Source organism: Sciurus vulgaris (genome assembly GCF_902686455.1).
Source record: "Sciurus vulgaris genome assembly, chromosome: 16".
Lineage (NCBI taxonomy): Eukaryota > Metazoa > Chordata > Mammalia > Rodentia > Sciuridae > Sciurus > Sciurus vulgaris.
Genome location: NC_136477.1, coordinates 21,483,251 through 21,718,753, shown reverse-complemented (window position 1 = coordinate 21,718,753; position 235,503 = coordinate 21,483,251). Strand labels below are relative to the sequence as shown.

General features: G+C 44.1%; 8 protein-coding genes, 3 long non-coding RNA genes and 2 pseudogenes across 25 annotated transcripts; 8 read left to right on the top strand and 5 right to left on the bottom strand.

The window, feature by feature from the left end:
• The first annotated feature begins 12,232 nt into the window (after positions 1 to 12,232).
• ZNF502 (zinc finger protein 502) lies at positions 12,233 to 21,155 on the top strand. Of its 3 annotated transcripts, none has more exons than XM_079116364.1 (4): positions 12,240 to 12,332; positions 18,011 to 18,179; positions 18,293 to 18,406; positions 18,948 to 21,155. In XM_079116364.1, exons 3-4 carry the CDS (start codon positions 18,361 to 18,363, stop codon positions 20,519 to 20,521), a joined length of 1,620 nt encoding a protein of 539 aa, XP_078972490.1. In that variant the 5' UTR covers positions 12,240 to 12,332; positions 18,011 to 18,179; positions 18,293 to 18,360; the 3' UTR covers positions 20,522 to 21,155. The 3 variants fall into 3 exon arrangements, with proteins under 3 accessions (XP_078972488.1, XP_078972490.1, XP_078972489.1); XM_079116363.1 differs by having other exon boundaries at positions 18,011 to 18,184; XM_079116362.1 differs by lacking the exon at positions 18,011 to 18,179 and having other exon boundaries at positions 12,233 to 12,332.
• A 3,307-nt stretch (positions 21,156 to 24,462) lies between these two features.
• Positions 24,463 to 32,526, top strand: ZNF501 (zinc finger protein 501). Its single transcript, XM_079116365.1, has 2 exons — positions 24,463 to 25,483; positions 30,494 to 32,526. Exon 2 carries the CDS (start codon positions 30,739 to 30,741, stop codon positions 31,504 to 31,506), a length of 768 nt encoding a protein of 255 aa, XP_078972491.1. The 5' UTR covers positions 24,463 to 25,483; positions 30,494 to 30,738; the 3' UTR covers positions 31,507 to 32,526.
• A 2,404-nt stretch (positions 32,527 to 34,930) lies between these two features.
• On the bottom strand, positions 34,931 to 44,495 carry KIAA1143. Its single transcript, XM_079115858.1, has 3 exons — positions 44,329 to 44,495; positions 40,495 to 40,639; positions 34,931 to 38,277 (listed from the first exon to the last, which is right to left on the bottom strand). Exons 1-3 carry the CDS (start codon positions 44,434 to 44,436, stop codon positions 38,063 to 38,065), a joined length of 468 nt encoding a protein of 155 aa, XP_078971984.1. The 5' UTR covers positions 44,437 to 44,495; the 3' UTR covers positions 34,931 to 38,062.
• Positions 38,826 to 40,352, top strand: LOC306646963 (ribonucleoside-diphosphate reductase subunit M2-like; annotated as a pseudogene). Its single transcript has one exon. The product of its transcript is annotated as a ribonucleoside-diphosphate reductase subunit M2-like (transcript).
• Positions 44,496 to 44,576: 81 nt separating the features above from the next.
• KIF15 (kinesin family member 15) lies at positions 44,577 to 104,227 on the top strand. The gene is given in 36 exon segments (XM_079115492.1): positions 44,577 to 44,696; positions 46,769 to 46,811; positions 47,459 to 47,642; positions 49,580 to 49,656; positions 57,943 to 57,980; positions 62,737 to 62,834; positions 64,245 to 64,424; positions 66,630 to 66,839; positions 68,562 to 68,687; positions 68,869 to 68,991; positions 71,638 to 71,761; positions 72,459 to 72,535; positions 72,777 to 72,986; positions 74,003 to 74,167; positions 74,169 to 74,181; positions 76,427 to 76,568; positions 77,239 to 77,380; positions 79,962 to 80,147; positions 80,953 to 81,060; positions 81,996 to 82,101; positions 82,968 to 83,133; positions 83,819 to 83,969; positions 84,174 to 84,259; positions 85,311 to 85,380; positions 85,727 to 85,813; positions 86,654 to 86,758; positions 87,554 to 87,676; positions 90,979 to 91,125; positions 93,033 to 93,134; positions 94,076 to 94,243; positions 95,621 to 95,730; positions 98,614 to 98,686; positions 99,125 to 99,162; positions 102,752 to 102,917; positions 103,168 to 103,299; positions 103,633 to 104,227. Coding segments are annotated over 36 exon segments (4,158 nt in total). The 5' UTR covers positions 44,577 to 44,677; the 3' UTR covers positions 103,696 to 104,227.
• On the bottom strand, positions 51,818 to 55,533 carry LOC306646417 (oxysterol-binding protein-related protein 11-like; annotated as a pseudogene). The gene is made up of 2 exons: positions 55,473 to 55,533; positions 51,818 to 53,974 (listed from the first exon to the last, which is right to left on the bottom strand). The product of its transcript is annotated as an oxysterol-binding protein-related protein 11-like (transcript).
• LOC306646784 lies at positions 86,841 to 107,428 on the bottom strand. The gene is made up of 3 exons (XR_013759969.1): positions 107,180 to 107,428; positions 97,901 to 98,103; positions 86,841 to 87,332 (listed from the first exon to the last, which is right to left on the bottom strand). It is a non-coding gene; the product is annotated as an uncharacterized lncRNA (long non-coding RNA).
• A 113-nt stretch (positions 107,429 to 107,541) lies between these two features.
• Positions 107,542 to 111,034, top strand: TMEM42 (transmembrane protein 42). Of its 2 annotated transcripts, XM_079115490.1 has the most exons (4): positions 107,542 to 107,838; positions 108,106 to 108,129; positions 109,574 to 109,720; positions 110,385 to 111,034. In XM_079115490.1, exons 1-4 carry the CDS (start codon positions 107,641 to 107,643, stop codon positions 110,523 to 110,525), a joined length of 510 nt encoding a protein of 169 aa, XP_078971616.1. In that variant the 5' UTR covers positions 107,542 to 107,640; the 3' UTR covers positions 110,526 to 111,034. The 2 variants fall into 2 exon arrangements, with proteins under 2 accessions (XP_078971616.1, XP_078971617.1); XM_079115491.1 differs by lacking the exon at positions 108,106 to 108,129 and having other exon boundaries at positions 107,547 to 107,838.
• A 2,758-nt stretch (positions 111,035 to 113,792) lies between these two features.
• Positions 113,793 to 122,666, top strand: LOC306646785. Its single transcript, XR_013759970.1, has 3 exons — positions 113,793 to 114,016; positions 115,723 to 115,894; positions 119,752 to 122,666. It is a non-coding gene; the product is annotated as an uncharacterized lncRNA (long non-coding RNA).
• A 9,089-nt stretch (positions 122,667 to 131,755) lies between these two features.
• Positions 131,756 to 185,481, bottom strand: ZDHHC3 (zDHHC palmitoyltransferase 3). 9 transcript variants are annotated; one of them, XR_013759959.1, is made up of 8 exons: positions 185,228 to 185,481; positions 157,323 to 157,447; positions 151,747 to 151,843; positions 151,036 to 151,117; positions 150,788 to 150,928; positions 147,236 to 147,366; positions 134,398 to 135,639; positions 131,756 to 134,291 (listed from the first exon to the last, which is right to left on the bottom strand). XR_013759959.1 is itself a non-coding variant. In XM_079115467.1 (8 exons), exons 2-8 carry the CDS (start codon positions 169,794 to 169,796, stop codon positions 135,388 to 135,390), a joined length of 1,134 nt encoding a protein of 377 aa, XP_078971593.1. In that variant the 5' UTR covers positions 169,797 to 169,820; positions 185,228 to 185,368; the 3' UTR covers positions 131,785 to 135,387. The 9 variants fall into 9 exon arrangements, 8 of the variants coding, with proteins under 8 accessions (XP_078971591.1, XP_078971592.1, XP_078971595.1 ...); XM_079115467.1 differs by adding an exon at positions 169,491 to 169,820 and having other exon boundaries at positions 131,785 to 135,639; positions 185,228 to 185,368; XM_079115465.1 differs by having other exon boundaries at positions 131,758 to 135,639.
• Positions 160,099 to 166,286, bottom strand: LOC306646782. Its single transcript, XR_013759967.1, has 2 exons — positions 160,404 to 166,286; positions 160,099 to 160,329 (listed from the first exon to the last, which is right to left on the bottom strand). It is a non-coding gene; the product is annotated as an uncharacterized lncRNA (long non-coding RNA).
• A 12-nt stretch (positions 185,482 to 185,493) lies between the features above and the next one.
• EXOSC7 (exosome component 7) lies at positions 185,494 to 213,445 on the top strand. 2 transcript variants are annotated; one of them, XM_079115486.1, is made up of 8 exons: positions 185,494 to 185,590; positions 193,054 to 193,155; positions 193,453 to 193,547; positions 200,372 to 200,537; positions 206,136 to 206,206; positions 208,586 to 208,709; positions 209,754 to 209,909; positions 213,198 to 213,445. In XM_079115486.1, exons 1-8 carry the CDS (start codon positions 185,504 to 185,506, stop codon positions 213,300 to 213,302), a joined length of 906 nt encoding a protein of 301 aa, XP_078971612.1. In that variant the 5' UTR covers positions 185,494 to 185,503; the 3' UTR covers positions 213,303 to 213,445. The 2 variants fall into 2 exon arrangements, with proteins under 2 accessions (XP_078971612.1, XP_078971613.1); XM_079115487.1 differs by having other exon boundaries at positions 185,589 to 185,727.
• An 11,490-nt stretch (positions 213,446 to 224,935) lies between these two features.
• On the top strand, positions 224,936 to 233,690 carry CLEC3B (C-type lectin domain family 3 member B). Its single transcript, XM_079115489.1, has 3 exons — positions 224,936 to 225,170; positions 229,030 to 229,128; positions 233,242 to 233,690. Exons 1-3 carry the CDS (start codon positions 225,062 to 225,064, stop codon positions 233,640 to 233,642), a joined length of 609 nt encoding a protein of 202 aa, XP_078971615.1. The 5' UTR covers positions 224,936 to 225,061; the 3' UTR covers positions 233,643 to 233,690.
• Positions 233,691 to 235,503: the final 1,813 nt, after the last annotated feature.

Sequence of the window (235,503 nt, the reverse complement as noted above, 5' to 3'; positions counted from 1 at the left end):
AGGGGTACGAACAAGGCAGTCCTGAGGGCAAGATTGTTCTTCCAGACCTCATGGCAAGGAACAGGGGCGTCTGGGATAGCCCTACTGCTCACCTCCAATCAGGACAAATCCCTAACCTGTTGTCTGACTGGGATGCAATGAGGCCTGCAAGCTTTCACGACCATTATAGGGCTACCTGATTGCACAGGCCTGTCATTTTTCTGCTGGAGTCAGGGTAAGCATGGATAAAAGAAACCCAAGCCTTACGTGGTTGATGGGGAAAACATTTTTACTTCCACAGTTCAATGTGAGTGCAGTTCCTGCTGACTGCCTTACACTTGGGCCACCATGTCCTTGAGAGGGGCTGCAGAACTGCTGCTCCTTCTAGAGCCTTGTCCTTTGGTGGAAACTTAAGAGAATAAAAAGCAGAGGCCTTGACTGATGAGGGGATAAGAAAGAGGTCGTGGAGGAGAATGTGAAGGCATAACTCAGGTCCCGAGGGGTAGCATCTGTTTAGAATATGGTCTAAGGGGTCATGGTGCTGAGGATGGAGAAATGAATCTGTGACCCCTTGGGCTAGAGAGAATGTCTCAGGAAACAGATAACTGGCAAAATCTAGACCCCTCCTGACAACACTGCCATGATCTTTCTAAGGAGCAGGATGAATGTCCTGTGGGTTTTCTACTTGGCCCAGCCCTGTCCTGCACCAGCCCTCCAGAGCTGGGAGACTGAGGGGTCCCAGTGCTTACTGAGCCTCCCTTGAGAGGACCCCTCCCTCCCCTCCTGAAACTGGAGGTTGCTATGACTTGAAATGGCACCATACCCACTGCCTTCTATAAAGGAAGGCAGTAGTTTTCTGTGGCTTTATAGGTTCCCCTGCAGTTCCTGGCGGAAGCGCTATTGAACCATATCTCAGGAGGAAAGCAAATTAATAACTGCTATTTTATTTATTTATTTATTTTTGAGACAGGGTCTCATGTTGCCCAGGCTGGCTTCAAATTCCTGGGTTCAAGCATTCTTGCTTCAGCTTCCTGACAAACTGGGACTATAAGTGCATGCTACCACACCCAGCTATAGCCGTTTTATTTCACATGGCAGTTACCGGGCACTTAACTCTGTACGACTGATGTGTTTTACTCATTTAACCCACACAACATCCCAAGGTAGATTGTCAATTTACAGACAGGGCCAATAAAGCAGAGGTGAGGAAGATGGCCCACAGGTAGGCATTAAGTGGTGGAAAAGGGGCTGGAACAGGCAGAGTGAGTACTGCAGAGTCTGGCCTCTGGGCACCCAGTCCACCACAGGGATGGACTTGGCAGTACTTTCAAGAGGGTGAGGAGAGGGTCAGCCCTCAGTGGGAAAGCGGGTAGTGTCATTGGGACAACAGTCAAAACATTTAGGTATCCCTGGTTTGGAGAGGGTCCTAGAACAATGTAGCTTAAATAGCCAAGATTTGTCAGAGGGTCTTTTGTCCAGGCCAAAGTATCTTGTCCCCTAGCCAAGTGATATAAATAACTGACTGGTCCCCCAGCAGTGTATTGGGAAACAGTGCATCCACTCTCATGGCTTGGAGACCCTCATCACGAACATCAATCACCTATGCTCTCTAGTCGCAGGCTCACCAGTTTGTTTTCTCATGTAGTAGTATTGGTTTAAAATTAAGCTATGAAAGATGGTGGAATGAGACAGATATTACCCTATATATATGTATGATTACATGAATTGTATGAATCAACATCGTGTGCAACCATAGAAATGAAAAGTTGTACCCCGTTTGTGTACAATGAATCAAAATGAAGTCTGTAAATTTTTTTTTTTAAATTCAGTCTGAGAATAAGAACAGTGGCACATGAAGGTAGAAATTTGTCTGTAATTCTAAAAAGTTCAAAGGTAACCTGGAGTTGGCCTGGTGGCTCTGCTACCTAGATTCCTCAGAGAACCAAGCTTCTTCAAGCTCACCACCCTGCCAAACCTTAGAGATGACACTTAACATTGTTTGAGATGGTGGGTGCTGGGGACTGAATTGTGTCTCTTCCCTCAATTCATGTGTTGAAGCCCTAATCCCCAATGTGATGTTATGTGGAGACAAGGCCTTTGGAATGAATTTTGGGTTAGTTGAGATAATGAGAGAAAGAACCTCATGATGGAAAGAGTGTTCTCATAAGAAAAAACACAGATAGCTTGCTTTCCTCCTTCCTTTGTGTCTCTGTTTCCCTGCCAAGTAAGAACATAGGCAGAAGGTGGCCATCTCCAAGCCCGGAAACCAAATCAGCCAGCTTCTTAATCTTGGACTTACCACTCCAGAACTATGAGAAAATACACTTCCAATATTTAAGTGTTGGGTTAAACACTAATCAGTGCCTGGAAAGCTTGCAGTGAGATAAGGCCTCCAAAAGAATGTAACCAGGGAAATGGGGATGGGGAGCCGGCCACTTCCCTTACTTCCAATCCTTGGGAAAGAAAGAGAGTGACCTAGGAATGTAGGAATGTACTCATAAAACGTCTGAAGAAAGTTCACCTGAACAACGGGCATGCCACCTATCCTGTATGTATTCCCTCAGCTTATAGGCAGAGTGGCCTTCCGTGGCATCCCAGCCTGCCACCACCAAGGAGTGAGTAAGTAATAAAATGTCTAAAACCTGAGCTGGGGTTGTGGCTCAGTAGTAGAGCACTCACCTAGCAAGTGTGAGGCCATTGGTTTGATCTTCAACACCACATAAAAATAAAGGTATTGTGTCTACCTACAACTAAAAATTGAAAAAAAAAGTCTAAATCCTCTCTGTTGAGTCCTCCATGTCCTTTCTTTGGGATTGGAAAACACTTTGGGGCCGTTGCAGCCTTGGGATTGAACGGTAAGCATCCTAGCCTATTTTATTGTGACATCCCAGGTTAACTAAGAGAGTGGGCTAGATTTCTGAATTCCTGAAGAGACCACCAAAATTACCAGTTTGTCACCAGACAGGGTTCTGAGATACCTCCAAAAGACAAGGGGATCGCAACTGGACCCAGGCAGGTTTGTTTCGTTTTAAGCCTAGGGCCTTGTCCTTGGTAGGCAAGCACTCTACTACTGAGTTTTTTGTTTTTGTTTTTGTTTTTGTTTTTGGCACCAGGGATTGAACTGAGATGCACTTAAGCACTTAGCCACATCCCCAACCCTTGTTATTTTTTATTATTAAAAAATTTTGTTATTGTTTATTTTGTGATGGACTCGCTGTTATTTTTTATTATTAAAAAAATTTGTTATTGTTTATTTTGTGATGGACTCGCTGAGTTGGTTGAGGCTGACTTTGAACTCACGATCCTTCTGCCTCAGTCTCTAGTGCTTCTGGAATTAAAGGCAAATGCTACTGCATCTGGCCCCAGGCAGGTTCTTGATGTTTGCCACAGAAAAGAATTTCAGGACATGTCAGTAATCAAGGTGCAAAAGAAGATGATAAGGACAACAAAGGGGTACATAAAAATAGAGTGTGGGTATCCTTGAAAGGGAGAGATGCATGATGAGCTCCAAATCCATGTTGGTATGTACTTTTTCACTATACATACTTTTCTACATGGGACCCAAGAGGCATAGTGCCTTTGTGCAGACAAATAGTTCTGACACTTGTTCAGATCATTTCCCTTTTACTTGCACCCAGCAGTTAAATTCCTTCCCTCTCTACATGTACCCAGTAGTTAGCAACACATGCACTTACTCTGTAATTTCTTGCCACAGGATGTGTTTGCAGTCTATAGGTTACTTATTTATGCCAGAACTTTGTGAGCTTTTCCTTTCCTGCAGGATTCTAAAGTTTATTATGTATATTTCCCTTTCCTCCCACTTCCCTATTTCAAATTGATCTGGCGAAGTCAGGTATTTTGCTTTCTACTGTGACAGTCTTAGATCTAGAAGGGGAGATCAAAGGCAGGATACTTTTAAGCTTTGGTGGAGAAATCTGGTTTAAACCAGATTTTTCAGTGAAGAAATCTTGTTACTAAAATCAAATGTCTGTGCTACCCCACCATTTAACGAAAAGATGTAAGAGACAGGTGCTGGCAGAAGAATCAGTTATATTCAAAACTGGCCCTGAAAAAGGGAGGCACCTTTTCACAAACTCAAATCTCTATCGTAGGGCCTTTATAGAAGAGGAAAGGGGTACAGTGAGCAATGGGCAGGAAATCTCAATGCTGGGGAAGGTCTTCCTCTTTAGAGACTCAAGTGTCCTTTTTTGTGCTCCCCAGAACATCAAAATGGGCCTCCTATAACTTTTTTCAGAGAGACATCATGTTTCTTCAATTCATATGCTTTGCATTTTTATTGTTGTTGTTTGTTTGGTTTTGGTTTTGGTTTTGATACCAGGAATTTGAACTGAGGGGCACTCAACCACTGAGCTACATCCCCAGCCCTTGCATTTGTTGAGTGGCACAATAAATGCAGTTTACCACAGAACCAAAGAAAAGAAGTGGCATTACAGAAGCCTCCCAGAATTTAGAATACTAGGAGAAAGGAACGCCTCATTGAAGGATTAGGCAGTGGGTTGTTAAAGGTCTAGGAGGAAGAGGCGAAAATAATTCTGTTAAGGACAACTTGTAAGGAGCTGGTCTGTTACATTCTGGTTAGGGCTGAAGGATTGATCATGACTGGGATTGGGTAAAAGTTTGTGATACAGTAATTTAGGATTGGTGGATACAACAAGGTAAAGATTTTAAATCATCCCTTAAAAAAACTGATGAGCCCAGCTGAATGAATTACTCTTCTGAGAAGGGACATCTTTATCTTGACTGGATATAGTGGAGTAGTCTCAACTATGAATTTAGATAAATGAATTTCCAGGAATTTCTTGAATTGAATAATAAAGTGATCTGAAATTTTTCTTCCCATACCAGAATTTGCTGAAACAGTAAAGCTGTATTTTTGAATGTTAAGTATTCAAGTATTAAATAGTAAAATCATATTAATATAGACAAAAGGCTGTGTGGACTATAGCCCAGAGGTTGACACTTTTTCTGTAAAGAGCCAAATATTTAAATATATTCAATATAATAATACATATAAATTATAAATAATACATGTAAAGGGACTGGGGATGTAACTCACTTGGTAGAGTGCTTGTCTTGCATACACAAGGCCCTGGGTTCAATACCTAGCACCAAAATATATTTGTGTGCACGAGTGTGTGTGTGAATTCAACAGAAAAAAATTTCCATAACATGTTGTTGATGAAATTTAAACTGTAATAGCAATTAGTATGCCTTTGTTATACAAGTCTTCCAATAAAAATAATGGAGTTCTTTTTTGGAATAACATTTCACTTAATTGGGATTGAAAGCTAATGTTCTAATTTGGCTCTGGAATGCCCCCAAAGACTCATGTGTTGAAGCCTTGGTCTCCAGCTAGTAGTAGAAACTTCAGGAGGAAGTAGGTCACTTAGGGTGAGACCTCAAAGAGTATAGTGGAATCCCAGCCCCTTCTTCTGTGTCTGTCTTTGTCTCTCTTTTCCAGCTACCATGATGTAAGCACTCTGTTCTGGCATGTGCACCTCTCCATGATGTTCTGCCATGGACTGAAACCTCTGAAACTGAGTCAAAATAAATTCTTCCTCCTTTAAGTTGTTTTTCTTAGGTGTTTTTGTCACAACGATAGTAAACTTCCTAACACTGCTGGTTATTTACTGTCATCAAAAGCCAATGCAAATATTTTCTGTAAGTTCTGATTTGTAATGAGATTTTTTTTTTACCTAATTCATCTTTGAAAAGATCTTTTTAAAAAGAACATGTAAGGCCAGATACAAATTAAAAATTAATTAATAATTAATTAATTAATTAATTAATACAAATTAAAAATTAATTTTCCCTGTTGAAAATAAGAGATTTTTCTCCCTTCCTTATTCTCAAGGTATTTCACTTAGTAAACCTGTAACTGGAAGTACTTTCTAATTTTTTTGATATATATATATATATATATATATAAATTTGAAGACCAGGTAGAGATTTTGACAGTTGGCCTTTTGTCAGCTCTAAAATCCAGCAATGCTTTTCTCATGAACCTTGGAGCCATCTCTTTGAAATGCAGTTATCAAGAGAGATTGTACCTCACTCACCCACTTTCTTCTAGCAGGTGATAGCTTAACTTTGATGGGTGCTTCACTCTGCGTGGCAAAACTATTTCAGTCATAAGAAGATGAGCCTGGGCACTGTGGCACATTCCTGTAATTCCAGGTACTTGGGAGGCTGAGTCAGGAGGATCACAGGTTCAAGCCAGCCCAGGCAACTTAGCAAGACTCTTTCTTCTTCTTTTGGGGGTGTTGTGGGTACCAGGGATTGAACTCAGGTGCAGTTGACCACTGAGCCATATCCCTAGCACTATTTTGTATTTTATTTAGAGACAGGGTTTCACTGAGTTGCTCAGTGCCTCACCATTGCTGAGGCTGGCTTTGAACTTTCAATCCTCCTGCCTCATTTTCCTGAGACACAGATTACAGATGTGTGACACCACACCCGACCAAGACTCTTAAAACTAAATTTAAAATGGTCTGGGATGTAGATCATTGAGAGAGTGCTTGCCTAGCATATGCAAGGCCCTGGGTTCTATCCCTAGTACTGCCAAAATGGAGAAGATTTTCTTCTGGATAAAGCCAATTAGCTAACATAGCTCATAGATCACCTTAATTAGCATGATAAAGTTAGGATGAACTATGTGTGACAAAAGATGCTGTAAGTTCTTTGATTTGAAGAATATCTTAAAAACATTTGTTAGACATAGTCTCTACTTGGTTATATAAGGGGATGTCATTTCTTTGTCTTTGCAATCTCTTAGTGGATTGCCCATGGTGTGCATTACATTTTTGTTTAATGCTTATTCAATAATAAATGTATTTTCTTCCCCTTCTGCTTCTGAGGAGGGAATTTCTGGATTGGGAGAAGGTTTTGTTTTTGATTATATTTCCCCAACAAAGTTTAGGTAGAAGGTCCTCAACTGTCACTTATATGGATTTGGAAATATAATAATTTCCTTTGTTCTTGCATGGAAGTATGGTCTGAAGACCTCTTCTGGAACTGTGGAATTTGGCTTATAAGCTTTGATTTGCCAATCCCCTGATGTAAACAAATGCTGAATTTATTTATTTTCCAGGCAAGGAAATACATAATAGAGAAATTCTTTGAGCATCCTGAGGAGTTTTTTTGTTAGAAAAGTGGAAGTTCATGATGGTTATGCTAATTAAGCACTGATGCTTATACTCTGGATGAGGCTGAATGAGTTCATAAATCTGTATATAATCCCATTGTTCATTGGTCAGAAATTTTTTTCATTGAGATGGGTGGATTTTTGTGCTGGTATACTGCAATTGCTTTAATATCCTAGTAATTTATCAACTTTGACCAGAAGATGATTACAGGTGATGTTTATCAGTTTCATTCCCAGTGAAGCACAATAGTCAATATTGTGTTAATATGACCTAGGGGAGTACTATTAAAAGTGGAAAGTTTAGAGAAGGTTTTCATCTTCCAAAAATTGAAAGCCCCACTCAAAATAGTGTAATCAAGAAGGAAATATTTGGGCTGGGATTACTGGATAACCAAAGGTGGGTTGGCTTCTGAATTGGCTCAGGCTCTGCTTTGCTTTGAATTCTTGGCCTCACCCTCTTCTATGTATTCCCTTCACCTCCACAAAAAGAGCAAGATGGTGTCAGTATTCTGGTTCTTACAGTCAATAATAACTTGGTCTGCTACAAGAGAGAACTGCTTTTTGGGTGTTCATTCAGAATGCTGAATATCCTTGCCATGAACCTCCTTTCTCTCTCCCAAGCACAAAATGTGATATATGTTCTGGAAAGATTGAAAAAATGGCTGCACATTCTTCACACCTCTGTGTGTACTACTATTCACAGTGAGACTTGTAGCTCTTTACAGTAAGTAGTTGTTATGGTTTGGTTATGAGGTGTCCTCCAAAAGCTTCTGTGTTGATGGAGAATTGTTCAAAGGTTCATCCTAGTTTGAATGGACTAACTAGGTGATAACTGTGGGCAGGTGGGATGAAGCTGGAGTAGGTGGGTCACTGGGGACATGACCGGGAATGGTGCATCTTCCCTGCAACCCCTTCCTGTCTTTGCTTCCTGGCCACCATGAGGTGAACAGCATTTCTCCCCTGTGTCCTTCCACCTGCTCTTCTGTCTCACCTTGGGTTCAGAGTAATGGACTCAGCTGACTATGGACTAAATCTCTGAAACAATGAGCCAAAATAAACTTTACTCCTCTAAGTTGGCTTTAGTCAGAATTGGTCTTTTGGTCACAGTGACAAAAAGTAACATAGTACTAGACTCTATTTCTCTACCCCTGGAACATAGGCTCAGCATGTGAGTTGTTTTGGTCAGGGAACTCTTAGCAAACTAGTTGCAAGCAGAGGCTGACAAAATGCCCATTGGGGCTTCCTCTCTTCTGCCACTCTTGGAACGCTGAGGCTACCTACCAAATTACAGAAGCCCAGGATGGATTGCTGGAAGATGAAAGACCACATGGAGCGAGACAAGCCTTCCCAACTGAGGAATCCCCCCAACCAACCAGACAACCAGAGATAAGACATGTGATCCAGGCCATCTCATCCTAAACAACCCATCCTAAGACACCCCAGATTAGAAAACACACACCTTACATGACTCACTGAATTATTAGAAGCAAAAGTGTTCATTGTTTTAATCCACTAAGTCTCGGAGTAGCTTATCAAAAAAGCAAAGCTAACTGTCATATGCCCATTCCTCAGACAGTCATATGCAAGAGGAGTTGTGCTATTCTTATGTGAATCAAGAGGTTTTTTTTTTTTTTTTTTTTTTTTTTTTTTGTGTTCTATGGTGTTCATGGCTGAATGGAAGAGATGCAAATACCAAACCAAATGAGGTTCCAATAGAAAGTAAAAGGGGAGGAAATGTATGCTGAGTTCGGTAACTGAAAACATCTACTAAATAGACTGTACATTGAGCTTTATGTTGCTTCTTAATAATTATAACGAGGGGGTGGCGGGGGAAGAGAAGAATGAAGGAACTTTGAATGGTGTCGAAGAAAATGGGGTGGAAGGGGGTGGGGGACAGAAAGATAGTAGAATGAAACAGACAGTATTACCCTATGTATATGTATGATTACATGAATGGTGTGAATCTACATTGTGTACAACCATAGAAACGAAAAGTTGTACCCCATTTGTGTACAATGAATCAAAATGCAGTCTGTAAAAATAAAAGATTTTAATCAAAAAAAGGAAAACTAAATTACCATAGAAAACCCTTTCATAGGAAGTATAATACTTTTTTTTTTTTTTTTTTTTTTTTTTTTGCGGTGCTGGGGATTGAACCCAAGGGCCTCGTGCTTGCTATAATACTTTTTTTTAACAATTAGTGTATCATGCAGGCTACTTTGGGAGGGCAACTGAGTTACCAAAATTTGTATTCCACTACAACAAGGTTGGTAAACCTTTTCTGTAAAGGGTCAGATAATAAATATTTTAGTTTTGGGAAGCCATATGATTTCTGTAGCAACTACTCACCACTGTCATTGCAGCGTAGGAGTACCATAGACAGAAAGTGAATGCACAGTCATGGTTTATTCCAATAAAATTATATTTTGTAAGACAAGCAGTGGAAAAATAAAATAGAATAAAAGAATTTTTAAAAAGAAGCAGTGGAGCTGGGTGCAGTGGTGCACGTCTGTAATCCCAGGGGCTTGGGAGGCTGAGGCAGGAGGATTGCAAGTTCAAAGCCAGCCTCAGCAAAAGCGAGGTGCTAAGCAATTCAGTGAGATCCTGTCTCTAAATAAAATATAAAATAGGGCTGGGGATGTGGCTCAGTGGTTGAGCCCATATCCAGAACCAAAAAACCAAAAGCCAAAAGCAAAACAAAACAAAACAAAAACAAGCAGTGGGCTGGATTTGGCTTCCAGGTCATAATTTTCTAACCCTTCAACTAGAGAGAAGCAACATGTAGTGTTGAATAGTGTGTATTTCATGGAGTCAGGTGTCATTTGATGATGTAGACCTTTGCACTGTACATTGCACATTAACGTTGAGTTTCTAGCAGTTGCGTTCCTGGGAGAGAAGAAATGATGTTCTACATTGAACACTACATGTAATCTGATGTGGGAAGACATGGGTATGAATAGCTGCTTAGTTTTTAGAGACAAACTTGTAATGCTTGTTTTATTCAGTTTTTTTCCTAGCTGTGACCAAAACACCTGAAAAGAACAACTTAGATAAAGAGCTTTTTGTGGGCTCACAGTTTCAGAGGTCTCAGACCACAGATTGCCCCCTTCACTGCTTTGAGTCAAAGGTGAGGCAGCACATCATGGTGAAAGTATGCCGCAGAGGGACTCTCCCCTTGTGGCAGCAAGGAAGAAGAGAGAGGGGAAAGGGGCCACAGAGAGGATTCACACTTCCAGGGCGCACCCCTTGTGACCCACTTCCTCCAGGTGCACCTCACCGGCCTACAGTTATCACCCAGTAAATCCACATAAACTAGGGCGAACTGATTAGGTTACAGATCTCCAAAGACAATCATTTCACCTCAGAATATCCCTGCATTAACAGGAGCTTTTGGAGGACACCTCATATCCAAACCATAACAACTCAGTGCCCTGTTTTCTTTACATAACCTTCTTAAGGGAGTAAATTTAGGTGCATTTTTGCTTCATATAGAGAAGCAATATGTATCTTTGTGAAGTGTATAGTTTTTACAAGTTTTGTGGGAAGAAGGCCAAGTTATCAAGAATTTTATTTCACAGAAGCAGTTCTACTTAGTGCATCATGTTCAGTTTTGCCCAGAAAAGTAGTAGATTAAGCAAATTTTAGGGTAGAAGAAAAAAAAAAAAGAATATTTCAAAAAAATGCATTGAAGTAGTTATAATTTAAAACTTGATTTAATTCCTTAAATTTGTTTATTTTTTAAATTGTGTATTAAGGTTGGGGGTGGCTCACCATGTCTTTTATAATGCTTAGGGCCTCAAAACATTTTAATCTAACTCTGTATATGGTGTCATTTTTTTGGAGAACAGAGCTGAGTTACTAGCAAGGGTTTATAACTTTAGATGAGTAATATATATTCTCAAATGTATTCTTTATGTAATCTGCTTTGGTGAAAAACTAAGTTTCCAAAAATTGTATCTAACAGAAGAGGGAAACTGACATCAATAATAACTGGTTAGAGTTTCACAGAGATCAATGGATCCATCACAGTTGTGGTTGGGTGGAATGTTACAGGTGTATATCTTCATAATAATGTACTTATGTATATGTGTGTATTTACCTGGTCATTAGTTAGGAGGATACAGCTGAAATAACTTATAAGGAGTGATAACGGAACGTGAGTACCTGTGAAGGCAACAACCAAGGTGGCCACATCAGGATTAGCATTGGGTTTTAAAGAAGCAGTATGTGTTGGATGGCTACGGTGGGGGAGAGTAGGTAGAAGATAGGGAGAATATGCCAGAAGGCAAATCCTGGAAAAAACAATCAAGGGTCAGGAACAGGATAGGGATTTCAGGGGGCCAAGGGAAATTCAATGTTAGAGCAGAATATGTATAATATATGTATAAGAAATGTTGCTTTGAGGTCATTTTTTCTAGGTCCAGATTCAGGGTTTGTCTTTTATTCTAACATACCAGGATCATTCACAATTCTTGATTGGGGGGGTGGTGGTGGTGGTGGTGGTGGTGGTGGTGGTGGTGTGTGTGTGTGTGTGTGTGTGTGTGTGTGTGTGTGTGTGTGTGTGTGTGTGTGCGCGCGCGCGCGCGCGCTGTGGTGCTGGTAATTTGAACCTAGCGCCACGCATGCTAGGCCAGCCCTTTGGGGGCGCTATTTTAAGCAGATAAAGTATGCTGCTTAAAATAGTTCGATGCTGAGATAGCCCATTCCAGTTCCTACCCAGCATCATCCTTTCCATCCCTGACACCGTCCTTTGATCTTTTTTTTTTTTTTTTTTTGGGGGGGGGGGTAAGTGCTGAAGATCAAATCCAGGGTCTCTGAATGCGAGGCAAGCACTTTACCACTGAGCTATATCCCCAGCCCCTTAAAACCGCCCTTTACAATTTTCCTGAAGGATGTGTTCCATCCAGCCCGCCTTAATCTTTAGAGAGACATCACGAACATCGCTGGGCTTGGAGGGAAACCAGCTGACCTTACAGGCTGGGCTTTGAGAGCGCACTGGCTACAGGACACCATAGAGATGATCCTCCCAGTTCCTAGAAAGGCAGTCGATGAGGTGCGAGACCGCTGCTAACGCACTACCGACCGCGCCACGGCTCTTCCGGTCCCAGAGGGGAAAGCCTGTGTCCTGGACCTCCATGCACCCCTGGGACCGTAGACACCGCCCAGCGGGGAGTCCCGAGATCTCACGGTGAGCTGGATGGGTCCAGAGAGGGGAACGGAGCGGTCCCGGCGCGCCTCGGCTGGGGGCGGCGGGCCGGAGCTGGTGTGGAGAGTCTCTTGCGGCCTCGGCCCCCCTCCCCGGATTGCTGCCTGAGCGTGCCGCCTGGAACCAGGGGCTCCCAGGGCACCTCGGCCGGGCCCAGCCTACAGTCTGACCACTAGCACTACAAACCCCGGAGCCCAGCTCAGAGTCCGACACAGAGGATAAACTTAAGAAGGTGACAGTAAATGGACGAATGGAATAAATGAACCCCCAGCCTATCCTACAGCTAAGAAACTTGGGTAGGGACCGTCTTAATAGTGTGAAACGCACTAAGTGGGGGAATGTCAGGACCTAAGTTCTAATTCTGCAGGGTTCAGAGGCAGTCTCTTGATCTCAGAAGTTGAACTGTCTAGTAGTCGGGGCCCTGTTTTCTTTACCAGGTTCAGTTGACAGCACCTTGTGTGACAGTTGTTTGCAAACGTTTGTTTTCCAACAAAATGTTACTATTCATTATCGCCAAACATTCACGGAATTCAGGGGCAAGGAATAATCAGATTACTCACAAGTGGCATTGTAGCCTCCTCAAAGGAAATATGCTTCCAATCTAGTGCTGGAAGTTATGTATATGAGTGGGATTGAGTAATATTTTATTTTTTGGTTCTTTTTTAAATGGGTGCATTGTAATTACACTTGGATGCTATTTTAAACCACATTTATTTAGCACTGTATACTAGCCACTGTTTGAACCAGTTGTTCTAATTTATTTGATCTTCACAGTTGCATATTAATCTGTAATTTTTTAAGTGAAGAAAAGAGGTACAGAGAGAAGAGGTTATTTGCTCAAGGAGCAATGTTGCTACTAAGGGACACAAGGTTGCAGAAAAGGCAGATGCAATGTGATGCTACAGCTGTGTGTTATTTAGGGCCAACAGGCAGACCAAGAAGGGTTTCCAAGACTTGTACTTTTCACTGTGGTCTTATTGAAGGAATCACAGTTTAAAATCCTGCACTTGCCTTTCTTAGACCACTTCAGCTAATTTTTGAAGGCTAAGGAGGTGGCAGTGAGGAAGCAGTTTAAAAGGTATGAGGAGGAAGCCACCTCCTTATTAGGTTAGCAAGATGAGGTTATTAAGATCTTTTTCTTTTTGCCCTTTATTATAACACCCATCTCCCTCTAGATCTGCAGACAGATCGTTTTAAAAATCTTAAAATCACTAACAATCAGATTACTCCACAATAGGCACTTAGGGAAGCATCTGTACTTTCCTTTATTAGTAGTCTTTAGACTGGGCGTAAGCCAACTGTGGGCCATGGGCCAAATTTGACCTGCCATATTTTTTGGTAAAACTTTTATTGAAACACAGCCAAGTTCATTTATTTACACGTGGTCTACTTCTGTTTTAAAATTACAAAGCAATGTTGAAATTGTAACAGAGAGATGGTTTAGTTGATGAAGCCTAATATACTTTATGGCCCTTTACAGAAAAAATTTCCTGCCCCCTTACATGGACACACTAGTAACAGCCCAGATGATCCATGGTTAGAGAAGAAGGGTCATCACCAAGACATCTTTCCTTTTCTGTAGATTTTTTAATCAAAATAACATCCAACCCCTTTTGGGTGCATACTGTGTCACAGATATTTTTATGAATGCTTTACATGAATTAATTCATTTAGTCCATGATTCACAGAATTTTGGAGTTGGAATGACTTAATGGAAATGATACAATTTTTCATTTCTTTTTGGTTAAGAAGCTTATCAGGTAGGCCCACTCACATGGCAGGGTAGTTTCCTGACTCCCAGTCCAGTCCACTTTCATCTTATTCTGAATGGAAGACCACTACCACATCCATTGAATCTGATATATTTTGATTTTTTTTTAAATTTTTTTTTTGTCCTTTGGTGCTGAAACCCATGTTTTAAAAATAACTTTTCTGACTATAAAAGTAAGACATGTTTATGTTTACTGAAGGAAAAATCAAGTATATACAAGAGTATAAAGTTACAAAGTAAAGTGATTTACTTTACTTTTATTTACTGGAGATAAGTGTGTTAATTTTGGTGAATTTTCTTTCCTATTTTTAAATGTGTGTATTTTGTTAAGTTGATCTGTTAATATTAGTTTGTTTAGTCAGAGCTTACTTAGAATATGTGTATATATTTTTTGTTGGAGTTTTACATTCATTTGTTTCAACAAAATGTGTTTTCTCATGACTATTCTTTGAAAATATGATTTTTTAGTTTAATAATTTATCATATTTATATTCTGTCAATGTTTATTTGTTTTTTAAAATTATAGTAGCAATATAATCTTTGCACAAAAATCTTGGGGATCTTCTGATTTTATTTTTTTGCTTTTTTTCATTTTATTATAGATATTATTTATTCCTATAGGACAATGTTCAAATATTACGAAAAGATCAGCTTTAAAGCAAAAGTTTACTGCAATTTTACACCTCAGGAATGATCACAGATAACAATTTGATATAAATTCTCATTTAAGTTAGGATTTTTTTTTCAAAAGTAAAGTAAAATATAGACAACAGAGGCATTTGGCAAAATTATTATTTTTTATTAAAATGTTTTTTATTTTTACAGACACATTTTGATTCATTGTACAAATGGGGTACAAGTTTTCATTTCTATGGTTGTACACAGTGTTGATTCACACCATTCATGTAGTCATACATATATAGGGTAATACTGTGTTTCATTCTGTTTTTCCATCCCCACCCCCTCCCACCCTTTTCCTCTACACCATCCAAAGTTCCTTCATTTTTCTCTTCCCCACATCACGCCCCCTCATTATATATCATCATTCACTTATCAGAAAATATTCGGCCTTTGGTTTTTTGGGCTTGGCCTATTTCACTTAGCATGATATTTTCCAACTTCGTCCATTTACCAGCAAATGCCATAATTTTATTCTTCTTTATGGCTGAGTAATATTTCATTGTGTATATATACCACAATTTCTTTATCCATTTGTCAATTGAAGGGCATCTAGGTTGGTTCCACAATCTATTGTGAATTGAGTTGCTGTGAACATTGATGTGGCTGCATCACTGTAGTATGCTGATTTTAAGTCCTTTGGGTATAAACTGAGGAGTGGGATACCTGGATCAAATGGTGGGTCCATTCCAAGTTTTCTGAGGAATCTCCACACTGCTTTCCAAAGTGGCTGCACCAATTTGCAACTTCACCAACAATGTACGAGTGTGCCTTTTTCCCCACATCCACACTAATACTTATTATTGCTTGTGTTCTTGATAATAGCCATTCTAATTGGAGTTAGATGAAATCTTAGGGTGGTTTTAACTTGCATTTCTCTAATTACTAGGGATGATGAGCACTTTTTCATATATTTGTTGATTACCTGTGTTATCTTCTTCTGTGAAGTGTGTGCCCTTTTCCTTAACCCATTTATTGATTGGGTTCTTTGTATTTTGGGTGTAAAGTTTAAGTTCTTTATAAACTTGGGAGATGAGTGCTCTGTCTGAAGTGTGTGTGGGAAAGATTTTCTTCCACGCCGTAGGCTCTCTTTTCACATTATTGATTGTTTCCTGTGCTGAGAAAAAACTTTTTAGTTTGAATCTATCCCATTTATTGATTCTTGTTTTTATTTCTTGGGCTATGGGAGTCTTGTTAAGGAAGTCTGGTCCTATGCCAAAGTGATGGAGATTCAGGCCTACTTTTTCTTCTATTTGGTGAAGGGTCTCAGGTCGAATTTGTAGATCCTTGATCCATTTTGAGTCGACTTTTGTACAGGGTGAGAGATAGGGGTTTAATTTCATTTTACTGCATATGGATTTCCAGTTTGGGGAAAATTATTTGTAATTCACTATCACCACAGTGCTTATTTTTCCTTCTTGATCTTATTCATCATTTAACAAACACATTTCATGTTTACTTCATATATGTTTGTTACTTCATACATGTTAAAATATGAATGTGAATCATTCATTGTGTACAATCAAAATCAAGAAGAAATTTTAATATCCTGCATTTTAATTTACATATTAACATAAATAGTTTTCCAAATAGTCCATATTTTCATTTTAATTATTGCTGTTTCTATAATTTCGACCAAATGGAAATACCATAATTGCTAAGCTTCAGTGTCTACCAATAGAAAAATTATTTCCAACAACACTGCAGGGGACATTTCTTTACATGCAACAAAAGTCCTTTTTTTTTGTTTCCTCTGAGAACTTCTCTATGAGAAAGTTATAATAGTAGAATTACTAGGTCAGTGAATGTAGGCATTTTTGTGATGTACTTTCATGATTTCAGTTACTCTGTATCAAGAACTCTAGGAGGTTGGGGGCATACGGTATTGGAGTGTATGCCTAGTGTGTGCGAGGCCCTGGGTTTGATCCTCAGTACCACCAAACCAAACAAAAAACACTCTAAATGTTTGTGTTTAGCTTACACATCTCTCCTCTATTCCAAATATGTTTTACTTTTTCTTTGGACAGTTCAAAGCTAAAAGTATCTTTTTCTCCCCAGATCAGTGTTCCCACTTCACGATAGGTCACTGTCATCATTCAAGCCACAGAATTGCGAATTATCCTTCTCTATCTCACCTCCTCCCCCCAGTATTCATCCAGTCCTGGTGATTCTGTCTCATAGTCGGTCTAGTACCCTTCTTGCACTACCCAGAGAGCCTCACTAGCCATGCACTCCCACCTCTACCCCTTATATGCACTGTCTCTCTGTGCTGTGGGCAGAGAGATGTTTTTATACAACAGTAGATTGAATCATATGTGTTTTCAAATGTTTTATGATTTTTCTGTTCACTTTAGTGTAAAATCCTTAAATGGTTTGCAGGATTCTGTTTGATCTGGCCTTTGCTTGCCCTCAGACTTTATGTCTGATTTCTGGTGCTTAACAGTTTAGCTGTACTGTCTCTTTCATTCTTTCCAAGTTTTGAGTTTTGTTCCTTTTGTGTCTTCTGTTTAGTCTTAGATATAGTTTATCTTTATTCCTTTCTAGTTCCTATTTGTCTCCTTCACAGAGTCATGGTTTCCTATATTCCCTAGTACCCCATACTTCCACTTTTGTAACTCCTGTATTTGAAATTATTGATTTAACTGTCTTTGTTCAGTTACCATATAAGGCCGGCAAGGGCATTGGTTGACTCTCCCCCCACCCCCCAGTGTCTAGCACTGGTTACACCCAAATTCCATTCTGCTGTCTGAGCCTCTGTAGGATTGTGTGACAGCTGATAGGTGCCCTTTTTATGTTCCTCCTGTGAAAGAAAACCAGGAAAGCCTACACAAGATCTTCTTAAACTTTCAAAACTCAGAACTGGGATTTTTACAATTAAAGTTTTTTTCGTTTTAAACTGCAGCCTATGTACTCATATTGAGCTGTGCTTGAAGAAAAATTGTTTAATTGATATGACATCTAGAAGACAGGACAATCAGCGTATTTTTAGTTTGTATCTATTAGAGTTCCCTAGGCGTGATTCAGGCTCATTGACATATGGTGGAAATTGATCAGTCAGATTTAATGCATTAGGCCTTGCCATGAGGCTATTTTCCCATGCAGCTTTTGACTATATTAGTTAACTTTTAATAAAGATTATTGTATAATGGACAAAGTGCACTAAGTGACATGAATATTTATATCTGTTTAATCTTTGTCTTTATAATTTAAGGTAAAAAATAACATTTGGATTTATTCATCAAGTTCTTGAACATTGGACAGTTCCTTGTTCTGTCTGAGCCTGCCACTTCCTGAACAGCTGAGAAATAGTGTTTGTGAACCTAGATGGCTGCACACGAACCCTGATCTTTGCTGATGTAGTCACACTGCTATCCTGAGAGGTATTGTGTGTATTATTAGATAGTTTCCCCAAACAATTCTTTCTCATTTTTCTGTTTGCTGGGGAAATGATATCTTCCACCCCAACCATTTTTTTTTTTTTCCCTGTGAGTAGGGCTGGTGGTTTTCCAAACCTGAAGTCTTTTCTGATCAAAGCAAGGAGAAGATTTGCGGATATTGAATATGCAAGGAGCTGAAGAGAGAGCTACTGAAAGAGATACTTATCCAGGTGAGTAGGTATAGGACAGTGTATGAGACACAGCCACTCTGTAGCAAGGCTTTGAAAATTTTAAAAGAGAAAGTGATTAAGGTTCAGGAGATAAAATTATTGTCTCTCACGGGAATGTTGGGGGTGGGTGTTGATGAGCATCTCTAGGGCCATCTTGTTCTGTGGGTCTTATTAAAGCATTTGCCTTTTAAAATTCTACCATTACCCATTTTTTGAATACAGACCATCCGTTTTGCCCGTTTTGGTTAATATTAGTCTCTGTGGTGTCTGTTATTTTCCATTTTCTCCCTTGCCTGTGATTGGCTCACTACATGATTGTCTTGCCCCTTCCATGAGGTTCCTCATCAGTGGTAATCAAATTGTCCTAATGTAGATCTCTTGCAACTCTGACTTATTTGCCAGACTTGCATTGCTCTATGCTCGTAGGCCATTATTCTATGCTCATAGATCACTCCTGAGATCTATGAAAACTAGGGTTCCACAGCTTCTGTGACCAGCTCTGCTCTACACAAGAGATATTTATCGTGGTGGTTTCTTTTAGGTTTGAAGAACAAGCCTGTTGCAAAGAAGGGTATTTTTCAAATTGATCCACCAGGGAGAATAGCAAAGAGACTCCAAGAGGATGAACAGCAGGGTTCTATGTTGGAAGGAAAATATGCCTGTGAGGGGATAAAGGAAAACTCTTGGGAAAAGGCTCCTGGGCCACACCTTTTCCAGGAAGGAGGTTTTGGAGGAATAACTTTTGTCCATGGAGAAGCATCCCCTGAAATGTTTAGTCAAGAATATAATTTTGAGAAAAGCTTGCTTTTGACCTCAAGCCTTGTTACACATCTCAGGGTTTCTACAGAAGAGAGTCTGCATCAGTGGGAAACAAGTAATATACACACCAGTGGGATTTCAGACCAAAGTAAGTATTCAGCTCTCTCCACACAGAAAAAGACGTGGCAATGTCAGGAATGTGGAAAAAACTTCACTCAGAGCTCATCCCTTACCCAACATCAGAGAACTCATACTGGAGAGAGACATTATGCATGCGAAGAGTGTGGGAAAGCTTTTAGTCGCAGCTCAATCCTTGTTCAACATCAAAGAATTCACACTGGAGTGAAACCATATGGGTGTGAGCAATGTGGGAAGGCCTTTCGATGTCGATCATTTCTTACTCAGCATCAGCGAATCCACACCGGAGAGAAACCTTACAAATGTAATGAATGTGGGAATTCTTTTTGCAATCATTCACATCTCACTAAACACCAGAGAATTCATACTGGAGAAAAACCCTATATGTGTAATAGCTGTGGAAAGGCATTCAGTCAGAACATACACCTTATTCATCATCAGAGAATTCACACGGGTGAGAAACCCTACTTATGTAATGAATGTGGCTCTTCTTTTCGTGAACACTCAAATCTTATGCAACATCAGAGAATTCACACGGGGGAAAAACCGCATAAGTGTGACAACTGTGGGAAAACCTTTCAAACAAAGGCGAACCTCTCTCAGCATCAGAGAATTCATACTGGAGAGAAACCCTATAAATGTAAGGAATGTGGCAAAGCCTTTTGCCAAAGCCCATCTCTTATTAAACACCAGCGAATCCATACCGGAGAAAAACCGTATAAATGTAAGGAATGTGGCAAAGCTTTTACTCAGAGCACCCCACTCACTAAGCATCAGAGAATTCATACAGGGGAAATACCCTACAAATGCAGTGAATGTGGTAAAGCCTTCATCCAGAGCATTTGCCTTATTTGGCATCAGCGAAGTCACACTGGAGAGAAACCCTATAAATGTAATGAATGTGGAAAGGGCTTTAATCAGAATACCTGCCTTACTCAATATATGAGAATTCATACTGGGGAGAAGCCCTATAAATGTAAAGAATGTGGGAAGGCCTTTGCTCATAGCTCATCTCTTACGGAACATCATAGAACTCACACTGGCGAGAAACTCTATAAATGTAGTGAATGTGAAAAAACCTTTCGCAAGTATGCACACCTTAGTGAACACTACAGGATTCACACTGGTGAGAAGCCTTATGAATGCATTGAATGTGGAAAATTCTTCAGACACAGTTCAGTCCTTTTCAGACATCAGAAACTTCACAGTGGTGATTAATCCTGGCATTTAGCTTACGATAGTTTCTCTAGAAATAGTGCCTAAGAATCTGGCTGGGAGGACAGGGGCGGGTAGGGAGATGAGACTGGGCTACTCTCCTCATGTGGAGGTGGGAGCCTGGAGAATGCAGAACTTACTTCAGGTGGACATCTTGGAATGCTGGGTAGAAAGGAGGACCCCATTTTTCAGATGAAGCGGGCAGATTACCACTCCTCTCCATATGACCACACCGCAAGGGCAGACATTTGTTAAACTAGCACTCGTGTTTCCTTTACCATACCCTTCTGACTTTGTCACCTAAGTACACTGGCTGGTGTGGAAGTGGCAGCAGTTCTGAGGTAGTGCTGAACTTTGAGTGGCTTCCAGATGCTTGTGGCAGCTGTGCATTCCATGGTAGGGAGGCTCCCTTACCTGTGGAAGCCCTATTTTGTCCTGTTATGTGAAGGGGATACAGAAACAAGTAGGGGGAAAAAAAAAGAACCTATATTCATTCATTCAGTAAATAAGGGGACATGTGGCCAGAACTGGACTGATCTGATGTGAGTTCCAGATGTCCTGGTGAAGATGACATCAGGGTGAGGAAGATCTTCCTGATGCTTTTAAACTTGTGGGTGACATGGAGCTAAGAAGGAAATGGGAGATTAAGAGAGTGTGTCATCTTGTGAGAAGGCAGATCTGTTCAAGGGGAAGGGCAAGGAAAGCCCAACTTCTGTCACAGATGAATACTAGCTTACTCAGGTGAGAAGTGATCTGTGGTGGACTGCTGATGATAAGAGGCATCAGAATAGAGACCCTGCATGTGACTGAAGGAGTCATACACATAACCCTGTAGTGACCTAAAGTATACATCTCCCTTAAAAGTTTGACCAGATCACTGGTTCACAGGGACTAGAGGACAGGGACCCACTAGGACTAACAGAAGGGACTTGGGTGTTGGCCTTAGGAAGACAGCCTTTTAGGCTGGCTGGAGTTTCAGACTGCTGGGCTATTCCTTAATAGAGTGATGACATTGACATTTGTTGTGGAAATACTTTGGAAAGATATCTGAATCCCTGAAAATTGAAATAGCAGTTTGCTACTGACTCTTATTTTGAGAGATAAGATAGTTTTCCTTTTATTTCCTCGTCCCTTTGATGCTTTTAACTGCCACCCAGAAATTGAGCTCAAGAAAATTGGAGACTTTAAGCAGTATTTTTGAAATAGTTTCTAAGTTCTGAGGCTTATATAATTTAAAAGATATGAATATGAAAATCACCTAAAGTAAGTGAATGCTTGGTTATTTGTAACTTGTAACTTGGCATTTATTTTTCCAGAACATCTGTCTTGCAAGCATCAGAGCAAACCATAACTGTTAAGAGAAATGTGGTATAAGGAACACATTTGCTTTTCCCTCTGTAGTGTGAAGTTTATGTTCTCAAGACCTACCACAGGGTAATTCATAAGTGAGGAAATTAATACCTTATTTGCAAAAAAAAAAAAAACTATGAAAACTTTCTAAGTGTTTTATGCTAATAAATATATATATATTTTACTGAAAGTAAATGTCAATGTAAGTGTCATTTCTAAATGAGAAATAACACTATAGAAGTAATTGCTGGTACATAGTAAGCGTTTAATAAATATTTGGTAAATTAATATATTTTAATCAACCTTTGCCTACTAAAATCTTTTTAGGACCTTTCCTGACACGTGGATATATATAGTAATATAATAGTTATATGTTACTATTTTCCAAATTATGAGTGGATAAGACAGACGTGGACAGTTTTCTTCAGAAATAGTAAAACCTTAAGTATGACTAGGTGACACAGTTTCATTTCCCTGCATCTTGTGGCCACGCCAGGGCCAGAGTGGAATATCTCAAGTTCTGGTGAGAAAGAGTTTCTCAAATGGAATGGATGTAACCTTGAATATTTAGTCTTTGGACTGGTATAGTCTGGCACATTTTTACTTCATTGAGAAACAGAAAGGAAAGGATCTAAATGTTTTTTGACTGTCCTCAGCCCATATTCTCACATTTACATAACTGCTCCTAATTTCATTTCAGTTGCTGGCCCTTGAATGTGCCTAGACTTTTCAGTGTGTCCCCAAACCTAAAAATTGCCCTCCCTTTCCCTTTTATTCAGTTTTCATATTAATCCAAACCCTGTTGAAATTATCTCTTAAATCTGGAAGCCAACTGCATCACTACTGCTTTGGTCTAGTTCCCTAGTTTATCTTCTAGACTATTTGTTTTTCTAAACATTCTTTCAGTTTCTAGCACCACAAATCCATCTTTCATATTTCTTCTGGATGATTTCTGTAATCCTAATTACAAGCATTATTGCTTTCTCTTAGAATAAAGTCCTAGCCCTCTAAAGAAACATCTCAGGCCTCTTATTTGGCCCATGTCTACATCTCCATCTTCAGCTGCCATTTGTTGTCCAGTATGTCTGCTTGGTGGTGCAGATTCCTTTGATTCTGCAGGATCACCACTGAACTGGTATTTTTGCATCTACTATTTCTGTTGCCTCAGTTCCCTTCTTTGCTTTTGCTTGCCTGAAAAGTGCATTTGTCATTCATGAGTGTGCCCGGGCAACATCTTAAAACTGCCTCTAATCTCACAATTTTTATTCTGTATTTTATACTTTTCATCATTTTGTCCTATTACATGGTAATGATTTGTTTACAAACATTTCTCTTCCAACTAAACTGTATACTCTACCAGGGCCAAAGCAATGTGATATTCATTTTTGTATCCACAGTACCTGGCACTTGAAAGTTACTGAGTATCAGCAGAAAGGAGGTAATGTGAATGTATGTGTCTTTGAAGTGTTTGCCATGAGCAAAAATTCTGAACCTTTCTCCAAGAATGTATAGTTGAATTAAGTAGAGGACCCCATAATAAAAATAGTTTACAGCCAAAGAAGTTTATTACAAATGAAGCAAAATTCCATCACAAGAAAAAAAAATGTATGCAGTTGCAGGGACACCTAGATCAACTAAATCCATGAAATGGAAAGGTAAACAGAAACAAGAGTAAGGCGGGTCTGGCAAGAGAGCACTTGGTACTGAGAAGTCCCAAAGTGGAAGTGGTTCTGGAGCTTATGGCTTCTCTAGGTTTCTGAGATGATAAAAAGTCTTGCTTATTCTTAGTGTTTTGAAGTTTAATCACTCCAGAGGATACAATGAGATGGGGCTACATCGGATCCTCTGAACAACAAAAGAGAAAATATGCAATTGGACTTTGCCAAAGCCAGGTAAGTAGTGTCAGGTAAATTTAAAATTGCAGTGTCCTCATTTTTTCTTTCACATTTCTCTTTATTGGTTATACCTCTGTTTCATATGCCTCTTTACTTTATCCATTAGGGAACTGGCCACTGAGGGCTCTATCCTTTTCCTTGTCCAGAGGATGGGAGGAACTCACTTTATAAGATCAGAAGTTTTTTACCCTCCAAATTTGATTTTGCATTTGATCCGTCCCTACTTGCCACATAAGGCAGAACCCTAGCCTTGACTAGGTGACACAGTTTCATTTCCTTGCATCCTGTGGCCACATAAGGGGCCTAGGTCATGTTTGTTAGGTGGAATATTTTTGGTGTCCTTCTCTACCATCATTTTTCCACCTCATTAAAAGAAGTTCAGCCCAAAATGTTTTTAAGCCCCAGAGTACTGTTCCTAATGAACTGCTGTACTGAGTGTACCCCACTACAGGGTTAATTTCCATACAGAGGAGCCTGCTGATTTAGATTCTTTGAAGCCTGAAATACACATGAAAAGTAATCAGTCCTGGACTCTCTGGCTTTTGGGATGTTAGGACTGTGGGGAGGAACCTGCTGTCTGACACCAAGGAAGTGCTGAGACTGTGACACTTGATAAAATACCAGGGGTGCCTGACAGTTCTATAGAGGGCCTTTTACCTGAAAGGATTAGTGATGGCCTCAGTCTGTGGCATCTCCACTCTTACTTTCTAAACGGGCTCTGTTTGGGGAGAACAGCCTGTCTGGAAAATTGAACATAACTTCTTTGCTGCATCTCATTCATATATTCAGGTGTTAAGTACAATACCATATTCTGCACACAAGGGATATAATACAACTCCACTGTCCCGAGCTTGTGGGAGTGCCTAGATCAGGTGCTCTGCCACCCATAAATTCCATCACTGAGGTACATGTGAGGATGAACCCATGAGTGCAAATATTTGAATGAACACCATCAGGATCTAAAGTTTTGCCAAAGTTAGTGGGAATGCTACCTTTGCGGGGCGGAAAGGTCACTGAAGCCAACGCAGAACAACAGGATCTGGAAAAGGGATTGGAGAAAAATGGTAGTTAAATGCCAGGCGATCTTAGTAATTTACATGTATTAATATTATTTAATTCTCGGAACAACCTTATGAATTTTCTGCCATTATTGTTTTATAAGTGAGGAAGCAGGCACAGAAAGGTGACGTAACTTGCCCCTGTTCACACACTGAAAACCTGGGATTTAAACTCAAAGCAAAGCAGAAACCTTGTTCTTTGGCCACTTATTAACGAACCTAGGCAGTAAGATGTTTGGGGTTCCTGTGAGATGGCTAACTTTCCGGCGGTTGAGAAGACGTCTGAGGAAAACTAGGTGAAAGCCATGAGAATCAACAAACGACAGTGACATAGGCAGATAAGTGCGGCAGGACTGCAGGATAAAATGATGCAGTAAGAGCTCCCTTACTCCTTGTGTGTCGGTCCTCATCTTCTCCTCCGTTCAGCTTTCTTAAACAGGGACGCGACAAGTTGAAGTGGGTTTTCGAGCTGTTCTCCCAGCCGTGATTTCAAAGGCGGGAGAAACCACCGATATGAAGCCGCCCTGAACTTCCTAGAGAGGAAATGGCGCGGTATGGTGACGTCACGCCGACGGGGCGTGTCGGAGGACACTTCCGGCAGCTCGGGAGTGCCGGGGACTCGAGGGCTGAAAAGTGCGGCGCCCAGCTGCCAGTGTTGCCCGGTGAGCAGTTTGGGCTGTTCGCGCTGCGCGGGCGTCCGACCCGGCGCCTCCCTCTGACCCCGGCCGCTAACCGTAGGCGTCTCCCATCGTGACGGTGGCTCGGACATGCTCGCCGTGAGGAGGGCGGGAGGAGGCCATTCAGAGCCCGGGCGGGAAGCCGGATTCTGGCTTCCATCTGTACGTACTTACGCGTGCCCACTGGAGGCAACTTCCGAGCTCTTACACTTAAAAAAAGAAAAAAAAAAAACCCTTAAGTAAATACGATGACTTGCTTTGCCAGTTCACCGCATTGTATGTGCGGAGTATTTGGAGTAACGAAATAGGTACTCCATGAAGACAGATTGAGTAGTGGCTTCACAGCAGTTAGCGCGTTCTGAATGCTTACGAACCGTCATTCTTCTAAATACTTCCCATATATTAACTATTTATTCATCCCCAGAACTCTGATGTATTGTTATCGTCATCTTCATTTAACAGTTGAAACAAGTGGAGCACATGCTGCACTTGTCTTCAAGTTTAGTGGAAAAGGTGTAATCAGTACTAGATTAGAAAGTATAGTAGAGACATACATAAAATTATTTGAGAATGTAGAGGAGGGAGCATCTCCGAAGAGGCAAATTTTCCACGAGAAGGAATTTTTGTGGTTATTTATTTGAAAATAAAAATTTTTTCAGTGTCAGATAAGAAGTGCTAGTGGATTTGAATTGAGTTTTACACTGGTAACCAGGTACTTGTCTTTTAATAGGTTGTTCTATTAGGGCTTTAAAACCCTTTCCTTTAGGAGAGGTTCCAACAGACTTCCCTGACTATTGGGAAGAGAGGCGTTTCTGTTTCCACAGATTTCTGCACCTGCAATTGTGGGAGGATTATGGGAAAGGAAGTTTTCCTGCTGTTGAGTCAGGCCACTTGTGTGTTTGTGTGTGTGTATGTGGTGGTGGGTGGCACTTTGGATTGAACCCCAGGGCACTCTACCACTGAGCTACATCCTCATCCTCAGCCCTTTTTATCTTGCTAAGTTGCTGAGGTTGACCTCCAACTATGGTCCTCCTCCTGCCTTAGCTACCCAAGTTGCTAGGGTTACAGGCATGTGCTACAGCACTGGGCTTATTCCAGCCACTCTTAAGAACTTGCCTCTTCATTGTTTGCTCAATGCGTGTTTTTCAAATAAATGAACAAGCAGCCTCAAAGATGGATTGGACGGCTTGGTTTTAGGTATTTTTCTCTTTTCCATTTTCTTTTTAGAATCCACAGAAATTTGGTACTATAAGCAACTTTGGATATTATCAATTTTTTAATTTCACAGATAAGAAAAAAATCACAAGAGAGACTGAGTGACTTGCATCAGGTCATTGAACAAGTCAGAGGCAGAAGTAAGACTAAAATCCAGACCTCTTAACCGTCAGTTCCATTCCCACTGCTCTCTACCGTATCCCCACCGTCTTTGACTTTTGAAGTTAGGTGCTTTTCCTTTGTGCTTGGGTAGCCTTTGTTCTCAAGTCTTATCTCCTGTGGAGGGATTTTTATCCAAGGATGCTTAAGTTCTTAGCACCTGCTGCCTTCCTGCATTCTTTGTGCTTCTTTCAAAAGTCTACTTGCTAGCCCAACTTTTATGATTGTGGTGCTCTCCTCAGATAACAATGAAGCAAACTGCACAGAAAACCCTAGAGAACAACTTAATTTATTATGTAGAAAGCATCAATTGCTATTTGCGTGTAGATAAATATATAGGAAAAGAACTGAAAGAATATACTCCAAATTTGATAATATCAGAGGAAGGGAATGGGTTTGTTTGGGGTAAAAGCTATAAAATGACTTTTATCTTGTACACATGTATTTTTTAAAATATTATTTTAGTTGTTAATGAGCCATTATTTTATTTATTTATATGCAGAGCTGAAAATCGAACTCAATGTCTCACATATGCTAGCCAAGTGCTCTACCACTGAGCCACAACCTCAGCCCAACATACGTATTTTTTAATTGATGCATAACATTGGGATTCATTGTGACATTCATATATGCACTTAATTTGGTTAGTTTCATTCCTAGTATTACTCTTTTTTTCTCCCCTCCCCTGATACTGTTTCTTTGCCCTTCCTTATATTTTCATGGATCCCCTTTCCCCCACTTTTTATTCCATAGCTTTTACATTTGAGAGAATACATATAACCCTTGAATTTCTGAATCTGGCTTATTTCATTCAATAAGATGCTCTTTGGTTCGATTTTCCTTCTTTATAGCTGAATAAAACTCCAGTGTGTATATATACCACATTTAAAAAATCTGTTCAGTCGGAGTTGGTTGCCTGCCCGCCCAGAATTGCCCAGGACGGGCCTTCCCTCGAGAGGACTTCGCTGGTCAGGGACTTCGGAAGGGCGCCTCCTGCACAGCGATCGGAAGACAGAACCAGTCTGGAGACATGACGCAGCCTGGTGCCCCCCACGCTGTCTTGTTGACGTCGTGATGTCCCGTCCCTGTCCACACCCGCTTCCCTTGTCTTCTTCCCTGGACACACAGCTGTCTCCTGCACTCTGTGGTGAGGACCCAGAGGGCAGGACCTGAGCCTGCTGTGTTGCTCTACTCATCCACTCCTACAAATGCTAAGTGAAATCCCAGTAAAACTCAGGATGCTGACACCAAGGCACAAATTTTGGTCAGTTAACAACAGCCCTGTTACACAGCAGCATGGTATGACAGCATACAACAATCTAGAATGACATGATCACATGCATCAAGACAGGGTTGTGCTGTTGCACAGCCTGGCTTCCACTCCTAAGCTCCAGAGATCCTCCCACCAGAACCTCCTGAGAAGCTGGGAGTAAAAATGTGTGCCATGCTGCCCAGGTGCAATCAGGACAAAGAAGTTAAAAGTCAGGGCTCCACTCCCACCCTCTCAAGTAGCGAATCCTTGTTGAGGGAGTAAAAGTGTCAATCGTGACAGACCAACCCTCCAGGTGACATTTATCTGGTAGGGGATAGAAACCATATTCGGATGTCCAGGAAGCCATGGGGTATAGAGGGGCAGAGCTGGAAGCTGCCTCGACCCCACCCAGTTCTTACCTCCCACCTCCCACAGCCCAAACCTGGGAGCCTGTGCACCTTTGCTTCAGTCTGGTTATCTGCACTGTGACCTCTAGCTGCCATGTCTCTTTAGGTACCAACTCTGTCTTTTCTGATCAGTGACACTACTGCCTTGCCTAAGCTGCCCTCTGGCTCTGTGGCTTAGAGACTCCCTATCTGGCCAGTGAGCTGTACTCTCTCTGGTCTGGCCTCTATAAGGGATCTAAATTTCTAAAGATATTTCTTATTTTTGCTTTAGAGGTGGACAGTAATTCTGGACCCTGTGAATCCATGTTGGGCAGAAGTGGCAAAAATCCACTTTGGCACTCATTCTTTTCTTCAAGGGTTTCACTGTTGTGTGGATCACAATGGAGAACTTATCAAGGTACAGGGACCTTGACTCACCAGAGCACAATTGAAGGTGAAAGGCGAAGACTCAGGTGTGGTGAGCCTGCCAGGGAGAAGGTGGGCAGAGCTTCCTTGGAATTCTCCTTCTCTTGGACCCCAGTGCTGAGTGAGGGGCTGCCACACAGCAGGACTGCAGCTTGATTCAGAGGGTCCCCTGTGGCAGGCGAGACCCAGGGCCCAGGGTTATGCCACACGCATCCAAGTTGGCGACTGGCAGAGAGCCAAAGGGCATGCTGAATGCACCTTGAGAAAAACAGGAAGCGTTTACCATTGGCTGTATGATAATTAGTTCAGCCACTTAGCACATGGACAGATATATCTTACATGTATGCTTGAGCTTGTGATCGCTTGACCTTTAATAGGATTAGATAGACATGTCTGATTACAATTGCTTATGCATGAGACTGCTTATATATTGAGGGTGTTATCCGAATAAAGCGGAAGCTGCTTCATGAAAAAAATAAAATAAAATAAAATAAAAAAATTAAAAAAAATAAAAAAAATAAAAAATCTGTTCATCTATTGTTAGATATCTAGGCTGATTCTGTAACTGCTGTAAACATGGGTGTATGTGTATCAGTATAGTATGCTAACTTTAACTCTTCCATAAATACTGGGTAGTAGTGTAGCTGGGTTATATGGTGGTTCCAAAAAATTCTAGTCTTTTGAGGAACTTCCATACTGATCTCCATAATGGTGTACTAATTTAAAGTCCCACCAACAGGGTGTAAGAGTTCCTTTTCCCCCTGCATCCTTCCTGGCATTTATTATTATTTGTATTCTTGATGATTGCCATTCTAATTGAGTGGATTGAGGGGCACCTTACCACTGAGCTGTATCCCCAGCCCATTTTGCTAAGTTGCTGAATCTGACCTTGAACTTGTGATCCTCCTGCCTCAGCTTCCTGAGACACTGGGATTACAGGTATTTGCCACCACACCTGGTCTTTTCATGCTATTCATTGTTTCCTTTGCTGTGCAGAAGCTTTTTAACTTAATGCCGTCCCATTTACTAATTCTTGGTATTATTTCCTTAGCAGAAGTACTAATGAGGAAGTTATTGTTCTCTGCACCTATATATTAGAGTGTTTCCCGATGTTTTCTTCTAGCCTTTACAAAGTTTCTGATCTAATTCCTAGGTCTTTTATCCATTTTGAGTTTTGTGCAGGGTGTGAGACAGGGTTCTAGTTTCATTCTTGTACATATGGATATCCAGTTTTCCCAGCACCATTTAATAAAAAGCTGTCTTTTCTCCATGTTTTTGGTGGCTTTGTCAAGGATCAGATGAGTGTAGCTGTGTGGGTTTGTCTCTGTCTTACATATATATATATATATATATATATATATATATATATATATATGTATACATTTTTTTTGTCTCTGGGTCTGTTTTTATACTAGTGTCATGCTATTTCAGTTATAAGAGCTTTGTAGTATAATTTGAAATTGGGTATTGTGATGCCTCCAACATTTTTGCTCAGAATTACTTTGACTATACTGGCTTTTTTTTTTTTTTTTTTTTTTTTCCCCCTTCCATATGAAGGAAACTGCAGGACCTATGGAGAGGACACCATGTGCACATGTTTGTGTGCACACACAATCACACCTCTTTCCCTGGAGAACAGTGCTGCTCTGATGACAACCATCTTAGAGAAGATACCTCCTAAGTATGAATTTGAGAGGTTTCACCTACATCTAAACCTATTTGGATAGAAACCCTTTCAATGTGTTACAGACAGCACGAGTTCCAGCCAGATTTCACACCGAATGAAAAACTGAAGGGTTAACATGCAGAAGAAATCTTCAAAATGTAGTGAGTGTGGAAAATTGTTTACTCAGAGATCTTCTCTTCTCCAGCATCAAAGGATTCACACAGGGGAGAAGCCCTATGTGTGTAGGGAATGTGGAATGTGTTTCCGCAAACAGTCAAATCTCACTCAACATCTGAGAATCCATACGGGAGAGAAGCCTTATAAATGTAATGTATGTGAAAAAGCTTTCCAAACAAAAGCAGTCCTAGTCCAGCATCTGAGAATTCATACTGGAGAGAAACCCTATAAATGCAATGAATGTGGAAAAGCTTTTTGTCAGAGCCCATCCCTTGTTAAACACCAGCGAACTCACACTGGAGAGAAACCATATAAATGCCTGGAATGTGGCAAAGCCTTCAGTCAGAGCGTATGCCTCGCTCGTCATCAGAGAAGCCATTCTGGAGACAAGCCTTACAAGTGTAATGAATGTGGGAAAGCTTTCAACCAGAGCACGTGCCTCATGCAGCATCAGAGAGTTCATTCGGGGGAGAAGCCCTACATGTGCACCAAGTGTGGAAAAGCCTTCACTCAGAACTCTTTTCTTGTCGAACATGAAAGAACTCACACTGGAGAGAAACTTTATAAGTGTAGTGAGTGTGAAAAAACTTTTCGCAAACAAGCACATCTCAGTGAGCATTACAGAATTCACACTGGAGAAAGACCTTACGAATGCACCGAATGTGGGAAATCCTTTCGGCACAGGTCAGCGCTTGTTCGACATCAGAGGCTTCATGCTGGAGAGTAAAACTTGGAATACAATGAACACGAAAAGATTTATATGGAAATGCCTTTTTTCTTTCTGAATTCCTGGGAGTTTAAGACTCAGTCAGCAGTTGCTGAGACTCTTTTGTATTTTGAACTAGAGGTGTTGTGTCCTAAAAGTTAAGAAAATATACCTCAGAGCAATTAGTGTGTGTGATGCCATCTCTGCCACTTAATGGATTGTGATCTTATCCTCTCCAAGCCTTAGTTTCCCCATCCTTACCCCCAAAAGAAAAATGGGGATGCTTCCTAGGGTTGTCTTAAGAATAAAATGAGTTGTAGATGAGAGTTAATGGCCATTAGTTATTATACAAATGTTCTAAAAATCTATAAAAATATCTAAGTATGCCTATTAAGAACTAGCAAATTGGCATTAGCTTTTTTTTTCCTTTTATGTATTTAAAAATTTTTTTTTTCAGTCCTGGGAATTGAACCCAGGGGTACTGTACCCACTGAGCTACATCCACAACCCTTTTAATTTTATTTATAAGAGCTTGCTAAATTGACAAGGCTGACCTTGAACTAGTGATCCTTCTGCCTCAGCTTCTGAGTCACTGGGATTATAAGCATATACCATAACACCTAGTTTGTTTATTTTTTTAAGACCATTTTTGTAATGGTCTGTGATTTCCTACTTAATCTACAGAAGTCTATTTAAACTATACTAGATTTAAGTATGCCATTTATAATTTAAGACCAGTTTGTCCATGAGTATTTAACTTGTTCAGAATCAAGCAGGTAATGGCAGAATTGAATCTCAAATCTAGATCTTTGTATTCCATGTGTAGTCCTGATTCTTATAGTACCAAACTGACATACAGGTAATTTTCCATCATTGAACTTTTTCAATAATATGTGAGAAGTCAAGTTTGTGAAAACCATTTTTTAAAAATATTAATTTTTTTCAATTTAATGCATACTCATTGAAATACATTTATAAAATTAGAAGTGTGGAAAAATTATGTGCTTTTACTCTTGAAATATAGTCATTTTAGAATATTGATTCCAGTCTTCTCTGTTTAGCTTTTTTTCTTCCCTTTTAAAAATAACAATGATAATTGTACTATATATCTTGTTACTTGGTTTAACATACATATTTAGCAATATTACCACAGACTTTATCAACTTCATTTTGATACTGCCCGCTAATTCACTGACCTGTTCACAATATATTGACCTGTTCCCCTGCTCTGATACTTACATTAACCATTTTTTCTTATAATTCAGTTAATCCATTTAGTGCAATGTCTGTCACTGAGTGTGTGCTCTTTTTAGCCATTAATAGTAATCTAAAAGTGAAACATTTTTGTATTTAACAATTTTCTTCATTTAAAAAATTTTTAGTTAGTTAATTGTTGGTACTGGGAATTGAATCTAGGATTTTGTTTGTTTTTTAACCCCTGAGTTATATCCCAGCCATTTTTATTTAATTTTAATTTTTTTACTTTCAGCTGAGACTAGTGTCAAAGTTGCAATCCTCCTGCCTCAGCCTCCCAAGCCACCCGGTTTAAAAAAAAAAAAAAACAAAACGGCTAGCTTGTCTTCCAAAGTGGCTGTACCATTTTGCATTCCCATTGATAATGAATCAGAGTTCCTCTTGCTCCACATCTTGTCAGCATGTAGTGGTGTGTTTTAGTATTCATTTTTTTTTTTTTTTTTTTTTTTTTTTTGTACAAGGAATTGAACCCAGGGGTACTTAACCTCTGAGCTACATCCCCAGCCCTTTTTTATTTAGAGATAGGGTCTTCCTAAATTGCTTAGGTCCTCGCTAATTCTGAGGCTGAATTTGAACTAGCAATCCTACCTCAGCCTCCAGAGCCACTGGGATTATAGGCATGTGCCACGGAGCCTGGCTAATCCTTTTGCTATTTCATTTACATCTTAAAGATTGTTCTTTATCAATAAAGATCTTCCCCCACCTCTGCCCAATGTCATGACCTGAATAGACCATTATTTGTTTAATTAGTTCCCTATTGATGGACACTTAACAGCTTCCTTTTATTTTATTTTTTTCTGTTCTACATAGTGCTGCATATATAACATGCTTGTCTCTAGGCACATGTGCATATTTGTAGGATAATTCCCAGAAGTGAAATTGTTGGTTAAAAGAAGTGCATGCCTTGGTATTTTATAGAAAATTATGACATGCCATAGAGAATAAATCCTTTAATCATCCCCCAACAATGTGCTGGGATTTCCCAGGCAGTAAATCTGAAACTAATTTTTGGAGGGCTGGGGAAGAGGCTAATTGGTAGAGCATTTGCCTGGCCTGTGTGAGGCCCTAGGTTTGATCCCTAGCATTGCATTATTTTTGGAGACCAGTGGAGATTCTTCAGTCTTTTCTTTTGGCAAGTAAACACATTGAATTAAACTATTATCTGTTTTATTAATAAATCCATAAAAGTATATTTTAGCTCCAGAGAAATGAGAATCTCAGAATAAGGGACTCCTTGAGGAGAGAGGAAAAGCTGGCATCTTTCACTTTTGCCCACAGACAAGCCCTGCAGTCTGTTGGCATCATGTGCTGCTGCCACCTCCTAGGATTCTGGCTTCTTCGGTACTGGCCCACCATCAATGTTAACTTCAGGAGGCTCTTCTCTATCCAATTCCAACTTGAAACTAGGATCTTGATCCTTTCTTTAATTACCGTGGACCAGCTAAATCTTAACTGTCACATTTGACAAGGTTTTATCAGTTTCAGGAACAAAATAATAAAAGGAAATACTGTACAATAACATGCCCAGTTCTCATGGAGTGTCCTGTGTAGTTGCTTCCCTGCCAAGCCTTTGGCTTGCCTACTTGCTTGCAGCATCTTTGCTCTTTAAAACTGAGAGTGCCCTAGGTGCCCTAGATAAGCAAGATGTGCCTTTAGTGAGCAGTTGAGCCAATGTTCCTACCTTAGGCCCTGTTTTGGGTGGCCTAATTGCCTTATTCTCCCCTGGGGTCCTCCTAAGACCCTCTTAAATAGATAGGATGTACAGAAACTTTTGTTCCTCCTCCCAGCAAATGGTTCTGTCAATATTTCCTGCCCTGGCAGAACTGAAAGGCCTCTATGAAGCCCAGAGATAGAAGGAATGTGGTGGGTATTACATGCCAGGACATGGCAGAAATGAAAGGGTGCTGCTTTCTGCCATGTGGCACTTTTACCTTCAGAGTCCTTTGAAGAGGAACTCTTAACAGACCTCAAACCCACCATCCTGGGCATAGACAGGAGTGCATTCCATGTCCGTTCTGAGTTTAGCTTTCTTCTCACACCAACATGTTGTGGCTTAGTGGCCCACAGAGGAAAGCCCTTGGGATTTGAAGGCACACTCTCACAGGAGAAAAGGACAGGCTGCTTATGAACTAGTTTGGGAGCCAATATGTGCTGTCACAGGGCCCTATGGACTTGAAGAAGCCAGGGTGGCAAGAGCAACCCCAGGTCATCCTTATCAGCTTCTGAGCCCCTTTATGTATGTAGCTCCAGGAATCGGAAGCTTCTGGATACATGGGGCAATCTGACTCCTACAGAGTGGAGCATAGCTGGTGCACAGGGATGCAACCCCAGGAAACTGGGCTGGGTAAAGTACACTGAGTGCGGAGAGACACTGGATTTGGAGATGAGTCAGGGAAGGGGCCAGGAATCGGGCAAGATGTGTTATGGGTCTGTCTGACCACAGAAGTACGACAGGTAGGATCCAAGGAATGACACCTGTGCAAGAGGGGAGGGTCAGTTCTGCCATTCTTGCCCAGGAATCTGAGAGTCTGAGGGACTGGTAAACTCATAGCTGTTAAATTTACATTGCTACATGTATCATTTGCAATAAAGGTTTCCTTAATATGATGTATTTTAAGATTTAGGCCTTTTCAACAGTTTTTCACATTTTTAAAATTTTTCATTTTATTTTTTATAGTAGTTCTAATAGTCTTACAGTGGTTCTCAAACTAGAGTGAATATCAAAATCACCTGTCAGACTTGTTGTAGAGCTTCTGATTTAGTAGGTAAAGCCCAAGAATCTGCATTTTTCAGGTTCCTAAGGGGGCTCTGATGCTGCTGGTCCAGGGTCCACTGGTCTATAAAAAGATTAAAGACAACATTCGCATTCATTCTAACTATATTTATTGTGCACCTAATATGCCAGGTATTGTTCTGGGTACTGAGGATACAGTGATGATTAGGACAAGTTCTTGCCTTCAAGATTCCCACCTCCAGGCACTAAGACATTAAAATGTACAGTAATTACACCAGTGTAGTTATGGTACAAGAATAGAGCAATAATACAAATTAGAGGAAAAACAAAAAAAACACCATGGCTTACATAACAAGTAAGTATGCATCAAAGAGAATACCGCACACTGCCTTCAGGACTAGTTGAATGATTTAGAGCGAGCCTATTTCAGGGCTCCCATTCCCACCCACATGCATCAACTGTGATGGTCTCTCCTCCCTGCTTGTGAGTAGTCCTTAGAAACTTAAACTGGAGGAGACAAATATGGCACCAGATTCATGACAAGATGCTCTGAAATTCCTAATTTCAGATGGATGTGGCTGGTGAAGATGGGGTTTTAAGCCCCCAGTTTTGGGTGACTTTTACTAATGAGAAAAATTATTAGGATTAAGCAGGTTCTTGAGGAATTACCTGGAAAGCTGTAGGCTCTACAGTGCTTCTCTTCCTTCCCTGTCCCAACACTTAGATGGCCTTTCAAATATGAGAAGCAGGCATGGGTCTACAATAATTGATTATTGGAGAGGAAAAAAAAAGTACAGCTGTTTTGATTCCAGGTGGGATAAAGTTCAAAACGTAAAAATTGAAAACAAAGAACAAGAGAATATAGGTGATTGTTTTTTGATACTGGGGACTGAACCCAGGGTGTTCTACCGTGGAGCTTTACCACCAGCCCTTTTACTTTTCATTTTGAGAAAGGGTCTTGTTAAGTTTCTGAGGCTGGTCTTGAACTTGTGGTCCTCCTGCCTTAGCTTCCTGAGTCACTGGGATTGTGCCTGGTGAGGTGATTCTGAGACAGAACAAAAGGTTCATGAATTACACAATCTACAAATTAATAAGAAAAACATGACTAAACTTATGGAAATGGACAAAAAGCTAATTCCAGAAATAACAAAGGGAAGTTAACATCTTAAAGTTTAGCATCACTGGTAGATCAAAGAAAATGCCAATTAAACTGAACCTATTAATACCATTTGAAAACATCAAGTTGACAAAAAAATAAATAAATAAAAAATAAAGCCTGGTGTCAACCCAAAGCTTGTGCACTATTATTGTGGATGAGGTCAAGTGACCTCTTATGGTTGGTAAATGAACAAAATGGTAAAAAAATTTTATTTAAAAAGCAGTTTGAAAGTAAACATCAATAGTTTTAAAAATATTCAAATACTTTTATCCCTTAATAAATATAAAGAAAATTTTTTAAAAAAAGCTTTCAGCAATTCATTGCAAAAAAATCATCAGAAATGTACTCATGTTTAACCAGTTATTTACTGTATTACTTAGGGACAGTATTTGACTGCAGAAACCTGACAAAGGCTTAAATCAGCACAGTGTTTACTCTTCTCATGTATCATGAAGTTCAGAGGCCAGCAGTCCAAGTCTGGTGCATATCATCAAGATCCAAGCTCCTTCAATTTTCCACTTTAATATTCAAAGAAAGTGGCTACCTTCCTTGTGCCAAAAAATTCCAGCTCTGGTACTCATAGCTTTTATGGCTGTCCTCCAAGCAGGATGAAGAGATAAGGGCAAAGGCTCGTATTTGTCAAGTCTATTCTTTTGTATCAAAACACCCAGCATCTTTATTAAGCAGGTTTCCACTTGCATCTCTTAACTTGCCAGAGCAGAGTCACATGGCCACCCTTAGCAGGAGCTGACGTTTTGTTTTGTTTGGTACCAGGGATTGAACCCAGCTACATATCCAATATCCAGATCTTTTTATTTTGAGAAGGTCCGCGCTAAGTTACTTAGGACCTCCCTAAGTTGCTGAGGCTGGTCTTGAACTTGCAATCTTCCTGTCTCAGACCTGAGTTGCTAGGTGTGAGCTCCTGGCACCCAGCTGAGGAAGTATTTTTAACTCGGTGCATTATCACCTCCCTCACTCAAAGTGTTCTGCTAATGAGGAAGATACAATAAGGGAAATCCATTTAATTATGAAATTCATTGTAGATATTAATTATCAGATTTATGAAATTTGATGACCTGGAAAAATGCTCACAATGTAATGTCAACAGACAGGAGGAGAGAAAACACATATAACACAATCTAAATTTTGTTTATAGAATATAATTTACATATATATATATATATATATATATATACATATAGCAAGTAACAATGTTAATGCCTATAAAGTTGGCATTTCCAGTCAAAGGAGTATTGATGGATAGACACAGATTTTGTTTTATTAAATTTTTTTCTGTATTTTATAAATTTCCTATAATGAACTTATAGTATAACAGGAAAAAATGTTATTTTAAAAGACATAGGAAAAAATATTTTTTAAAAAATACCTCATATACTTTCAAATAAGACTTAAGTCCAAAAGGCTTACACTTACTCATTTTCCTCTTCATTGTCAAAAGAAAGGAGGCTGGTGTTTTTGATTTGTTTCTGTGAGTTCTTTTTTACTGAGTCCTGCTTATTTACTTTGTCTTCATTTGTCATCTTCTTTTTTGAGCTTGCTGTTAAACCTGAATATTTTTCACTTGAGGGACGCTTGACTGGTTTTCGATACATGATTCTTCCATCAGCTGAAGCTGGTTCTTCATCTGAAGCAAAAACAAAGTTAAAGAATTTTTTTCTCATTATTTTGCCATTAGCAAAAGTCAAATGGCAAAAAACAATTTCATAATGTATTTGAGGATGATGTTGAGTAAATTCAGTATGGTCTTCTCTATTGCTTCTAGTTATATGCCCCACAAGACCAGCGTTCACTTGCAAATGCTGCACCTCTAGTCCATCAGGTTGTATTTTTAAGTATTTTGAAATGTGTTTAGAATACAGTATTTTCCCACAAAGCAATGTAATAGATGTTAGGAAATAATAAAAATATATAGCATATCACATTTCAGGCACTAATTATATAGACTTCATTGATTTGTAAATCTAACCACTTTTTTCTTTTTTTAATAGGGCTTTTACTTAAACTCACCCCTAATCCTCAAAACAACCCAATAAGTACACTTCTCTCCATTTGACTAAGGAGAATCTTGAGGCTCAGACATGAAATAACTGGCTCAAGATGTCATATCTGGTTAGGTGTCAAAGCCAAGACTTGAACCAAGGACCAGCTCCAGGGAGCTCCGGGTCCCGCTTGGCCACTTGGTTCCCTGCCGTCTCTACCTCTGCCGCCGCCGCCACCATGCTCTCGGTCCGCGTCCCGCTCGCCACCATCGCAGACCAGCAGCAGCTGCAGCTCTCGCCGCTGAAGGGGCTCAGACTGGCCGACAAGGAGAACACCCCCCCGGGCCCTCAGCGGGACCCGCGTCCTGGCCAGCAAGACCGCGCAGAGAATCTTCCAGGAGCCCATGGAGCCGAAAACTAAAGTACCTGCCCCCAGCGTGGAGGATGAACCACTACTAAGAGAGAACCCCCGCCGCTTTGTCATCTTTCCTATCGAATACCATGATATTTGGCAGATGTACAAGAAAGCTGAGGCTTCCTTTTGGACAGCCGAGGAAGTAGATCTTTCCAAGGACATTCAGCATTGGGAAGCCCTGAAGCCTGAGGAACGATATTTTATATCGCATGTTCTGGCTTTCTTTGCAGCAAGTGATGGCATAGTAAATGAAAATTTGGTGGAGCGATTTAGCCAAGAAGTTCAAATTACAGAAGCCCGCTGTTTCTATGGCTTCCAAATTGCCATGGAAAACATACATTCTGAAATGTATAGTCTCCTTATTGACACTTACATTAAAGATCCTAAAGAAAGGGAATTTCTCTTCAATGCTATTGAAACTCTGCCTTGTGTGAAGAAGAAAGCGGACTGGGCCTTGCGTTGGATTGGGGACAAAGAGGCTACCTACGGAGAACGGGTTGTAGCCTTTGCCGCTGTAGAAGGAATCTTTTTTTCTGGTTCTTTTGCGTCAATATTCTGGCTCAAGAAACGAGGACTGATGCCTGGCCTCACATTTTCCAATGAACTTATTAGCAGAGATGAGGGTTTACACTGTGACTTCGCCTGCCTGATGTTCAAACACCTGGTACACAAACCATCAGAGCAGAGGGTGAAAGAAATAATCATCAATGCTGTCAGGATAGAACAGGAGTTCCTTACAGAGGCCTTGCCTGTGAAGCTCATCGGGATGAATTGCACTTTGATGAAGCAATACATTGAATTCGTGGCAGACAGGCTCATGCTGGAGCTGGGTTTCAACAAGGTTTTCAGAGTAGAAAATCCATTTGACTTTATGGAGAATATTTCACTGGAAGGGAAGACTAACTTCTTTGAAAAAAGAGTAGGCGAGTATCAGAGGATGGGAGTGATGTCGAATCCAACAGAGAATTCTTTCACCTTGGATGCTGACTTCTAAATGAACGGAAGATGTGCTTTTATTTGGCTGGTTTTTTTTTTTTTTTTTTCTTTTCTTATTACCCCTAACCCTGCAAAAAAATCAGCTAAAATGCACCGGCCAGCTACACCATTGTCCACGTGTTTGTTAATGGCATCTAAAAACTGTGTAGCTACCTCAGATGATCCCAGCTTCAAAGTGAGGGAACCCTCAAGCAAGCCTGACCCAGTAGAATTAAGCATCAGTTACAACCATCAGGCATTTAAAAGAACAATATCACTGCTACAAAGCAGAATTAAGTATATTTAACTTGTTTGTAAATAAAACTGGCACTTTACATACAAAAAAAAAAAAAAAAAAAAAAAAAAAAAGGACCAGCTCCTTCAAACAAGCCACTCTATTACATAAAATAAAGCAATTTCATACTCCAGGCTCCTTAAATGGTTAGAGAAACCATATTACTTTCAGATATACCTGTTTTTGCAGCCTTTATTTCTGCTTTAATTTTCATGACTTCCTCTGCTGTCAGGTCTCCCTTTTTTAAAACCACCACTTGGGGCTTTTCATCTTCTTTGTCACTGTGATCAGCATCTTCATCGGGGAGCTGAGGCTGGATTCTCTAAGAGAAAACAAAATACAATATGTAGGTTGCTGACCTTCAGCCAAATACAAGTACTACCTCTGTGATCAAGTGTAATTATTAAAGTGAGAAGGGTAACTAACAACTAAATGAGGTAGGAAATAAATTTTCAAGTAACTATAAAGAGCCTAACTGTACCATACCACGGAACAGGTTTACCTGCCAGTCACCCTGGGATGCCTATCCAGTGGGATTCATTTCCAAATTGTAGGACCCCAGTTTGCAGTTACTTGTAACAGGGGCCTTCTGCTTTGGGTCATTCCATCATTCCTAGTCTAATCAGGGCAATGCTGAGCTACATCAGTTCTCTCTTTTTTTTGTACTGGGGATTGAACCCAGGGGCATTCAATCACTGAATTACAGTCCCATTCCTTTTTTGTATTTTATGTAAAGACAGAGTCTCACTCTAAGTCTTATAGTTGCTTAGGGCCTTGCTAAGTTGCTGAGGCTGGCTTTGAACTCATGCTCCTCCTGCCTCAGCCTCCCCAGCCACTGGGATTACAGGTGTGCACCCCTGTGCCCAGCTCATCAACACTTTTTACCTCTGTCTTCTCAGATTTAGAAAAAAAATAATCAAACACTATCAGAGTATAGAAAGCAGCAAGTAAGAAGTATTCTTTCTCCTACCTCTGCTCATTCCTTATCCCATGTAACAGCTTCAGTTTCCAAGTATATACAAATATGTAGGTATATAAAACATTTGCACATACTGCATATGACTTATTTTCTTTTTTATTTAAATTATGAAATTTCTCAAACATAACATGCAGAGAATAACATAACAGGAACCATGGTCTCATTATACACAAATACTAAATGGTAACATTTTGCCAGTTGATTGAGATTTCCAAAAAATGCCAGACACCATAAAAGCCCTCTCTCATTTTTTTAACTCAAAAATATCCTTACTTAATACTATGAGATATATAATTACCTGAGTTTATCAAATCACTGCCTTTGTATTTGATCATATATGGCCATTCCATGATTTATTTGCCCAGTATCCTATAAACATTTTTTTGGTTGTGTAGTTTTTTCCCACTATTAGAAAAACTTGTATACATTTTTGCTCACTTTTAGAAACTTACATGTAGACAAATTCCTGGAAGTGGAAGTGTTGGGTTAAAAGATAAGCACACCAAAAGTGTCTTCAACATATTATTCAAAGAGCTGATCATTCCGCTTCTCATTGAGATTTGTGTCCCTAATAGGGCAACAAAGCCATGCATGCCTTGGTCTCAGCTTATAACCACAGCTTTCTCCCATACCACTTGCTCCTGGCATCTAGACTGCAGAAGCAGTCTGCTCTGTTACCTCCTCTGTCTCTGAACAATCCCATGGCCCCTGACCAACTCCTATTCAAGCAGCCTTTAAGACTTACATCTTTGAGAAGGGCTTACTAATCCCACCTCTTCTTTCATACACTCTGCGTGGTTCATAGGAAGCAAGTACACACAGTGTTTTCAATGCTTTGTCTCCAGTAGGCAAGTTCTTTTGAGAGGGACTGTGTTTCATCTCTGTTATCTAGAGGCACAGGGCCTGGAAAAGGACTCAAGACATACTTGCTGATCTACTAATGAATGGCCAATAGATGAGTAATGCTAAACAATCTGAAATCCTGAGAAGTTATTCACGAGTACATTCAACCATTTAATATAGGTCTTAAGTGCCCAAGTCCCATTACTCAATAAGCTCATTCTCTTTAATGTTATTTATGGTAGTTCACTGATTATACATCAGGTGCTGCCTATTTTTCTCTAAAAGTTTCCAATAAGTGATCACAATCAAGTAATTAATAAGCATATTTAGCAAGGAAAGGCAAAAGTAAAATAAAATCATTTCTGATATTCATTAGGCTTGAGAATCATTAATTTTGATTCTCTTTTTTAGTTGAGTGACTAGAAAACTATAGAAACAGTGTAAGGAACAGTGGCAGCAACCACTAAAGACTGTTGAAAGTCACTTCTGAATTAACTCTCAAGAAGGTGAATAAGATGATTTATCTTAATTATTACAATGTCCCACAAAAGTAGTTTCTTTTTGTTAACAGTTATTAAACTGCTGATTGCCAAACTCATTTAAGAACTGTTTGGTAAAATTGTTACAATATTACTGGGTGCTGTGGCACATGCCTGTAATCCCAAGAGGCTGAGACAGGAGGATCCCAAGTTCAAAGCCAGCCTCAGCAATGGTGAGGTGGTAAGGAACTCAGTGAGACTCTGTCTCTAAAATAAAAATACAAAACAGGGCTGGGGAATAAAAACACAAAATAGGCTCAGTGGTCGAATTCAATCCCTGGTACCACCGCACAAAAAGATTGTTGCCATAGAGGTAACAATCAGAGTGATTGATCCCCATGACCAAAAACAAGAGATACATTTCTAGTGCTCATTGTCCAATCCATGTCCCTTTTCTCAACACTTACTCTCTGCATTACCATCATTTTTGGTCAGGGGGATCAATGACTCTCTGATTGTTACCTGTATGGTTCCTTGCTGCCCATCTCCACCAGTCCTTCCATCACTTCTACATATAAACCATAACTCACCAACTCCACACCTTCACTCAAGTAGTTCCTTCCATCTCTAACTGCTGACCTACCAGTGCTCAAGACTTAATCCAAATACCACTCCTCCATGAAGCCTTGCCTGAAACAGGCAGTCATTCAACCAATATAACTGCCATTCATTAATGCCAACACAGTGCTGGGAAAATAGAGGGATTAAGATACTGATTTACAGAGTTTGATTTAGTGAAGAAGATACAGAGGGGAGGAGCAAGTTGTTGCGATACAAAATGAGTGTTATAGACGAGATGGATAAAGTGACAAGTGGAAAAAAGGAAGAGTAACTGGGGAGTTTTGAAAGGCTTCAGAGAGGCGATGGGCTGTGCCCACAGAGATAAGGCAGGGCAGGAAGGTGTCAAAAAGAAAATGACACTTTAGCAATCCATCTCTTTGTCCTTTCAGAGCCTGGCACAGTGCTGAGTTTAGCGCATACTTAATGTACTGAATAATTTCATGTAAATCAATTTTATCTGCTCTATTAAGCTGCAAGTGACCTGTCTTAGTGCAAGTACTAGAGACACAGTGCTATATAAATTTGTTTTCCCACGCATCGTCTAAGCATAATGATGTTACTCTTGAAAGAGGGCAGGTTTGGTGTGAACTAGCTATACAGCAAAAGCCTAAGAGGGGTCAGCGGTTGATTCCTACTGACATCCCGTCCCATTGTATTTAAGGTTTTGCTTACTTTGTTTTTAAGAATATGCTTAGTTTACTGCAACAACAAAACAAATAGATTCAGGGCGTTCCTCAAAACACGTTCCAGACCCGAGTCTTAGGATATCAAGTCATTTGACCGAGGGTCTGTCCGCTTATCTGGAAAACAGGGACGGTGCTATCACTCAAGCTGCTCACAGGTTCTGCAATAAGCAGGCGAGAAGAGACAGGAAAGCGATCTTTCTTAAGCGAAGACCAGGAGCTTCACCTACGTCACGTCATTTTCAAGAAAGCAGCCGCGCTCTAAAAAAGACAGGTCCCTAGACGCCAGAGGTGGGAGAACCTATGGTGGGAGGACCACCAAATTGGGGTGAGGAGTCACCCTCCTGCAGGCGCCGGAAGTGGTGTACCCGGAGCGTTTCCGAGGTAACATAACTGCAGTGCTCACCTTGGTCTCTACGGTGGGCCCTTCCCTGTACCCGACTCGCTCCTTAAAGCGGGACAGGAACGCGGGCTCGGCGGGCCTAACGTACGACACTTGGTTCCGCTTGCTCATGGCCGATCCGGGTAAAACCCGTTCCCGGCCCCCTTGGCGGTGACCAGAAGTGACGGAACTCGCCGGTGACGTCAGAAGCCACGCCCCGACGGAGAACAAGCAGGGCGGTGTGCGTGCCGACGTCAGCGTCCGGCCGGAGCGCCAAATTCAAATTCACGCCATCTTAGGCCGGCGGGACGGCTGCGCGGCCGGAGGTGGGGTAGTCTGCTGCGCAGGTCCCAGTTCCAGGGCTGAGGGCGCTATGGCGCCGGGCTGCAAAAGTAAGTCGGGAGCCGCGGCTTCGAGACCCAGTTACCGCCCGCGATACAGACGTCGCGAGGCTGCCCGTAGGGTTCCCCGGGGTGAAGGGCAGGATAGGTCAGTGGTCATCTGGAATCTGTCGTGCACAGACAGCGAGCTGGCAGACCACTCTCACGCGCTCCTTCTGCGTATTGGCGCGTGCTGGGAGCTGGCACAGTTCTGGGTGCTCGGGAACAGCAGTGGGGAACCGGAACCCCAAGGCTAGAGCTGGCGCCCAGTTACCCGTCGGTTCTTCCGTTTCCTTCTTTCGATCCTGCTGTTCCCTTGCCGGCCTCCTCCGTGTTCGCAGAGGGCTGCATCTCTAGGTGGGCTTGCCTGAGGGTCGGCCCTTACTCTCACTACCTTCTGTACATTTCTGACTTTCTCAAAAGAAAGGATTTATTTATGTCCCAAACACGTCTTTCTCTTGCATGGCTTTTCCCCAGATAAGGGCATTTTAAAGCCTAGATTGCAGCAATGTCTTTGCAGTAGTCCCCCTTTGCCCTGTGAATGCCTGAAAACAGGACTGTACCATAGTTCACAGTCTTATACTGTTTTTTCCTATACATGCCTATGATAAAAGTTTAATTTGTGAATTAGGCACAGAAAGAGATTAACAATGAGAATAGTTATAACAGTATACTGTAATAATAGTTGTCTGAAATGTAGTCTTTCTAAAAATCTTACTGTCCTCACCCCTTCCTCTTGTGATGTGAGATGATACAGTGCCTACCTCGTGAGATGAATGATCTATGCAATGTGACAGAGTTAGGCTAAAAAGCTTATTTGAACACAAGCACTGTGATACCACTAGAAGATCTAATTATAACTAAGACGTCTACTCAGGAACAATTGGGAGGGTAGCATATGCAGTGTGGATATGTGCTGGCCGGACATAGTGGGATGGCATGGGATTTCATCCTGCTACGCGGAACAGCAGGCATTTCTTGCAACTTTCAAGACTTTTTCTTGTCTTTGACTCTCAGAATATTTACTATTAATGTGTCTATCTGTACACCCCTTTGGTTTTATCTTACTTGAAATCATTGAAACTCTTGGATGTGTAGGTTCTTTTCCTATGAGAGCACTTTAACTCTGAGGAAGATCAGCTGGTCATCCTGGAGCCAAATGTTAGTTTTCCCTATTGATGCCGCATTCCATATAAACGTCTGTCTCTTCTGTCTCCTGGTAAGGAAGAGTTGCTGTAGCCATTACGAGAACACAAATCATGGCAGACATCAAGTTAAGGGCCCTGGGAATTTGCTGTTTTGATGACTTCTCAACAGTTTTTATCCTTTATGTTGTTTGTCTCTGAAGCTGATAAGGTTTTTGAGGGGAATGGTTAAGGCCCACAACAAGCTTTTCATACTTTACAAGCTATGATTTAAATAAGAGAGCAGAGAAAAATCTTAATATATCTTTTAATGGCTGTTAGGCCATGATGTAAAGCCCAGGATTGCATTTACCCTTTATCCTTGTGCTTATCTCTGTCTCAGGGGAGTGAGAGAAGCAAGGAGACTGCTGTAATTACTCAAGTAAAGGATGTTGCTGGCTTGATTATGCAGTGGTAGCAGTGGATTTGGCAAGAAGTTGTAGGATTGTAGATATGTTTTAAAGTTAGAATCAGAGATATGCTGATAGATAGGATAGAGTGAGAAAGAATGGGTTTAGGAATGACTCTATGGTTTTGGCCTGAACAATGGGAAGGACGGAATTGTGATTGAGACATTGCCTCCTGTACATGCAGTTGGAGATATCAAGTAAGCAATTAGATGTTAAGTCCAGAGCTGAGGAGAGCAATCCAGAGAGAACATTTAAATTTGGGAATCATAGCATATTCCCAAATTTAAAACTGTGGGACTGAACAGCATCACCAACTTAATGGGTTGAGATAGAATGGGCAAGAGGATCAAGACCTCAGCCCAGGAGCTCCACACCATGGATGTGAGGAATCTGAGGAGACTGGGGAGTGTTAGCAACAGAGGAACACGTTAGAGAATGAATTTCCATAAAGTAATTGTAATCATCTTTAACGACTTATCTTTTTTCCTAGCTGAGTTACGAAATGTGACAAACTCTCTGTCTAACCAGCCAAGGTAAGAAAAAGTCTTGTTGAGGAACCTCCAAAGAATTAGCAATTTTATAATTCTAAAAGAGGTATTTAGCATAGTAAGGGATACTTGTTTTAAAATTTAACTTAGTCCTCACCCTGCTGGAAATATGGGAGATCAAATACCTCCCCTGCCCTCTTAATTTCCAAGCTAAAATATGTGGTTGATTACATAATTCTCCCTTGAAATGACTATTTTATTTTGCTAGTAAGAGGGAATAAGGGGATGGGATTGTGGCTCAAAGGTAGAGCGTTTGCCTAGCATGTGTGAGGCAGTGGGTTTGATTCTCAGCACCACATATAAATGAATGAATAAAATAAAGGTCTATCAACATCTAAAAATATATTAAAAATAAAAAGAAGGAATGAGAGACAGCAGTGTTTATATCCCTTTGAAATGAACTTCCTTTGAATTTATTTCCAGTAAAGGTTTGTAAGGTGCTTTTCATGAAATAAATCAATAAAGGGTGTGGGTCATTGAGACTCTTATAAGAGGTAAATTTAAATGGAGTATGTCTTGGACTTTGTTGGGGAAACTCATTATAATAAACATTAGAGGCAACATGAGACTCTGATCCTTCACAGTTTTCTTTTCTCTAGTAAACTTAGTTGTTACTTTTTTTTTTCTTTTAGTAACGAAGGTGATGCCATCAAAATTTTTGTGCGCATCCGTCCACCCGCCGAGGGCTCTCGGTCAGTTGATGGAGAGCACAGCTTGTGCTTATCTGTGCTTTCCACCACAACTCTCCGGTTGCACTCCAGCCCCGAGCCCAAGACCTTCACATTTGATTATGTTGCAGACATGGACACCACTCAGGTAATGAAAATTGGGAACTTAACTTTTCATTTGAAATATACAAATCTTTGTTACTTGTAAGGATTTCATTTTTGATCTCTTTAGTTTGATTGATTTAAGATAAGTTCAAACATTCTTTGAATTTTTCAACTCTGATTTTACTAAATAGTTTTCTTCTTTATTCATCAATTTTTGTAATAGGGTGACACAAGCCTGTTTTACTTTCCTTCTCCACTCAGTGATGGAGGTTAATGGAGGTGCACTTTTCAGGGCCACTTCAGTGATTGATAAGGACGATTAGGCACCTAGTTTAAAGATTTAGAATTACTATGATGACAATTACTGTCTTTACAGTTAAGTCCAACTTAATTAAGATCTAGTCAGCACTAGCCAATAGAACTTTCTGCATTAATGGAAATCTTTTATATCTGAGCTGTCCATTATAGTAATCTCTAGCCACATGACTATTTAAGTTTAATTAAAATTAGATAGAATTCTAAATTGGTGCCTCATGTACATTAGCTACATGAGGCTGTGTTGAGCACTTGAAATGTACCTAGTGTGTCTGATGAACTAAATTTTATTTAATTTTAATTAATTTAAACTTTAGCCATATGTAGCTAATGACTACTACTATATTGGACATCACAGGTCTTGATTATTCTCTTATACTTATGAATGTTTTTAGTGAGCTATTTAGAGTTTAGATCTTTTATTTTTTTTATCTAGGGCATTGCTAGCCAATAGAAATATAAAAGCCACATATATAATTTTAAAGTTTCTAGTAGACACATTGAAAAGTATAAAGACTCAGATAAAACTGATTTTAGAAATATATTTCATTTAACTCAATATGTCCAAAGTATAATTTCAACATGTAATCAATGTAAATTATTGAAATATTTTCCTTTTTGCCCCCCATACTCAGTCTTCAAAATCTAGTGCGTGGCCAGGTGTGGTAGTGCACACATGTAATCCCTCTGACTCAGGAGGCTGAGGCAGGAGTGTTGCAAATTTGAGGCCACCCTCAGCAACTTAACAAGACCCTGTCTCATAATGGAAAATTTTAAAAAGGGCTGGGGATATAGCTCAGCTCAGTAGTTAAGTGCCCCTGGGTTCAATCCCTAGTACCCCCCACCCCCGAAAAAAAAATCTAGTGTGTGTCTTACACTTTCAGCCCATCTCAATTTGGACTAGCAATGTTTCAGGTACTCACTAGCCACATGTGACTCATGAGCAATATAGGTTTAGGAGTTCTTGCATTGTTGATAAGACTGCATCTACTTACATGCAAAATTCATAATAAAACCCAGATATTATTTAATACAAACTTATAAGAAAATAACTGAAGAAAACTAGGGCTATGTGTCTTATTTTACATTAATACCAGAATAATATTCGCATGAAAAATGCCATGAAAAATTTTACATGAAATTTAGTTGTGTTTTTGAAAAAAAATTACAAACTTAACATCACCACTTTTTTAAAATAGTACAAACTCTATTTCATAGAAATAGATGAAGTCAGAGATAGTCAAGTAGGCACTGAGTTAGCTTTCTCAGGTACTGGTATTTGGCCAGGCTCTGCCCTGCCCTTGATAGATGCGCACTTTATTTATTTATTTATTTATTTATTTATTTATTTATTTATGGTACCGGGGATTGAACTCAGGGCCTTGTGCTTGTGAGGCAAGCACTCTATCAGCTGAGCTATCTCCCCAGCCCCTAGATGTGCACTTTAAATCTGTAATTATATGGAAGGTTAATAGATTTTATTATGGTTGAAATGTTATCATCTTGAGATGTTTTAGACATTTTTCTACAGTGCATGTAATCTTCATGTTACATAAGTGTTAAAAAATCTAAGCACTTAGTTTTTATTGTGATATCATAGAATATAGTTTAGGAAAAGGTTTTAATTTTTCTGAAATGTTAACATGTTTGGTACTTATGTTGTAGGAGTCTGTATTCTCAACTGTAACTAAAAGCATTGTGGAGTCTTGTATGAGCGGCTATAATGGTACCATCTTGGCATAGTAAGTTATCAACTGTGTCCACATATTAGGGTACAATAGTACATGTTTTTACTAGCTTTTTATTAACTTTCTATTGTTGTTTTAATAAATTGCCACAAACTTGGAGGCTTAAAACCACACAAATTTATTAACCTATGTTTCTGTAAGTCAAAAGTTCAACACGGGCCAGGTACAGTGGTGCATACATATAATCCCAGAAACTCTGAGAGGCTCAAGCAGGGGAATTGCAAGTTTGAGGTCAGCCTCAGCAACTTAGAAACCCTGTCTCAAAGTAAAAAGGACTGGGATATGTCAGTGGCACTTGCCCCTACGTTCAATTCCCAGTACCAAAGAAAAAAGAAAGAAAGAAAAGTTCAGCATAGGTCTAATTGGGCTAAAGTCAAGGTGTTGACAAGGCCATATTCCTTCCTAGGAAGCAGTACTAGAAAATTAGTTCCTTTCTTTTCCTAGTTTCTAACACCCATATTACTTGTCTTACAGCCCCTTTCTTTATTTTCAAAGCCAACAATGTACAATTCCTTAATTCTTTCTTATGCACCTCTCCCCCCCTTTTTTTTATTGTTCTCTAGTTTTATTATTTTTCAATTTTCCCAACACATGAACTATAGCTCATTTTGAGATTTTTCAGTGCATTTCACAGCAAAAATGAAAAGGGAATCATTAAAATGGTTGGACACAAATCAATTCTTTTTCTTATCATTTACAATTGGTTGAAAAAATTTTGTTATTTTCATCCTACTAATCACCCTTTATCAGAGTACAAGCTTAAACTTCTTTTGACGATGCAACAGACACAGCCATCTACAACGGCTGATGAATGACAGGTACATGTTAGCATACTGATTGGAAGACCATATCAGAAGAATCAGAGTATGGCACCACTCTTACAAGATTAGCTTGTAGTAACAGGTGCTGATCACCGTAAGCAGGTACTCAATAAATACTTGAATGAATGATGAAAACCATAATTAGACCTATTCTTTTAATTGCCAGCAATTCTTCAACCTCAATAAAATACTGATTTAAAAAAAATTTGTACCTGAATACAACTTCCTGATATCTTTTTTTCCTGATATCATTTTATTTCATACTTTCCTCAGCGTTTCAGTTTCCTTGAAAAGATAATAAAACCATACCTTACATGTGCTCAGTCTCATATGCATGTATAACTGAATTACTGACAAATATGAATAGGTATTTGAATGAACAGAGGTAAGATAAGCAAACTTATCCAGAGGGATAGTACATAATACTGAATATTAGCCTATAATTGAAAAAAAGATAAGGAAAAAAGTAACAGTTTTATTTTTCAATATTGCTATTTTCCTTAATGCCTAGTTCTTGAAAGACCAAAACCTGCAGAATCTGGACAAAATTAACACATTTTAAAAATCGTCTCTCAAGTGTAATATTTAATAAAACTAGGTATTGAAAAATGTCCTGAAATTTTTGTTCTGAAAGTTGTTTTCAAGTATATTAAAATGCTCAGAAGAAAAAATTCTCCATGGTTATAATTCTAATCAATTTATAAAAATACTTTTTAAAAGAGTGCCAACAGAGGTGGATAATGGATAAGTTCCTCGGACACAGGCACACAGTCTTTTGAAGAAAAAGAATCACGACTATAACCTGGTGATTTTTTTCTTTTTTTTTTTAATTTAACACTGATTTCGGGCGCAATGGCTGAATCCACTTTTGGGTCATGCTCTTCTTCCTCTTGGTTGGTTTATAAGAGTAGTATATACTTCAGTTGTGGATAGAATGCAAAACATAAACTCTGAAAGAGACTTCACTTTTCACTGCAAAGGAACCAAAGTCACTGAGTTCTCACGGTCGTGTGTATCCACTGCCCCTGTGCAGAAACAGGTATCCAGACAGCTTTAAGAACCAGGAACTGGATAAAAGATTAATCATCCTAATAATTCAGGTAAAAGGTTTTCAGATGGTATTGCTCACATCACATGAACAGGTTGGTGGGAGATCCATCATGTTTCTTTAACACTTTGGTTTTGCTGCAGTATCGTAGTGCTCAAGTACGTATGTTCGTGTTTAGTTAGTTTCTGTCTGCAGTCAGGAAGCAGGTCACTCAGTGCAGTGCATCCGGTCTGGGAGGGCTGGGGGTAAACAGAAGAACCTCATTTGGTCAACTTTTAAGAGTATGTCATTCTGCTGCTTGTGCTGTTGGAATCACTTTCCAGAGGGGTTTGTGATAAACAGCCATCTCCCTCTTTAATAAAACATGTGGTTTCCCAGGGTGTGCCTGTTTGAGTATGGTGCCTTTCTTCTGTCCTCTGCCATTCTTCCAGTGTTGGTTTATGCTCTGCGGCCTTATCAATTTCAGACTCCCTCAGAGAGTCCATCACATTTTTTCATAGTCGCCTAGATTCAAATGGATCCTGCTTCTCCAGCAGTCTTAACTCTTTTCTTTGTCACAGCCAATTTAGTCAGGTTCACGTACTTTGTCTCTCCATTGCTATAAGTGAACTTGAGAACACGATTCCATTCCCCTTGCACTCTGCATACCACAGTGTTGGTGATGTTGCGCTTTACTTCAGCTATTACCCAGTGTGGTTTACCACCGTAGAATGGCTTAGTATGAGACGTAATGTGACTGAATACCCAGTTTTTGCACAGTTGACACTGACTTTGCCACCAAGTTCTACCCAAGGAACTGTCAAAATTGACGGCATTTGCACAAGGGAGAGAAAAAGTATACTCTTGTCCATGCTCCAGTAGACTGGGGATACCTTCTCCAGCCATTGTCACACCTATTGACATGCCCAAGAATTTGCTTTTAGTCCAGATGTGCATTTACACACATCTTCCTCTCTGACATTCTACATAAAATCCTGAGACTGGAGGATGATGAGAAACCTGCTCAGCAACAACTCTGACTATATAACAGTCTGATCCCACTTGGCTGAAGGACTCCTGATAGAGAAGCAGATTTGTGACTGCCTGGGTGGAAGAGCTGCTAACGCCACTGGATGCAACCTCGCTCTTCGGCATCCTTCAGGAACAGTGAAATGTTTCTCCAATGATAGGACTGTTCGGTTTCTTAGCAATGGCTCCCTTATGACCCTCGTGAAATGAGGTAAAGTAGTACTCAACAAAGCGAGTCATTCTGTCCTCAGCTGTGTCTGTGTTAGTGATGGCTATAAATAGGTCTGGATGAGACATAAAGTCTGCATACATTTCCAGCAAAGAATGCTTCTCTAGGATAAATGTAGGTAACACCACTCTCGTTGAGTCCATGCCCAGCTTGAGCTGTGACGAGATGAAGGATAACGCTGCGTTGCTCTTCTACAGCTCCCAGGTCATCCTCTTTGTTGCCATAGGTGGCCTCTACCTCATCTGCATTTACTTCTTCAGGGTCCCTTGCTAATAGTCCAGATTCTGCAACAGACTGCTCTTCTGGGACTGCCACAGGCTTACTGTGCTCACTTGCAAATGGATGATTAGCTCCATTTTTATAGTAGTCTGATAAAGGAACCTTTGGTTCTAACCACTCAGGTGTGGTTCCTGAAGGCAGTGAACCCTTCTGATGTGATGCATACTGCAACTGGAGAATATGAAAGCAACCATTTAAGCAGTTCATGGTTGCCATGGAAGTAACTTTGAGCATTAAGAAATCCTGGTCCAAGGAACTAAGAAGACCAGAGTAGGAAGGCATTTAATTTGTCTAAGTCTCTGTTGTCCATCAGCATGAGACATCATTTCTCTGACTTCCACAAGATGATCTGGAAGTAGATGAGCTCTTTTGCTCACTGATTGCAGTTTGGAGTGTCCAACATTAAAAAAGGAAATGTCATTTTGACTTGATCTCTGGGATATAGGAGAACTACCACTAGGTGCAAGTGAGAAGCTCTGTGACTTCAGAGGAGGATTATTCTTTCCAGTGGCTTCAGTGTGGTGTGTACATATCTGAAGTCTGCTAACCCAATGTTGTCGCTCTTTTGCATCTGTGGCTCTCAGTCTATACTGCTCCCTAGTGGCAGCAATAACCACAAAAGTGTGAGAGTCTTCATCACTGGGTGATATAGCACCTGCAAGCTGCAAGATACCTCTGGGTTTTTGATTTATAGACTGCTCATTCACAAGGTATTCCAATAGCCCAGCTTCATTGTTTAAAACCAAAAAAACCTGTATTGCCACACAGTGACAAGGTTGGTATACTTCATTAAATAGCCATGTATATATTTTCCCTTGTACTGCCAGCCTTTTGCACCGCCACCACGGTGGCTGCTGTTGCTGCTACTGATTTCACCCGCACAGCTGCTGTTGCTCTTCTTGTTCAGGGTCACCGTAATAGCGGATCCTAACTCCAAAGTTCATTTGCCCTTCTTGGGAAAGAGAGAACAACTCTGTAGAGGAGTTTTGTAGGTGCTTAAAAAATAAACTAAAAAGCTACCTATAATCTCAGTTGCTAAATCAGTTGGCATCTGGAATGGGAACCATCAGCGATCCAGGAAAGCAAGATACGCATCCTCAGCGGGAGGATCCTGTCCAGCCCGCTCAGAGGTTCTCGCCACAGACTCGGACAGAACAGGGGCTGGCGCAGGCAGCACCGGAGGAGGGTCACCTCTCCTCGGTCCAGAGTCGAGCAGTTCAGGACCAACTTTGTCTAATGCCCCAGGCCTGGGTCCTCAAATGGGTTTCTAGGGGCAGGGGAGTCGCCCCCTCTCCGGCCCAAACATGAATTCCAAGGCCCCAGCCACCGCCCGACCCACAGCCCCACAGCAGGTCACCCACCCGCTTCCCTTTAACTGTAGTGGACAAGGTTCTTGGATTTTAAGGACTTGTCTGATTAAGTTAACCCCACCTGATAATCAGGGTAGTGGGATTAAGCTCTGCCTTCTGGAGAAGAGAGTATCTATATGTTGTATTTGAAATTCTGTGATAAAGATTTGTCTCTTTCATATGGACGTGTGTGTTTATAGTATACTTTAGGTTATAATCCTGCATTATTTATCTTTTTTGCTCACATCGTTCAACTTTAGCCACTGGGAGCTCTTGGAGGTTCGTTTCTGTGTTCCTTTGCCACCTTCCACCTTTGTGTACTTTGAGTACTTCTTTGTTATGTGATATTACAAGATGTTCTGGGCTCATTTTTTATTTTTCCAGCCCTTGGCCATTATGTGTGGGTTTTTTTTTTTTTGGGGGGGGGGTGCAGGGGACACTCATATTTAGAAAACCAAGATCTGGGTGGTAGGTGTGTTTGTTGCTATTGTAGAGTGTCTGGTTCTAGGCCTTCTCAGCAGACAGATCTAAGTAAAAGATGTATATATTCTAAATTATGTACATCTATAATTGTTTCTGTGCCTATCTATTTGTGTGTGTGTGTGTGTAGAGGAAACATTATTTCATGCTGATGGCTGATCCTAATTCATAACCACTATTTGACTTTCCTTATGGTGAGAAACCTGGCTTCTCCTGTTTACCATTCATTTACTAACTTGTGCAACCTAGTATACAAGTTAAGTGATTTCAGATTTGTTTGCCTATATCCCTATGAGATGAATATTTACCAAGTATAGTATTTATGTACAGTTCATTTTTTATCTTTTTAAGACTTATAATTTCTAGTCAAAATCCATTTTCTAAACTTTTTTAGGTCAACTCCCTCCTACCCACTCACTTCTGTGCAGTTGCCTTATAATCATTAGATGCATTCCATTCTGGAGTCCTCAATATTCTGGTTGATAAGTTTTGTTTGTTTACATACTTTAAAGTTCCACCTTTGTGCTTTATGTTTGCATTGGGTTTGACAAATGCATAGTGTTAGGTATTTACTGCCAGCACCAGAGTTCCTTCACCTTCAGAGTTCCTCGTGTCCTCCTTGTAGTCAGCCACTCTCCCTCCTCCCAACTGTGTCATCCAGGGTATACTCATATATTTCCATTCCTATAGTTTGCTTTTTCCAGAGTGTCCTGAGCTTCCAAAATCCTACAATATCTAACCCTTTCAATCTGGCTTATTAATCCTAGCAAAATGCACTGAGCGTGTGTCTGTGTTGTCTGCGTTAATGGTTTATCCTTTTTTTGCTGCATAGTATTTTTGTGTATGAGTGGATGCACCAGTCTGTTTATGCATCCACCCTTTAAAGGACATCTTGCTCCTTTCTGTTTTTTAGTGATTGTGAATAAAACTGCCACAAACATTTGAATTTGGTTTTTGTATGAACATAAGTTTTCAGATCACTTGGGTAAATACTTAGCAATGCCATTTCTGGATCGTATGGTAAGACTATGATTATCTTTATAACAAACTGCCAAACTATATTTCAAAGTGGCTGTAGCATTTTACATCTGCTCAATCATGTATATATTTGCAGTGAATGATGATTCTGTTTTTCTAAATGTTGGCAGCCTACAAACATTGCAGGGGGTTTGATGTTGGAATACTAGCTTAAGTCCAGAAGGCATCATGATAGTGTAATTATTTTTTTTCCTTTAGCAATAGACTTTCTAAATCTATATAGAACTAGAAGATTTTAATAGAACATAGTGATTTTTATATTCATTTTGAGCAGCTGTTAGGCTCAGGGGGGTTTTGTTTTGTTTTTGTTCTGCCTTTGTATCCTGGTTCTTCTATAACTGACTGGAAATACAAGAAAATAAAGAATATATTAAGAATTTAAAAGCCTACCACTCATTTTGCACATTATATTCCACTGTGAAAATTTGCCTTTGTTTTTCATGTTCTTTTTTTCATGTAGTCAGCAGAATTAAAGTTCTTTTTTGAGCCCTGAGGCTGAAAACTATGTTCTGATATATCCTCCTCAGAAATTAAAGATTTTTTTTCCATAGAATATTTGGAGTGTTGAAGTTCAAATTGAATTTGAAATAGCCATGATTACCAGAGATTATGTATCTTCACAACTCTTTCCTTTTAAGATCCTGTAAGGCACACTACTAATAATATTTAATTCATGATGTACTCATTAATAACTTAATGAAAATTGCTTTGGGTAGTTATGGGTAGAAATAAAAAGCACTTAGAAATGAGTGATTTATTTGTTGTGTGATCATACTTTCTGGTTTGCCTGGGACAGTGCCAGTTCTAGAGTAATTGTTAATAATGGGCCTTTCACCCTCAAGTGCCTTTTTGGACCGTAGATTGTAGGATTACCCTAGTTGTAGAGGACTCAATAATATCCATTTCTCATTCTGAATTACCGAAGAACTTTTCCCACTACTTCTAAAATTAGGAGGTAACAATTAGACCATACTTTTTTCTGGTGGGGGAGGCATCTAACCAAAAAGAAAATTCAATATTTTATTATTTATTCTTTATTTGCAGTACTGAGAATTAAACCCAGAGGCACTATCACTAAGCTATGTCCCCAGCCCCTTTCTTTTTCTTCTTCATCATCTGTTTTCTTCTTCTTCTTCTTTTTCTATTTCTTTTTCTTTTGCAGTTCTTGGGATTGGATCAGGGTTGTTCTACCACTGAGGTATATTCCCAGCCCTTTGTATATTTTTATTTTTGAGACAGCATCTTGCTAATTTGCTGAGGTGGGTCTCGAACTTGCAATCCTCCTGTCTCAGCTTCCCAAGTAGCCGAGATTACAGGTTTATACTGTTGTGCCTGGCAAAATTTTGTATTTTTGCTGTGAATCTGAGCTGAAATCATTTGACACCATGATTGATATTTACTTTTAACATATAAGGTTTTTATTTTTAGTTTTTTGTCACTCTGGTTTCTGTTTAGTGGAATAACAAAGGAGATAGGATACTGTGCACAAAATAAAACCTATATTACATAACAGTTTTAAAAATTGCCATAGTTTTAAATAAAGATGTTAATATCTTCTTAAGACAAAGTGTTTAAGAAAGGAATTGCTACATTGTTTAGAATAGCAAAAATTGAAAATGGTTCAGTTGATTTTGGTTAAATAAATTATGAGTTCATATCCATTAAATACTATGTAGCTATTAAAAACAATGGGTCAGATATCTATTTATTGACTTAGATATGTAAGATAAAATTAAGGGCAAAGCAGATTGCAGAGTGGTATGAATAACATCTCACTTTTTGCAAATGAAAATTTTGAAGGTTATGTTTATATAATCTAGAAGCATTGACCAGAAATTGATACTGGTTAGCTCTTAGCACTGGAATAGGAGGGAACAGAAGTCGATCATTTGTGCATTACCTAATATAATTGAGGAATAGAATAACTTTTTATGATGAAAATTTATATGCTAGTAGGCCATATTAAAATTAGGAGGGTAGTCTTCTAAATTTTGTGTGTTAAAATAATACATAAAACCTTTTTTACAGTGGGCAGACTGGCTCAGGGAAGACATTTACCATGATGGGTAAGTAAATGAAAGATTAATATTTGCTGTCTTAATGTATGCTTTTGGTGATGACAACATGTAATACATTTTGAGGGAAGACATAATTTCTATATGTGATGTTGATCTCATAAAATTAAGGACATTCTGGAGGCCAGATGGTGAGTTCCTGAGTAGCAGAGTCCATGGCTTAATCATGGTCATGGTTATGTTCCCTAGCTCAGTGCCTAGCACAGACTAGGTGCTGGGTAAACAGTGTTTCAGGAGGACTTAATGCTATCTTATGGATTTCTATATCACCAAGATCAAGATTCCCAGTTAGGAACTACTCTGGCCCATGCCTCGGAAGGACTGCTACCCTCATCATTAGATTTGCTTGTTTTTGAAGTTCCAAAATTGAAATTTTACTGTTTACATTCTTTTGTTTTTGTTTTTTCCTCATTGTTCTATTGTTGGGTGTAGTAGTAGTTTATTTCCATTTCTATATATTACAGTATGAATATACTACAATTTTTTATTTGGATTTGGTCCCAGTGTGGGACCATATAATGCTTCTCTCAACATTTTTTCTTGTATTAACCTTGTTTTTTAAAAAATAGTTATAGTTGTAAATGGACACAATACCTTTCTTTCGTTTTTTTAGTTTCCTTGTGGTGCCGGGAATTGAACCCAGTGCCTCACATGCCTGAGGCAAGCGCTCTACCACTGAGCCACAAACCCAGCTGTATTAGCCTTTTGAGGGCATTTTGTTGGCTATCAGGGAGTAGAATTGCTGGATCATAGGGTATATGTATATTTAGGGTTAGTAGATACTCCAAACAGTTTTTAAAGTGATCTTTCTAGTAGTGTACGGAAGTTGCTGTTGCTCCTCATTCTTTTTTTAAACACTTGATACTGTTTATAAAATTTTAGATTTTTCACATATTATTTTGCTTACTTAAGTTTTTTTTATTGTTGTTGTTTTCCTGTACTAATGCTTTTTTATTTTTATGTGGTCAGATTTCAAGGTTTTTTTTTTTTCCCCCCTGCTTTTTTTATTTCAATGGCTTCTGAATTGTGAGTTGCTGTAAGGAAGGTCTTCCCCTCTCTGAGGTTATAACAACAAATACTAGAATGCTTACAATGTGCTGGGCACTCTTCAAGGCACTGCTGTCCTATGAATGAATACAAGGCCACGCCCAGGTTCTTGAGGAGATTATATTCATTCCAGGTTGGGGGTGGGACATGTGTACAATTAAAAGCAAATAAATGTATAGTAATTATTCCAGAGATTATTAGTGCCATGAAGAGAAATAAAGCAGCATGGGCGGGTAGAGAAGAGCATGGGGTGTTGTTTTAGATGGATGGGTCAGGAACAACCTCTCAGGTCACAACTGAAATAAGAATGGGCATTGAGACTATCCAGAGAAGAAACTTCCAGGCATAGCCACTGCAAAGGCGCTAAGTTGGGTACACAGGTAAGAGTGGAGTTTGCCAGGACAAGGGGCTTGAAGTTGGAGCAGCAGCCTGCAACCGATTCCCACAGGTGTTTGAGGGGACTTCAGATTTTGTTATGAGATGAGAAGTCATTGGAAGGTTATTTTAAAACAGGAATTACATAATCTGATGTATAATTGGAAGAATTACTCAGGCATCAATGGAATAAAGAGGAGGAGGTGTTCAAGTGGAAGCAGGATTAGTAACTATTGCCTTGTAGGCAAGCAACGATAAAGGTGCCCAAGGATATGTTGACTATCTTTAACTATTGTTCAAAAGATGGCATAAGATTGTCTGCTCTAGTATTAGTTTCTTTGCTCACTTAATTCCATTTTCTATCTTTGTTATGCTTTATTTTTCTTTCCCCCATTTTTTATTGGTGCATTAGAGCACATAACAATAGGATGTTATGCATTTCTTAAGGTACAATTTACAAGGACCATTTAAGTATTTCAGGTGTGAAATACTTGCACAAGACAAGATTTTTGAATTGTTCTCTATATTATTATTCCTGTGCATAGCTGGATTCCATTAATTCCTTTGGTCTGTAGGGCACACTTAACAATTTTATAGTACCTTCTAGATCTTTTTTTTTGCTTTATTTCTTTTTCTGGTAAATATCACTATAGCTGTTTTTCCTCTGCTTTCACACCATAACAATCAACACATAAGACTTTGGTGGCTTCCAAAGGTTTAAGAATTTCTCCCTCCCAGCAAGTAAGCAATCAGGTCTGCAGCAGACACCAGCTGAGTGTCCTCTAATCCAATTCATTTCTAACACTATCTACTTGAGGATAATATCAGATCCCATAGGTTTAGGGCTCAGTTCCCAAGACTGCCTGCCTGCCTGCCCCAGTTTGTGGATTTTATTTCTAACCAATAAACTATAAACTGGAGTTCCCACAACCCCCTCCTCTGGTTTGATTAATTTCCTAGAATAACTCACAAGACTCAGGGAAACACCTTTGATCAGCTTACTCTAAAGAATACTTTTTTTGTTTAATTAAAAAAATTATTTTTTAGGTGTCAGTGGACCTTTATTTTACTTATTTATATGCAGTGCTGAGGAAGGTACCCAGTGCCAGGCACATGCTAGGCAAGTACTCTACTGAGCCACAACCTCAGCCTAAAGGATACTTTAAAGGATACAAATGATCTGATGTATAGTTAGAAGAATTCATAAAGAAATACATAGGGTAAAGCCCGGCAGTTCCCCAGAACGGGGGCTTATGTCTCTGTAGAGTTGGGGTGCACCACCCTCCCTGCACTTGAATGTATTCTTATTCACCCTTCTAGAAGATGTGTTGTATTCAGCTATCTGCAAACTCCCTTGAATCCAGTTCCCTTGAATCCAGTCCTCATTACATAGACTTGATTGATTATAGCATTGGCCATTGGTGAGCAACTTAATCTTCAGCCCTCTCCCCTCCCCTGAGCTCGAGAAGTAGGGCTGAAAGTCCCAGCTCTCTGAGCACATGGCTAGTTGTCCTGGCAACCAACTCCTCATCCTGTAGTTTTCAAAAATCACCTCATTAATGTTACGTTTTAAATTTTTTTAAATATGTATACTTTTTTAGTTGTAGATGGACGCAATACCTTCATCTTATTTATTTACTTTTATGTGGTGCTAAGGATTGAACCCAGTGCCTCACACATGCTAGGCAAGCACTCTACATTGAACTACAACCTAGCCTTCATGTGTTTTTGAAAGAACTTGGAAATAAATTCTCTTTTACCTTTATTGTTCTAAAGCTGTTCTGGATCTGCTTCAGGGACCAAAGACAAAGGGCCAATTCTTTGACAAAAAAGATTTTTATTGCTCTAATCACTTAGAAAATAACAAGGACGATAGGACCTGTGAACCCAGACTGTTGAACAAAACCAAGAAATATGTATCACATCTTAGCTGGAATAGTATTCCTTAAAACTCTGCTTAGGCTGGGCGCAGTGGCGCATGCCTGTAATCCCAGCAACTCAGGAGGCTGAGGCAGGAGGACTGTGAGTTCAAAGCCAGATTCAGCAACTTAGCAAGGTGCCAAGCAACTCAGTGAGACCCTGTCTCTAAATAAAATACAAAAAGGGCTGGGGATGTGGCTCAGTAGTTGAGTGCCCTTGAGTTCAATCCCCAGTACTAAAACAAAACAAAACAACTCTTTGTAGGCATCCACTCATTTCTCCTCCTTCCCCTGTGTAAGGAAGTAGAGGTAAGACTCTTCACATGTATCTCTCTAATAGAAATCTTGTAAGATAATGTTAGTTCGGTATTAACCCTATGTATATGTATTATTACATGAATGGTGTGAATCTATATTGTGTATAGCCATAGAAATGAAAATTGTACTCCATTCGTGTACAATGAATCAAAATGCAGTCTGTAAAAATAAAAAAATAATAATTAAAAAATTACAAAAAAAATTGTTACTTTGTCTTCCTTACCAGCTTGACTCTTACTGCCCAATTTAAACAATAGTAGCTACTCCTAATATTTAGTACTTGGTGGGTTTAAAGCACTGCTCCAGGTGCTTTACTTTTATACTTTTAATTCTAACAGCTCCATGTGGTAGATATTACCATTATTAGTTCCATTTTATAGTTGAGAACTCAAGTTTAGGAGAGTCTAATTAGCCTATGCTTACCATGTGGGACTGTGTCCTAGAATATAGGTCAATCTGTGAAACCAAATGTCACATGCAATAAATAAATTAGAATTAATTGGTATTTTTTTCATATTTTAAAAATTCTTTTTAGAGATACATGGCAGTAGAGTGTGTTTTTTTTTTTAATTTAGTTGTAGATAGACATAATACCTTTATTTTATCTAATTATGTGGTCCTGAGGATCAAACCCAGTGCCTCCCACGTGATAGACAAGCGCCATACTACTGAGTCACAGCCCCAGCCCCGTATAGTGTATTTTGACATTATACATACAATGGAGTATAACTTCTCACTCTTGTGGTTGTATAAGATTTAGTTGGTATTTCTGATTTTGGCACATGGCAGTTGGAAAAATTTCAAGCTTAGTGCCTAGATGGATATTTGTGTTTGTTTAGCAAACAACAGTTACTTTTAAAAATCAGATGGCGACTGCTGTGGGTCTTCAGTTCCACTGATTGATAGGTTCTAGCACCCTGTCTTTCACAGGCTTTATGTAATGTTCGGAGAAGTAGGAGATTGTACAGTGCATCATCATATTCTTATATAAATTGCCTTTCAGTGTTCCCATCTTGAAGGGCTCTTGTAATAGAATGAAATTCAGACCTTTCATTTGTTTCACTTTTTTTTTTTTTAATTTTTTTTAGGACCATCTGAATCTGATAATTTTTCTCACAACCTGAGAGGAGTAATTCCACGAAGTTTTGAATATTTATTTTCCTTAATTGATCGTGAAAAAGAGAAGGTAAAACTTACTTAAAAATAAAATGGTTCAATGATATGTCTAGTTTCAAGTAGTCAGCTGCTAATAATTAGTTCATGATACATGGAGGCGAATGGATGGTGCTCAGTTCTACAATGTGGATTAGCAAGTGTGGTATTTAAAAAAGCTTTCTGAACATAAAACCAATGATTCTGGGGTTTCTGTTTTCAATTTGAGTTTTTAGTTTGTAAAAGAGAAAGTATTTAAAAAAAACATAAACCCGACTGAGGAAAATATAGATTCACTAATATACTAAGCCCAGTCATCTACCTGTACCTGGGCTTTCAGATGTCCCTAGATCCTCCTGATGTCCCCTAGTGATGGGTTCATCCTTGCCTCCTTTGCAGCATCTGCCACCTCACCATGATCTCCTTGCTTCATGTGTGATATGGCTCTTATCTGGGGATGAGGTCTTTCCTCTCTTGCTGGCTCCCAGGTTGGACCATTATTATGATTGTGCTTCCTCTTTGGCTTGGCGAATTTCAGCCTTAAGAACCCTTAGTATTATATGTTCCATTACTTGTATACCAAGGAAACTAATCTTAGTATCAGTTTATCATTTACTCCTTTTCAGAAACTATCCCTAAGCTTGGCACAGTGATGCAGAGCTGATGATGTAATCCCACTGACTCTGGTGGTTGAAGCAGGAGGATCACAAGTATGAGGCCAGCCTCAGCAGCTTAGCAAGACCCTGTCTCAAAATTAAAAAAAGAAAGAAAATGGCAGGAGATGTGGCTCAGTGGTGGAATACCCCTGGGTTCAATCCACAGTACCACCAAAAACAGGAGAAAAAGAAAGAAAAAAAAGAGAAGAGTGGCTAGGTTGTAGCTCTGTGGTAGAGTGCTTGCCTAACGTGTGAAGCACTGGGTTCCATCCTCAGCACCACATATAAACAAAATAAAGGTATATATATAAAAAAAAAATAAACAATCCCTAACATTTCAGTTAGATGTATAAATTGCATGCCAATAAAATAATTGAGTTTAGCAACATGCATTTCTGTGGTTAAAAATTCTAAAGTCTTTTAAAATGTATTGTTGTCAGTCTTTTAAGGAACATAATGCTTGTTTCAAATAAAACTTTATGAGAAGGTTCAATATAGAAGACAGACAAAAATGAAGTTGCTCAACTAACCTATTCCCTAAATTGGCTCTGAGATGTCTCTGGAAATCTCTAGGGTTCCTGGGATCACGCTTTGATACTGCTTTAAAATATTATGAGGTATTAAAACTAGTTATCAAGATTTTTTTTCCCACTGACTTTTTAGTGTCTTTATTAAAGGTTAATAATGTAGGAAATTTACACCTTGTCAAACAACTGCAAGATCGATGCTGGTGAAAGCTGAGAGAACACATGAAAATCATGGATCTAAGTGAGGCTTTTCTTTCATAGGCTGGGGCTGGAAAAAGTTTCCTTTGTAAATGTTCCTTTATTGAGATCTACAACGAGCAGATTTATGACCTGCTGGACTCGGCATCAGCTGGACTGCACTTACGGGAACACATCAAGAAGGGAGTGTTTGTTGTTGGTGCGGTGGAGCAGGTGGTAACTTCCGCCGCCGAAGCCTATCAGGTACCCTCCCATAGTATTTACTTGATGCTTAGTCAACAAACATGCTGTGAAAGCACCCCACTCTCAAAACAGTAAGGATGAGGTGCCAAAAATATTTCATGCAGGCGTGATGCAAAATCTCATGAGAAGAAAAAAGAATATGGCAGTAATTAGCTAAAACAGAACTTTGAGCCTCTTGATTTAGCATTATTTTGATACTCTTTATTCTACTCAAGTACTCTTTAAAAACACCCTGCAGGTGACAACTCCTTGGTGTCCCTGTTTCTTAAGTTACTCTTCCTGGGAGCTGCCTGTTTAAGCTCATGGGAATGCTGGCCTTTAAGCCGCTGGCTCTTCACTTCTTCCTTTCTACTTTTGCTTGCAAGTTGGGTGTCCAAAGCCAACTTCTAAGCATTTGGGTCAGGTCTAACCAGCAATGGAAATTTATAAAAATCTTCTTATATTTTACAGATTTTAAGTAATTTTTATTCTGTAATATTTAAGGCATACAAAATATTGCCACATGCATGTAGTTATTAAGTTTAATTTTAAAGTGAACTTGCAGGACAATTTAATACTCATATAGTACCAATATTATTCAGTTTATTTGTATATTTCTCCCTATTCCATGACTGCTCCCCCAAATATTGTTGAATATTATTATCATTTGCTTCTGCTTTTAAACCACAAATGTACATATGTATTAATATGTTGGTTTTGCTTTGAGTTTTAAAAAAATGGTATATGGTCAACCTCCTATGAATTTTTAACTCCACATGGTTTAAGAAATGCATGTATGTTGCATTGCATTTATTTTCACTGATATATAATATTACTAGTTTGTTCTTCCATCTTCAACAAGTCTCCTGATTCAAACTTTTTAAACTCAATCGCCAGTAAGAGATAGGTTTTACACGTGACTCGGTATGTATATGGATACATACTCAAGAAATCGTGTTGGGTTTTTGATTGAATTACATTGGAGTAGTAGACCAGCTTGGAGTAATTGATACCTTTACAATATTCAGTCCATAATCAACTTTATTTCTTCTTTTACTTAGATCTTTAATGTCTTGTGATTTTAATTTTAATAATTTTCACCATAAAAGCCATATGTTCTTTATTAACTTTGTTACAGTATACCTTGGCATGATCATGTGCTTTCTTTTTCTTTTAACATGTTAACATAATATAAGTACTAGATTCAATTTTTCAACTTTTTCTTAAGTATTTTTTTCATCAATTTGAAAGACTGAGATCAATCTCTAATTTCCCTTTCCATAGGTGATTATATGCATGTTGAACTTAGATTTTCTGCTCTGAGGGGTAGGCACCCATATTCTTATTTTAAAAATATAAAGGCTGAGACTTGAAAAGGTTTAACTGACTCCAGACCACACTGCAGTAGAGCCAGAGTTGAACTCATCATGTTCATCTGACTCCAAAGTCTGCAGTTTGAACCTTCATATATTCCTGCTTGCCAGAGGGAATAGAAAGGGAAAATAGATACTTTATTTATTTATTTTTAAATAAATTTTTTAGTTGTAGGTGGACACAATATCTTTATTTTATTTTTATGTGGTGCTGAGGTTCGAACCCAGGGCCTCATGCGTGCCAGGCGAGCACTCTACCACTGAGCCACAACCCCAGCCCGAAAATAGATACTTTATAGGCAAAAAGAAAGAAAGAAAAGGCTGGACAACTCTTTGGGTTTAAAGGTAATTCAGAATTTTTTTACCCGCTTTGGTTCAACATTCTTATTATCTAGGGGAAAAAGGGGGTTCAGAGAGATTTTTGTGATTTATATTAAGATAATACAAATAAGCTAGGCAAAACTCATTCTAGAAGCTATGCCTTTTGACTTCCTGTTTCTTCTTTTTCTGTGACATGGAGAGGGAAAGAAAATAACTTGACTATGTTCTTTGGTAGGCCAGTAACACTTCTCATCACACTTTACAGATTTCCTCTCAATTTTGGAGACTAATGTGTATCACTTGGAATTTGTGAAAATATGCTTTCTCATACAAAATTTGATAATGGAAAGACCATAGGTGTTCCCCACCTCTATTCTAGAGGGAAAAATACCTTTTGTGTAAATGTAGTGAAAGTAAATAATTAATAAATTAATATTCTTCTTGTTAAATCGGTGGCTCTCAAGTGCTCATTTTAAGTTCGTCTTAAGTGTACCTGCTGTGGCTTCTTGTAATACATTTTCCTTTTACCTAGGTGTTGTCTGGAGGATGGCGGAACAGACGTGTGGCATCGACATCAATGAACAGAGAATCCTCTAGGTCTCATGCAGTCTTTACAATCACAATAGAGTCCATGGAGAAGAGCAATGAGACCGTGAACATACGAACCTCCCTACTCAACCTGGTAGACTTAGCAGGATCCGAAAGGCAAAAGGATACCCATGCAGAAGGAATGAGATTGAAGGTAAGAATGAAATGATGGTCTTCAATCTGCATGTGAATTCTTTTTTTAAAAAATATTTATTTAGTTCCTTTATTTTATTTATTTATTCATTCATTCATTCATTCATTCATTCATTTATTTATTTATTTATTTATTTATTTATTTATTTATGTGGTGCTGAGGATTGAACCCAATGCCTCACATGTGCTAGGCAAGCAGTCCACCACCGAGCAGCAACCCCAGACCATGTGAATTCTTACTGGAAGTCAGTACCACACCAAGTATTGTGAGGACTGCAAAGATATAAGAAATTGCTCTTATCTAAAAGGAACAGAGTTTTGTTAGATAGGGAAAGTGAATGGGATAGGGCAAGTGACAAGAATGTTTTGATTCTTGCTGGAGGAGATAATGGTATAAGAGGTATTGTGTGCATGTACAAATACATAACAACAAATCCCACCATTATGTGTATAATGCACCAGTAAAAAATAGGGAAAATATATCTGGAGAGAGAGAAGAAAAAAAAGGAGGTATTGCTTTGCTGCCATTCTAAAGTTGAAGTGTACGTCAGCAGGGGACAGAAAGAAGGGTGTCGAATGAACTGCTTGGGGAAATGTTAAAAAGAAATAGTTCTTAAGTTGTCATCTCAAACAGGGATAGGATTTGGGTAAGGAGGGAGGACCAGGGAATAATGCCATGTGGTGTACATGCAAAATGAGTATGGCATTTGGCATTTTGGCATGGGTCAGTGGAGGGGTGGGTTAGAGAGGCAAGCAGGCCGATCACTGAGGACAGGAGTGCCAGGCCAAGTTCGTACTCGACTTTCCAAACACTGGAAATACTTAAAAGTTGTGAACGAATGAGTGATTTTATGAAGAAAGCCTGTTTTATAAAAAACTTGGACCCTCTGACTTACCACTGCCAGGATAAAGGGGGGAGAGCCTAAAGAGAAAGGAGACCAGTTATATTGTTTAATATTTCAGGTGTACAGGGTTGAGGACCTAGGCCTAGGCTGAGGTCTATCAATCATGCCAGAGGTTCTATGTAATATGTATTGTCAACATGTATGTAAGAACTGTAATGTGATTATCATTAAAATATGTATTAATTCTGTAGTTTAGGATATATATGAGCTGGGGGAGAGGTGTCAGAAATGGCGAAGGAGAGATCTACTTTTTGCATTAAAAGTGAGGCTTGAGCCTCCTGTGCTCTCAGGAAGTTTCTGGCAACCTAACATGATGCATAATAAAATAACATGTTTATACAGGCGCTGCTTTATAGTAAGGTTACATCCCAGTACATCTGCTGTAAGTTGAAAGTATCTTAAGTTTAAAATGCACTGAATATATCTACCTACTGAACATCCTGTTTCAGCAATAGAGTATTTGGTAGTGTGTCGGTTGTTCCTCCTCATGATCTTGAGTCTGACTGGGAGCTGTGACTTGCTGCTGGCTCCCACCATCCTGAGAATGTTGGCTAACCTGCCAAAAGATGAAAAATTGAAAGCTTTAGTGCAGTTTCTACTGAACGTGTAATGCTTTTACACCATTCTAATGCTGCAGCATGCATCAAATAGAAAACTGTGAGGGGATAATTGAGCATATTATTTTTTAGCTGAAAAGTTAGTTGTTATTAATAGTCCCTGACTTGCCTTTCCATCCAAAATTGTCACCCTACTAGATCTATTTTAATTCAGAAAGTCACTTGCATCTAAATTTTTCTTATTTTTCCCCAACACCTTAGGAAGCAGGTAATATAAACCGATCCTTGAGCTGCCTAGGCCAAGTGATTACTGCACTTGTTGATGTGGGTAATGGAAAACAGAGACATGTGTGCTACAGAGACTCCAAACTTACCTTCTTACTGCGGGTAAAGTAGATCGTTGGGTACCTGGACTCTTTTGGTTGTGCTCACTAAAGTTTATAGTGGGACATCTCTCAATCTTGATGGAAAGAGTGTACCTTTTTGTTTTTATTTATTTATTTATTTTGCTTAAAAATATCTTGTGATTTCTCACATAAAAACATGTACCATTTATATCATTGAACAGGATTCTCTTGGTGGTAATGCCAAAACAGCCATAATTGTAAATGTTCATCCTGGATCCAGGTGTTTTGGGGAAACCCTGTCAACACTTAATTTTGCTCAAAGAGCAAAGCTGATTAAAAACAAGGTAAAATACCTGTGTATTAAGTAAATTAGAAAAAGACTTACGTTTGAAATATTTTTGTGATTGCCCTAATATTACTATTAACTTTGATCTAGTTCTCTGTGAACTATATGCAAGATTTCTGTTTCCTCATTTTCTTTTCCCTGTCTTTCTTTCTTTCTTTTTTTTTTTTTTTTTTTTTTTGTGGGGGGTAGTGGTAGTGCTGGGGATTGAACCTAGGACCTCGCACCTGCTGGGCAAGTGCTCTACCACTGAACTATGCCCCCAGCTCTTCCACTTTATTTTCTATAGCCTTATATACATGTCATTCAAGACATAGATCTTATGTTTGTTAATTGTTTTGATAGTTTTTTCTTTATGCAAAGTTTTTCCTTCGTAATTGAGTAAGAGACTAAATTTATTTGCCTAAGCAATGATGGCAGAGCTGGTTACATACGTATGATGTATGTCATAGGCGGAAGTACGCTTTGAAAGAAATTTGTAACCTTGGTAAACTTTGTCTTTCAAGTTGTCTCTATTTTCAGGCATCTCCATTTTATTTTATATACAAGAAGCTTCTTTGATGTTAGTGTTACACCTGGGGTCAGAAATCTTTTCTTGCAAAGGGTCCAATAGTCACTATTTGATGCTTTTGGACCACATGAAGTCTGTTCCAACTATTCATCTTTGCCTTAGATAGTGTGTAAGCAAATGGGAGCAGCTAAGCTCCAGTCCAGCTTCATCTACTGAAGATCCTAAACCTTGCCAGCCCCTTTTGCAGACTGTTAAAAGACCAAGGAGTGCCCCACTTATTTTGAAGAAGTTGAAGACCTCTTTGGTTTCAGACAAAAGAATTGTGCTATAAATTGGTAGACTAATTTTCTTTCTCCTTCAGGGAAGGAACTGTTCATGCTAACCCCACAAGAAGATTCCCTGATCATCTGATCATGCTTAGTCTAAACCCGTTCCCCCAGGTAGATCAGAAGAGTATAGATCTACTCCTTTGTTATATTTCTTTGGATTATGACTCCCTACTAATATGAATATTAGCAGTATGAGGAGGAAAAACTATTACAACTTCCCGGCCCTTTCTCTTGGGACTTCTAGAAGTCTGGAGAAAGTAGAATCACAGTGATAATTGAAATTATGGTGTCATTGATGTGATGGTGATGTCAGAAGTGCCTCATAAAGAGGCTGGTCCTAAGAGTCAGGTGCAACTGAAAATGGCTTCCTAACACACAAAACGACAAAACCAGGAGCTTAAGATTAGTCACTATCGATGGTAAGTCCCTGACCTAGCCTACTGGTGGAAAGTGCTAGGGTGTCTGCAACTTGTTTACAAAGGAGCTATTTAAATCTTTCCAAATGGGTGGACTGGTCCTACATCAAGAGCAGGGGGAACCTTGGGGCTGGCAGAGAGTTTTTCATCCCTGGGATATTGGGCATTTCACAACTGAGTCCTTTGACCTGGTTGGTACTCAGTTGTTGGCACTTATCACCCTGTTGGTTTTATGGGCCTTTTCTAAAATTTATTTTTTTTAATTAAGAAAAATTATTTTTATGGCAATTCTAGGTTCTCAGCAAAATTGAACAGAAAGTACAGAAACATCCCTGTCCCCACACATGTACTACCTTCCTCACTATTGACATCCTACATCACAGTGGGGCATTTGTTTGTGAACACTTTTAACTTTTTAGTGTTTGTATTAAACAAGAATTTCATTAAGAAAATGAAGATACTGGGCTAGGGATGTAGCACAGTCGTAGAGTGCTTCCTCAGCATGCACAAGGCCCTCGGTTCCATCCCTGGTGACACACACACACAGGTAGAAAAGGAAGATACTATTTTTGTGGTGAGAACACAGACCTGTGAGACCAACTCTTCCTTCCAGTAGGGCTGTTAGAAAATGCAGTGTGGGGTTCCTCTGCAGAGGGTGGCTTCTGCCAAGCCAGGGGAGCTCAGGCCAGCCCTGGGGTTCATCACGTGCTTACAGAGGCTAGGTTTCATTACCATAGGGAGCTAGGACAGGGAGGGAATGGCACCAATTGAGGCGTTTGCTCTTCTCTACTGGGAAGGGGTGGGTAGTCTGTCCTCCTCTAGGGGCAGGAAGTATTAGGGGAACACCGGGATCTGAAGGATGATCCAAACAGAGCCCCGGGCTGGTCAAAGAGCAGTAGTAAGTGGGAGCCTGGAGCAGAGTGGTGGCGGGGGAGGGGGGAGATAGCCTGGCTGGTGCTGGTCCGTCTCTAGCACAGGGAAGGATGTTTCCCACTCTGGTACACTTTGATTCTGATGGCCTTCTGATCATTCAGATCAGATGGAAGCACAGTGGTTTTTTTTTTTTTTTTTTTTCATTTGTCAATGATTTTTTTTTTTTTTTTTTTTTTTTTTTTTTTTTTGGCGGTGCTGGGGATTGAACCCAGGGCCTTGTGCTGACGAGGCAAGCACTCTACCAACTGAGCTATCTCCCCAGCCTGAACCTTTTATTTATTTTATGTGGTGCTAATAATCTCACCCAGTGCCTCCCACATGCTAGGCAAGTGCCCCTCCACTGAGCCACAACCCCAGCCCCGAAGCACAGTTTTGTTTGATGTTTATTACTCCTTACCAAACAAATGTAAACACAGGACTATAGGACTCAAAACAGTGATCTCTTAACTCTTTAACAGGCAGTGGTAAATGAAGACACTCAAGGAAATGTGAGTCAGCTCCAAGCTGAAGTGAAGAGGCTCAAAGAACAACTGGCCCAGCTTACTTCTGGGCAGACACTTCCAGAAAGCCTTCTGACCAGAGGTAGGATGAATACTGCAGGACCATCCTGGGAAAGACGTGTGTGGATATTAGTTCAAGAGCCCCCCCCAGATGGGCTTCCCAGAAGTTCCCACGACTAACTTCTCTGTTCATTTAACCCTTTCAATGTATATCACCTCTATGGGAGCATAGTACCTTGTAATCAGATACAGGAGCCAAAGACACTGAGTTCTGTTAGATGTGGGAAGAAGGAATTAAAATAATTTTGAATAATTCATCCTTAATATGTTGATAAAAGGAGAGACTTTCATTTAGATCATTTCCAATATTCTGTCATAGCAAATGTAATCTACACATGTTTATTAAATACAATAGGAGACACTTCTGCAAAGATTACTTAGTAGAAAGTGAATTCATTTGAAATCCATAAAACAAGAGGGCAAATTAAATCTCAGTAGACACACAGCACCCTGGTACTTCCCCCCAATTTTTTAGGTCCATTTCTAATTCTACATATCATATGTAATCTATATATTTCGACTATATAAAGAAAAACTCATTCTTCTTCAAAGAACAGCTAATATAGTAAGTAGTTTGATTTGAAATTCAGGATCCATTGACAACAGGCTGGTTCTCTTAGATTAGTTGAGAGCATTCAATCAAAGACTGTTAAGCTCATGTTTTGGTTCCAAAAATTTGAGAAATTTTTTTTTTTTTGTTTTCCTTTTGTCAATTACAGATAAAGAGAAGACTGATTACATGAAGTATTTCCAGGAGGCAATGCTATTCTTTAAGAAATCTGAACAGGAAAAGAAGGTAAGAAACTGAATTAGGATAAAAGGGTTTTAAGATATTTCAGGTTTTCACAACATGGTTTTTATTACCTTATTGAGTGAAACAAATAGTACCAGATTAATAAAAGAAGTAAGTGAAGGTTATGAAAATCTAGTTTTGCCTTTAGGATTAAATTTAAATTTAGTATTCATTTCTGGGTTTATGAAAATTTAGGGAGGCTGAATTCTTTTTTGTGTTTAACCAAACAATGAATTTCTTTAAGTCTCTGGTAGAAAAAATTACCCAATTAGAAGACCTCACCCTCAAAAAGGAAAAATTTATTCAATCGAATAAAATGATTGTGAAATTCCGAGAGGATCAGATCATGCGCCTGGAGAAGCTCCATAAGGAATCCCGAGGAAGTTTTCTGCCTGAGGAGCAGTGTCGCTTGCTCTCAGAATTAAGGGATGAGATCCAGACTCTGCGAGAACAAGTGAGTACAAGGCCTATTAGTATTTGCAAGAATAAAGGAAGTTCAAAGCAAATATGAGTTTGTCACCAAATACTTGCTCTTTAATACAATGGAAATTGTTTTAAATGAATTCAACGGTTTGTTTGATTTGCATAACTCCTTTTCTTCCCTTTCCCAAAATAGTTATGTCCAAAGGGAAGGGAGAAGACTTAGTGATGTTGCTCCCCTAGCACTCAACACTAGCAGGCCAAGCAGATTTTCACCTCGTGGGCCATTGTGCTTATCCAAATCTGAAGTCTCTTTAGAGTTGAGCCTTTTGAAGTTTAGTTGTTTTTCCCCTCTCCCTTAAGAAGCAACAAAGGCATCTAGTGAAAAAACCACAGTAGTCTGTTATCAGCTCTTTGTGGCGCTTTCCAGAGGTTTTGTTTTTCTGGGATTTTGAGTGTGGGACCCAGGGCCTTAGGTGAGCACTCTGCCACTGAACTGAATCCCCAGCCCTTTTCATTTTTTATTTTAAGTCAGGGACTCACTAAGTTGCCCAAAACTGCCTTCAAATTTGTGATCCTCCTGCCTTAGCCTCCTGAGTTGCTGAAATTACAGAGGTGTGCCTCTGCACCTGGCCACTTTCCAGAGTTTTCAGTGTTTAAATTCATGGGTAGTTTTACTTTCATTTCTTTCACATACTTTTCTGCCCTTTGCCTTTTTCAGTTAATGTGTCTTGGTCAACAAAAGGTCTCTATTTTTTCTGGTGTGTTGATTTAACCATTTTCTTTTGTGGAAGAGTCTGCACATTTTATACTCCTGTGTGGATCTCCTAGGGGCGCGGGTGAGAGTTTTAAGGAACTTAGCAGGAACAGAGGGGTAGGTCCATGCATATTTCAGTGTTGTCACAAATGCCCAGTAGCTTTCCATGGTGGTTGCATTAGAGTACAACCAATTTTGCATCAGTGTTCCTAAATTTTCTAATGGCTTTTTAGAGAAACTAGTTTAGTAAGAAAATGTTAAAATAAATATTGCGTGTGATTCTTCTGTGACAGATAGAGCACCATCCTGGAGTGGCAAAATATGCTATGGAAAATCATTCCCTCAGGGAAGAGAATAGAAGACTGAGATTATTAGAGCCTGTGAAAAGAGCCCAAGACATGGATGCGCAGACCATTGCAAAACTAGAGAAAGCTTTCTCTGAAATATCTGGCATAGAGAAAAAATAACAAAGGTAAGAAATTATAATTGTAAGAAGGGGCTGTTTTTCTTTGTGTTTGATACTAAAGATGGAACCCTGGGTGCTGTACCACTGAGCTGCATCCCCAGTCCTTTCCTACTTTTTATTTTGAAACAGGGTCTCACTAAGTTGCTTGGGGCCTCTCTAAGTTGCTGAGGCTGGGATTCTCCTGCCTTACCCTCTTGAGTTGCTGGGATTACGGGTGTACACCACCATGCCCCGCCTTAAGAGATTGTTTTAAAGAGCATTTTGCAGTTAGGATCTTCATTTTTAACCTCAAGACCTGATAGGCTAATTTCTCATTCACATGCTTTTTCTTTAATGTTATAAAAAGGAATTTACTAACCTTTTTTTTCCACCTCAAAGATCATAGTAATTTACATAGACTAATAGACATAGCAAGGAAACACTTGTATTTATCTTGTTTTATTGATAAAAAATAAAAACTATTTGTATTAAATAGAATTTTCCTGTTTAAAGTATTTGAAATTGTAACTATTTGAAATTGTAACTAATCAAACTTGAATGAATAGAGTTGAAATGTTTGTCAGTCTGGCTAAGGTTTATACAGTGTAGGTGGGTGTCAGACTCATGATCTACTAAGCAGTATTTTGGTCCTGATATGGTGGTAACAATGAATGTATTATGAGTGACACTTTATTCCCAGGAGTTTTCTTGTACTCTATGAAAAGTGGTTTATTTGGTGCTAAATCTAGCTGGTTTGGCAGCTCTCAATGTGTTTGTCCTGGAATTTGATAATAAAAGTTTACCTGTCCCTTTAGAATTGGTATTTTCATGGCCTTTTTATCACACTCAGTCTCTACCTTCCTTTTTGAGGTTGAGGAAGTGCTAATCTTTTTTATTCTGCATTCATGTGGAAGATTGTCTCCTTGCTTTTTTTTTAAAATACTTTAGTTGTAGATGTACGCAAAACCTTTATTTTATTTATTTATATGTGATGCCAGGGATGGAACCCAGTGCCTCACACGTGCTAGGCAAGCGCTGTACCACTGAGCCACAACCCCAGCCCTGTTGCCTTGCTTTCTTTTTTTTTTTAACATTTTTTTAAGATGTTGATAGACCTTTATTTTTTATTCATTTATTTATATGTGGTACTGAGAATCGAACCCAGTGCCTCACACATGCTAGGCAAGCGCTGTACCGCTGAGCCACAACCCCAGGCCTCTCATTGCTTTTCCCTTTCTTTTGGTGCTGGGGATTGAACCCAGGACCTCATGAATGCTAAGCGTGCACTTCCACTGAGCTACAACCACAGCCCCTTCTCTCTCTCTCTTTTTTTAATTTTCCTTTCCTAAGCTGTCTTCTATTCCATTATGACTTCACAGAAGATTCACAGTATTTGTGTGGGTGGAGAAACTTAAAATCTTAGATGTAAAGTTAAGTTTTTGGTTGTCTTTTCACTAATTTTCCCAACAATGCCCTGTATTTTGTTGGCAACTTTGGCCTGACTTTCTACATTTGACAGATACTAATGGTGATTTCTGGGACAACTAGTGTTTTGTTGTTGTTGTTGTTTTTTGTTTTTCACATAAGGGAGTTTATTAAGCAAACAGGCAGAGTGTTTTCCTGCAGGGTAAGAGAGAAAATGAGAGGAAAAGAGAAAAAGAGAGAGAGAGCATGCACAAGAGAGTGAAAACCAGGAGAGCGGGGACCACTAGTTTATAAGCAGCTACGATTCTGCAAGCAAATTCTATACAGTATTTTCCCATGCTTGAACTCAGTGAACTCTCTAATCAGTTTTCTAAGCAGTTTTTGAAAACTTATATTTTCTACCTGGTAGATGATTTCAAGTTTTCAGCTTGCCACCCTTACTATTCATTTTCTTTTCTAAATAATGCATTAACCGTTTTCAGACTGACTGCTAGCACTGATTGCTCTAAGTTCAACTGTGTGATTCTCAGTTGAACTGACAGTATTAACATGCTGCATGTCAGTCATCATTAGCTCTTCTCATGGAAAAGATGTTGCCTTAGCTGTGCTTCTCCATCCTGGGGGCCTCTCTGCTGCTTGAACATGCCCCCTTCTAATTCTTTTTGACACACTGTTGCATTCTGTATCTCCTGTAGAGGTGTAGACTCATATATTTGAGGGCCCACCTCCCAACCCGCTTATTTATCTATCCTCCTTGTGCCTCAGAATTGGTATGTGGCCAAGTACTTAGCAAATGTATTCTGTTATTTTTGTCTTTCAAAGACTAAGGTTGTTTCTTTATTATCAGGTCAGCAAGGATTTTCTCCCAAAGCTCCAAAAGAATCATGTTCATTCACAAACACCGAGAAACTAAAAGCACAACTCCTGCAAATTCAGACAGAGCTGAATAATTCAAAGCAAGAATATGAAGAATTCAAAGAACTAACTCGGTAAAGTGTGACTACACATGTGTACTCACCTATTATAGTGTTTATTTGTGGTAGTGTTAATATCGACAATTTAATTGGGCATTTTACTTTAAATATTAAACTCATATTAGCAACTGACTTGTTTTGACACAAAGAAAAAGGGCTTTTTGTCTTTTTGTTCTTTATATCATATCTAATGAGGTAATGATACGTTTTAAGCGAAATGTTGTCAATTGAACTTGCTGAGTAAATTCTTTATTTTGTAACCAAATTTATAGTTATTAACTGAATCAAGATTTTTAGAAGTTATGGGTTTGTTCGTATTCTTGATGCTCATTGTATAAAAGAAAGAGACAATCCACATTGATACAATAGCTAAGATTAATCCTATCCTAAACTATAAAGAACAGTTGTTTTCAAAATGACATATCACATATGGTATCATCATCATCATGGACTTTTTAGGCCCTTGAATTTGAGCTCTACTATTTAGTAGTCAAGTTCCTTAAATACTTGTGAGTCACTGAGCTGTATATTACCCAGCTGGAAAATGAAAGTAATCATCTGAGAGAGTATTTCTGATTTAAAGAGGTAACTTACATAAAGGTATGTGAATATATAAACTGTAAAGTACTTTACAAATGTTTGACATTGCTTGTTACCTAAAATACTGTTTTACAATGTCTATTAGGAAAAGGCAGCTAGAATTGGAATCAGAGCTTCAGGCTTTGCAAAAAGCAAACCTTAATCTTGAAAGCCTTTTGGATGCAACAAAAGCTTGCAAGCGTCAAGAAGTTTCTCAACTGAATAAAATTCATGCTGAAACACTTAAGGTAGGTTATCTGAAGCAGTGGTCCCATGTTAGGTTAGTGCTTATCTCTTCTGTATTAATAATGGAGTGTGTCTGCATGGTCTATCTGCAGACACAGGTGGCATCCCTCACAAGTGATTAACCTCAGGGTCACCTTGACTGGTGTCTGATGTATACCTCCAGTGGTAGGGCCAGGGAGCAAAAAATACATTTGGAATCAGATTCTCACCTGCCATGAACCTTAGGTAGGGTTTCCTGACTTCTCAGCCTCATCTTTCTTTTCACTGAACTGAGGAGGAAGGGTTTTCTGAGTAGGAACAGATTATTGATAAAGAGTCTGGTACTCGGTAGATCTCAATAAATGGCAGCCATTGCTGGAACATAACGTGTGCTCACAGTGTGCTGTAGAATAGATATCTGAAAGGCAAAGAACCCTGAACCGGGAGGCTGTGTTCACAAAATACTCATATAATTAGCACAGATGGTACCTGGAAATAATGGGGGGGAGGTTCTCTAATAACCCGTTCTCATAAAAGAAAAAAAGGTGTGAGCATCTATGAGTAAAGAGTGTGAGGCAGGGATTACATAAGGAAAGTGACGGTTTGATGGTGATGCTGTTGATGGTAATGTTAGTTTAACATATTTTAAACTTCATCCCATTTCAGAAGGGAAAAAAGAACTTTCATTTTGGGTTTTGTTTGCCTTTTTAGCTTTTGGTTTGTTTGGGTAGCTGCAAAAGAACCTATTGTATGGATATATCATGATTTTTTTAAATATAGAAAGTTCTATTTTATAGAGTTCGAATTTTTTTTCTTTTTTTTTTTTTAAAAAAGGTGACCTTTGAAATATTTGCAGGAAATTAAAATACTTAAAGAATCTCGTCAAGTGTTTTATAATCCTTGGTGGCCCCTTAGCTCAGTAGAACTGTGGAGGCAAGAGGGGCACAGCAATTCAGATCTTTGGTGGTCTGTTTTCACTTACGTGAGTACTCTATGAATACAGTCTCATGGTTTGAAAGCACAAGTCAAGGGTCAAGTTCTTTGGTAGCACCATTGCCAGTCTAGTTCCAATCTGGTCCTTCACCCCACACTCCTGGAGGTAATTCAATCCTTTTTCTTGACTTTCGTGTATAGCAGATATTCATGGACTGAGAAAATATGTAGAGTTGTTTTATAGTTTGTTTGTTTTGCTTTTTTCAAAAAAAATCAAAGTCAGCTTGCATATGTTATTCTACAATAGGCTTGAGTTAAGTCAAAGGTATGCCCTGGATCTTTCTGTGTTAACTAGTGTCCAGAGTGCTCACTTTAACCCTAGGCTTCCATGCTTGGGTCGCCTCAGGACGCTAGGTGGTTTCCAGGGGCACACATTCTCTGGGACTGGAGAAGCGTTTGTGTGGGCAGTGAGCCAGGCCTGCTGCGGCTGCCTCTGTGGGTAGCACCCGTGCTCCTGGTAGAGGAGCACCATCCCCCTAATCATCAGGCTCTTTAACTTTTACAATCTCACTCGTGAAAATCAGGATCTTGTTAAGGTTTTATTTCTCACTTCATTTCTAGTAAGGATGAATGTCTTTTCATATGTTCATGTCCATTCGTATATCCTTTTCTGTAGGAAAAAAACTCATTTTCTATTGGTTTATCTTTTTCTTGGAATTCCTTGGAGTTTTTATATATTAATCTTTGATTTCTTACATATGCTGTCAACATATTTGGCCCTCATGTTGTCCTTCATCTTTGCATGTGACATTTTTGTTACACAGTAGCTTTACATTTTTGATGTAACCAGGCTTATTGACCTTCTGTCTTTTGTACCTTTAATTTTGTTTTTACATTGAGATGTTTGTGTACCTGCTATATTATTTTTGAATGGGAGTAGAAAGGTTTAACTTTTTGAATAATCCATGTTTTTCTCACTAATTTGAAATTTCAACACAAATCATTCTGTTTCTGGACTTTGTATTTTTTTCCAATTTTTTGACTATAATGTAGTCAAATGCAGCTAAAGTACTATTTTAATAATCATACCCTATTAATAATGTAATTATGGGAAGTGTATCTTATACATTGATTCTTTATACAAAGTTAGATATCAATTTACCAAATTTTGTTTTTTTTGGGTTTTTTTTTTTTTTTTTTTTTTGTGGTGTTGGGATTGAACTCAGGCCTTGTGCTTACACGGCTAGCACTCTACCAACTGAGCTATCTCCCCAGCCCCCCAAGTTTCCTTTTTTAAAACTTTATTAGAATTTTACTTGGGACAGTATTGAATTGATTAGAATTATTTCTATTTGGTCATGTCTCTGCCGTTTCTTCATGGATATTTTTTCCTTTCTTGTAAACAGATTGCATTTTTTCTTGATACTGGAGGTTGGACCTAGTATACTTTTTCACTCGGCTGTATTTCTAGCCCTTCTTATTTTTTCATCTTGTGACAGGGTCTCACTAAGTTGCCTAGCCTAGCTTTGAACTTGTGGTCTTCCTGCATTAACCTCTGAGTAGCTGAAATTACAGGCTTTGATTTTTATCTTCTCTCTTCATAAAATTACTAAATATGCTATTTTTTTTCATGCATGCTAATATTGTTTTCCATAATCAATTTTTTTGCAGGTTATAACTACACCAACCAAGGCTTATCAACTTCGTTCTCGAACAGTACCAAAATTAAGCCCTGAAATGGGGAGCTTTGGCTGTAATTCTAGCATATTAGATAATGATATATTAAATGAGCCAATTCCACCTGAGATGAATGAACAAGCGTTTGAGGCCATTTCTGAAGAGCTTAGAACAGTGCAGGTAATGTTCTAGTTTTAGAAAAAGTAAGTAATTAGACATTCAGCTAAATAATTTTGTCTATCACTTTAACTCCCTATAGTTTGTAGTGTTAGTGTGGGTGTGTAAAGGACACTAGCTTAGAAATCAGTCTACTCTCGTCCTTTTAATTCATTTTGCAAACTTCAGAAAATCACTCTCCATTCTCTGTGGACTTTGATTCCCTTGTGTAAAATGACCATAATTGCTAGCTTCAAGTTTCAATACTGGTTTATGTGGCACAGAGGTTTATCTGCTAAAGAAAGTTCAGACATTTGACACAGAATATTAGTATAGATCAAATTTTAGATAGCTTTTAATATTATTTGAAAGAACTTGTGAAATTTGATCATTTCAGAATTCTGGTTTGATAAATGAAAAAAAATAGTTTTTTTTCCCTGTTCAGTAAAACCTGGAGTGGGGCAGATCACCTTGAATCCCAGTAATTTGCTCCTTTCAAGTCATTGAGGCCTTTCTAATGAGGTGCCCCCATGCAGCTCTGAGGAAGGTTTTAGAAGTCTCAAGATGGCTCTAGGTTTTAATTCTCATCACTTGATTTCTTTGGGTTTACCTTATCTATTTTGATGGACCACAAGAGTAATTCTGAAACATCAGAAATCTTCAGGATAGGTTTTGAAGTTTTCTGACTTTAAACAGATGTTTGCTATCTTTATTCCTATGAGGTTTTGAGTTTGTTTGGTTCTGGTTTCTTGTCTTTTTAATTAAAAAGAAATGGGGATGGTTTATGAATTCCATTAAAGGAGTTTTGACTGCAATTTGTGTATTGCAGGAACAAATGAATGCACTTCAAGTCAAGCTAGACGAGGAAGAGCATAAAAACCTAAAGCTTCAGCAGCATGTTGACAAACTGGAGCACCATTCTACACAAATGCAGGAGGTAAGCGTGGGAGCCTGGCCTCAGTCAGCGTGTGAAACAAGTGCTCAGAGTAGAGCATTATGGGACAAAAATGCCCTCACAGAGCCTTGGTCGACTTTAACTTCAAGGACTTCTCAGGAACTAAGGCAGACATTCATGGTCTGAATTTGTCTGTTCCATTCTGTTTATTGAGAAGAAAACAAGATGGCCCATCCATATTTTTATAGTGATTCTGTACTTTTGTTGTCATCTTCGCTGTGGTTCCTAGAATAGCCAAAATTTTTCTGGTCAGAGACTTTAAAAAATTAGACATTAAAAAAAAAAACAGCCTTTTGGGCTGGGGAGATAGCTCAGTTGGTAGAGTGCCTGCCTTTGAAGCACAAGGCCCTGGGTTCAGTCCCCAGCACCGCAAAAAAAAAAAACAGCCTTTGCCAGGCATAGTGGCACACTCCTGTACTCCCAGCAACTTGGGAGTCTGGGGCAGGAGGTTTGCAAGTTTGAGGCCATCCTCCGCAATTTAGTGAGACCCTATCTCAAAATAAAAATTAATTGCTCAGTAGTAATACACCCCTACTACTGTGTTCAGTCTCCAGTATCACACACAGAAACAAACAAAGCAACCAACTTGGTACATCCCTATAATCCAACTACTCGGGAGGATGAGGCAAGAGGATTACAAGTTCAAGGCCAGCCTGGGCAACTTAGAAGACCATGTCTCAAAATAAAAATCAGAAGGCATATGTTGAAGTGTCCCTGGGTTCAGTCCCTAGTACCAAAATAATATAAATAAAAATGAAAAGGCCTGGGGATGCTTGCCTAGCATGTGTGAGACTCTGGGTTCATTTCCAAATACTAGGACTGGGGATCAGGGGCAAAACCAAAAACAAATTGATGATTTAGATTATGTCTTAGCTCACCAGTATTCCTTTTCCAGTACCTATATCTCTTTCCCAAAGCTTTTCTCATCAGAAAGAACTGATTGGACCAAACAGCAGGAAGAGCATCTCTCACAGTTGAATGTCCTTGAAAAGCTGCTTCAAGAGACTCAGACTGAGAATGATTGTAAGTTTGAACAATTAGGAACTTTGTGATCTGAAGGAATACTATAACTTGGCATCTTTTTACTCATTTAAATAAATGTTGTCCTGTGTTTTGGGGTTTGGTTGTTTTATTGTTAGACAACCAGATTTGAGTTTGCATGATAGTGGTAACAGTAATATGTCATAAAAGATAATTTTTATTACCTTTGACAAACAAATGATGCAGATATTTGCTTAGCATCTTAATTAAATTGCTTAGAAAATGAAGTGTCTTGAATTTATAAGATGAGTGTTTTAATATTGACAAAGCTTTATTTTTTAATTTTGGGAGTATCATTTGATTCCCAGTTATTTCACTTTACCTCTCCCTTTATTAAAGTTTACGCAGGTAGTTTCCAGTAAAGTTAACACAACAACAACAAAAATAGCTATTCTGGTTTTTTTGTTTGTTTGTTTGTTTTAATTTAAAAAGTTACCTAATTCATTTTTCAGTTGGAGTTTCCCTGGAAGACCAGAAGTATTTAGCCCATATTGAAAAGTTCTGGTATATCACCAAAGGATTTTTAATACTAAGATTAAGTGACTTGAAATTCGTTAGACCTCATGATGTTTCTTTCTTACCTTAAGAGATTTGATGCACATTTTACAGGATAAATCTAGAAAAGTCAAGTGACCTGCAAGTGAGGGACAGATGTTAACTCTGCTTTTTTAAAGTAGAAATGTAGGAAGACAATGCAGTAGGGAGACAATGAAACAGAAATCTCAGGTCTCTTGGGTAGCACCACTTGGTTCAATATCTGTCCTTAAAATAGTGGCATCAAATTTATTTGTGTACTTTATAAAAAGTATTTATGATGAAACCTGTTGAGGACTTGTTTTGTTTTTTAGTTTTAAAAAGTGAGGTGCATGACCTGCGAGTAGTTCTTCATTCTGCTGACAAGGAGCTTTCTTCAGTAAAACTGGAGTATAGTTCATTCAAAGAGAGTCAGGAAAAAGAATTCAACCAGCTTTCTGAAAGACATGTGCACGTACAACTTCAGCTGGACAACGTCAGGTAGAGTTGTCATGTGATGGTTTCAAGGTGCCTGATTGGCTGTCACTCAAGATGACGGGATGTGCAGGTGTTATAGACCCAATTGAAACTGCTTCAACAAAGTAGTAATTTTTAGGAATTTATTGTAGGTGCACTGTCTTTCCTTATACCTGGCATTTGTTCTAACCTCTGATTCACTGAATCTAATCTTGGCTTTGTTACAAACTAGTTTTGTGTAATTTTTTCTTAAGTCACTCTACTAGTCTCATTGTCCTTTATATTTACTTATTAGAGTGGACCTACATCAAAAATGTAAAGAATACACAATATTTACCTAGGTTCTTAAATTTACTTTAGAAGTATTAAATATTTCCTTACTTTTTAAACATACTGGATACAATTTATTCTTTCTCATTGTCTCTAGTTTAACACTGAATAATTTCACTAATTGGACTGCTTTTTCTCTATTGTGGCACTCTGAATGAAACAACACAACAGTGCTATTGTTTCTTGAATTATTTTGCTTACTTCATATATACTATTTACACCACAGACACCTATATCTGTGTATGTTTGTGTTCATTAGTCTAGGCTTGTGTAAGTTGGCAGTGGTTTGATGATGGAATAAATTTAAGTGCAGGTAATCTGCTTCATGGAAATACTGAATGTTGATATTTACCATTGCAAAAATGTTTTCCTGGTAAAGATTAGAAAATGAAAAACTTCTTGAGAGCCAAGCCTGCCTACAGGATTCCTACGACAACCTACAAGAAGTAATGAGATTTGAAATTGACCAATTTTCAAAAAATCTCCAAAACTGCAAAAAAGAAAATGAAACTCTGAAATCTGACCTCAACGTAAGTGAAGAAGGGTGTTGGGAATTTGTGAGTGTGACCTGGGTCTGTGGCTGCTCCCTTGTGTGAAAGGCAGGGACTGTGCTGACCTCTCACTTTTTCCCTAGACCAACCTCAGGGCCTGCTGCATGGAAGGTATGCCACATGTTTGTTGGGTACACATTGCTTGTAGCAGTGTCTACAAGTCTAATGTTGTTTGTCTTCTAGAACTTGATGGAGCTTTTTGAGGCAGAAAAAGAACGCAACAACAAATTATCATTACAGTTTGAAGAAGATAAAGAAAACAGTTCTAAGTGAGTGCTGTCACTACCACATTCTTTGTCTTGTTTTTTTGTGCGTGTTTGGTTGATCGCACAGAGATGTTATGCTGGGAATGTGGCTCGGTGGTGGAACACTTGCCTAGCGTGTGTGCGGCCCTGGATTTCATACCCAGCACCACAAAAAAAGAAAAAGATGAAAAGCTTTTTCTATTAAAGCTTTCCAAAATGAATATCAGATTCTCTTGTTAAATGGCTGTATAATGAAACTTAGCAATAACTAACTATGGTGCTTTTAAATGAATTGAGACAGGTGGTAATCAGAACTCAGGACCTTTTGTAAGTAAGTCACAGTATATATAATATAACTTCCAGCCATTCCCTTAATTATTGGGAGGTGGGGGCTGGTTTTTATTTCTGTTTCTACTGTTCTTTTTCTGTTCTTTTTCTCCCTGGTCCCTTACCAGAAATGCCAATGTCTTTCTTTTTTCTCTCCAAGTTCTTTTCCTTGATAGCCTTTAGTCAGTCTCTTGGCCCTCAGCCAGCAGTCTCATGATCATTCTAAGGCAGATTTGTTTCTTCAGTCAATATTTACAGAGTTCTTTTTATGAGACAGAATCTCACACGTTGGTGTACGGTGGTAAATGTAGAACTTACATCTAGATAGGAGATAGACAGTTAACTTTTTCTCATTCATGCAAACATTCAGTGATATCCATTAAGCCAGGCACTATTCTGGTAGATGCCACAATGTATAGAGAGTAAAACAGTGAACAGAACATCCCTGTCCTCCTGAACTTTAGCATAGAAGAGACAGGTAATTAACAAATACCGTATGTTATGTTGAGGAGTACTGAAGTAAAATAGTCATAAAACAAAAGTAAAATGGTCATAAAACAAAAATGGGCTCTTATTCAATAGTCATTGAAATGGTTCAACTTTCTGATTTCCACTGAACTATAATGACAAAGCCAAGGATGTGTTTAATAAACTACATTTGCATTGCATTTAATCTCTTCCAAACTAACAGACTCAGTTCCTGTTTCCATTGAATGAAATTGGTTAAAAAATACTTCTTCTCTTCCAGAGAAATCTTAAAAGTTCTTGAGGCTGTACGTCAGGAGAAACAGAAAGAGATGAACAAGTGTGAGCAGCAGGTAAATTTTGTGTTATTCTGACTCTACTATTTGAAATTTGTAAGTTCCTGATATCTAAAGAAGTTTACTATAAAAATTATTTCAGCTTTAGGTGTTGGAAATCAGTTAATTTTTTAGCTCTTTTCTAACTCCTAAATGGCTATAATCATACATCATTTTTGTCCTCCTGATAGAGACCACAGAATCACTGCCTTTCAACACAATTTATCACTTTCATGTATTACTCTTAGTATAGACTCTATAGTATGAAAAGCAGGTATCAGCTTGGTTAATTGGTTTGTATTTTAATGTATGTGTGGTCGTGATTTAATTCTTTTTTTTTTTAAGTATTTTTTTTCCCCCATAGATGGCAAAAGTACAGAAATTAGAAGAAAGCTTGCTTGCTACTGAAAAAGTGATCGAATCTCTGGAAAAGTCTAGAGATTCTGACAAGGTAGGTAGAGTTTATAAATGCTGACTTGACATTCCACCTTCAGAGAAGGTGGAAGCTTCGATGTCCATGTTCATTTAGGCCTTGTGTATCTTCCAAGGGTGCTTACAGAATGAGGTCTCCCTTTAAGTTAATTTTTCAAGTAATTTCAAGAGCAAACTGCTCTGTTGCTTTGAATAGAGCATGTATTTGTAAAACACATTCTGCTGATATAGTTGTGACTCTTTCTCATTAATTCTAAGTTCCATGATACAAATTCTCAAATCCCTTGGTGCTGACCTTAATTTAGAATGATGAAAATAAGGGCTGGGGTTGTGGCTCAGTGGTAAGAGCGCTCACCTAGCACATGTGCGGCATCGGGTTCGATCCTCAGCACCACGTAAAAATAAGTAAAATAAAGGTATTGCATCCACATACAACTAAAAAAAAAATATTTAAAAAATAATAACATATTTCTCCAAGTATAAAAATAGGTATAAGCTCAGTGTGGTGGCATATACCTGTAGTTCCAGTTGCTTGGGTAGTTGAGGCAGTAGGATCCTGAGCTTGAGGCTAGCCTAGGCAACAAAGACCCCCATCTCAAAAACAAAAGCACAAGACTTATTAACAGGCCTAGAAAAATCCTTATTTTCTAGCTCTTATTCATTCATAAAACCAAAGCAATTAATTAAAGTAGAATAAAGCCAATAAAATATAAATCAATATTAATAATGGAATGTGATATATTTTGCTAAAATAAAATTGACCTCTTATGTTGCCATTAGGAACGATAAATGGTTTATCACTTTAAAATGATGTCCTTAACATCATTGGGTATGAAGATACTATTTCTGTCCTCATCAGGAAGTTGTAGCTGAACTCATGAACCAGATCCAGGAACTAAGAACATTAATCTGTGAGAAAACAGAAACTATAGACACCCTGAAACAAGAACTGAAGGACATAAACGTAAGTTCAGTCCCCAAGAAGATATTAAATTTGTGCATGAGACACACTTCATAGACTCCCCAAAGGGTTAACAAATGTCCCATCAGAAAAAAAGAATCTGTGATCAAATAATATGGGAATACTAATTAAAGATCAGTGAATTCCTGTGTCTCCTGCACTTGCAAAGGCTTTATTGTGCAGCGTACACATCTTTGGGAGGCAATGTAGGCAGCATTTCTCACATTCACTGTCCTAGAACAGTGTTCTCTGCACAGCACTTGGGAATTGCTGATCCAAATCAGATAAGAATAAATTGGGTGTTACCTGTGACAGTGAAGGCCGAAGTGGTGTTCATTAGTTGCTTTGGGAAAAAAATAACATTTTAATGAAGTTCAGAAACATTAATCACGGTTTGTTTCCCCATTTTTAGACTTAATAATGTTTCCTAAAGTGACTACTTTTTCTTCTGCATGTATCCAAATTGAATGTTGATGCTTCCTCCTCTGCTTTCGGGTCAAGGTGAAGGTTTTGTTCACCTTAGTGTTGTTGCAAGAGGAGCTTGCCATACACCATGCTTTTTTCCAAAGGCAGTGTCCTGGTGAAGAAGACAAAATCAGAAGTATTTTTCACCAACTTATGGGACTTTTCTACTTCTTTTGCCACATACATCAATTCTTCTCTTCCTTTACTAAAAAGTATTTGTAGAATTAGCTGTGTTAATCTGGTCATCACCCTGGAACTCTTAAATTATTTTAATCTGCAAATAAACAACTAATAAAGTAGGCAGCTCTTATATCATGATCTTCTTTTCTGCAGTGCAAATACAACTCTGCTTTGGTTGACAAAGAAGAGAGCAGAGCATTGATCAAGAGACAGGAAGTGGATATTCAGGATCTGAAAGAAACCCTTAGGCTGAGAATACTCTCTGAGGACATTGAGGTAGATGTTAACACAGCATGATTTTTTTTTTTTTTTGTCTTATTACTTAGCGATGTATATATTTGTACATGAAAACATAGGAGTTTTTTTAAAGTCACAATTAAAATCAGAGCCACTTTTCTCATGGGAGATTGGGCAATTCAGAGATAACACTAAAATTGTTGTCTTAGGTAGTTGATCTGTTTTCATTCATTTGTAATGATACCCTGGTAACTTCCTAAAACTGGCTTCCTTATGTAAGGAGAGTTAGAGTGGAAACCGCCTCTACCTGGATGCAGTGGTAGCAGCAAGAGCAAAGAAAGGCTGGTTAACAGTTTGATTTCAGGGTTTCCTCTTATGTTTTAGCTGAGGTAGGTTTTTCCTTTTGTTGTTCTTATTGTTGTTATAAATTTATCTTTTCAAAAATTAAGTGGTATTGGGCTAGGGTTACAGCTTGGTGGTATAGCACTTGCCTAGCCAGTGTGAGGCACTGGGTTTGATCCTCAGCACCACATATAAATAAATAAAGGTATTGTGTCCATTTACAACTAAAAATGTATATTTTAAAAAAATTAAGTGGTACTAGCCAGGCATGGTGGCATATACCTATAATCCTAGTGATTCAGGAGGCTGAGGCAGAAAGATTGTGAATCTAAGGCAAGACTCAGCAATTTAGCAAGACTCTCTCAGAATTTAAAAATAAATAAATAAATAGGACTGAGAAGGAAGCTCAGTGGTAAAGCACCCTATCCAGTGTTACCAGTTTCTTATATATCTTTCTAGAAATATTTTAGGCTAGTCCTAAAACTTTCACATAGATGATAATCTGCTGTGAATATTGGTCTTCATTTGCTTTAGAAATAAGGTTTTCTTGGGAAACTGTGCTATCAATGAAATAACTTCAGCAAACATTTATTGAATCTACCTGCTGTACAACCTATGTCTGGCCTAGCATTTGGGATTGGGAGGAAGGATTGAAACATTGTTAGGCCAAAGCGTGCATTTCCAGTTTAAGCATATTACTATATAATAAATGACTTGGAGCATGGGAAAGGGAGGGAGGGGAATAATTCTGTCTGGAGAAATTCCAAAGAGCTTTCCAAAAGAAGTAGTGTTTGTACAAGACTCTGCCTAGGCTGTCCTTGAACTTGCAGTCCTCTGCCTCAGCCTCCTGAGTTGCTGGGACTATAAGCCTGCACCACTTGCCTGGCGAAGTGTTTATAAAAATAGCTTTACAACATCAGCAATAACCAGTTTTAAAACAAAAGAATGTTTTTAAAGTTCCATTCAAAAACACATCAAAATGATATATTGATTTATATATGTATCAAAATCTTAGGGAGAAGGTTTAATGAGTGTCAAGGACATAAAACTTGCTGAGACTTGGATAAAGGGACCTATAGGGAGACTTGGATAGGAAGGCACATTGTTGCTTTAGAAATAGAAATTTACATATTCTAGTTCAAATCTCAATTTTTAAAAATTTGAAAAGAGGATTTTAAAATTCCTTTAAATAAATACACAAAATTTCTCAACAAAACTTAGAAAAAAAATAATGCAGAGAAATTTGTAAACTAGACATTATAATGCAGTCTCAGTGTTGGATTGATGGTAGATCTTTACAACAATTTGGAACATCTGCGGATAGACCACCATGAAGAGGAAGGAATTTAGTATATTGGTAAAAGGGATATTTCACAACAACAAAGAAAATGGGTTGTCAATAAATATTAGGGGGCTGGGGAGATAGCTCAGTTGGTATAGTGCTTGCCTTGCAAGTATAAGGCCCAGAGTTCAATCCCAAGCACTGGTAAATAAATAAACAAACAAATAAATAAATAAATCCCACTTGAAAAGATAAGGTTAGATTCGTACTAATGCAAGTTCTTTTTTTTTTTTTTTTTTGTAGTTGTAGATGATCAGAATGCCTTTATTTATTTTTATGTGGTGCTAAGGTTCGAACCCAGTACTTCACACATGCTAAGCAAGTACTCTACCACTGAGCTACAACCCCAGCCAAGCCAATGCAAATTCTTAGATTAAACAGATAGTATTACAAAAGTATTAGAAAATACAAAGACATGACAAATCCTGAAGATGGTTTTTAAAAGTGGCTCTTTGAAAAAATGTTGATACTATGATTAGAAACCAAAAGGGAATATCATATAGATTAAAGAGAAAAATAAGACTGAACGATAGACTCGGGGAAGCTACAACTGATGACATCAGGTTAATCAGCTGAGTACACAGATGAGCTCTTACAACTCATGAGGAGAAGAGAACATCCCTGGTGGAAAGTGGACATGAGTGAGCGCTCCCCCAGAGAAGGAATGTAGCAGCACACAAACCTCTTTGGAATCAAAGAGATGCAAATTAAAATATGTTATAAAATGTAAGTTTCAGGGAAGATGTGCAGAGGGGGCGATTCCTTAGACATGTAGAGGTTTTGAAGTTCAGCCCTTGGAGAGGTAATCTGGTAATAGGGACCTTAAGTTTTTTGCATATAATTTGAGTTTGTACTTGTAGAAAATTACCCTAAAGAAGTAAATGTAGATATGAGAATGAAGTATATGCAATTGTGAAAAAGTCAAGTTAACCAAAATATTCAGTGATGGGTTAAACTGTGGTGTATCTATAAGATGAAATGGAGCCCACCCAAAGAAAATTATACAGGAAAAGAATGAGTAGATGGGAAAATGTTTGCAATATATCCAGTATTTTCTGTTAAATAGCAGATGAATACGTACATGCATGGATTTGGAAAGGAAGGATAAGCAGGTTCTTCATAGTTTGGTAGTGATTACATACACTGCATACATAGGAGTTATGTATACAGCCTTTAGGATTTCCGATTCTGTTACTTTCCATCATCTTACACTCTGAAATTGATGGCCTGTGCAGTGGTGAACTTATGGAGCCCCTTCCCAACTGACTTGGGGTAAGGTGTCTTCATAGCTATTTACCTTTTAATATATAAAAAACTAAAATCAATTGGCAAGACATCGGGTAAGCTCTGTACCTCAGGTCCTCCCCAAGAAAGAGAATTCAGCTTTAAGATCCTAAAGGTTGGGGGAGAGTGCAGTTCAACTTCAACTGGGATATCTCTATGAATTTACTGTGTCATACCTTCCTGTAGGTCTGTTCACCTAAATATTAACTGATTATCTTGGAATGATTAGTGCACAGAAAGTTTTTTTGTTTTTTGTGTTTTTTTTTTTTTTTACATAAAAATTCAACCTTTAAAAAATCAGTAGTGTCTTGTGGACCTTTATTGGAGAATCAAAATTAAATCTTTTCTGTGTGGGGATTTTGTCCCCTAACAGAGGGATATGCTCTGTGAGGATCTGGCTCATGCCACTGAGCAGCTGAACATGCTCACAGAAGCCTCGAAGAAGCACTCAGAGCTGCTGCAGTCAGCCCAGGAAGAACTGACCAGGAAGGAGGCCCTGATCCAGGAACTTCAGTATAAGGTGAGCTGCCCCGTGGCGTCAGTCGGGATGGTGTCGGGAGGAATCCACAGAGGAAGTTGTCAGGACATTCCTTCCTGACATCAGCCAAGGAAATTGATTTCTCCACTCCCAACAGGTGAAGACTGAAGGAGAGCTTAGGTGATCTGGCAGGTGCACTGTGAAGTGTGGATTCGGGTTAGCTCACGTGAATTGACACTTGCATGGCCATATCCCTCCCTGCCCTGGGTCCTTGGCCATCACTCCTAACCACTCTGGTGAGGGCATGGCTGACCATCATTTCTTTGGCTGCTGCTGTTATTTTACAGTTTGTATTTTTCTAAAATGAACCTTTTATTATAAAATTGAGAAAATAAAACCCAGGGCAAATTGTGGGAGAAAAAGAGATTACTGGTCCCAGATTTCACAATTTTACTGTGAAAAAATGCTGTCATTCTGTTTTAGTATCTTAATTACTTTTCAAATGATTAATCTCAACCTCTAGAATATATTGTAAAAAGCATATTTCTACATACCTTGGAGTTTGGCTTTTATACACACAAATATAGATAGGATGGGTATGTATACATGTATGTCATATATACATAGCATTCTAAGAAGCATTTTTATTGTATTTTATTTTCATGGTATTAGGGATTGAACACAAGGATAATCTACCACTGAGCCACATCCCCAGCCCGCTGTACTTTATTTTTTGAGACATGATCTCATTAAGTTTCCCAGGCTGAATTGGACTTGCAGCCCCCTGCCTCAGCTTCCCGAGTTGGTGGGATTACCAGCAGGTACTACTGCACCTGACTGGAACATCTTTTTTTTTTTTTTTTTTTTTTTTTTTGTATTGGGGATTGAACCCAGGAATACTTTACCACTGCATTACATCCCCAGTTTTTTTTATATTTTATTTTGAGAAAAGGTCTCACTCAGTTGCTTAGGGCCTTGCTAAAGTGCCAAGGCTGAACTTGAACTTGGGATCCTCCTCCCTCAGCCTTCTTATTACAGGCATGCCATCACACCTAGCAAGAAGTGTCTTTTTTAAATTGATAGATGTAAGATGTATTTATGGGGTACATTGTGATTTTATACAAACACACATCATGGGATGATTACACTAATTGGCTATTTTTATTGTACTCACCATACATTGCAGTAGATCTCAAAACTCATTTTTCTTGTGCACCTGAAACTTTGTACCCCTTAACCAACATGTCCCATCCATGTTGCCTCCTCTGCTCCCACTGTTTTCTACTTCAATGAATTTGGCTTTTTTAGATTCCACACATAAGTGAGATCACGTATGCCTGGCTTTCTGTATCTGGCTTATTTTAATTAGCACAACATCTTCCCTGTTTACCCTTGCTGTTGTTGCAAAGAACAGAATCTGCTTCTTTTCGAGGCTGAACAGTATCTGACTGCATGTAGTATGCTGATTTTACGTAGTGTGCACATTTCCTCACTTGTTCATCTGTTGATGGACATTTAGGTCTACTCCATAATCGGGCTACTGTGAAGGAGGCTTCTGTGGACCTGGGAGTGCAGCACTGCCCTCAGCCTATCGTTTCCATTCCTTTGGGTACAAACCCAGAAGCGAGACTGCCGGCCATACGGAACTTCTAGTTTCAGTTTTTTGGCAAAAATCTCCATACTGTTTTCCAAAATGACTGTACTAATTTACATTCTCACCAACAGTATGCAGAGAGTCCCTTTTGTCCACATTCTTACCTGTGTGTGTGTGTGTGTGTGTGTGTGTGTGTGTGTCTCCAGCCATTCTAACAGGTATGAGGTGATACCTTGTTGTGATTTTGATTTGTATCTCCCTGATGATTGGTGATGGGAAAGCTTGTCTTTTCTAATTCAACGCTGTGCTTCATATTATTTTAACTTGTAACCTTTCATCTGTTCAATTTTTCCAGCTAACCCAAAAGAAAGAGGAAGTAGAACAGAAGAAGAATGAATATAACTTCAAAATGAGGCAACTAGAACACGTGATGGATTCTGCTGCTGAGTATCCCCAGGTACTTCTCAAGAAAAGTGTGCAATGCAGGAGGAATAAACAGCTTGTTTTGTGAATGAGAAAAGTGTAGAACCAGGACCATAGCTTTGTCTTTTTTTTTTTTTTTTTTTTTTTTTTTTGTCCTTTTCAGATATACATGACAGTAGAGTATATTTTGACATATTGACATACATGGAGTATAACTTATTCTAATTAGTATCTCATTCCTGCAGTTGAACATGATGTGGAGTTTCACTGGTTATGTATTCATATGTGAACATAGGAGAGTTATGTCTGATTCATTCTACTACTGTCTTCTATTTCCACCCCCCTCCCTTCTCTTCATTCCCCTTTGTCTAATCCAATGAACTTCTATTCTTCCCTTCCTGCCTTGTTATGTGTTAGCATCCACATATCAGAAAGAACATTCAGCCTTTGGTTTTTGGGGGATTGGCTTATTTCACTTAGCATGATATTCTCCAGTTCCATCCATTTACTGGCAAATGCCATAATTCCATTCTTTTTTATGGCTGAATAATATTCCATTGTGTATATATACCACATTTTCTTTATTTGTTTATCTGTTGAAGGTTCCGTAGCTTAGCTGTTGTGAATTGAGATGCTATAAACATTGATGTGGCTGTATCACTGTAGTATGCTGATTTTAAGTCCTTTGGATATATGCCAAGGAGTGGGATAGCTTTGTCTTTTTAAAGGAAGAGATTTTCACTGACATCCTCTGTCTGCTTTCTCCTTGATAAAAGTACCAGTCTTAGGTGTGTTTTACTTGGACATGAATTAGAATAAGTTAAACTGGTTTATGTTGTGGCATGAACTGTGTGCTAGCTGCTCGGCATATACATTTAAAATGCACATTCTGTGTGTTAGCTCTGTAGATTTAAAAATGAAATCATTATAGCATCACTTAATCAGGTATTTGGATGAGATGTGATTTTATTTTAGAGTCCTAAAACACCACCACCTCACTTTCAAACACATTTGGCAAAACTCCTGGAAACACAAGAACAAGAGATAGAAGATGGAAGAGCCTCTAAAACGTCTTTGCAACATCTTGTAACAAAGCTGAACGAAGACAGAGAAGTCAAAAACGCTGAAATCCTCAGAATGAAGGTACCTGAGGATACCACCCACCCCAGTAAACTTAATTTAAAAACATGAGCAGGATCCGCAAAGCTGCTAAGGATAAACAGTCAAAGAGCACAGAACTGAAGGGTAACCAGAGAAAAGTCTTCCTCCCACCTCTGATCCCTGGCTGCCTAGTGTACTGTCCCAGGGTAGCCAGTCTTTTTCCTTGTTCGTTAGAGCTTTTCAGGGCACACAAGCCAAGTCTGGAAGCATCCTTTCCCTGCCCTGTGTGACTTTTACACAGTGGTCTCATATCGTACAACTTGTACCGACTACACTGTCATCGGGAGAGAGCCTGTACCCTTAAACTTCACCTCATAGTGCTGTGCAACTTCGGGGTCTTTGCCACCTTATAAGCATGTTATCTGTGTCGTTTTCATTTTTCTTATTTGAAGTAACTTCAAGCATCTTGTATTTTTCTTTTGTGGTGAACTCTATCCTTCACCATTTTTCTGTTATTGGACTTTTTCCCTTATATATGAGGGAGATTTACTTTTGTCTGTGATAACTTTAAAATGATTTCTTCTGTGAGTGGCAGGGTGTTTGTATGATCTGGGGTGAAGGCGTGTGGAGAAGTATATGGGTAGATTTAAGTGGGGTGTGGAAGCCCGCAGAAGAGACCATTTAGCCTGTTCATTGCTCTGCAGTGAGTTTTTGTTTAAGAACCCAATTAGGTCACTTTAACCAAAGTGACATAACGTATGTAAAGACAGTGTCACTCTTGGATTTTGTCTCTCATGGGGAGGATCATTCCTTCCCTTTGAATTCAGGGCAGTTCATGCTGTCTCAGGAATGGGGTTGTTACCCAGGTTGGCATGATCTTGAAACTTAGAAGAAACTGGGTCAGGTTAAAAGAGATCACGGAGTAGGCGAGTAGAATTAAATTTTAAAAAAATACTCCTTGCAGGCGAGTGTTTTTCTTCTGAATGGTTAAAGTCGTGGTTTTTAAGTTAGGGTCTGATTAAGTATTTTGAGGGATCGGCTCTGGCATCAGTTTTTTTCTTTGCTTGCTTTATTTAGAATCTATTTAAAAAAAAAAAAAAAATTGAGAACATTTACCAGAGTAGAGACTTCTGTCATCTTTTCCTCATAAAGGAGTTATGAGAATTACACCCACATAAAGAAATAACCTATGTGATATTGATAAGAAACTCTTCAAAGCCCAGTGGATATGGTCATGAGTCATAGTTCTAGGCCTCCAAGAACTTGTCACAATCTGTGTTTTATCCAGCAATACCCCTTGCCCTGTTCTGTGCAGAGGAGGGATTTAAAAGAGGAATACCTGCCTCAGTCATGGACTTGGGGTGCAAAATAACACTGTCTTGTGTTTTCTGAATAGACATGATTTTGGTATGTTCTTAGGAGCAGTTGTGTGCAATGGAAAACCTCCGCCTGGAATCCCAGCAGTTAAGAGAGAAAAACTGGCTCCTGCAAAGTCAGCTGGATGATATTAAAAGACAGAAGGACAACAGGTGAGAAAAAGCCACCAGAATTCTGTGGACTGGAGCTTGGCCTGCCTGACGGTAGTTAAGGGTGTGAGGTTGGATTGGTTTCTCGATGTATAGGACGTTCCCACGGGCCCGGGAGGGGCTCCCTTTGCTGATTTGAAGCAGGTCTGAAGAAGATGTTGCTTTTTCCAGAGTGGGCAGATGAGGCATTCATGATCTCCACTACTCTCTTAACCTTTTGCTCTGTAAAGTTACTGGAATTAATCTAAAATGTGTGAAATATTTGAATTGAATTACTTCTATTTTTAAAAGTTTTTTTTTTTTTTTTAAATAGTAAATAAATTCAATAAGACAGAGTTCAAGAAGCCCTGCTGAAAAAGGGAGGATTCCTGCCATGTGTCTTTGCTTCATAACTCATGGTCCAGGAACACTCCTGGACTGGGCTGGGCCAGAACATCCCGAGCATTATATAGAGAGGGTTCCCCTGCCATAACCATGTCTGTGTGTGTGATTTGGCCTCAGCTAAAGCACTTATTTAGTTGTATTTGCTACTAGCACAGCATAGTGCCACGGGGAGCCACATCCAGACCTATGTCCTATCTCTAGCACTTAAAAGTCTTGTGATTTTGAACACATTCTTAACCTCTTAGTGCCTAAATTTCCTGAACAAGAAAGTGAGGAAAGTTATAACTTCTTCCCAAGATTTTTTAAAAATATTTTTAGTTGTAGATGGACACAATACCTTTATTTTATTTATTTATTTTTATGTGGTGCTGAGGATGGAACCCAGTGCCTCACACGTGCTAGGTGAGCACTCTACCACTGAGCCACAACCCCAGCCACCCAAGATGTTTTAAAGATTGAAAATAACATGTAGAGGACTGGGGATGTGGTTCAGTGTTAGAGCACTTGCCAAGCCTGCCTGAGGCTCTGGATTCCTTCCCCAGCACCTAAACAACATAAAGCTTATGAAAAGTGCCAGTTATAGAGTTGAGTAACAGTGTCACTCAATAAAAGGTAGTTATTAAGCACATAAAGTAGAATTATGATCCAACCTATTGTTGATTTTCTTCTTGAAAGGACTAAAGATGAGAGTGGACTAAAAACTTATGTGGCAAGTTGAATGGAACCAAAGTTAGTTGGGGCAGTCTCTGGGGTAGAGGACCTTACTGAATTTAGCTTCCCAGATCTACCTGTCCTATCTGTGCTGTTGTAAGAAAGCCTCTGATAGAAGTTTGCCAGCTCCCCAGCCCAACCCATCTGAGACAAGAGATTTGAGGGTGGTGATGGTGGTGTGCTAATGATCTTTTCTTAAATGGTTCTTTCCCACTTTTAATAAGCATCAGAGATCAGATTTTGTAGGGCTGGATTTTAAGCCTGAAATCTGCATTTTTGATTAGCAACTTCCTCCCCTTCTAGATAATTGATGACCATACCACAGTTTGCTCACCTAGTTTCCATAGGCTCTACCCCCATATCCAGATCTTTATCTAGAGTTGGTGGAAACATGGAACATAGAACATCCCCAGATCATTTATTTAACCATAATTTTAAATACTTCATTTCATAGTCTCATGTCCCTTGTATGAGGAGCCACACCAAACCTTTGAAAACTCAGAAAAGGGGTGAACTACAATCCAGGGGCCAAGTCCAGCCCATAGCCTGTTTTGCAAAGAGTTTTACTGGGACATAGTCACCTCTTTTTATTTAAATATTGTTCTGGCTGCTTTAGCACTGCAGTAGACAGATGAGTAGCTAGGACAGAGATGGTATGGTTACTAAAGCCTAAAATAGTGATTATCTAGTTTCTGACGGGAAGTTTGCCTTTGCCAGACTCAGCGAGGTACACCTGTAATCCTAGCAACTCAGAGGCTGAGGCAGAAGGATTGCAAGTTCACTGCCAGCCTGGGCAACTTGGTGAGACCTTGTCTCAAAATCAAAAACAAAAAGGGCCAAGCATGCTGCTCCCTGGTAGAGCACCCCTGGGTTCAATCCCTAGTACTGCCAAAGAAAGAAAAAGAAAAGAAAACGTTTGCCTGTCCTGGACTAGCACACAGAGAACACCTCCCCCATGATGCAGAGTCCTTCCTCACTGGAGTTTCATTGCCATTTTTGTCTAGGCTGCCAGATTCGTTAAGGGCAAGAGACCTTACTGTAGCTTCTGTTTTCCTTCAAGAAATGGTCTTGTACTCACCCGTCAGAAAGAGAGTCCTAGAGAAGCCCACGGCGCTCAGGCAGGTTTTCTGAGGGGGAGGTCTTGCCATCCCTGGGACTGCCCGCAGAACTCAGCTCCCAGAGGGGCCAGCCACCCAGAGTACAGTCGTCCGTCTGTATTTAGGGAGCGTTCCTTCCTCAGGAAGAGATGTATGCGTGGTGCCCAGGGAACCTGCTTCCCTCCTATTTGCAATACATGGGAAGCCAGAATGGTCATCAGAAACTGCCAGCTGACTAGAGAATCCAGACAAAGGGGAAGTCAGGGGCTCCCAGGGGCCAAGCCACCCCAAGGCCTAAGAAGCCCTCCCCCTCTTAAAAAGGCCCCCTCCCACCTGATCATGCTCATAGCAGGCCCCAGCCCTCCTTTTTTCCCGGCCCTCTTTTGCCCCCATTTGATCTTCAGATGTTACCACTCTTCGTTAGTTTCTACATTTACTTTCATCCAGGCCTTGATTAGATGTCCCGGTTCTGCTTGTCCCGTTTTTGTCCTGGGAAGAATGAGTCCTGAGTTCTGGGGAGCAGCCTCACTTCATCCCATGTGTTGGTCACATCTATCAACTGTCCTAACTTGACCCAGTCACCAAAGAGTTGGCTTTTCTTGGCATAACTTTCATTGCTACATATCATGAATTTGAAACTGACACTTGTATGTACTTGACAATGTTTCCCTGTCTGCTCCTCTAACCTATGCAGTGATCAGAATCATCCAGACAATCAACAGCTGAAGAATGAAGAAGAAGAAATTATCAAAGAAAGACTTGCTAAAGTATGATTTATGTTATACAATAGTATCTTTTCCTCTGAGGAGTGTTTTCATAATTATGTTTTAGAAACTGTTTTGCTACTGAGATTCCTGTCTCTTCTGCATTCCCACTGTGTGGCATGATGTTTACCATCAGCACTTAGACAGCTGAGAAGTTGAGTGGAGTTGTCTTTGTGCCTGGGTGGGAAGCCGCCTGCTGGGCATACCCCATGCAGCCCTTCATTTAGAAGCCAGTGTGGAGGCCCCGGAAGGCACAGTGCATGAAGTCTTGTGAATGCGTACCCCCCAATGTAGTGTGGCTGGGATTGCGGAAGAGGACGTTGGTTTGATTTTATTAGGGTTGGATTGCTTCCTTTGAGTCTTTTCTTTTTAATGTCATTAACATTTTTAATATGATGTTATTAAAGGAACCTAAGTCATCTTTTTTATGTCTTATTATAGAGTAAAATAGTCGAAGAAATGATGCAAATGAAGACAGAGTAAGTAGACTATTTTGCAGTTCAAAATCTTGATCATCTTTTCTTTATTCTCCTCTAAAGAGAAATTTTAGGAAATGAGCACATGGAAAAGCCTAGCTTCCCCTGAAGAATTGAATTTTCTCTTTCTTGGCATGAGAAAAGCATAACTGACCAGGTTTCCCTTTTTATGTCTGCTCTGCTTCCCTTGAGGGCCTCTGAGACCCGCAGATCAATGCTCTGATTCCTTCGTGTCTTGACCCTGGTTCTTTTTGTATTTTTTCTGAAGCTGTGATTTTAATTTATTTATATAGTTTCCATATTAATTTATTTCTTATAAATTGCCTCATCCTTTGATGAACAAGACATACTGTATTTTCTGTCAAGTTCAAACTAAGTAACCAATAAAATGATAAAATACCATTCGAAAGATATTGGAGTAATTACCAATCCAGAGTCCTCAAATATTTTTACTTGTTATACATCCTAAGAGAATTTTGAAATACCATATACCCTCTTACATATTTTTAAGTTGGCCTTATGTCTAAAACTTCTCATTAGAAGTTTAAACTATTACAAAGGATGGATGGTCTAGCCTGTTGAAAAAGATGACATTTGAAATTAAAGCTCTTGTCATTCTTTTAAAGGTTTCCAACCAATTTGCTACATTCTAGTCATTTCAAAATACATGAACAGGGGTTAGGGATTTAGCTTAGTGGCAGAGTGCTTGGCCCTGAGTTCGGTCCTCAGTCCTGAAGAAAAAAAAAAAAACACTAAACTAAAAATACATGAAGAGCTAGGCATGGTTTCATACACCTGTAGTCCCAGCAACTTGGGAGGCTGAGACAGGAGGTTCTCAAATTTGAGGCCAGCTTGGGCATTTTAGCAAGATTCTCTCTCAAAATAAAATAAAAAATAAAAAAGGGCTAGGGATGTAACTCAGTGGTGTAGCACTGTTGAGTCTAATCCCCAGTACCACAAAAAGGGAAAGGGGAAAAAAGGCAAGGTATGAGGGCTGGGGTGGAGCTCAGGGGTAGAGTGCTTGCCTCGCATGAAATGAGGCCCTGGGTTTGATTCCTCAGCACTGGGGGGGGAAAAAAAAAAAAAAATATATATATATATATATATATATATGTATATATATATATACATATATATATATATATAAATACACACACACACACACACACACACACACACATACATGCAAGCTGGGTGTGATGGTGCATACCTGTTATCCCAGGGACTTGGGAGGCTGAGGGAGGAAGATCCCTAGTCCAATCCCAAGTTCCTAGCCTCAGCAATTTAGTGAGGCTCTAATCAACTTAGTAAGACCCTGTCTCAAAATGTGGGAGATATAGCTCAGTGAATAAGCAACTCTGGGTTCAATCCCAATATAAAAAAAAAGCAAATTTCAAAGTCTAAAATTATACATTATTCCCTTTTCAATTGAGTTTCCATTCTATATACTCTGCAGAATTTTATCCTAATTAATTATATTTTGGGGAATATTTTATTGATTAACTAATCATACTACCACGTACACAAACTGAAAGTAATCTGTAACCCTATTTTAGATTGTTTGTTTGTTTGTTTTTGTTTTTGCAGTGCTGGGGATTGAACCCAGGGCCTTGTGCTTGACAGGCAAGCACTCTACCAACTGAGCTACATTGCCAGCCCCTTTTTTTGGATTTGTGTTTGTTTTTCTTGTGCTGGGAATCAAACCGGCAGCCTGTGCACACTGGAGGCATTGTGTGTGCAGAGCTGCGAGCGTGTACTCTACCACTGAGCCACATTCCCAGCCTCCAAAATGTATTTTAATCTTATGGTTATTTCTTCCCAGTTGGGTTCTTATTATAATTGTCAAAGTGTCCTAAATTTACTATAAATTTTTAAAAAATTACTAAGTAAAAAAAAAAAAAAAATTGTTTTTTCTTTAGTGCTGGGGATTGAACCCTGGGACTCACACATACTGAACAAGTGCTCTATCACTGAGCAGTATCTCCAGCCACCCCACCTTTTATTTTTTTTGACCAGAGTCTAAGCTGCCTAGGCTGGCCTCAAAGTTGTGATCCTTTTACCTTAGCCTCTTGAGCAGCTGGAATTCCAGGCATGCACCACCATACCCTGGCTATACTTAGTAAAACTTTAGTGAAAATGCATCTCTTAATGCATTTTATTCTAATGCTTTGTCTTCGGATGACTCACTGTTGTTACACTTAATTGTAAAATGAGACAGGAATTCATTATCATTTCTATTCATGTTTTCATAGATATAAATGTTGAGAAATCTTTTTTCACATACTAGTAAATAGCAGTGGAAGAAGTTAGAGAGTACTGTCATCCAGTTATCTGAATTCTTTCCAAGTTAATATGCCAAAACTTAACATGGTGGGCAAGGAATCTAGCTCATAGGCAGAGTACTTGCCTGGCATGTGTGCAGCCTTGAGTTCTATCCCCAGCACTACCCCTGCTCTTCCCCAAAAATTATGGTGCTCTCTCATCAAAAATGCTGTTTTAACGATCTTTGATCAGGTGGTCAAAGACCACCCAAACTGAAAGATTCATTACTTGATCATTGAATCATTTGCATACACATGCTGCATGTGTAAACAACCTTTTCATTTGCATACGGGTAGTTCAGAGACTGGCTTCCAATCAGTGATAAAACTAAGCCAGAAACCCAGATCTTTTACAGAATCTTTGAGAATCCAGATATGTGGTTTGTAGAATCACAGCCATTTTAGAAATAATATTCTCATTTGAGACCTTGTAGCAAAAGAATAAAAGCTATCCATCTTGACCTATAACTTATTGCATAGTCTAGTGACATGGAGTCCTTAAAATGTATAGGAGCCTACACTTCACTGGGCATGGGAATTGTACCCCAGCAAGTGGTAGACATTGTCTTATCAGTTCCAACCCTCAGAAAACTGGCCCATAGCAGTATAGTTAATTCTGCATACCGCATCATTTCAGTAATCGAGATTACATTTCATGTGCACTGTATAATAAAAAGCATTGGTTCCTTTTGGGAAAGTGTATTCAAACAATTTTATTTAAAACAATATTGTTTAATAATTACTAACCTTACTTCTTGTGTTTCTTTTCAGTTGGTAGTTATATAAAATGTATAAATTCTAAATTGCACATCCTTGAAGAAATGACTAGTGTCCCGCTGAGGACCAGTTTTCAAAATTAGAAGTGATTACTGAGACGTGGGACAATGAATTAACCATGCAGACTGTGATGATACCTAGATTATTTCTGCTCCAAGTGGGCTGAATAATTTCATCATAAATCTTTATTTTTTAAAAAAAAGTGTTTTGAAGTTTTCCAAAATAAAAGAGAAGATGAAGGTCTTGAGTAACTGAACTCAAAAAAAGCATATCTGCTCTGCATCCCTGGCTTTCTTCTCTGTGCAGGCCAGGAAAGCACTTGCCCCAGAGCCACGCCCCAAGCCTGGCTTTCTTCTTTTGCTGACTGAAGGGGAGAGCTCAAGATCAGGGATACTTCCACATTATAACTTGGGGCTTAGAGGGGAAGTATCTAACTTGAGTGCTGTTTTTCAAATACATTCTTTTGGAATATCATGAAATACTTATTCTTACAGTCTAGAAGAAGTTCAGGGTGCTCTTCACATCAAGGAGATGGACTGCCTCAGGATGACTGAGGAAATTGTTCGAACCAGAGCATTAGAGTCTAAAGCCTTCCAGGAAAAAGAGCAACTGAGATCAAAACTGGAAGAGATGTATGAAGAGAGAGAGAGAAGGTCCCAGGTACGTTGGTGTGAGGGACTTTTCACGGTTCTTAGAACACTTAAATAAATACAACTAATCCATGCAAGCCCATTTCTGTGGTTGCATGTCCTTGCTTCCACGTTTCTGTAGTGTACACAGAGGTATGTGGCCACAGAAACTGGGGTTCTGGACTCTCGCTTCCTATGCTCTTGGAGGGCAAGAAATAATGTAATTTTGAAAGAGTAAGTCTTGCTTCTCATTTACCCTCCTTGGGATGATTTGCCTGCAGGAGATGATGATGCTAAGGAAGCAGGTGGAGTTTCTCACCGAGGAGAATGGGAAACTGGTGGGCCACCAAAACCTGCATCAGAAGATTCAATACGTAGTACGACTGAAGAAGGAAAATGTCCGGCTTCTTGAGGTACACTCTGAAAAGCATTCTGAATAAATTCACTCTGATCTCAAAGTGATTCTCTTAGTAAAATAAATTAAAATTTAATGACTGACTCAATTAACAGCTTCAGGGAACTTCCTAAATCCAAAATAATTCTGTTCATTACAAATCTGATATAATCTAATCAGTTAAAATTCCCATAGATGGCAATTTTTGTTCATTAGGTAACAAATCAGACATTCTAATCTTCATTTGAAATAAATACTTAATGAATGGCAAGTACGCCTCCTGTACTTCTGAAAGAAAAAATTAGGGCTTTAATTTTTTTTTTCCTTTTTTCTTTTTTAAAATAACTTATAGGAGTCAGAAAAGTTGCGTGCTGAAAATATATTTTTAAAGGAAAAGAAAAAGAGTGAATCATAAGGACCCTGGTCAACTCCCAAAGCATCATCTTGTTGGAGATTTTTTCTTTTGTCTTTTTTTTTTTCTCAAAAGTAAGACCTACTCTTGCCCCCTTAGCAGAGCTGAATTTAAGGGTCTTACTTATGAGATGTGTATGTGGTGGTGGTAAATGACCCTCGAGTTTTCTAATGAACATTCTGCATCCATGTACACCTGTGACGGTCAGCAGCATGCTATCAAGGGGCTACCCCTCCATTTCCAGACTGGAAATCAGTTGTAAATATTGGAAACCCTTTTGCCTTTTTAAAATAAAAGCCTGTATCTAAGATCCACAGTGGATATTAGATCGTTTTCTTCTTAGATAATCTCCCTTGATTCTTGTGGCAGCTCTAACAATATGTGGTGGTTCCACAACTTACAGTGAGTTTGATGGCTGAAACTAGTGAACTTGTTAATATAGATTATTTTTGTATTCTTTATTCTCATGAGCATTTTCTATGGTTGTAAATATTAACTGTTTTTCAAATAAAGTCTTTAAAAAATAATACAGTGACTCTCATTGTTCATTCCCTGTTTATCAGTGTATACTTAGTGGGGCGCCTACTGGATGCCAGTTTCTGCTCATCAGTGAACAAAGCAAATGCAGACTCCTGCTCTCAAGGAGCTTCTGTGTATTGGAATTTCATTCTTTTTAATTGAGAATAATACTTTGTATATGGATTTCTCACATTTTATTTATCTCTTCATCAGGTGGTGGACATTTGACCTGTTTCCAACTTGGAAATAAGGTCACTATAAACATACATGTGTAAATCTTGGTGTGGACAGAGGGTTCCTATCTAGGAATGGGGTCACTAGGTCATCTGTGATGTCTAACTTTCTAAGACATTGCTTTCCTTTTCCAAATGGACTTTTTGGCTATACCATTTTACAGTCCCACAGCTGTCTGTTCCAGTTTCTCCATGTCTTCAATACTCACTATTGTCAGGTTTTCTTACTGCAGCTGTCCTTGTGGGTCTGTACTGGTATATCACTTGAATTTCCCTGGTATCTAAGACTATTAAACATTTTTTCATATTATGGAATACTATTGCTGAAAATTGATACATGCTATGATGTGGATGAACCTCAAAAAACATGCCAAATGAGATGCCAGACCCAGAGGACTACCTGAATAATATCACATGCTTTCATTTATGTGATATGTTCAGAAAATGCAAAATGATAGAAAGCAGACCATTGGTTGCTTCGTTTGGAGTATAAAGACTGTATAGCACGAGGGAACTTTTTCAAGTGGCAGAAATGTAGTTTGTGGACATGGCTACACAACTCTAAATTTACTAAAAATTGAGTTGTACTCTTCAGTGAATTTTGCCAGGCATGGCAGCCTACACCTGGTGTTGCCAACGATCCTTAGTTGTGACACTGAAGTCACTGACTCCAGTCACAGCATCACATACATCATATGGTGTTCTCCCTACTGCTCCCCCTACCCTTTTATCAGTGCTGAGGATCAAACCCAAGGCCTTATGCGTACTAATCACCCTGTCACTGAGCTGCACATGCCCCTGAACTGCTTTTCTTATGAGGACCCAATCATGTTGGATTAGGTCACACCCTAATTACCTAATCTTAATTTGGTCACATCTGCAATTTCCAAATAAAGTCAGATTTACAAGTACCAGCAGTTAAGACCTCAACCTATCATTTTAGAGGACACAATTTAACTTGTAACATCACTCACAGCAGGGAAAGAAGACAAGGTCGTCCTCAGGACATGAGAGTTAGAACTCAGATTTCTGCAAAAAGCCAGAACCCAAGGAGTTCAGGGGTCTTAAGCATCCAGGTTACTATGCCACTTGGAACAGGTAAGGCCCGGTTGTCCAGATTATGTGCTCATTTGGACTGAACAGAACAAAAGAGAGGCACTCAGGCAAGGCTGGAGAAAAAGGGTGACAGAAGGTACTCATTGCTTAGGTCACCAGAGCCCCCACTGTCTCACACCAAGGGCTTCACGCTTTAAAATTCCCTCTTTGCCCCTTTTAGATTGTCTGACTCTTCTAGGTGAGGAGGAGTTTAGGGTTTCCTAGTACTCAGTGGGTCATTTTTTGCTCATAAGCCATCTTTGAGGTTTGTTTAATAGATTTTTTTTAATTAAATGTGGAGTGTGATGTTCCCCTCCACATTGTCCCAGTTGAGGCAGTTCTGGCTTGCATTGTTAGTATGTTTCTCCATAGTGTATTCAAACATCTGCAGAAAGGACATGAGCTGGTCACACTATCTGGCACTGTGGCAGGAACAGAATGGCAATATGGCTCTGCCCTGACAGAGGACACGTATGCTGCAGGACGCCCAACTGCACTCAGGGCAACCGTCACTTAAAGCTTTGCTACTCAGTGTGGTCCTTTAACCTGTAGCATTGGCACAGGCTACTGGGAGCTTGTTACAGCCTCTGTCCAGCTCCAGACCTCATCTGAACCTTCATTTTAACAAGACCCCTAGGTGATTTGTGTGCCCAGGGTAGCTGTGAGGAGCAGAAACCACTTCCCAGTAGGTTGACTGAAGATGGCTTCAATGCAACTATCATCTGAGCACAAGGCCCTGCACAAGGCAAAGGGCACCTGAAGACAAATGAATATGTAGTATCTGCCCTCAAGGAGCTGGCAGGCTAGTACAGAGTCAGACAACCAGAGGATTCACCACAAGACTGGTGAGTAGGTAAAAGAGTATGGGAATTTTCAGAGCAGGTGACTTGAAGATGCTCAACTGCTGGTGCTAGAAAAGGCATTGCTTGTTCCGAGAGAATCCCTTGCACATTATGTAGTCTTGATCAGGGAGACACCACTTGCTTTCCTGAAGATTCAAAGGAAGGTAAGAGTTTTGAGGAGACCATTTTTGAGCTGGAGTTTATTTTATGGAATGGTGGAGGCCTCTCTGAGTCTCAATTTTCTCAATTTTTGTCCCTCTGCAAAATGGGATAGTCTGTACCACATAGGAGTTGTGGGGGTCAGCCATGCTTTTATCTGAGCCACAAACCACCTTATAATCAAAGCAAGGTGGCGTACAAAGACTTCCATGAACACTTCCTTAACACGGAATAGAGTGCTGCTGAATATTTTGTGTGCTGTGAAATCATTTGTGTTTTAGAAAAGCCCAGGCTGGGGATGTAGCTCAGCCGTAGAGTGCCTGCTGAGCATGCGCGGAGGCGCGGGATTCAATTCCCAGCACGGAAGCGGGCGGGGGGAATCCCATATATAAAATACTTTAGCATTTGTACTCTATATAACTAAATATGCATAAAGAAAAGGTGTTAACTAATTTTTCTGGAGAGTGGAAACTATACATTTCAACAGCTCTATGATTTCAAGGAAATGCAATTTTTAAATGACATTATAAATACACACAAGTGCATAGGAGATCAGTGGTGCTGTCAACCATCTGAGCCGAGGGACCACCGACGACTTCTCACCGCCTACCACATGTTAATTTCCCAAACAGCGCGTACCATCCTCTCCCTCCCCAGCCTCCTTTCTGAGTCCGGAGGTGTCCAGCGCCCTTCAATGCACGCGACAGGAACTGGAAAGAACAGGTGAGCGGGCTGGGAAGGCGTAAGCGACCGCGGTCTGGGCGGGTCGGGACTGGGCATTAGCTCGCTACTGGGGTCGGTGCTGGGTGGCGCCGTGTGGCCGGGGTGGTGGTCGCCGGACGGCAAGCGGCTGACGTTCCGCACCCACAGCCGCCGCGCGGGCCCGGAACCGGGAGTCCCCAAGGCAGGCAACCGCGCCCTCCGCCTGGCACCACCCTACGTAAGCAGGGAGCCGCGCAGGCCGGGCTCCCGTCGGCCCGTCACGTGGCCGCCTCCGTCGCGCCGGCCGTCACGTGGGCACGTCCCCTGCGCTCCGGCGGCTCCGGCGGGCGCGCGGCTGACCGCGGGCGGCGGGCGGCGGGCAGCGGGTGGCGGGCGCTATGGCTGCGCGGTTGCAGCCGCAGCCCCCGGGGGGCGCCGTGTCGGCCGCCGCCTACCCCGACACGCCCGCCGAGCTGCCCCCGCACCTGCAGGCCGGCGCGATGCGGCGCCGCTTCTGGGGCGCGTTCAACTGCCTGTGCGCCGGCGCGTTCGGGGCCCTGGCCGCCGCCGCCGCCAAGCTGGCCTTCGGCAGCGAGGTGCAGCCCGGGGCGGGCGGCGGGGGGCGGCGGGCGGGCGCCGCGGGCTCCGGGGCGGGCGGGGGCCGTGCAGCCGGCGCCGCAGTGAGCCGGGCGGGCGGGAGCGGCCTCCTCCCGCATCGCGCCGGCCCGGCTCCTGCGCGGGCGGTGAGAGACGGCGGACGAGGCCTCCTCCCGACAGGTCTAAAACCTTCCCTGCGGTTGGGCTAGTTCGCTCTCGGGAGACCGCCACCCCCCACCTCTCATTTTAAGTCCCCTGTGCCTCAGCCTTTCTCTGCACGCGATTCCAAGGTGAGAAACCTGCTGCCCATCGCTCTTCTCTCATTATGGGTGGTCTGACCGGTCTACTCTATTGCCAGGAAAATTGGGCGTGTGGGGTACCCTAGGCATAAGGGCATACTGGAAAGAACCGTCTGGAAGTTCCCCTGAGCTGAGGACCCCGAGCAGCCCCCCACCAGGGCTCAGGTGCACCCCTTCGCCTCCCATCCCCAGTCGCTGCTTGATAGAGGAGTTTCATTGCGTCTGCGACCCAGAACTGGGCTCTGACCTGGACAGTCTGTTTAGGGCTAAATCAGTGGGAGCTGCCACATAAGAAATTGCTGTCCTGTTGGGTGTGATTCTTGGGGTAAGTGGTCCAAAGTTAAACAAGTACCTCTCTGGGCTGTGAAGTTTTGTAGTCTTTATCAGTTGCCACCCAGCCGCCATATCAGCAGGCTGCCACTGGTCCATAAGATGGCTTGTGTAAATGACAAAGAAGCATCCTCTTGTCAAGACACTAGATATTTAGCTTTTGGTAAATATGAGAAATATGTATGCTGTCTGGATGGGCCCAACCCTAGGAAGAAGCGTCCATGTCTACAGGCAGGTTCCTTGTTCTCAACCAAACAAGAAGGTCTACATAGGTCTTGTGCAGGAGATTTCTAAAGTTCCTTTTTTCTCTCAAGGTTTTCTTTTTTTACAAAAGGAAAGAAGAAGGAAAACAAACAACAAACAAAACTCTTCAGGTTCTTGAAGTGATGCCTGGCATGGCTCAGATCACTTCAGGTGGTGTATCCCCAGTAGGGCTTTGTCCTGGTTAAGAGCATGGAGCCAGAGTGTCTAGGGGTGAATCCTATTGGCTCTCATCACTGTGGTACTTGAGGCAAGTTATGCAATGCCCCTGGTTCTTTATCTGTAAAATGACATTAAGAAATAAGCAAGAATGCACTGAAAACACTTGCACAAATGAAGTCCTAGCAGAAAAGAGGCTCAGGAACGCCCTAAGGAGCTGGCGTGAGTGACCTGTAACTCACAGGGATTGGGGTGCCAGGTGGAGGGAGATGTGGCTAGTTTGTGCCTTACCTGATCCTGGGAAATAAGGACTCTGCCCCCAATCTACTCCTAGTACATCCCAAGTAATAATTCCCAGGCCCTGTGGGCCGTAAGTACTGGTCCCTTCGGGCCAGTAAGAGATCTGTGTTCACTGGAAAATACTGGTTCTGGATTAGTGGTTTACTTCTGCTCCCAGTTGCAGCCAGTGAGGGTCTTCTCTGACTGTTTCATCTGTAAAATGGGTCTGCTGCCTACTGGGACTTAAGTAAAATCCTGCTCTGGAAAGTTTTGAGTCCCTCTGGGCTGTGGTGCCATCCCAGTAGGGGTCTGGCTGCTGCAGTGAACGTCCCTGGGTGAGCCAAAAGGGGGGCTGCAGGTGGCAGTGCCTTGGTGGGCATGGCTGTAGCAGCACCTTCTCCCACAGGTGAGCATGGTCTTCTGCGTCTTGGGCATTATTGTGATGGCAAGCACCAATTCCCTGATGTGGACCTTCTTCAGTCGGGGCCTCAGTTTCTCCATGTCTTCGGCCATTGCATCGGTCACAGTGACTTTTTCAAATATTCTCAGTTCGGTGAGTATCCTGAGGGTCTGATGCCCTGTCCTAAACCTGGGTTCCGGGTGAGTTGTCCGTGAGGGACCCCTGCTTTCCCAGGGGAAAGGACAGGAAGTGAAGCAGAGGTTGGGCTCTGGCATGACCCCCCACTTTGCTCGCTCTCTCTCGTCATGGAGCCATTAATTACGGTGGACTTCTCAAGTTAGACAAGAAGGAAGCCTAAGCTGAAAAGGCCTACCTGCTTAATGCCCCTGCAGGCTGGGGCCTTCTTTCTGAAGACCCTCTGTAGCCTCGCTGTCTCCTAGGGGTCTGTGAATTTGAGCACAAGCCATGGAGGGCCCAGGCTCCTTCTAAGGCGGAGCTGAGCCCAGTCATTCCTAAAGTGCAGGGAGGAAGACTGGGGTGGCTTAGCCTGGGTCAGTGATGCCAGGAACCATCTATATGCTGGGCCCACCTGCCAGCCTGGGCTGGGTCTTTCTCTTGTTCCCTGCTAGGGCCTAATGCAGTGAGCGAGGTCATAGCCCACTTCTGTTGGCCCAGTGAAGGTGATGGCTGTGTGTGAAGCCCCAGGCTGCTGGCTCCAGACCTTTGCCTCTGGCCCCTTCAGGGAGAAGGTCAGCCACAGGGGAGTGTATTGTGCCCACCCCAGAGGCGGGTCCCTGACGCTATCTCTTCTGCGCAGGCCTTCCTGGGCTACGTGCTGTACGGAGAGTGCCAGGAGGTCCTGTGGTGGGGAGGAGTGTTCCTCATCCTCTGTGGGCTCACCCTGATCCACAGGAAGCTCCCGCCCACCTGGAAAGCCCCACCACACAAGCAGCAGTGACACCAGCTGGCTGGACGCACGGCTGATAAGGCCACCATGGTGCCCAGCCTTGGGCTGGTGTGCAGGATTGCTTCCAGAGTGACCTGGGTAGGGCCACAGGGAGATGCCAGACCAGGCAGGCCTTCGGGCCAGCCCTGCTTCCAAGGGAACAAGCCTCGGATCTCCAGGCCCTGCAGGCAGAAGCTCTGGCTTCTGTGAGGGGAGGCAGTGTGGCAGTACTGTGCCCGAGGTGTCCTCGGCCGTCTGTGTAAAGCTTTGATTCTCATGTTCCGGAGCCCGGGCCGATGCTGAGACCCTAGGTTGCTCAGCTTCACGTAGGGTGCCTGAGACCACACTGTAACTGTAGTCCTACGTCTGTCCAAGGCCATCACAAACCTCTAGTGTCGGTGACTGATGGGGCTTTCTGACGACCCCGTGCTGACTTATAGGCCATCTACATCATGCTTGTGTATTATGGCAAGAAAAAGGAAACCTGAGTTAATAAATAACTTTTTTGTAAGTTAAAACTACCAGGTATGGAATCTTAATTCTTTCCTTCTGGAGTTGGAGGGAGCAGCCAGGGTGAGCTGAACTTCTAGCGTGGGGCAGGTGGAGAGGGGCAAGCATGGAGGTTCCGCCCGATGGTGCCCAGCTGCTCCGCTGGAGTCACCCAGGCCAGGGCTCTTCACGTGGGGCACATCCGGCCATCCTCTGAAGGAGGCAAGCTGGCTCTCACTTTGGAGCCCTCATTTATTCTCCTTATCAGGAAAGGAACCTGGGCCCGAGGTCGCCCCCACCCTTCCGTCTCCTCTGTCCTTTTTGCTAACTTGAACCTCGGGACTGTAATTCCCGCTCAGAATGGTCTGGTCCTGCCCTTTTTCTCTCAGTGCACAGCGTTAACCTGCTCCCACCTGCTCCGGCTCTTTGCTGGGGCGCCTCCTGGCCCCTCGCCCCCTGAGCCACTCCCGGCAGATGAGAAGGCCCCGGTGTCGTGTCCAGGACAGCGGAGGCCGGCCCAGGCTCCTCTGCTCGGTACCTCCATGGCTCTCCTCTCCTTCCCAGCCTCATGGCTCTGGCTAACTGGGGTCTGGCCCTCTCCTACCGCTCCCACAAGGGTCCCTCTGTTGACAGCTCCTCAGTCCTCACTCCCCACCTGCCCCCCACATGCCGGAGTCACCCTCGACATCTGGTCGCAGACCTGACAAATTTCATTTCCCTCTCATGATAAAAACTGTAGCTAGAAATAGAAGGAAACAGTTTGTTGGGCACTATGGACAGCCGTGATGGTCGCACAGCAATGTGAAGGTACTTGATGTCACTGAACTGCACACTCAAACATGGTTAAAATGGGCGATTTTATGTACATTAACTGTGGTTTGGATGTGGCTTGTCCCTCAAAGGTGCGTGTGTTGGGAACTTGGTCCCCAGCGTAGCAGTTTTGAGGAGCAGTGGAACCTTTAAGCAGTGGGCCCCAGGGGACAGTAACGGATCTTGGCAGCACACCCCACCCCAGGGATGAGTGGCCATCCGTGGGCGTGGCTTAGGTCCTGTTGGACTGGAGTAGTTACCTTTCTCTCAGAGTTCTTCAGATATTATAGATTATTAAGAAAAAGGCAAAACACCTCAAAAGAAAATTGATCAAAGCATGCTGCTTGGTAACTATTAGAATTCATATTGGTTGATAATTCACAGAAGAGGAAACTTAAAGAGCCAATGGAATATGAAACGGTAAAACCTCACTACTGATAACCTGCATCCCCAGCCTTTTTTTTTTTTTTTTTTTTTTTTGGGGGGGGGTGCTGGGGATCAAACCCAGGGCCTTAGTGCTTACAAGGCAAGCACTCTACCGACTGAGCTATCTCCCCAGCCCCCAGCCCCAGCCTTTTTAACACCTTTACTTTCAGACAGATCTCCCTATGTTGCCCAGGCTGGCCTCAAACTTGCCATCCTCCTGCCTCAATCTGCTACCCCGACTCGTAGTTTCATGAATTTTTTAAGACAGCTGTTTGCTGATAAATTGGAATATTTACATTTTACACCATTAGACATGAAATTATTGTTGCTATGGTTGTTTAGCAAGGACACCCCAAGCTTGTCCTTGCCAGCCCTGCTAAGCTCGGGTTCTTGGGCCTGGATAGAGAGCATAAGGAATGGCTGGGTCCAGCCCAGAGAAGGGAGTGTGGCGGATCAGGGGAGCGCTGGAGGCGGGGCACCAGTTGCAATGGGATCGCTTCCGGGGCCGGCTGCCAGAGAACTGTTACTCCAAATCCTAGAACCATCCTAGAATTTTCCTAGATCCTAGGAAACGGGCTTAGAGGGCTCAGCTTCCCCCACATCCACTCAACTGGTCATAAAACTGAGGCAGGAACCCAGAGAGCCTGGCTGAGCACCTGTCCCCTCTGCCCTGCTCCAGGTCCCCCTTGCTGGCCTCCAGCGGGGTCCCCCATCATCTGACCTGAATGCGTGTGGCAGAAGGCACTGCTTATCCTCAGCACAGACCTTCATGGGAGTTAAAAAGACCCTCTGGGGGAACAACAGAAAGAACAAGCACAGAGCTTGGGCAGCAGGGCTATGGTTGCCTCGCTGCTGATATCAGCTAGTTGCCCGACAGTCACATGGTTAAGCAAATACACTAGAACATCATATACCCCTGAGCAGGAGTATTGAGACAGGTGGACACAGGCAGCCGCCCCAGGGCAGCCTGGTCCCTCTGCCTAGCGTAAACACTCACGTACTCTGGCAAGCCCTAAGAGCGGCTTCATGGGAAGAGACTGCAGGGCTTTTTGGAATCTTTTATTTTCTGCTATAAAGTTGTTTACATATAGAAGAAGAAAAAAAAGGGTCAGATTTGGGATAAAATTATAACTTCTGATACAAAGAAGAAAAGATGTTCTTCCTACTGATCTGTGAATGGTATTTTCCGATTGCTCCCTGTCTCCACCAAAAAGGAGGTAAAAAGTGTCAGCGTGGACTTCATGATTTTTAGCTGGGCACTCTGGGCAGTTCCCCTGGTGCCTGGAATGGCCCCCAGGGTGGTAGCTGCTCAGAAATGGGGAGTGGGGTGCAGAGGCTGGTGGACGAGCAGACTTGAATCCCCCAAAGTAGGGCTTGCCAGAATTCCTTTGGGAAGGGGCTCCCCCGACCTTTGCATGAGGCATCTCCCGGCAGGTACCTGTGTTGGGCATCTCTGGGCTCCCCACAGTGTCCGTCCCTTGCGCACCAGACTGCCTTCCTTTAACTGGTGTGAATGAGGACCCTCTGTGCCCTGGTCAGGCCCTGGCAGAGCCTAACACAGATGACTTCCCAGTGACACAGAGCAGGTGACTGTGGCGTGGAACTCAAAGTCAGACCTCACTCCTCCTCAGGAACGTGTGCTGCTATGCCAGAAGAGTGAACATCATTACAAAAATACAGATGTCCCTGGGGAGAGAAGAGCATTATTGTCCACCAGAATCACAACTGCAGATGCTCTTCAGTCCAGCATTTCCACTTGAAAGCATTCAGTTCTCCAGGTACACCATGTGAGGAGAAATAATCTCTCTATAAGATTTTTCTTTGCAGTAATGAGAAAGTGGAAGCAACCCAAATGCCTATAGAAAGACTGTTAATTAAATAAATCATGGGTCATCTGAACAAATGAACTACTATGCAGTCATGAAAATGGGCCAACTCGTCTTGTGCTGCTGGAAGAATCTCCAACATCTCCAAGGTCCATTATTTCATGAAAAACTTGAGATGCAGAACACGTCGATATGCTCCCATTTGTATAAGCAAGAGGGGAAATCGTGCATAAGTGTGTTATCGTAGTGCATACAGCATCTCTGGAAAGTTCTAAAAGAAACTAGTAAGTAGGATGCATCAAGGTGACTGGCACTTGAGAGCTCTTGAACCGTGTGGATGCACTGTGTATTTAAAATATAGAACAAAATTTAAAACCACAAGCAATTACTACTTTTTTTTAACTTAAATAAGAAAACCATGAAGTCAGTAAAGATCTGCTTATTTTCTTTAGAATTGTTCTAGAGGAAGTTCCATTAACTGTACAACAAATCTCATTAACCTTAAAAAACCCTTCTATCTTAGCCAGATGGTTCCTCCTTTAGTTTCTTTTTTAAATTTTTTATTTATTTTTTCATTAACTTTTTTGACGCTGATAAATATTAAAAATTTTTTCATACATATATTTAGAGTAATAACGTCTGTCTCATTCTACCGTCCTTCCCATCCCCACCCACCCCACCCCTCCCCTCACTCCCCTCTGCACAATCCACAGTTCCTTCATTCTTCCCTACCCACCCCTCACTATGGATCAGCATCGGCTTATCAAAGAAAACATTCGGCCTTTGGTTTTTTGGGATTGGCTTATTTCACTTAGCATGACATTCTCCAGTTCTATCCATTTACCTGCAAATGCCATCATTTCATTCTTTAAGGGTGAGTAATAGTCTTCTTTAAGGATGAATAATATTCCATTGTGTATATGTACCAGTTTCTTTACCCATTCATCTGTTGAAGGGCATCTAGGTTGGTTCCATGGTTTTGCTAATGTGAATTGAGCTGCTATAAACACTAATGTGGCTGCATCACTGTAGTATGCTGATTTTAAGACCTTTGGACATAAACCGAGGTTGTGCTTTAGTTTCTGTAGGAAACTTTGTGTGTGTGTGTGTGTGTGTGTGTGTTGGCTATTGAACACAGTGGCACCCTACCACTAAGCTACACCACCAGCCCTTTTTAAGACAGGGTTTCTGTGGGTTGCTTAGGGCCTCAGTCAGTTGCTGAAGCTGGCCTTGAACTTGTGATCCTGCCTCAGCCTCCCAGTAGCTGGTATCACAGGTGTGTGCCATCAAACCTGGCCATATAACCTTTTTTTTTTAACCTGGCCTGAATGACCAAGGAAGGCCCAACTCAACTCTGGCCAGCACATTGAAGCAGACCTGAAGCCTTTTAGGGGCAGGGCAGTGTCATGAGTGTCAGGCACACACAGGAAGTCCATCCCGAAGGAGCATGTTGTACCCCTGGACTCAGAGTTCCCAGTGGTTAGGGCACCCCTCGGAGATCGTGCGCCAGGCCTCCAGGGCTCCTGTGTGGCCTCTGCTGCTGGAACTTTTCCTTCAGGTGGAATAATTCAGCTCAGTCCTGGGTTCCAGGGGACCTGTCTGAGGTGGGGAGTTCCAGTGTTGGTCGTCTGTGACACAACTGTTCATCCATTTCCTAGGTATGACTGGCACCTGTGAATGTTCTGCAAGGAAAGTGGCAGCGGGAACAAGTCAGAACGTAGCGGGGCCTTGCCTCTCTCTCCCCACCCCGCTGAGACCTGGAACTGTGGCCAGCTGTGACTTAACAAGCCCTCGGGAGATTGCAGTGGCCTCAAGACGGGGCTCTGCCTGGTTCGTATTAGTCATGAGACCAGTTCGGAAAGTCGGCTGCTCCTTAGAACCACTCAGAGCTCTGAGGGTGCAGCGGTCGGGTGAGGGGATTGACTTCAGTCAGTTACACAAGTCTCGGGTGCACATCAGCAGGCCCGGCAGAGTCCCGGTGGCGCCAGTGCGCTCAGCACAGGGGACTGAGGACCAGGCTTGGGCCTTTTTCTTTTTTCCCCCTTTTCTTTTTTTAAGTGATTGACAGCTCATCTGCCAGCAGGCGTTTGCCCGGGAGTGGGGTCCCTCCCCTTTCTAGATTGTGAACCTGTGAGTAGCTTAATTCTAACTAGTGGGGGGATCTGCTCCTAAACGGAGGGTGATGCAAGGAAGTGTCATTCTAATGGGGTGCGTGGTGAGTCAAAGGTGTGGATGCACACGCGGATCTGTTCCCACTTCAACACTGGGGGAGATAGCCTGGGATCACGGAGCTCCCTGGCGCTTCCTCCTCTCCGGATAAAGGAGCCCTGGCCACTTCCCACCCCCACCTCTCTCTTCAGGGCGTGCGCTCCCACCTCACGCTGGTGTCTGAGCTGCAGCCAGCCAAAGTCTGGGCTGACCAGGAGGCAGGAGCAATCCCAGGGGTCGTGGGTTCCCTCCTAGATAGATCGCCCACTCTCCTCTTTCTCTGCAGCTTCTCTACCAGTTAAAGGACAGCACACAGCACCAGGGCTTTGTTCCTAGCCTTGTCTGCAGAGAGGAGGCAGCTGGTGGATGGAGACCCCAGTTTTTTAAAAATTGTTCCAGGAAGTGCTTGGTTTTAAACCTTATTTTTAAAAAATTCTTCATTGACTTTTGCTATTTAAAAAAATTTTTTTAGTTGTAGATGGACCCAAACATCTTTATTTATTTTTATGTGGGTGCTGAAGATCGAACCCAGTGCCTTGCACGGGCGAGGCAGGCGCTCTGCCACTGAGCCCCAGCCCCAGCCCTACCGTTATTTTTCATGTGGTGCTAAGGGTGGCACCTACTGCCTCATTTGTAAGGTAAGCCTCTACCACTGTGCTACAACTGCAGTCCTGGGGTCCCCCACTTTTAAAACTATTAACCAGAAATGTCTAAGTGCTCATTTCTGCTGGTCTCAGTTCAACAGTACATAACCCCCAAGGTTGGTATGCGCACGCCCATCTTACAGGTGGGAAACCAAGTCACTGCATGGGGAATTCCAGGGACAGGTACCTTATCTGTGTTGGTGCTGAATGGGCCTCTATAATCCCAGGACCAGCGGAAGCTGCAGGCAGTGTAGAAGCCTCAGGCCCTGCTTGTGAGGCTTGAGGGCCATCCCCTGGGCTCTGAATCTGCAGTGACCCTTTCCAATCAGTCCAAGCCTTCGCCTCCCTGAGCCTGTTTCCGCATCTGTGAAATGGTAATAATGAAGGTCGTTATGTAATGAGAACAGGACAGAGCCTGGCTGGGGCTTGGCAGTAGTGGGCACACTATCCACAGGTGGTCCAGTTCTTGGCCAATCGGGAGATGGCTTGGGAGTGGCCAGCACAGGGAGAGGCAGCCACTCAGTGGGACAGCTACTCTAGAGGGGTCTAGAACATTCTCTAGGGATGAACCTCAGGGCTGAGGTTTGCTTACACCAAGCTGTGTGGGCTGGAGGCGAGCCAGTAACAGTGATTAAAAATATCACACCTTCCGTGCAAGATAAAGGGCTCATTCATTGCCGTCAGCCAGGTTACTTACCTGCACCTAAGTACAGTTTAGGAGAAGAGGAAATTAGATCTGGTGGCATGGTGGTGGAGGTGGGGTTCTTGCCGCTTTCGTGTTGTTTTTAAGTTTTAAAACCATAGCAGCAGGGCTGGGATGTGGCTTGGTGGTAGAGCACTTGGCTGGTATGCGTGAGGCCCTGGCTGGATCCCAGCACCAAAAAAGGACACGTCCCAGCCCTGCCTAGAGAGGGGCTCCTGGGCTCCTGAGGGACAGAGCGTGCCCTCCTGCGTGCTGATGGGGTAGTGGCCGGAAGCACCTCCCCCCGCCCTCAGCCTAGATGAGTGTTACACACTGACTCAGAGCAGAAGGGGAGCGCAGACGCCTGGAGGCCTGGCGGTGCCGGGAGCCCCCTCCAGCTCCAGTGGGCAACGCAGGCTGCAGTCAGGCAGAGGTGGCCGCGAGGCCTGTTTGGGGGAGATTGGGGACCAGGGGACAAACAGGAACCAGAGAGGAGGGTGGTGGCCAAGTGAGTGGTCAGGAGATGTCCCTAAGGCAGGGGAACATCTCTTGGGGATGTGTCTGGCCAATATCAAGACTCTCTTTGGGGGTGTTTTTCTGGGCTGAACCCTCACACCTGTAAACCCTGGTGGTGCTGGTCCCAAGGCCACCCTGCAGCTGTCACCGCCGACAGGCGTAGAGGTGGGGCCCCAGGGCCAGGGTGCTGGCTGGCTTCAGCAGGTTCCTTGCCTAACCTGAAGAGCAGTTATCCTCTCCCCTGCCAGCCAGTTGGTAACGCTGCTTAAAACCGCCATGGCGGGGGTACGGCAGGGCCGTGTCTCCCCTGCGACTCCGTTTCCCTCCTCACACTTCCCAGAGCACGCAGTTCTGACGGTGGCCCAAGCTACCCAGATTTCACTGCTTTCCTTTTAGTTTCAAAAGGGACCATACTCCCCTGAGAAGTGGACAGAGACAAGTAAATAAAAACAACCCTCATTCCGCCAGTTAAGTTGTCCATCCTTCCAGGCTTTTTCTACATAGTCTTACTTTTGTTGCAGTGGCTGGGATGGAATCCAAGGCCTCACGCACACTGAACACGCATTCTGCCTCTGAGCTACATCTCCAAGCCCCCTTAGTCTTTGTTGACAATGACATTGCAGAGGGATAGAGTGTCTCCCTTAGCAACAGAATATATAGTATGGTTTGGATACAAGGTGTCCCTCAGAAGCTCACATGGCACTGCAGGGGTATTCAGAGGTGAAATGATTGAAGTATGAGAGCTGAAATTTAATCAGTGGATAATCCATTTAATGGATTAATAATTTGAATGGATTACTGGGTGGTGACTGTAGGCAGGAGGGGCATGGCCATAGGAAGCTGGTTACTGGGGGTGTGTCCTCGGGGTGTTTTTTTAAAAATTTTTTTAGATGTTGCTGGATCTTTATTTTATTCATCCTCGGGGTGTTTTTTTAAAAATTTTTTAGATGTTGCTGGATCTTTATTATATTCATCCTCGGGGTGTTTTTTTAAAAATTTTTTTTAGATGTTGCTGGATCTTTATTTTATTCATTTATTTATATGCGGTGCTGAGAATCGAACCCAGTGCCTCACCCATGCCAGGCAGGCCCTTTACCACTGAGCCACCACCCCAGCGCCTGGGGAGTGTTTAGTTTCCAGCTCCTAGATTGCTCTGTCTGCTTCCCAGCTGCCATGAGCTATGTGCTTCCTATGCCAGGACCTTCTGCCTCACCTCAGGCCCAGAGCAATGGAGTCAGCAGGTCATGGACTGAGACCTCTGAAGTCATGAGCCCAAAATGAACTTTTCCTCCTCTAAGCTGTTCTTGTCAGATGTTTTGGTCACAAGGATGAAACCTGACTAACATATAGAACATCCCTCATTTTTCTGTTTGTCTGGTGACCTCATCGTCTTAATTTGAGGTTATGCGTTCCTGGCTGCAATATTATGTGATGTTGAATGTCCTCAGAAAGTCATAGGTGATGTCTATCTGGCCCCTCACTAGGGACGTTGAAGTTGATCATTTGGTTAAGGTGTTGGCCACTTTCTTTGCTATAATATTACTATTTTTTTTCCATGTAAATAATAAGTAGTCTGTGTGGAAACACTTCAAGACCACGCAAATACCCTGCTGCTCATCAGAATTCCCCACCTCTAGGTTTGGCAGCCATTGACGGTTCTGCCTGAAGCAGTCAGCCTTGGCTGTGCTGGTTCATGCAGGGACTTTCCACTCCAGCTCTACCCACACTCACCTGCTGGCCCTGGCATTCCTCCTGAGAGCAGAGCCCTCTGTTCACATCCCTCCATCATCTCTGTGGACTTATGGGATCCTTTTGAAACAGGGTCTATGATTCATACTTGTTCTTCATTCTGTTCATGCTCAAAATATCAGCCGATTTTTCCAGTGAAAGTTCCTGACAGCTGGCTCAGAATGTTGTTTTGGAACCTCTTTGTATTTACAATAAAATGTACTGCTACAGTCCTCCTTCCTGGGCCTCATACTGGCTGTCCCAAACCCCTCACCAAGACCGCGCAGACCTTCACCTAGGCAGGCCCCGTGGCAGCCCTGCCTGTGTCCCTGTGCAGACAGAAACCCTCACGTACATGTGGTCTTGCTCCGGAGGACCACTGTTTTCATGCCTGTTGAGGAAGAGTTAATGGACTACTGTCCTCAATGACATGGCTTTATTTTTAAATATATCAGAGAAAACCCCTGGGGCTGGGGCTGGGGCGGGGCTTCAGCAGGGAGCATTTGCCTCATACATGTGGGGCACTGGGTCCGATCCTCAGTACCACATAAAAATAAATAAAGGTATTATGTCCGTCTACAACTAAAAATATTTTTAAAAAAGCCTGGGACTTTGGTCAGGTGATGGAGTTGCCATCCTGAATGGAACAGGTCCACCCCTAGACGCCCTTTTTAGTTAAGGAGGAGCTGGTAAAGCTTGTGGGGAAGGCGAGTGAGCTCAAGGTCAGTCACCAGCCTCGGGCACATGCAACTGGCCCAGAGAGTGGGCTAGCTCCCAGGTCTGCGGCGGAAGCCAAGAGGCCCTTCTGCAGGCCTGCCATGGGCCTCTCCCAGCTTCCTTACCCTCTCCCACCCCTACCGCTGGGTGGGGTATTTATCAAAGAACTGGGCACTTGACAATTATTTAAAAGTTCTGTTGGTGCAAAGTGTTTCTAAAACTGGAGGGGACATTTTTCAGAAGGTCAGGTGGGGTGGCCTCTGCTGATTGGAGGGAAAATATCTTCATACAGTCAAGAGGCAGAAAGCCCAGGGTGTGAAGATTCAGGGCACCAGAAGCAACCAATCTCCCTTCTACCAGACTTTCAACAGAAGACTCTGGAAAACGCCAAGGTCCTATACCACTGCTTGACGTTTCCCCTCCTCTCCCCGAGTCTGGACAACAGGGCAGGTTGGATATGGGCACAGTGGAGGAGGGCCCCCTAGTCAGGGCCGCCAGGGTGCACCAGACAGGGTGTGTCATGTCCCGCCCCCTTCTCCACCCTCACCATCCTGGAGGGCCATTTACCATACCACCTTACAGGTGAGGACAGCAGAAAGGAATGATTGACAGGGAAGGAAACAGCCCAAATGAAGACCACAGGAGGGTTGGGGACAAAGGACCCCAGAGCTGAGGTAGTTGCCCCTCTGGGAAAGTTAAGGGATGACTCTAAGGACTCCAAAGAATTGGAAGCACACACTCCCCACTCTTTGGAGAATGAACATTATCGTCTATTCCTTTTATTTTGATATCTTTCTCCTCAGATAACAAAATAATACGTGTACTTCAACTCTAAACAGACTCAATGCCAAATTGTACACTTTTAAGTGGTAGAGATGTGAACCATATCTTGATAAGATGGTTTAAAATAAATGGAACTTAAAAAATAACATGCACTTATTACAAAAGAGAGAATCCAGAAATGTGGACAGAAAACAAAAATCAGTGGCCTCCCAGGAATAAGGACTCAGCATGTTGGTGTCCCTCATTCTTTTCGATCACTGATGGCTGACTATCTGAGGTGGCGTTCTTCATTTATTTAACTTGATTACAGACACGTGTCCCCCGTGGGATTGGAAGCTCTGTGTACTTAATTTTAATGGCTGGTCCCACAGATCTATGGATGTACTTAACCTTTGCTCTGTATCTGGACATTTAAGACGCTTCTAATTTTCAGTGCTGTGGAGTCTCTGGGAGACTGTACGCAGGTTTCCTGGCCAGGAAAATGGGTCACCACACAGGGTGACAATGAAGTGCCCCATAGATGGCGTGCATTAAGTTTCTGATACACCCAGGCAAATCCTTAACTGCCTCTTCCTTCATTTCTCAAAATAGTTCGAGGAAGACATCCCAAACTGCTGCATTTCCCTGATGAACCAGAGTTGTCTCAAGACCAGAGACGGAGGGCTCCACGCTGGTGCGCAGAAGCACGTGTGGGGAGTCTGGGCCAAGTGCACAGGTGTCTGCAGAGTCATTTTACCCCAAGTTTGATGCTGCCACATTCCATTTGCCATTGCTCAGCAGTTTTTAGGTGTCCCCAGCCCGGACTGTGGGCTCTGTGGAGGATGCTAAGGGGCCATGGCCAAGCGGCCAGGCAAAGTTATCAAGGAATACACCTTTGCCAACAGCCTCGCCACTGGCTGCTTCTCTCCCATGCTTTGCGACTCTGGGCAAGACTTTGAGCCTCTTTGGGCTTCTGTTATCTCATCTCCTGGGTTATAATGAATACTCAGTAACACATAATGACCACCCAGCCCCATGCCCGCCACACATGGCCTATTCCCGGGTGATCCTTAGGAGTGTTGGAGTTGGGGAAGCGTGGGCTAGGTTACTGCTTATTTCAGAGACGAGGAAACCAGCCCAGAGAGCAGGGGTAGCTGGTCCAAGGCTGCACAGTGGGTGGCTGGGCCAACTTTACTGACTCCTGGTGCAGTTCTCCTCAACAGCCTCCCCTCCAAGCCCCCTGTTGAGGCCACAAGCCAAGTGTGAGCACCCCGGGACTCTCGTGCATTGCAGGCGTCACTTCCAAAACCAGGTTACCAGAGATAAGGTTCTGTGTCAAGGATCTCAGAGCCCTTGCCATCTTCAGAGGCTTCTGCCTTTAGGCTAGATAGCTTTCCCTCCCAGGTCCCTCTTATTTTCAGTACTGGAGGTTAAATCCAGGGCCTCATATGTGCTAGGCACTGCTGTACCACTGGGCTACACCCCCATCCCCCAGGTTCCTCCTTTTTTCTGTTGGGGGGGGTTCTTGGCCACTGAGCCACATCCCCAGCCCCTATTTTGTATTTTATTTAGAGACAGAGACTCACTGAGCTGTTTAACCACCTTGCCATTGCTGAGGGTGGCTTTGAACTTCATGATCCTCCTTCTTCAGCCTCCAAGCTGCTGGGATTACAGGTGTAAGCCACTACACCTGGCTAGGTTCCCTCTTATATTGCTCCTTCACCCTGAGATACGTGGGGCCACCAGTGTGCCTGCTTGATCTGCATATTTCTGACCAGTAGGCAGAGCTGCCTAATAAGGGCTTCCACCCTAGGCAAGGAAACAAGACAAGGCAGCCCATTCGTTAACTATTGCCGCCGTAACAAGTTGCCCCAAGATGTAGCGCTTACACAACACTTACCAGCTCACAGTGGGGGTAGGAATCGGGTGCAGTCCTAGCCGCATCCTCTGGGTCAGGGTCTCACCCGCTGCAGGCCTCTCAAAGCTCTTCTGGGGGAGGATTCCCCTCCAGGCTCCTTGCCTGGTTGTTGGCAGCCCTCAGGTCCTGGTCACAAGCCACTGCTCTGGCCACCTCAACTCGGAAGAGAGAGTCCCTCGCTTTTGCCACATTGTTGGTTAGAAGTGAGCAGCTTGGCTCAGCCTGTTTACTCACTAGGTGTTGGGAGAGGTGGTCCTCCAGGGCAGGAGGTGGGCGAATACAGAGGCCATCCTAGGTAGGGAGGGCCATGCGCTGCGCTCCGAGAAAACTCTGGCAGTGCGCCCTGGAGCCTGAAGCCTGAGTGTCCTTGGAGCCCCACGTAGCGCCGCCTTCTCTACTCTCTCTGCTGCCCACTCTGCTCTAGCGCTGGCCTGGATCCAGCAGGCAAGGACAGCCTGGGGCCTCCTGAGGGGCAGGAGGAAGCCTGCAGCCAAGAGCACAAAGGTGTTCTGGTGACAGTTCAGGAGTTTTGTGTCCTGTTTGGATCAGGCCCCTTTGCCAGCCTCCTTCTACTGGTTTCTATTCCTGCTGATCACTGGGTGTGGGGTGGCTTTTGCCATCTTCTCTGATTTTGATAAGTGAAGAGGTTTGTTAGCCATTTGATCTGAGAGGTTCATGAGAGGACTGGGCCACACCATTTTGGGGGAGCTCCTTGTAAATGGAAGCTGAATAAACCCCAAACAGGGTTAGAAATGATTGGCTTATCGTAAGAGTTTCAGTTTAACACACTTTAACAGCGGGGGAACATGAGGCAATTGAAATGTGTGCTTTTTGCAAAGAGTAGTGGAGTTTTGCAAAGAACGTTAAGGTAACGTGCAGGCTGGGGGTGTGGGGTGGGTGGTATGGGTCCAACCCGAGCTGCCAGTTCAAGGTTGGTGGCTGTCACATGTAGTGTTTTCAGAGGTCTCCTCTGTGCCTGTTTACACGTACAGTCATTTTTAGAGGTCACGTTAAAAATCTAAATTAGGGTCCTTGCTAATTTTTTCCAGTACTGGGCATTGAACCTAGAGCCTTATGCATGCAAGGCACGCACATCCCAGCCCATTTATTGATTTTTAATTACAGAGCACTTACCATACACCAAGGGACTATTGTGCTTTAAGAGATGAATTCATGTGGCTTTGCTTCTCCCTCGCTTTAATGAAATGGAAAGGGTTATCTAGCCAGGGTTCTTCAGAGTTTGAGAGAGATGCAAAGTTTGAGAGAGATGCAATTAATTTAAAGTGGAAGCTGCCAGAACCAACGTAGGCTTTACCCAGGTCATCCTATAGCTTAAGGGAGGTGTCATGATCATCAGTTTACAAAGACGGAAATAGGCAAAGCAAAGAGCATCTTCCCCAGGCCACATGGTTGGTATGCTCCTTGGTCCTTTTGGGTACATTGCCTGCCCTGGACAGACTGACTGGGTCCTGAAAATGTTCTGAGGTGCTTGGAGTGTCTACACTGGGGGCTGGGTAGCCAGGCTGGGTTGGCCACACCTTGTTCTGCTGAGGGATGAACAATGACCCCACCTCCTCGTGTGCATCAGATGAGCTGAGATGCATATGGCAAGTTGATCAGGAGACTACTGGATGGATGGTCCCCTTCCTTTGAACCTGCAGCAGGGCTCCCTTGGCCAGTGCCGGGTGTTCTCTGGGGTCTGACCACAGCTAGGTGGGAGGCAGGGGAGAGATACCAAGAGGGACTTCTGGCCTTCACAATGACTGACATCCCTACACAGGTCATTTCAGTGCTGAGAGCATCGGGCACCTTCAAATCAGTCCGCAACACTGAAAAGAACCTCAGGGTGGACATCAGGGTGAACGAGATGGGCAAGACAGACAGCAGTAGGACCACACTGGATCTGGTAGGGTCCTCCTTATCCTGGCTTGTCCCTTTCCCAGGAAGTTTCTAGTCCAGGTCCAACTTCCAGACCCTCCCCACCCAAAAGTTTCCACTCTCTTGTTGGGCTGTTGGGGGTTATGCCATGTGGACTACGCCAAGATGGCGCCTGGCAGCCAGCCAGAAGTTGTTTTGATCACATCGGCCGTGAGGAAGGAGGAAGTCGGTTAACATACACACACCCAGGTGCTTTGGCTATATTCAAGTGAGTCCTTGCACACAACGAATGCACAGGTGTTCCCGAGTGCTCCTGCTCGTGCTTGCTCGTTTTGACCTTTACCGTGATTGGACAGCTGGCTCCTCGCCTGATCTTCGCTTAACTAGCGGTGGCCCTACCCTCTGCCTCCTGGAGGGGATATAAGCCGGCTCTCCCCCAGCGCCGGGGTGCATCAGTAAACTCCTTCAAATTCGAGAGTCTCGCTATCCGTTTGTCTCCCACACCAAACTGACTCCGCTGGACGGCGTCATTGGGCTACTCAAACTCTTTCAGAGACTGATTCAGGTTTTAGACAGATGCCCACGGCTTTGGAAAATCAGTAGTTTTCAAAAGTTGGTCCTATACACTCTGTACCAGCAACTCCCGGGAGCGGGAGGGGAGTTAAAAATGCCCCTGGGGTGAAGGCCAGGAATTGCGTAATTCTAGCACCTGGCCCAGGAGATCTGGTACACCCTGCTGAGTGAGAACTTTCAGCGTAACTGGTACTAGGGACATTTTCCTTTGCTCTCTGCACACAGGCCACTGGCAAGCTAAGAGTGACCAGAGAGAGACAAGGGAGAATGAGAAGCTGCAGAGGAAGTGGGAGAGGTGGGCAGGTCAGGGCATGATAACAAAGCCCAAGGCGTTCTAGTTGAAGTTGGAGCCGGGCAGGGATGCCAGTTCTTACAGCTTTTGTTCACATGTGGCTGTCAAGTTCTAGTTCATGTATCAAGACATAAGAAAAAGTTAAAACAAAAGGAGGGGTCTGAAACTATTGGAAAGGAGGCAGCCAAACTGCATTGAAATAACTTATATAATTGTTTATTTAGAAAACCCAGGGTGAAATCAGCTTCAAAATACCAAGAATCAGTAAGAGAGGTCAGAGACTGGTCAGTTACAAAATTATTGATCATCAAATCAGATTCCTAGAGAGTGGCAGTCTCCGACCCAGGAAAAGATGACGACTGTTCTTTCATGCATTCAGCACGTTTATTAGGTGTCTGTTGTGCTGAGACACTGGAGACTTCAAGGTTCTGCCTTGAGCTCACTGTCTAGTGGTGAAAATCCCCCAGGTTCTCTGGGATCTGCAGCAGGATCAGGGTCTGGTGACCCTGTTCACTAGCACCCAGAGCGTGTGTCATAAGCCTTTCCAGGAGAGCAGCTGGGACTCAGCGTTGGCCCCCTTCCTTTGGTGATAAAAGCTTCCCAACCCCAGAGAACAACCTTAATGGGTCCCTGGTGATGGAAAGATCCCTGGCGATTCTGGCATATTTATTTCTACCTGTGTGTTTGGGCTGGGGCTGGGCCAGTTCCCACAAGTTGCAGGAATTTCCTTCTACCTGTGGATGGATGCATGGATGTAGCTACTGATCTGCCCGAGGATAAGGGGGACTGGCAGGCAGCAGACAGCTGGAAGCCGGGTGGCGCTGGGGATGGAACCCAGGACTTTGTACATTGCCAGGCAAGTTCTCTACCACTGCGCTGTATCCCCGGCCCTTATTAAAAGTTCCTTTTGAGACAGGGTCTAAGTGGCCAGGCTGGCCTTGAACTTGTGATCCTCCTGCCTTAGCCTCCTGAATAACTGGGATTGTAGGCATGTGCCACCATGCCCAGCATTGCCCGATGTTTTTATAAACATGACGCTAATAATCTGTTAACAGTATTGATATGGTAGCTCTTACAGGGTTCTTGCCATGTGCCACAGGCTCTACCAACATGATCTGTGTGACTCTCAACTTTCAGAAGTTTTACCATTTTCCCCATTTTGCAGATGAGGCTCACGGAGGTCAAGTGCATTGCCTCAGGTCACATCATGGGGATTGCTGTCATTGGGGTATGAAATACCGAGACCTGGATAAGGTTGTAGTCCCCTTATAGCTGGAAGAACTTGGGGATGGGTGTCTTTGCACAGATGGGGAAACAGGCATGGGGCTGGTTTGAGGTCACTTGGAAAGTCTATGGCAGCTGGGTGCCATGGACCCCAGCTACTCAGAAGGCTGAGGCAGGAGGATCCCCAATTCAAGGCCAGCCTCAGCAACTTAGCTAGGCCCTATGCAACTTAGCAAGACTGTCTCAAAGAAAAAAGAATGGGGTTGGTGGCCTGGGAATGTAGCTCATTGGTAGAATGCCCCTGGGTTCCATAATCAAGTTCTCTTTATTTTAAATTGTGAGTCTGAATATTTTTTAAAAAGTTTACCCAATTGGGCTGGGGTTGTGGCTCAGTGGTAGAACACTTGCCTAGCATGTGTGAGGCACTGGGTTCGATCCTCAGCACCACATAAAATAAATAAAATAGAGGCATTTTGTCCACCTACAACTAAAAATATTTTTTTTAAAAAAGTTTACCCAATAAAGAAATAGAGCAATATATTTTTTTAAATGGTCAAACCATTCAGAAGGAAACTACATGACACCTCATTTTGTAAAAGCAGAATATTTCTAACTCAAATGTGACAGGAGGTCAGCCTGCCCTCCTCCCACAGCTCTTGGGTACCTGGCCTCCCAGAGGAAGCTGTGTGTATCCCTGATGCAGACGCCTTTGAAGGTCCTTCTAGAACAAGACTGCTTGGTTGGAACCCTGTCCCAGGGACAGCACATTTGTTGCTCTAAAGGGCCAGGAAATGAGCAGGGGAGTGCAACTGGGAAGGAAGGGTCCCAGAGATGGGAGCACGCAGGTCCCCAAGGTGTTCAAATTAAAATTTAAAAATACTTCGCTAGCATAAATCCCTCGGGGTGGGACCCGTGATTCCTCTAACTCCAGTGAACCCACTTAGCCCTGAAGGTAAAAGTGCTATTCAAAATGAAGCCAGCTTCCAGGCGTCTCCAGAGATCAGGCATTGCCCTCGTAACAGGAGCGACACTTCTCCGTGTGAATTCATCTCCTGGGCTGCTGAGCTATCTCTGGAGTCTCAGCAGACAGGCGGGTCCTCTCTGCCCCTGGGGTGGGTTGGGATATTTAGCCCTTGAAGGAGAGCACTCAGGAAGCTGTTTGTGCGTCTCCTCTGAGGTGAAGGAGGCCATGGACTGCACCTTCTCTCTCCTTAAGTATGTGGGAGGACGCCCCATTAGTAGAGTACTTGCCTCAGATGTCCATCAGGAAAGATGCCTGCTGCCAGGAGATTCTGTCAATGTCACTGTGATTCTGAAAAGGAAGACTGCCACTCAAGACAGTGTCAATAGGCTCCTTTGACCTGCAGACACACCTGGCAAGCAGATGGCAAGCCTGGGTGTGGTCCAAAAGACTGCGCACATCCAAGGTCAAGGTACCAAAATCAGACAGGAGAAGCCTTGGCACCAAGAGAAATCAGAATGCCCACCATCTGAGAGTCCTTCCTTGTCTGTAGGCCTCTTCCACGCACTGATAAATTTTGTGGGTAAACAACTATTTATCAACTACCTGCCTTTTGGTAGTCACAAGGAATCCAGCCATAGAGGAAATGTGGGCCGAAGGTAATCAGTGGAGCAGAAGCATGGGGTCCAACGTAGATTAGAAATGTGGCATTCTGGAAGTGCCACGAGAAGTATTTTATGATGGTAGAGATTTTAGCTCAAATGCTCACTCTCATCAACGGGTTTCGGGTGGTCAGAGCACAGCACTGAGAATGAATGGGACGTCCTGACCACAGCTGGTAATGTCTATCACAGACTCAGGATTGGCCTTCAGCCCATGATTAATTCTATTTGAGCCCAACTTCTTGTTTTCTAAAAAGAGGATGGGACATGCCCCAGGTTACGCAGCTCAGTCCAGCCAGTTAATCTAATTCTGTGCCTAATGATGAGAACTCCACTTCTCCCTGGCTGTATCAGAAACGATTTTGACCTTGGACTCTGATGCCTATGTCCTGGGAGCTTGGGCATGTTCCAGGAGCCAGTCCACAGGTTTCACTGTTGCTGACATTGTGGAATCCAAAGAAATAATAGCTTCTGAGATGTCCCAGAGTTCCCGGCACCTTGACTTCTCTGTAGAGGTGAGCTGCTGGTCAGAAAGGGTCCTACCTGGAACTTGGCCTTGGCGTGGGGTGGAGCCTCTAGGACCTTTGGGGGACCCTGGCTAGCTTGTCATTGGGTCAACTGCATTCCTAAGAAAAATGGCATCTTGTTTTTCTAAATAGGTATTCCTGGAGAAGTGACAGTTCAAGGATTTTTCTTTTTTTCAGTTTTTGGTGAACTGAATCAAAAAAAATTTTAATGAGTAATGTTTGCATATAGTGCAAAATTCTAAGTTGCAAAAGGTCATATAAGTTTCTCTCCTACCCTCTCCCCAGACCTTTTCTTTGATACTGAGAATTGAACCCAAGGGCACTTTACCACTGAGTGACATCGCTAGTCCTTTTTAAAAATTTTTTGAGTTAGGGTCTAGGTTGCCAAGGGTCTTGCTAAATTGTTGAGGCTGGCGTTGGATTTATGATCCCCCTGCCTCCTCCTACTCGGTCTCTGGGATTACAGGCATGCACCATTGTGCCCAGCCTCCCGCAAACTCTGAAGTTCCTCTTTCCAGAAGTGGCTCACGTACCAGCTGCTTGTGTATTCATCTGAGGTTTTACATGAAAGTCTATTAAAGTGCAAGGCTTGGCACACATACTCAGGTAACTGTAATGCATACCCAGTGCAGTGTGACGTAAAATTGGGTGCCAGACTCTTCTGGTCCCATGAAAAAGTGGCCCCTTTCTGAAGACTCGAAACTGCCACCTAGCACTCTGACAACTGGAGCTCGTTGTTACAGAGCCCGTCATCTCTGAAGCCTGGGCCTGTTTGAGTTTGTCACTTGTGTCTAGGTGTGCCACATGTGGAACTGTGCAGACTAAGGGTTTGGCCTCTTATAGACTATTTTTGACACTTCTGTGAAGGTAGGCTAAGGCCCAGAGGGAAGGGTGGAGAGCCAGTCACCAGCCTCACCTGTGTTGGCTGAAGCACATGCCCAGACACCATGTGTGCTTTCCCCTTGGCGACATGGGATCCCCAGGCTTCATGGGGCCCACGCTCCTTTGAGAGGCAATTAGGGGTCCATCTGTCGTTACGTAAGCATCAAGAGTTTCTCTGGTTTACCCCCACCCTCACCCAAGTGGTTGAGCTAAGTTTTCTTCCCAGCTCCTGAGAGGAGTCAGGGAGAACGCGGTCCCTGTGGCCGTCGTCTGGGGATGTGTGAAGTGCCTGTGAGCAGGTACGCTAGCTTGGCGGGACAGCCCGTTCCTTAGGCTGCTGACTGGGTTTCAGGAGTGAGTGTTTAGTTAATGAGTGTGTTACCAGGGGGATGCAGAAACAGGAGGTGGGAGTGAGCATTCTATTAGGAGAGCTTCATGTTTGGATGAAAATCACAGGATGAGAACAACCTGAAACATGCAGGGAAGATGCCCTGGGTGGCAAAGGCCACCAGGCTTGAGGTGGGGGTCTGAGGAAGAAGATGCAGTGAGGGCCAGCGGGGGGGAGGGGTAAGTCTCTAGTGCTCTGGCTCTGGACAGGGGAGGGGCGTGGTGTTCTGAGGGAGGAGGAGCAGAGCCTGGCTTCAGTTCTTGTCCAGGGGAACAGAAGATATGGTGGGACGGGAGCCTGTGGCATGTGGAGCACACACAGGTATTTAACCTGGAGTTTGGGAAGAGCATCTCTGGAGCTTGGGAAAGATCTTTGTTTCAAGGACTCCCCTGTGGAGGCCTCCTTGTTCCCACCTTTCCACTGGAAGGGTCTCAGGCCCACAGGCTGCAGTTGGGGCTGGGTAGTGCAGGAAGGTCCCTATTTTTTGGTTAAGAGGGATCCTGAAAGAGGCCAGGTCAGGTTAGGACCTCTGGCTGGCATAGGATTACGTCTTGAATTCCTCAAAACAATGACCGAAATCAGGACGTAAATTGTATATACATACATAGAATTGCTGGCATCAAAATCTAAGAGAAAGGCATGGATGGAAGAGGGTCTCTGGGAGAGACTTTGGAGGGAGCATGGGCCTGCTGACACCTTGATTCCAGAGAAATGGACCTAGTGTCTGATTTGAAGATATACATATGTGTATACACGTGTGTGTGTGTGTGTTTAAATTTTAATTTGTATTTATTTTCGCAGTGCTGGGGATCAACTCCAGGCCTGTGTGCATGGAAGGCACGTGCTTTGCCACCGAGCTGCGCTCCCAGTCCATTTTTCTAACGGTCTTGGTGTGGTGCACACTCCTGTAATTCCAGCCACGCCAGGAGCTGAGGCAGGCGTGGCCAGCCTCACCAACTTAATGAGGCCCTAAGCAACTCAGCAAGACCCTGTCTCCAAACAGAAATAAAGGGGGCTGGGGCTGTGGCTCAGTGGTTGAGTGCCTCTGGGTTTAATCCTTGGTATCAATAACAACAACCATAACAACAACAACAAAACAGTCTTGTGTGGTGTAGTTTTTTTTTTTTTTTTTTTTTTTTTTGGTACCAGGGATTGAACCCAGGGGCGCTCAACCACTGAGCCACATCTCCAGCCCTTTTTAATATTTTATTTAGATAGGGTCTCACTGAGTTGATCAGTGCCTCAGCCTCCCAAATTGCTGGGATTACAGGCATGCACCACCACACGGTTTGTGATTTTTTTTTTGTTGTTGTTTAAATACTAAGATGTCTTTCATCATGAGAACCTTGAAAAATTTGGCTACATTAAAATTTTAATATTTTCCTCCTTGGCTACTGAGTTTCATGTTATCCTAAGTATGGGAATATTTTCAGCATTTCCTACTTAATGCTTTGCTTCCCGATCACAGATGATTAGATTTGATTAGTCATGTGAAGGCAGCCTTTTGGGCAGCCAGGTGAAGACAAGGTGTTTTAAAGCAATGCAAACTACAGGCAACTAGGCCACCTCTTTTACAGCTAGAAACACCAAGCCTAGAGCTCAGAACATCCATCTGAGTCATGGCCTCAAAAAGTAGGGCCACCATTGTCTGGATTCAGAACCAAAGACCTGCAAAGCCACAGATCCCTTCCATGAAGCCTGGAGCTGGTACTTTAAGGGGCTGAAGTTATCATCTCTTCAGGCCATGGAGAGAAGTGGGTTCACCACTGTTGGAGGCATCTGCCAACTGGATCATTCTTTCAGTCTGCTAGTGGACCCCTAGGGAAACCTATAGGCAGAGCTGGCAGACCCTGTAGGAAACCATGCTGGAGATGTCCCCAGGTCAGGTGCCAAGTTCTTTCTGTCTTAAGACTCTGCCCTTTCAGATGAGGCTGGGTATCCTTTCTCAGATGCTTCAGGCTGAGCAGAAGACCCTCAGTAGCAGAGCAGGCTCTCCTGCTACTCTGGGTAAGGGTAGGGGAGAGAGACCCTATTGCCTGCACCCCCTTGCTTGAGTAGGGGTCTATTCTGGATTTACATCATTCTGGAAAAAAGCCCCTTCCTTCTCTAACTGAAATCTATTTCTTCTGCACCCTACCAGAGATTTGTTCAAATGGTCACCATTTTTTGTGGGGGGACTACTAGGGATCTAACCACTGAGTTTTATCCCCAGTCCTTTTATATTTTGAGAAAGGGTCTCACTAAGTTGCTGAGGGTCTTTAAGTTGCTAAAGCTGGCCTCAAACTTGGAATCCTCCTGCCTCAGCATCCTGAGTTGCTGGGATTATAGGTGTAAGCCACCACACCTGGCTCCCAGAGTCACTTCTTTATGTCAACAAGCTTGGTGTCATGTGGGGAGGATCACATGGCAGGGCTCTCTGAGGGGCTGGCTTTTAATTCTGGGCCCTGTCCAGGACATCCAGCCTGTCTCCCAAGGGCTGCAAATCCAAGAGGACAGGTACCCTGGCAGAGGCCCGTGGGCGGGTTGAATGAGGATCACCATGTGTGACTCAGGGGTGGAAGGCCTGTCATCCAACCCCTTTCAGGCACTCAAAGTTAAAAACTCAATCGCAATCACTCTTGGTCTCAACATTCTCCTCCCTGGGACACCACGGGTGTTCGGCGAGTACCTCTGGGATGAAGAGTGCCTTATCCCCTGCTGGAGACACGACACGGGAGTCAATGGGTCTCGTTAGTAGCCTGTATGGCATTTGGACCCGAGGCAACACCGCCCGCATAGTCGTCACAGGAGTCTGTGTGACACTTATCTGTCTGGCACACTGGGAATGGATGAAAGCAGTTTTCCTAGAGGTGCCCTTAAGGTGATTTGAGAGGAGGGATGCTGCCCAGGGACTTGGACTGGGATCTCCTCCTGAAAACAGGAGATTCCAGCCACAGAGGTTGAGCACACAGCTTTTTATTCAAAGAAAGAGGTGAAGATTTGCACTCCCCCTTCCCTCCCTGAAAAACCGTGTCTCGTTTTGACATCAGGTGTGGCGCTTTCAGTTTTGGGGCTAAGCAAAATGTTACGTGTCAGCAGCCACCGTGTAAAGAAGGCCACTGTATCAATAGTGCATTGGCATTAATCGATGTGAAAGCTGACCTGGACCAAGAAAGCAGGCCTTCAGCTGGCTGCAGAAGGCTCACACCTTCCTGGTGCCTTTGCATTAGAGTCTGACCACCACCCATCATATGGAACATAGCTGGAGAGCTGTGAGCAAGGGTTAGGACAGAGGGGGCTTTGTGAACACTGGCCCTCCCCGGGCAATTAACTGCAGAGCCTGATGGGGCTTTAGTTATAGACAGAGGATTCTCTGATAAATCCCCTGCCTCTAGGGATTGCCCAAGGATGCTGTCCAAGAACAAGGCCACCGCTTGGCTAGCCTTCCTTTCTCAGTGTCCTGAGGCTGTATCTCCACACAGTGACTTTCTTCCCCATTCAACTGGGGCCACAGATCCCCATGCCCTTTCACCTAGAGCAGTAAGGGGGACGGACCCTGACACAAAGACCTTACAAGGGCAGGTTCTGCCTCATGCCTGAGCCCTCCCCCAATCTTAGAGCCAGACTATATTGGGGAAATGGGTAAGAACAAAGGCTCAAGCTAGGAGTTGGGGAGCAGAGTGTTTCTCATGTCTGACTGGGGTGGGGACCCTTCAGTTACTTTGCAGAAGATGCTGCTTCAGAAACCACTGCTGTGGGGCTGAGGAGCAGAGGGCCTGCTCAGACCTTCACCAATGGTCAGCTACCCTAGGTTTCATGGGAGCTCACTACATCCAGGCTCATCCTGGCAGAATGGGGCCAGGTGTCTGTCTCCTAGGTTCATTAGTCTGTAGGCCCTGGCTATTACCGTTCTGAGAGACAAGATAGGTGCCATCTTGGGAGAACTGGCCCAAAACACAGGCAGAATTTCGGGTCATTTCTGTCCATGTGTGTTTTGCTATTAGGCTCCCTCCAGGAGGGAGAGTTAAAGTTCCCATGGGGGAGGCTAGAGTGTTCAGGCGCTCTAAACAGGTCTTGCCCATGTCTCACCTGTGAGTGACAGATTTGGAGGAGACACGAGCTCCAAGTTATTTCGGGGAGGATTCTGTTGCCTATGGAACAGAACTAAATTTTGATGTTAGTGTCAAACTCAGGCTTACTCCCATCCGGGACAGTTGCTGCATTTGCCTGCAGGGTTCTCTCTCAAGCCAAGCCTGAGGTCTTGACAGTCGATGTGACAGCCAGGCCTTTCTCTTAATTTAGGCAGGGAGTGGGGGAAATCCTTCCAGAGTGGCTGTAGGTAGGTTCTCCTGACATCAGTGCTCCACCTCAGGTCCCCAAGGCCAGCCCTGTCCTGCCCTTCCATCACCAGCCAGGAGCCAGGGCCCCAATCTTCCCAAGAGAAGACAGCATCCCCAGGAAAACCAGGAGTGAGTTCTTGGGCTTCCCTGTTTGGACCTTCCTTTGAGGAGAGAGGCTGTGAAAGCGGCCCAGGCTTGGAGAACGAGTCCTAACCACCCTCTGTGCACTCTGCTTAGGTGAACTCGGAGCAAGTCCCACCTTCTTCACTGTCCCCAGTCTACCCCCTGACATGGAGAGGGGAAGGAGGGGTCATTGGGATGGTAAGACCAGGCAAGTGGCCTGGGAGAAGGGTCAGGATGTTCTGGGGAGGACATTTAACCAAAACCCCAGAACATGGGTTGGTAGTCACTTTAAGTGTGTGGCTGTCTCCCATGACACCACCTATTCATCTATCACCTCAATAGAGTCCTCGTCCTTTATCTCTTCTGACTGCTCCTCTGTCGTCTCGGTGCTGTCTGACAGTGATGACACCTGCCGCACCAAGTCCTTGTCACTGGGCGTCTCTGGCTGCCATGGTCTGGAGAAGGGGTTGAACCAGTTCAGGGAGAAGTCTCCACCAAAGGTCTCTTTCACGGACCTCCAGCTGGCTGTGTGCTCCCTGGGCTGATCTTTTCGTTTGAGGCGCTCGATGCTCTAGGGGAGGACAGGAGAAGGAGCATCAGCCTGGTCTGGGGTTGCACTTCACGAACACTCCCTGGGTCCTGGCACAGCAGAGTAGTGGGGCCCAGGCAGGAGTAAGATGGTAAATAACAGAGCATAGGCTTTTGTGGCCCAGGTCACCTAGAGGCCCTCAGAGGGTTGCTGGCGTGTGGGTGGGGAGCAGGGTGGAGGAGCCCCAGCAAGCAGGGCCTGCACAGCAGCTGGCCTGTGTCTGCTGCCCACTCCCCTGGCCTCTCCCTCCTTTCTTCCCACAGGCACAGGCTAGCTGCTGGACAGGGGCCACGTGCTGTGGCCGAGGGCCAAGGAGTAACATCCTAGGCCTCTCCAGGCATGAGCTGGGCCACCCATCTATGAAGGCCAGTAAGAATAGTGGCCTGTTTCCTGGGCCACACCCCTCATGGTAGGAGTGGCAGGCTCTGCATGGGAACAGCTGACGGGCAAAGGCAAGAATGCAGGATACAAACGGCATGCGAGGTGAAGCAGGTGCCAGCATGCAGCGGGCACTGGAGGGCGCCAGGGCTGGCATCAGGCCTGCGCATGCATTGGATACTCCCTGTGGCCTCTCCCAAGTCGCCCACTCACCTGCCTCTGGGTGTTGGCTGTGACTCGGCCACCAGGCCACAGAGGGTGTTGGGATAGGGAAGCCCAAAGGAGTTAAAGACACAGCCAGGCCAGCTCTCCAGGCCCACAATACCCTCACAGAGGCTCTGACCCCCAGTGTGGTCTGCCTTCTCCATCTCTTCTGGAAGCCAAGGGAACTTGCTGTGAGTGTGTCAGAACTGCACATGACTCAAGACTACCTCGGACTGATCTCTGCATCTTGTTCTAGATCTGCTCTTCCATGACAAGATCCTTACCTAACTCCCATGATCCTCTGGAGAAGAGAAAGTGAGGGCCGTATACTGTCTCAAATCTGACCGTACCCTATGCCGTTCTTCTCCAGTGCCCTTCCCACACCATCTGTGATTGTTTTCCTTGACTTTTGAAAAAACTGCAAGTTAAATAATCTGATCTCAAGGTATCTCCTTATGAGACTTTTTAATTACCAAGGGGAAAATAGTAACTTTACAGTAGGAAAATGTTGCAATACCAACTGAACCAAATGTCAAAGAACTTCACCAATAATGTCCAACCTTTGCAGTTCACTGAGGCCATAACTGTGCTTCAGTGATACTCTTGCCAAAACACATAACTTCAATCTAACCATGGGAAAATACCAGACAAATGTAAAGTGAAGGATATTCTACGGAAAGCATGGCCTACAATATTGAAAAAGGGTCAAAGGCTGTGACAAAACTATTCTGGAACTAGTTAGAAGTGGTGATGGCATATTGTGAATGCACTAAATACCATGAAATTGTATACTTTAAAATGATTACCTTAGTTTAAAAAAAGGTCAAGGTCATGAAAGGTAAAGAAAGACTGAGAAACTGTCACAAGTTGGAAGAGATTAAAGAGACAGGAAAAATGATGTGAGTTGGGCATGGCGACGCACACCTGTAATCCCAGTGACTTGGGAGGTTGAGGCAGGAGGATTGTAAGTGTGAGGTCAGCCTCAGTAACTTAGTGAGGCTCTAAACAACTGGCTCAAAATTAAAAATAAAAAGGGCCGGGGATGTAGCTCAGTGGTAAAGCACTCCTGGGTTCATCCCCAGTACCCCCACAAAAAATGTGATATGGGATCCAGAGATAGAAAAAGACATCAGTGAAACAACAGGAGAAATATGAATAAAGTATGTAGGTTAGTTAATAGTAATGTATCAGTAAATTTCCAGATTTTTTTATTTTTATTTTTTTAAAGAGACAGGGTATCAGAATGTGCATGGGGCTATGTTGCTCAGGCTAGCCCAGCTCCTGGGCTCCAGCAATCCTCCTGGGTCAGCCTCCCGAGTAGCTGGGACTACTGGAGTGTGCCACCATGCCCAGGTCCACGTTTTTATATTTGTATTATGGTTGTCTAAAATTTTAGCCTGACACTGCTGGAATGATACATGGAAACTCTATATATTATTCTACTTTTGTGTAAGTCTGAAATTATTTCACAATGAAATATTAAAAAATAAGAATGCAAGACGCAAAGATTTCTGCAGTGACAATTTGAACACTGAATTACAATAACGAAAACCTCATGTCCAATGATGAAGGTGAAGTAAATGAGTCTATAATCAGAATACTATGCAACTATAAAAAATGGTGCACATACATTTCTACATGACACTGGAACATCCTGTCTGGCGTCAAGGGAAGAAAGCAAAGGTGCACAGGACAGTCTCATGGAACCTGCAGCTTCCTTCAGGGATGGGATTTTATATGATTTGTATTCTGTTTCTGTACTTTCTCACACTTTCTAGATTTTTACCAATGAGCCGGTGTTATTTTTCTAACTGGAACAAAAAAAAAGTCTATTTCAACAAATGGACCTTATGGATACAAGTCTTGAGGGACCCTGTTGGGTCATGCACTCGGGATGCCACGCTGCTCCCTGCTGGCCCCTCACCAGACCTCCTTTGCAGAAGCAGTGACAGCTGACTAAGGCAGCTTGTTTTGGGAATCCTGCACATCCTTCCTGGAGAGCATCTGCAGTCTGTTAGAGAGCGCTGGGACAGCACCAGGGGGCAGAGCATGCTACAGAGAAGATGCCCAGAAATGGCAGATTGCTGTGTCCATTCAGATGGGACTCATTCAAGGCCATGGCTATCTATCAGTCCTTCCTTACAGCCACTCTGTGAGGAGGTGGCCATTAGTACCGACACTTGGCAGATGGGGAGACAGAACAAAGCTCATCCAGATGGTTAAGTAGAACTGGGACTAGAACTGGAGTCTTATTTGCCCATTGTTTTCCCAGTTGTACTGCAAAGCCTCACTCTGCCTGTGCTGATCTCAAAGTCAGAAAAAGATGCAGAGGAGAACAAAGCAAAGAGCACCCAGGGTTACTATTTACCATTCACGTGGCCTGCCCCCAGGTGAGCACTCTTGTATTATATTCAACCTCAATAAGCTCATATAAGCATTCCAGACATGAACCTGGCCTGTGTACCCACCTACAAGTTCTTCAGTAATTAAGCAGACAATGTTCAAGGAATATCAACTTTGAGTCTGGAGAGAAGAAAATATTGCAAGTGAATAAGATGCATAAAAAGGACCTGGGGGCTTCTTTTTTTCCTGGTAGCACTTAATTTTCAATTTTGGGTGGATATAAAGATGTCCTGAAGGCAAAGTTCTCAAGTTCAAGGTTTGCAGAGGAGCAGTAATACTTCAGGCTCAAGAGAACAGAAATGGCTGGCTCCTGTTAAGAGGGCAGTGACATACAACTATGCCTCTTTTGGGTGTGTGTGACTTGGTGATACATGAGCTGTGACCCGTGAACAAATTCAACAATTCCCCAAAATGAATATATCAGGACCATGGCTCCGGAGGGAGGCCAAGCATGTACTCTGCACAAGCTCAGCCTCACCCTTTCTTGGGTGAAGAAGTCAGAACCTCACACAGCAGCCCACATGAATATGCCTCTCCACAGCTGGTCACCTAACATCATCTGTCTTCCTCAGTGGCTTCATACCCGACCCCTGGATCATTCCAATACTGAGGATTTAACCCAGGGGTGCTCTTCCATTGAGTTACACCCCCAGTTCTTTTTTATTATTTTGACAGGGTCTTGCCAAATTGCCGCGGCTGACCTTGAACTTGCAATCTTCCTGTCTTGGTCTCCTAGGTAGCTGGGGTTACAGATATAAGCCACTGTACCTGGCTACACCTTTTAAATGTAACCCACAATTGGAAATATTTTTGTTGCAACCCAGAACACAAGCACATGTATATACACAGGCATACATACTCACAATTTTATGAATCTTAAGCTACGATATGTACTGTATTTAAAATGCTGGTTGCAAACCACTAAACTGGTTACACAAGTCAGGAACAGTTGTGACCTATGGTTTGAAAAGCACAGTTCTAATGCAGTTAACATTCGCTAAAGCCAGATCATGTGCCACACGCTATACATTTACATTCATTACTCTCTTAATATTTGTCAAGTCAACCTTCTGTGTTAGACTCTCATGCCCATTTTTCAGCAAGAAGTGAGGCTTGCAGAAATGAATGTCCAAACTTAGAGCTTGGTAGTAAGGTGTACTAGGAAATAGAAGCAGGGGATTGAACCAAAGACTGAGGCCAGATCCCAAGTGCTTGCACACCACAACACATGACCTTGGTTGGAGTCAGGGCATCCTATCTCTGTTAGAACACATGCCTTCTTCCCCCAGAAGCTTTCTGGCAAATCTCCTCTGCAGTCCTTGTCATTATTCCTCAGATCTGCTCCATCAGCTCCTGCCATGTGAGGGGAGGATGGAAGGTGGAAAGGGATCTCCTGCCCTCCCTGCTTTGCTAAGGGAATCACACAGCTCGAGTCATCCGGAACTTCCTCTTGAGGAAGAGAGTGAGAACGAAGTTTGAGTACATTGGTCAGTGGCTGGTTTTGGTTTCACCATGAATTCATTTTATTTTTTTTTGAGACAAGTTCTCGCTTATGTTGCCCAGTCTGGGCCCAAGTGATCCTCTCGCCTCTGCTTTCCGAGTGCTGGGGCTATAGATGTGCATCACAGTGACTGGCTCACTGTAAATTCTCTATCTTCTATGAGGTGACTCTCAGGTTGGGTATGTCTTTAAAGATACAAGAAAACATTTATGTGGGTGTGGAGGCCCACAGATGGGAACCAAGGACACGTGCCTGTGGCTGGGCTGGGCAAACGCCCCTGGCTGTCGAGTACTCACCAGCTGGCACTCCCATCTGGGGGTCCCTGGTTCCACTCTTTCCTTGCTCCATTCTGGGCTGGTTCTTCAGCAAAGGTGCCCTTGGCCAAGGCAGTTCAACTGAGGAGATGCTTAGGAGGAGCACCGGGTGCAGCTTTAGACCGTCCTTGCTTTCTCAGCATTCATTTGGTGGAGGTGCCGCAAGAGGGCGGGCGGAAGCAGGGCTCTTGGATGCTTTGAAGGGGGAGCACCTGTGGCCTCAGAGTTGCCATATTCCACTACACTGAGCCTGGCCACACACTGCAGGCATCAGGGGTGACGCTGAGTGCCACACCCCAGCCCCTAGTAATATCACCTGCTTGAGGCCCTAGGTTCCACCCCTGGCACTGCCCTCCCCCGAAAATAAAAGAAATAGAAAAAGCCCAGTGGTATCACTTGGAGGCTGTTAGAACACAGTCTACCAGGCCCCCCTTTTAGAATTCTGGCTCATTAGGTAGGTCTTGGGTAGGGCAGCTCCAAGAGGTGCCCAGGTGACACCGATGCTGCTGGGCCAGGGATTACCACAGATCCTTGAGGGGTTCTGGCAAAATCTTTCTTCCTTCATGTTTGATATTTAAGAGGCTCTGTAGCTCAGTGGTAAAGCACGTGTCTAGCACGTGTGAGGCTCTGGTTCCATCCCCAGCTGCAAGTGTAAAAGGAGCAAGGGCAGGGTTCCTTCTAGGCTGGGACCCCACACCTCTCTTAGCTGCAGTACTGCACTGCCCGTTTTAAAAGGAGAGAAGCTGCAAACCTAGTGACTTGGTAGGAGAGCCCAGCCTTCCAGAGAGGAGCTTGTGTGTGCTACCAGCCTTGCATGGGGGTGTGATAATATTAGTTAGTTCACCTCAGCTGGAAGATTTCTGATCAGGGTGGTGGGTACTAACTATAAACAGCTTGACCAGAATGAGCAAAAGCTGGTAGTTCTTCTGCTCTTTCACGGAGTTATTACAAAGACAAAATGACATCACTAACAGGAGATGTGACACATGCAGACACCACCAAGTCCATGCAAATATGCATAAATTCATTTGGACCTAAGCCTTTTGCGTGCTCAGTCTGGCTGACACTGACAAGGAACCCTGCCCTTGCTCCTTTTACACTTGCAGCTGGGGATGGAACCAGAGCCTCACACGTGCTAGACACGTGCTTTACCACTGAGCTACAGCACCATGCGTCACTTTAAGATGAAAGGAACCACTTCCCAGAGCCCATGTTCCAAAAGCCTGGCTATACTGGTTCATTTTCCCATGGGGTGGGGGGCGGGGGAGGGAGATATCCTCTTTCAGATGTTCCATCTGAAAATATTAGGAGAGCTCAGGGGTGGCCCTTCTCCCTATGTGGATCCCAGACTGGGAACCATTCCCTATACTGCAAGTGACGGCCACATTCCTTGCACTCTCAGCAAAATGTTATCAGTCTAGAGGAAAATGGAATAGGAAAAATACAGGCCACCTAGGGGTATGCCAAGTGCAGCATTTCACTCTGATGTGAGTGCTAGGGACCTTCACTCTTTCCAGCCTAAGGGCTTGTACAAATCCAGAGGTACCATCAGTTGGGATGTCTGAAAGAACCTTTCTCTCGGGGAGAGAAACTCAGTCTGCTCAGGTTTAAATGATGAGTTTCTATTTTTAGAAAAAAAAAAAAAAATCCAATGCAGCACTATCTATTGCACTCCTCTGAAATGCCATGGGGAAAGCAGCACCATGCGTCACTTTAAAATTGTCCTTGAAGATGGAGAATTCTGATGGCATCCAAATATGTAAAAGCTATTTCCTGAGTACCAGTCTCTGTCCCCTAGGGGGAGGACCAGAGCTGCAGCAATGTCTCCCAAGGGACCCATTCCTTCTAAACTGCTAAAAGTCATTTAACAGCCATTCTTCTTTCATGCACCTAAATGAAATGTTTAAAAAAAAAAAAAAAAGTATATGGAGAACAAATGCTATGAACTCGATCTAAAAACAGGCTTTCTAAAAACAAACACTTAAGAGCTGAGCCCTGACTCTATGGCACCAATAGCACAGCAGAGGCACGTCCAAGTTAACCGCCTTGGGGAAGGTCACAGAGTTGCTCGACTAAACACCTCAAGGGTGTTTTCTCTCAGTGGGCACCATGCCACACCAGAGGCCAAAGCTCCTCAAAGAACTACATCAGAACAGCATGCACCAGAGATCTGCAATGTTTTCCTCCGGCTGGACTTGGCCTTTGGCTGGGTGGCTCTGCTCACAAACTCCAGAGAGACTTCAGGACTTGCTAAAGCCCCTGAGAGTCCATCAACACCAAGAAGGCAATTCAGACTGCAGAGAGCCATGGGAGAGGCCTAGTGGGGCAGCTTGTTTGAGAGGGACCATAAATGTCCTTTATACAAGAAACCTTTAAATAAAAAACCTTCATTCATGAGGGGGCACAATGAAACAAACACTCAAGCAGAGAAGACCCCAGGAGCTATGGACGATCTGCCCTCCTCTGTGGGTAACATGGGAGAGAGGACAGCTAAATCAGAGCAGGTTTTGGAAAAGTTTTATTGCATTGTTTCCATGTGGAAGCACTGACAGAATCGAAAAGAGGCAGCAAGTTCCACTTATTTTTCTTGAAAAATCACATGGCTAGATTAACTTTCTCCCTACCCAGGACTAGACTGAATAAAACTTATCCCCCGCCCCCACCCCAAGCGAAAGCTAAAAAGGGAGATTTGTGACAATCGCTTAAAAACAAATCAGTGTAGGAATTCACAGATGGTCAGGATTCAGACTGGTTATTTTTGTGTCTGAGGGCACTCTCTACCTCCTCACCTCTCCCCACCATCCTTGGTCCTTCCTCTAGCTTGTCACCACCTCTTTCAAATGAGACCCAAGGCAGGAAGTGCCTCCCATGGGAAGGCTGGCCAGTCTCAATGCAGCAGGGCTGGGTTCCCCTGCTCAGTCCGGTGAGCAGACGGCCTTCTGTCAACTTTAAAAATGTCGTCCCAGATCAAGGCTAGCTCCATGCCAGGATAACAGTATCCTAGGTTAAAGTAAGACATGGGTATATGCACATTTCATGGCTCTTAAATGTCAGAAGGTGGACCGAGGTTAGAGATTTACAAAATGAGAAGGGCTTGATGGTGGGGCACGTGTGTTCCACCCAGAATCAACACTGCTTCATTGACATCTTGACAGGGAAGGGAGGGAGGTGGGGTGGTCAGAGAGGAAGTAGTTGTAACAAAGAAAAATGTAGCTTGCTTGAAACTGCATGCCCGCCCCCCCCCCCAGTCCTTTGATTGTACAGGGCGTTTTAAAAGGGAAAAACTTATTTCCTTCATATTCTTCCAAATCATCAGAGGGATAAATCTGCTGACTTAGAATACAAATAAGACCCCTTCAACTCTCTCCCTTCCCCACCAGAATAATTCTACACAACCCAGGCCCATAAAGTACAAGGCAGAACAAATGATTTTGTGAATAAGGAGGCAAACCGTGTCCACTTTGGGGGATGAGGCCGCTGCACCAAGGGCCCTTCTGAAGGCTCCAGCCCTGATCCTGCCCTTCTCAAGCCTCAAGGGGCAAACAGCCATCTTCCGTGAGATTTCAGTCCCATGGGGCTCCTGCCACTGCCTCCTGGGCAGTGGGAGGTCAGGGCCCTCCTGGCTTTCCTACTGGGCCAGTCCACCATGCACAGCATCAGGTCTCGCTCAGTTAGTGGAAGTGGACACGGCCTGGAGACAGCACCCTCCACGTTAGTCACGCCAGACAGACAGCAGAGCGGAAACCAGAGCCAGAGAAGGGATTTTAAAAGGAAAAAGAAGAGCAGCTTCGGTCATCAAAAAATCAAAAAGGATGATTTTTAAAAAATAAAACATGGGGACTTTTTTTTTTCTCTGCAATGTTCAGCCATTTTACTTGAGACATAAAAAAGTTTTAAGAGTAGTTGATTTGCTTTTCGGTCTAAACATTCATGAGAACAGATCGGACGATAGTGCTGTGATGTGGTTTGTGTCTGAGTGGCAATGCTGGTCAGGGGTCCTTCAGACCACATACTGATATGGGTCTGCCTTCCCTTGATCTGGCGTGGCAAAGGGGCTGGCCCAGCCTAGAGAGAAGGGGTGGCCAAAAACTGCTTTCATGTTCATCCATTTTGTTTTTTTAGCCCATCTTCTCTCTTCCTTTTTCAATTGTTCTATTCCCTGAAAACAAGAACAATCATACTTTCAGTCAAGCGCTTTATTGCTGTAGTTTTGGGGAGGGACATCCATTAGCTCGAGGTGACTGGAGTAAAGGCTTCCTTTTTAAAGCAATAAAGCTATCTACATATTACACTTTTCTTCTGTGTCCCTCGTAAGAAGTGTCACACACAAAAAAACCATGCTTTTTTTGGTGGGCACATATTTACAAGTCCCGCAGAGAAGGAAGGGAACATGAGCACAGCAGGAGACACCTAAGCTGCTGTTCCTAACTGTGCTGATCCAGTGTGTTGTAGGTTGGGAACGTCCACCAGACCTGGTCCTTCCTGGGCTCTAGAGAGGTGCTTGTGGCTTGTGCTGGGTGCAGATGGGAGTGCAGTGCAGGCTTTCATGGGGGAACCCTCAGAACTGGCTGGGAGCCTGCAATCATGAGAACTAGCAGTGGCTGCTAATTTGGGATAGTTTCATGGGAAGTTTGAAGCTACTATGACCACTTTGCAGACAAAAAAAAAAAAAAAAAAAAAGGAAAAAGGAAAAAAAAAAAAAAAAAGTAAAAGGCAATAAATCAAATGACTGCTCTGGTGCTGAGTCTCACCAGCCGTGGGGATTAAGAAGCAGCTGGCTCAGTGGGGCTGGTGAGACACAAACCAAGAAGATGGGGCAGAAGTGAGAGGCTGTGGGTAAGGGAAGAAGTCACCAGAGGAGGAAGGAAAGGGATTAGTACGGGTCAGCCTCAGTCATGTCCAAGGTCTTCCAAGTGCTCCTTTGGGGAGAAGCGTGGAGGAGGCCAATGTGGCAATGTCACAGAGCCTGTGCCACTTCCCTTGCTATATTTCACTGGAAAAAATGGGGGCTAGGAGGAACTTCCCCTTTTCCCCTGTTCAGATGGAGTTGGTCAGCTTCCAGAGGAGCTGGCCAAAGGGCAGGGTTTGAGAAGGGCCCCTGCACAGACAGGAGAGAAGCTGCCTGGCAGGAGCCCAGCTAGAGCTGTCTGCTGTGGTCTCTGGTGAGATGGGGGTTGGGACAGTCCAGTCTGAGTCTTCACAGCCCAGAGACCTGGAAGAACATTGGTCAAGGGGAAGATACCCTTTCTCATGAGGTGCAGGCCCTTTGTTCCTTTCTCTTTAGCTTTCCAACACATCCCTTTAGGAATAGCCTTGACAGGGAAGAACAACTAGCACCAGGCCATGACAGTTTTTCTTCTGGCCCTCCGACAGCATCCTGAAAGTGGGCAGAGCCTAGCAGTCACCTTTGGCTTCCCCACAGCTCCTATGCAGAGAAGCTGGTCATGGTACCATTTGGCTACATAGCTGGATCTATACCGTTGGCTATTTTACAGAAAATTTTATGTTTACTATTTTACAGAAAATCTTGTGCAATGACATTTTATTTTTATTTTGTCCTGGGAATTGAATTGGGGCACTTTACCACTGAGCCACGTCCCTGGCCCTTTTCATTTTTTATTTTAAGACAGGGTCTTGTGAAGTTCCTTAGGGCCTTGCTAAATTGCCAAGGTTGGCCTTGAACTTGCAATCCTACCTCAGCCTCCCGAGTCACTGGGATTATAGGTGTGTACCACTGCACCCGGCAATGACATTATTTCTTATAAATGAAAAACAGTTGCTGAAAGTCCCATGACCCTTCTAAAACATTGGGAACCCCCCAGCAATGGTGCTTAGGCAGTGGATAGTACTGACCCTTCTCTGCTGACTGCTTTTTTAAGCCTATAAGGCACAGAAGCCCACAGCAATGGGAAGGTCTCTGTCTTCTTGTAAGCCCCACTCACATGCTGGTTACCCAACAGTTCACAGTCCCCAGACCACTGTTGAAAATGTCCACCTGGGGGAGCTTCGGGAAGCCAGGAGTACCAGGACAAACTTGAGACCTCCTGATTGCTCCTCATGCTCAGAGCAAAGTGCTGCCCTCTTTTCCTGGAGTCCTTTATCTGGACCCCCAAACCAGAAAAGAAATGCCACCTCAAGGATTCTGAACACCTTTAAGGAATGTGTGGCTGCAGGGCACCAGGGAGCAGGCTCCAGTCTGGCCCAGACAGCAACTTCGAAGGGACCAAAAAAGGAGTGGTAGGTAGTATGGCAAGGAGTAGGGGATGGGAGGCTGTGGCTGAGCACCAGGGCTGGGCCAAGCGCAGATGACTCAGATGCCAGCAGGAGCTGTTGCTCCAGGAGACTCAAGGCAGGTGTCTTCCAACTGCGCTCAGGACCTGGTCATGACATCTCCCCTGGAAAGCTGACCTTGCCTGTCCCAGCTGGGTTAGGGCCTAATTTGTGGATCACCCTATCTCTAAACCTCTGGCCCCCAGATGGGAAACGTGTCCTCAGCGCCTAGCAGAGTGCCTAACACAGCAGTGTGTAACAAAGAACCCTGATGTAAGTCATGAAAGGGACTATGGTAAAGGCAACCTTCTGTCCCAGGCTGCTGAGTCCCTTTCCTGGTGTGTACATCAAAATGATCCCTGTCATTGCAAACGAAGGGACTATGCCTTGCACGCAGGGGCCTAGCTACCGGGCTCTCAGGTCTGGCTTCTGAGCAGCCCTTCCAATACCTGCCTGGGGTCCTTCCCAGCTCCAGATGCAGAGGTGGAGAGCAGGGCTGCCCGCTTACCGTCTCATCTGTGCAGATGGAGTGCACCTGGGTTCCAAACATCACTGACGTGAAAATGAGGAAGAGCAGCGCCTCAAAGCACAGCAGGATGAGGAGGATCACCGTGGTGGGTGGTGAGAAGGAGCTGCACTCTGAAAGAGAAGGATATGCAGGTTTAGGGCTGCCACCTGCAGATGCCCAGCTCCCCACACTGCCTGGGTTCCTGCTCTGCCTACACCTCAGGACTTGGCTCCTCCTGGGGGCCACAGGTCTCTGGCCTCCACGCACGGCAGGTACTGTTCTATCCTACACCTGGCTACCCCTCACCTGCTTAGGGAAGCCCTCCTCAAGAGGCCCTAGCTGGGGCTTCCCTTTCCTTAACAAGAATCAGCCCCTGATCACTGTCCTTGAGTCCAAGCAGAGTGCCTGGCACATGGAAGGCCCAGGAAGGATTATGAACTGCAGTCTGACCACCTCATTACATCACGGGGGCCTCTCCTCTCCTCAGCCAACACAAGGGCTCAGGTGCAGAGGGCCCTCCAGTTCTGATTTGGCCAGGGGATTCCTGGGTATTCCTGTACAAGGTGCTGCCTGTTTCTGCACCTCCAACAGACCAGAGAGAGAAAAGGGCAGGTCTGGAGGACCTGGAACTTGAAGCTTGGCAGAGCGCAGGCTAAGTGTAGGGCTCAGCCCTGACCACAATGTGAGGCGATGCCCCTTCTTCCCAGGACATCTGTCTCTCTGAGACTATCAATCTCAAAGGCTGGTGAGTTAACTGAAGAGACAATGGCCCAAGGTCAGCACTTTCACTGTACTGGCCCACCCTGACCTGGATGAGACCTGGGATGAGTCCCTGTCCTATTCAGGCATCCACTCTATCTTTTTTTTTTTTTTTTTTAGGTGTAGGGATCGAACCCAGGGCCTTGTGCTTGCAAGGCAAGCACTGTACCGACTGAGCTATCTCCCCAGCCCCAGGCATCCACTCTATAGCAGTAATATTTGACTAGAGGCACGGTTTACTCCTGAGTAGCAGAATCTTTTGTCTGAACATAGTCTAAATAAGAAAACCAATGTTCTGAAGAGAAGAGCAGAGGTGCTGTTGGAGATGGTGGAGGTGAGCAGGGAAGTGAGCCATCGAGGCAGCCTCCCAGGAAATTCCTGGGACAGGTGGACCACACCTGGGACATGCCTGGCTCAGCAACAGCACTGGCAGCATAGTCTAGGATCGCTTCCCTGACTGGAGAGGTTGAAAGACAGTCTGGCTTTGAGGATTCAAGGAGTAAGTGATTCTCTGAATTGCCCTGCTGGTGGCCTCACAGGAACATCAGGAGGAGTAAAGGAGGTTAAAGGGGTTTAGAAATATACCAAGCTCTGAGGGAGGCAGGTAAACACCTCATCTAAACACCTTCCTTTCCTCAGGTTTCCCTGGGAATGTAACACCTCAAGATGATTTTTCTTCTTGGTTCCTTGCTAGGCAGGGCTTGGTCAGGGTAGCCCACCAGTTTGATGGGCTGCCTCTGGGTGGCCACAAGTATGCCTGCCTGGCTGTGTGCTGGGCAGGATATTGGGAGGAAAGTAACGTAACTCTCTGGAGTTGGGCGGACACACTGGGGGACGAACCCCCGGCCATGAGTTCTAACTGTGACGCCCTCCTAACATTCTGCTGCAGCCAATCTTGCAGTGTGGGATTGCCTATTTCTTTTGGTACTTGCTTGTTATCTGCCTTTCCCACTATACCTCAAGCTCCAGAAAGCTGGGAACTTTGCTCACTGCTACATAACCAGCTGGGAACTGTCTGACAACAAAAGAATATGGGCAAGAGGCTTGGGCTCTTTCCTTCCATACAGGGATATGATTAAGAATTCTTGAGAGGATGTGTGTAGAACTCTGCCTCATCCTGGCACAAAGTCACAGGGTGCTCACTGAATGGAGGTGCCTTGCCTTTGCCTCACCTACCTCAGCTCCCCTGGAGCTGTAGGCAGAGCCCACGGTAGGGCCTAATCTCCCTCCCTGCAAAGCAGCAAGCATCCTTCCCTTCCTGAGCTGGGCTCTGGGGATTACAAATGGAGTCTGCACAGGATCCAGATTCAGGGGATGTAAAACTACTTCCCTATTCTTCTTTAAACATTAACTCAAAGCACCTCAGTCTAGGAGACAGTCCCCACACCCTCTTAATGCAAGCTCCAATGGCCCCACTTGGCTCAACCAGGGCCAAGCAGGGAAGGCATTAACTGTCACACACAGGCACCTTCAGGTCTCCACTCTGGGGGTTGTCCCATGCCTTCCTAGCCTTGCTGATTTAGGAACTGGTGCCTCAAGTCCACTCCACCAGGAATCTTGACCAAAGACAACTGGTGCCAGACCTGGGACACCCAGATAGGGCTGGAAATCCTTGCTCCAGACCTAGCCTTGAATAGCAGGTCCTCTTCTTGGCTGAGTAACCTTAGAACTTGTTCAACACCTCTATGAGCCCCAGTTTTTGTCATCTGCAAAGTGGGGAGCACTCTCCAACCCTGCAGGCTTGTTGTAAGGCTGAAATGAGGTACTACTCAAAAAGCCCTTTGTGCCATGCCTTACTCTTTGTAGGCATTACTAAAACTATTTCAAAGATGTTCTGCCTCACTGACAGTTTGTGTTACTGCCCACTGTTACCCTGATGATAGGTGGGAGGTGTTTGTGATGGTAAAATGTGGAGCTGACCTGCATCCCCAGGGCGTGGCAGAACGTGTACACTTGAGGATGCTCACCGAGTGATCAGGAACTTGCTGAAGACTCACTCTCTGCTAGGATCTGCAGATGCCCACTCGCCCCCAACCTTCCCTGTGCCTCCTGTTCATTAGCTTGGTCCTCTCCTCTCCCTGGGCTTATGCCAGAAGTGTGGCAAGTCAGACCATGCAGGAAAAGCAATCCCTCTGAAGATGATAAAGTGAAAAAGGGCACCCCCTCAGGGAAGAACAGTAGAAATATGATGTTCCCTGCTCACGACTCTGCCTCAGATTCTGAGTGTGAAAGCGTTAGCCCAGCAGGTGGTCTCTCTCTCTTTTTCCCCTCTAGCAACCATTTTTCTTTTCCTTCAGAATTTGTACACTCTTCTGGTTGGACTTCATTCCATCTGCTTGCTTAAATGGAATACTTCAACAGCAGGGAGAATTTGTGTATGTTTAATGTAAATTGTTTAATGTAAATTGGTGATAATTAATATAAATAGTTTGAAAACAACCACCACACAAAAGCCAAGCAAATCAATAAAAAAACTCTATGTCCTAGGCAGAAAGTTAAAAATAGGAATCTTCGTAAGACTGGAATAAAACAACCTTTGATTAATGTGTCTCATTTAGGGCTGGGAGTGTGGCCCAGTGGTGGAGCACTTGCATAGATGCTCCAGGTCCTGGGTTCCATTCCCAGTATTGGGAAGAAGGAAAAGAAAAAAAGCCTCATTTAGAGAAAGAAACAAAAGCTGTCACCCAACACGGTTCCCCCTGGATGGAACTGGGTGCTCTGCTTGCCGGGGTCAGGGGCTGCATCTCCCTGTGCCTACTCAGTGCAATGGGCCTGTTCTACTCATTACTTTACCTGTCAAACTGACTTTATGGGGCTGCTTTCTTTCATGAAGAGAGACTTGGACCTCTGCTGTTCCTTCCCTGTTCACGCCATAGTCTTGCAGTAGATTTAACAAAATGAGGTAGACAGCTGGCACCATGAAGGAAACAGAGCCTCCATGAAGGAAACAGAGCTGGGGTTCACAAAGGTGGTCTGTGACCACCCCACTTAGGTTACGTACCCACCCTGGAAGAGGGAGGGAAGCCCTGGCACATACTCACTTGTCCAATCTTCTTCAAAGCAATGCAGGAAGTGGAATCCCACCATGATGAGGGCGTGCAAGGATATGAGAGCTATGTACATCTGAAACAGGAAAGCAGTGCAGATGCCATTGTTGTGAGAACCTTCTGACCGTGCAGACTCTGGAGCAGAGCACTCAGAACCCGCTCCTCGGAACGCTTAGCTAGGCTGAGGCCTGACCAGGAGGGGGCCAGGGAGGCATCTGGTGATTCCCTCACAGGGCCTCCGACCTCCCGCCCTGGGTCTGAGGGGAGCAGCCATTCTCTGAGTCTGTGGAACCAGAACAGAAACAAAGCCAGGGCACCAGGCATGACCTGGGCTGCCTGGGGGCATGCAAGGTGTACTACTTCTCTTCGCTTGAAGTTAGGGTGCTGACTGCTCACAGCCCTTCCAGTCCTCACTCTGAGTATTCTTCACCTACCTGCACCTCGGGATGTGAGGACATTGCCAAGACTGCTTGCTCTAGCTACTTAGGCCTGACACCTGGGGTGGGAGCTAATCAACCTGTCTGCATGCACAAGTGAAGGGCACTTGTCAAGTCAGAGAGATCTTTGGCAGGAAGGTGGAGAGCTACACAGGCAGGCAGCATTCTCAACGGCAAACAAGACTGCTGTGAATGCTGAGAATTTGCAAAGGAATACAGGGCTCTGCTGCTTCGTGGAAGGCAGGGCAGATATCAGAGGCTGACTTACTGTAAACAGGACGAAGTACTTCTGGTTGTTCTCGCCGACACAATTATTGACCCAGGGGCAGTGGTGGTCCATCTTGCGAATGCACCGCTTACAAACACTGAAACAGCCCATAGGTCAGACCTTTAGGGGTATCCTAACAGTCTGGGGGCTCCAAGGGTAAGGTAGGACCCTCTGCTCCAGTTTCACTCCTCAGAAATGGCTTCCCCTGGCATGGCTAGAGGTTTTTCTGGGTGTGGTACAAGGGCCTTGGAAGGTAGGGTCAGTATGCCCAGGGTCAGTCATTCCCAACAGGGGGAGAGAGTCATGGCCTTTTATTCTGTTTAACGTATAAACAGGACAGACCTGTCATGGCTGAGGAAGAGGCTGCTCTCCTAAGCTGAGAACTGGATTTACAAAGATGGACTGGAGTAGTAGTTTTAAAAATCTGACAGAGTAGGATGAGATACAGAGAAGAGTTGCTCCTTACCACCCCCCCAAACAAACAAACAAACAAAACCCCAAACCAAGGGCCACAAAGAAGTTCCAAAAACACTGTCATGTGCTCCCAGGGATGAGGGTTTGCTTTGCCAAGCCTGGCCTGATGTCTGGTGGCACAGTGGACCTGGATCTGCTGAGCTGCCTGGGCAAACAGCTGAACTCTGAGCCTCGGGTCTCCTACCAGCATGAAAGAAAAAGCATATATGAGAACACACACTGGGCCTCGCTCAGACAAGTGGTGGATTCATACTGGTCTCCATTCTTGCTTTTTTCTACCACTCTAAAGGGCCTGGCCAACCCAGGCATGCTGGCCTGACTCCATAATCTCCCTGATGCCAGGCAGGCAGAGTAAGAAACAGGGGCCTAAGAGGGAGGCAGAGGAAAACAAACAGAACATTGGGTACCAGCAACTCCAATGCCCCATCTGTTTCTTTCTCTCTCTGTTAACAATTTAAAAACATACATTAAAAAAAAAAAAAAAAAAAAAAAAAAAAAAATATATATATATATATATATATGTATATGAAATATACATCTGAGTTGGTAAAACTATTCCCAGAAATAATTTTAAAAGCACAGACAGCAAGGAGTGATTAGTTCCTTGTTCTAGGCCTCGGTATCAAGCTCCTGCTCTTCCGCGCCACCCACTGTAGCCCGTTTCTTATTCTTCTGGATACAATCAAATCTGGGGTTCCTTATGTCCCTCCTCATCTGAAGAACGGACTCCTGAAGGTATACATACTTCCTGCTCCAGGCCCCTGAGTAAGTTCCTCTTCTATCTTTACTTATTTCTAGAAGGATTTTTAAGCACGTGCTCTTGAGGCATGGCAGGCTCAGTGGCAGAGAGGCATCAAGTGGCCTTCCATCTGCTGAAAGCTGTACAAGAGTTTAAACGAGCTGTTGCAGCAAAGCTGTCGTCTGCTCTCCTCCCAGCTTCCCTGCAGAGATGAGATGTGGGCCCAGGAAGCCAGCGTCACTGGGCAGCCAACTAAGACAAATACTCGTGCTTAAGGGAGCAGGGAAAGTGAGCACGGCCACTGAGGCCTGCAAAGACTGGTCCAAGATGCTGGTCTCTGAGTTTCCTGTTCTCAAAGATAGGACCCATCAAGATGGCACCTCTGCTAAGCCTGGGTCAGGTAGAGCAGGGTGGGTGGGGTGAGGCACTGCTCAGAGGCTGACTTGCTCACAAAAAGCTTACCCAACTAGGCTAGGCAGGGAGTATGCTAGGGGCAAGGCCTGGAGCAGTGGAGGGCACTTGCACTCTACCATGTGGTCTCACCTAAGGCACCACCCCACAGGAGGCGGAAAGACCAGGAACTTCATTTATAAGGCCTGACAACCAATAGCAAATCAGCACCTTGGAGCCAGCCCCCACTGCACATGGAGTGGGCTCAGCAGTGTCCCCTGACCAGATGTAGCAGGGCAGCCAAAGCACAGGGTCAGAGGAAGCCTCACAGTCCACATAGAGGAGCCGCCGCCCTTCTCCAAACATGCCGCAGACACCTTACTGCCATGCTGCGGGTGGGCCGACGCCAGAGGACCCTGTCTCCATTCTTCTCACTTGGCAAAACCAAGTCCTCTGAGGCACCTTCCTAACTTGCTCTTTCCTTAACATGCCTGACAGCCCTCTCCTTGTACTCTCTCCTAGCACTAATGCCAGTATCTTGTGGACAAGACACTGTGGGCTGGTAAGTTCCTGGGACACGAGGACCACATGTACAATATGTCATTAAAAAGACAAAATGCCTTATGAGGAAGTATTTTTGTGTGTCCTTGCCATCCATATTTCCCAGGCCCCTTTTATGTTTCAAGTTATTATTTTAGAAGAAGGCAGATGCTTCTCCTCCCCACTTCCTCCAGGCTCCCTGCCATTTCTCAGGACTCGAAGCTTGGGAGAACCCAACAAGCTCTTTGGCTCATGTGCATCCATGTCCTCCCTCCGGTTTACATGTTCCCTCTCCAGGGAGGTGCACAGGCCTTCCCTGGGTATGCGGCTCCAAACGAGCTGGCTGAGGCTCTGGTGCCCATGCTGGGTAATGGCCCTGCACACAAGAGCCATGTCTTACGTGTCTCTCCTCACAGCAGCACTTATGGAACTAAGCCACAATGGACGAGTGTCTGTCCTGCCTGGGTGGGAGGCCTCTAGGGTCAGGGCCATTTCGAATCCACCAATGTAAGTCCAGAGCCAAGCCTGGGGCCTGCCTTAGCAGAGTCTGCTGAATGAAGGCTTTGATGCTACAGACAAGTCATGAGCAAGCCGGTGAAATAAGCTGCCTCACACCTGCTGAGGATGCTCCAGTGGGGAAAATGAAAAGAAAACAGCGAGAAGTACTGAAGGGGCCATGGCAACACGCATGGGTTTCAACGCACCACATCTAATTGGCTATGACGGAAGTATAAGCACAAAGATCCACAGCGCAGTCCAGTGCAGCTCAGGGAGTCAAGTTTGTGAAAGACAGAGCAGTGCAAGGGAAGGAACAGGGTGTCGGAGGGCACAGCCTCACCTCGGGTCCAGGCAAAGAAACACAAGCTCTCCAATCGGCCTCAGCAGGATTACCCTGATCTCTAATGTGCGCTAACTGCTTTAAAAGCAGTACCAGTGCTACATACACTTTATCAGTAATCTTAACAACGAGAAAGACAAAACAATAAGAAACTGGTAGGTGCAAAAAGCAGCCCACCACTGTCTAGCCTCACTGTGTGGATGTGGATGTGGGGAGGCTGACCTGCCAAGGAGGTGTCTCCACCTCTTCCAAGAAGAGCTCAGAGCATAAGCCTAATGCCTTGACCATCCACATCAGCACAGATGGCTCCTTTCAGAGGATTTCCACATGCTTCTATGGCTCTCATGAATGGGAGACTCCATACCAGGATGAAAGCAGCTTGGGGTTCTAAGTGCTTCCAGAGGGAGACACCTACCCACATACTATAGGGCTAGAAGGCAGCACACCCTTCAGGTTCAAGGTCTGGGTGTATCTGTGGTACCCACCAGAGCATAGGGAGGCAGCCTCAAATTCAACTGGCTCTATTGGGAACACAGAAAATAAGAGCTGGGGACAAACAAGTGTACACGCTGAGCAGGCAAGCCCAGCGTCGACCTTCTCTAACCATAGCAGACTGGGCTCAGCCAACCATAAGCGAGGCCAGGCTGTCCCACGTGCTGGGGATTCTGTTTCTCCAAACTGTGGGTCCCCAGATGGCCAGGGCCACATGTGCCATCACAAAGGAGCAGCTGTCAGCACACACTTCCTGAAGTAGGAATAGGCGACACATAGGCAGCCTCACTTGTTCATCTGAGTCAGCAGCTCCTGCTGCTCAAGCTGATGTGTTTACTAGCATCCAGAACACTTCCCTGGTCACCCCGGGGAGTGAGGCAAGGAGGTGGCAGGAAAATGCCAGGCAGTGGAGGCAGCCTAGTGTGGAGAGAGAAGAGAAGAACCACTGTGGTTACCCCAAAGTTCTTTTCTGTAATGTTAACAACTCTGTTTCTGGTCCTGCCTTTATAAACCCAGCTCACCTCCAACTTCCTACTCATTCTTCTTTCAATGAGTAGCTGCAGCTTGCTGAGCTGGGCAACTTGTGCAGTTTTTTATATTTAATCCTTATAATAAGTTAGGGAGGAACAACCCTTACTTATAGGAGAGAAAGTTGAGGTCTAAGAGTCACAGTTCAATGGAGACAGTGTCAGTGACCTCTCCAACTTCAAGGCCACAGCCTGGTCTGACCCTTGGGGCTACTCTGAGGAACCACACAAGCAAGGTGGGTGATCTTTAGACAGCAGCTAGCTCCAAAGCCCCAGGGGGTAGGAAAAGGCTAGACTGATGCTTCCGTCTCAGACACAAGAAGCAAGCCTGAAGTGGGCCTCAGAAGCAAGTGGATCCTGAGAAAGAAACCCCGCAGGGGACGGCAATTGCCATAGGACTCTGCCGAGCTCCTCCTTCACCCTCGAGCAGGTGACCACTAGTTGGGCAGGCTTGCAGAGCTCTCTCTCTCAGAGACAGAGAAACAAACATACAAGTACATACAGTTACATGAGTCATTCCCAAACTGGACTTCTAGTGGAAAGAACCCTGCCACGACCTGGAGCCAGAACCAGCAGGACCTAATCCTGTCTTGAGCACTCACTGGTTGCAAGACCTTAGAGCAGTCACTTAACCACCATGAGCTTCAGTTTCCTTTTCCAGGAAGAGTAACCCCTACAGGAATACCTATCTGTCAGGGTGGATGAAAGAAAGAAATCCGATGAGCGATAATGGGACGAGAAGGGCTTCGGTGCCTGTGACACAGCAAGAACCAAGGAGCTGACTGGAATTTGAACCCTGGAGACTGACTAGCCTCCTCGAGAGGTGGGCGGTGAGGACTGCAGGGAAAGGCCACCTTCCATTCACTCAGACCTCTCACATGACCCAAGTGTCTCCATGGCCTCAGGCTGACAAGGATGACCTCTTGCCTCTCACCTCCCCACCCCACATGCACTGGTCTGAAAAGGAGACTCAGTGACATTTCTCCCTCTGTATTTTGGCATTTAAAGTTCCCTTGTAATGAGAGAGTACGATTTTTATCTAAACATCTTCTCATCAAGAAGACTCAAAACAACAAAGAAATCTGAAAACAAAAAGGGAAAACTCACTAGATAAGATGGGAAAACATTTTTGGGGGTTGAATTCTACAACAGCCATAACTTCCAGAAGTTTCATTTTAAAGGAAAGTCTTTATTCCGGAGCAACCGTTTGTTTCAAGTATAAGATGTTCACAGAATGATTTTCTAAAGCTTTGTCTCATGGTCCCCTTATCATAAAGCTGTGAGGTGGTAGGAAAATCAGGAGTCCCCTCAATTTTACATATATGGAAACAAAGGCCTGCACCAGGTGTGGCAGAGCCAAGTCCTGGGGCAGATGTCCTGAGTCCAAATCACATGCCCTTTCCAACCTAGTGGGCTCACAGGGACCAGGATGGAAATGCACAATGTGCAGAGCAGGGGATGTTCTGAGAACTCTTGTGACTTGACACCTGTGTAGGAAGTGTGTGTTACTCCAGGGTATGTGCGTGACAGGAGGCAGGGTGGCTGAGAGGAGACAGGGGAGCCCCAGCCCGTGTACCTGCAGTGGTGGGCTCTGTCGGGCTTGATGCTGCAGCATTTGGGACACTTGTATACCACCTGCCCAGGCTTCAACTGTAAACTCTCGATAAATTCTTTAGTGGCATTTCCTTTGGGCACTGCCCCCTGTAAGAAAGAGGAAAAGTGTCAGGGTTGTGCTGGCCGTTCTGTCAGTCATAACACTCCAAAGTGGAGACAGTCATTTCTCAAAGCAGCCACCATACATGTGTAAATTCTATTTTCTGAATTATATCAACAGTGAGGATTACTTAATATTTATTTAGTGGTGCTGGGGATTGAAACCAGGGCCTTGTGCATGCTAGGCAAGCAATCTACCACTGAACTACATTCCCAGCATTTTAAATTTTATTTTGAAACAGGGTTTCACTAAGTATCCAGGCTGGCCTTGAATTTGTGATCCTCCTGCCTTAGCCTCCTAAGGAGCTGGGTTTACGGGTGTGCACCACCATGCCTGGTAAGGAATATTCATTGACAACGAATTTTTCTGAGGAAATGCCATTAGGCCACATCAATCTCTTGATCAATTTTCTACAAAGAACAGTTCTATTGTTCCTGGTTATTTTCTTTCTTTTTTTAAAAATATTTTTTAGTTTTGATGGACATTTATTTTGTTTATTTATACGCAGTACTGAGAATTGGACTCAGTGCCTCATACATGCTGGGCAAGCACTCTACCATTGAGCCACAACCCCAGACCCTGTTCCTAGTTATTTTCTATTTTAATTTTGCTAACATCGTTTTCATTGAATTCAATCTTGCCTAAATATTACACTGACAATATGACTCATAATTTTTTTGGTCTACATTAAATTTCCTGTTAATAGCATCTGCCTTTGTGAATTTTCATTGGTAAGCATCACATCTAACAGTCCGGTTTTCCCAGACCAAAATGTGCAGCTCTCTATTTCAATGGGTTATGTTTAAATTGGAATCAAATTTTATTTTATTTTACTTTCAATCAGCACTATTATTATGAAGGATGGTAAGCTGTATTTTTTCCTTAGTAAATTCACAAGCAACAGGGAGCCTTGGCCTCAGGTATCTGACTTGCTATCTGGCTAGGCTACCCTCTGATTTGCTATTCCATCTGGCTAGTATGCTTGAGAACACTTGGTGTTCTTGTTCTAGCTGTCCACATTTGGGCATAACCAACAGCAGAGCCATCAGAATATGCTGCTGCTCTGCACCCATCCCAACAGAAGGAAACTGGCAGTGCACAGTTGGAGCAGGGTCTGGGAGCCAACCTTCACCAAGTGCCTACTTGGCGCTGAGCCCTGTGTTCCCATGCTCATGGCTATGGACTCGAGAATCCATTTCCAGGAGGCTCATGGTCTTTTGCAAGCTGACAAACAATTCTGATAAAGGGGTTACCTGTTGCAGAAGTTGTTTATGTTGAGAGAGCACAGAGGAGGCATAGCCAACTGACTAGGGGAATCAGAAAAGCTTTAAGTTTTAAGAAATTGATGTTTAATGGCTATCCAGAGGAATGCGACAAGGTTTTCCAGTAAGAGTTATGGGAGAAATCAGATTCCAGCAGAGGGGGACAGGCACAAAGGCAGAGGTGCGAGTGGGCCTAGCACACTTGGCAGATGGAGAGAAAACTAGTGACCAGAGTCCAGGTGTGCACTGTTAGCAGGGAGGCTAGCCCATGTGGAGTGCTCAATGCCAGACCTAAGGGTGGGCTGGGTTGTTTTTCTTTTTCATAGGCAGCCCAGAGCAATTGGGTGACACCAATGCTTCAGGAATAGAGCTTGCCTGCCTGTGCTGTGTGGACCACATAAGGGAGAGATTAAAATCCCAGAGACCACTTAGGAGGGTACTGTTGACAGTCCAGTAAGGAAGGACTAAATTAAGAGGATGGAAGTGAAATGGAGAGAAAGTTCAGACACATGAACTTACAAAAGGTGTAGTACAGAACCACCTTAATATTGTGGTGATACAGAGGCTGACAGAAAGGGAACACTCATATAAGGTTGGGATTTTTAGCAGATGGTAAACAGAGGCACCCTTAAGCCACCATGAGAGTACTAGAGAAGAAAGTTGTATGGAAGAGCAGCCAAGTTCGGCTGGGGCCTGCTGGGTCTGAAGTGCCCAAGGGACCCCCAGGAAAAGATGTCAGGAAGATGGCTGGGAATATGGGTCTAAGAAGCACAAGAGAAGGACACCTTGTGGCACAGAACGAGGGTGAGGGATGGGCTTGAAACTCCACTGGTCCCGCTTTAGATTTCAGTTCCACACTTGTTGCCATTGGTGTCCCTGTTGGCAGGTGGGCCTCTCTATGCCTTAGTTTCTAACCAGTGAGTCAGGATTCATCTTACCTAATTTCCAGCATTACCATGAAGGTCAAACCACACAGACAGTTTATGGAAAGAGCTCAGATGATGCATGCCATACACAGTGCTCGGCATACGGTAGCCTGGATTCTGGATCCAGCATTGGCATCAACACTGCAGCTCAAAAAAGACACCTAGACTGCTGCAGCAATACCATGCGGACTACCGGGGCAGGGCCCAGACACCTGCACTTTATAAACCTCCAGCAGGGCCCAGAATGAAAGACAGTGTGGATTATTAGGGTGAGGGTTTCAGACAGAGCTCACTGGTTCCTGCAGAGTGGGGCTGACAAACAGCCACAAGTCAATGAGGTGCTCCAGGGCAGAAGTCACAGAACCTATCCTACAGAAGAATGACTCTGGGAAGGGAACAGCTACAGAAGAAACAAAAATCTTCAATGCTGAGAATGCAAGGAAACTGTGGTTTTGTTTTTTGATAAGGAAATGACTCATGGGGGTAAAAAGTCCAGCTGAGGCGACTGCAGAGACAAATCAACCAACAACTCTGTTCTGAAAGCCTACACTGTGCCAAGCACTGGGGAAACACAGAGAAGTAATGGGACCTCAGGGCCTCCAACAGCTGGTGGGTGGACAAGTGGCACAGACAATGAGGCAGGAGGACTGAAGAGAGGGATCCCAGAAGGCCAGGAGGATCCTGGTGGATGCCATACAGAAGAGGGACACCTAGGAGGGAAGCCAGTTTAAGCCTCAGCCCAGATGTGGGAGTACAGAACTCCTGGCCTTTCTGTCCCTCATAAGGCTCTTTGCTGGGTCCCCAAGTCCCCCCTGCTGAGGCTCTCCTACTGACTGAGGACCTACTCACTCCTGAGATGTGCAACACTTGGCTGGCTACTGTTTGGAGTAATGTCACTCCCCCGTTGGTTTGCTTGAGGATGAGGAACCTCAAAGAAGCAACAAGAAAACACAGGGTCACTTGTTCACACACATGCTCATCTCCCTGGTGGGGGCTCAAGGACTGTAAGTGGGGTGGAAAAAAGGTCCTTCATGCCCTTTCAACTCCCTTAGGTACTCCATTAAATTTCCTTTTAAAAGTTCAAAAACAGAGGAAAAAATGTGTCCTGCAAAATATGGTCAGATGTCAGAAAAGCCTATGACAGAAATTTTGACAGCAAATACCCAACTTTGGTGGGCAAGGAACATATGGTATGTACAATGTCATTTACAATGTAGTTTTTGAGAGCAAATATGTATTTTAATTGATGAGAAACATCAACAATAAATTATATAGTCATACAAATGTGTGTATACATACACATGAATAGGAACAAAAAAAAAAGACACATGCAAAAGTATTAGTGATTGCCTTGAGTTGTAGGATCACAAGTACTTTTTATTTTCTTGACTATATTTCTTAAATGTTCTATTGTGAACATGTAGCTTGTGCAATAAGGGAAAAATCCTTGAAAACACAGAATAAATTAATAAACCTCAAGAAGGAACTACCTAAAGTAGAAATATGAATGGTTTTCCATTTGCAACTGAAGTGCTAATAGTGTCTCATTTTGAGCCATCTAAGCAACCCCCAACTCCCAAATCTGGCTAAGGGAGAGGGTCTCACAAATCTCTTTAAAGAGAATTTAAAAACTAATTGCATTTGGGCAACTGTATGACCTGTTTATCCCGAAATCATAAAATGCAGCTGAAAGTCACTACTGTCATGTATACAAAGGAAAAAGTACAGAGACATTATTTTCCCAAGAAGCATCAATGGAACCCAGCTTTCCTTAATGCAGACCCAGGTGGACCCCTGCCCCTGCAGATCCAGTTTTTAAAATATTCCCAGTTACCCTGAGGGACACAAGACAAATCCCTCTGTAAATAGGCACTGGAGGTCTCACTGGCTACTCTCATTATCGCAGGTTATTTCAGACCTCGGTCAAAGCCAATCTTAGCAGGTCAGTCTTCCTGAAAGTTTGCCTCTCTACTGTGATTCCATTTGCATAAAGCTCCCAGAAGGCTCATCCCCATCCAGACAAAGCTCCACCTGCCCAGCCACCTGCCCAGCCACCTGCACCCATCTCTCAGAGTCAGAGACCAGCTGGACCAGCCCCTGAGACAGTGGTCTGTGACAAAAGAACTTTCCAGTCACAGATGAAGTTTTCCTTCCCGTCTCTCACTCAGGAAGATGCTGTTCTGCACACATTTCCACAGATTTTAGAACTGTGGAAACTTATCAGTTCATAGTAAGAAATTTTTCTCTGTACTCTCCTGGAGAGACGGCAGGGAGGCAAGTAGGAAGGCCTGATGAGACTTTTTGCCACTTCTGTCACTGAGATATACCAGCCCTTCCCCCCACACCTTGCAGGGAAGTCTTGAAGCTCCCACGTTACCTCAGCCTGGTAGATCCAAAGGTACTGATTTTTTTTTTCTCATTTCCAAAGTAATATATACTTGTTCATGATCTTTAAAAAGGAAATATAGATGAGAAAGTGAAAGGAAAAATCCACTCTTAAATCATTCACCCAAGGTATGTACTACTGTTTTGAAGCATATTCTTCTAATCTTTTTTCTTGGTACCTAGTAACCTAAAAACACTTTCAAAATCTATAGATCTATAAAAATGTAAATATGTTTCCAAAATACACAAAATACACATCAGTTCAAATGTGGTTAATTTAGTTCACAGAATCGTGAGAAGTCGTCAGAGCTTATCTGCATTTTGTACCTCTGCATAGAGGAAAGGAATGTAGTGTATTCATGTGTGGCAGGAGGTATGATATGTCTTCATCAGCCATTTCCCTTAGTGTCTAGTCCAAACTTCCAGTATGTCCCTTGACCTTGACCTTGACCCATCTCTCTCCCACTTTCCTCCTTCCTTCTTGAGACGACGTTTCCCTGTGTTGCCCAGGCTGGCCTCAAACTTGCCATCCTCCCGTCTCAGTCTCCCAAGCTCTCCCCTCTTGGTGCTATCCTGCTTTGTGGCTAAGCTTTTCCAAGCATGTGCTCTTGCTCTTTAGTCCATTGCTCTCTGGCACCTGTCCCCTCCACCCCGGGGAACTGCTTTCATAAGTCATAAGCAACTTCCTGTGGCCAAATGCCAAGGTGGAGTCTCAGCTCTCATCTTCCTCAGCATCTTGTTCTAAGTCTAGTCCCTCCCTGTATCTGTGGGAAGCTGTGCCTCTCCCCAGCTCTACGCTCCTGCCCATCCTGGACACTCACTAGTGTTCCTCAGGATTCCAATAGCCTTTGGCCCTGCCAATTCTACACTATCTCCTGGACACTCGTGCCTTTGACCCCTGCTTCCTCTACACTACGCAGTGATGATGCTCAAATCACTAGCTCCAACTCAGACTTCTGCATCTACACAGATCAATATCTGATTGTCCAATAGGAACCAAAACAATAAAACAAAACCTCCAAAATTTAACACACACTGCTAAAATGGAACCAACTTACTTGTTCCCCAATTGTCCCCAAGTCTCCCTTCCCTGGACCTTGGCACATCCATCTACTCTGTCACCCAGGGTAGAAACCTGGTAGTTACCCTCAATTCTTCTCACTCTGCTCCAGACTCCACCCACTCTTAACAGATTAATTTCACCCAAACCTTGAATCCCCCAATTGTCCTGAAATCGTTAACTATCTTTCTTTCTCTCCTTCTACCACTGTCAGGGTCTTCCCTCAGCCCCACTGTCGTCTGCACCAGCCCATTAGAGAATCTCCTGGCCCTTTCTGCCTCCCATCTCTCACTGGTATGGTACACTCCAACTCCCCACTATTTTCCAGGGTAAACATTCTAAAACATGAGCCTGATCACATGATTCCTGGCCTAAAATTTTTACTCGTTTCCTAGTGACCATGGACCAGAGTCTGAGCTTCTGGGCAGAGCACACGGGGCTGCCACAGCCCAGCCTGGGACCCGATCCAGTGCTATAGTCCTGCCTGGAGTTTCTCAAAGGGACGCCCTCTTCAAGCTTTCCTCTTCCGCCTCCACAGCCCTGTTAGCACCTTCTCAAAGCCTGCCAGTCACCTCTTTGCCACTTGCACCCACCTCACAACCCTTTTCTGTCTTCTTCCTGAGGCAGAACCATCAACTTTGTGCCCCGAGTTTGTACTTGTGTCACTGCACACCTCATGTAGTCACACACCACCTCTCCTATAGGACTGTGAATTCCTGGAGGATGTACTGTGACACACATATATAATTACACACGATCTCTCCTACCGGAATATATATTCCTGGAGAGACAATGTCTTTCAACTTGTAGCCCAGAAAATTGCCCAAGGTCTGGCAAGAAGCCTCCATTCAGTAAACACAAGCTGAGTAATAATGGCACAACTGACATTGAGTGCTTATATGCCAGGTACAGTTTCAAATGCTTTGTGACAAATCTGTACTTTGTCAGCTAATTCTGACAATAAACCTATAAGGTAGAGACTATGATATCCCTCATTTTACAGATGTGGTAACTAAGGCAGACAGGACGAACAACTCCCCAGGACAACACAGCTAGTAAGTGGTAGCACTAGGATCCAGATTCAGGCCATACGCATCTAGAGTCCATGCTACATAGGTTCTAGTAGAAGGTAGACTGGTTTATCAGATACTTCTAACAAGTAATTTAAAAAAGGCTTTCTAAAGATTGCCTTGATGCTATCACATTATTTCACTGCCAACAACTATATTAATACCACGCTAATACTCAAATTAAAACAGGGCTGGGACAAGGTCTGCTTTGATAGGTCCATGGAAAGCAGTGGACGGGTTCTGAAAAAATGCCAACAAGAGAAGATTAAACAAAAGAAAAAAGAAAGAAAGTTAATGATTTCAAGGACTCAGGGACTCAGCACCACCATCCATTTGCAGCAACAAAAATGAAAAGGTTGCTCATGCTGCTTTAGGAGCTGGGGACCAGGCACATGCGCACTGGCACATCTGGGCAGAAATGTTCCCTCTAACAACTCTCCCAGGAACAAGGTAACCAGCCGCAGGCCTGTGCCATGAGCCTCCAGTCTCCTCCACAGAAAGGTAGGAGGTAAGTGCAGCCCTAAACTGGTCACTTTCCTCTCTGGTGCCAAAAGGAGTTTCAGTGGCAGGTTGTTAAGTGGCAGGTGTGAGAAGCTTCCTGGCGTAAGAGAGAATGAGGCGCTCTATTCAAATGGACCCTGAGGTAAGTCCCTTGACCTGATTCAGGGATATGCTAGTACCTCTAGGTGAGATAAGTGAGGCACCTGGCCTGAGCCAGGAGAGCCCATGTGTTATTCTCCTGTCCTCCCACAGGCCCCACATCAAGCTGAGGAAGTACTTGCCAACTGGCTCTGTACAATAAGGTTGCTGCAGAGACTCCAGAAGGGAATATCTACTGCACATTTGAAGTAAGCTCCAAACATGTCCACTGATGACTTTCAGCAACTGAAATAAAGTCAGTGGCCTGCAGTGGTCTAAGACAGTCATGGAGGTTGGTTTACAGTGAGGTGTTCACAGGGTGGGACTTGTATGTGGGGTGTAGTGGGAGGCAGAGGTGAATTTTCTTTTCCTTAACAATATGGTACATTTGAATGGATTTATATTCCTCCTTTTCTCAAATAATTTATGAAGTTAAGTAAATGATTAGGTCCAAGGAAAGGAGGGGCAAAAATAAAGCGATCATAAGGTTTTGTGCAATTGCCGTGATTGTGCAATGCTTGGCTTTGAGCCTCCTGGCAGCTGGAATCATCAGAAACAAGTTAGGTCTCTCAGCTTTAGGCATCTTCTGGGAGACAGATATTATCCTGGATCTAACTTTTTAAGGATTCCTGAGAGAGTTCACAGGCTGAAGAATTAAAATGTTTTAGAGCTGGAAAACATGGAGAAATTAGGAGCAGGTAAGGAGGGAGAGGTTTTTAAGATCAGGATTTCTGAGTCCAGGCTGTCTTTGAGAGGGCAACTGGAGTCATTGAGACCGCTAAACGCCTGACATGTTTCAGGAACTCAGAAAGCTCCTGGAAGTAACATTACAACCTCACAGAGGGCAAGGAGAGGGCATCATGAGATCAAATGCCAGCCCGACTCAACCTCGCCCACATCTGCATGCTTCCAGGCCAGGCCAGGTGGGTGGCCAGGCCTAATGAGGTGCCTGCCCTGCATTTTGGTCCATCTGTCTTCTTCCCTGTGTTTATGGGGCTTACCTCTCAAAGGACAGCAATCATCTCCGAGGGGGTCACTTTTACATCTGTGGGTCATTTACCTCTCCCCCTTTCTGCTCAAGCTGTGTGGACCCAACTATGGCTGCATTAGAGTACATGAGGGCTCAAGGGTCTAGAAAGCCACAGTGGTTACAATTGTTCTGATGCTACATTTGGAATAAAAATTTTAAACCTGGAAGTGGGACAGTAACTATCTGATGGGTGATCACTCAAGAGACTTCCTTCTCTCTTTCTCTTTTTTGGTGCTAACCAAAATCATATACAATATGGTTTATACTCTCTGGATGTAAGTTGTCCTAAAAAATTATGGGCAATATGAACTCTTGAGATACAAAAACATTATAATCATTAGGGAGTTCCTTAGAGCTCTGCAGTGAGTTTTTGTTTCAAACAGACATCCCTGCTGTATTAATAAGAAGACCCAAACTGATCTGCCTTCATACAAGATCTGGGCTCCCAACTCTGCAGCTTCACTTCTGTTTTACATACTGGGTTTTGAGTAAGATGTCAGTCACATGCTGGGAGTATGGAAAAGCAGGTGGTGGTGTTAAGAGATGGCTGATCTGTAGGACATGCTTTGAATCGTTTCCCTTGCTAATGGTAGCTATTCAACAGAGTCTTTGATTGTTGACCTGGTTTTTTTGGAGGTTGCCAGCAAAACACACCTATGAGAAGCTCACTGGTGTCTGGGATATAGTCAGCAGCTCTCACCCATTCAGGACTGGAAGCTAAGTGACATACCACAGTGAGAATCATGCTGTCCTGCATCCAACTGCCAGGGGCTGCCTGAGGAGGTCCCTGGAGAGAATGCACACTTCTATACGGTACATAAAGGAATACAGGTATGTGAGGGCAGCAAGAATGCCAGGGTGCCACATCCCCTTCCACAGTCCAACATCCATCTCCCTAGTTTCACAGGCCATTTATTAGGCAATGACCTCCACACTCTGCTCTCCGGTCCCAGCTCTCTACTAGCTCAGACTGGCTATCCACTGTCCACTTAGATGGACAGTAGCATCTCTGCTTGCACCTAATGTAGGGGCAGTTTGGCCAGAACAGAAGTCTTGGGTTCTCCTCCTGCATCCACTCCTTCCTGAACTTTCCCTTTCGATAAAGGATATCTGTCATCTGCCAGCTGATCTAGCTGATTCTGGAAGGCACGCTCTCTGATCAGTCTCCATTCTCCAGTCTTCTCAACAGTTCTCAGGCCTCACTGAACATGAGGGACACATGGGAGCTTGTAAGTGTCCCAATACCCTAGGTCCTGCCTCTAGGTCAACTAGAGCCATATCTCTCAGGGTGGGGCCCACACATCAGTTCTCTTTAAAAGCTCTTGAAGGGATTCTATGATGCGCCCAGGCTTGAGAATTGGTGGTTTAACACATACTCCAATGGTTTCTCTCTAACTTCATGGCCCCAACCTTGGTCAAATCTGTCACAACGTATCTGGACTACTATAGTTCCTCTAGTCCTCTGCTTCTACTCATCCCACCCTCGACCTCCACTGCGAGCACAATGCACATTACACATGGCCTCTGCAGCCCTCTCCGCTCCCTTCCCCACATTCTCTGCTTTGGTCACCCTGGTCTTAGTCCTATTTCTCAAGTATGCCATGCTTGCTTCTGCCTCTGGGTCGTTTTACCGACTCTCTCCTCTGCCTGGAAGGCCCCGCCCATAGATTTTGCAGCTTCACATCATCCAGGTCAGCTCAAATGGCCACAATGAGGAGAGAGTTTCCTGAATTACCCTGATCTAATGTAATCCCCCTTTAAAGTCATCACATCATGCCAGTCACACTGTTCTAAAGCACTTATGTTCTCCTGACATTACAATAATGTCATTCATTAATGTCTTTGCTGCCAGATTGCTTCACTAGAATGTGAACTTCAAGACAGCAGAAATTTCTGTCTGTCTTGCTCTCACTGCTCAGAAAGGAACTTCTTACTGAGCAGACATTCAACAAACATGACTGCTCATTTTATTCCACCCATCAGAGCTCCTCTGCACAACTGCCAGAGCGATCCTCATAAAATGACACTCTTTTGTTTAAAATCCTCAGGGGCTCTAGACCACCTGTCATTGTCCAACTTCTACCCTCCTTCAACACCCATCATTACCACCAACCCAGACCATTTACCTCCTCAGGTCCCACCATTCCCAACAATGCTTGGCTGCCTTGGAGCCACACTCCTGCATGCTTGTGTCTGCACAGGTTGATCCCTCCTGGAATGTCACCTATATCTCCCTGCCCTACCACCCTCCACCTCCTCTGCCAACAGCCACTGCTCTGATGAGAACTGAATGAGGCATCACCTCCTCTCTAAGCAGTCATCCCCACCTAGCTTGGCTAACATCTCCTCCCTGTTCTTCCACCACAAACCATGCTTCCTTCTGCCACAGCCTTCATCATCCACAGCTGTTCTTGCTTCCTTTCCCCTAGACAGGGGGCACCCTACGGGCAGAACAGCACTGGGGGCTTAGTAGACAGTAAAGTATAAGCTGAGCAAAAAAAATGTCTTTTACTCCTGTATCCCCCAATAGTAAGGCATCAACGTTTTCTGAATAAATACTTAACTTGTTTTCAGTATGCCCACGTTGAAACTCTTTTATACCCTTGTGTCTGGGGGCACTTTCAAGCAAAACCACGTTTTGTTTCTTTCAAGTGATGACTGCACCAACCCTGGGCAAACAGACCCCTACCTGCTAGTGCCAGGGTGTGCGAGCTCCTTGAGGTACGTGCATAAGAAGGGTGCTGTATGGACCAGTCGCTGACATGTAATTGAGCTAGGAAAGCCGACTTCCCTTGGGACGGATTAACAATCCATCACCTGAACCAGCAGGAAATGGAGTCCTTCCAGAAGAGAACTAGCTCAGGACCTCATCATCTTTATTGTATTTCTTGGGGTTCACAGAAACAAAATCTGTGTGTGTCTTTAGCAGTGCTTTCCCTTTCCTAATTTAAACATATCCCACACACTGAAACAATTAAGCCACAGGGGTCTTTATCAAATAACTTATTCTCTGACTTTTCTCACACAAGAAAGTGAGTAGGAACAGGAATGGAGAGTCTAATACTAGGGTGCAAAACATTCAATAGTCACTTGTACAGCTTGGCACATGTAATTAAGTCACTGAGCAGATCACCTCTGTTTTACCCACACATATTCACCAAGAAGCACTGGCTGAAGCCTAAAACAGGCCTGTCCAGCTTTTCAGGAAAAGAAGAACTCCACCCAAGCACAATGAAGACATATCTGTGCATGTTCCTGGAACAGGATGTAGCTTTAATTTCAAAGCCCGTTTAGCTCCAGTCTCATTTTCTCCATCCTGACCAAGACACCTAGCATGTTTTCTGCTCCAACCTTCTTGCCCAGTCTCTGAGGTTACCTGGCTATGCCTTTCAAGCCAGAGGTCAAACTTCCCCCAGACCAAACCCCTCCTGCAGCAGCTCAAATGATGTGTACATCAATGTACAGACAGTACCATTCAACCGAGACAGGCTGTACATCAGATGTTGGCTTCTTTTCCCCAGTCAGATTCTAACAAGGGGTTCACTTTCCCAGCCAATCCTGGCCCTCCCGAGGTCCAGGGGGAACATGCAGGCTTTGGCCATGTCAGGGCCAGAGGAGGAGAGTGTGGGCTTGTCAAAATGAGCCCAGACATACTCACGGGGTCCGTCAGCATGGCCCGGCAGTGGGAGGCCAGGGCCAAGAAGGCCAGCAGGTTGAATACAATTCCGTTGATGATGCTATACACGTAGTCTCTGGATGGAATCAGCATGACAAAGAGGACCACAAACTCTGCATAGAGGACCAGAAACCAGGTGACGATGGCACAGGCGATGCCACAGCTGTCACGGATAAACCACATGGTTCCCACAGGACCAGGGTAGGGAGGTGGGACGCACTTCTCCGGCTGGAGGTATTCTGGCTTCCGCTCAATGTCTCGAAAGTGGTGGGTGGGGATAAGCATCATAAGCTATTCTGTCCATACTGGCATCTGAAAGAGGAAAAGAACCCAGAAACTTGATATTGTCATTAAGGAGACTTGACAAAACTTCCTTTCCAAAGTGAGCTGGAAGTATCTGTGTGCAAATCCCTTGTAGGAAATGCTGCCTAAGGCTGGGCATTGTGGCACATGCCTGTAATCCCTGCAGCTTGGGAGGCTGAGACAGGGGAATCACAAGTTCAAAGCCAGCCTCAGCAAAAGCAAGGTGTTAAGCAACCACTGAGACCCTGTCTCTAAATAAAATACAAAAAAAAAAAAAAAAGAAAGAAAGAAATGCTGCCTAAACACTGGCTCACTTAAAGCCCTGGTTGTCTTTCCGACTGCTGAGAGATGACAGCCTTTCTGAAACAGGTCTACCTTGCCCCAAACCTTCACATGACAAATAATGAAGAGGAGGCCTCCAAAGGGCAAAAGTCTTACCGACGGTCAGCTAGAGCACATAGGTAGATGAAGCACCTACAGGGAGGACCAGAACCCAGTCCTCCTTGGCTATTGGGGCTCCCCTGGGCTTCAGCATATAAGTTCAGAGGTTGTCATAAAAGACAGGGGTAGGGGTGGGGTTGGAGGAACATTAAATGCTCAGGAAAAACTCTCCAGCATGGAAATCCCGGGGCCCGCGTTGAAGCTGTTTGGGACAGCAGGGATGAGTAGGAGGAAAAGCAGTAGTTAGCTAGGACCAGTGTCAGGCTACAACCACTAGGACAGTCTAACAGCACATTACCAAGCTGATGATAAAGGTAAACAGAGTGGGGGGAAATCAGGTTTTTTTTAGCCTGATTAGCGAAAATGGCTGATTTTTCCAGGACAAGAGACTTTCTGAGTTCTGCCTTCCTTGAATTTAATGCGGTAAAGTGCAGAGAATTAGGGACAGTGAATTCAAAGCTGTGTCCCACCATCTGGCGGTGGGGTTTGTAAGCCTGTCACATTCCAACCCTGTCCACCTCCTCCCAGGGTTGCTGGTGGGACAGGTGGGGGAGTTGGTGGAGGTGCTTGTGCTGACTGAAGAAGGAACACCTGGATCACTCACAGACTGCACGTGTATTCTCTAGGAAAGCACTGGGCAAGCAGCCTTTCTTCCAAGCAGTTGCAACTTGAGTCTCTGAAGACAGTAATGAAAAGCTAAAGTTCACGTGTCCACAGCAAGGCTCAGAAAGCACAGATTCCTCTCCTCAATCTCCATATCTTAATCTTTCTGGCTCACTACCTCACCAACCAGGTCTCTCAGAAACTGTGGTGGCTTGGGTTAACCACCAGATGTAGGTGCCATGGAAAAGCCACCTGTAGTACAGGATAAGGGGCAGGCAAGTGACAACTCAAGCTTTTTTGGGAACTCAAGTCACTATACAGCAGAGAAAACACTCAAAAGCAATGCTGGTCACGTGTGTGCTAAAGGGCAAGGGCAGGCTTGCAGTTGTCATATTGGGCTGTCCTGACCCTTTCTTCCACTTTTCCTTCTTCTTCCATTGCCTTCACCCCCGAGAAAGAACACCTGGATTGAATACAGGATAGTCAAGAAAAGTAAGGACAAGTCCAAGTCCAGAAAGCCGAGATAGCAGAGTAGCAACTACTCCTCAATTGGTGGACATTCTAGAGTCAAAAGTCACATAGGCTGTCATGAACATCAAGCCAGCCCCTCCCACCCGCAAAGTGGCAGAGAATTAATGGCTGAAAGGCAGGACTTGCCCAAAAGAACATTCAACTCAACAAAAATGAACAATGATTACATGTTAGTTGCCCAGTGCTGGGAACAAGAAGTCATGATATATATGGAATAACTAGCTCAAATAAAGTAAAACAGTGGTTCCTAATGGTCCATCAATCAGAATTTTCTAGCAGAGCAACTTTGTGCTCTCCAGAGGAGACAACTTACTGTTGACAGTGACAACTTAAAGACACTGAAAGAGTGGGCCCACCTACTGAAGCATGAAACATAACAGTAGGGGTTCATAGACCAGGAATGTCCAAACCCTGACCTGGATCAAAGGCTCAATGCTTTGACCACCCCCAGATGCAGCCATTCTTTCAGTTTTTTCCTGCTGCCATACAGACTGTATGCATATCATCTCTGTTCCCATAATTACATTTAAGCTCAAAACCAATAAAGTGTTACTGGCTCACGGCCACACCATCAACTGCCTCTGGCTGCTTTTGCACCGTAATGGTAAGAGTTGAGTAACTGGTGGAGACCACATAACCTGTCAGTCTGAAGTACTTTATCTCTGTAAGAAAGGTTTGCTGGCTGGGGATACAGCTCAGTTGGTAGAGTGCTTGCCTCGTGTGCACTGGGGGTTTAATCCCAAGTATCACCAAAAAAAAAAAAAAAAAAAAAAAGTTTGCTGGCCACTAGTTCTGAATAGTGGTCACTTACCAAATGATACATCCATCATGACTCCTGCTTCCCCTGCAGGACAGCTCAGTGTGATGAAAGATGGTCAGCTACAAAGTACCCCGACCCCCTCGTCACATCTGTGGCAGCCTGTCACTGCAGCCTGAGGGCCATCTTCCCCAGAGCAGTGGCCTCTATCAAACTGCACTTCAATGATGATAAATGGTGTGGTTTCCATACATGATCACTAAGAATATATTTTACAGCAATTCTCTTTTAGATTTTTTTTTCAGTGATTAAGTTAGGCTCACAGTATACTCAGAGGAGCTGGCTACATTCTATCCTCCAACAGTTGCTCATTCTTGGTTGTATATATGGCAATGCCTTGACTACACTGGAGTTATGTTTCATGTGCATGTGCGCAGTTCTGCTGAGAATATGCCTTTCCATATAAATAGATTTCCCAGTTAACTGTGACTTGTTCTGAAGCAGAAACATATTTTAACCATTTGAAAGGTTAAGATAGAAATCTCAAAAATAAAAATTTAAAGAGTGAGAGAGAGGGAGGAAAGAAGAAAAGAAGGAATTATAGTTGTTTCTGTCTTGAGTACAGTAGCCATCCATTTCTTCCAGAATGATTTAGAGTCATTACCAGGACCATAAATTACTGGAGTGCAGCAGGTAATGGTGTCCTCAGAGGCTACAGAGATTCACTAGGTCTCAGCCTCACACCAACTGGCCTGTTCAGACTATAATTCTGGCAACTCATTTATATTGTTCTTTGTCTTCGTCCTTCATTATAGCTTCTGTGTTTACAGGCATCAACACATTCTCTGTTTACTACTGCAAATTGGCTATGAGTCGGAAAAGCTAATAAAATGAAATACTGTTTGTTGCTTTGGAAAGGAAGGTACTCATTTTAGGTACCTGCTATGTACGACCTCTCTACAGTCCTTGAGAACTGCAGGCCCTGCCTTGTTATTAGCCCAGTCCTGGCACATAATAACCATTTAATACCTGTGTTCATTAAATGAATGCAGGAGCCCTGTGAGCCCAGGGCCATCGGGTGGAAGCCTTGTCTGCTTACTTTCAGGGCTGTGGCCGTATTCCAGATGGTGAAGGGTACACTGAATAGGACCATGAAGTAGGTGGACTGACCCCTCAAAAACCCAGAATGTTCCATGTTTGAACAATGTGGGACCAAAGAGTGTATAAGGGAGCTGTTTCCCAACACCCTCATCAGTGAGCAAGAGCCTGTGATCTGGAAAAGAACTCAGTCAAGGGTGTACCTGGCAGAGCCAGAAGCCAAGTATGAACTGAAGGGCATGTGCCAATCCACACTTGAGAATTTCAAAATGCCCCAACTGCACAAGCAGGGCACACTGCTACAAACAGGTTACCTAAACCCTGGGGCTCTCACAAGTAATGAAAGTGGCTTTCCGATAAGGATTTTCCCCTTAAATTAGCAAACTGGATATGTGAGAAATATGCGGGGGAACCTACCTTGAAACAAATTGTACACGCTCCCTTCAACCTGTCCCTAACAACAACAAAGGCAAATATAGTCCCTTTACCTCTTCTATTTTGAATTAGAGAAACTCCCAACCTTGGGGTTCAGCAACAGCTCTTTGCTTCTGAGGGAGGAGCTGAGCAGAACTGGTTGCTCAGGTCTCTGGGACAGACCCACAAGCTGGTTGGTGGGTCTCAGACTCCCAGCACCTCAGAGGGACAGCCTCCTTCAGTCTCCCCTCCCTGCCCTCTCCATCCCATCCCCTTGCCCCGTTTCCTTTCTAAAGAAACGTTTCATCACTCTGCATTTGGTTCAACTCAAAAAGGTATTCATGGTGCAGGCACTAAATGCAAGGAACTGTGCAGGGGTTCACATGAGGAGTGGCGAGATCAATAATGTGTGTCTGCTGCCTCCGTACAGGTCCTGCTATTCCCCTCCTTCAGCTCCCAGTCTAGTTCAGACTGGGCTTGTCTGTTTTTTTCTACTATCCTGTAAGTCCCATTTTGTCTAGCTCTGTGGCCTAGTATCTGGCATGAGTTTGGGCCCAAATCAATAGTTATTAAGTGAATGCATATATAAATCAGAAAGACAGAGCCATAATAATGCTAACCCATGGGTGACTAACAGCAAAACAAAGGGGCAAATAATATCAAGACACCAAACCAAAAACCAACCATGCAGAGGCCAGATAAAGTTTTTCATGGCAAGGACCTGGAAGGGGTAGGATCTGAGCATCCTTGACAAAGGCAAAGAGGAACTGGCTGAGACAGTGGTGGTGCAGTGGAGCTGGATGTCCAGGGCTGTGTGCAGTCTTTGCGCGCACAGGCTTTACGGGAAGGACAGGGTTGGGCTGGAAATGAAGTTTTAAAGGTAGGAGAGATATGTGTTAAAAAGTTTTTGAATTTCTCGATAACTGGGATTTCACCCTGGAGGTACTGGTGAGCTACTGAAGTTCCTGAGAAAAGTGTGGGATCATGTCCACACCATAGTAAGGTCGCTCTGGCAGGACTGGCAAGACAGATGAGAGGGCTGAGTCCAGAGGCCACTGAGTTCAGGAAGGCACAAATGCAACAGGCTAGCTCGTATATTGGTGGTGTTTGGTTTTCTGTTCTTTTTAGTAGCTACTACTTTTTCCAGGAAAGATGGAGAACAACAATCATTTTGCAATTTTAATTATAGCAACTTCCTTTTTTTTTGGTTAAGTATCTTATAGCATTGAAGAGTTAACTCCTTCATGTTAGTAATCCATTGTTCAAAGGAACTGTTCTTCTCAGCTGTTAGAAGAGTGCTTTGAGACCTAGAGAGGCAAAGAGACTAAGCTTTGTGGGTAAAGAAGTCCTAGGAGAAAAGGATTCACAGATTCAGAGGTGTTCTAGTGCTCCACAGAGACAGCAATCTGTGGTAAGATGTGGTGTCAGAATCATGATGCCAGGCCTTTTGGAGGCTGAGTGAAGTAAGTCTAAGGAGATCAGCTAGAGTCCTTCTCAGAGTTTCAGAAGTCAAAGCCAAGAAGTGACTGAAATTAGTGCGAACTTTCTACAAAAACAAAACAACTGCTGGTCGAGAGAAATGCTTCCAGACCCACGTACAACATGCGCGCGCGCACACACACACACTCTTCATTACAGGGGACCATAAGCATTTCCGTTTGCTAAACCAGACAGACAGATACAAATGTATTCAATGGAGTGGCCGCAGGAATTATAAGAACTGGACTGGTCAGCTCTGAGGGATAGCCCTCATGACTAAATTCCCATGCTGCCTATCTGTGTTTGGGCAGCTCAAAGGGTTTAAGCTCAAAAGGTTTTTGGTACTACAGTCAAGTTCATAGGCTCCATCCTACTGTAGCCCACTGACATGTCGGCCAGGGCCACAGTATTGACTAATAGTGATGGGCAGAATCCAGCTACAGTGCCTGCAGTTAGTTGTCTGTTGAATGAGGGGCAAATCCCTATAAATCTATTACCTGGCCTAAAAAAACCAACCCACAGTCCATGCTATACGTACAGGTGTCAAAGGCATGACTGTAACATAAAACATAAAAGTTCTGCACTGGATTTACTGGTGATTCCAAATGCTACTGTTTTTTCTCTGCCAGGATCCCAAGGGTCCTCTCATATTGCCAATAGGTCCTACTTCCCCTGCTTGCTTGGGATAACATCTTACACTGCAGTTATGAAGTCACAGATTGAATACAAAATCCCTAGAAGCACTTCAAAATACTCTGTGAGGGTTTCTTTTCTTAAGTGCCACACCCACTCACATTGTGTGTTTATGAATAGGATACAAGTGGATTTTAGGATTGTATAGAGTAAAGTGACATTAACAAAGAGCAATGAAGCCAACCATGTATAAAGGCCCATATGAAGTATCTGAACACAGAAGGTTAAACAAACTCAAAATCAGAGGCAACTATTTTCCCTTTATTTAGAGGTAAGGATCAGTCAAATACTTAAACCAACAACACAAAACCAACATTGGAGGATTAAACTTTTTGGGTCCCTACAAGTAAGAACTATTAGTTGAAACTCAGTTTCATCAACTCCTTAACAGCTGTCAGGAGCGTTAGCAAGCCAGTAGAAACTTCAAAATAGGAGACTTCTGATTTAAGTCAAACATATTTCAAGTGACTATATAAATTTTTAATAAATCTAGCATTAAGTTACGCTGTTGTTGGAGGGCAGGGCTGGTCTGTTATCCTCTTGAACTTGACATAAACATTAAACTTCGGCCCAAATTAATTGTCACCAGTTAAGTAACTCAATTTATCCTTAAAATGTCACTTAAAACGTCAGCTCAAACAGGGTAGCATCTTTTCTGATATTTCTACAAAAATTCTCATTTGAAATTCACTTTATGAGTTTAACATTAAACTTCTATGGTTTAAATTTTACCAAGAATATGGTGCTGCGGGCCACAGTGACTCATGACTGTAATCCCAGAAGCTGAGGAAGGAGGATCTCAAGTTCAAAGTCAGCTTCAGCAACTTAGCGAGGCCCTAAGTAACTCAGTGAGACCCTGTCTCTAAATAAAATACAAAAAAGTGCTGAGGATATGGCTTAGTGGTTAAGTGCCCCTGGATTCACACCCCACTACCAGGGTGGGGGAGAAGAACATGGTGTTTCACCCACTTCCAATGTTAAAAAACCACTCAATTAAAAGAACAAAACAAAACAAAAAAACAAACCCACCAAAAACCAAACAATAAAAACCACTCAGTACACTGAAACTGAAAACCAAACATATGATGTTTGACTCTTTTAGGATTTCTCATATTTTAAAGTGATCAACTTACAAAATAAAAAGTATCTACAAGCAAGTTCTGCAACTTCAAAGATGAGTAAATGGCCCATGTCCTAAAGATTAAGAAATGAATCTGGTCAAGCAGAAAATTAATTTACCTGAACTAAATTAATTTAAATTTATATAAGGATCCCAAAAGATTGTAAAATGTATGCCCATTTTAGACGAGTCTCAGAAAAATGAAGAATGAACCATGAATCATTAGGTTGGAAATATTTCATAAAGAAACAGAATGAGTCACTAAACTTCTTCAAAAAAGTAATGGTGTGATACAGAGATCAATCAAGGAAAGCACCTTATTTCCTGCATTTCGCCCTGGCATCCAGGGAAGGTATCTCGACAGGCAGAGCAAGCTGGCTTGCTTTATAGAACTGCACACACAAGTCTACATTGTTTCTCCTTCTACAGGAGGATCTATCTTCTGTCTGCTTCTTACCTCTGTGGTATTCAACCTTCAACAAAACACTTTAAAGGAAAAAACAAATTGTAGCTGAAACTCGGACTTCAAACATGTGAAAGTTCACAAGGAAGCCAGGAAGTGGGTCAGTAAGCTCCTTCCTGCCTCATAACCTATCACTTGATTACGAAACCCATTCCTGAACACACTCGGACTTCTAACAGTGATGGTCTTCCTTACAAAAAAAAAAAAAAAAAAAAAGTTTGAGATTTGGACAGCTAAAAGGCTAACAGTTCCTTTACTTACAGCAACTATTTTACTACAATTGGCTTTTAAAAATCATCTCCCAGCTTCACAGGTCTATTAAAAAATACACACCCACGTATAGTATGACATAATACATGTCACAAACATTGGAAATCAGTTGAAACTACTACTCGTTTGGGGAACATGTTCTAATTTCTTTTTATGGGTGTGGGATATCGAATGTTGCAATAATGAGAAATACTGAGACAACTTTAAAACAAGATCACACAGGACTGAGTGGTAAAACAATCACTATCTGAATCAGAATTTTTCAGCTGGAAGGAACATTAAGGGCCATCTAACAGATTTTAGCCAAATTCTGTTCTACAGATTTGGGACTCAAGGATTGGTAATTTATTTTGACCAAAAATTTTATCTAAAATGTAAGCTTTAGGCAAAGCCTGCAGTACAGTCCACAGGAATGGAGATAGGCACCAATAATAAAGAATGCCGGTCATTCTTGAGGACTCACACTAAGCAGCTTGTTTTAATTCTTCCAACCCAGCCCAGCCACTTGCATTATTCTCTACTGCAGAGACGAAAGAGGGACTCAGAGGTATGGGGTAATAGTCCCAAGGTCACACGGAGGGAGGCAGCACTGGAGCCAGGATTCAAAATCAGCTATGCTTGCCGTCAGAGCCCAGAGCAAGGCTTCTGAGCACAGCACATGGCTGCTTTTTATCCAAGTGGGGGAGGGGAGGAATGACCAAGCAGGAAACAGGAGTTCTACTTCCTACTGCTTCACATGCATCTGAGGTTCCTCGGGGAAGTCACTCCAACTTAGTTTTAGGTCTTCATCTTTAAAGTGCGGGGTGGACTGGATCTCTAATCTGGTTCTTTTTTAAAAACTCAAGAAGTACACTCCAGGCAGACTTTCCTTCCACTAGCTCCTGAGAGCCCATAACACTCTTTTTTTTTTGGTGCTGGGGATCGAACCCAGGGCCTTGTGCTTAGAAGGCAAGCACTCTACCGACTGAGCTATCTCCCCAGCCCAACACTCATTCTTAAAACACACACACACATGCACATACACACACCCACACACACAACACAGCATTCCTTCTTCCAGAAGCTATTTTACTTCTGGTTCCTGGCTCTTTAAGGAAGCATGACACTCCCCCGGGTGTACCTCAAGTGGGGCATTCGGGCCCTCAGAAACACTGTGAGGACTAGCTGGCTCGGACAAACTCTGGCCCAGCCTGTTTGACAGATGAATAAAGAAATGAAACTCAAGAAACCAGAGGGCCTTCCATAAAATATTCAGTTGGTTAACTTGCTCTCCAGCTAAAGGTGGTACCTATCACCATGGGTTTAATTAGCTGCCATCTCCCTGCATTAACCCTTCCTTGCAGGAAGTCAAGCCAGGAGGCAAATCGTCACAAAGGCAACAACAAATTACTGATTGAGTTACCAAAGAAAACTTATCAATGATTGTGATTCTCTCATAGTTTGTGAAATCCTTTATAATCAAATGCACAATCTCATTTGACCCTGAACTGCCTTCTGGCCTCTCTCAGGGTAGGTTCCAAGATGGACATTTGCTTGATTGTTGCTGAATCAGGGTATGCTGAATGTAGGGTGGGGCCCAGACTCTTCCTGAATGTCTACTAACTGCCAGGCACTGGGTTACATGCCAGACACACCCCATCCTGTCTGATTGGCACATCTACTCTATCTTGTAGGTATAAACCCCCAGTTTCCCACTCCCCTTTAAGAGATGAGGAAAATGAAGTTCAGAAAGATTTGCCTAAGTTCATACCTCCAGGAAGTGGTGGAGACAGGATACATCCCCAATGCCTGCTCTTACCCCAGAGTATGCTTTTTAACTACTCACTACAACCATTCAATTTTATCTAATAACTAAAAAAAAAAAAGGGAGGAGTGTAGACAATTTCACCAGCGACCTGGGTTACTTACAGTTTGGCTATCTTTCTCACACACAATTATGCAGAGATGGTGCTATTGGATGGGTCGCATGCATCAGTGTTCGTGGCCACAGGCCTGAACAAAAGCATCTGGACTCTAAGGCGGGTCCTGGCTGAACACCAGCCAGCATTTAGAAGACTGATCCTGCCCTGACCTATGAGATAGGAGGGTCATGAAGCCTCAGCCAAGAGAGTCACCTAAGATCGAATCCCTACAATCTGCTTCTGCTGGGAAATAGTTTCTGTTGGTCCAAGTATTAGGACAGTGCTTTTTCTGAAAGAAAGACCACCCATTCTAGGCAGAGACCAACCAGCAAAGGTTCCCACCTGAGGGTGTTGAAAATAGTACCTGACCCCACCTTGTGCCATGTGCAGATACACAGCCACTGTGACATCACCCAGGCAAGAGCTTGAGTTTTTTAGGGACTGGAAGCAAAAGTGCTTGGAGGACTATGAAAGAATAGCTAGAAAGAGGAAGAACTAGTTATTGTAACTGGTCAGGCTTCAAGTAGGGGAGCCATTTGGCTTCCAGGTCTCTGATGATCCCACTTAATCCCATGCACTGTCAATGAGAATGCAGAGCAGAGCCTTGGGAGGAACGCGGGACCATGGAAACTAGTCGGTAGTGTGTGCTACAGGAACACAGTCCCCGGCTGTTGTAGAGCACTTATCTACCAAGGCCCTGGGTTCCACCCTCAACACCCCAGAGAGAAACAAAACAAAACAAAACAGGTGAGAAGGGGCTCTCTGACTGACATCTGCTAGCTGTCTAATAACTAGAACCTCTGGAGAAAGGTAGAAGGCCAGTGCTAAAGGGAATGAAGACTGGACTGGAGTCCAGAGGCCAGAGTTTTATTTTCAATCCCACTACTCACCAACTTCACGATCTCAGGACAGTTACTTTTCCCAGGCCTCAGTCTCCTCAGTCTATAAAACAAGCTTACTGCCACCATCCCTTGCAGGACTAAGATTCTGAGAGGCCATTTTCTTTGTTCACTTCTTGAATTTTTATTTTCATGAAAAGCTTTCCCTAACTTCCTCACCCCATTCTTTGCTAATATTAAAAAGGAAACCCGCTAGTAACTGTCTGTGAGTAGTAACTGTTAGACTACTAACTGTCAGCATTTTTCCTGAGCAGGTTCAGTTTTTTCAATCAAGAGTGGCATATAATTGCCATTTCCTTTTGTTCATTCATTTAATGTTTTTCAGAATGGAAAAAGTACTATCAAAATATATCAAATACTACAAAGTGACAAATGAGAGAAGTTTTAAAAACCCAAAGTTAAACATGGTCATTTTTCACTGTTTAAATATTTGTATATCCAGAAACTATTTTGAGTTTTAAGATAAGATACCTGATAAGATACTTGTTTGGGGTTAAAATGAGGAGTAGAGAAGTTAACTGACTTGCTTAAAGTCACGAAATAAGTTAGAGACAAAGCCTATATCTTTGCACTAGACACCCAGTGGTCTGTTCACCATTGATCATTATCTTCCTAAACAACCTGTTTTTCTCAATTCTCTGCTACAAATTCTTGGTTTATAACGACACACTTTGCATGTCAAAGTCAAGACTTACTGCAACAGGACTGTGGCCAGAAGTGTACTTGTCCCACTAGACTGACTGACTTTGCTGAGGTAAGAAACGGAACTCGCCCAAATGTATTCCACCCCCACTGTCTCTGAATAGGACACATTCATGTCTTGGGTAGCACAGAAAATCTAAGGAGTTCAATCATCAAGTCTTTATATACCCTTAAGCCTATGGTTTAGAGGAGACCAAGAAAAGATGGAAATTTCCCAGCACTTTATGTTGGGATGAATGATTAAATTAAGAACATGTACCTCTAACCTTCTTACCTTCACAACTGTCAGCCAGGAATGACCTTGCTATCTCCCAAAACTTGTTTCCAAAAAGGAGAGCAAATGATTTTTAAAAATGCAAAAACAGATACAGGATGGCTTTAGCCTTTCTTACCTAGGAGGTCAATATTAAGCTAGCACCCTTCATATTTACTCTTACTTTTTGTATGGCTATCAGGGTGTGTGTTTAAACATTTCTATATTTGGCAATCAGGATATATGACCTCCTTTTCTACACATGCCCTATTGAGACATAGGAAGCACTCTGCCAGCCTCTTAAAATGAAACACATATAAAGAGCCTTCCTGTAACTGGGAATAAACTTACCCACATACCGCTGTCAATTTTTCTATTGCTGTAATCCCAAGTTATAAAGTCTATAACAAGATAGACACAGACCTGTCGGTCAGACTATAATAGGTTATTTATATCTAGTATTCCCTAAGACAAGGTACAGGGAGGACAAGTGCAAAGTGTTCAAAAAAAAAAACCAAAAACCAAAAAACAAAAAAACCCAGATCTACAAGGAAAACAGTAGTTCACTTTGTGCTTTTCTAGGGTACCAGGCTAATAGTGAAAACACAAAGGAAGAGGCCTAAATCTTGGCCATGTCTGCTTAAGACTGGGAATAAAATATTCCCTGTTGGTTTTTAAGAGCTCTTTGCAACTTCAGCATCACAGACCCAGCTCTGCCCTGAAGCTCTTCTGTAACTGACTTTTATAGCTGTAATTAACCAAAGCAAGGTGGGACAGATTTACTCCTTCTCTGTAATGTTATTATTGCCCACTCGTGGCTAGCAGCTAGCAGCAGCTCTCTTCCTCTTGCACTAGATGCCTGGCCTGCACAATTAGCACCTTATTATAGGCTGGCCTCTTTAATTACCACATGGCTCAATTGAGCATTTTATTTTATTGTCTTGTTCATGCACTAGTTCAAGGACCTGGGGTCCCAACTACAATAAATCCTAAACTCCTCTTAGGCAGATGTTTTGGTTTTATTTCCTTAGGCCCATGAGAACACATGTATACAAACATTTTCTGATTGATGAGCTTCTAGATGTCTGTGCTGGAAGTATGGCACATGGTTGGAATCCAATTCTCCATGCATGCCTCCTCAATCATATGTACCAGATTTATCAGCCTTCTTTGCTATTGAGGGCTCTCTCCTTAGCTATGTGGAGTTAAGTTCTGCTTGTATTCTACCTGCTTGTATATCACTTTGAACTTTATGTAACTGGGTGGAGCGTAGGCCATATAGCCCATCTCGTAGAGTGCCTGCCTCGCATGCTCGAGACCCGGGTACGAGTCCCCCAGCACTGTGAGATTGTGGAAATAACAAAGTAACTGGGTGGGCTGAAACAGACATAGGAACTTCCCATCAACACCACATTCTATGTTCCTCTAGAAAAAAGATTGAGGGAATGCGAGTTCACACTTCAGTAGACTCCTTGCTTTTGGACTAAACCTAACTGTAGTTTACAAGGCAGTTACCAATTCTGTAACAAACATGGGCCTCTTTTATTAAAACTCTGGAGAATTAAATGGAGCTTGGAGAGATGCTTTAGGTGTAATGGTTAGGGGTTGCCCAGGTGTGGAAGCCAGATAGCTGAACTCAAATCCTGGCTTTGTCATTTACTAGTTATGTGATCTGTGATCCTGCTCAAGGCACTTAAGCTCTCTATGCCTCAGTTTCCCAACCTATAAAATAGCCCTCATAGGGCTGTTTTGAGGCTGAATCTTTAAGTGCTTAGAACAATGCTTGACAATGAGCACTATGCATGGTGCTAAAGGAAATTAATGGAGTAAAGTGTTTTAGAATAGACACATCTACAACATAGTATGTTAACAGTGATGGAAAAAAATTGGTTTAATAGAAAAATGGGCCATCCTTGATTTCTTGATTTTTTTGGGGGGGCTATAACATGTTCTTTGAATTGCTTCAATAAGCTAAAGAGCTAAGATCTTTGAATTTATAAGTTTTGAAGCTATCTAATGCAGTATCACAACAGAGGTGATAAGAATGTTCTGGCAGCATTTAAGTATAATGATTAGTGAAGGAATAATTGTTTTGGTAGATAATTTAAAATGAACACTTGTTTATATTTCTTCATACCTGCTTAGCCTAACATATCAGACATCACTCTTATTATTCAGTAAATACTGCCAACTTCTTCAGCAAGTTGTCAAAGGGATGGTTCAAATACATGTTCTACGCTTCTTTTTTTTAACAATTTTTATTATTTTTGCTGTACTGGAGGTTGAACCCAGGGCCTTGTGAATGCTAGGCTACTGCTCTACTACTGAGTTACAGTATCAGCCCTGCTCCATGTTTTTAGAGACCCACTTAATGATTTTTATACAAAAATGATTTCATGGTATTAAAACTCAAGACTTTTCTTCCTGTGTCTTTTCTGCTATATTGATTTTTCTGTCACCTTTTAAATCCTCAATCCCCTTACATAGTGTAGCTATTAAAATCTTAACTTTCAGGGTCTTTCCTTTGAGCAATCACTAGCACAAACTACCATATCTAACATAAAGAGTCTCTTAGTATCTCATCACATAGAGTTCCTTACACAGAATCCAGCTGTATAACCACATGCAAAGGCATCTGTGTACCATAACAGGTGGGGCACCTGTGACTTCGGCAGGAAGATAACCTTTCCAGTTTCCCTGGAGGATAAAGTCCAACCCTGTAAGATGTCTTTCCTTTCAGGTGCACCTGTAGAGAACTATGCAGAGACCTAAGTCTTCCAAAGCTAACACAAAGTCCTTCTCTAGGAGATTTCTAATAGTTATCTGTGAAACTATATGTGAATCTATTATCTGAAACACCAACTATTTTTTTGGATGGGTAATCTGTCGAGGGTAACTTTCACTTTTGAGAACTGGGAAATCCCTCAATGAAAAATGGGACCTCAGGAAAGTTTCAGCCAGTTCAGATCAACTCACCCCCCTCTCCATTTATCCACGAGGCTCCTCTAAAACTTGCAGGATACCTTGTCTGTTCCTCCTGTGACACCAGCTTCACCTTGCAGGTATCCTCATTGGATATCCCTGGCCCATATTCCTACTCAGTCACCGAGGGTGGCTGGATTTTTGGGGGGCGCTGCCCACAGCTCCCAGAGATCACTTCCACCCAGCTAGGGCTTCCAGGAAGCACACCGGTCGCCTGGACACTGCACACCTCGCCGGCACCAGTTACAAAGACCTTTCTCCCCCGAATTTTCTCTTTAGGACAATGCTCTGGCTACCGCTAGAGGCAAAGGGACTTTGCAAGGTCCTGGGTCAGCGTTGCATCGGAGAAAAGCAGAGAGAAAGAGAGAAGGGCGGGGATACGGGGTATGAGAAGAATGAGAGGGAGACAGAGGAAGAACAGAGGGAGAGAGATGATCCCTGGGGTGAAAGGGTGAGGAGGCCTTGGAATTCTTTTCCACTGCCGGCCCAGACCCTTCCCAGACCCTTGACACGGGGAATGACCTAAAGAGGGCTTCAGCGCCTCTTTTCAACCATCCTAGGGACCAAAGAAGTAGAGGGGGCGGGGAGACAGCCCTCCCGTGGCCAATCACGACGTCTGCCTTCCCTCACTCGGGGGGCTCTCTCAGTCTGGGTCTCTGTGGTCTGTCTCTCTCACACACAGCCAATCTGCTACTTCAACTCCGGCTCTGAGCGAGCCGCCGCGTGCCTCTCGCACTGCGAGTCCTGGGCCGGGGCTTTCGCTTCACCTTAGCTTCTTCACCCCAAACCCGGTCGCTGATCCCAACTGACCGTGAAGCCGGAGGCGGTTCGCCAGTCCCAGACCCCCGGGGGGACGCCCGCAGCCGACGCCGTCGCCTCTTCCTCCAGTCCCCGATTCGGGACCCGGCTTCGGGCTGCGGCGATGGCTCCTCGGCACGAGGCGCCAAGGCTCGCCGGACTCGGCCAGATACCGGACGGCGCGCAGAAGCCCATCGAGCTCCCGGCGGCGGTGGCGGCCGCGGCTGCAGGGGCGGCAGCCGCGCCGGCTGATGACGCGCAGTGCGGGGGCGCGGGCGGCGCGCACGAATGACGCGACGCGCGTGGCGGCACGGCAACATGGCGTCTGTGGCGCTGAGCGAGGCGGAGAAGGTGTACATCGTGCATGGCGTCCAGGTAGCGGCGGCTCTCCTGCGGAATGCGGCCGGCACTCGAGTCGCCGGGGAGGAGGCTGGGGTGACCTTGTGGTTAAACAGCTCTGCGGTCCGTGTTCGCAGCCAAAGCTGGCAGCGTGGGCGTTTTAGGAGATGGGGGTGAGCGTCCGCCTAAGGACCGATAGCACACTTGGACCTTCCAGGGTGGATAAGATGCCGAACCTCAGCAGGAAGCGTTGGTCTGTCCCTGAGGCAGTTTCTCAGCGAGGAGCATCGCTTCCACAGCCATCCATTCAATCTTGGCACGCTTTACTAGACCAAGCCTCAGGTTTCTCTTCTAGAAAACCGGGACTTGGGGGTGGGCATCTGGCCCGCTTTCCCTCAACTCGTGGATGGGAGGCGCAGAGAGCATGAACCCGAGGCGAAGGCGCTTAGAAAATGCAGATCGCCTTAGGAATAAAGGGAGAACAATTTTTAAAAAGCGACTTGGCAACCGATGACATACTTGTTACTGTTTTCCATTTTGACAGTGGAGAACTAAAATCCCCAGGCAGCTGTAATTGAAGATCTGTGCTCAGTCTTCATCCCCTGGTTTTGAACTAGGTTGAAAATGAACAAGGGTTGAGGAATGTTGTACCTGGCAACGATCTACCCGGTACCCGCCTCTGATTGGAGGCCCCCTGCCTGTGTGATTCTCCCACTAGAATTCTTCAGCTCACCCCTCTTTCCTTCATGCTTTCCCTCTGCCTTGACCAAATGCAAAGTCAGTATTCCTATGATGTAGCCATCAAATTAAATTAACCATCTATCACTAAACCTTCATAATGTGAGTAAAGACCATGCCCCCTTGAATATTGTGACCTGGTATTTATCTTCTATGCTCTCTGTAGACTAAGACACGTCACTATTTTCCAGGTTGCATATTAAACCTGGATAATAAAACTAGAACTTACAATTCCATGAGCTTTTTAGTTAGAAGATTAGGAATAGCGGGATGTTTTGGAAATGAAGTTGTTAGGAATGCTGAACGCCTGGCTTGTGGTCAGCCCTGAAAAAATGTTAACTCCCCTTTTCTTTTTTTTTCAAAGGATGTAATTCGCTCTTATTCACAGGTCATGAATCAGGGCAGCCTCCATTCTGTTAGCTCCCTTTCAAGTGTGTGTGTGTGTGTGTGTGTGTGTGTGTGTGTGTGTTAGCAATAAGGCTTTATACTAAACCATTTATACTGAATTTCCAGTCTTCAAAGTGACTTCATTAAAGATTTAGCCTTTGGTTTTTGGGATTTAAATTCTTTTGATTTGAGGGACTAGGAATTCTTACATTATATAAGAAAAGGGGTGTTTATAGCAAGAGCTAGGAAGTACCTTCAGGGTTCTTAGGAATGCTGAACGCCTGGCTTGTGGTCAGCCCTGAAAAAATGTTAACTCCCCTTTTCTTTTTTTTTCAAAGGATGTAATTCGCTCTTATTCACAGGTCATGAATCAGGGCAGCCTCCATTCTGTTAGCTCCCTTTCAAGTGTGTGTGTGTGTGTGTGTGTGTGTGTGTGTGTGTGTTAGCAATAAGGCTTTATACTAAACCATTTATACTGAATTTCCAGTCTTCAAAGTGACTTCATTAAAGATTTAGCCTTTGGTTTTTGGGATTTAAATTCTTTTGATTTGAGGGACTAGGAATTCTTACATTATATAAGAAAAGGGGTGTTTATAGCAAGAGCTAGGAAGTGCCTTCAGGGTTCTGTAGCATGGGTTCTCATGTACTCCATGGATCACATGGTCTGTGTAGATGTGTGACTGTCGCTGGTGATACCTCTGCTTTTCTCTGCCAAAGTGTATACCTTTTCCTTGACCACTTGCTGTCCATCTTGCTGAAATCTTTACCCCTCCCCTATAACTTTACTTTTGGGTGACCTCTCTTAGCCTCCCACCACATCATGACCTGTCAGCCTCTCTTTAACTCCTTTCTTAAGTATTTCCCAGATCAGCAATCAGATTCCAGTGAGAAAATTGGTTCGGCTTTCTAGTATTTCGTGATAAGAAGTTAGTCATTTTATAGATGGTATGCTTTTAGGTCATCTACCTACTTCGGTCCCTGTCTATTTTGGGTGGATGGTGATTTGATTGTGTGGTTCCATCAGAATTGTAGGTACAAAGGGCTTTTCCATGTTCAGCCTATTGAGTTCTGTGTCCATAACCTGGTCATTAAACTGGTCCTCACAGGTTCAGACCTGGCCATGGCAATTGACAAACTGAACAAAGAGGCTTTCCTCTTGGAGCTGCATGAAAGCTAATTCATTGTACGTTCTTTGCTATTGAAGGGAAATGTAGCTTAGCTGATGGTTTCCATTTCTTTTCTGTGAATTTACCTTATGTTATCATAATGTGTGTTGGGGCACAGCACAGAAGAGAGAAAACAGGACTTGAGCCTGGTCTTCGGGTATGAGAGTGAGATGTCAGTGTTTAGTTCTCAACCTGGCAATGGCAGAACTGGAATCATCCTCCAGCAGTCTTGCTTTTTAGCCCTTTCTGTTTACAAACCTATGGCACAGAAAGGTCTGTGCCCTGGCACTGTGGGGTGCAACCTTGTGGAGCCACATCCTTACAAAGAAATGCAGGGTTACTCAGGAGGCTTGGAAAGCGAAACAGGAATGAATGTCTATTTTTGCTGTGTCTTGAACTTGGACCTGCAAAACTGGATTAGAGCAGGTTTGAATCTCAGTTCTCCTGGACAAAGCTCTGAGGTACTAAATAAGCAAAGCAATGTAGATGAGGGATCAACTGAAAGGACCACTTCTAGTCTGCAAACCTCCAACGTATACTGGATTAGGAGCACTGGGAGGCTGAGGTAGGAGGATTACAAGTTTGAAGGCAGTATCAGAAATTTAGACCCTCAGCAACTTAAGACCTTTTCTCAAAATAAAAAAGGAACTGGGGATGTAGCTCAATGGTAAAGCATCCTTGGGTTCAATCCCCAGTACCCCACCCCCACCCCCGCAAAAGAGTAACAGGACAGGATTACCTGGGCATTAGGCAAAACAGCTCTGGACTGAATGACTTTCTTTGTTACCAACAGGAGATGGAAACTTAGTGCCTTGGTTTCTTTATGTATAACCCCTCTCCAGAGTTTTGAGGGTTTAGTGAGCTAATATATGCTCCTGGGAGAAATGGTTACCCTGGGCAGGGGGACTTCCCTGAAATGACTTATAATCTTTGGATTCTCTGATAACTGCATTATGTTAGGGTTATTCTTACTTTCTAGATGAAGAAACAGGCTCAAGAGGTCTTGAAGAACTTGCTCAAGGTCACAAAGCTGGTATGTGAGAGCAGAGGTTTAAATATTAGAAGGAAGGTTACTCTTTTCCATCATACCATACCCAGTTGACAGGGTGGTTGTGATAATAGCTATGTAAGTTGCCAAGAGCTAGCCCATCATAGGGAAACCTTGGATCTAGGAGGTGCTTTAGTCTCCTCTGCATGAAGGGCTGGGCTTCACTCTATGATGTCCACCAGCTTAATTTTTAAAATGGAACTTTTAATTCAGGGCAACCTGTGTTAAAGTGTTCACCTGTGGATTAATTTCTATGCTCTTGAGTATTGCTGATAAAGAAAAACCATGGTAGGACTCTAGGCTCTGAGCCAGGCCTGGAAGATTTGGACAATTTCTTGTCTTTTAAAAGGAAAGCTGAATTTCATGAATTTAGTTAGGTTATTTGGGGGTTATTTTTCTCCTATTCTTTTGGACGCTTCCCCTCCACCCAGGGGTGGAGGGGATGTGCCTTATGCATCTTTGGAAAGGAAAATTTGTAGCTTTTCATTTATTTTTTATTTGTCCTCTGAGCCTTTTCCAGGAGGCAGACTGATTAAGGACTGGAAAGGGAAGATATGGTGAGGCCTCATTTTCTTTTCCATCTGAGGATAAGCAAGTTGTGGCTACAAGGAGGTGTGACTAGATCTTTCCAGAGTTGAGTGCCATTTTAAAAGCAGTATTTAGGAGCCCTGTGACCTTGTGGCCTACTTGCTTTCAGGAGTCAGTATCATCATTATCAGGACCATCTGGTAGAGCCAGCTGCTGGTCATGTAACCGAGCTGTGCTGACTGCTTTTGTACAGCAAAGAGACCCTTAGAAGGCAGCAGGCTGTGCGAAAAAGCAGAAAAGTGCTCTGGCTTGAAGTTCAAATGCTACTTACTGGCTTTGTGCCCTCAGGCCAGTCATTTGGCATCATTCAACCTCATTTCCCCATTTGTGAAGTGGAATGAATAAATACTATCTAAAAGGATTATTTTAAGAATTAAATACATTAATTGTGTGGTATTCCTAGCACATTATCTATATAATAAATGCTCAGTAAATAGCTGCTATTATTTATAGTAAATAATTGCAGCTGTTTAAATTTATAGATCTGTACAATTAAAGGATCACTTTTGAAACTGTTTAATTTGATCTTTTACAAATGAGGAAACTATTCCCCAGGGGAAGGGACATGTCCTAAGGCTAACAGCTAATTAATGGTGGGACCAGGCCTGGAACCCATTACTAATTCTCCTAGTGATTGTTCACCCTTGTGTCATACCTGTAGCCCAGGAAGGAGTTCTTGTAAGTGACGTTCTGGGGGCTGGACATGTCTAGGGACTGGGACAAGTGGGGGTGGGGAGAAATGAGGTGTCAGAGATGGACCTAGAAAGCCTTCAGGTTCTGTGGGTGGGGTGTGAAGGGACACACGGTGACGGAGTTATGGGATTCTCCAGCGAAGAGGCATCACTTTATGGCTCACTCTCCCAGACTTAACATTCTGTTGCTTTTTGAGTACATGCTTCTAGACTTATAGACTGCTTCCTGCCAGTAGTCTGGGAGTGATTCCACCTGATTTATGATGTTTATTTTCTCTCATTAGAGGGAATTGAGAGGGTTCTAGAGCTGAAGCAAATGTGACAGATGGTTGTAGTTAGTATTACGTGGTGGGAGCATGCAGCAACGTTTTACTTTTCTCTTTAATTTCCCAAAATAAAAAAATCATTTACACATACAGTCAGCCTGACAGTTTAAAGATAAGTTTCTGACAGGTACATACTTCAGAGCAGTAGTTTTTGTTTGTTTTATATTCTGGGGGTGCATCAACCCTTGGAGAATCTGATGAAGCTAATGATTCTTTTTCTGGAGGGAAAAAACTGCTTTCAAAAAATATTTACAAAGAATGAAGAAGAGCTCTAAGAGCTGACTTGGAGCAATTTAGTGTACGTGCATATGTTTATATTGTCTAGTTTTTTTGTTTGTTTTTTAAAGCCAAGTGTAAAAGAACTTATACCCCAGTATACCACTCTTCATAGAAGGAATATAAAGGAGACATAAAAAATACCCATGTATCTGCTTGTCTGTGAAGAGGAAATACAAGGAAGATAAACTAGAAACCAGAGAGATCCATTATGAAGCTAGGGTAGGTGGGAAAGGGGTGGAAAGAAGAGGGACATGAAAAGAGCACGATGCAGTTAAGGGGAGAGTGACATTTCTCCATGCATTCCTTTTCTGATTAGCTTTGACTCCTAGGACCGTAGTGATATTCCACATACCCAAAAAAGTGGGTAAATAATCAGGATGTGGGGAACCCAAACCGAAATACAGTTACAGATGAGCCTGTGTTATAGATGTATGCTGCAACCACACAGAAAGGGCATGGGGAAGAAAAGAACTAACTTACATAACTAGAAGACAAATTCTAACTTAGTACCAGGACTGAAGACAATAAGAACTTTACACATGACTATACTTTTTTTTTTTTTTTTTGAGCCTTTATTTTTATATATTTATATGTGGTGCTGAGACTCAAACCCAGTGCTTCACACATTCTAGGCAAGTGCTCTGTCACTGAGCCACAGCCCTACACATGACTATTCTTTTTGTAAATTTGTTTCTCACGGGTAGGACTAGCAGCTCTGAAGCTGCTTGATGTGTACACTCAGAATGAACAAATAGGTACACATTATAGGTAGAAAGTGAGAGCCTGTGTTCTCCCTGTCTGAGAAAGAAGTGACAAGAAAAGGCTAGACTAGCTGGTCATGGTGGCACACATCTGTAATCCCAGCAGCTCCGGAGCCTGAGCAGGAGGATTGCAAGTTCAAAGCCAGCGTCAGCAACAGCAAGGTGATAAGCAACTCAGTGAGACTCTCTCTAAAGAAAATACAAAAAAGACTGGGGATGTGGCTCAGTGGTTGCGTGCCCCTGAGTTCAGTCCCCAAAATCCGCCCTCCGGCCAAAAAGAAAAAAGAGGATAGAATAAACCCTGTGGCTTTTAGATTGGAATTGAGCTTTTGGTATGGACTCATGACATTTTAATAGATGTGTACACACAGAATTAAATGTAGATTGTGTATTCATGGGTTAGTATATATACATATTTTTTCTAGCTGTGCTGAGTAGGTCTAGAAGCAGTGATGCCCCAGGAGCAACGAACAACCTGGGCTTTAAGTACCATTTTCCAGGAGAAGGAACCAGGACTTCTTGGAGAAGTGCTGGTCACTAGGGCAAGGGTATGGGGAATACAAGAGGCTGGAACTTCCTCCAGAAGTTATGTTATCAGAATGTAAGGAAATGCTCCAGAAAAGTTGGAGGCATGTTGAGAGAGCACAAGAACCAATCCAAAGGAGCTCCCAAAGGCCAAATCTGGAATACTTTCAGCGACAAAATAATATTAGATTATAACTGTAGCGTAAAATAGACATGAATGAATTGTGCCAATATAAATAATTTAAGAAGTAAATAGATGGGCAGAGGGACAGGAGCACATAGATCACCTTGAAAGCTAGCTTCTGCAGCAGGGGTTGGCAGACTGATCCTGTAAAGGGCTAAGGAGGAAAGACTTTGGGGGCTTTGCAGATCTCTCTCTCATTCACTCCCCTCTGCTACTGTAGTGAAAAGCATTCATAGTACCTAAGTGAATGGGCCTGGCTATGTTCTAGTAAAAACAGCTGTGAAAACAAGTGGCCTGTAGACTTTGGTTTGTTGACCCTGCTTTAGAAGACGAAGTGTCTTTAGCTGTTAAAAAGTAGATGTTAAGTTTTGGGGCAGGAAGGTGCAATTAAGACAGTTGTACCCTATAGCTCTGACAGCTCGTGTTTCTTGGTGCAATTTCAGCCTTGCAGACTTAAAGAAAGATGGCTTATTTTGTCCCTTCTCCAGATTTTGCTTGTTTTCATGCACATATTCTATATGCCAAGATGTAGTATGGACTTTGCAGTCAGATCTACTGCAAAGAAAATTTAGCTTTGTCCTCACTAGCTGAAGGACGTTGGATATATAACTTAAGTTCTCCAAGTCTCCCTTTCCTCAGATGTAAAGAGGACATTGTTATTAGCCATGAGGACAGAAGTTTGGATGATCCACCAAGAGAAAAAGAGATGTGTACTGCATATTTCTCTAGGGAGCAAAAGGATGAGTCTTTTTAGCAGACTGATGTTGGTTTGGGATCACAGCCTTGGGACGGTTGTTTCACTTAGGAAGACCTCCGTGTGGATGGCCGCAGCTGTGAGGACTACCGATCTGTTGAAGTGGAAACTGATGTGGTGTCCAACACCAGTGGGTCTGCAAGGGTCAAACTGGTAAGTACCGTGGCCACAGTTCATGCCCAGGTAGAGGAATGGGTAGGCCTCAGGGAGCCAGCTGTAGACCTCTGCTGGCTTTAGGAGTGTAAATCACCCATGGAAAGATCCAAGACCCAAACAAAGTCAGACCTTGGGTCTGTCCAGATCTGAAGAACCCCCTCACCCCCAAACACCACATTCCAAGTCCCAGCACTGCTTGCAAGAGAGTCCCCCAGGGCTGTATGTCTGAAAGAGGAGGGTTGTGGTTCCTGGCTCTATTCCCTGAGTGAGGACTCTTCTCGAATGTGTCTGCAGGGCCACACAGACATCTTGGTGGGAGTGAAAGCAGAAATGGGGACACCGAAGCTGGAAAAACCAAGCGAAGGCTACCTGGAGTTCTTTGTTGACTGGTTAGTACTATGCAGGTGTTTTTAAAGAAAAATTATTTTAAAGGTGATGATTCAGAAAATGAACCTCCAGTCTCCTGTTGAGCCCTCTTATATTTTGTATTTATTTAATCATTCAACTCTCCAGGAGGTATTTACTGACCTTCTCCTATGTGCCAAGTGCTTGGAGGTCTTGGCATGAGTCCTGCCTTTGTCTTAATCGCCTGGCCCTTGCTCGGCCTTATTTTCCCTGTCTGCAAAAGGAGGACATCAGTCAAGCAGTTCAGCATATGGTTGGTGTGAAGGTCAAATTAAACAATGTGTGTTAAGGTGCTTTGAAAAATACCCACTACAGATAGTAAGGACCATTATTGGGTCTTAAATTTCCTGTTTTTCTTCCTGCTCCAGCTATGCAGAAAACTCTTCATGATTTGCGTGGCACATGAGGCCTAGAGTCAGCTAAGCAGGCTTCAAGGATGCTGGAATGACCAGAGCTCTGAAGTGTCTGTGCTTAGCCCTGGACCCAAATCTCACTTCCTTCTCTGGTCAGCTGTATGATCTCACTCTGGTTTCTCAGTCTCTTTGTGCCTAAATTTCTGCATTTAAAAAGTGGAGATAAACTGGTGATGAGGAGGAAATGATTATAGAGCAAGCACCTACTATGCTGGGCTTCCAATAAATGTATGTCTTTCACCCTTCTGGGGTTGGGGCTTTTATTGAGTCACTGATCTAGTCTCTATTTCTATCTGTAACCTTGCTTCTAGAAGCTAGGTGTTGACAGTAGGCTTTCTTGAAGTAGGCAGGGCTCTATTGGCTCATACTAGATGTAGGTGTGTAATGTGGATACTGTATTGGGTGTCCTCTAAGATCACCTTCACATTCAAAGATTTTCTAGAAGGACTCACAGGTCTTAGCCATAGTTGTGCTCATGGCTGAGAATTTTTTGCAGCAATATAAATGTAGCAACTCATTTGCGACATTTCTGCCCAGGGAAGTCCTCTAGAGACTCAGCACCTAGGATTTTTACTGAGGTCTGGTCACATTAGGCACCCTTTGCTATGTGGTGACATACCAAATTCCAGACTGCCAGAAGGACAGAAAGTGTTCAGCATAAAATATATTTGTACAATCTGGGCACAATGGACCACCCCTATCAGTTTACTGTTGACTGGGAACACTGAGCCAGGTTCCCAGATGTCACTTAGGACCAACCTTGCAATTAGGCCCTCCTAGAGATGGCAGCCCTTTTTTGCACAAATGGGAATCCACATTTTACATAGCAAGTTAATCTTTCAATCTTTACTTCCAAACACAGTACTGAAGTACTTCCTCAAAGTACTCAAAGTACTTCAGTGAGGGAAATGAGAAATGGAGTTTATAGAGGTGAGGAGTTTACTTTCCCAGGGTCCCATAGTTAAAAAATGACAGTTTAGGTCAATCCAACTCTGAATCTCTGCTCTTGCTGCTTCATACCGCCTGCTGAGGTCCATATTAGAGGGGCCTTGTGCTTAGAGGTGGAAGAACTATTCATGTTCATTTTTCTGGTTAGTTTTCTTTCCAGTCCATTCCTGTCCCCTGTCCTGGTTCCCCACAGTCTCCTCCTGGTTCTGCTCAGCTGCTCTCACCAGTCTGAGGTGTCCAGTGGATCTGGCCCATTCTTGGAGTTAGTGTGGGTGGTAGTGACTTGGTTCTGGCCCTGCTTATCCCTTCCTTTGCTCTGGCAGGAAGCAAAATACCTCTTCTGGTCTTGACCTGCGTAGTTCAAAGCAGTGAACAATCACTGAGGAGCAGACAGCTTGTGAGAGAAATTGTAATTTTCTCTCCTTTTCTTCCCCGTCATTATCCTCAGCTCATTCATCTTCGGCAGACCAGTGACAGTCAGCTCAACCACACCAAAGGGAGGGCGCCACCCTCAGATGCTTGGTATGGGGTTTATGTTTTATTGTGGCTCTGTGTCTGAACATGACTCCAGGACAGCTTGCTACCCTTGTCCCTTTCTTATCCCAGCCGTAGTGGGAGGGTGACACTCATGTGAAAAGAGCCTTTGAGCTGCCTCTCCTCAAGATCTGGGTTCTTGAAGTAGCCTCAGTTTTCCGCCTGCTGGTCTGTTTTCCTACCTTGCAGGTTTCAAAGGGACCTCAACAGGCCCAGCAGCTCCAGGTGCCAGGTAGTTTTGAATGCTTCTTGAGATGAATAGTCTCAAGGCGGCACACTGTAGCTTCTTTAAGTGGCTCAGCTAATGTGAGCAGCCCAGGGGATAGAGTCACCATGAGAGAGTCACAGAACACCACTACAGAGGGGGAAGAGCACTGCTAGCTGCCAGCTGTGGCAGAGCCTCACTCCCGTCTTCAAGGACCAGCTCTTAATTGCATAAACAGGCAAAGCCTTCCATTCCTGCCCAGTGAAAGGAATGTCTTCTGAGCACCTGCGGCCATGCCCAGCAGAGAGGGTGCAGCACACTCCCCAACGCACCTGGGGGCTCTCCTGGTGAGCTCCAAATACTTGCCTATCCTTAGGCTGAAACATAGTTGCTCCCAAGTGGGAGAAAAGTAATTGGTGTTAGGGTAGTGTCCCTTCTGCCACTCTGAGCCTAGCGTGATTTAATTCCTTATCAACAACTTCCAGCTTTAATTATTTAAATTCCCAGTGGTGGAGAGGTCTTAAAGCTAATTGCTTTTTTGTTAACTCAGTTCCCTCCAGTTTTGTCTACGTCTGATAATTCACGAGCCCAAGGAGACATTGCTCCTCACCTTCAGCATTTATCGTGTTTCTTGGGAATGATGACATATCAAGTCTCTCAGCCCTTTAAAGGTTGTGCCTGACTGCCCTGCCGGAAAGGTGTCTGGCAGCACCTTCACTAAACGGGAAGCAAAAGCAGACCTTCTAACCCTGTTGGTGTCTTAGGTTTATTACTCTCAGCCTGAGAATAGGCCATTTTAAAGAAGAACTTTGAAACTTTAGGAAAAATTTCTTACCTTCCTAGGGTCACTTCTCAGCCCTCTGACAATTGGATGGAAGGGTTTGGACAGTGGTTTAGCTTCTCAGAGGCTTGGGTTTTTAATCTGGTGAGTTTTGGAGAGCATGTTTCATTCATAGATGTTTCAGTGTGCCCAGCACTTGTCACTTCCCCTTGGGATCTTTGATGCTTTTTAATGGGATCACTTGTATTTTTCACTAACATAGAACCAGATTCTTTGAAACCTGCTTTGGTGTGTGACACCACCATATCTCCTTTGTTTCTTGCTGTCTTAGTGCTGTTTGAAGGGAGTTAACGGGCTCAGCCCTCTGCTGAAGGACTAGGGGTGGGGTCAAAGGAGAGGCAGCCTGCAGAAGCCATTTGAGGCTGGTTGTGCTTCAAGTCTCCAGAGCTGATGAGATAATTTCCAGAAACATCAAATAGGAGCTGACAATGAAAGGTTTCCTTACAAATGGGGAGCTTCTGTAGGCTCAGAAATGAGCACATGTATACAATGAGAAATCAGCCTTGGGGTAGGTGACTGCTGGAGGAGTAAGGTCCCAAGTTAGCCCTATCCTAGGTACCCACTAAATCCTTTTTGTGCTGTGGGCCTGGCCTGACCCATTTTGAAGAGTCCATAGATTGCAGGCTGGATTGGTTGCAAGGGAAAGAATACTGAACCTAGTGTCTACAGTAACATTCCAGGTAGATATGGCCTTGATCTCAACCTATCTCAGTTAAACCAGAGTTGTGCCAAGTGGTGGGTGTGGAGTAGAGGTAAGGAGACAGGAGCAGTGGAGAGCTGGGAGGAGCAAAGTGCCCAGGGTCTTTTGTTAGTTCATCCAGCTCAGTAAACTGTTTCCCACAGCTCTGGAAGAGGGACTGGGTCATGCTTTATGGAGGACCTGAATTGGTTTAGTAACTATAAATGCAGAAGGCATTTAGTTTTATGCCAAAAACCTCACGTTCCTATTGAAAGGATATATTGTGATGCATATGAGCAGGGGGCTAGAATTACTAGCTTGGGTTTTCTTTCTCCCTTTCTTCTCTCTCTTTTTCTCCTTTGTATTTAACAGAGAAGCTTTTTATTTAGAGCTCCCTTGGTCTCTGTTCTTTGACTGCATATGTGGTCTGATAAAAAGTCCTAAGACCAGAACACCCATTCATTATCTTAAAGTAAAATATAAACCTAAGGAAAAGCTAATCTGACTGATGTCAGACTACAGGCCAAGCATGCAGAGCTACAAATCCAGGGAGAGTACAGGGGAACCTAGCAGGTAAGGCCCAAACTGCCTGGGTTAGAATCTTAGCTACCCAGGCAGTGGTCGCATGACCTTGCACCAATACACAGCCTTTCTGATTCAGTTTCCTTATCTCTAAAATGGTGTCAGGCGCAGGGGATGTAGCTCAGTGGTAGAGGTAGAGCACATGCCTAGCATGTGTGGGGCCCTGGCTTCTATTCCCAGCCCCACATAAGTAAAATGGGATTAGTACCTCCTAGAGTTGCTCTGAGAATTAAATGGGTTAATATACCTGAAGTGCTAAGTGGGGTGTAGCACATATTAAGCATTTTAAAACATTGTTAAGTTTCCCTCATTATAAAATGAAAAGAGTTGGCCCTTTCAGGGTCTCATAGTATCGTCCTGCAGGTCACATCCTACCTGTGAGATTTTTTTAAGTTTACCTAATAGAGTAATTTTTAAAAGATGAATTAAAATACCTTTAGCAGTCCTGGCAAGTATTAGTTTGTCAGAAAAGGTCCCTCATGTGATGAATGCCCCATTGATGACGTGGAACCCTCATTTCTGTGCTTCAGTATCTACCCCCACCCTATCCCAGCTAATTCTTTGGCAGAATACATGATTTCTGGCCTTTCTTAAGTTATCCAAAGTACTGTGCCCCATCCCCCACCCTGAGTACTTGCCTTTCATTTTCCCAGCCTCCTCTCTAGTCACCCTATGCGGGGTACCTTGCAGACAGGAACCTGCCATAGTCTGATGAGCCTCTGAACCTTCCACTGTCTGCTTGTTAGCGGTGCTGAAAAACAAATGTGTAAAATTTCCTTTTTAAATTAGCCTAGTCTCAAAAAAGCAATGGGACATGATTTTGAAGGTAGATCAATTTAGATATGGGACCTGGAAACTGAGAGTGCCCTAGGGCCGTAGGAAGGGTCCTGCTTTAACCCCCAGCACTTGGTCGCATGCAGGAAGATGTACCTACTGCATTCAGCAGAAGGTAAACATTTTGAGGACAAGCATCTCCAACTGGGTTTGTCTACACAGAGAGGTGTATAGATGTATTTTGAAACACTTAGAACGAAGGACTCAATATTGATTGCTTATTGTTTAAATTAGAAACAGGTTGTGTTTTGCTGCCTGTGTAAAATATAAACTTGGTCCCTGGTGACTTGATTATTTCTCTGTAGCTGAACTGCTTTTCCCAGCTTGATGCCTGAGTCTGGCAGAGACAGCAGGAGGGACAGCAGTGTTGCTATGGCAGTGATAAAGTTTCTCTTGGAGTTTTTAAATTGGGGTTCTGCTGGCTGAAGGTGGTAAGGGAAGACTAGTTAATTAGAGAAGCAAAGTTACACAGTGACACAGTCTGATTCATTCTTACCCTTAGGTTATTGATAGAGATTTCTTTGGGTACTACACAGGTGCTGTGGGCACAGCCAAGGGCTTCGCTTTCCCTAGAATTCCCTTTCCCTGCCTCTGTGGCTTCCCAGCTCTGCTGATCTTTGAGTTTGAGGCCTTCTTCAGCCATCAGTGCTGGTTGACAGCTGCCCCCTACCTCACTGTTCCCTCCCTATCATCAAATCCCCCTACTCCATTGGGACTGCTGCAGACTGCAGGTCATCAACCGTGTTCCATCTTTAGGTCACAGGGAGCTGGGGCAGGGCTGGTGCCTTCCAGTTGGATGAAGGGTCAGGAAGTTTCAGTATGTGATTTTGAAGAGTCCTTGCTGAAACAGCAACTTTCCTGACCTTTATTGTTAAAGTAGAATGATTAATGTTTATTTATTTCATAGACCTGTTAAAGGTTTGTTTGTATCAAGCCAAAACTCACAAAATTTTCCTGTTAAACGCTTTTGAATAGTGTTTAGGGTGATAAATGTTGAATCTTGTAGTTCTTTGTTGAGGTAATTGGGTATAAGCATCAAGAGGCCAAGAAGGAAACATTTTTTCTCTTGAAAAATATCAAATTTTAAGTAAAAAGGGAGGGGTAGCCTAATATTTAATCTGCCATTAGTCTTTCTCTTACTATATATATATCATTTTCCTTCTTTTCTGTACATTGATAATGTATGGTTTATAACATAACTCTGACATACTATCATTCATACCTTCCGGAAAGGTTTCTGTACTTACACTGTGGTTCTGGAATGTAAAACTAGGGATGGTGGTGACTGGGAGATTACAGATTCTCTAGGCCTTCCAGCTCCCTAGGCCAGCCAGAGAATATTTTTTGTCCTCTGAAGTTAAGAGAGTTAATTATTACCATCCAAGCTTCACATACCATCACGGTCTTGTTTCTCCTTGGCTGAAGATGGCTTCTGCTAGAGGTCATTGGGAAGGCCCATCACACACATCGTCCAGTCCAATTGACAGCTCTGGGCTGGGCTGGTACATTGCATGTGTCTGGAGGCTGATGCTACCCTTTCCCCATTTCGGCAGTCTTTTTTTTTTTTTTTTTTTTTTTTTGAGGTGCTGGGAGTCAAACAGGGCCTTACACATGCTAGGCAAGTGCTATACCACTGAGTTAGAATCCCAGCCCTCAGTGACTTTCCTTACAGCAGCTGCCTTTTCCAGCATTCCATGGAACACTAGAATAAAGCCCAACCCCTGTGTTCTTTGCATAGATTCATTCAGCTTTTCTCTTTCCATTCTGTGCAGTTCAGCCAATGCTACCCCTGAATTTGAAGGTCGGGGAGGTGATGACCTTGGCACAGAGATCGCTAACACCCTCTACCGTATATTTAACAATAAGAGCAGCGTCGACCTGAAGTCCCTTTGCATCAGTCCACGGGAGCACTGCTGGGTCCTCTATGTGGATGTGCTGGTGAGTGTCACGTTGCTGTGCCAGCCGCTCTCTACCTTCATTGGAGCCCTGTTGGCCTGCTTTCCTCCCTCTGCTTTTCCCTACTTCAGGTGGATGCTTTCATCCTCCACAGTAAGATCACTTGGGAAAAGAGGGCCTCCCATGATAATTCTTTTAAGATAAATGAAACATATGTATACGTAGCATTCATTTAATGCCATTCTATAATAAAATCACAGTAATATCATTCTGGCTGTGAAAGTTTTCAGTAGAAGTTATCAGGGAAGAGAAAAAACAAAAGATGCTGTGTGGATGGGGCCACACAGAATGAAGGGCAGAATTCTGACTAGTTGGGACATTCTGTGTGGAATGATGATAAGCTCTTTTCATGTGAGCCTTAACAAATCTTTCGTGAGTGGACACTCTGGTAGTCCCTGTTTAAAATGAGGAAACGAAGACCCAGAGAGGTGAAATAACTAACCCAGGAGATCTTGTAAGTCATGCTTTCTGGCCTCAAAGCCAGACTGTTTGATGCCAGCAGCTGTCCTTGTGCTCCCCGTGCCGTCCTCCCTTAAACGCTCTAGAGCCTGCCTGCTCTGAGCACCTCATTTTCAGGGGAAGCTCAGAGGCCCTGAGTTTCTGAGGTCCCTCAGTCCCTCCCACAGTCTGCTTCTCACGGCTGTTCCAGTCCAGCCCTCCATCTCTTCCCTCTGCTCTCCCCTGGTGCTCCTCTACCCAGATTTTGACTCTTTCCAGTAGCTCCTCTGTATAGCTGTAATTAATTTTGCCTTCATATTGTAATGTAGCAGTCAGTTGTTAGTTCATGTGCAGTCTATTCTATTCTTTTCATTAAATTTTGTGATCCTTGAGAATAGTGATTATATCTTCACTTTAGATGGAGGACACAAGGCTAAGCCATTAACCAAATTTCTTTAATGAATGTAGAGATAATGGGGATCTTGTGCACTGAGTGAATTCCATGAAGGGAACCATCTTGGCTGGTCCTAAATGTTGGCTTTTTATGAAACAGGGTAGAGCTTTTCGTATATCTGAAAATTAATTTGGTAATGGATGGAGCATCAGCAAACCGTAGCAATGGGCTGACGGTGTGGCTTAGTGGTAGAGAACTTGCTTAGCATGCACGAGGCCCTGGGTTCCATCCCCAGCAGTGCCAGAACAGGGGAAAAGGCTAGTGTGACCGTCATCCAGCAGGTGCACGCTCTTCTGACTGCTGCTGCTCCAGAGTGAAAATGAGGAAATTACATTTCTGTGTGTTTTTTCCTTTCTCTGATAAGTGGGATGTACCTTGTAGTGTGACTACTCCAAAGTGGTTTTGAGGAGGTAGAAACTGTCAGCATGAAGTCCTTATGCAGTCACCCAGGGAGGTGCAGCTCTGTGGCGGGGACTCTCATGTTCCACCTGGGTCAGAAGAACTTGACCTCTTCTCCCCTCCCTGACCAGAAAAGGTAGATAGGAGCGTTGTGGCACTCTTGTCCCTTGAAGAACTACTTTGTTTCTCCGTGGTGTTTGCGTGCACTGATTTTGCAGGAGGGTGGCCCAGTGGTGGGGACTGCTGCACTTTCAATGTAGTCTGACTTGAAGCAATAGAAACCCTGTTTTGTTACTGAAGACCTTTGCAAAACTGATGAATATAGGGACATTATCTCAGCTCAGAAATTGCTCTTATTTTCCATGAGCTGGAGATATATAGTAAGTGGAAATAACCCAGGGGAAAGTGCACGATGTCCCTGTCATCTGTAGATTCTTTTCTTTTCTTTTCTTTCTTTCTATTTTGGAGGCAGCTTTGAATATAGTCCAGGCTGGCTTTGAACTTACAGTTCTTCTGTTTGAGCCTCTTGTGTAGCTGGGATTAAGATAAATGCAACATATGTATGAGTAGCATACATATTATGCCATTCTATAATAAAATTATAGACATTTCATATTAGCTCCTAAAGTTATCTATAGAAGCTATCAGGGAAGAGAAAAACAAAAGATGCTCTTTGAATAGTGCCCCACAGAATGTGTCACTGTGCCTGGCTTAGATCTTTCTTTTTACAACTTCCAGCTTTTGGAGTTTTTCTCACATACTTTTTAAGTAGCTTTTATTTATTTTGAAGAAGATGTGGACTTTTGAAATGTTGTCATCCTCAGTGAAGTTCTTAATTTGAAAAGCATTTTTAAAAAATTATTAATGGGGGCTGGGGTTGTGGCTCAGTGGTAGAGCACTTGCCTAGCATGTGTGAGGCACTGGGTTTGATTCTCAGCTCCACATATAAATGAATAAAAAAAAGAAGTCTATCAACATTTAAAAAAAATTATTAATGATAATGTTTTAGATCAGTTTTTGTTATTCACATCTTTTGTATCGGTGGAGGAGTTCCTCTTCCATGAAAACAAGTATTTGCTTTCAGCCTCAGTGAAAATGTGCTTCATGCATGTGAGGTGGTGTAGACTTTTGTTAGGGGAGAAAGTTTTTATTCTGAATCTAAAGATAGAGTAAATAGATTGAGTCCATGTTTAAAGCAAGGTGGTACCAATCCAGTCTTGTCACTGGGATTGTGAAATGAGAATTTCCTAAAAGTTTTCAGCAGTTGGTCCGGGCCGTAGACTGGGCCCATCTCCAGCTATTAGCTGGACACCCTTCCGTGTTTTCTTTCTTTTGCTACAGACACACTTACTTACTTCACACCTATTACAGTCAGATGATCCACCAGTTTTCACGGTCGTGTTTGTCCCCAGATGACTTATTTTAGGAAAGTGAAGATTTAACTTCATGGAAACTTTGCCTTCCTTCAGTCTCCACAGCTCCTTTAATGCCTCAGATTTTACCCTAATGGGATAACTATCAGGACTTTGTTGCATTAACAGCATTGGGGAGATGGGTCACCAGGTTGTTCTGAGGTGGGTCCTGGGAGTGGCCATGAGAACCAGCATGTAGTCCATGGCCTTGGGCATGGGAAGGAAAGAGCTTTGGAATCATTGCGGTACCCTGCAGCTGGCCATAAGGGCAAGGGAAGTGCTGTGCCTAGGTGTCTGAGAGAACAGGAGGGAAGTCCAGGGGGAGTGGGTCATGCACATTTCCCTTTTTGTGGGTTGTATTTCCTAGCAGTGTGCTTTGGAAGATGCTCCATGAAAGAAGCCCTTCATTCCCAGAATCCTACAGAGTATGTTGTGCTGGTCCCCTAAAAGAACATTCTAGGCTTTGTGCATCTGAAAGGCTATGTTTGTGACCAGATGTGTCTTCTCTGGCTGTGCTTCATGCCCACCTCTGTAACAGAAGGAATTCTTCCCTGGGGAGGGCGACCCCTGTGACCTGCTAAGGGACCACAGGCCTGGAGTGTCTCTAACCTAGATGCCTCTGTCTCCTGTGTCCTCTCTGCATATTCTAGGCCTATGCAAGTAGCCCAGTGTGGTTGCTTTGGGCCTTCATACACTACCCACTCTTCCTGCTGCTCCTCAATTCTACTGGTATCTTTAGCAAAGAGGTTCTTGATAAGCTAGCCTGCCCTAGCAGAGAGGAGGGTCTGGCCTAGGAGCACCAGTTCTGGCCTGGGAATATGAAAGATGGTATCTCAGTCATCCTTAGGGCCACCCTGCAGGAAAACATGGTCTTACTTTACTGAGGGAGAAACCAAAGCTTGGAGGACACAGCAAGCAGGTGGCAGAGATGAGGGTCAGACCCACACTGCCTGGCTCCAGGGAGCACCCTGAGTTGCCCTGTCGTGTGCTACACCACGAGCAGTCTGATCAGGCAGCCCTGAGTCCTGGAGGTGGGCTTGTTCTGCATCTGTAGAGGAAGCTAAGGCTCCGAGGCAGACACCTGGCTTTTGTTTTAGCAGTCTGCTCTCTCAGGAGTTTTGTGCTGGGACTCTGTACTGTGCCATGTGTGAGAGCTTCTCAGTTTGCACAAATCTAGTCATTGTTGAACGAGGCGTTCTCTGGGGTCTTTACCAGCTTCAAGGCTCCACAACTGCTCGAACAGGTGCCAGCATTTATCTAGCCCTTTCTTTGCAGAAATCAAGAACTATGACAAGTTTAGTAAGACAGCAATCATGAGGACCACACAGACTCCAGTAAGAATATAAATTGTACCCCCCCACCCTGCCCCCACTGTATTTTTAATAGGATCCCCAGGTGGTTCTCATACACAGCCAGGGTTTGGAACCTCAGCTATCAGCGATGCAGATGGAGAACATGCAGCATGCATCCTCAGAAAGTCTGTGAGAGACAACTAGAAAATGAAAGAAAACTTAGTTAATGCTTACTGTGTGCCAGATGTGCTCCTGAGAGCTTTGCAGATACTCACTTGTTTAGACTCTGTACAGCTCTGCAAGGTAGTTGGAATTTTTGTCCTCTGCAGGTGGACAGGGAGCTTATGCACCAGCAGGATTGTATGGTAACTGGTGAAGACAGGAATCAAGTCCAGGCTGTCTGGCCCAGAGCCCCTCTGCTGTGTAGCATTCTGTGTCTAAACACTTACCAGAGGAGATGGGAGTGAGCCTGGGTGTGAGACAAGTGAGATGCAGCTACAAAGCCAGGTGGGAACATAGACTGGGATCTTAGTAGTCGGTAGGATTTTGCAAGGCTGTGGGAAAGAGGGTGTGTGAACTTGAGGCTTATGTGGAGAGCGTAAGGGTGGGAGGTGGAGATTTGCACTGGTTACGATATGTTCTAGGTATCATCATTGGCTTGGTTGGGTCAAGCTGGGGGCCCAGGCACAGGACTTGTCACCTTCTGCAAGTGACTGCTTGTCACTTGTGGCTTGTCACAAGTGACTGCAAGTGACCTTCTTCATAGCTGCCCTTCTCCTGGGCTCTGGGGATTGAGGGATGAACAAAAGCAGAGTCCTAGACTTCAGGAGTTCACAGTTCAGATGAAAAGGAGACAGACTCTTAAACACAGAAATGTGTGACTTGCTTTCTAGATGTGACTTGTGTCTTTTCTTACTTGGGCAACCCAGTTGGCATTATTGCAAGACCTCAGGCCAGAGCTTCTCTGAAATGAGGACAGCCCTTGATGAAGGGCTCTGACCTCCCCTGCCAGATGAGCACACACAGGTGCAGTCAGCACTTGCTCAGGGGCAAAAGCTTGTGTGAGACCTTAGTTAATGTAAAATGTGGAGGTACTTATCTGAGTTTCAGGTGTACCTTGATAGTCACACAGGAGAGGTAACCCCACATGCATGACTAGTAGATGCAGCATCAGGTGGTCCCCAGCCCCTTCTTGTGAGAGGCCAGACATGTGCTGTCAAAGACTAGAGTGATACTTGCTATGTTGGGAGCTATTTGGACAAATCAAGGGCAATCAGTCTGTCCTTCAGTGCTGCCCAACTGCTGGTGTGCCTGTGAGAGGAGCACCATAGCAGCCAGGGCCAGCTGTCACCTGCACGTGCCCTGTAAGCACAGCCAGCATGAGGCAGCACTGTAGATAGGTGAGCCTGCTGTGTCAGTGAGCTGTGGTCACCACATGGCTACCTAGGAGACCAGCCCCACATTCTTAGCTTTATTTTATAAAGATGTGCTCAACAGTGCTTGGGAATCTGTATCTGTTAAGTGGAATAATGTGGTAATAAATGATGCTTGCTTTTTTCCCTCTCTCAATCCCTGTCTTTCTTAGCTGTTGGAGTGTGGTGGAAATTTGTTCGATGCCATTTCCATTGCTGTGAAGGCTGCTCTCTTCAATACAAGGTAAATCTTCCTGGAAGCAGCCTCTTTGCCTGCAGAGAGCTTACCATGGAACACTGAGGAAGTTTCTGCTATCATAAAACGGGTGCTTTAAGTTTTTAATTTTAGGATACCTAAATTAAAACTTAATGAAATATATATTTCAGTATTTTTTTTTGTGTGTGTGTTGTTATTTTCTTAAGTAAACATTATAGGAAAGTATTAGAAAACTACAGAGAGGCAAAAAAGAGCAGACACCAACTACAGGGTGGCTGTCCAAATGCTATTACTGGGCAGACTCCACAGGGCAGGAGTTTTTACTCTTCTGTATCCCCAGCACTATGAACAGGCCTGGCACATAGTAGGTGCTTGCATAGTTCTGTTATGCACATGAATGTCATAAAAGTGGGACAACAGCCTGTTCTGTGGCTTCTGTTAAGAACCAGGTCAGATGCTAGCAGGACTCCTCAACCCCGTGGACATCTTCTAGCTAAAGCTCATCTGCTCAGGACGCTGCCTCATGTAGGAATGACCAGCAGGACTGAATCCTATGGGGTTTTTGTTGGAGGAACTGGGAGGAGCACCAGCACTGTTTCCATTTGGAAACTAGATAGACTGCCTCTTCCTGGCTCCTCCACCCCAGACTGCAGTGATTGACGTTATGGGTTGACGTGTTTTTCTGGCACCCAGTTCCAGAAAGAACATTGCCAGCACCTCAGCAGGCCCCACTTCTGTACCCCCGTGCAGTCATTGCACACTGACGATACCACAATAAGAAAGCAGATTAGTTTTGTACTTGATGTGAGTGAAACTGCACTGTTTTTTGTGTTTGCCTCAGTTACTGAGGATTGTGGTTTGAGGCATTGTATTGTTTCCTGTCGTCATCCATGCTCTTTGCCGTATGGCGTTCCACTGTGTGCATGTGGCAGTTTATCTGTTCTGTTGATGCGCATCTGGGTAATTTCCAGTTTTTATCTAGATAGTGCCAGATGTAAACATTATTGTAACATATCTTTTGGTGCACATATTTATCCATTTCTGTTGGGGAGGAGTGAAAGTGTGAGCTATGGGTCATGGCTATGTCTTGTTTTAGTGGATACTGCAGAAAAATTTCCCAAAAGTGCTTTTACCAGTTGATGCTCCCGTCAGCACTATCTGAGTTCTGGGTTCCTCCGTATCTTTGCCATCCCTTGGGTTTTTTTCCTTTTTACTGTTAATCTCTGGTATGTCTTGGTAATCACATTGTATTTTAAATTCTCACTTCTCTGATGCATATTTAAATTGAGCAGTCTTTCATGTGTTTATTGGCTACTCGGGTAGCCTCTTATGAAGTCCCAGTTCATGTCTTTTGCTCATTTTTCTATCAAGCTGTCTATCTTTTTGTTAGGTTTGGTAGGAATTCCTCATGTAATCTTTCAGGTGTATGTTTGTAAGTATTTTCTCCACTCTGGATTATCTTTTACTTTCTGAATGGTGTCTTTTGATGACCATAAATTCATAATCTTAATATAATTGAATCTATAATTTATTCCTTTATGGTAAACTCTTTCTGTGTCCTGTTTAAGAAATGTCTACACCAAGATCATGAAAATTTCCTCAGCTTTTCTTTGAAAACTATTGTTTTTATTTGTTAGTGTACTTATGTTTTGGTTTGTTTTGAGACAGGGTTTTGTTATGTTGTGCAGGCTATCCTTTAACTCCTGGGCTAAAGTGATCTTCCTGCCTCAGCCTCTCAAGTAGCTGGGACTGCAGGCACACACCATGGTGCCAGGCCCTAAGCCTTATTGCCTTATCTTTCACCTTTACATCTGTAGTCTATTTTTTTTTTTTTTTTTTTTTAGGGTGCTGGGGATCAAACCCAGGGCCTTGTGCTCACAAGGCAAGCACTCTACCGACTGAGCTATCTTCCCAGCCCCTGTAGTCTATTTGATATAGGTCTATGCATATGTGTGAGGTAGGGATTAAGACTAACTTTTTTCCCCCTGTGGTCCCCTGATTAACCCAGCATCATTTTCTAAAATAACTCCTTTCTTTACTGCTTTGCAGTGTTGCCCTGGCGCTTTGGACAGGGATGATGGGATGAGGATGGCAAAGCACAGGCATCATGTCACTTTCTCCTGTGGAACAGGGATTTCAGCTCCTTATCTGAGTCTCAAGAGAAAGGAGTTATTTTTCTTCCAATAAATGAATTTTTTTGGGGGGGGGAGGTAGGGGTAGTGATAGGGAGTGAACCAGGACCTTACTCACTGACTAGAGCCCCAACCTTTTTAAAAATTTTATTTTGAAGCGGGGTCTCATTAAGTTGCCAAGGCTGACCTCAAACTTGTGATCCTCCTGCCTCAAGTTACAGGTGTGAGCCACCATGCCCAGTGTGAGTGGAAATTTTAATTTTGCTTCTTCCAGGATACCGAGGGTTCGTGTTCTGGAAGATGAAGAGGGATCAAAGGACATTGAACTCTCTGATGACCCTTACGACTGCATCCGACTAAGTGTGGAGAATGTTCCCTGCATCGTCACTCTGTGCAAGGTGTGAGCTTGTATTTTACAGTTTTTGTTTAAGGGATGTCTTGGAGGTGGGTCTCCAGCTCCAGCCTGTTGAGGTTACTTGTTACAGTTTCACAAACCATGTAGAAGTAGCTTTAACGCAAATCCAATGATTTAATTAATTAGGGACCACTTTCACAAGTAGCTCGTCTTTTCTTTTTAATCAGAGGATATGATGGAGTGCTGGGAACACACACATGGGCTCATAGTAGTAATAGCCAGAGTTTGCTAAGCTCCTTCTGCGTACCATGCACTCTACTGCAGTTCTGTCTCTGCATATTTCCTTTAACTCTCTGGCTCTGGTTGAGTAGTGGTAGGGTGGCAAACAGTGTTCCCTCTGTGGGCTCAAATATCCACATCCATGGGCTGAGGTGTTGGAGCAGGTCCTAGGTGTGGCCTAGGATTTGTCAGGTGGATTTCAGAGTCCAGAGTCCTGTGGGGTCTGATGTCTGGTTGATGCTGGTGTGTAACTAGCACTGCCCTGGACATGCAAACAGGCCTGGGAAGGCTGGGATTGTGGCTAATTGCTTGTGGGACTATATAAAAATAAGACTGAGTGGGTCAGGTTTGCTTCCACTAAAATCATTTCATGAACTTGGAGTTTGGCGAAAACTTCAGACAGAAGGGTATTAGGACTGACCAAAGCCCTCTGCTCCTAACTCATTTTGAGCTTGTCCTTTAGCATTGGCCCTCTTCATTTATCATTTGTGGTGAGTGAAACTTCATGTGGCTTCATGTGTGAATTTCTTCCCTGTGCCCCTCTGTTGGAATGCCTTGGTGGCCTCTGACTTAGATGGTCTCTGATTTCCCTATACCCCATATTTTCATTTTGAGTTTTGGTGACACCACTTACATAGCCAGGCTATGATAGAAATGTTGAACATTCCTTCAGACATTTTCCATCTAAACTAGGTCAAGTGGGTAGTGCAGGGCCTTTGCCTGGTGTCGATACAAATCACCAAGCCATTGAGGTGGGCTCTGTGACATGCGTGCGTTGCCACACATGTTGTTTTGCCCTGTTTTGCAGATTGGCTACCGGCATGTGGTAGATGCTACTCTTCAAGAAGAGGCCTGCTCCTTGGCCAGCCTGCTGGTGTCAGTGACCAGCAAGGGAGTGGTGACATGCATGAGGAAAGTGGGGAAGGGCAGCCTGGACCCTGAGAGCATCTTCGAGATGATGGAGGTGAGGTGGTGGTGCAGAGGCAGGGGCTGGAGCCTGCTTGGGGGTGCTTGTTGCTTCCAACCCACGTGGTCATCCAGGGGAATCCTCCCTATTCATACCCTTGGCCCCAGACTCAAAGCTTGGAGAGCAGCTGGTGGACTGGGTGTCTGCTGACATAGCCTAGGCTGGGGTGGTTCTAGACTGGAGATGAGGGATCAGCCAGTAAACTTGCTTATTCTCAGTAAGTCTCTCCTCATCTCTGACCCCCAAGTTACTACGTCTATGAGAGTTTTGGACATTGGTCATGTCAAGGATCACTTGAAACCTCCAAATCACAAGATTGCATGATTTGATGAGGTAATTAATTCCTGAATGACCGCTTCCTGTCCTTTATAGGAAGAGTAAAGGTAGAACCAGTGGCCAACGGGTAGCCATCTCCTAGATTCTTCACAGGTCTAGAAGTGTTTAATGGGAACTAGCAGGAATGATGGGAAGTCCTGGGGATTGTAAGGCCTTCTAGGTCAGGGTCCTGGGCCTACTTACCTGTCTTCCCAGCAGCCCTCTCCTCTCCCTCCCTCCCCCCGCCTTGCCCCCAACACACATTCTCTTCAGCTTTCTGATTGAATCGCCAGGAACAGTTAGTGGGATCTGATGATTTATTTTTTTCTTAGCTATCCACTCTGTCACTGTATAGTCATACACTGTATAGCCTCAGATCATGACATCCCTCATTCTTACTACTTTATTTTGGCCGGGGGGATCCTGGGGCATGAACCCAGAGGTGCTTTACCCCCGAGCTATATCCACAGACCTTTTTATTTTAAGACAGGGTCTCAGTAAGTTGCTTAGGTTCTCACTAAGTTGCTGAAGCTGGCCTTGAGAATTTGCAATCCTCCTGCCTCAGCCTCCCTAGCTGCTGGAATTATAGGTGTGCGCCACCACACCCAGCTAGTAGTAATGACTTTTCACTGAAGATTCCAAGGATTGGATGTCTAGATTTCTCTTTGTATCATTTTATTTAAAAGAACAATGGGCTGGAGGTGTAGCTCAGTGGTAGTGTGTGCTTAGCATGAATGAGGCCCTGGGTTTGATCCCCAACACCAAAACCAAACAAAAAACCTAACAAAAGAACATGATGGCAGGGTATATGGTGTGGAGGACCCAAGCATGGGCTGGGAAGACATGTTACCAGATTGAATCCTGGCTCTAGGCCAGTCCCTCACGTGCAGAATGGGCATAACGGTGTCTGCCACTGGGGTTGCTCTGAGGTATTTTGAGGGTGTGGAGGAGAAGCATCAGCTCAGTGCCCGATACACATTGCCATTCTCCGTACTCGTGAGTGTATTCTCTGTGCTCCACTAAGCCTGGGTTCAGGTTTTTCCAGAAACACTTAGAAGTTCTACCACAGGCCTCTCAAATGTGTTTTGTAAGCCTCCTCACCCAAGAGTTTTATTGGGCTTCCAATTTCTAAATAACAAAAAACAAATAATTAAAATTTATTGTGTGCTCACTACATGCCAGACACTGATTTCACTGCTTTAAATATTTAATCCTCAGCAGTCCTGTGAGGTTAACAGTTGCTGCCATCCTCATTGTTACAGTGAGGGATCTGAGGCACACAGGACGAGTAGCTCGCCTAAGGGTCACAGAGCTCGTAAGTGCTGGAGCTGGGATTCTTACCACACTGGGCCTCCAGAGCCCTGCTCTCAACCTCTGTGCTGTTTGAACCTTGCAAGCCAGGTCTTCCTGGCTGCCACAGCGAGCTGAGCCTTGTCTTCCTTGGGGGGTTGGGGAGGAGGCCTGTAAACCATAGCCCCATGGCCCTGCCTCATCGCCTGTCTCCCACTGTGATGCAGCAATCCAGTAACACCTCCTGGTGAAAATCCAGCCTCCCTGGTCTCTTTCTGCTGGTTCTGAGGCATCCAAGCCCTCTAAAGTCCTGGTGTCCTGTCTCTCTCTTCTCTCTTATCTTTGCTTTTACCATTAATCATAGTTCCCCCGTTTGATGAACCTTGACATCTTTTCTTTCTCTAACATTATGGCATAATCTTTCCAAAGGCATGTTAAACCTTAACCCCGCTGTTACATCCATACCCTTGATCTCTTCCCAGCCTCAGATCATTTTCTCGCAAGCATTTTCAGTTATCCCACATTACAGTAGGGGCCAGGGGAGCAGGCACACAGGTGTCTGGGAGAACTGGGGAGGGGTCCAGGGCTGACATTGAGAATGTGACCATTGGCAGAGTTGAATTCACTCTGCTGTGGGGATATGAAGACTTGAGGTGGAGACTTGTGATTGGTTCATGGTATTCTTTCTTTTTTTTTTTTTTTGGGGGGTGGGAGGGTATCAGAGTTTGAACCCAGGGGCACTTAACTACCGAGCCACACCCCCAGCCCTATTTTAATTTTCAAAATTTTTTAAAATTTTGAGACAGGGTCTTGCTAATTTATTTAGGGCCTTGCTAAGTTTCTGTGGCTGGCTTTGAACTTGCAATCCTCCTGCCTCAGTCTCCCGAGTCACTGGGAGAGTCACCTGGTGGTTGATTATATTCTTAAAATGATTCATAAGCCTGAAGACAGAATAATAGTTCCTTAAAGAAAGATTTTTGTGTATTAGGTTTTTTGTTTTTTTTTTTTAGGGGGCACCCTTGCGTCTGCTGTGTAAGGGTTAATTATTAAATCTGTGGGTTGTCTGACTTCGATGTGTCTCAGTTCCAATTTTCCACTGTGTTTAGCATCTCTGCAAGGCAGTAGCATGAAGACCCCATCCAGGCATTGACTTGGTCGCATCTGAGCAGTTCTACCTAGTGGCTTGGGAGGTGAATTAGACCCTGCTTATTAAAATGTCCTTGACACCATCTGTTCCTTCTCCAGCAGAATGGATTCTCTGTTGTTTCCCTGTGCTTTCTCACTACAGGCAGTTGTGTAACCAAGCCCAGATTTGATTGACAGCGTTACTGCCTGTTGTAATGGCACGAGGAATGCCAAGTGTGAGAAAGGCCAGGGCAGCCTTTCTTCCTGGGCAAGCATCCTTTTTTTTTTTTTTTTTTGGTATGGAGGCTTTTCCAGAATGTAACCATTATTGTTGGGGTTTGTGGTTTGTTTTTGTTTTAATTTAAAATCCTCTAAGGGGTTGGCAGTGTGGCTCAGTGATAGAGCACTTGGCTAGCCTGTGTGAAGCCCTGGGTTCATCCCCAGCAGATGGAATTGCATTCAGCACCGGAAAGGTGGCTGGCTGCAGGGGAAGCACTTCCTCGTCAACGTGCCTCAGGAGTGACTGCTCTCTTCCACCCCTTCCCTGTCCCACAGACCAGCAAGCGAGTGGGCAAGGTGTTGCACACCTCCTTGCAGAGCATCCTACACAAGGAAGAAAGCCTGGGGCCCAAGAGACAGAAAGTCGGATTCCTGGGGTGATCTGCCCGTCGTCCCTTCTCCGTGGATTGTTTTTGTTTTTTTTACTCTTCCTTTTGAACTGAAGTTTGTATATATTTTTCTTAACTGTTACAAATTTAAGGCAGTGTTCATACACATAAAATTAAAGTCTGTTTTCAGGTCTGGTTGGGTATGGCCAGAGTTCTGGAACTACAAGCCACCAGTTCAGAGATTGGCTGCCAAGGGAGGGGGCCCTGGGAGACTCCTGCTGCAAGGGTTCAAAACAACAATAAGCACTGGAATTAAGACCTGGCAGGAAGTGGCTCAAAGGAAATGCTTGTGATATGTATCCATGCATTACATTTTCACCACAGAACTTTCAAAATAAGAGTAACCAAGGAAGTTCATTTACCTTGTTTTCAGTGCTCCTGGGGATGGTGGTGGTGGAGAGGAGGCCCTTTGCCTTAGTTCCAAGCCCAGGGCTGGTGAGCTTCCCTGGTCACCTTCCCAGATCCAGGCCAGACTGCATAGGGTCAGGGGCTTAGAGGCTCCTTTGGTTCTTAGCCGACCTTTCTTATCACTTTTGTTTTGAAATTGCTCTGTGTTGTGTAATCACTCCCTGGTGTTTCATAAGATTTAGTTGTTTTATCAGCATTAAGAAGGCTGCTTGAGAGATGTTGTCATTTGATTACTCAGCTGGTCTTCATACTCTGGGGAAGAAGGAAGGCTGTTCTTGATGGCCTGGGGGCTGTTCCTTTAAGCCTGTTCTTCATTCCCAGTGCAGCGGGTTGGAATTAAGTCTCCTCATGAATAGAGCAGCCTTTGTTTTTTTTTTTTTCCAGGGAAGCCAAAACTCCTAAATCCATCTTAAAGAACCCTGGGGAAGGTGCTGATTCATGAAGGGGCGTATTTCAGCCATGGCTTTCGGGCATTTCAGTTAGACAAATAGGTTAAGGTGTTAGGAATTTATCACCTAATGGAAAGAACAGAGAGTGAGCAGAAGCCCTTGCAGACTGCTTCCAGACGTCCTGGCATGAGTACCTCCTCCCAGCCGGCAAGGTCCACTGTGTAGACAGAAGCAACTGAGTTTTCACGTTTTGTTTTTCCAGTTAATATCTCTGCAGGCACCATGACACTCTGCTCCCAAGAGGGCAGAAATCTGCCACCTTCCTCCTCCCTGTCCCAAGAAGACTTTGGCAGTGGTGGTACATAGTTGCAGTTCAAGTCTGAATAAAGTTTAGAGGCCTTGGGTTTGAGGGTAAGTATCAGTGGCTCATTTCGAGGTGCAGAAATGAGAATGAGTACTTAGTATTGTGAAACCCCGCTCAGCTGCATTTTCCTTCACACAGACAGAGGAGGCTTTGCCAGGCCAGTGGAATGACCAGAAGCTCTCAGCTTCCCAGCAGGCTGGCCCCCAGCAGTTACAGTGAGAACAAAGGAAGGAGAGAAGCAGATGTTAGCATCCTTGCTAACCATCCCATGCCTTTCCTTGAAACCCACCCTTTCGGTAGGACAAGTGCTTCTCAAACAAAACATCAGACAGAGGAGCAGATCTTTCCAGGAGAGGCATTTGTTGGAAAGTTCTGTTTATTGCTGCACTCAGAGAGTAAGAGATGAGAAAACTGAAGGCAGAGACTTAGAGAAGTACCATCCTGGAGAGGCCTGCTGCTTCACCCAGCACAACCATAGCCATCTTTGGTAGCCTTTAATAACCTTTCAGGGAGAAGGACATTGAAGTCAGGGAATGCAGTGTCATGCAGTGCTCAAGTAGGTTTTATCCTGTGATTCCTGCGTCTCCCAAATCCCAGCAATTCAAGCATGCAAATCACATGGATTTAGCCTGTTAATGGTAATTTGCATTTTGCTCAGTAAAGGTGGTGGTCTCACACACAGACTACCAGTAAAGCGTAAATCATACTACACCAGAGGTTTTGGAAACAAGCTGGCCATGTGTATAACGTAAAAATGCTCATTCCCTTTGACCTAGTCATTCCACTTCTGACAATGTAACCAAAGTAAATAATTGAGAACGCAAGGGGAACGAAAACATGACATTTAGAGGAATTCATTCCAGTATTATTTATATCCTCGAATAGTGGCCGCAGGGTAAGTGACTGTTGGGGAAGTGGTGGGTGTTGAGTGTCCCTGGTGGGCTGGCTCCCTGTGCTCCCTGTACACCTTCCGCTTTCCATTCAGCTTCCACCATCACACTGGCAGCAGCTACTCAGCATGTGAGTGTGTGCAGCCCAGACTTTGGGACTCGCCCCCCAAGACCACTCACAAGTAGTGGGAGAGGAGGTGGTGGAGAGAGATTTGGCCATGGGGGAGCCATTCTTGGGAGGTTATTTGACTCTCTTCAAATTTTGTTGACGTGATCATGCTGCAGGTGCTCATGACTCTTGGGATCAACTCTTGTTCTTCCCCTGTTACTTCTCCAGGGCACCCCATGAAGCCACCTCCCAGATAACCCACAGAGAATAAGTCCTTGTCCCAGGTTCTGGTTTTGGGACAGAAACCTCGGGCAAGCAGTTGGCACCAGTAGTGGTCCTGGAAAGCAGATCCTCCAAGTGGAACTTAGCAGATGGCAGCAAAAGCCCATGGGTGGTAGTAATTGGGAGGGGACAACCCTCCTCTAGCATCACTAGCAGGTCTCACCTGTGCCGAGTTCAGATGTACGGGAGAGAGGGAAACGTTGGGTCATGTGAAAGCTCCACACAAGGTAGTATGGCGTCATGGCAGTGATAGTCGCTGACTAAGGTGACTGACTTATTACTTGCCATGGAAAGCCTTTTAAAGCTGGCAGGCCCATCACCCAGCTGTCAGCTTATGGCGTGCTATAAAAACCAGAAGGCCTGCTTGCACACCTCAGTGACTGGTCTGCAACTGCAAGGTAGAGTGCCCGCAGTTCAGTTTCAAGATGTGCTTATGACCACATATGAGACTGCAGGTGTACCCTTACCAGGTTTCCTTTGCTTGGAATGATCAGGAAAATTGAGGTGGGAGGGGATCTTGAGGGTATTGGGAGAAGGCTGTGGCTGGAAGTGGGATTCTGGCAAGGAGAGCAGAGTTTCTCTGCTGGGATAGCTCCCTTGAAGTATGGATTTGGTGATCACCAGAGAAAATGAGGAGGAGATACCAGCACTTGGGAGAGGTCCTACATCCTTGAGAGGGTCAGTAGTATCTTTTTTCTGCAAGTCAGCAACAGGAGATGCTACCATGGTCCTGGGATCTCCAATATTACTGGGTTAATGGGATTTGAGAAGAGCAGGGGAAAGGTGGCAGCTCTCAGCCATCAGAGGTGAACTGAATATTAATTTCTGAGCCATCACAGCAAGGTCAGAGTGGTGGTCAGGATGCCACTGCAGGGATTTGTGACCATGGCTAATAGATCATGTGTTCCCAGGAGTAAGACAGCCAATCAGGATCTTACTCCGTTTGTGGGGGAAAGGTTGAAGCATGAAAGTCCAGGTCAACCACCATGATGGGAAATTCCATTCCTTCACCCAGTTTCCAGATCTGCCAGTTTGCAGACCAAGGTCCGATGAAGAGGAGTTGGTCCCTTTAAGCAAGAATCCTGTGATGCCACCATATGTTCCCATAATAAATACTTTCCTGATTTGGAATAACTGAGTATTGGAGAAAGGCGATTTAAAGACATTTGGATGTGGGTTCTGTCTCGATCGCCACATTAGGAAACCTGAAATGCCATCAAGGTTCTCTAGTTAAAAGGGAAGGGTAATGGGGATTAGGTAATGAATGGAGATCTGGCACAGGTTTGGCCCACGATGGATTCAGTGTTTTCTGGGGTTATTTCTTTGTCCGCAGATGCATACATGGGATGGGTATGAGGTGATTGGGATGGACTAAGAATCACAGTGGTAAGAAGGCTCAAGACTAGAAACTGCTTCCCTTTCACAGTTGAGGAAGTAAATTAGAAACGATACTGGCTCTTGGGAGGAATTGCAGATCAGCTCCAATGTCAGAGACCTAAAGGATACAGTGGTGTTTGTCTCTAACTCATCGCCATTGAACTTAACCTTGGAACTCTGAAAAGCCAGATGGATTGTAGTGGATAACAGAGGACAACCACAAACATACGAAGTAGCCCGTTTCAGCTCCTGTGCCGGATGAAGTATTTTGACTGAGAAATCAACAAAGCCTCTGGCACTTCATATGTAGCTGTAGATTAGGCAAATACTTCATCCCCAGCAACAAGGATGAAAAGCAGATCTCTTAAATGGAAGGGCAGTAAAGTGTTCGTGGCTCTGTCTCTGGTCTGTGTAAATCACCAGCTTTATGTGTCAGTGTATTCTGCAAGACCATCATGCTGACCTCTTGATATTGATGAAATCATGCTCTTTGGATCCGGTGCATAGGAAGTTCTAGTAAATCACAAACGTGCTGTAATGTTTTTAGGTAGCCAATGGTGTAGGGTATTCTGAAACATCCCTGTGAATTAGAGACCATTTAAACCTTGTACCCACGACCACCCCCACCCTCTCTAGTATGAAAGACCTACAGCATTTGTTGAGCCTTGGAATTTGGAGGGCAAAAATTCTACACTTGAGAGCATTGCTTCATCGTTGCCACTTGTCAAGTAACTCACAAAGCTACCATTTGTGAATGGGAACCCAAAACAAGACCAGACTCAGAGGCCCAGCCAATCTGCATTACAGATTCTTCTTGTTCCATATGATGGAAATTCCCACAGAGCTAGGGCTGTTGGGGTGGATAAGGGAGCTGTGTAGTTTCTGGCAAGTTCAAGAAAAAGCTGCAGCACAGCCCCTAGGATTCCAGAGTAAGAACAGGAACTGCCTGAAGATGGGATTTTTGAAACTGTTCACCTCCAAGTGAGTTTGAAAAGCAGTTCCTGGCTTGCCACTGTGCCCAATGAGAAACAGTTCCTGAACCTGGGCCTTCAAGTGATGAGCTGCCCATCATGAGCTAGTTATGGTCAGACCCCCCAGGTCATAAGATTGGGGGTTCAGCAACAGTCCATGCAAGATGCAAGTGCTCATCCAGATTAGGCCTGAGCAGTTCAGGTACAAGCAAGGACAAAAATAGGTAACCTAGATTTCTGTCATGTACCCTGTTCACCAATGCCTCTCATGTACATCTATCACATCTGTGGTCCCATGGGGATATTGCTGCGACCAGCTGCTGGGAGAGGAAAACACTCCCACCAGGTTTGTGGGTAAGCTGATTTTGTGTAATAATGCAAGCCACACAGGGACCACTGTTGCATTATAGATCCACCTAGAGGGGGCCACACAGGACAGCAGTGGAGGAACTGAGCAGTAGGACACGTGGGGGTTCGGTTCGCATGAAGGGATGAACTGCACATGGATTCCTGGACAGTAGGGATATGCTTGGTTAGCTGAACAAAGGCACAAAAGGAGTAAGATGGATAGATCGGAGGGATTTGTACGTGGGCCAAAGAGTGCAGAGCTTTGGGGCCTGTGTTACTGCTGCTCCTCCACAAGCTGGTGACTTCTGGTTCAGAGTAGGACTTAGAGGTCTGGGCACACTACCAACCATGCTGCCACAACTTAAATGGCTGGACTTCTTTCAAAGATCCCATCTTCAGACATCTAGAGATCTTGACTCAAAAAGGGTGGCATGGCGTAAAATTCCAGAAGAGGGATTTTTCTGAAGTCCTCTCTAACCTGCCATCTTCTTCCCTGCAGGCATTTGCAGATTCTGGTCATGGGATAAGGATCAGGCTTAGTGCTCGCATGGGGACTCTGTAGGGGAAAATAGAAATGAGCAAAACTTACAACAAGGCCGTGCAGGGATAGTGTGATCATTTGGAAACTTCAGAATCTGTAAACACAAAGCTGAACTTGCCTTTCCTGAAACTGAAGACCAGCAGGGAGGCCAGGGAATGTCAAGGTAGGAGGAAATCTCTAGTAGCATCCTGAAGGGCTGATCAGGCTTGAGTTTCTTGTGTGAATTATTATTGCCAAAGGCATCAGGTAAGTGCAAAACTGGGCTGAGCATGCCCCTTATTCTTCTGGAAGTTATAAATCAGGTGATTTCCTCTCTCCCCTGGAAAGAGGCCATCTTGCTCCCTGGCACACTGCCCAGACTTGTCATCCTTCCTGCGCCTTTACAGGTTGCCCAGCTGTCTCAACATATGACTTCAGTGTGTACCTTAAAAGAACCCCATGAGTAGTAGGGCAGCGATTATTACCCTATTTTACATAAGAGGATTTGGGTCTCAAATAAGATGCCCAAAGGACACAAGTGCCCAGTATCTTGCCAGATTTGGAACTCAGAACCCCCAGTTCTGTTTCCACTGCCATACTGCTGACCTTTAAGGACTAAACAAGGTGTATGAGCTCCCTGAGAGCAAAGACTGCTGGGTGGTATATTGCTGTCCCCAAGGCCTGCCTCCCATACGGCCTGGCACACAGGGTCAGAGCTGCTGTGACAGAACCGGGCCAACAACATTTGAACAGATGATTTTCCTGGTGAAGGTCATCAAGGCCGAGACTACGTCTTAAGTCGTGAGGCTGTCTTCGCAGTGTTCTTGGAGATCTGCACCCTGGATGCTGTGACCTTTGAAGAGGGTGTGGAAAGCCCTCTGCCTTGGTAGGCTGGACCTTGTTTCTGTTGACTCAGGGCCAGAGGAGCTGAAAGGAAACATCTGTGCGGAGAGGTCTGGCGTAGGGATGGGCTCTGTGCTGGGCCAAGAGCTTTCATGTTGTTTGGGCTGATGTGGGTGGAGGGCCCGGAGCCTGTTTTGTGTTACTCAGACTTCCAACAGCCGTGGAGTGGGGAGAAAAGGAAGGACAAAAACTACTTGAAAACTGAAATGTGCCTTGAGAGCCCTCTTCCTCTGATTTTTCGAGTGCCTCTGGCTTTGTTACCAGGATTTTTCTTTGTGCAGGGAAATTGGAATGAAGAGTCTGAGCCAGAGGGTGGGGTGTTAGTGATTGGATATTTCCTTGAAGGTGGGTCCCTCGGGAGCTAATGCAGCACCATTCTAGCCGAAACCTGCCCCACTTGCTGCACCATGACTGGCGGAGGTCTCCTAGACAGTGCCAGCGGGAGAGCTTCGGTGCAAGGAAGATGAGGTTGACAGGACCCAACCAGCGCTCTCAGTGGATCCATGGCAGTTGGCAGAAATGGAGGCACACACCTGGGCAGGGAGGGTTGAGGGCAGACCAGAGGGCCTGGATAATGCAGGCTCATTGTCGGCCACGAATGAGGTGCAGTGGCTGCAAAGAGCCCACACACTGTGGCTTTCTGGATAGAGGGTTCAGTCTGCCCCTAGGAGGCATAGGCTGGCCCCCAAGAACATGTTTTGTTCTGAGATCTGCCCCACAGTGAGGATGGTAACAAGAGGAATTCTATCGAGGTGACTTTCCAGAAGGTTAAAGTCCAGGGACCATGTCATAGAAGAAAGGGGGAAGTACCCTGCAGAAGGGACAGAGAAGGACATAATAGCCAGTGGCTGGCCTCTCCCATGTTTGTTCCAGCGGCCAGTGCCAGGGACTGCTGGGTGATGTTTTGGAAGCCAACCCTAAGCAAGCATATAGGCAAATCTGAGGGTCAGTGAAAAGGGGCATTCCATATCAAGGGGATGTACTTTGAACACACATAAATATAGCACCAGGCAATGTACCATTCACAAGACATGTTATTTTTTGAAACATCATCCTGAGTGTACTACAGCTGGCTGTTGCTGATGCTGGTTTAAAGTCAGGCGACACATCTTAAAACTGTTGGTGGACCTCTGGGCTGTGCAGACCCTTCTTGGGAAATAAGCCAGTCCCAAACCTGAGGAGGCTCTGAGACAGGACACTTCTCCCTGTCCTGGTGAGTCTATTTTTCCCCCCAGTACGGAGAAGCTAACCCGGGGCCTCCCTCATGCTGGGCAAGTGCTCTACCACTAAGCTACACCACCAGATCTTGTTTTATTTTGAGACAGGTCCTTGCTAAATTGTCCAGGCTGTCCTCAAACTCAAGATCCTCCTGCCTCAGCTTCCTGAGTAGCAGGGATTAGAGGCATGTGCCACCATGCCTGGCTTTACATAAGTCATTTTAACAGCACAAAGGGAACACCCAGGTGCTTATAGAGGAGCTCTGTGTGGCATGCACACACACACACACACCCTGCAAAAATCTGCTGCTAAGAAGACCAAAGACGTTGCTCTTTGCTTAATGTAAACCCCAAATCCAACCACCTTTCTGAAGGCGAAAGTTCCCTTAGTGGAGCAAGTAGGGAAGAGTCACATTCCCCTGTGAAGGTGTGGCCCCACGTGCTTGGGGTCTAATGTTGGACCCTCAAAGCAAAGTGCCTGCTGACCACAGCCTCCCAGCTTGCTTCTCTAGTGGTCTCCCATTTCCTCCAGGTCCATTTCTGAAGTCTTTTAATGTAACTCTACACTTAATGGAGACATCTCTAGCCCTCTGTCTCCTGCACTGGGGCTCAGGATCTGGGGTGTGCCCAGAGACTTCACTCGCGCCCTCAGCCTGGAGCACTGTTCACATTCTCCCTCCCTCCGCTCACCTGGCCCAGCCCATGTGGGCTGCCTTCCTGCCCTGCCAGACCCCACAGCAGACCCAAAGCAGTGTGGCCCTTGCCTTGAATTCCTAGGACCTAACGCAAGCCAGGCAGATGGTTGAATGCGCGAGGAACCCAGGGCTCCAGCAGTTCCAGGTGTGTCATGACCCAGCAAAGCTCTCTTGTCTCCATGTGATGGAACATAGCAACCCTGCAGGGGGTCTCCCAGTTTGCCAGGTCACCACGACAGCTTTCCTGGGGCCTCTTCCCCAATGTATCTAGGGCAGGACCTCCACCATTTGCACCTCCTTGTAAATTTGGGACCTCCGGCCTCCTCATGCTTGGAAAGCACACTCCTTCCATTTCTTCAATGGACTATAGCTGGGTCAAGGTGAGAAAGCTGGGAAAGCAAAGGAGTTACTTTTAAAAAGAACATGAACTTCCCCTTGCCATCTGCTATCTACCCAGAGTTCCTGGAAGAAGGCTCCTTGCTGGGTTATGTAATTGTCAGGTCTCAGATTGAAGACCCTGCTGCATACACAAAACCCTCTCTACTCCCAAGATGTGAGAGGTGGCATCTGGATTCTTAAAGGGCCAGGAGAGTGCTGTGCTCTCTCCTCAGGACTTCTACCCTGGGCACATCACAGTGTCCTGGGAAACCACACCGGGCTCCTTCCTTTGGAGCCTGCAGAACAGACTACTCCCTACAGCAGATGGGCCTGGGAAGTCAGTATTCTTTTCTTTTTGAACAAAATTAGAAAATTTGCAATTACACTACAAAAAGAAAAAGAACATTTTCCCATTAAACTCTTCAAACCATTCACGAGGAAGCTGCTGACCTGGTTGCTGTGTAAGGCTGCAGCGTGTGTGGCCCACAGGCGAGCACATCCAGACCGGGATAACAGGTCCCATCGCCTGTCCCGATTGTGTCCCCAAGAGCCGACGGGTCCAGTCCAGAATCACTCATTGCATTTAGTTCTGCGTCTTCTCTCCTCCAGTCCACATTGGTCCCTGCGCTGGGAGCTGGGCTGTTCTGGAAGTTACTAGCAGGCATTGTGAGGAATGCCCTCGGTTTGGACCTATCTCTGGCAGGGATCTCAGGGTGTGAGGCGGTGCGCTCCCTGCTGCCCCTGTGTGCGGACCCTGTGTTCCACTGCTGTTGACATTTACTTTGGTCATTTGATTGAGGTGATGTCTGCCACTCTTCTCCACTGGGAAGTTGCCCTCTTTCTCTGTGTAATGAAGAAATATTTTCAAATACATTGCAACGGATCCCACTATTTTGTATATTTAGAATGCACCAGGGAAAAAATTATTTGTGGGTAGATTCTTTGAGAGCATGTCACCATTCCCACTGAGGAACATCAGACTTTCAGTGTATTCTCCTATTTATTTATATTTGTGTGTGCTTTTGGTTTCCTATTTTATTCTGTTACTATCACTATTTTGGTGCTCAAATTGTCTCTGATTTTGGCCACTGGAACCTCCTTCGAACTGGCTCTGTGCTCGGCTGATGTGTCCCCATCAGTGTTTAAACACTCCCTTGCTTCCTGGCAAAACAACATGTTCTGGGCTCCTTTTCTGCCTCTCCTGCCCTGTCCTGGAATCAGCCATTTCTCCAAGATGCTCTGGTTCCTTGAGTGGAAAGTGTGTTTGGGAGCCAGTACTTGGATGCAGGAGGGCTCCACACTTTGGAGACCTTGTTGCTCCAAGGCCCTCCCAGTGACAGCTGGGGAGCAGACGCCTACACACATTGACATCTGCATTCAGGGGTTTCTCTGTATACATTCAAGTCCATAAGGGCTCACCATCACTCTGATTTTAATCCTCGTGTGTTAGCTTTTTGTTGCTGTGACAAAACACATGAGAAAAACAACTTAAAGGAGGAGAGACTTATTTGGCTCACAGTTTCAGAGGTTTCAGTCCAAAGTCAACTGGCTCCATTACTTTGGGCCTGAAGTGAAGCAGAACTTCATGGTGCAGAGGGTGTGGTGGAGGAAAGCTGCTCAGCCCTTGGCAGCCAGAAAGCAGAGAGAGAGAGAGAGAGAGAGAAAGAGAGAGAGAGAGAGGGAGAGAGAGGTGTGGGGGAGTAAGGGAGGGAGGGAGGTAGAGTGGGAAGAAAGGGCAGGAAACAAAATATAGTCCCCAAGGGCATGCCCCAAAGTCCTGCTCCCTCTGACTAGGCCCCACCTACAGTGTCCACCACCTCCCACAACAATGGGTTAATCCATTTGTGAGACCAGAGCCTCCATATCCGAGCAGTCCAAAAGCTCCACCTCTGAACACTGCTGCATGGAGGAGTAAGCCTTTAGCGTGTCAGCCTTTGGGGACGTTCCAGATCCAAATCATAATACCTACTCCACGGGATTCACTCTAGTTTTTTCTTTCTCCATATGCATAAGTCCCTTCTTTGGCAAGGAGAAACGTGGCTCCCATTGTTTTTCGAAGACTGACTTATCAGTCAGTGCTCAACAGCCTCCCGATTCGGCCACCATCTTCCCCGCAACCAGACCTCCCGCCTTCACTTGAACCCAACACTCCATCCAGGGCCTTCGCTTTCCCCAGGGATGCCTCCCTCCACCCTGCTGGGCTCTGACACCCCACACCAGGTGTTGAGGGGACATTCTTCCTGCTTCTTGACACCTGCCCTGGGGCACCACGGTCCCCCGCCCACCACACCATGGTTACTTCTTCGCCCCCTCTCATGGCTCCAGGACAGGATTGTTGAGGAATGACATATGTCTTTGAAGAAGTCTCCCTTGTATTTTTTTAACCCAAAGAGACAAAAGCACAAACATTCTAAACCAACCAGACAGCGAGCCCCAGACCACCCTGTCCCTTGACGGCTGGGTAGCTTGGGCAAATCTCTCCACCTCACTAAGCCTCACAGTTTCTTCAACTGTCCGAATGACAGTTATTCCCCCGTGGTGTTTGTGAGCTCATGCACAGTGTGGCCCTGCTCTGGCCCCAGGCGACTGCTCGGCAGATGCGAGCAGTGACAGCAATAGCGCATTTCTCAGGATCCTTAAAAATGATGACTCCCCTTTGGAACGCAGGGCCAGGCTGCCGAGTGGGTGTTCCTTGGGCAGCACAGCTCTGAGACTCCCAGGCCGCCTCCTTTTGCAGGATTTTTTTTTTTTTTTTTTTTTTTTTTGGTGCGCCTGCTGCCAAGTCTTGGGAGGGTTTCCTGGACAGAGGTCCTTGTGGCCGCTGCCTTAAGACGTGCAGCCGGGGCTGCCACTGCTTTCTGACCCAGGCCACTGCAGGCAGCAGTCCCCACGCACACAGCATGGAGCTCTGGGGGGCCTACTTACTCCTCTGCCTCTTCTCTCTCCTGACCCCTGTCACTGCCGAGGCACCAACCCCCAAGGTCAAGAAGGCTGCGAATGCCAAGAAAGGTAAGGAGGGGGTCAGGGCCCCTCCCCATCTTCCAGGAAGCAGGTCACCCCCTCCTTTGTGTGACCTCATGCTGCTTCCCTTCATTTCCTCTTTGATGGGTCGTCCTGGGAACTTTGGTGAAGGGCCCTTTGGGGGCTGAACTTCTTTCATAGCGGTGGCGGAGGTGGTTGCCAGAACCACAAGGGCCCCAAACTCTTAAAATTGGGAAGAACCTCCCAGATGGTCTGAACTGACATGGGCTCCCCACTCCCCAGCATTTTAAGGACCAAAACTTTGGTTTGGCCTGGTGGAGATGCCCAACTCCCACCAGGGGGCGCTATAAGTCTGGGCTTTGTAATCTCAGGACCTTGGTTTTCTCAACTGTAAGATGGGGAGAGTGGTAGTTGCTTAAAGGCTTGTTGTGAAGATTTGATGATGCACGATATATAAAGACTCCTAGCCCAGGGCCTGGCATGGGGCAGGCTTAATGCACAGGAGAAAAGAGGGGACAAGTGAACTCTCAATTCCATAGGGTGTCACAGCCTGTCTCTGGTGCCTTTGGGGTGTGGAGTGCTCTTAGATTGCCTTGGTTGCCGTGAGACCTGCCCTGCAGCCTCTCCAGCAGTGAGGTCACCCTGGGCTGCCTGGAGACACCAGCTGAACGCCATGGCCATGGATTGGGCTATTGCCCCACAGGCTCTGAGGCCAAGGAGAAGAGGGTGGGGATTTTGGCAGAGGAACAGGCAGCCAGAGCCAAGAGCCCAGCAAAGGAAGGAAAGTGGGTGTGGGGTTCCATCTGTCCCTCTCAGGCTCCTCTGTAAATGGAGAGTGAGCACATAAAGGTACATAGGACCCTGAAGCCTGTGAGGCTGCAACTAAGAACAGGCAGATCTGGGTGCTGCTAGCAAAAAGCCTCAGGGGCTTGGGGTGCTATGTGTGAGGACTTGGGTTCCATCCCCAGAATCACAAAAGAATTAAAAATTTTAAAAAAGAATCTTCAGGCTGACAAAGTAAACAAAAAAGTTCAAAACAGGATGGATACCATACTGACATTTGTTTTGAAAAAGGGATTTGTGTAAAAGTGCATATTAATTGTATATGCATAGAATTTTTCTGGAGGGATCCATCCACAAGAGCCAATATCAGTGATTACCTCTGGGAAGCCAAACCGGTTGGGGACAGTCTTTTTGCAAGGGAGGCTTCAGTTTTTGAACAGTTTGAATTTTTAAATTATATGTATACATAACCTTTTACCAAATATCCATTTAAAAAAGAGACGGTTATATCCATGAGCATTACTCAGTGGTCACCAGGGGACAGGAGGCAACTCAGAGCAAATAAGAGAATTTTCTTTTTTTTTTATTTGTTTTTTAGTTGTAGATGGACACAATATCTTTATTTTTATGTGGTGCTGAGGATCGAACCCAGTGCCTCACACATGCTTGGCAACTGCTTTACCACTGAGCTACAGCCACGACCCCAGGAGAACTTTCTAGGGTGGAAAATAGTTGCTCATTTCTCAAGTTTACTAAAGAGTTGGTTTGTGTTTATTTAAATGTAAATCATGTCTTCGGTGGTGTAAAAGGAGAGGGTGAGAGAAAGCAAGGCCTTGGTCCGACCCCGCTGGCGCATGGGCCTCTACCCCAGCAGTCTCCATGCCTTGGAGGTCCAGGCCTTTTGGGCCCTCAGAACAGCACCAGAGGGATGCAGCCCAGCCCCTGGTTCTCACCAAAGCCCGCCTCGGTGTTTGACTCTGCCTGGATTTTCCTCCTTCCAGCCGCCTACACAGCTGAGCCTAGGGGACTCTTCTGACGCAGCGGGGAAGCGTGGTCCCTGCTCTTAGGATGGACCAGGGTGGTTTTCACTCAAGCAGCCTGGGGTAGGGGGTGCACGCCAAAATCCAGGTGCTGGGCCCCTCCCCTAGCTCAGGGCTGCAGGGGCCCTGCCCTCTGCCTTTCCCACAGGTCCCCAGTGACTCCCAGGACTGAGTTCCAGCAGCCACCTTGCTATGGGGGCTACGCACAGACTTGAGGGGTGGGACTCGGAGGAGGGACCACCAGGCCTCGGGTGGAGAATGCGTTGGGAGGGCTGGCGAGGGGAGGCAAGGACAGTGTGTGCTAAGGCCCTGCCCTGCCCCAGCGTGGCTAAGAAGGGAGCCCAAGTGCTTCTGGGCATTCACCGGCTCCTCCTGGGGCCTATGGCCTAGCTACTGATGGGTGTCAGTCAGAGCTGGGGCATGCAGGGAAGGCTCAGGGCTGGAGGCCCAGAGGCCACATGGCCACAGCAGGCAGAGGAGTTCGGGAAGGCAGAATGGCCTCATAAGGGTCACGAGCCCTTAGAACAGGGGCCTGTGGGGACCTGGAGGGCATCCATTCCAACAGCACGCATCAGGAACCCAAGCTTTGGAGGCAGAGGGCCAGCACAGGGCCTCCTGACTCCCTACCCAGGCCGCAGGGATGCCCCCCAACTCCCACACCTTCCTCGTCAGCTGCTTGGTCAGTCCTTGGAGGACTTTGCACATCCAGGCCTGTTAGTACAAAGTATGAAAGGTAGCCCCTGCGAACTGACAAATTATTAAAAGGCACCTCTTTTTCTGGTCTGACCCAGCCTAGCTTGGACAAGGCTCAGGAGCTGCACATGGACCTCCACCTGTCCCCTCAGCTGATACCCTTGTGCAGTACTCAACTTGCACAGCCTTACATGGCACCCTGTGCCGGTGCATGTATGAGTGGGTCTAGAGCTACCGTGAACCCAAAGACTGAGTCAGAGGCAGGGGTGAGGCACATGTAACTCCAAGCTAGTTTGCCAGCGCCCAACCCTCTCTTTTTGCCTTGCTCATCTGGGTGTTTCTTCCCTCGTGTTTGACAAGCTACATCACTAATCTCTGTATATAATAAGTCTGTGTGTTGCATGCTATTTTTCTGCAAAGTCGTCTGATGGGGGGACAGAGGCCTGATCTCACCCCTCGTGAATGTGAACTGTAAACAGACACAGCAAATGGGCCGCCAAAGCCTTTCCCCACCCTCTACCCCGAGCCCAGCGCAGCCCTTCCAGAAGCCCCTGGGGTTTCAGAAAGACTGGGGTCCGCCCACAGATCTCTCAACTTACACACACACACAAATCTGTTTTTCCGCCTGCCCCTGCCCACGCACACACATCCAGCTCCCCACAGGCCGGCTCAGGTTATAGAAGGCTGGCCTCAGTTTCCCCATTTTGAAATGCTGGTGGTAGAGAACGACACATTTCCCAAGGCATAAGATTGACAGCACCACATAATAGCGTGTGGAAAGGCTGAGCCCGGACCTGGCCTGCAGCCGTCACTAATGCGCTGGTGGCTAAACGTGAAAACCTGGTTCCTTCCACCTGCCCAGCTGTAACTGGGTGGGCACACTTCTGTGCCAGGTGGGAGCTGGTGGTTACAGGCTTTATTTCTCTTAGTCTTCTCCAGAGTCCTCTCAGTGGGGCTGTTATCCTCCCATTTTATAGATGAGGAGACAATCCAAAGAGGCTGAGCAATTTGTCCCAGGTCACCCATGTCTGTGACCTGCCAGCCCCTGTGCATGGTTGCATTCTGCTCTGTTGTCCCCGGGTGGTGCACCTGTCCTGCTGGTCTGTTCTCCTTCTTCCAGCCTGGGGAAGTGGCCTTTGGGATCTCAAGGACCCTTGTCCCTGCTTCCTGTTCTCCCATCTCTTCTGGAGGTGACAGGGTGGTTGAGAGCACACCCAGGGAGCAAGGCTGAGGGGAGTCCTTTCCCTTGTCCCTTCATGGCTGATTGACAGGTTGGGTCCTCTCTGCCTGTCCCCCCTCCCCTGCCACAGTCTCTACTTCCTTCTTCATGTGTTTGTGACTGTCCCCATTTTCTCCTGACTTCATCCCAGATGTCGTGAGCCCAAAGATGCTTGAGGAGCTCAAGAGCCGGCTGGACAGCCTGGCCCAGGAGGTGGCCCTGCTGAAGGAGCAGCAGGCCCTACAGACAGGTGAGTGGGCCCTCTCTGGGCAGGAGTGCAGCTGGGAGCCCAGGCTGGTGGCTGTGGCCAGGAACGTGCCTTTGACTGACAGCCAGCATCAGGGCCCTGGCTGCATTAGGCCAGGCCTCCAGGCCAGGGCAGCAGGGACAGGGAGCCCTGTCCCCAGCTTGCTTCCTCTGGAGAGATCCCTGACAAGACCCAACCAGGCATGTGCAGTTGAGTCTCTGGTCACAGTTGGGTGGTGTGACAGTGGGAATGTCCAAGAGGGCAGGAGGCTCTCCAACAGGAATCCTACTGCCCAGGAGAAGTGAACTCCCAGGCCACTCCAGGGGCAGAGGTAGTGGCCCAACCTGACACGGCTCCCAGGAGACACTCCACTAAGCAGCTTCTGCAGGCCTGGGCCCTGCTAAACTCACAGTCATGTCAGCAGTTTGACTGACACTGTCTCTTTGAGTCATCTGAGGCAGGACTTATCACCCCCAGCTGGGCCCACCGAGAATCCTGCACCCAGTCCCACAGAGCAGGAAGCAACCTGGTCTGTGCCAGGCTGGGAGTCAGGAGTCGGGATTGCTGGGCTTCTGCCCTCCTGGCTCTGCACTCCCCTGCCCAGCAAAGATGTGGATGTCACACAGCTGAGGGCTAAGGTCACAGCCACCTGCCCCCGCAGGCCTGAGGTCTCCATTCTCCACCCTCCTCCGTCTCACCCGCTCCGCTGTGACCTTGGCCTCCAGCCCAGGAGGCAGGGAGACGCGGCATGCGTTCTCACCGGTGAACATCACTGGTGAGGTGCCTGGTGCTGTTTCAAGTATGTAACGCACACTAACTCACTGGCAGCAAACCACACCACGGGGCTGTCATCTGTCACTATGTCCTTGCCCTTGCTTCCCACCAGGAAGCCGACCACCTTGTCAACAGCCGAGAGGAGCAGAGCCTCACTTGGCTCCGTTCTTTCTGCCATGCCTCAGCTTCCCAGCCTGGGGTCACCCTGACTCCTTCGTAGCAAATCTACAAACCTTCCTGTGTTCATGTCTGCCCTCTCACCTGCAGCTTCTCTGAGCACAGCTCACCCACTTCCTGGGTTCTGGGTCCTTCCCCACTCTGCCTCCTCAGAAGCCTCCAGGATACTTCTCACCGGGCAGTCTTCCACTCAGATCCTTTCTGCATTCACACTGGCTAGCCTGTCCTTTGAAAGTGCCACCCTCTGTCCCTCCTAGCACAGGGTCTTTGCACATGCTGTTCTGGCAGTCTGGACTGCTCAAGAGTCTCCTCAGACAAGCCTCCAGGGTACTTCTCAGGAGCCTCTAAGTCCTCATCAAGCAGGCTCCTCAGCTATACCAACTCTCAGAGAACAAAGTTTTTTCTTTTATCACATTTATTGCCGTTGTAATGGTCTTGATTTATGTCTGCCCCCCGCCACATTAGACTCTAAGCCCCAAGGACACACGCCTGCTTTAGATCGCCTTGTCTCTCCTCCCTCCCTGTCCAGCGTAGTACCTGCCGCAGATCAGCACTCTAAATCTTTCTTGAAGGGACAAACACACAACCTTGGATACTCTGCTTAACATGGCGGATGGGAGGGAGAGGATTCTAGTGAAAAAGCATCTCCAGAGATGTCTTTACATTAATAGAAAACCAGACAGTGGCTTCAACAAAAAGTGAGTTTGGAAGTAAGTGGTTGTTAAGTGGTTTGCTCAGAAACTTCACCTCATGGTCCCAACATGGCGGCCCCAAATCCAGGCGGCAGGAGGCCATTTGAGACCAGCAGGATGAAAGGTGGCCCAGCACATCTATCCCATTCGTCAGGAACGTATGACCCTTCCACTTCCATCCCACTGACCAGGACTCTACACGTGGCCACCTGTAGCTTTAAGAGCATTGGAGAGTGCAAGAAGACAGCTTTTCTGGCCTCTATGTTGGAGGCAGACAAGGGAGAAGACAGCTGGGAAGCAAAGTGTCCGCGACAAAGGGGGCATTTAGAAGAGCACAGGCCCACTCTGGGCCTCAGTTTTCTCTTCTACAGAGCAGAGGGACTAGCGGTAGACTTAAGCATTAACTCTGAGGTCTCTCACTTGTGTAACCATGTACTTGTGAAAAGTCAGTGCAGGGGAGGGTAAGTGAGGACCTCCTTGCCCAAAGTCCATGACATGTAGAGGTCCAAAGTACTCTCGTCCGAGGCTGCTGACTCCCAGGAAGTCCCTGGCTTCCTGATCTCCTTAGGGATCTTCTTCTGTTACCACATCCCAAAATGACCTTGATAGTGAACCCACCCAGAGCAAACCAAACCAACCAAGCTGACGTGGATGAATCAGGGCCTGTGGAGGTGACACTTTGTCCCCCTCCCCCTGTCAGCAGTACACGTGAAGGACCCACCCAGTATGACTCTGCCAAGCATAAGGAGACAGAGGTGGCCAGGGCCCTCTCTCCAGAAGCCTCAATGTGCTCATGGAATCACTTGAGCCTTGAAGGGACTTTCAGGATTAGAAGAGATGAAGAGAGACAGCCTGCAAGCAGGGGGCAGGGCAGGAGCAGAGGCATGGGGGAGGGCTAGCCTGAATCATCAGAGGGACAGGACAGTAGGATAATATCACGGGCACTAATGTTTGCTGAGGGTCCTCGGGAGTGTTGAGGGCTGTTTCCAGGAAGCAGCCCTGAGACAGAGCTTAGCCTGAGGGAGGAATATTGGGGGACATTCTCAGGATCTGCACCTGAGGCAGGGAGGGGACAGAAGGGAGCTCAAGTGGCAGAGAGAGCTGCACTGTGGAGTCCACAAAAGCCTCCATCTACTCTAGGGGGTGCCCTGGCGATGGGACATCCCTTCAGCACTGCCTTGGGTTGGGCAAGAGGCCACATTGGTCAGTCCCTGAGTGCAGCTGCTTTGGGAAAGGGATATGGCCTCGGGCCAGGTGGCTGTCTCCCACAGAGACAATCCCAGCAGAGGGCTGTCTTCCTGCACACTTCCAGAAGCAAGTTCTTCATTCCTAGGGGGACCTAGGCAGAGTCAGTGTCCCCAGCAGGAAGGAAAGGCTGGCTTGGCTTAGCTGCAGGACAGCACCAGGTAGGATGGCTGAGTTGGGACAAAGTGTGGGACTAGACACCTCTGTGAGACCTCAGGCCCCTGTTTAGGGTTGTCAGATGCCCACAGGGACACACGTGAGGTGTCACTCTGCCCATATTTGCTGCATGGAGTGGAAGTAACCGGGTGAGCAGGTGAGTGAGTTGGGAGGGTGAGATGGGGGCGGTGGAACTGCTGTGTCCCTGACATTGTGGGGCGGCAGCAGCAAGAGGCATGCACCCCACCTGTCTAAACATGTAAGTTAGAAGTTAAGCAATGAAACAAATTGCTTAAAGAAAACACCTTCTGTCCCCCTGACTTGAACAAATAGTAGTTCCTAACAATCTCTGAGGCCAGGCTCAATTTGAGATTCCTGGAGTCCTGAGTTCCACACCCAAAAAAAACCAGAGCCCACCTCTTCTGTTGTTTCTTCTATCAGAGGGTCTTGCAACCTCAGGCTGCGCTGGCACTCAGCCCCTGGGAGGCTTGTTCTGGGACGCCGCCCATTGCAGGTCAGGGACTGCAGGTCCCGGGTACCTGGAGTGTGGTCCCAGCTCAACATGGGCATGCACCCTGGCAGCGCAAGCCCTGGGATCGTAGAGGGCTGAAGGATCAGAGCTGGATTCCCTGGGAAGTGAATCCATTGGGAAGAGGTCTCTGATCCACACTTTTTGGGGGGGGCAGGGAAGGTAGTGCAATGCAATGGGGCAGGGGACAGCTGAGGTTAGCCTCCAAATGTGACCTCACGAGAGCCAGAAAGCTGAAAGAGCCCTTCAGAATCATTCCACTTTGAATGACGATTACCTGGACTTTACACTCCCACAGCTCTCAGGTGGCTCTCTGCAGCAGAGCACCGGATTCCAGTGGCAGGAGCTTCAAGACCTCTCCATCAAGGATCTGGGCCCTGTGGCTCAGTGTCCACCACAGCAGGGTCCTGTTGCCTGAGTCTAGGGGCTATAAGGATCCGAGGGGATGGGATGAAGGATGGTGGGCCTTCCTGGAGCTGGTGCGGTGGCTCTTTGGCTTGGAACCGGGGGACCCGCAATGACAGCCATCTCTCTCCCTCCCAGTCTGCCTGAAGGGCACCAAGGTGCACATGAAGTGCTTCCTGGCCTTCCCCCAGCCGAAGACCTTCCACGAGGCGAGCGAGGACTGCATCTCGCGCGGGGGCACGCTGGGCACACCGCAGACGGGCTCGGAGAACGACGCCCTGTTCGAGTACGCGCGCCAGAGCGTGGGCAGCGAGGCCGAGGTGTGGCTGGGCCTCAACGACATGGCAGCCGAGGGCTCCTGGGTGGACATGACCGGCGGCCGCGTAGCTTACAAGAACTGGGAGACGGAGATCACTGCGCAGCCAGACGGCGGCAAGGCCGAGAACTGCGCCGCCCTGGCCGGTGCGGCCAACGGCAAGTGGTTCGATAAGCGCTGCCGCGACGCGCTGCCCTACATCTGCCAGTTCGCCATCGTGTAGCCTCTTGCAGTGCGGCCGAGGAGGGGGGCCCGGGGCTGGAGGGACGGGGGTGGCGGGGTCCCAGGGAGGGGCGGGGACCGCGGGGTCCGGGGATCTTAGGGCGCCGGGGAGTGCCAGGGGAGCCCTTGCCGCTCCTGCCCTGGGGCCTCCTCTTGCAATAAAGTCGGTGCAGCTTCACCCAGAGTCCCTGCGTTCTGTGCTGGGTGCGCCGGGCGGGGCGGGACCACGGGGGCGGGGCGGGACGCCGGGGGGCGGGGCGGGACTCTGGGAGGCGGGGCCAGAAGGCCTGAGCCGCTCGTGCAAGAAGCCTGCTGAGCACACAGGTACACACCCCCCGTGGATTCTCAGAGGGAGGTCGGGGTAGAGGGCCAGGTCCGGGGGACAGGAGAGAGCGAGCCTTGGCTTTTTCTTTTTGTAACTTTTTGTTTTCACCTAATCTCAGACTTCCAGGGAAGTTGCAAGAATTTTTGATTCCCCCAGTATTATCATTTCCCTATTTTTTGTTTAATCCTTTTATTATTTTTGACGTAAATGCATACACGATTCCCGTTTATCCCTAAATACTTCAGTGTGTGTTTCCTGAAAACAAGGAAATTTTCTTACACAACATGCTTACCAAGGTCAGGAAACAAACTGATGATATTGATATCTAAGTTACAGCCGTTATTCACATTTCAGGTTTCTTTTTGCAAACCCACTTCCATCTGTTGGAATCCAGCGCCCTCCCTCCACCCTCCATTTCTCCTCCTTTTGGGGATCTGAGATGCACTGAAATGCTGGGACCTGCTATGGGGTAGGGGAGGAGTGGAGAGCTTTGCATCCACCTTCTACCTCACCGCACCTTGGGGCTGGTCCAGGAGCCAAATGTGGGAGTCTCCAAACTCCCCTACCAATGGCCAAGGTGTCCCCTTCCTTCTTATTCACTGAAAGCTAATCAGGGGTCCAAGTGTTGCTTCATGTTCTCATGGAGAATGTTTTGTGCCCACCACATTGCAGGAAATTATTATTATTATTATTATTATCAGTAGTAGTAGAAGTAGTAGTATAATAGTACCACCAGGGATTGAACCCAGGGGCACTTAACCACTGAGCCACACTCCCAGCCCTTTTATTTTTTATTTTGAGACAGGCCCTCGCTAAGTTGCTGAGGCTGGCTTTGAACTTTTGATCCTCCTGCCTCAACCTCCCAAGCTACTGGGATTACAGACATGGGCCACCACATCTGGGATGGAACTTCAAACGTGTCACCTGGTTTAGTTTCATCCACCCTGGATAAGATGTGTCCTGATCATCATTTTACAGGAAAGGAAATGGAAGCTCAGGGAAGTTCAGTGGCTTCTGTTGGACACAAAACTAGTAAGTAGCTGAGTCAGGATTTAACAGAGGGTTCATTACAAAGGCATTGGCCTTTGTATCGCCATGGCTGGTTTGCCTCCTGTGACTGGAACTTTCCTGAAATAAAGTCAAGAGGTGGCCTACTGATCCCCAGAAGGTACTGACGACCAGCTCCTGGCATGACCTGGCTCAGTTAATCACCGTAAGCCCAGCTCTAGTGACACATCCTTGGAGACGTTTTCCTCACCCCTCAGCGCTGGCCATCGCTCCACTGTTTGAATTTCCACAGCACCTTTTGCTCCCTGTCTTCTATTGTATCTTGCCTTCAGTGACAAATCGATGATAGTTGATCAGTGTGGGTGGGGTGGGGTGGGAAGGCAGCTTACAGTGAATGTTGTACATACCCTGTGCCAGGAAGTCTGTTATCACAGAAAGCATCTCATGAAATTTAACATATGGGAGGAGGTGATGAGATCCGTTGTAGGAAGTGCAGAAAGAGACTCAGACGATGCCGTATGTTCAAGAT

Coding starts and splice junctions, on each gene's coding strand:
- ZNF502 (XM_079116362.1), top strand. CDS start 18,361: ATGCAAGGAGCTGAAGAGAGAGCTACTGAAAGAGATACTTATCCAG. Junction 18,407..18,947: donor TGAAAGAGATACTTATCCAG/GTGAGTAGGTAT, acceptor GGTTTCTTTTAG/GTTTGAAGAACAAGCCTGTT.
- ZNF501 (XM_079116365.1), top strand. CDS start 30,739: ATGCAGAAGAAATCTTCAAAATGTAGTGAGTGTGGAAAATTGTTTACT.
- KIAA1143 (XM_079115858.1), bottom strand. CDS start 44,436: ATGAGCAAGCGGAACCAAGTGTCGTACGTTAGGCCCGCCGAGCCCGCG. Junction 40,640..44,328: donor GGCCCACCGTAGAGACCAAG/GTGAGCACTGCA, acceptor GTTTTCTCTTAG/AGAATCCAGCCTCAGCTCCC. Junction 38,278..40,494: donor AATAAAGGCTGCAAAAACAG/GTATATCTGAAA, acceptor TTTTTGCTTCAG/ATGAAGAACCAGCTTCAGCT.
- TMEM42 (XM_079115490.1), top strand. CDS start 107,641: ATGGCTGCGCGGTTGCAGCCGCAGCCCCCGGGGGGCGCCGTGTCGGCC. Junction 108,130..109,573: donor TCTCTGCACGCGATTCCAAG/GTGAGAAACCTG, acceptor CTTCTCCCACAG/GTGAGCATGGTCTTCTGCGT. Junction 109,721..110,384: donor TTTCAAATATTCTCAGTTCG/GTGAGTATCCTG, acceptor TCTTCTGCGCAG/GCCTTCCTGGGCTACGTGCT.
- ZDHHC3 (XM_079115467.1), bottom strand. CDS start 169,796: ATGATGCTTATCCCCACCCACCACTTTCGAGACATTGAGCGGAAGCCA. Junction 151,844..157,322: donor GACAGAGCCCACCACTGCAG/GTACACGGGCTG, acceptor GGGCTGTTTCAG/TGTTTGTAAGCGGTGCATTC. Junction 135,640..147,235: donor CCATCTGCACAGATGAGACG/GTAAGCGGGCAG, acceptor GTCCTCCCCTAG/AGCATCGAGCGCCTCAAACG.
- EXOSC7 (XM_079115486.1), top strand. CDS start 185,504: ATGACGCGACGCGCGTGGCGGCACGGCAACATGGCGTCTGTGGCGCTG. Junction 185,591..193,053: donor ACATCGTGCATGGCGTCCAG/GTAGCGGCGGCT, acceptor TGTTTCACTTAG/GAAGACCTCCGTGTGGATGG. Junction 193,156..193,452: donor GGTCTGCAAGGGTCAAACTG/GTAAGTACCGTG, acceptor ATGTGTCTGCAG/GGCCACACAGACATCTTGGT.
- CLEC3B (XM_079115489.1), top strand. CDS start 225,062: ATGGAGCTCTGGGGGGCCTACTTACTCCTCTGCCTCTTCTCTCTCCTG. Junction 225,171..229,029: donor GGCTGCGAATGCCAAGAAAG/GTAAGGAGGGGG, acceptor ACTTCATCCCAG/ATGTCGTGAGCCCAAAGATG. Junction 229,129..233,241: donor GCAGCAGGCCCTACAGACAG/GTGAGTGGGCCC, acceptor TCTCCCTCCCAG/TCTGCCTGAAGGGCACCAAG.